Source organism: Mirounga angustirostris, unplaced genomic scaffold (assembly GCF_029215605.1).
Source record: "Mirounga angustirostris isolate CCGP_5_RB_7025 unplaced genomic scaffold, mMirAng1.0.hap1 SCAF_13, whole genome shotgun sequence".
Lineage (NCBI taxonomy): Eukaryota > Metazoa > Chordata > Mammalia > Carnivora > Phocidae > Mirounga > Mirounga angustirostris.
This window is the reverse complement of record NW_026991721.1, coordinates 4980679-5230948: the sequence shown is the minus strand read 5'-3', so window position 1 is coordinate 5230948 and position 250270 is coordinate 4980679. Positions and strand designations below refer to the sequence as shown.

At 53.3% G+C, this 250270-nt stretch overlaps 13 protein-coding genes and 1 long non-coding RNA gene across 33 annotated transcripts in view; 6 read left to right on the top strand and 8 right to left on the bottom strand.

Annotated features, from left to right (window-relative positions):
* CABP2 (calcium binding protein 2) overlaps nt 1-4755 on the bottom strand; it is a 5379-nt gene extending 624 nt beyond the window's left edge. Inside the window, exons 1-6 of the mRNA XM_064576551.1 lie at nt 4591-4755; nt 2925-3095; nt 2279-2309; nt 1390-1524; nt 794-903; nt 532-679 (exon numbers count right to left, since the gene is read on the bottom strand). Coding sequence (XP_064432621.1) covers nt 532-679; nt 794-903; nt 1390-1524; nt 2279-2309; nt 2925-3095; nt 4591-4755 — 760 coding nt within the window. The remainder of the gene's footprint in view (nt 1-531; nt 680-793; nt 904-1389; nt 1525-2278; nt 2310-2924; nt 3096-4590) is intronic.
* A 3937-nt stretch (nt 4756-8692) lies between these two features.
* Nucleotides 8693-13255, top strand: LOC123856887 (glutathione S-transferase P-like). Of its 2 annotated transcripts, XM_064576084.1 has the most exons (7): nt 8697-10477; nt 10597-10632; nt 11031-11137; nt 11251-11338; nt 12483-12586; nt 12668-12775; nt 12939-13247. In XM_064576084.1, the coding sequence occupies exons 1-7, from the start codon at nt 10246-10248 to the stop codon at nt 13125-13127; spliced, it is 864 nt and encodes a 287-aa protein (XP_064432154.1). In that variant the 5' UTR covers nt 8697-10245; the 3' UTR covers nt 13128-13247. The 2 variants fall into 2 exon arrangements, with proteins under 2 accessions (XP_064432153.1, XP_064432154.1); XM_064576083.1 differs by having other exon boundaries at nt 8693-10477; nt 12483-12775; nt 12939-13255.
* A 17877-nt stretch (nt 13256-31132) lies between these two features.
* Nucleotides 31133-54312, bottom strand: LOC129046338 (uncharacterized). Of its 3 annotated transcripts, none has more exons than XR_010406770.1 (5): nt 54169-54312; nt 37544-37719; nt 33256-33355; nt 31634-31735; nt 31133-31269 (listed from the first exon to the last, which is right to left on the bottom strand). It is a non-coding gene; the product is annotated as an uncharacterized LOC129046338 (long non-coding RNA). The 3 variants fall into 3 exon arrangements; XR_008507425.2 differs by having other exon boundaries at nt 37551-37719; XR_010406771.1 differs by lacking the exon at nt 54169-54312 and adding an exon at nt 40739-40874.
* Nucleotides 54313-54739: 427 nt separating this feature from the next.
* Nucleotides 54740-57931, top strand: LOC123856886 (glutathione S-transferase P). Of its 2 annotated transcripts, none has more exons than XM_045893151.3 (7): nt 54740-54884; nt 55209-55244; nt 55540-55646; nt 55761-55848; nt 56222-56325; nt 57392-57499; nt 57663-57931. In XM_045893151.3, coding segments are annotated over exons 1-7 (633 nt in total). In that variant the 5' UTR covers nt 54740-54883; the 3' UTR covers nt 57852-57931. The 2 variants fall into 2 exon arrangements, with proteins under 2 accessions (XP_045749107.1, XP_045749109.1); XM_045893153.3 differs by lacking the exon at nt 54740-54884 and adding an exon at nt 54937-54953.
* A 15205-nt stretch (nt 57932-73136) lies between these two features.
* On the top strand, nt 73137-78722 carry NDUFV1 (NADH:ubiquinone oxidoreductase core subunit V1). The gene is made up of 10 exons (XM_045893147.3): nt 73137-73331; nt 74408-74490; nt 74570-74740; nt 75459-75642; nt 76369-76558; nt 77174-77386; nt 77578-77744; nt 78010-78091; nt 78321-78466; nt 78568-78722. The coding sequence occupies exons 1-10, from the start codon at nt 73260-73262 to the stop codon at nt 78652-78654; spliced, it is 1395 nt and encodes a 464-aa protein (XP_045749103.1). The 5' UTR covers nt 73137-73259; the 3' UTR covers nt 78655-78722.
* Nucleotides 78723-78841: 119 nt separating this feature from the next.
* Nucleotides 78842-84877, bottom strand: LOC123856884 (double C2-like domain-containing protein gamma). Of its 2 annotated transcripts, XM_045893149.3 has the most exons (11): nt 84608-84877; nt 82627-82732; nt 82375-82454; nt 82229-82300; nt 81904-82013; nt 81676-81811; nt 81490-81543; nt 79975-80126; nt 79796-79877; nt 79514-79610; nt 78842-79438 (listed from the first exon to the last, which is right to left on the bottom strand). In XM_045893149.3, exons 1-11 carry the CDS (start codon nt 84614-84616, stop codon nt 79308-79310), a joined length of 1029 nt encoding a protein of 342 aa, XP_045749105.2. In that variant the 5' UTR covers nt 84617-84877; the 3' UTR covers nt 78842-79307. The 2 variants fall into 2 exon arrangements, with proteins under 2 accessions (XP_045749105.2, XP_045749104.2); XM_045893148.3 differs by lacking the exon at nt 84608-84877 and having other exon boundaries at nt 82627-82952.
* Nucleotides 84878-85020: 143 nt separating this feature from the next.
* NUDT8 (nudix hydrolase 8) lies at nt 85021-87104 on the bottom strand. Its single transcript, XM_045893150.3, has 4 exons — nt 86798-87104; nt 86031-86163; nt 85420-85497; nt 85021-85327 (listed from the first exon to the last, which is right to left on the bottom strand). The coding sequence occupies exons 1-4, from the start codon at nt 86989-86991 to the stop codon at nt 85100-85102; spliced, it is 633 nt and encodes a 210-aa protein (XP_045749106.2). The 5' UTR covers nt 86992-87104; the 3' UTR covers nt 85021-85099.
* Nucleotides 87105-87806: 702 nt separating this feature from the next.
* Nucleotides 87807-92208, bottom strand: TBX10 (T-box transcription factor 10). Its single transcript, XM_045895219.2, has 7 exons — nt 91784-92208; nt 91568-91669; nt 90967-91138; nt 89550-89705; nt 89178-89245; nt 88869-88963; nt 87807-88441 (listed from the first exon to the last, which is right to left on the bottom strand). Exons 1-7 carry the CDS (start codon nt 92206-92208, stop codon nt 88152-88154), a joined length of 1308 nt encoding a protein of 435 aa, XP_045751175.1. The 3' UTR covers nt 87807-88151.
* Nucleotides 92209-110049: 17841 nt separating this feature from the next.
* LOC123856339 (aldehyde dehydrogenase family 3 member B1-like) lies at nt 110050-113704 on the bottom strand. Its single transcript, XM_045892539.2, has 7 exons — nt 112669-113704; nt 112036-112146; nt 111712-111832; nt 111460-111545; nt 111257-111338; nt 110628-111014; nt 110050-110231 (listed from the first exon to the last, which is right to left on the bottom strand). Exons 1-7 carry the CDS (start codon nt 112828-112830, stop codon nt 110065-110067), a joined length of 1116 nt encoding a protein of 371 aa, XP_045748495.2. The 5' UTR covers nt 112831-113704; the 3' UTR covers nt 110050-110064.
* Nucleotides 113705-128169: 14465 nt separating this feature from the next.
* UNC93B1 (unc-93 homolog B1, TLR signaling regulator) lies at nt 128170-138634 on the bottom strand. Of its 5 annotated transcripts, none has more exons than XM_045893144.3 (11): nt 138453-138633; nt 138134-138275; nt 137461-137614; nt 134389-134550; nt 134043-134175; nt 133620-133737; nt 132892-133016; nt 132199-132381; nt 131466-131739; nt 129652-129770; nt 128170-128914 (listed from the first exon to the last, which is right to left on the bottom strand). In XM_045893144.3, the coding sequence occupies exons 1-11, from the start codon at nt 138546-138548 to the stop codon at nt 128573-128575; spliced, it is 1848 nt and encodes a 615-aa protein (XP_045749100.2). In that variant the 5' UTR covers nt 138549-138633; the 3' UTR covers nt 128170-128572. The 5 variants fall into 5 exon arrangements, with proteins under 5 accessions (XP_045749100.2, XP_045749101.2, XP_045749102.2 ...); XM_045893145.3 differs by having other exon boundaries at nt 133620-133713; nt 138453-138632; XM_045893146.3 differs by lacking the exon at nt 138134-138275 and having other exon boundaries at nt 138453-138591.
* Nucleotides 138635-145579: 6945 nt separating this feature from the next.
* On the top strand, nt 145580-162909 carry LOC123856881 (aldehyde dehydrogenase family 3 member B1). 4 transcript variants are annotated; one of them, XM_064576081.1, is made up of 10 exons: nt 146686-146806; nt 151788-151950; nt 153892-154002; nt 154120-154240; nt 154530-154615; nt 155084-155165; nt 157344-157730; nt 158109-158275; nt 160758-160857; nt 162222-162909. In XM_064576081.1, the coding sequence occupies exons 2-10, from the start codon at nt 151789-151791 to the stop codon at nt 162410-162412; spliced, it is 1407 nt and encodes a 468-aa protein (XP_064432151.1). In that variant the 5' UTR covers nt 146686-146806; nt 151788; the 3' UTR covers nt 162413-162909. The 4 variants fall into 4 exon arrangements, with proteins under 4 accessions (XP_064432149.1, XP_064432151.1, XP_064432150.1 ...); XM_064576080.1 differs by having other exon boundaries at nt 162112-162909; XM_064576079.1 differs by lacking the exon at nt 146686-146806 and adding an exon at nt 145580-145698 and having other exon boundaries at nt 160758-162255.
* Nucleotides 162910-164112: 1203 nt separating this feature from the next.
* NDUFS8 (NADH:ubiquinone oxidoreductase core subunit S8) lies at nt 164113-168561 on the top strand. Of its 3 annotated transcripts, none has more exons than XM_045893139.2 (7): nt 164113-164261; nt 165598-165655; nt 165749-165799; nt 166356-166445; nt 166542-166714; nt 168155-168283; nt 168368-168561. In XM_045893139.2, the coding sequence occupies exons 2-7, from the start codon at nt 165598-165600 to the stop codon at nt 168497-168499; spliced, it is 633 nt and encodes a 210-aa protein (XP_045749095.1). In that variant the 5' UTR covers nt 164113-164261; the 3' UTR covers nt 168500-168561. The 3 variants fall into 3 exon arrangements, with proteins under 3 accessions (XP_045749095.1, XP_045749096.1, XP_045749094.1); XM_045893140.2 differs by lacking the exon at nt 164113-164261 and adding an exon at nt 164264-164316; XM_045893138.3 differs by lacking the exon at nt 164113-164261 and adding an exon at nt 164426-164734.
* Nucleotides 168562-170908: 2347 nt separating this feature from the next.
* On the top strand, nt 170909-182706 carry TCIRG1 (T cell immune regulator 1, ATPase H+ transporting V0 subunit a3). Of its 4 annotated transcripts, none has more exons than XM_045893134.3 (21): nt 170909-171020; nt 172155-172218; nt 173442-173527; nt 173928-174006; nt 174823-175043; nt 175132-175217; nt 175439-175565; nt 175658-175740; nt 175831-175924; nt 176009-176221; nt 176800-176944; nt 178773-178912; nt 178986-179143; nt 179227-179317; nt 179883-180001; nt 180104-180317; nt 180579-180701; nt 180822-180926; nt 181009-181126; nt 181370-181547; nt 181630-182706. In XM_045893134.3, exons 3-21 carry the CDS (start codon nt 173453-173455, stop codon nt 181703-181705), a joined length of 2445 nt encoding a protein of 814 aa, XP_045749090.1. In that variant the 5' UTR covers nt 170909-171020; nt 172155-172218; nt 173442-173452; the 3' UTR covers nt 181706-182706. The 4 variants fall into 4 exon arrangements, with proteins under 4 accessions (XP_045749090.1, XP_045749088.1, XP_045749089.1 ...); XM_045893132.3 differs by having other exon boundaries at nt 173442-173569; XM_045893133.3 differs by lacking the exon at nt 172155-172218 and having other exon boundaries at nt 170940-171020; nt 173442-173569.
* A 413-nt stretch (nt 182707-183119) lies between these two features.
* On the bottom strand, nt 183120-244337 carry CHKA (choline kinase alpha). Of its 3 annotated transcripts, none has more exons than XM_045893135.3 (12): nt 243828-244337; nt 218458-218569; nt 207508-207561; nt 200088-200201; nt 197224-197357; nt 196852-196956; nt 196276-196334; nt 194522-194609; nt 193982-194090; nt 190844-190950; nt 189387-189468; nt 183120-184385 (listed from the first exon to the last, which is right to left on the bottom strand). In XM_045893135.3, exons 1-12 carry the CDS (start codon nt 244151-244153, stop codon nt 184326-184328), a joined length of 1350 nt encoding a protein of 449 aa, XP_045749091.1. In that variant the 5' UTR covers nt 244154-244337; the 3' UTR covers nt 183120-184325. The 3 variants fall into 3 exon arrangements, with proteins under 3 accessions (XP_045749091.1, XP_064432147.1, XP_045749092.1); XM_064576077.1 differs by lacking the exon at nt 243828-244337 and adding an exon at nt 243549-243767; XM_045893136.3 differs by lacking the exon at nt 207508-207561.
* Nucleotides 244338-250270: the final 5933 nt, after the last annotated feature.

Here is a 250270-nt window from a genome sequence, read left to right as displayed (position 1 = left end):
CTGAGCCGAAGGCAGTCGCTTAACCAACTGAGCCACCCAGGCGCCCAAGGGAGTCTTCTGAATCTGGTAGGGAATAGGCCTTTGGGCTAAGAAGAGGGGCTTTGTTTTATGGGGAAAACAAAAAACAAAAAAACAAAACCCTTGTAACTAAACCTATTTCCCTTTTTGCTTTGGCTGCTAGGAAGCTCAGGAACAACTTTGGGGCCTACTTTGGAGAATTTCTACATACTGATTTTCCTTGGCTTCCTATTATTATTTAACCCTTGTTTTCGCCCTGTGGGAATCCAGCATAGAGCAAGAACTGGGTTCTGGTCAGCTCGCCTGGCTTCACATCTTGGCTCCATCCACATCTTTTGCTAAGCATTCACACTTTCCCAAGAATTAACTTTCTTGTCCTACTTATGGGGAGAGGACATAGAGTGCTCAGCCCGGGGTCTGGCACGCAGTGACAATGCTCCTTTTATCCTTTCCTTGCCCGTTAAAAACCTCCCAGGGCGTGTGGCACTGAGCGCGGAGGGTGGCGGGTGGTACCTTCAAAGTCCACCAGGCCATCCCCGTTGAGGTCAATGTCATGGAGGATCTCGTCCACCTCCCGCTGGCTGAGGCGCTCCCCCAGCAGGGCCTTGAGGGCTGCTCGCAGCTCAGCCAAGCTGATGCAGCCGTCCCCGTTGGTGTCAAACTGTGGTGGCGTTGGTCGTGGTATTGAGTCCCCGATCGAATCATTCACTCACTCAGGCCTCACTCACAGCAGACCCGCGGCCCCCCGCCTGCCCTCCAGCCCCAGTGGCCGTACCTCCCGAAAGGCGTCCCGTAGCTCCCGGACGCCAATCATGTCTGCTGTCTCTGCCAGCAGCTTGGGGCCCATCAGCTCCACAAAGTCTTCAAAGTCCACCTTTCCACCACCTGGGGGCCATGCCCATCAGAGACCCCAGCAATCAGGGACCCCTGCCCAGCCCTGGCTGCCCCCGCCCGCCTCTCCTGGCCTCTGGCCCTCTCCCCTGCCCCACAAAGTGGGCCCTTCCCTCTTGAGGGGGCCCAAGCTGGATCATCGGTGTTTTCTGGTGGTTTTTCTTAATTTTCCTGAAGACTTTGGTTGGGTTTAAGTCCTGGCTCCAATGACCTGGCTCTGTGACCTTAGCCAAGTCACTTAAGCTTCCAGAGCCTCAGTTTCCTCATGTTAGAAATGGGGATAATGGTCCTTGCCTTCCCACCTTGTAGGGGATGGTGAGATTCTTCAGAGGCAGAGAAAGTGCCTTGAGAATGAGCAGGGTCCTGGGCTCTGGGGGCCGACTTGTGTGGGCACCTGCCTTCCCCGGGTGGCCCAGCTGCTTGAGCCATGGCCATGGTCTCTGGAGGACTGGGCGGGGGGGGCAGGTCTGAGGCACATACTGATTTGCTGTGAAATCTCAATGAGCTCCATCTCAGTGGGCATGTAGCCCAGCGTCCGCATGCAGGCGCCCAGTTCCCGGTAGCCGATGTAGCCGTCCCGGTCTCGGTCAAACTCCTGGAAGGCCACCTGCAGCTCTGCCGGGCAGGGCGGGGTCAGCTCCTCCCACACGTCCCCCGGGACCCCAGCCTGGACCAGCACACCCTTCTTCCTTTGGTCTATTCACTTCCTCCTTGTAAACATCAGTTTCTCTGCCACTTGAGCATCTTGGCACATGCTATTTCTTTAATTCATTCTTTCAACAAATATTTAAGGAGCACCTACTATGGGCCAAGCTCTGCCCTAGGTACTGGAGATACGGCAGGAAGGGAGGGAGGGAGGCAGGGGAGGGAAAGGAAAGGAAACAATCCCTAACCTCATGGAGCTCACGTTCTGGAACACTCTACCCTCTTCTGGTCCTTATGTCACCTACTCAAGAAAGTCTTCCCTCTACATTGGGTCCCCTCCAGCCCATTTGTTCATTTCCTTGAGAGCACTTCGCACCATTTGTACTAATAGTTCACTTATTGACATCTGTCCCCGGAGGACATGGGCCACATCTGTCCAGTTTGCCCCCTTCCCCAGGGCTCCCGGCACAGGGCTAGGCACACGGTAAGCACCCAGGAGGTGTTTGTCGAGTGAACAAATATGAAAGTGGCTCTTGACCCGCCTGGCAGATGAGATCTGGGAACTGGCAGCTGGGGGCTCTGTCAACCCCTCCCCGTTCAGTGGTCCCCATCTCCTTGATCTCCCGCAGCCTCCTCCTTGCCCCTACTTCCTCCTGGAGACTAGCTGAGGCCCCACCCAATGCCCACCCCTCTGGAGACTCTAGTCTTTTCAAAAACCCTTTACCTTCGATCTCCTCTGGCCGCAGCTCCCGGTCCTGGGGGGCACAGAGAGGTTAAGAATTCCCTGGGCCACCCAGGCACCTGCACCCCTTCCTCTGATTCTTGGGCCCCCCCACTCAGCACCCCCAACGGGGTGGGCAGGGCCTGTGTCTGTCTGACACTGCTCAGACCTGCTCCTACCCATTTCTGCTGACTGGCCTGGGTGTCTTGGGCCCCCCCTTCCCTGCCCCCTGCCCAGATCTTTCCCAGGGCCCACCTCCTGCCCCCACCCTCTTGTAGGGCTCAGAGCTCCATTTGCCAGAAGTGGATCTGGGGTCGGGCAGAACCTCAGACTTGGCCCCGGGGACCTCAGTGTCATTGTATGTCTCTTGTTCTCTCTCTGTCCCTCTCCTGGAGGCCCTGCAGCCTCCCTGCCCACCCCCTTGGTGGCTGTCTCTGAGGTTCTCCGGGTCTCTCTCTGTCCTCTCCTCTCTCATTCCTGGCGTGTCTCCCTGGGTCTTCCCCCTGTTTGATCTTGTTTCTGTGTCTCCACTTTTCTTTGCCCCACCCCCTGGATCAGTGTGCCTTTGCTCCGAAGACCCCACTCCATCCTCTCCCCCCTACTCAAGGAGAGGCAGAGAGGAGGCGAAGGCAGGGGCGGCCGTACATACGAGCTGGGTGGCGGCGATGCTGGGCCGCAGGAAGATGCAGGCGGGCCCCACCAGGCTGTTGAGCACCGAGTAGCCCTGGATGCCCGGCCCTGGGCCCCCCTGCTCCTCAGGGCCGGGCCCGGGGCTGTGGCGGGAGCCCCCTGGGGGGGAGCTGGGCCACTGCCAGTGGTCCTGCAGCAAAGCCAGCTATGAGCTGGGGTAGCGGCCCCTCCGCCCTCGTTTACCAGCCTCTCCCGTCTTTGGAACCCGGCCCAGGACAGTGAGGGCTCTCACCCATCAAAACCCGGCCCAGGACAGTGAGGGCTCTCACCCATCAACACTCTAGGCTTGAAGTGTCCATCCCCTTATTGTTCAGTTGGGCTAACCGAGGCCCCCCGAAAAGGAAGGGACTGGGCCAAGGTCACTCAGAAAGCTGGTGGCGGAATGGGACCTGGAGCTCAAGCTCTGCACGTCCCATCTCTGACTAGCAGAGGGCAGGGGCAGCCGGCACAGGCAGCTGGATGGGCAGCTGGGGGGCCTGATGAGCTTGGCAGGGAAGGCCCAGCGGTCCTTGGGAGGGGCTAGAGTCTGGGGCCTTCCCCGGGGAAATCTGGATTGGTCTAGGGCAGTGGGAACCAGCCCCTCTATCCCCCTGCCATGCTCTATCTCTAACCCCAGCCCAGCCCTCACATGGGGCTCTGCCCACCCCACCTGACCCTTCCAGGCTACAGCCTGGTCTCCTGGCCTTGGCTTCTCCCCCTTAGCCGTCCTACCTTAGGGCCCCGGTGTCGAGGCCACTTGGCACAGTTTCCCATGGGCTCCTGAACCATGCCAGGCCTGGAGTCCTGGGGGCAGCCCAGGCCTGGGCCTCAGTGGATGCTGTGGGCTCCTACCAGCCCCCAGCTGCTCCCAGTGAGAGTCTGGGAGCACTGCAGGGGATTTTCCTAGGGTTTTGTGGGGAAGATTGGGAGCGGGTGGGCAGGCGGGGAGCCCTGGGCACGGGGGCTTGGGTCCTAATCCAGGATTATCTCTGAGCATCTCTGCTGGTGAGGGGGGCCACTCAGGACCCAAGGCCCCCTGGAAGGCACAGCCTCCCTGTGCTCACTCCTGAGGGTCTTCCAGATACCACCTCTCCAGCGCTTTCTCCCCCAACCCCTACCCGTAATCTCCCCCAATCAGTAGAGATTTAATGTCTTCAGAAGCAGGGCCTGGACCTGGGGGGAGGACATCAGGTGCCTGGTGTGCCGGGGAGGGCTGGGACACCAGCCCTCCGTATGGACTCGGCACACCCTCCCTCTACTCCCTGTCCTGAGAGGAGGCAATCTTGGCCCAGTCCAGGAGGTTCCTGCCCCTCCCTGCCAGGACCCTTGCTCTCACCTTGGAGCACCTGCCCACCCTGGCTGCCCTTGGCACCCCTGCCTGGCCCTTGTACTCAGGTGAAGAGTGGAAGGGGGCCAACTCTGGGAGCTGTGGGCTGGATGCAGGGCTCAATGAGGGCAGAAGTGGGCAGAGACACCAGCCTCCTGGGCAGCTGACAGACCCACGGAGCCCTCCATCAAAATGCACGTTCCGGGTCCCCTCCCTGAGCTCTGCCCTGGATCTGTCCTACAGGGCCCTCGTTAGAGTGTGGGGTCCCCGCTGTTCCCTCATGGTGCCCTCAGATGCCCCACACCCCTGTCCCCTTTACCTGCCCGTAGGCCGCCTGCACCTGGGCCTCCAGCTCCCTGAGGAGTGCCCGCCTCCTGGTGGCTGCTGGGCTGGCAGGAGCCTGGCTGGGCCCGGGAGTGCCCTCAGAGGGGCTGGGGTCCCCCGCGGGGAGACTGCCATCTGCCTGGCCCTGGGGAAGGGCCATGGAGACGGGGGCTTGGGGCCTCCTGCTCCCACTCTGGTCGCCCAGTTCCTGTGGGAGGGTGGCTTAGTGGGCAGCTGTGGGTGGGGTCCCACAGGGTCCCTGCTACTCTTTTCTCTGTTCCTCTCTCCACAGGCCCAGGGCCCCCAAATCCTGTAGCTTTCCTAGCTCCCCAAGCTGCTTACACAGTCCCTCCCCCAATCCACCTGCCTCCAGCCCCATGCTGGCCACAGACTGAGCCCTGGGCACCCCCCACCCTGGGCCGCCCTTGCAGACCCCCAGCTGCCTGGTCTTTGCAACCCCCATGCTCGCTTCCCTGCTGTTCTGTCTTGCTCACTGCCCCCTCTGCCCCCTCAGCCCTCAGCTCTGTGTCTATCCCACCTGCAGCCCCATGCCACTCCCTGCGCCCTGCTGACATCTGTCCAGCTGTGTCTCTGTGGGTCTCTCTGACTGCACATGCCCATCTCTGTCCTTCCCTCCCTCGATGGCATGAGAATCTCTCTCACATTGGTCTGTCCGTCTTTCTGTCTGTCCACCCTTGCTCTTCCTATTCTCCCCACCATCCCCCCTCCCAGGATGACTCCTGGGTTCTGGAAAGACAGCCCCCCCCCAACTCGAGCCTGCCCCCAGACATGCCCCCTTCTCCCCACCCAGAGCCCCAGGGCAGCTCTGAATCCCCCCACCTTCTACCAGCACCTCCCACCTACCTTCTGCTGACCTCCAACCTCTTGCTCCTCAGGGTGAAATGTGGGGCTGGGCCAGACAGCCCCCACTGGCCTCTTGTGCCCCTTTGTTATGCCCTCAGCCCTCTTCCTGCCCAGCTGCCTGGTCTTTGCCTCCCACAATGAGGTCAGTTGTCCTGCCCCAGCTCTGCTCCAGGCCCCTCATGATTTATTCACCTGCTCCCTGCGCCAGCCTTTGTCTGAGGGAAACAGATCCCGCCAGACACCTGCCACCCGAGCTGGTGGCTCTGGCCTTGCTCAGCCACACGAGCTGGCCACCCATTCATGTATTCCTTTTGCAAACATCTGAGGCCAGCTGGGACTGAGCCTCAGGGGCTATACAGACTGGGTCTGTCCTGAGGGTCCTGCTCCCAGGCACATCGAACTCAGGAAAGGGCCACAGACAGTCTCCAGGTGCTTGGGAGCACTGGCCCAGACAACAGGGGGGCTTCATGGAGGAGAAGAGAGGATGGGGCAGCCTTTTAGGCATTGCCTACTAAGGTTTAACCCGTGCTCAGCCTTGAATGAGCGCTGGGACCCCAGCAGGGATCAACTGTGAATGTGGAATGTTCCAGGAACTGGCATCCAGCAGGGTATGTTAGGTAGAGGCCCTCAGGAGGGAGGCAGAAGTCAGTAGCCCCTGGAGAGGGTATGGGTGGCAAGAGGCCAGAGAAAATTTCAGAGGGGCTGTATCTTCAACAAGCGTCATGGAGTACCTACTATGTGCCTTCCCGGGTGTTGGGAACCAGTCCCTGCCTCCTGGAACCTTCCAGCCAGTGGGGGATGCACATTCAGCAAGCCCAGAATGACTATGGAGGAGAACAGGCTGTTGAGGGGGAAGAGAATGAGACCTTGTTGTGACAGGGGCTGAGGATGTGGCGTGGGAGCCAAGACCAGAGAGATGGTGGGAGTGACCACCTGAAGGGAAGGGAGGCCAGCAGGCAGAGGGAGCAGCCTCCAGCCCTGAGCATGGCTGAGGATCTGAGGAAGGGTCAGGATTCAGAAGTGAGCGGACGCCGGCCAAGTGGCCAAGGGTGGGAAGGGCTCCTTGTGACCACTCAAGTTGATCACTTGAAGGTTCAGCCTTCCCCAGCCTGCAACCTTCCTGTCTGCCCTCAGGGTTTCGCCTCCTCCTGGAGGCCAGAAGGGTACTACATCCCAGGCAGCATTGCAAGCATCCTTCAGACGCAGGAATTCTAGCATTTTCTGCAAGATCTTATAGAAGGCCTACAGGCTGGGATTTCCCTGTGTGCTGTGTGGCCCTCAGCAAGGTATTTCACCTCTCTGAGCCCCAGTTTCCTTATCTGGAAAATGGCGGTTGACCTAGGCCTCCTGGTACCTTTGTGAAAATTAAGTAAAAGACCTAGCAGGTTCCTGGCACATAGGAAGGGCTCAAAAAATGGTGGATGCCACGTGTGACGAATGAGCCTGTGTCCAAATGACCATCTAAGAAGGTGGGAAGTGGGAGAAATGTGTGCCCCAAAGTATAAACCCAAGTAGTGGGGGCATAAACTGGTCAGAGTATAGTGGATAAAAGTGTTTTGCATCAAGAAGCAAAGCCTTTGTATCTAGGTGGAAAAAGTCCGGCTTGGAAACCCTTCCTCACTTGTATTCAATTAACGACATACTAGGGTATTCATTTTGATGCCCTTGACTTGCCCAATCCAACTTAGCCAAGCTGGAGCTCCAGCTCCAGTGCCTAGCATGTCCACGTGGATCAGTGGTTGACAGACATGGATGGATGGATGGATGGACGGACAGATAGGCAGCTGACTGGATGGAAGGATGGGTAGATGATTTGATAGGCTAGTTGTTAAATAGTTGGTAGATGGATGGATAGACAGGTGGAGGATGGCTGGGTGGGTAAATGGGTAGCTGGATGGATGGAGAGAGAAGTAGGTAGATGTTCTGATGGACTGCTGGTCAAACGTTTGGTTGTTGGATAGGTGGACGATTGGATAGATGGGTATATAGATGGACAGACAGAGAGATGGATGGAGGTAGATAGATGGCTGGGTGGATGGACTGCTCATGAAGGCTTTATATTCTTCATTGAAAGAGTCAATTAGAATGGAGACCATATCTTACCTATTGTGGTGTTTGCCATGATGCCTAGCCCACTCATAGCCTGATACATACTAGTCAGTGTGTGAATGAAACCTTGTGTCTATCTCTTCCAGTCTGAGCTGTGATTCTTCTTTTTATAAAAAAAAAATTATTATTTAAGTAGGCTCCACACCCAGCTTGGGACTTGAACTCACAACCCCGAGATCAAGAGTCGCATGCTCCACCGACTGAGGCAGCCAGGCAGCCCTGAGCTATGATTCTCCTGATGGCAAAGAAGATGGCTCCTTCTCCACCCTGTTCCCCACAAGTCACCCCAGGCTTGGCACACAGAACCATGTAGAGATACTATTTCACACTCACCAGGATAACTAAAGTGAAAAAGACAGTAGCAGTGTTGGTAAAGACGTGGAGAAGTTGGGGCCTTCGCAGGCTGCTGTTGGGTTTACAAAATGGTACGGCCACTTCGGGAAACAGTTTGGCAGTTCCTCAAAATGAGCTACCATGTGATCTAGCAAGTCCACCCCTGGGTATGTACCCAAGGGAATTGAAAGCATAAATTCCTGCAAAAATTTGCACACAAATGTTCATAGCAGCCTGACTCATAAAAGCCCCAAAGTGAAACAACCCAAATGTCCATCATTGAAGGAATGGGTAGACAAAATGTGTATGCTCATGTCACGCAATATTACCCAGCTGTAGACAGGAATGATGCACTATTTTTTTAAAAGATTTTTATTTATTCATTTGAGACACAGAGACACACACACACACAGAGCATGAGCAGGGGGAGAGGCAGAGGGAGAGGGACAAGCAGGCTCCCCCCTGAGCCAGGAGCCTGATGTGGGGCTCGATCCCAGGACCCTGGGATCATGACCTGAGCCGAAGGCAGACGCTTAAGCAACTGAGCCACACAGGCACCCCAGGAATGAGGCACTGTTACACACTATGACATACATGAACCCCAAAACATTCTGCAAAGTGAAAGCAGCCAGATCCAAAAGGCTACAGAGTGTATGATTCCAGTTATATGAAATACCCAGCATAGGCAAATCCATAGCAACAAACTAGATTAGTGGGGTTGGGAGGAGGGGCATGAGGAGTGACTGCCAATGGGTACAGGGTGTTTTTGGGGGGGTGATGAAAATGTGCTGGGACTACTTAGTGGTGATGGTTGCACAACACTGTATATACTAAAACCACTGAATGTACACTTTATAAGGGTGAAATCTAAGTAGCAACAAAGCGGTTTGTTTATATTTTTAAAAACTGCCAAAGACAGGTGCTGATATACACGTGGACTGGAGGTGCGGGGATGGGCACAGGGAGGTTCCTGGCCCACTGGGCTGGGAAAACTGTGCTTTTGGACCCCAGCGGAGGAAGCCCCGGGGTGGCCACGGAGCTAGGCCACGGAGCTAGTCCACCGACTTGCCTGGGGAGCCAGAGGACTGTGGGTAAAAGCAGCCCCCTGGAACACCACCGAATAGTGCCGAGCTGAGCTGGGAGACAGCCTGAGTGTGATGGCTGGAGGGTGTGAGCTGGCAGGAGGCTGGCCCACTAGGCAGGGAGGGGTCTCCCAGGCCTTTGATGCTTGTGTGCAAAGGGAGGGCATGAATGTTCCAGGCCAGAGCAGGTGAATGAACCTCTGTGAACCTTGGTGTCCTCATCAGTATAATGCGAACAAGGCTCCCTCCCTCTCAGGATGTGGAGATGAAATGAGACCATTTTCATGAAAGCTCTTTGTAAGCTGCTAAGTGCCGGGCAGATGTTCCTCCAGCTGTGAGTCAGGGATAGAACCCAGTCCTGGCCCCACCTCCCCCACCCCTCCCAGCCCCAGGCAGCTGTGGGCTCAAATGAGGCTAAGGGATGCTGCTGATTAGGCACTTTTGGGTTTTCCCCCCAGGCTTTAGGTGGGTACTGCCCCAGGGAAAGATACCTTCCTCTCTCCTGGTGGCTCTGACAGGAAAAACTGGCTGAGAGACGTCTGGTTCAGTCAGGCTCCAGTTCCCGGGGATGACCACCACCCCCACTGAGACATCCCTCGACCCCTGCCCCCACCCAGGAAGGGGCAGCCGGAAGTGGGCTGGGGGTGCCATCAAGGGCCCCGCAGGGAGGCAGGCACTGGGCTCTGCCTGGAAGAACACAGCCCCCCTCAGGCCCAGGAGGTCCTGCCCATTTCAGTCTGTCTGTCTTTCCATCCACCCATATCCCCAGGTCCAGTTGGTATTTGAAGAGTGCGTTAGCACTTAGACTCAGACAAAACATGGTTTGGAGATAACAAGCCTTTGCAGAAGAAAGACTGAAGGTTAAAAGTGAGGCCCCTGAAGCTGGCCAACCCTGGCTCTAAGTCCTGTTGCCTAGCTGTGTGACCTTGAGCAAGTCACTTAACCTCTCTGGGCTTCAGTTCCTCCTCTGTAAAATGAGGATCAGAACAATACCAAGTCCTCGGGTGGTAATCTCTGTAAAGTCCTCGACACAGTCCTCAGTCCCTAAGGGTTTGCCGTAATTATTATTCCGGAGAGAGGAGGTGTAAATGGATATGCCTATCGAAATTGCACTCATTCATGCAAGAAGCATTTAATGAGCACCTACTGTGTGCTGGTGCTGGGGACCCAGCAGCTAGCTGGGGACTCAGACCCGGCCGTCTGGGGGCCCTGAGCAGTTCTGTGGGTTTGGGTGTGGCCTGGATGCTGGTAGTTGCTGTGTGATGCTGAAGTCAGTACCCTTCAGGCAGGGTACACGGCGCGGAGGTGCAGGTGAGCCTGTCCGGCCCTGCCCCCGCCACACCCAGCCTTGCCCAGGGCCAAGCTCCGCTCAGGGACTCGGTGCATTCCTGGGTGGGGCGAGAAGGGGGGTGTGTGTGGAACAGACCATAAATATAAGACCACTGGGCTCGCCGCCACTTCCTGCTGCTTGCTCTTCCACGTCACCGCGACCTAGTGAGTAGGGTCTGCACCACGCTGGGGGCGGGGGGCAGGACCCAGGCTGAGCCACCCCCTTCTCGGTGCAGCTCCGTGGGGGGATCCTCTTTCACGCCCTGTCTGTTTGTCTCTCCTAGTGCCGCCCTACACCATCCTCTACTTCCCCACCCGAGGTGCGGGCCCTGCTCCTTCAGGAGGGCGAAGGGCACAGGCGGAGCCAGGCCGCCCGCCCAGGCTGCTTCCTGGGGTCCCGCCGAGGCCGGAGGCTGGACAAGGCGTCTCGGGTCGTGGGGCGGGGCCGGGAGGGCGGGGGCGGGGCCAGGTCCGGCTTTCCCAGGGCCGCATCTTCTCGGTGTCCTGGCTGGCTTCACTCTGTCCGCATCCTGCGGCACCATGGGCTGGGGTCTCCGCCTGTCTCCCTCTCCATGGTCTCCACTGTTCCTCCGTGGCTTATCTCTTCAGCAGGCTCTGAAGCTTCTGTCCGGTCCCCACACTCCTGACCCCCTCCCCAGGGCACTGTGAGGCTGGGGTCTCTGCACACATCCCACCACCCCGTTCTCCCCTCCCCCAGGGCGCTGCGAGGCCATGCGCATGCTGCTGGCTGACCAGGGCCAGAGCTGGAAGGAGGAGGTGGTGACCAAGGAGAGCTGGCTGCAGGGCCCGCTCAAGGCCTCCTGTGTGAGTGACTGCGCCCTGGCAGGGGACAGGTGCTGGGCCTTCGTGGGGCAAAACCAGGGTGGGGGGCAGCTGAGCTCAGCGTCTCTTACTGACCCATGCCACGCCCTCCCCAGCTGTATGGGCAGCTCCCCAAGTTCCAGGACGGAGACCTCACCCTGTACCAGTCCAATGCCATCCTGCGACACCTGGGCCGCACCTTTGGTGAGTTCTGAGGTCATGGGCAGTCCAGTCCTGCAGAGTACCCGATGGGTCCCACGTGGATGTCCTGAGAACCAGAAGTCCTCCCGCATGGAGGACAGGCCAGATGACCCTAAAAGAAGGGGCAGGGCCTGGGTTAGGAGAGCTCTGCCAGCCAGATGGTGCCAGATGCATTCACGGTGCCCGTTTCCCAGAGGACAACTCCGAGGAGGCCGCCAGCCCCCGCATATGTGCTGGTGTAGGCTAGAGGCCACTTAAGGTGTGTCCAGTAGGCCTCCTGCCCATTTTTTCCTGTTTTGGCCTCTCTTGAATCCAGAAAACCCATGCTCGCAGTGAGCAAGCCTGTGGCCTTGTTATAATGGTGGCAGGCACATGGCTGAGAGAGGTAGCTGCCTCTTTTTTGGCTAACTTTGGGGGGTCTAGACCAGCTCTGGGTCCCAGCAGGATGTGGCAATCAGGGAAGGGGACAGAGGAGTCACAGCCAGGCCAAGCCTGCCCTGACCTCTGTGGGACCCAGGGCGGGAGGACGAAGGCCTCTGACCACGGCTTGCCACCTTGTCCTGCCCCTGTGCTCTCCTGTGCTGCACATGGACCCACCAGTCCCCACAGCCCAGTGCTGTCCGGGCACCACAAACAGCTGCCCCTCCGGCCCAGGGCACGTGCACCAGAGGCTTGGTTCGCCCTTGCAGGGGGACAGATCTGGGGAAGGGAGCTTGGGGCCATTTGGGCAGGGAATTCCTGAGTCTCAGAACGGGACTTAGGATGTGACCGCGAAGGGGCATGGTCCTCAGCTGGGCATGTCCCCTTGGGCTCTTTTTTTTTATTTAAGATTTTATTTATTTATTTGAGAGAGCACGAGAGCTATATAGAGCAAGTTGGTGCTTGCAAGCGGTGGGAGGGGCAGAGAGGGAGGAGGAGGGAGAAGTAGATGCCACACTGAGCTCAGAGCCCTATTCAGGGCCTGATCCCAGGACCCCCAGATCACGGCCCAAGCTGAAATCAAGAGTTGGTCACCCAACTGACTGAGCCCTCTGGGTTTTTGGAGATGGGAGCGGCAGGGCTGGGCAGAGCGGGCCTTCCCAATCGAGGGACCTGGGCACCCCATCCTGAGCCCTGAACCTGATCCACTGCCTGGCTGCTGACCCAGGGCTCTACGGCAAAGACCAGCGGGAGGCGGCGCTGGTGGACATGGTGAACGATGGCGTGGAGGACGTCCGTAGGCTCTGCAGCCGGCTCATCTACCGGAGCTACGTAAGCACTCAGGGCTGGGGCCCGGGAGCTCACCCAGGCCAAGCATGCTGGGGGCTGCCACTGGATCACTGCCCTTTGCAGGAGGAGGGCAAGGCCAAGTATTTTCAGGAGCTGCCGGGGCACCTGAAGCCTTTTGAGACCCTGCTGATCCAGAACCAGGAGGGCCAGGCCTTCCTTGTGGGCGACCAGGTGAGTGCTGGGTCCGGCCCGTGGTAGATCCATTTCTCAGAAGGGCACACTGAGGCCCAGAGGGGAGCCACGGCAGGTTCGCTGGAGCAGCCAGGGTCCTGGCTCCCTGCGGCCCCTCCTCTTCTGACCCTGCTCAAGCCCTCTTCTGACCTCTGTCCTGCAGATCTCCTTCGCCGACTACAACCTGCTGGACCTGTTGCTGAATCACCAGGTCCTGGCCCCTGGCTGCTTGGACTCCCACCCTCTGCTCTTGGCCTATGTGGCGCGCCTCAGAGCCCGGCCCAAGCTCAAGGCCTACCTGGCCTCCCCCGAGCACATGAACCGCCCTGTCCATGGAGCCCAAAAGATATGAGCCCCTTCAGCCTCCCCTGGGACAAAGCCTGGCCTTTGGAACCAATAAACACCAAAGAGGAAAGCTGTGCTGTGGTCCCTGAGGGGCTGGAGGGCACAGGGGACCCCCTGCCCCTTCCCAGGCTGTCTCGGGGAGGACGAGGGTCGGGCTGGGCGTCCGGGCCCTGGAACAGAATTAGGCGCCTGGAGAATTATCTGCCAGGAGACAGAGCAGTTCCAGATCCAGACAGAAAGATGAGACCCTAAGCCTTGAGGATCCACCCCAGAGGACTTCTGCAGGAGGGAGGTGCCCTCACCGGGGGCAGGTGTGATGGCCGCCACCTGGGGAACCCCATCAGTCTGAGAGAAGGGCAGCCATGAATGTGGCGAACAGTCGCTGACATCTCAGCCACAGTGTGGGCACACAGTCGGAGGCTATGTGCACATGGACCCTAGTAAGTGACGCATACCCTCGGGGGTTTCGCACGAGCATCAGTGTGGCTCATTCTCCGGTGGTGCCAGGGGTCACTCCCAGGTTGGTGCGGCAGGTGGCCAGCAGGGCCCAGCAGGTGTGTGGCTGAAGGCAAGCCTGGAGCTCCTGGTGGCCCGGCTGCTTGGGGACGGAAGGAGGATGCACGATCCCCCTCAGCTCCGGAGAGCCTCTGTCAGCCGCCGGTGGGAGTGTCCTGCCACCTGCCCATCCTAGCCCATCTGTCCATCCTGAAAAGCTGTGGCCGCCTCCTGCTTGGCTCCCCCAGCTGGCCTGCACCTCCTATGAGCTCATGGAGCAAGGTGGAGTCGGACAGTTCCAGACTGCCAGGCACTCCTTGCTGCCCTGCAGACAAAGTCCACAGCCTGACGAGCCTGCCAGGCCTCCGCTCGTAAGAACTCTCCACCCTCCAGAACATTCCCCCCGCCCCGCCCTGCCCACTTCACCTGCTGCCCCTCCCTGCCTTGGTCCCTGCGATCCCTGCCAGCACTCCCGACCCGCTCACTGCCCACCACCGCTGGCTCCACTCGGGGGGCATCCTGGCCTGCCCAGTTATCTCCCCTCAAACCACCCTCCTGTGAGGTCAGAGATCAGATCTGGTTCCTTTCTGTCCTCCTGTCCCCGGGTGAGGTGGCTGAATCCGCTTTACCTGTCAGAATCCATGTGCCAACACCAGCAAGGGCGGACTGCTTTGGCAGCGAGCTGGCGCCCATCAGCCCAGTCGGTCTGACTGGTGTCTTCCATCAGAGGCCTGCCTGAATTCACAGGCCTGGTGCCCCGACCCCCCGCCACCGTGCTGGCCCTGTGTGGGGACTTAGTTATCTCATCTAACCCCCTCAAGGGAGGAAACCCAAACTCAGAAGAGTGAGGCAGTAAGTCGACTTGTCCAAGGCCACACGGCTCAAACAGGAGAGGCAGAGTTCAAACCCAGTCCGAGGGACTCCCAGGCTTCTCAGGGGTGGTCCCCGGCGAGACGTGGGAGAGAGTTGGGGGCCAGAGGGGAGAGCAGGAGGCCAGTGCAGGGAGCAGGAGTGACCCAGGAGTCGGCAGGTGCCAGAGGCTAGCTGAGGCGCCTGGGGGAGTGGGCAGGGACACTGGCCTCCCCCGTAGAGGACTTGCTGGCCACAGGGAGGACTAGGAGTTGATCCCAGCGCACTGGGGAGCCACCGCAGGCTCCACCTTGAGCAGGAAGATGACGTGAAAGAGGACATGGAGGAAGAGTAGCCCCAGTGCTCAGGAGGCTGTGGGAATCGTGGAACTCAATACCCTCACCCTACAGATGGGGAAACTGAGGCCCGGAGAGGGGTTCACTGAGGAAGGCGGGTATGACATTCCCAGGCTGGAGGCCTGGCTGCCCCTCAGAGGAGCCCGTGCTCAATGGACTTCAAGCAGAGCCTCGTGCGGGGAGTCTTGTGTGCTTTGGGTTTGGGGGGCCGGTTGGCAGTTTGGGTTTCTAGAGGACAGCGGGCCTCTTTGGGTGGAATGTACCAGGAAGGGCCCATCGGTCCCCGAGAGGACAGGGGTGGGACCCTGAAGCTCCCGTTGGCTTGGGGGCAGAGTCTGTGGTCCTGCTTGCATCATGAGCCTGCCCAAGGCGCCTGTAGGGCAGGGCTGAGGCCTGTGCGCCTCCTCAGTGCCCCCGTGTCCTCTTAGCCTCCCCCAGAGCATGTTCAACTCGCAACCCTGCCTGGTGTGAGGGGGGCAGGCAGCCCCAGCCAGTGGCTTGTGGTGGGGAGCGCAGAACCCTTGGGCCGCGGTGGTTCACAGCGCAGGCAGACAGGACAGCGGCCATAAGGAGGCCACAGAACAGGCCTGGGGGACCGTCGGGCATCCTGTGGGTCCCAAGGCAGCAGGAGGAAAGTTGCTCTTTTGAAAGCTTCCTGTGACCAACAGCTTCCATCTTCTGTGGGGTAACTGGGCTGGGTATTTCGATTGTGCAGCTCCGTGGCCCCAAGGAGGTGGGTGGAAGAGGCTCCCTGCAGCCAGGAGGAGGGATCCTGGGGAGTGGCAGGGCCCCTGTCTGGGCAGCTGGGGAGAGGCTGGGAGCCCCTCCAGCTAGAGAGGTGACAAGGGATCCCCCCAAGGTTGAGCTTTCTCCAAGCAATGTCCCAAGCACTTCTCATATATTAACTCATTTAGTCTTCACAGGAGAACCTGCCTAGTAGATGCTACTAATATCCCCATTTTACAGAGAGGACACTGAGGCCTAGAGAGGTGAAGTAACCCGCTCAAGGCCAGACAGCTGGTTAAGAGACCATGGCAGGATTTGAACTCAGGCTCTCCGGCCCCACAGCCTATGCTTGGAATGACTCTGCTATAGGAGGCTTGAGCCACGATTTTTTTATATCCTGGCATAGGGTGACTGCAGTTACCTGCAGGGGCTTGGTAACTCTGATGACCCCTCTAATTATATGGGGGGACAGGAACCCTAAGAGAAAGGTTGGGCTTCCAGCCCGTCAGGGGCAGAAGTGGGGCTAGTTCCCATGTGAAGACTGGAACAGTCAGGGACTGCTGACTGGGCTTGCGCCCCGCTGGTTACAGAGTAAAAGCTCCAGTTCTCCCAGGGCTCCCGGTCCTCGAGGAGCTGCCATTGACTTGGATGGGGTGGCATTAAGGGGGCCGATGTTGGTTCACCTCAGGCAGCTCTGGGAGGGTGGGGATGGGGGTGCAGGGAGTGACCCCAGACCTCAGGGGTACATCTCGAGGCCGCTTCAGGGTCTTGGGTTCAGGTCTCAGCTTGTGGGTCTCACCCGCCCCCACAACAACACTGCCTTTGGTTCCATCCCACCCTGCATCCTGCCTCCACCACTTTCTCCCAGCTCTGTTAGGGTTCCCAGATGACTCTGACTTGGGCTTCCTTCCACCACAGCCCCCCCCCCCCCCCATGCCTCTTCCCTACCCGGCCCTGTGGGTGTCTGAGGACTCTCCCTGCCCTGGTCTGGGACCCTGGGACCCTTACCCCATGCCGCAGCCAGGGACAAGCGGCCAATCCTCTACAGGCCTATTTCTTCTCCTGTCATCCCGCTGGTCACAAAGTGCCCCATTGTTTTACCAAGCACCTCCTATAGCCAGACACTTGGCAGCTCTTAAAGCCTCCATTTTACAGATGAGAAAACAAACAGGTCAGAGCTAAGCTACAGAAACATTTACCCTCCCTCCCCGCGAAATGCTGAGTGTTTGGGAGGTGTTTTTGGCAACGAAACGACACTTGAGCTCGAATCTTCCCGTTGGAGGACTTCGGGCAGGGTGATGGGGAAGCCTTTTTATCTCTAGATGGGATCGCCCACAAGATCAGGAAGCTAGCCCAGGATCCTGGGGGCATGAGCTTTGCTTGCTGCCTCTTCGACTTACTTTCACGAGCCTTGTTCTTAAGAGCAGCGCCCAGGGGAGAAAATAAAATGAAGCTGTTTGGCTCACCCATCATCTGCCTTGTCAGCAAGACTGGATTCTGGCTTGAGGGTGTGTCAACAAGGAGAAGGTGGCTTCTTGAAGATTCAGGCTCAGTACGCTTGTCTTGGAATAGACCCACTGGTGAGGCCACATCTGTGGAAAGTCACCATTTTGAGAGTTTGGAGCAGTTGATTTTTTCCTGTTATTTCCAAAATAGGGCAACTCCGACTTCGGCGCGCACACTGGGATGGCCGCCCAGCTGCAGGCTGGCAATGTCCCCGTGCTTCTCTTCCTGCACACCCCCAGCCCCCACCACCCTCTGCTGCTAGCGGGTCTTGTCCTCCGGACCCCTGTGACCCAGGCCCAGGGCTTGGGGGAGCGCGAGAACGGAGCTGGGTCCATCAGGGTCCTTCCCTGACCCATCCCAGAGAGCAGCTGGCCAGGGGCCAGGGCTCCGTCAGAGGCCAGGATTTTCTTTTCTGTTCAAGAGGCTGCAAGGATGTGAATTCAGAGCAGACTGGGGTTGGTTATAGCTGAGAGTGGAGCCACGCACAGAGAAAAGTGACTCGTGTGTGTGTGTGTGTGTGTGTGTGTGTGTGTGAGAGAGAGAGAGAGAGAGAGAGAGAGAGAGAGGGAAGGGGGGAGGGAGGGAAGGAAGGAAATTTTTTAGGTCCCTGGTTCCAGCTCCCAAAAGGCCAACTCCACTCTGTCCTTCTGCTTGTCTGGGATCTGTGATTAACAAACTATCTTTTCAATGACAATTGCTTCCTTATCTGTTGGCCTTGCCATACCTAAATAAGAATTTAAGCTAAATTTAAAACAGAGACCTCATGCAACAACCACCCAGCCAAACTACTCCTGAATTTCTGACTCAGAGACAGAGCTAATAAATTTTGGTTTTTTTTTTTTTTTTTTAAGATTTTATTTATTTGACAGAGAGAGACACAGCGAGAGAGGGAACACAAGCAGGGGGAATGGGAGAGGGAGAAGCAGGCCTCCTGCTGAGCAGGGAGCCCGATGCGGGGCTCCATCCCAGGACCCTGGGATCATGACCTGAGCCGAAGGCAGACGCTTAACAACTGAGCCACCCAGGTGCCCCAAATTCTGGTTGTTTTAAGTGGCTAAATTTTAATGTGATTTGTTAGGCAGTGATAGATAATTAGTATCAAGTCAGGACCAAGCCAACACCACATGGCCGCGATGTAAGGCAGAAAGTGTTCGGGGGTCACATTGCAAGGCGGGTGCTCTGAGGTCTCCTGAGCTATTTTCCAGAGGCTTCCTGGTTCCTGTGGTGGAGGCGTGATGTCTTCTCTGAGGTCACTCAGCAAGGCTGTTGGTCAGTGCTTGGGACAAAGGCACATCCTTCTGATTCTGATGCTCCTGATTACCGAAGCCAGTGTGGCCGAGTGCTGACGATGGGCATTCCAATAATGCATCTTCCCCACGCAGCTTGTTCATGTTGAAGAGACAGGAGACCCGGAGGTTAAGAGAACAGGTGATGAGCTCAACTTCAGGTCCCAACTCTGTCCCTCATTGGCTGTATGATCCTCAGCGAGACACCCAAACAAGATAACCACCCAAAAACACTCAGCACAGTGCCCAGCGCATGACAAGTGCCCAGTAGACGGCTGACAACAAAAATTTAAGAACCCAGCTTTGCAGATATTATCATCACCATTAGCTTTGGTGTTACCTCAAAGTCTTGAGAAAGCCATACCCCTTCTTTCACCATGTATTTTGTACAAATATGCAATTGGGCAAGAGGGAAAAAATAGTTGGTGTCTTGACCTCTAGCAAAACTTGAAATTTGACATTTTCAGCCAAGTCATCCCTTGGGCTCTGGAGTACAGGATGAAACAAATAACTATTACTACATTATGATTTCCTCTCCAAGTAAAATTTTTTAAACCCAATTTTTTTATGATTCAATTTTGAAAATCAACATATTATTTAGAAATCAAAACCAGGGGTCCCTGGCGGGCTCAGTCAGTGGAGCATGTGACTCTTGGCCTCAAGGTCATGAGTTTGAGCCTCCCCTTAGGGAATAGGGATTAGTTAAAAATAAAATCTTGAGGTGCCTGGGTGGCTCAGTTGGATAAGCGTCCGACTCTTGATTTCAGCTCAGGTCATGATCTCAGGGTCATGAGATCGAGCCCCCACTGAGCACAGAGCCTGCTTGGGATTCTCTCTTTCTTCCTATGTGCCTCCCCTGCTTACACTCTCTTGCTCTCTTTCTCTCAAAAAATGAAATAAAATAACTAGGTATTTATCCAAAGGATACAAACAGTGATTCAAAGGGGCACATGCACCCCAATGTTTATAGCAGCAATGTCCACAATAGCCAAACTATGGAAAGAGCCCAGATGTCCATCGACAGATGACTGGATAAAGAAGATGTGGGATATATACACAATGGAATATTACACAGCCATCAAAAAATTGAAATCTTGTCATTTGCAATGACATGGATGTAACTAGAGGGTATTATGCTAAGCGAAATAAATCAGTCAGACAAAGGCAAACCATATGATTTCACTCATATATGTAGAGTTTAAGAAACAAAACAGATGAACATAAGGGAAGGGAAGGAAAAATAAAATAAGATGAAAACAGAGAGGGATGCAAACCGTAAGAGACTCCTAACTCTAGGAAACAAACTGAGGGCTGCTGGAGGGGACGTGGGTGGGGGGATGGGGTAACTGGGTGATGGGCATTAAGGAGGGCACTTGATGTAATGAGCACTGGGTGTTATATGCAAGTGATGAATCACTAAATTCTACCTCTGAAATTAATAACACACTATATTAAATTAAATTGAATTTAAACAAAATAAAATCTTAAAAAAAGAATCAAAATGAAAGTGATTATTCTAATCACATCAAACAGGTTGAAAAACTACCTTTTCAGACCCAGGCCTTGATATGTGATTTGCTTAAATAGCGTATTACGGTTCTCCAGAGAAACAAAACCAATATGAATATCTTTACCTATAGATTTACATATATATATATATTTATGTCTATGTCTGTATCTATCTATCTATAAAGAGGTTTATCATAAGGGATTGGTTCACAGGATTCTGGAGGCTGAGAAGTCCCCCAATCTGCCATCTGCAAGCTGGAGCCCCAGGAGAGCCAGTGGCGGGGTCTGAAGGCTTGACAGCCGGAGAGCTGAGGACGATTCTGGTCTAGGTCTGAAGGCCTGAGAACAGGGAAGGCTGAGGGCAGGAGAAGACCGATATGCCAGCTCAATAATCGGGCAGAGAGCGAATTCAACCTTCCTCGGCCTTTTCGTTTTATTTCGTCCCTCAACAGATTAGATGAGGCCCACCCACACTGGGGAGGGCCCTCTGCTTTACTCTGTCCACCCATTCAAGTGCTAATCTCTCTGCTAAACACTCTCATCGGCACAGCCAGAAATAATGTTTAGCCAGTAATCTGGACATCCCTTGGCCCAGTCAAGTTGACCCATAAAATTAACCATCACAAATTGCTTGGGTAGTTTTCCCTTTTCTGTATCAGGCACAGTCCATGTATTTATCTATTTTTTTTTTAAGGTTTGCATCTGAGCCCTCCATGATGATCCCTCTAGATCTGTATCTTCAGCACCTGCTCTTGCTTCCACTGTGCGGGACGGCTGTCTCCCTGCACGCTGCTCCCCTGCCTCTAGATCTTTTCTCACCCAGCGCCCTTCTTCCAGGACTAGTCCGATCCGGAAGCCTCCCTGCCTTGCGGTAAAGGCTGATGCCTGCAGCCTGGAGCTGGCCTGAGCTATTTTTGAAGCTGCAGCTGCTCAGCATTCACTCGGGTCAAGGTGTGGAAAGAGGAGCGTCGCTTTGCAAAGCAGTGCTTTGTACCATTTCTCTGGGGCGTGGCCCCATGTCTCCCCCTCTATGTGTCCAAAGCACTTCTGGGCCTCCAGGTTCCAAGGGCGCATTTGGTTTTGTGCAGGAATGCTCGCTGGCGTCTGTTTCCTTTACCATACGACTAGAAATGTTTAGAGAGAAGGGATCACCCTTTTATTTTCTTTTTCTGTTCCCACTTTTTTTTTTTAAAGATTTTATTTATTTATTTGAGAGAGAGAGAGAGCACATGAGATGGGGAAGCGTCAGAGGGAGAAGCAGGCTCCCCGCCAAGCAGGGAGCTCGATGCGGGACTCGATCCAGGGACTCCAGGATCATGACCTGAGCCGAAGGCAGTCGCTTAACCAACTGAGCCACCCAGGTGCCCTCTGTTCCCACTTTTTTTTTTTTTTAAAGATTTATTTATTTATTTATTTGAGAGAGAGAGAATGAGAGAGAGCACATGAGAGGGGGGAGGGTCAGAGGGAGAAGCAGACTCCCTGCCGAGCAGGGAGCCCGATGTGGGACTCGATCCAGGGACTCCAGGATCATGACCTGAGCCGAAGGCAGTCGCTTAACCAACTCAGCCACCCAGGCGCTCTCTGTTCCCACTTTTTAACTGAGCTGCAACTTACATACAGTAGGTGCACTTAAGTATACTGCTCCATTAATTTTTTACGTATGTGTTCAGTTCCAGCCCTGCCTCTCGAAAGACTTCCTCTCTGTTTGCTGGTGTCACCGGAAGTGACCATATCTGTTATTTGCTACATAACAAACCATCCCAATGTGCAGTGGCTTAAAATAATTCACATGTCTTATTTCTTGGGTTGGCCTGGTGGCTCCTCTGCTCTGGGCCGACTCGATGGGGGCTTGATGGTCTAGGTCACCCTCACTCCCACATGTCCCATGGATAGAGATGCAGGAATGGCCTTCTCCTGGATCCCTTGTTTCCCGGGAGGCCAGCCCAAGCTCGATTGTGCAGGGGCAGAAGGGTTTCCAGCAGCAGGCAAGGGCAAGCCTCAATGCTCAAGTGGCCTCTTCCACTTTTGTTGACATCCCATTGACCAAAGTGAGCCACATGGCCAGGTCCAGATTCAGGAGGTAGAGAAATTCTTTACCCCTTGATGGTAGGAGCACCAAATTCATATTGCAGGGGGGGGTGTGTAGGAAAAGGGGAAGAACTTGTAGTCAGTTTGCAATCAACCACTGATGCTCTTCAGGCAGAAGGTGAATGAGCACAGGTGGAAGGAACAGAGGTACAAGAAAGCAAGCAAGCAAGAAAGTGAATATGTTGGTAGTTTTTAGGGTAACCCTCAGTGAATAGAAACTGAGTATGCTATATACACTAGTAGTGAAGAAAAATGGAATGCTGTACCCAATCAATCCAAAAGAAAGGCAAGAAAGAAAAGAAACAGAACAGACAGGGAAAATAGCACAAAAATAAGACAGATTAGAACCCAAATATATAACAGCAATTCCATTAAATGTAAATGGACCACTCACACAGATATGCCCAATTGATTTTTTGTTTTTTATTTTTTAAATTATTTATTTATAAGACCTGATTTGAGATCAAGAGCCAGACTCTCAACCAACTGAGCCACCCAGGCGCCACACCAATCGATTTTTTTTCAAAGATGAAAAAACAGTTCGATGGAGGAAAGAACCTTTTCAACAAATGGTGCTGGAACAATTAGACTGCCGTTGGCCAACAGATGGAAGAAAATGTGCAGAATCTAGGCCAGGTGAAGATTTCTTAGGTTCTAAGATTTTCTTAGTGACTTTAAAAGCATGACCCATAAAAGGCAAAATTGACAAATCAGATCTCATAGAAATGAAAATGTTTGCTCTGCCAAAAGTCCTATTAAGAGCATGAAAAGACTAGCTATGGGTGGAAGGAAATCCTTGCAAACTACCTACCCAGAGAGAGACTAGTACCTGGAACATACAACAGATTCTTCAAACTGAACAGTTAAAAAACCCAAGCAATTCTATTTGAAAATGGGCAAAAGACATGAAGATACATGTTTGTGAAAATGATGTACAGATGGAAAATAAGCCCATGAAATGATGTTTGGCTTCATTAGCCACTAGGGAGATGCAAATTAAAAGTACAATGAGATACCACTACACACTTAAAAGAATGGCTAAAAAAAAAAAAAATAGTGACAACACCAAACTCTGGCAAGGATCTGAAGAAACTATCACTCGTATATTGCTGATAGGCGTATAAATTGGTACAATCACTGAAAAACAGTTGGGCAGTTTCTTATAAAACTAAACAGGCAAATTTCCATGTGACCCAGCAATGCACTCTTGGGCATTTATCCCAAAGAAATGGAAATGTATAGTCACACACAAAAAAACATGTACATGGATGTTTTTAGCAATTTTATTTAGAGTAGCCCCAAAGTGGAAATAACCCAGATAGCCATCCAGACCATGGACTACAACTTGGCAACAAGAAGGAATGAACCACTGATGTATAAAACAACCTGGATAAATCTAGAGCATTGCGCTGAGTTAGAAAAAAAAGAAAGAAAGAAAGAAAAGCTAATCCCAAACAGTTACATACTGTTTGATTCCATTTATATAACATTCTTGATATGATCAAATTATAGAAATGGAGAACAGATTAAAGGTTGCCAGAGATTAAGGACAGGAGAGGGGAGGTGGCGGAGGGAAGTGCACGTAGTTATAAAAGGGTGATGTAAGTGATCCGTGGGTGATGGAACTGCTGAGTGTCTTAACTGTGATGATGGATCCATGAACTTACATGGATGATAACATTGTACAGAACTAGACGCGCGCGCGCGCACACACACACACGAGCCCAACTATAACTGGGGTAATCTGAGCAAGATGAGTAGATTGGATCAATGTCAATATCCTGGGTGTGATACTGAGCTATAGTTTTGCAAGGTGTTATCTCAAAAGAAAAAATTTAGGTGAAAAAAGTAAATAGACAAATATTCTAGTTAAAAGACAAAGGACATCAGAATGACAGAAGAGCATTAAATTATATTCAATTTACAAGAAACACATTTAAAGCTAAGGATGTAGAAACTTTGAAAGTAGAAAGATGGAAAAGATATGCCACACAGGCACTAACTGAAAGAAAGCTAATGAATCTGTATTAATATAGGCCAACAGCACTTACAAGCAAAAAATAAATAAAAACACATAAAAAACTTAAAAGATTTTATTTATTTATTTGACAGAGACAGAGATAACAAGAGCAGGAACACAAGCAGGGGGAGTGGGAGCTGGAGAAGCAGGCTTCCCACCGAGCAGGGAGCCCGATGCGCGGCTCGATCCCAGGACCCTGGGATCATGACCCGAGCTGAAGGCAGACGCTTAATGACTGAGCCACCCAGGCGCCCAAAACTTTTAAAAATATATAGAGAATTTTGTTCATGTGAAAAGGTTCAATATTTATCAGGAAGTTATAAAAATTCTAAATCTGTATGCATCTAATAACATGGCCTTAAACTACATAAAGCAAAACATGATGGAATTACAATTGTTAAATAGACAAAAATGCAATTGTGTGTGTGTATATACTTGCCAATTTTGTTTCATTTATATTTTCTCCCAGTCTATACTGAGATATTTTAACATACTTCTCTTTGTAATTGATAGAATCAGCAGAGAAAACTATCAGAATAACATAAAAACATTGAACAACTGCAGAACATGCTTACTTTTCAAGCACATATGGAACACACACAAAATTGATCCTGTAGAGGACTAGAAATAACACATTTCAGCGGACTGAAATCATAGAGTGTGTTTTCTGTACACAATGCATGTGAGCTAGAAAACAATTCTAAAAAGAGAGTCTCTGTGATTAAGGAATGGTTTCAGGAGATTTTGCTGAGCTTTCTTGGCATGTTCCAGAATCATCAAACCACAAGCACTGTGGAGAATTTCTGCTTCATAGAAAGCATGGCAACACACAACACAGCAAACAAAGAAAAGTTTACCTCAACTTTTTTTTTTTGTAATTTTAGGGATTTGGTTTTAAAATTTTGTTGTTGAGATGTTATATAGATACTGTAAAGTGCACTGCTCCTAAGTGGACTGCTCAGCGAACTTTTACATACATGCACATCTGTGCAGCCATCGCCAGATCAAGATACCGAACATTTATAGTACCCCAGAAGCTTCCCTCATGCTCTCTTGTGGTTAATACCCTCCAAGGTACCCACTGTTCTGGCTTCTAACACCCTAGGTTCGATTTGCATGTGTTCGAATTGCATATAAATGAAGTTATATACCATGTGTTCTTTTGTGTGGCTTCTCTTGGTTAGCATAATGTCTGTGGGATTCATTCGTGGCAGTATTCCATGGTATGACCATACCACAGTTAATTTTTCCAGTCCCCCGTTGTTTGATACTTGGGATGTTTCCAGTTTTTGGCTATTTTAAGTAAGGAATTGGTTCACGTGATTGTGAAAGTTTGGTGAATCTCAACTCCTGGCTGGAGACCCAGGAGAGATTTGATGCTGCAGTTCAAGTCTGAAGGCAGTTTGTGGGCAAAATTCTCTCTTTCTCAGGAGAGGCAAGTCTTTTTTTTTTTTAATCTTAAGGGCCTTCAACTGATCAGATGAGGCCCACCTATATTATGGAGGGTGACCTCACTGCCTGCTGATGAAATGTTAATCTCACCTAAAAATACCTTCACAGGTACACCTAGAATAGCGTGTGACCAAATACCTATTCAAGGTGACACAGACAAGAATATATGTAGGAGTAGAGCTTTAGTGGATAACGCAGTTTTCCAGAGTGGTGGAACCATTTTGATACTCCCACCAGTGGTGCATGAAATCTTTCGTTGCTCTATATCCTTGTTAACCCTCGGAATTGTCAGCGCTTCAGATTTTTCTCATGGGTGCGTGGTGGTGACCTAACGGGTGTTGCGTGTGAATTTGCCTTTCCCTGATGACTAATGATGCCGAACACTTTTCATACACTTAAGTGTTCTATAATATTGCCACACCAAATATCTTAAAGACTGCAAACACTTTCTGACATCGAGGGTTGGACTCTGAAATATGGCCACAGGTAGGCTAGGAATATGTTCCTCTTTCCAACCAAAGTCTTTAAATATTTGCCCAACATGTAGTTCGGCTACTCAGATACTACTTAAAAAAAAAAAAAAAAAAAAAGATTGTTTACACAAACAGATTTGCTTTCAGGGGCTGGAAAAAAAAATCCTCCTAACCATTTCCTAGGTCTCTGCAGTTCCCCCCTTTTTTTTTTTTTTTTAAGATTTTATTTATTTATTTGACAGAGAGACACAGCGAGAGAGGGAACACAAGTAGGGGGAGTGGGAGAGGGAGAAGCAGGCTTCCTGCTGAGCAGGGAGCCCTACGCGGGGCTTGATTCCAGGACGCTGGGATGGTGACCTGAGCTGAAGGCAGACGACTGAGCCACCCAGACGCCCCTGCAGTTCCCATTCTTGCTTCAGTTGGGGTATTAATTAAATGGAAGTTCAACTGAGGTTACAAAGTCTCCAAGGAACAGCAGCCTCTATGAGTGAGGTTTTTTCACTCAGCAGAAAGTCCAGTGCCCTCTGGACAGGGCTGGTGTCCGCTCTCCATGGTGTCAGGGACCTTAGCTCCTTCCGGCTGTCTCTGTCACTCTGAGGGTGTTGTCCTCTCCCCTCCCAGTTCCAGCCAGGGAAAGGGGGTTCTCTGAGCCGTAGCTGCTTGGGAGGCTTGGGAGGTAAGTAAACCCCCTAGGCTTAGGGTTTACAATGTAGATGATAAAGTAAGTCACTTGTCAACACACAGCAAGACTCCATGCAGCATTCGGCTTGGAATTTCTGACTTTCAATTGACAAGGACTTCTAGTGAATCCGCCTTGCAAGAGCCCTTGGCAAAGAGAGGCCAGCGTTCTATCAACAGGTTCTTTTTTCTTCCTCTTGAGTACTCCAGGGGGTGGGGCCAATTGCATTTCACCAGTTACTTAAGGAACCGCGGGGCTGGGGAGGGAAACTGGCTACGCTGTAACTGGTTTATTCCAGTTGTTTTCTATACTGGCCCTTAGAGAAGCTCCGGGAGGTCCCTGCCTAAGCCCCACTCCCACCTGTGGTGTCACGCTCCAGGGTTAACGGTGCGGGTTGCCCCACACTCCAACGAGCACCCCGTGGCACCAGCAAAGATGTCACCAGCGCAGGAGTGGCAGGGCTAACTCCGTTCCATTTGTGTTAGGATGATTTTGGTTGTGAGCCACGGGAAATAATCATTTACTGACTCAGTCAGCTGCGAGCTGGTGGATGCTTCTGACTTCAGGCTCATGCTCAGGCCCGCCCCACTCTCCCCTGCGCCACGCTCCCCAGCCCTCTGCTACCGGGACCACACCCCAAAAAAGCTGCCCCATGCAAAGCCTGGTCTCAGGCTCTTCCTTGTGGGGAGACCCAGCCTAAGACAGCAGGAGTAGGGATAGTAATACTTTTTGTGAGTTTTTCTGACATGGAGAAGGGGAGTAAGTGATACACTTAACTATTCTTTTTTAAAAAATTTATTAAATTTATTTTTTATTTTTTAAAAGACTTTATTTATTTGAGAGAGAGAGTGTTCTTGCATGAATTGGGGGGAGGGGCAGCAGGAAAGGGAGAAGTAGACTCTCCACTGAGCAGGAAGCCTGATTTGAGGGGGAGGTTCGATCCCAGGACCCTGAGATCATGACCTGAGCCGAAGGGAGATGCTTAACTAGGCTGACGCTTCACCGGCTGAGCCACCCAGGTGCCCCCACACTTACTATTCTTATGGGCATTTATTGGTGCAATCTTCCAATGCACAGGGAGATAGATATAGGGCAAGGTCCATGAGCCAGGGACTTTGTCTTGCTCCCTGCTGAATCCACAGCCCCACGAACTCAGTGCCTGGTGCTTAGGTGCTCAAGAAACATCTGTTGAAAGAGGAGGTGCCCTGCTGCTCTTCGCACCATCCTCCGGCTGTTCTCAGCAGAGGTTCTTCCTGAGATGCGCCGTTCCGGCCGCCCTCCCTGCTTTTGCCTCAGGAAGGCATCAGAACCTTGCGATCTGGTTTGGGAGCAGCCAGGACTGGGTCCGGGGCCCCGAGCTAGAGAGGGGCGCTCTACTGCCTCAGGACCCCCACGAGACAAGTCCTTGGCTGAGTTGGAACTCATCAGGTCCCCTGGTAGTTGTAGGGACAGCTCAGGTGCGGTGTTCCCTCCCTTGAGCCAGACTCGGGAAGCAGAGATCCTGGGATTAGAAAGGCATCTGGGAATATCCCAGGGGAAATGGGGAGGGCCAAAGATGTGGGTCCTGGGCGCCTGGGTGGCTCAGATGGTTAAGCGTCTGCCTTCGGCTCAGGTCGTGATCCCAGGGTCCTGGGATCGAGTCCCGCATCGGGCTCCCTGCTCCTTGGGAGCCTGCTTCTCTCTCTCTCTCTCTGTCTCTCATGAATAAATAAATAAAATCTTAAAAAAAAAAAAAAAAAAGATGTGGGTCCTAAACTAGCCCAGTGGTCTCTGACCACCTTCCCTCCGATCTGGTCGGTGTCCTCCGCGGCCCCCAGGACTGCGCGGGCAGAGCATGAACGACCGTTGGCTCTCAGAGCGCTCGCTGCGTGCCAAGTAGCCTCTCTGTCGGCCTCACAGCTGCCAGTCCGCACTCTGCACGAAGGTTCTAAGTAGCAGGACCAAGGTCTCTGAGAGTGTGGAGGAGCGAGGGCCTGACACCGGGCTCTTGCCGCAAATGCCCCAGATGGGGACTATAATGTGAGTGCCAGGAAGTGCTTTCGTGACTGCTGAGTCACCGAAGGGCTAGTCCACTAAGGACCCCGATCTCGTTCTCCCAGGTGTTCAGCAGAGCAGGTAGGGCGCAGCCAGGACCCCGGATAGCCTTGCCGAGGTTCGGTGTATCTGAGCACAGGGTTATTTTGGCTGCAGTCTGAAGGAACGTGAGGATCTCTGGTGCCTGTGGCCCTCACCTTCCCTGGAGCACGGCCGACACCAGCCTTCTGGCACTGAGGGGACACAGACCTGGAAGAGTCCCAGTGTCCCCAGTTGGCCCTGCTCCAGCAAGGCTAGTGATGACAGCCCCTCTGGGGTTTCCAGTTACTCTGGGAGGTTTGGGAAGATTATTCGGAGTGCTAAACAGCTTAATGAACCCGTCCAGGTTATCAGCTTAGGCGGGGATGCCTCAAGGATGTGTGTGGTCAACGCACCCCCCAACCCCCCCCCCCCCCCAGCAGCCCTCTCAACCCTCTGGGGAACTGTTGGTTGGGTTAAGCCATCAGCCCTTCATGCCCTGGTGAGCTGGGGTGAAGCCCCTGGCTTAGCCTTTGCTGCCCTAACCGAGCCCAAATCCTTGGTCATGCTGCAGATGGCAGGTCACTGGTGGGCACAGGGTGATGCTGGATTTAGCTCGAGAGGAGGGCAGGGCCAAGGGTGATCACATCAGCCTGCCTGCTCTTAAGAGCTGTCACGTACCCACGAAGTGGAGCTCCTGGTCCTGCAACGAGCCGTTATTAACAACTTGCAGCGACCTGTGAGCCCATACCTGATGCCCACCAGCCTCCCGGGGAAGTCACAGAAATGGGGCTGGTTTTCAGTGCGGTGCCGAGGGCGCCTTTCCTTTTGCCCGGCTGCAGGCTGCTGGACCCGCCCCACAGAGGGGCACAGGACAATCTGGGGGCTCTCCAAGGCTTGAACATGCCCCTCAGCAAGTAGTGTTGATCTGGGGGCTGCCACCCCCCTTGAGCCTCCCCCTGAGACCCTGCCCATGGGAGGCATCGGTCCCAGGGTGCCGGGTCCTGCTGGGAGAGATCATGACCTTGAGATCAAAACCTGAGCTGAGATCAAGAGTCAGACGCTTAACCGACTGAGCCACCCAGGCGTCCGTGGGTAGATTTTTATTTTGGCAGTCATTTTGGCTTTTTGTTTTGTTTTGTTTTAAGAGGTGGTTTTTTTTTTTTTAAGTTTATTTATTTATTTTTAGTAACCTCTACACCCAGCGTGGGGCTCGAATCATGACCCTGAGATCAAGGGTTGCGTGTTCCATGGATTGCGCCAGCCAGGCGCTCCTTTTGGCAGTCATTTTATTTTATTATTTTATTTTATTTTTTATTATTATTATTTTTTAATATTTTATTTATTTGACAGAGAGAGAGAGATAGCGAGAGCAGGAACACAAGCAGGGAGAGTGGGAGAGGGAGAAGCAGGTTTCCCACCGAGCAGGGAGCCTGATGTGGGACTCGATCCCGGAACTCCGGGATCATGACCCGAGCTGAAGGCAGACGCTTAACGACTGAGCCACCCAGGCGCCCTTGGCAGTCATTTTAAATTTCCAAGAATTCCTTCTTGTTCTGTTCTTATGTCTCCTAGCTGGGAAGGTCCTGTGCTACATTCATTGCCAGAAGCCATTCCCTCCTGAGCCGAGTTACTCCCCGGCTCTTGCACAAGCTCGTGGCAAACACCCCCGGGCTGTCAGCCCTCTTTGGGATTGCTTTGGGAGACATTCACCCGCCCAAGGTCATGTCTCCTTCCCCCAGGCAGCCCACATGCAATGACTGGTTGACTCGGGAGCATAAAGGCACAACCTTGTCCCAACTCAAGACAATCCTCCAGAACCATCCAGCTTCTACCTTTCCTGTGGGGTTGGCTGAGCTTCTATTGACACCCCACTGTAGCCCAATATCTCCCTCCACCCAATCCTGTCTTTCCTCTCTCTTCCCTAGGCGTAAACCCCAAGAGTGCTTCCTAATGAACTTCCCACATGCCGAACTCTGGCATAGAGTCTGCTTCCTGGGGAGCCCACGCTCTGATGGCTGGTACCAACAGTGGTCCGGGCAGCAGATGCTCGGTGGCAATGAAGACCTGTCACAGAGAGCTCCTGCCACAAGGTAGCAGAAGGATCCTACACTCTGACTGGGGGAGGGGACGGGAGCAAATGGGCTGGCAGCAGAAAAAACAGGAAGGTACCAACCAGCTGGCGAGAGGCATCAGGCAAGTGGGGAAGATGAGGGAAGTTGTCCCTACAAGGACAGTGGGGTTAAGGGTCCAATTGGTAAGGTTGATTGACCCTCTGGAATCTTAACTTGCTATGTACAAAAATATAATTCAGGGTTAAAAGTCACAAGGGACAAACAGAGATGTAACAAACTCATAAAACTCATAAAATAAACCACAGACAAAGATAAGTGCACTTGACAATATAGCTTTACATGATGGTCAACGGCACTACCACCCCTCTCTCGTAGACGGAGAGAACAAATGTACAAAAGAATACACACCTGATGTCAGTGGTGTGAACAATTATCTACACCCAACAGAAAGTCAACTCTTTCTGGAGTTATTTATTTATAAAAGCAACGTTATAAAAGCCTGAGGTCCACAGTCTGCCAGCCTTTGGTCTTGCTGGTGAATGAGCACACTAACGTCTCCCTCTCGGATATGAACCCCAGGCAACTGCAGAGAGAAGCGAGGATTTGGGGGAAAAAATAAAATTAGACAAAAAAGGGAGACACGCCCCCTGCTGGAGACCGATGGCTGTTTTGATACGGTGTGTGTGTCTGGTAGTGTGTGCAGGCGTACGTGTGCATCCGTGGAGGTGTATGTGGGTGCAGGTGTGTGTTCATATGTGTGCATGTGTGTTACACGCGACACGTGTGTGTAGCATGTGTCTGCGTGTAGGGGTGTGTGTGTGTGTGTGTGTGTGTGTGTGTGTGTGTTGGTGGAGGTGTGTGTTCACACATGTGTGGGCAGGACCAAGTATGACCAGAGGTGGCAACAGCAAGATGCCAGAGGGAAGCACTTTGTGTGTGGTTCTTACCCCTCCTTGTGTTGCTGAGAGGCTGTTTTTGCTCCATGCTGACCGTAGTGCAGGTTTCGCCAGAGTTATATTGGGGCTGCAAGACATCCGTTGGCTGAGGCACTGGGGAAAAGAGCAGAGACCACTGGCCTTAGGCTTTCCCTTCCGCACCTCCCCACAAGCCCCCAGGAGGACACATTAGAACCTGGGAGTCACCCCCACCCTGACAGTGTGCTTCCCCAAGGATCTGATAAAGCTGCAAAAGCAAGCCAGTGAAGAAAGGATGATCGTCTTTTCAACTAATGGTGCTGGAACAGTTGGACATCCACATGCAAAAGGATGAACTCCAACTCCTGTTTCACATCAGACATAAAATTCAAAATGGATCTCAGACATAAATGTGAAATCCCGAATTATAAAATTTCTAGAAGAAAGCATAAAATAATTCTTGTGGTTTTTGCATTAAACAAAGATTTCTTAGACACAACACCAAAACCACGATCCATAAATTTTTTTTAAAGATTTTATTTTTAAGTAATCTCTACACCCAACATGGGGCTTGAATTCAGAATGCCGAGATCAAGTGTCGCATGCTCCACCGACTGAGCTGGCCAGGTGCCCCATGATCCACACAATTTAAAAGCTGATAAATTTTACCTCATTAAAAAAGTTTTTTTAAATGATTTTATTTATTTATTTGTCAGAGAGAGAGAGCACAAGCAGGGGGAGTGGCAGGCAGAAGGAGAAGTAGACTCCCCGCTGAGCAAGGAGCGGGATGCAGGACTCCATCCCAGGACCCTTGGATCATGACCTGAGCCAAAGGCAGATACTTAACCGACTGAGCCATCCAGGCGTCTCTTTACTTCATCAAAATTAAAAACTTCAAAACTTAATAAAAAACCAAACTCTGTTAAGAAAGTGAAAAGACAAACCACAGACTGGGAGAAAATATTTATAAGCCTTATCCAATATGGACTATATCCAAAGTTTATGAAAAACTTTCAAAACTCAGTAATAAAAGGAACAATCCAATTAAAAACGGCCAGAAGATTTGAATAGACAGTCAACAAAGAAGATACATTCATGGCAAATGAGACTGAAAGTTGAAAGAACGTTCAATGTCATTACCCATTAGGGAAATGCACATTAAAAATCACAGCGAGACAACACTGCAAATCTCTTGGAACGGCCGGTCCAAAGCTCACAATCCTAGTGCTGACGAGGACCGAGAGCAAATGCAATTCTCATGCACCCTTGTGGAGAATGTGGAATGGCAAACAGTCTGGCAGTACTTTACAAGGTTAAACACGCTTGGCAGATGATGCAGAAATCCTTCCCCTTGTTTTTTACCCAAGGCAGATGAAAATTTATGTTCATTTAAAAACCCACATGCAGGGGCGCCTGGCTGGCTCAGTCCGTGGAGCATGCGACTTTTGATCTCAGGGTTGTGAGATCGAGCCCCACCTTGGGAATAGAGATTACTTAAAAAAAAAAAACCTGCATGCAAATGATTAAGGTAGCTTTATTCATAATTGCCCAAACCCCAAATATCCTTTGGGTGGTAAACAGATAGACAAACTGTGGTACATCCATTCCATGCAATACTATTCAGCAATAAAAAGGAAAGAAGTATTGATACATACAAGACCACGGATGAATCTCAAATGCATCATGCTAAGTGAAAAAAGTCGGACTCAAATGCTATTAGTTCTTCTAAAATGCTTATAGTTCTTCTGTAGCACTCTGTAAAAGACAAAACCCTAGGGTAAGAAAGCAGATCAGGGGCTGCTGAGGGCAACAGGAAGGGGGAGGGGCTGACTATAAAGGGACACAGGAAGTTTTTGGATGATAGAAATGTTCTCGATCTTCATTGTAGTAATGGCTTTTGTCAAGTTCATAGAACTGTATACTAAAAAGGATAATTTTTACTAAATGTAAGCCATATCTCAATAAAAAATCTTTTTTTAAAAAAGATTTATTTATTTATTTGAGAGAGAGAGTATGAGGGCGCACATGGCGGCGGGGGGGGGAGCGGGGGGGGGGCAGAGAGGGAGGGAGAGGAAGAGGGAAAGAAGCCCAAGCAGACTCTGTGTGCTGAGCACAGAGCCCCACATGGGGCTTGATCTCACGACCAGGAGATTCCGATCAGAGTCGAAACCAAGAGTCAGACACTCAACTGAAAGAGCCACCCAGTCACCCCTCAATAAAAAATCTTTTGATGTTATGTTAAGTGAAAGAAACCAGAAACTTACTAATTGATTGTACTTATGGGATATTTGAGAAAAGCAAAACTAATCTATGGTGATAGAAATCAAAAGCAGTGGTTATTTACAGAGGGTGGGGATCAATGAGAAGGTGCCCAAGGGGACTTCCAAGGTAATGGGTGTGTTGTGACTTGATTGGCCAGTGGTTACATGAGTACATACATTTATCACAATGCATCATACTGTATACTTAAAATCGGTACATCTTCCTGAATATAAATCACTTCCATTTTCTTAAAGGTACAGAAGTATTTTTTTTCTAAAGGCTAAGGAAAGATATTCCAAGTGAACATGAATAAAAAGAAAGCCAAGGCAGGAATCTTACTATGTGACTAACTGACTATGTGAAAAAATACAATTTAAGGTTAAAAGTCACAAGGGACAAAGATGTTATAAACTCATAAAATATAGCACAAAGGTAAATGCACTTGACAATATAGCTTTACATGATGGTAAGTGCACACTGATGGAGCTGTAGGGAGACACAGATAGACAACAGTAATACCGCACCTCTCCCGTAGACGGAGAGAACAAACGTACAAAAGGAATACACACTAATGTCAATGGCGTGAACAATTATCTACACTCAATAGAAAGTCAACGCTTTTTTTTTTTGGAGTATCTCTAAACATTTACAAAAATAAGCTATGACCTAGACCATAAATAAAATCTCAGTAAATTACAATGGGTAGATATGAGACTGATTGTGTTCTTTGGCCATAATGTAATAAAACTAGAAATAAAAACAACAGGGATGGAAGTTTTTCCCAATTGAAATTGATCACAATTATCTAAGAATTACAACTCAAACTGGGGTAGCTTAAAATTCTTAAAATTTAGAAACCAAATCAGGACTCCTGGGTGGCTCATTTGGTTAAGCGTCTGCCTTGGGCTCAGGTCATGATCCGGAGTTCTAGGATTAGGATCGAGTCCCACATCCGATTCCCTGCTCAGCAGAGAGTCTGCTTCTCCCTCTGACCCTCACCCCGCTTGTGCTCTCTCTCTCTCTCAAGTAAATAAATAAAATCTTTAAAAAAAATTTAGAAACCAAGTCATACATCATGAAATAATCCTTGAGGTGATGAGGAAATCATAAAGAGAAATGAAACATATGTATATTTGCATGAATAGAAGCATTACGTGTTCAAAGCAGTGGGACATAGCTAAGAAGTACTTTGAGGAAAATGTACAGCTTTAACTGTATTTATCAGGAAATAGAAATGTCTGAAATAAATGAGTAGATCATTAAAATCATAAAGTTGGGGGAAAATATCAGCACATTTGTAAAAGTAATGGCAATCATAAAGATGAGAGGAAGATAGCAAATAAGAACCAAAGACAATTTATTTTTTTTTAAAGATTTTATTTATTTATTTGAGAGAGAGCAAGTGAGCAAGAGAGCAAAGCAGGGGGAGAGGCAGAGGCAGAGGGAGAAGCAGGCCTCCCGCTGAGCAGGGAGCCCGATGCGGGGCTCGATCCCAAGACCCTGGGATCATGATCTGAGCTGAAGGCAGACGCTTAACCGACTGAGCCACCCAGGTGCTCCAAGAACCAAAGGACAATTTAGAAAATTAATAAACCCAAAAGCTAGTTCTTCATAAAATAGCAGATTTTTTCTGACAAAAATAATGAAAGAAAAAGAGGAGATGTGAATAACTTCTATTTTTTATAAGCTATTCCAGATAATAGAAAAAAGGGGGAACATTTCCCAGAAAATTTTATGAGGATAGTGAAATTTTGATTCTGAAAACCAGATAAGGACAAAACAAAATGAAAAAGAAAATGACCTGCTCACTTCATTCGTGAACAGAGATGTTAAAGTCCTAAACAAAATAAACTATATTGTATTAAGATAACACACCATGATCAAGTAGGTCTTATTCCAGGAATTCATTAGGAAATTTATCAATATAACTCTGCACACTGATAAAAATAAGTAAGAAAGAGCATGCGGTAGCATCAGACAATGTAGACAAAGCACCTGATAGATTTGTTACTTATGGTACAAATTCTTACTAAGCTAGAAAGAGAAGGGAACTTGTTGAATTTGATGCAGTTTCCATGCCAAAAATCCACAACAATTATTATGCATAATGGCCCTCAGCCCCCAGCCCAGACACCATGATCCAGGGAACGGTCAGCCGAGCCATGAGAGAGATGGGGGTGCAGATACAGGTGTCCCATGTTTTCATTCATGCCCATGATGTCCCTGTCCCGTTAAGATCAGAAACAAGATACTATGATTTAGCATCATTCTGGAGACCCATGCCCATGTGATAAAGAAAGAAAAAGCAATAAAAGGTGTAAGGGTTAGAAGGGAGGAGATAAAATTCTCATTAATTGCCATGATCATTTTCTTAGAAGAGCCTTGGAAATCAACACATTAACTACTGGAGTCAGTAAGAGATTCCAGCAACATTGCTAGATATAAACCTACCAGACCCATTGTACTTTCGGTGTATCTCTACATCTCCGATACCCAACTGAAAAATGAGATATTCGCAGCAGCAAGATATGAAGTACGCTGAACATACAAGAATATGTAAGACCTCTTGGTAGAAGACTTTAATAAAGACAGAAAAGCAAATCTGAATAAATAGAGAAATAGACCATAATGTAGAGTAGGATGACAAAGTTATGAAGACATAAGTTCTCTCCAAATTTAATTTAGCTTCTCTTTAAATGTAAGGCAATCCTAATCAAAATTCCAGTTGTATTTTTGGAAGAAATTTTATAAGTGTGCAATAGAATTTTTATAGATGAATGGAGATCCACAAATAACTAAGAAAACTTAAAAAAAAAAAAAAGAAGCTGGAGGGTGTGTTTTTCCCTACCTGATTTGTAAAACCATAGTAATTATAATAATAAAAAAAATGCAGTACTGGGACGCCTGGGTGGCTCAGTCAGTTAAGCATCTGCCTTCAGCTCAGGTCCTGATCTCAGGGTTCTGGGATCGAGTCCAGAATCGGAATCCCTGCGCAGCAGGGAGTCTGCTTCTCCCTCTCCCTCTGCTTGTGCTCTCTCTGTCTCTCTCGAATAAATAAATAAAATCTTAAAAAAGAATACAGTACTGCCACAGCAAGAGGCAGACAATGGAAGAGAACAGAGACCAGAAAGACAGGCCCAATGCCTATGGGAGTTTAACATGTCAATCAGACTGTTCAGTAGATGCTATAGGGGACGGGGGGTCTTTTTGTGGAGAAAAAGAAAACCGGATTCCTTCCTAACACCACATACAGAATGGCCTCTAGATGGATTCACGGTGTCAGTGTGAAAGCTCATTGACAAAGCTTAAAGCAGAGAGCAGAGGAAAATACTGTGATCCAGGGCAGACCTTTAAACCAAGTTTCAAAAGCACATAACATAAGCCTCCCCCCATCCCTTACCCCCAAAATACCTCCTGATGAATCTGATTACTCCAAAATTAAGGGGTTCTGTCCATTGAAAGGCCCCTTGGAGTTAAAAGCGTTGGCACAGTAGGTAAGGTATCTGTAATGTCCCCAATCAACGAGACACTAATATTTAGAATAAAGGAAGAACTGCAAAGCAACAGATAGCAGGGCAGCGAAGCCAATGGAGAACAGGATAGGAAGGGGCGATTTCCGCAAGGGGAAAACCTTCCTAACAAGAGACAAGAGACGTGCAACTGAAAACAACGGCACATCACCTTATACCTGTCGGACTGGCGCATGTTCCAGAGCCTCTAGGGTCACATGGTGGGGGGGCTCGTGGGGCTGGACAGACTGAGTCTGAAGAGCAGCAGAATAGCAGGGAGCATGCAGTGGGCTGGTGGGCTGGCTCTCCCCACGCGGATCAAGTGTGCCCAGATCCCGGCGAACCCACCTGCAGGAAATGAAAGGGGAATGTGAGAACATAAACGCACATACACACATAGGTAAATGCACACAAATGGGGGCGGGGTGGGGGGGCCTGGCATGGATGGGTGATGATAGAGGACTAGAAATTGGGAACCCATGTGCACACACACAAACCCCTGAGGTCGAGCACACAGGAACAGCCCGGCACCACCATGTGACCAGGCTGTGGGAGGAGAAAGGGACTGGACACATTTAAAATGAACTCTGGAAATCTCTTACGGTTCACAGGGCTCAGGGATGGATCGTGGGGGTAGGCGATTGCTTTCGCACACCCCAGGGCAAGCGGGGAGGTTGAGTTGGGCTAGTGTCCACTCGGAGAGGTGGGAAGGGGACGCAGAACTGGGGTAGCAGCGGGGGGGGTGGGGAGGAGGAGAGACACCAGCCAGAGCCACCCCTCCCCATCTTGCCCCCTACTTTAGTAGCCCAGCCGCAGGCCCCTGTCTCCACAGGAAGACCCTGAGGTCTGGCTGTCCCTGTGAGGCCCTGGAGAGCTCAGAGAAAGCCACTGTGCTGTCTGGTGAGATCCCAGTCCCTAGGAGGTGTGTGTGTGTGTGTGTGTGTGAGGGTGTGAGACAGCGAGTGTGTGAAAGGCTGGGAGCATGGGTGTGAGTGTGTCTCTGGAGAGGGGGAGTCTTTGGTGGGGCTTGGCTCTGGAGCTTGCTGCAAGGAGGGAATATAGCAGGAAGGGACTGTTCCTACTGTTTTTGATATAAAATTGCAACTGTGTCTTTGCTTTATTTTATTTATTTATTTATTTTTTAAAGATTTATTTATTTGACAGAGAGAGACACAGCGAGAGAGGGAACACAGGCAGGGGGACGGGGAGAGGGAGAAGCAGGCTTCCTGCCAAGCAGGGAGCCCGATGCGGGGCTCGATCCCAGGACCCTGGGATCATGACCTGAGCTGAAGGCAGATGTTAACGACTGAGCCACCCAGGCGCCCTTTGCTTTATTTTTCTTTGCTTTTTGTAGCATGATTTATTTTGCTCTTTGCTTTTTTTTTTTGCTTTTTGACTACCTGGCACTGGAAGGCAAATTTCAGGTTGCTTGTAGCTCAGGTCAAATAAGCAAATCTAGCTCTTCTGGAAGAAATAGAAGAAAGGAGTTTTGTGTGTTAAGGGATAAAGAGGGCATTGGCGGGACCCCATGGAAGAAATCTGGTGGTGGGGGTGGGGGCAGAGACCTGAAGCCCAGGCCCATGGGCCAGAAAGGAAAGGTTCTAAAGCCCAGGCACCACGTGCTGACGGTGACCTGGCTCAGCTTCCCATGGGCCAGATCTTTTGCCCCAGAGCAGTGCTTGTCCTTTGTCCCACCTCTGGCAGGGACAGTCCTGGAGGGTGCCACCCCTCTGCTCTACCTGCCAAGGGGCAGTGAGGAAATGATTGTTTTATTGTCCACACGTAAAGTTATCTTATATATCGGCGGTGGTTTTTTTTTTTTTAATATTTTATTTATTTATTTGTCAGAGAGAGCGCATGAGAAAGAGAGCGAGAGAGCGAGGGAGCGAGCACAAGCAGGGGGAGCGGCAGGCAGAGGGAGAAGCAGGCTCCCCGCTGAGCAGGGAGCCTGATGGGGGACTTGATCCCAGGACCCGAAGGCAGACGCTTAACGGACAGAGCCACCCAGGTGTCCCTGGTGGTGTTTATCAAGCTTCTTATCACCCCTAAAGAATCACTGTTCTGGCTGGGGGAGGGGGACAGTCAGAGAGGAAGAAAAACAGGGACACTGGAGAAAAAAAGGAGAACCCAGTTCTCCTGATCCCATCATTCTGCTGAGCTCCTCTGTGGGTTTTCTTCCTGACTCCTTGGCACAACCTCCCACCCCCACCCTCGAGTCTCACGGACACCTGGACTCACTAGACCCAAGAGAGGACACGGTGTCCTCCCAAAGGCTGCCTCTCCGCCCTGGTCCCCATCTCAGGGAAGGAGTGACCCCTCAGGCTCCCTTGAGGCTTCCTTCCCTATAGACACCAAGTCCAGAATCTTCCACCTTGATGTGTTTGGAGAGCTTCCGGAGGACCCAGCCCAGGCCAGCCCCAGTCTGAGGTCCTGCTCCCTGAAGCCTCAGCTTACTCCGCTGGCCCTGCAGGAGGGGTCTTTAGGAAAAGCTGCCTGGAGACCCCACCCCCCAGCTGTGCCCTCCATCACTGCCGTCAGGGGTCCCAGAGTAGGGCCCGAGCCATGGGCAAGGGGTTTCTGAGGAGGACAGATGGGGTTAAATAGCACTGAAACTCAGGCTGAAATGCTTTGCAATTGTCCTCAATCTTGATGACACAGAAGGACCCAGCTCAGTTGGTGCCATTGCGCGAGAAATGCCTAGCACTTGCTAATGTTACTTGTGAAAAGGGAGGGTCCGGTGCCCCTTCATCCAGATAGACTAAAAAAAAATAGCATTCTCATTGTCATTATTTTTAGTGATCTTTTACTTGTTAACAAGTGGTGCCTGTTCCCACTTATGGAAGTGAAACAGGCTCTATTTAAAATAAGCATGTTTTGGGTGCCTGGGCGGCTCAGTCGGTTAAGTGTCTGCCTTTGGCTCAGGTCATGATCCCAGGGTCCTGGGACTGAGTCCTGCGTCGGGATCCTTGCTCAGCGGGGAGCCTGCTTCTCCCTCTCCTTCTGCCCCTTCCCCCACTTGTGCTTTCTCTGTCAAATAAATAAATAAAATCTTAAAAAAAAAAGATATAAAGTAGAAGTCAAAACTCCTTGCTCATGGAATACTTAAATCTATTCAAAGATAAAAATAATCCTAAAATAATTTAATGAGATAGAATCTAAGAGTTCACAAAGTTGTGGCCACAGAGGAACTGGAACAATATAGAAAGGTGTGACAAAAAAGGTAGAAAAAGAGCTGAGCCCTAGTAAGAGGGGAATCAAATACACAGAATAGTAATAAAACCCTACGATGGAGGGTGGACAAAATGGGTGAAGGGGGTCAAAAGGTACAGACTTCAAGTTATAAAATAAGTCATGAAATGTAACGTACAGGGGCACCTGGGTGGCTCAGTCAGTTAAGTGTCTGCCTTCGGCTCAGGTCATGATCCCAGGGTCCTGGGACTGAGTCCTGCATTGGGCTCCTTGCTCCGCGGGGAGTCTGCTTCTCCCTCTCCCCCTGTTTGTGCTCTCTCTCTGTCAAATAAATAAAATATTTTTAAAAAATTAAATAAGCATGTTTTCGTTGAAGAAGTAAGGAAATTTAGAGGAAGTTGGCTAGTAGACAGCATCAGGGACATGACTATGACAAGAGCCATGAAAGTGGTATGGGTGTGAGAAACCAAGTTTGGAGTGTGAGCGTGTGCGTGAGCGCTTGTCTGTGTCTGTCTGTGGGAGCAAGTGTCTACGTGCAAGGTGCGGAACTGCATAAAGGACACCTCATCTATTTTTTAAGACTTTATTTATTGGGGGGGAGGGGCAGAGGGAGAGAGAGACTCTCAAGCAGATTCCACACTGAGGCTGAGCCTGACACAGGGCTCCATCTGATGACCCCGGGATCATGACCTGAGCCGAAACCAAGAGTCAGATGCCCAACAGACTAAGCCACCCAGACACCCCAAGGACACCTCATTTAACATGGAGTTGGAGGGTACCTGGGGCTTGCTCATTCGTAAGAGCATGCAACTCTTGATCTCCTGGTCATGAGTTCGAACCCCATGCTGGGTGTACAGATTACTTAAATTAAAAAAGCTTTTAAAAAATTAAGGGGTGCTTGGGTGGCTCAGTCAGTTGAACATGTGACTTTTGATCTCAGCTCAGGTCTTGACCTCAGAGTTGTGAGTTCAAGCCCCACAATAGGCTCCACGCTGGCAAGGAGCCTACTTAGAAAAAATAAAATAAATAAAAACAAGCAAATAAAATAATTTTTAAAAATGGAGCTGGGAGGCCAGAAGGGGGAGCTCTCATGCCCAACCGTGGGTCATCAATGGCACCCGGGGTAGAAGAGAAGGACCTTACATTTCTGGTAGGAAAAAGCCTATACGCAACTGTCCCAGCAGGAGGAAGGGAGATTTTTCTCCTCAACCAGCAACAGCCCAGTCGATGAGAAACTGCCATCACTCTGAGCTCTCCTTTCTTCCAACAGACTTTCTTTCAGAGCAACCCTTCCCTACTCCCTCCTTTTTCTCTACAGTGTTCCTCTCTTTTGTTCCCTGGCCTTGTTGTGCTTCTACCATAGCTTGCTTGTCCCAAATTGCAATTCTTTGCTATTCTTTAATAAATCCATTTTGATGGTAAAATAACTGGCTGTCTTGTATTTATGTATTTATTTGTAGGCTCCACACCCAGCATGGAGCCCAACATGGGGTTCAAACTCACGACCCTGAGATCAAGACCCGAGCTGAGATCAAGAGTCAGGTGCTTACCCCACTGAGCCACCTGGGCGCCCCAGGGCTGTCTTATTTTTAAGGTTTATGTTACTTGGTGATCAGAGGTGGGATCCAGAGAAGACTCCCAACAGCTCTAAGGCTGGGTGAGCAAACAGATGCCCATGCCCACAGAGCCCATTGACCTCACTGCTCTGTTGTGGGCCCTGGAGATTGAGGGCAAGTCTCTCCCAGATCCAAGCACTATGCCCCATGCACTTTGAGTGCTCCAGCTTGATTCAGGATCTGTTTATTTATTTTTATTTTTATTTTTTTAAAGATGTTACTTATTTGAGAGAGAGAGAGAGAGAGCAAGGGGCAGAGGGAGAGGGAGAAGCAGACTCTCCACTGACCAGGGAGCCTGACGTGGGACTCCATCCCAGGACCCTGGGATCATGACCTAAGCCCAAGGCAGACGCTTCACCGACGGAGCCACCCAGGCACCCCTCGGGATCTGTTTAAAGGCTTTGTCCTTTCTGGTGAGTACTCATTTTTTTGAACCTCTAGTTTTGAGTAACAGGATCCCTGCCCTCTAAACTCTTTCAAGAGAGCCCTCCTGCTAGGACCCTGGCCAGCTTTAGGTTTCAAAACCATAGTCCCTCTTTCCGTGCACTTTCAACTAAATGGACTAACTTAGCTAAAGATAATTTAGAGCTTCAATGGCCAGTATGGAAGCTTTCAATCTCCCGAACTTGTTTTTCTCAAAGCTAAATTGGAAAGCTACAGCTCCAAATTAAACAAACTGAATGGGATGCCTTTTTTTAACTGGTACCTTGAGGCTTCCAAATGTTTGCAGGATTCTAAAATTGCCTCTTTGCAAAATACCATTTCTAAATTAACTGAGGTAAACAAACAATTGAAAGAAGTCAAATGGCCTCTTTTTTCTCTCCCCCATCTTCTTGGTCTCTGGAGGTGTAACAGCCCACCTTGTGCTCAGGCCCCACCTCTGGGGCCATTTTCCTCTATTTCCTCTTCACCCTGCCTCCCCTCCGCCCCCTCCCTGATTCTAATCCTTTCACTGAATTTCCCTTTTCCTCCAAAACTTTTCCCACTCCCTCTTCTTCTGAACCTATTGAAACCTGTCCCTCTGAAGTTAAGTCTTCCAACTAAACCCCAAATTTCTTATGTTCTCTGGACTAAAGCTGAATTGCAAGTCATAATTAAAGAGTTTCCCAAAGGGGCGCCTGGGTGGCTCAGCTGGTTAGGCGACTGCCTTTGGCTCAGGTCATGACCCTGGAGTCCCGGGATCAAGTCCCGCATCAGGCTCCCTGCTCGGCGGGGAGTCTGCTTCTCCCTCTGACCCTCCCCCCTCTCATGTGCTCTCTGTCTCTCATTCTCTCTCTCAAATAAATAAATAAATCTTAAAAAAAAAAAAAAGAGTTTCCCAAAGTAAAATGGAAGAGGAAGGAAAACTTGCAAATTCATTCTACAAGGCCAGCATTACCCTGATATCAAAACCATATAAACACATTAAAAAAAAAAAAAGAAAACTATAGGTCAGGATCTCTGATGAATATAGATGCAAAAATCTTCAACAAAATATTAGGAAACTAAATCCAGTGACATATTTTTTTAAAAAATCATTCACCATGATCAAGTGGGATTTATTCACAAATCAAGTGGGTTCAATATTCACAAATCAATCAACATGATACATCACATCAACAAGAGAAAGGATAAAAACCATATGATCATTTCAATAGATGAAGAAAAAGCATTTGACAAAGTAAAACATCCATTTATGGTAAAAACCCTCAACAAAGTAGGTTAGAGAGAACATATCTCAACATAATAAAGGCTATATCTGAGAAACCATCATAGCTCTCATAGTCAATGGTGAAAAACTGAGAGCTTTCCCCCTCATATCAGGAACAAGACAAAGGTGTCCACTCTTACCATTTTTATTCAACATAGTACTGGAAGTCCTAGCCACAGCAATCAGACAAGAAAAAGAAATAAAAGGCATCCAAATTGGTAAGGAAGAATAAAACTTTCACTATTTGCAGATGACATAATACTATACATAGAAAACCCTAAAGACGCCACCAGAAACTAGTAGAACTGATAAATGAATTCAGTAAATTGCAGGATTCAAAATCAACATACAGAAATCTGTTGCATTTCTACACATCAATAATGAAGTAACAGAAAGAGCAATTAAGAAAACAATCCTAGGGACGCCTGGGTGGCTCAGTCCATTAGGCATCTGCCTTTGGCTCAGGTCATGATCCCAGGGTCCTGGGATTAAGTCCCGCATCAGGCTCCCAGCTCAGCGGGGAGCCTGCTTCTCCCTCTCACTCTCCCTCTGTGTTCTCTCTGTCTCTCTCAAATAATAAACAAAATCCTTAAGGAAAAAAAAGAAAACAATCAAAAAAAAAAAGAAAGAAAGAAAGAAAGAAAAGAAAAAGAGGAAGAAAACAATCCCATTTACAACTGCACCAAAAATATCAAAATACATAGGAATAAACATAACCAAGGAAGTGAAGACCTGCACACAGAAAACTGTAAAATACTGATGAAAGAAACTGAAGATGACACAAACAAATGGAAAGACTTGCCATGTTCATGGGTTGGAAAAATGAAATATTGTTAAGGTGTCCATACTACCCAAAGCAACCTACAGATTTAATGCAATCCCTGTCAAAACACCAACAGCATGTTTCACAGAAGTAGGATAATATTAAAATTTGTATTCAGCCACAAAAGACCCTTAGCAGTCAAAGCAATCTGGAAAAAGAAGACCCAAACTGGAGGTAACAAAATTCCAGATTTCAAGATATACTACAAAGCTGTAGTAATCAAAACAGTATGGTACTGGCTAAAAAAAGACACAGAGATCAATGGAACAGAATAGAGAGCCCAGAAATAAACCTACAATTATATGGTCAATTAATCTTTTCAAAGGAGGCAAGAATATGCAATGGGAAAAAGGCAGTCTCTTCAAAAAATGGTGTTGGGAAAACTGGACAGCAACATGCCAAAGATTGAAACTGGACCACTTTCTTATACCATACACAAAAAAATAAACTCAAAATAGATTAAAGACCTAAATTGAGACCTAAAACCATAAAATCTCTAGAAGAAAACATTGGCAATAATCTTTTTAACATCAGCCATAAGAACATTTTTCTAGGTATGTTTCCTTTGGCAAGGGAAATAAAAGCAAAATTAAACTAATGGGACTACACCAAAATAAAAAAGTTTTTGCACAGCAAAGGAAACCATCAACAAAACAAAAAGCCCACTGAATGGCAGAAGATATTTGCAAATGATACACCTGATAAGGAGTTATCCAAAATACATAAAGAACTTATAAAACTTGGGGTGCCTGGGTGGCTCAGTCATTAAGTGTCTGCCTTTGGCTCAGGTCAGAATCCCAGGGTCCTGGGATGGAGCCCGGCATCTAGCTCCCTGCTCAGCGGGGAGTCTGCTTCTCCCTCTCCCTCTGCTACTCCCCCTGCTTGTGCTCTCTTGCTCCTTCTGTCAAAATTAAAAAAAAAAATCTTTAAAAAAAGAACTTACAAAATGTAATGCCACAAAAAAGACAAACAGTCCAATTAAAAATGGGCAGAAGCCATGAGTTGACATTTTTCCAAAGAAGACATACAGATGGGCAACAGACACATGAAAAGAAGATGTTCAACCTCACTCATCATCAGGGAAATGCAAATCAAAACACGATGATATATTACATCACAACTGATCAGAATGGCTAAACTCAAAAACACGTGAAAAAACAAATGTTGTGAGGATGTGGAGAAAAAGAAACCGTCAGTATACTATTGGTGGGAATGCAAGTTGGTGAGCCACTGTGGAAAACAGTATGAAGGTTTCTCAAAAAATTAAAAATAGAATTACCATATGATCCAGTAATTCTACTACTGTGTATTTACCCAAAGAAAATAGAAACACTACTTTGAAAAGATATATGCACCCCTGTGTTTACTGCAGCATTATTTACAGTAGCCAAGATATGGAAGCAACCCAAATGTCCACCCATAGATGAATGGATAAAGAAAATGTGGTATACACATACAATGGAATATTACTTGGCCATAAAAAAGAATGAAATCAGGGCACCTGGGTGGCTCAGTCGGTTAAGCATCTGCCTTCAGCTCAGATCATGATCCCGGGGTCCTGGGATCTAGTCCCGAGTTGGGCTCCTTGCTCAGTGGGGAGCCTGCTTTTCCCTCTCCCTCTGCCTGCCGCTCCCCCTGCTTGTGCTCTCCCTCTCTCACTGTGTCTCTCTGTCAAATAAATAAATAAAATCTTAAAAAAAAAGAAAGAAAAAAGAGACAAAAAACCAGACTCTTAAATATAGAGAACAAACTGGTGGTTGCCAGAGGGAGGTGGGTGGCGGGATGGGTGAAATAGGTGAAGGGGATTAAGAGTACATATCTCTTGATGAGCCCTGAGTAATGCATAGAATTATTGAATCATTATATTGTACACATGAAACTAATATAACAATGTATGTTAATTATACTTGAATTAATAAATAAATAAATACAATTTAAAAACTATTTCCTCTGGGGCACCTGGGTGGCTCAGTCAGTAGGACATAATCTTGGGGTCATGAGTTCAAGCCCTATTGGGCGTAGAGTTTACTAAAAAAAAAAAAGATTTCCCCAAAGTAACTAAGGACCCCCATAGGTTTGCTGAAGAATTTAACATGGTTATGCAAACTTACCCACCTAGCTTCTCAGATTTGTATCAATTAGCCCACCTGCTTGTTGGTGAGGGCCAGGGCCAACATTGGATGAAACTTGCCCAGTGGGAAATCCCAAAAGGGATTTAGAGAAACAGACGCCTTTTGGCAAGATGCTAGAACATTCGCTGGAAATTTCCACCAAGCAATGACAATAGCTTTACCTAAGCCTGTTGATTGGAACAAAAGTCAGACTTGCACACAAAAGCCTGATGAATCTATTCATAACTATTGCAACTGACTGCAGATTGTTTTTTTAGGAAAATTTTGGTCTTCCTCTGGCTGTCAAGTCCACTTGGGTAGCTTTTTTTTTTTTTTTTAAGATTTTATTTATTTGACAGAGAGACACAGCGAGAGAGGGAACACAAGCAGGGGGAGTGGGAGAGGGAGAAGCAGGCTTCCTGCTGAGCAGAGAGCCCCATGCGGGGCTCGATCCCAGGACCCTGAGATCATGACCTGAGCCGAAGGCAGACCCTTAACGACTGAGCCACCCAGGCGCAAAAGGGTAGCTTCTAATTCTGTTTATTAACGTGCTGAATTAGGATCATTCTCTTCTCTTTAAAAGGACCAGGATGGAAAGGGAAACCATGTCCACTCCAGATCTAGTTAATTTAGCAGATCAGCTTGACTGCACTATGGATGATTTGACCAAAACAAAGACCACAAAAATCCTTACTTTTCAGCTTCAACAAATGGAGAGGCCTCTACACAAAACCAAAACCCTCCTGATGTCTGGTACTATTGCAGAGAGTCAGGGCACTCGGAGAAAGGACTCCTACAAGCTTACGTACTCCAAGCCCCTCAACCCTGTAGCCAGCCTTCCCAGGGTCGCAATCCCCAATGATGGGCTCTGAGCAATTACAGGGGCTCTTCCCCACCCTCCCTCTTTTTTTTTTTTTAAAGATTTTATTTATTTATTCATGAGAGACAGAGAGAGAGAAGCAGAGGGAGAAGCAGGCTCCCAAGGAGCAGGGAGCCCGATGTGGGACTCGATCCCAGGACTCTGGGATCATGACCTGAGCCGAAGGCAGACGCCCAACCATCTGAGCCACCCAGGTGCCCTCTTCCCCCCCACCCTCCCTCTTAATCAGCTCAGAGAAATAACTCTTCAGATTGGGAATGTCTCTCTCTGTCCTTATGGACCCTCGAGCTATGCTCTTGGTGCTCAATCCCCCTGCTATAAAGCAGCCACTGGCTTGGAGTATGAAAACGACTCAAATAGTGGGGTCTCTGATAAACCTCAACAGGTTTCTGTCTCTGCCTATTCCCTTCTGTTTAGATCCTCTAAGAGATACCCACCCCTCTCTCCTTAGTTCCTCCACCCTGACTCACTTACTGGGCCCCAAGATCTCTTAGAAAAATATTAGGCTGGACTATTCTCCCAAAAAGGGAAACAATTCTAGAATTTGACAGTAGCAATCAAAGTAGCCAAACAGGTGAATCAAATGACCCCTCAACATCTTTTATTTGCTCCAACTCTGACGGCACTGGGGCTAACTCCAAGGACACTGGTCAGTCACTGTCCTCTTTACGGGCCAAGCCTTCAACTGATATTGGCAGAATTCACAGTGCACCATTAAGATTGAAACAGATCCCTCAAAACCTCTCCCCAGAATGAATCTATCCTATACGTAAAAAAAGTCCCTTCAAGACATCAGGCCCATAATAAAATAAAGCTCAGGGCCTCACTATCCCCTGTACTAGTCCCTGTAATACTCCTGTTTTATCTGAGAAAAAAAGCCCAGTGGTCAAGAATGGAGGTTTGTCCAAGGATGGAGGTCTGAGCCATAACCGGTAATGTTATCTCTCACCACCCTGTTGTTCCTAATTCCCATACTTTAGTGGCTTTCATCCCCAATGAAAGAAAATTTTTCACTATGATCAGTTTCTGTGGCACCTTCTTTAGTATCCCTGTGGATAAGGCCAGTCAATCTCTTTTTGCCTTCACTTGAGAAGGAAGACAATACACCTGGACAGTAGCGCCCCCGGGTTTCACAGAACGTCCTTACTTTTCACAGAACTTAAAAGGCTGATTTGGATGATAAGAAATTTTCTGTACACTCTACTTTTTACAATATGTACATGACTTGCTTCTCTGCTCTCCTTCTCAAACCTCTTCAAAGGAAGACAGCATCCACCTGTTAAGACTTCAAGCCAAAGGGACGTAAATTCTCCAAAGAAAAATTGCAGTTTGCTCAAACCCAGGTTCAATTTTTATGGCACCCGATCTTGGAGCAGGGGTTGCATTTAGATCCAGTTAGGCTTCATGGCATCTTGAACTCCCCCAAATCCAAGACTAAGCACCAACTGCAAGGTTTTCTCAGGCTAGCTGGCTATTGTTGAAATTGTATTCCAAACTTTTTACTGCCCAGCCCCCTACAAAACAAAAAAAACTGGTTCTATTATTTGGAAAGATCAGGATGACACCCCTTTTGAGACTTTAAAGAGAAGGGTGTTTTTTTTTTAAGTTTATTTTTTATTTTTTAGTAATCTCTACACCCAGTGTAGAGGGGTTCGAACTCACAATCCCAAGATCAAGAGTCACATGCTCTTCTGACTGAACCAGCCAAGAGCCCCTAAAGAAAAATTTAATAAAGCCCCCTGCCCTTGGCCATCCTGATTATCACCTTCCTGTTTTCCTTTTTGTATGCAAGAAAGAAGGGAATGCTCCCCCCAAAACATGGGACAACCGTCGACCCATTGGTTCATAGGGTATGGTAGCCAATAGCTGGACCCATGGCTTGAGAATACGCCCTTGCCTCCGAGCTATTCCTGCTGATGCCCTTTTAGTTAAGGTCACTGCCGAAATAGTCATGGGGTCCCCTCTAACCGTCCCGTGCCCCCTACAGCAGAAGCCCTCCAATTCTCCTCATGCTCAACACCTTCTGGCCAGTCGCCTCACCTGCTATGAAACCGTCCTGCTAACTGCTCCTCATGAAGCTCTTTCTCACTGCAATAACCTCAACTCTGCTACTCTCCCCCCTTTCACTGATGAGACCCCCTCACCCCTGCTTGATGCTGATGGATCACCCTTTTGACTCCCCATGACAACTGACAAGAAACTCCTTGAACCAGCGTAGAGTTGTTTGTGGTTTACGGATGGTTCTTATTTAAAGGATGAAAACAGTAAACACTGTGCTAATTGCAACTCTTTCTGAAGTCACGGGGCAGCACCTTGGTCTTTGGCCCCTTCGGCCCCACAGGCTGGGTTACATGCCCTTTCTCGGGCTTGCAAACCACAAGCATTTACACCAACAGCTGGTATATTTTAGGGTTGCTCATGACTTTGGAATATTACGGAAACAATGAGGCATCCTTACCTCCAGTGGGGATAAAATGTTAAATAGCTCCTGTGTCCAAAATGTATTAGATATTGCATGCTTGCAGCTGCTCTGGCTGTTAGTAAGGTTCCTGGGCAGCTAGACCCAACACCCTGGAGGCCAAAGGAAACCACCTTGCTGATGTTTCTATCAAAAGTGCTCAAGGAAGGGGCGCCTGGGTGGCTCAGTCGGTTAAGCGTCCGCCCTTTGGCTCAGGTCAGAATCTCAGGGTCCTGGGATCAAGCCCCTCGTCAGGCTCCCTGCTCAGTGAGGAGTCTGCTTCTCCCTCTCCCTTTGCCCCTCTGCCTGCTCTTGCTTTCTCTCTCTGTCTCTCTCTCAAATAAATAAATAAATAAGATCTTTAAAAAAAATGCTCAAGGAAACCAAGAGCTCAACCTCTGTCATGGTCCAAAGGGATGCTCTTCCAGATGACAATCTAGAAAAAATTGACAAGAGATGCCCAACAACTGGCCCCAGAGAGGGGAAAACAATATAGGAAATGTAATAATCGTTGGTTTGATAAAAAGAGATGACTTTGCCTTGAGCCAAATACAATCCAGTCCTGCCAGACACTCTAAAATTCCCATTGCTAACCATTGTACTGCATTAAATTGTTGGTCTATTGATAAAATGATAGCCTGTAGGAGCCGATACTGGCAGGGAAATATTAAAATGCCCACCTTGCTTGTCCCACCTGTCCAAAATACAGTGCTGGGAAGTCCATCCATACCACCCCTGGACATTTAAAATTGCCAAATGGACCATTCACAGTCTGGCGAATGGATTTTTATTCGGCTTGCCCCGTCCCATGGGTATAAATATGCTTTAGTCACGGGTGGCCTGTTTTCTCACTGGACTGAAGCTTCCCTTGTAGACAGGCCATGGCCTCTTTTGTGGCTAAAATCCTATTTTAAAAAGGTTATTACTACCCGGGGGGCTCCTCCGATGCTTCATAGTGGTCGGAGGCATTTACTTCACTGGGCAGGTGTCCTGACAGGTTTGTGCTTTCGCCAGCCCAATAGCTTTCACCGTGCTTGCCGTCTTTAGTCCTCGGGCCAGTCAACACACTAGGGCATCATTAAGACACAACTGGCAAAATTTGTAAAGACCCTTCCAATACCTTAGCCCAAAGCATTGCCCTTCGTCCTTCTAAATCTCAGATCTGTCCCTTTTGGAACTCACAGACTTTCACCCTTTGAGATAGTCACAGGATGTCCAATGCACTTGGCCCCTGCCTCCTTCGATCCACAGCTAGTAAAAGGAGATCTACTTCCCAATACTATAAAGGCCCAATGGCTTCTATTGAAAACAACCACGCTTTGGTTGATCAATCTCTTTCCAGCATGTTCCCGGGAGATGAAGACGTTAAGCCTCGCACCTTGCAACACAGAGATTATTTTCCTCTACTGGAAAAGACACCTCTATGATTCTCTTCAAGCTCACTGTGGGGGACCCTACCAGGTACCCTTAGCTAGCCCGGGTGTCCCAAACTTCAGGGAATCCACTCCAGGATTCACAGGTCACATCTAAAGAAAGCACCAAAGCCCATTTGCACCTGCACATGGATGGGTGACCTAAAAGTAAAGCTTTCCAGTATTTGAAGCAGATGACGCCTGGTAGACAGCTTCCCCAAGGTGAGTGGGCCGGGCCTGTGTGTACTTGACTCACTGTTGTTTCTTACTCTATTTTCTCCCTCTCTTCCTCGGACAGATAAGGCTCTCATCCGCATTTCCCAGCCATTGCAAAAAAGGCAAAATCGTCAGGTTTGTCCCCAGAAACCTCAATCCGTGTATGACAACAGTGATCCCTTAGTTCACTCTTCGAGTAATTTTGCTGGAATCCCAAATGCCACTGTACGCCTAGATTGTTCCTCGGGTGCCTTTGTAAGGTTAGCGCCCCAAACCCACCTAACCCTAGTCCTTGCTTCTATTTATTTATTTATTTGTTTATTTGTTTATTAAAGATTTTATTTATTTATTTGAGACAGAGAGAATGACAGAGACAGAGAGCACATGAGAGGGGGGAGGGTCAGAGGGAGAAGCAGGCTCCCCGCTGAGCAGGGAGCCCGATGCGGGACTCGATCCCGGGACTCCAGGATCATGACCTGAGCCGAAGGCAGTCGCCTAACCAACTGAGCCACCCAGGCACCCTCTCCTTGCTTCTATTTAATCCAGCCCTGGGTTGGGAAAAAAGATGTCTCAAATATATATTATATAATATATATAATACACACACACACATATATACACACGCACACACGTATACATAGGACACTGCAGGGTGACCAATATAAATAGGGCCATTTGTAAGTTTACTGACATACCCATAAATCTAGGTAGTCTTTCACTATGTAATTAAATAGAGTATCTAAGTCTTGGCTGAATGGTGCTAACCCTTCTATATGGGCCGATGGGTCCACAGTGCTACTACTTACGAGGGAGCCCTCTGCATGTCCCCTGGCTACTCCTCTAAATGTGGAGGTTTTGACAGTGATGTCTATGCTGGGGCAACTCATTGTCTTGACAGCTGGAGGATAGAAGGGCCCTGTGCTCTTGCTGTGTTGACCGGTCTAGTTTCTTTCCACGACAAATCAGAAGCCTCTCATTGGTCTACCCCATTGGTTTTCCACAGCTGCCTTAAACAGGAGCTCCCAGGAGATGGATGTGATTCTGGGTTTCTAATCATGTTTTCACTGGCCCTTGTTCTCTCCCTAATAGGACGCCTGCATGGCTCAGTCATTAAGCGTCTGCCTTCGGCTCAGGTCATGATCCCAGGGTCCTGGGATCGAGCCCCACATCAGGCTCCCTGCTCCGCGGGAAGCCTGCTTCTCCCTCTCCCACTCCCCCTGCTTGTGTTCCCTCTCTCAATGTGTCTCTGTCAAATAAATAAATAAAATCTTTAAAAGAAAAGAAAGGAAATCTCTCCCTAAAAAAAAAAAAAAGAAAAAGAAAGAAAGAAAGAAAAGAAAAAGAAAGAAGGAAAGAAAGAAAAAGAGAAAAAAAGAAATCTCTCCTGAACATCAAGAGGGCAGGCCAATCCCACAGCCAAAAGAGTGGCAGCCAGACAACTTGTTGCCTAAGGTGATTTGAGACAACCCCATAGCCCTTATTTACTTGCTGAACAAGGAAGCATCTGTGTGATTGCAAACACCACCTCTTGCCGCTCGTGGATAAACTCTTCAGGGCAAGTAGAAACCCAGTTGTACGAAATTAGGGAACAAGTACATTGGCTACAGTAAATTTCACCTGAATCTCCATCGTCCTTTCATGTATTCTTGGGCTACCTTCAGGCCTAGGGTCATGGCTCAGACCCATCTTACAATTTAGAGTTGTCATGTTGCCTTTAATTATACTTTGTATAGTTTAATTATGCATTGTGTGGTTTAATTATACTTTGTATAATTACTTTTAAGTTTTGTAGCTTTCGCCTGTCCAATCATCATAGAAACGATGTACCCAATAAGGTGGTGTTATTCAATGCTTTGAAATGATTTCCAACGTGCATGACCTTGAAAAGATACAGACATTAGATGGGAAATGCCTGAGTCCTCCCTCCTACCCCTCTTTGTTACCTGCATGTGGCCTCAGTGGTTTCGGATCTGTGTACTTTCCCTCTGGTGTGGGACAAGACACCCAGGAAAGGCCCTTCCTGTCACCGAGGGACAAAAGTCGCTGGATTTGGAAAACCTGACTCTTGACCAGGGATGCTTGGGGTGGGGGTGGGGGTGAAGATCTTGATCAAAAGGGGTAAATGTGAAATTCAATAAAGAAGACCTCATTTAAGGGCGCCTGGGTGGCTCAGTTGGTTAAGCGACTGCCTTCGGCTCAGGTCATGATCCTGGAGTCCCGGGATCGAGTCTCACGTCGGGCTCCCTGCTCAGCGGGGAGTCTGCTTCTCCCTCTGCTTCTCCCCCCTCTCATGTGCTCTCTCATTCTCTCTCTCTCAAATAAATAAATAAAATCTTAAAAAAAAAAAAAAAAAAAGAAGACCTCATTTAAAATGGGGTGGGCGCGGGAGGGGGGGCTCTCACCTAGGACCAGTCCTCTTCAGTTGCAGACGGCAATGGGAAGACAGACTCCCATTTTACTACCCCGGGAGGAGGAAAGTAGAGATTTTCTCCTCCCTTGCCAATAGCCCAGCCAATGAGGAACTGCCACACTCAGCCAAGGACAGACCATCGCCCCCTGCTTTCAGAGCAGCCCCTCCTGACTCCCCCCCCCCTCTAAATTAGCGTTCCTCTCTAATCCCCTGGCCTTGCCTGTGGCTTTACCACAGCTTGCTGATCTCAAATGATACCGCTTTGCTACTCCTGAATAAACCCACTTTGCTGGTAAAATCACTGCCTGTTTTATTTTGAAGGTGGACAAAGGGTTTGTGCCTCCGAGGCCCACAGCCAAGCAGGGAAAGAAGCAGGATTGGGCAAACACGCAAGTGTCCGGAAAACCGGGCAACTGGTACCCTGGCCCTTGCCAGTGAGCCGACCAGGGCGCGGCCGAAGTTCGCGCATCCCGCCTGCCGCAGGGGTGCCGGGGGCTGGGAGGGCCGCGGGCGGGGGTGAGGGCGGGCGGGGGCCGCCGGCGGGGCTCAGGCTCGGGAGGGGAGGGGGGAGCGCGGCTTCCGGAGCGCAGTGAATCAGCACTGGGGCGGAGCTGGGCGGAGCGGGACGGCCGAGGGCGGAACGACGGGCCTGAGCTGTGCCGCCGACCTCCGCCGCCGCCGCCGCCGCCTCCACCCGCGTTGCAACCAGTGAGTCCCCGCCGCCCGGGCTCCCGGGGGCGCTCCCGGTGGAGGCCGGACCGCCTGCTTCGGGCCAGAGTTCGTGGAAGGGCCTGCACTCCCCGGTTCCCCCATCCCTGCGACGGGATGGGGATCCAGGGGACCCACGAGGCCAGCAGCGCGCGGTTGGGGCCCTGGGTGGGGGGTGGGGTTCGGGCCCTTCCAGCGCACGGGCCTGCTCCTAGGGTCCCGGAGTGAGCAGAGCGGGACGTGGGACCCCAGGGAGAATAGATTGGTGCTGTCTCCCTTCCGTGATACCCTGGCCTCTAACAAACTTGTCTCGGTCTGTTGCAGTGCCGCCCTACATCATTGTCTACTTTCCTGTGCGAGGTAGGGGCCCTGGAACTGGGAGCTGGGGGAGGCAGAGGTTGGGCCTGCCGCCCAAGACCCCAAGACCCCAAGACCCCCACCCCATCCCTCCATTATGTGGGTACTAGCCCGGGCCTCCCTCCCTTGCCCCTGAGCTCCCAAGGCTGGAGTATCCAACCTGCTCCCTGAGGCCTGTCCCCTCCCCAGGGTCCAGCGAGGTCATCGGAGCAGTCCTTGCCCCCGTGGCCCCTCCCCAGCGCGCTGTGAGGCTGGGGTCTCTGCACACATCCCCCCACCCCGTTCTCCCCTCCCCCAGGGCGCTGCGAGGCCATGCGCATGCTGCTGGCTGACCAGGGCCAGAGCTGGAAGGAGGAGGTGGTGACCAAGGAGAGCTGGCTGCAGGGCCCGCTCAAGGCCTCCTGTGTGAGTGACTGCGCCCTGGCAGGGGGCAGGTGCTGGGCCTTCGTGGGGCAAAACCAGGGTGGGGGGCAGCTGAGCTCAGCGTCTCTTACTGACCCATGCCACGCCCCCCCCCAGCTGTATGGGCAGCTCCCCAAGTTCCAGGACGGAGACCTCACCCTGTACCAGTCCAATGCCATCCTGCGACACCTGGGCCGCTCCCTCGGTGAGTCTTGAGGCTGCGGGTGGCCCAGGGCGGGGGGTGGGCAAGCATCAGCCAGCATTCCCGCTTATCTGCTTGGTGCCTGCCCTCTGACCCTCTTGCGCTTAAGTCAAGCTGTCTGGTGACGCCGTGGAAGGGAGGCAGGAGGAGGCACGAGGAGGTTGTATAAACTGCCCACGGCCGAGCCCAGGTCTGCCCGCAGCTCTTGGACTCTGCCACGCTGCCTCTCGCCGAGTTCCGAGCACTTACTGTGCATCAGGACTGGCCCTTCTGTCCCCGTTCTCCTTCCGCCTCCCTGGCTGTGCCCACAGGCAGCCACATGCCTGTCAGTAGCGTGTCAGGTGTCAGTCCTGCATTTTGCTCTCCTGCTGCGCAGGGCTGTACGGGAAGGACCATCGGGAGGCAGCCCTGCTGGATGTGGTGAACGATGGTGTGGAGGACCTTCGCTGCAAATACGTCATGCTCATCTACACTAACTACGTGAGTCCGGGCACTGGGGGTGGGCACGGGGGAGAATGAAGGAAGGCTTCCTGTATTCTCGCCCTGCTCCTCAGCCCTCATGCAGCTCTGGCCCACCCCTCCCTCCAAGTCAGGGTGTCCCGGGCTAGGTCGGGCTCTGTGCTGAGGACCAGGAGCTGCTACGGACGAGACCTAGCTCTCACCCTAACTGCCAGCTGATGGACCCAGTCAAGTAGCGGTCAATGGCATGACCTGCAAGGGCAGGAAACCTCGAGCCAGACGTGTACCAGATTGCCTGGGCTGTGGAGGGCAGGGCTTCCTAGAGCAGGTGGAGGGGGAGGAGAAGGATCTGTAGCCAGCCTCCAGCAAGGGGTGCTGGCACCTCGGGGGGCATAAAGCATGAAGACACTGAGTACATTTGGGGGCCTGGGACCAATTTAGCAGAGGCAAGGCATGTGTGTGCCTGTCGAGAGGGAGAGGGAGAGAGTCAGGAGTTGGAGCTGGAGGGGAGCGGGCCCAGGTCCTGAGAACCTTGAACCGTCTGGCTGGATACTCCCCTGCTGGCAGTGGGGGGGCCACTGAGGAGTCTAAGCAGGGCCGTGTCCGAATGTGGGTCTAGGAGGATATATATATATTTTTAAAGATTTTATTTATTTATTTGAGAGAGAGCACAAGAGGGGGTAGGGTCAGAGAAGCACATTCCCCGCCAAGCAGGGAGCCCGATGCGGGGCTCGATCCCGGGACTCCGGGATCATGACCTGAGCTGAAGGCAGTCGCTTAACCAACTGAGCCACCCAGGCGCCCCTAGGAGGATCTTCCGAGGCCTTTGGAGTAGTCCAGGGAGATCATGGAAGAGGTGGAAAGGTGGGAGTGGGGTAGAGAAGACTCAGCGGCTGACCTGGATAGGATGTGGCAGTAGCCGGGGGGTGGGGGGGATGAGCAGAGGAGCATGGGGGGCCCCAGCCTGGGTGGGTGGCAATTCACTGAAATGGGGCAGAGAGAAGGGGCATCTCCGGGCTGAGGTAGGGGCTGGGGCAAGCAGCAGTGCGAGGGTCAGGAGGGTAACACGGCGGTGTCTTTCTGGCAGGAGGCAGGGAAGGAGGAGTACTTGAAGGCACTACGAGGGTACCTGAAGCCTTTTGAGACACTATTGTCCCAGAACGAGGGGGGCGAGGCCTTCATCGTGGGCAACCAGGTGAGCATCTGGCCCTGTCCTGCCCCTTCTGCACCATCCTCTTCTTAAAGGTGGAAAACAGGTACAGAGGGGACTCATAAACCCATTACTCAGCAAAACTAGGCAAGACTTAGGGAACACCTCCGGCTCCCTGTCCCTGAGTCCCCGACCCCCTGTCCTGCAGATCTCCTACGCCGACTACAACCTGCTGGACCTGCTGCTGATTCACCAGGTCCTGGACCCCAGCTGCCTGGACTCCTTGCCCCTGCTCTCAGCCTATGTGACGCGCCTCAGCGCCCGGCCCAAGCTCAAGGCCTTCCTGGCCTCCCCCGAGCATGTGAACCGCCCCATCAACGGCAACGGGAAACAGTGAGAGCTTGTGGAAGCCCCCCGTGGGAAGCGGGGGCTGCCTTCCTTCCTTTCCCCAGGACCAATAAAATTTCTAAGCAAGAAGCAGTGCTGTGAGCATCAAATTTCTTGGGGAGGGGCTCTCAGACCCTCAGCAGTCAGGTTCAGGGGAGGGACGGGGCAGCCAACCAGGATGCTGGAATCCTAAAACACATTGGAATTTGTCCTTAGAGCCCTCAACCCAGGCTGTGTTTAGTGAACTCCAGGAGTAGGAATAAAGAGACAGAAAAAATAAAAAGACAGTAAGAAAAGTATGATTTCTGCCCTGGAGGTGCCCACAGTCTAGAGGGAGGACAGGCTCCCGTATATAAACATGCTTTCTAGTTTCAGCAGGTCACCTGCCACGGGGCCTCTGCGCGGGACCGAGAGCCCAGGAGCTGAGGGGCCCAGGGGCCTGGGGGGAGGAGGGGTGTGAGCAGGAGCTCAGGAGCTCCAGGCAGCCCAGGCTGGGTTGGCGAGAGGGTCAGTCACTTCTGCTCAGGCGGGGCCCTCCTGGCTTTCTCCTGCATTTTGGGCACAGGGCGGTCCGGCTGGCTCTCCCACCGCCTTCTCTCACCATCCACGTTAGTCGGGCAAAGAGAAACAACGCAGCCTGGGAGGTTGGTGGCGGCCTGTCTGCAGTGGTAGGAGGCTTGTTCATGGGTGTCCATCACAGGAGACCGGCTGCATCGGAGGCCCACGCCCCATGGATTATGCTGCCATTCGAGAGCCTAGGGAGGCCTGGAGCAGGCTTCTCTGGCTCAGAGAGGCCTGGGGCAACCGAATGCAGCCCTCTTTGCGAGAGACCTTTTCCTACCATTCACCGGTGGGCCGGGAGAATGACCCTTCCCTGTTCCCCTTGCAGTTGGGAGGGGCCCTCTGGGCCAGACTCCCGTGCTGGCCGCTGCCAGGGCAAGAACCCGACACTGTCCCCCGCTGTCTCCACGCCCTGCACAGGGACAATGTGGAGCAGAGCCCCCACTCGTGTGTGGCGGACCATGGTGTGGTTGAGCAGTGACCTTGTGGTTTTACCCTAAGTGCCAGTGTTTAAAGCTGCTATCACTACAGCATGATCTGGCCCATCCTGTCTGGTCCGCCCTTGGTTCTCAGGCTAAGGGCATCTGGTCCCCTCCCAGCTTCGTCCCGCCTCCGAAGGTGATCTCGGAGGGGTTGAGAGAGAGGGCTGTGGGAGTACTCTCCCAGCACCGAGACCGGGCCCCCCGGCCCCCAGACCAGACCCTGAGAGTGGTCAGCGATGGGCAGCTCAGACGATTCCCTCATTTGGGAGTGGAGGAAGACCCCCGGCTGAGGGAGGTGACTGGACATGGGGCTCCAGGCCAGGAGAAGGTGCAACAGACGGATGAACCCTATCCCAGGGCTGTAGGCACAACGGGGGCTGCTTCTGGGGGCAGCGCCTGGCCTGAAGACCCTGGCCCCGTGATTTGGCCACTGGTCGGGGGGCGAGCACAGGAAGATTTCAGAGCTAGGCCGGGCCTGCTCCTTTCACCTTTCCTAGGGCAGTAAATTCCTCTCGGACATCTCATCCACCGAATCCCAAAGGCCCTGTCCCCACGGACTGATGGAGACTGGCCCCCTCCGTCTTCTTCCACACCAGCGCCTCCCTCCTCTCTCATCTGGGAGCCTCTCCCCTCATAGCCGGTTCTGCTGTCCTCCGTGAAAATAAAGACCCGCAGATGGGGTCAGCAGCGCTGTTTACTCAGACTTGCTAGCAAGGGAGTTGGCTGTTGCTGCTTGTGTTCCTCAGAGCCTGGGCAGGCAGAGGAGTGGGAGGGTTTCTGGAGGGACAGAGAAGACTTCAGGTGTGCCCTGACTGCAGGCCGCCAGCCTGGGGAAGTAGTGGGTGGGCTCAGGAAAGTGGGGTGTCCTATGTCACTGCTCTGGGGAGCAGATTTGGCTTTTTCTGGTTGGTCCTAAGTAGGAAAAGGAATAAAAACCAGGGAAGCTCTCACTTATTAGTCAAGTCCTGGACATTCTGGGCGGTCGTTCCAAGGCTTACTGTCTGGCTGCCTGCATTATTCCTATAAAGAGCAGTCTGACCTCCCACCAAGGTGACCCATGACTGCCGGCGTCCTGGCTGGCTAGTGCAGAGAAGAGGTTAGTTTTCTAGGCAGATTGCTGCAGGCTGTGAGCGAGAGTTCTGCCTTCATACATGGTCTGGCCGTGGTCTGTTGTGTACTCAGGGTCTCATCTTTCCGGAGACATGTGACCCCAGCCACACCCAAGGGAAGCCTCTTCCTCAGGCATTTGATTAAAACTCAAGTGGAGAAACATCCTGCAGGGAGAGAACAGGAGCCCACACATCCTCCTTTCTGGGAGCAGCTCCTGACACATTTTTGAGCCCTGGGGGAGACTGGACGCTTGATCATGGGGCACCAGAGGACGAGTCTGAGTCACGCATGGGAAAACAAGACAGAGATGGTGCGCCACACAGCACCACCCCAGAGCACGTGGTTACCGCAGGACCTGCTGAGTGGGTCCCAAGGCCCCAGGAGATTGCAGGAACTTGGAAGAGGCAAGACTGGGGGATTGGCATTGGTAAAAAGGTTTAAGAGTGGGCCTTGGGGGTGGCCTGTAATGCTTTGCCCAGAGGACTCAGCTGCAGAAAAATCCAGACAGTCCAGGCTGATGGCCTTCAGTAGGCTAGCATTGCTTTGCCCTTCCCCAGACGACCCAGTGCCAACTGGGCAGGTTTTCAGGCACCTGTTGTCGCATAATAAACTTGGTGGCTCTTCACTGGGCCATATTCAGTGGGTGGGACTGGGTAGCCTGCAGGCCAGGGGAGGGTCTCCACACTCAACCTTGAGACCCCATGCCCAGCCCTCCAGCCCAGCTTCTGGAGCATGTGCAGAGAGGTTCATACCCCAGGTGGGAGAGTGGAGGAGTCCTATGGGAGAAGTGGAAACTGACACTGGGGGGCCCCAATGACAGGGTCTATGTTTGATAAACCTGCTGTGAGCTTTACGAGCCCCTCTGTCACCCAGAACTTCCATCAACTTTCCTGCTCACTCCTGACACGACAAATATCAAAGGACAACAAATAACTTCCAGCTAGTTCAGAGAAATCTCTAACATAAAAGAGAGACAATAATAAATGGGGGGGGAAAGAAAAGGAACTCAGAAAAAATAGAGACCACACAAGTTGCATAAGAAGCCTTCAAATAAGCTTTAATCATTATCTTCAGGGAGATAATAAAAGATATGACATCCAGGAGATGAGAAAGGGAGGCTCTTACAAAGAGCATTCAGAGAAAAAGAAGGAGCTCTTGGAAATTAAAAATGTGATAGAAATGAAAAATCTCAAGATAAAGTTGAAAAATACATATGAAAATAGAACAAAAGGATAAAAGCATGGAAAGATAAGAAAAACTGTATTATTCCAGGAGGTCCAGAGAGAGGGAGAGAGTAGCGGGGAGGAAAAAAAAAATAGTAAGAAGAAGATTATCAAATGAATAATGTGATAAATTTTCCCAGGACTGAAGAAGAGGGGCTTTTGAGTTGAAAGGCACAGTGAGTGCCAGACACATCGAATGAAAAAGGAAGGAGATTATAAAATCCCAGAGCCCCCGGAGAGGCCGTGAAGACCCTGCAACCTTCTGGAGGGAGAAACAGACACACACACAAGGGATAAGGAATCTGGAGCTGCATCAGATATCTTGTGATTTTGAAACTTGTCCACAAATAATTTGACATTCAGCCATCTCTATGCCCTCTTTGTGGCGGCTGGGATGAAGAGAACATAGTGGAAGGGACACTGTGGGGCTTCCCAGGCTGGGTTAGAAAAGGTCACCCAGCTTTGCGGTTTCTCTTGAGACAACTCACTTCAGTCATTGCGTAAAAGGTCCAACTACCCTACAGCTGCCACAGGGAGAGCTCACATGGAGAGACAAGAGAGGGTAGAAGGGGGTTGGTGAGGGCGAGAGCCAGCCAGCAAGCCAGGCGGCCAGCCAGCCAGATCGTTCCAGACTCCAGCTCCTCTCCCAGCCTTGTCCCACCAAGTGAGGGAAGACGCCTTCAAAATGGTTCCAACCACAACTGTCATCTGACTGTGATCACATGAGACCCTGAGAAAGAACTGGGTGAGCCCATTCAATCTCCAGATTCATACTCTGACAAGATATCTTGTGGAAGGGGGAGGGAGAGAGAAGAGAAGGTCATGAAGATACACCTGCTCTCTGCTGTTCAGACCTGGAAGTGACACTCTTCACATCTGCCCCGTTTGGATGCAAGGGGGCTCTGTGCCCAGGAAGAGGAAAGGAGTTCGGTATGTAGTCAGCGTCTACCAAATACAATCACAGATGCACACACATATAGGAAGTTAGCATGTAATAGCAGTGGAATGGTGAATAAGTTTGAGAAGAAGAATGATTTAGTATTAGTAAAACTAATATATCATATTGAGAAAAAGTACTGGATCCTTATCTCACACCATGTAAAACAATAACATCCAAATAGATGAATGGTTCTCAGCTGGGGTGATTTTGTACCCCAGATTACATTTGGCAATGTCTGGAGATATTTTTGTCATCACAACTTGGGGGGTGCTTCTGGCACTTTAGAGAAGGTGCCAAACATCCTATGATGTGCAGACAGGACAGCTGTCCACAACAAAGAATTATCCAGCCCCACATGTCCAGTGTCAAGATCGAGAAACTCTGCAGTAGGGTTCACCTGCATGTGATGAGAAAAATAACACATTAACAGATAAAGGGGTCTGGTCAAGAAGAGCATGTGACTCTTGATCTTGGAGTTGTGAGTTTGAGCCCCACTTTGGATATAGAGATTACTTAAAATAAATAAACTTAAAAAATATTAACAGCAAAAAATAGTAAGAGATTTCTTCATGACCGTGGGCTGGGGATGAATTTTGGTCCCCAGATGAATGAACTTTACTACATCAAAACTGAGGGTTTCTCTTGTCCAATGATGGTTAGTGTTTATCAGATTATCAGATGATATACTCGAAGGAAATATTTGCAACATCTGATGGGGTGGGAGAGGACCTGTGGTTTATAATGTTGGACTTGGAGTTCCCACTAATCTTTCAGAATCCCCGCAAAACCACAAAGACCACAAAAAACCAACACACACACACCATCTGGCATGAAAGTTGGAGACATCTGAAGTGAATACCATAAAGAGCTTCTATGTACCAAATAATAGACCCCAACATTCATAAAGTGAAAGCTGATGGGAGGCAAGGACTTTGGGAGCTGGAAACAACAAATTTCAAATTCTACAACAGGAAGACAGAGAAGGTGCCACCCTTTCAATTGCTCTCGGGACATTTACTATAATAGCCATATATCATGGCTTAGAGAACATTTTAGAACATTCCAGAAGAAAAGAGAGAAATAGGACAGACACCAGTCTCTCATTATAAAGCAATACAATGAAAAATAACAAAGCCAGGAGACAGAAAGACCCTAATGCTTATAGTTAACGATACTAATTTATAATAGTTACGTATTATAAATCTCTCTTACAATGTCACATGTCAAAGAAGAAATCAAAACCAACATTGCAAAACTTCTAGCAAATTATGATAAAGAAGCACCATATTTCACTTTTTTTACCCATTATGATTTATTCTCTACAATACTTCATTAAAGAGTTCAATGATTTGCACTCAGAATTTATATAGCCAAGAGGCAACCACGTGTAATACAAAGAATTGGTCTGAAGTCTTTGCACTGAAGGCCATACAAAGTCTCTTGCTTCAGGGAAGTAAGAATGAAAACAAACAGGGCGCCTGGGTGGCTCAGATGGTTGAGCGTCTGCCTTCGGCTCGGGTCATGATCTCAGGGTCCTGGGATCGAGTCCTGCATCGGGCTCCCTGCTCCTTGGGAGCCTGCTTCTCCCTCTGCCTCTCTCTCTCTCTGTCTCTCATGAATAAATAAATAAAATCTTTAAAAAAAAAAAAGAATGAAAACAAACAAACAAATATATAACTCCCTAGGCTCCAGAATATTTTTTTATTTTTTAAGATTTTATTTATTTATTTGACAGAGAGAGAGAGAGCGAGAGCAGGAACACAAGCAGGGGGAGTGGGAGAGGGAGAAGCAGGCTTCCTGCCGAGCAGGGAGCCCACTGTGGGACTCGATCCCAGGACCCTGGGATCATGACCTGAGCCGAAGGCAGCCGCTTAACGACTGAGCCACCCAGGCGCCCGGCTCCAGAATCTTAATAGAAAATAGCATCAACAGTTAGGGAAAGTGTAGGTGTTAACATATCATGGAAAACAGGTCTTGTGCAAATATGAAAATTAACACCCAGGACTTCTGTATAGATGATTTTTATTATAAACAATAAAATATATAATGTCTCAACTACACAACTTTCATGTTGAAAGGGTCTCTAACATGAGTTGCTATTATGAAGGAAAAAAGTTTAAGAACCTCACAGTGGAAACAATCCAACAGCAACAAATCCTAGCAATCAAAGACATTCTCTCTTAGTTAACGTAAAACAAGGACAACTCATAATTACAGAGAGAATGTCCTAGCCGTGGGTATTATGAGACAAGCCAACTTTCCAGACCAAAAGGCACTCACAGCTGGGGATGAAATGAACTCCAAACTGAACCAGCCAACATGGGCTGGTTCCTTAACAGCAGTTACCTACTGTTCACTTGAGCAGCCCGAGGACAAAGTAAACACCAAGCAGAAAACATTCCCTTCTTTTTAGACCTGCCACTCACACCACATGTACTGGCCACCCTCATCGCTGCTTTGGTCAAGCTCAGAAGCACCTGCATGTCTTGATTACACTAGCCTGATAATTAGTCCTGCTATCAGGCATGGCAGGTCCCCCACAACTTGTTCTTCTTCAAAACTGGCTTGGCCATTCTTGGCCCTTTGTTCGTCTATATAGATGTTATTTTTATTTTTTTAAAGATTTTATTTATTTTTTCGACAGAGAGAGAGACACAGCGAGAGAGGGAACACAAGCAGGGGGAATGGGAGAGGGAGAAGCAGGCTTCCCGAGGAGCAGGGAGCCTGATGTGGGGCTCGATCCCAGGATCCTGGGATCATGACCTGAGCCGAAGGCAGACGCTTAACCACTGAGCCACCCAGGTGCCCCATCTATATAGGTTTTTTTTTTTTAAAGATTTTATTTATTTATTTGACAGAGAGAGACACAGAGACAACAGGAACACAAGCAGGGGGAGTGGGAGAGGGAGAAGCAGGCTTCCCGCGGAGCAGGGAGCTCGATGCGAGGCTCGATCCCAGGACCCCGGGATCATGACCTGAGCAGAAGGCAGACGCTTAACGACTGAACCACCCAGGCGCTCCCCCCATCTATATAGATTTTAGCATTAGTTTTCCCAGTTTCATGAAAAGTTTTGATGAGATTTTGATTGGGATTCAAGTGTACTTATAGATTAATTTGGTGAGACGTGACATCTTTACGATATTAAGTCACCCCACTTGGTAAAGCCCCCTGGGCAGCTGAGGTGCTGGATGGAGGTAAAGGGAGTATGGGATTCATGGAGAAGGAAGGAAACCATAAATAATGGCTATCGTGTCATGATCTGTTGCAGCAACAGAGCCCCCTCCATATGTCCTTTGTGGCTCTGAGTTTCATATTTTGGGAGGAAACTGTCTTTGTGAGGTGCAAAGTGGTCATGGGAGGAAGAATAGATAGCTCAGGGCTCCTGGGTGGCTCAGATGGTTAAGTGTCTGCCTTCGGCTCAGGTCGTGATCCCGGGGTCCTCGGATTGAGTCCCACGTAGGGCTCCCTGCTCAGCGGGGAGCCTGCTTCTCCCTCTGCTTCTGCCTCTCTCTCTCTCTCTGTCTCTCGTGACTAAATAAATAAAATCTTAAACAAAAAAAAAGAACAGATAGCTCAGTCTGTTTCCAATAATACACACTCAAGAGGTTTTTCTTTTCTGTTTGCTGATTAACAAGATAGGGCATGGCATTTCTAAAAACCGAACACTTGAGGGATGGGGAAGGGGAGTCTAATGTTTGTAACAGCTTGGGATTAGTTGAGGAGTGGGTAAACTCTTCCTGGTGCCTGTCATCCCAAATAACCATCAAGGGTTACACTGGGCGAAGCAGAGACAAGAGCTTTGGTGTGAAGGGACAAAGGGGTTGTAGGCAGCAGTCCAAGGAATGACGTGGAGATGGGCAAAGGACAAACATGGAGATGCTCCAGATCCTAGACCTGATCTGCTGGGTATCTGAATGTGGGTCTGCTGCCAGGGAGGTGCCAGGAGGGGTGGGCCGAAAGGACTGTACTGGTGCTTGGGACCTGTGCCCAACTGAGACCTCACAGGTCCTCCCTAGTGGACACTGCAAACAGTGTCCAGTGCTTCAGAACCAGTAACAGCCAAAGAGGGACCCTGACACATTAGCAGGCTGACAGGGAGTAGTTCTTATGTCAGGACTAGAGTCTGTAGAGCATGCAAGGCTCCCCATGCTAAGATGCATAGTTAATTGTGTTGCTTGCCTCAAATGCACTCACCTTGTCCTATGTGTAACCCACCAGCCATGACTGATTGACTTTATCTTCTAACGTTTAAATTAATGGGAAAACAATTAGGGAGATTTCTAGTTCAAGATAGCAGAGTACAACCTGAAATCTACCCCATCCTTCTCAAATACATTAACATCAGGAAGACAAAAATGTTAATATTAAATGCCACACAAATATGAAAAGAGAATTTTCCGTGTAGGCTTGAAATAAACCTCTCTCTGAAGGGGGGAAAAAACAACCAGGAAGAAACCCACAGCCTGGGATGGGAGCTGAAGGCTTATGTCTTAGCCAGAAAGCAGGAACACAGCCAGACTGAATGCACAGGGCTTGGGGCCAGGTCCTCGGTCTGTACTCAACTCTGGAGAGCAAAGCTGAGAGTTCCCCAGCAGTCTCCACCAGCAGGATGAAGCAGGGGCCCAGAAATGCCTTCCCTGCCAGGTCACAGATGGGGGCCAACCCAGAAAACAGGAGTACAGAGTTTGGGAGGGAAGGAAGTACAGAGGGGAGCAGTATACTCTGTGTTTTTGTTTCATATTCAGCAGGAGGATAGACATATTAATCAGCTTTTTGTTGGAAAAAGAAATTTATGTATGACTTAAAAATGTAAGGGTAACTACTAAGAATAGAAACAAAGTGTGTAACTTCCAAAACTATCATAGAGGAGAAAGGAATAGCACAAAGAAAACTCAGTTAATTCAATAGAAGACAGGAGGAGAGAGGGAACAAGAAATAAAGAGAAAGAGTGCTAACTAGAACACATACTATAATACGGCAAGGATAAGTCTCAGTGGCAATACCAATAAATGTAAAGGGGCCAAACTTTTTTTTTAAAAGACAGACACCAATTCGATTAAAATAAAACAAAATGAAATTTAATTAGATGTTGTTTTTAAGAGGCATTCCTAAAAGAAGAGAAAGATTGGAAATAAAAAGAGAAGAAAAAAATACCAAATGCAAATAGAAAGAAAGCCTGTGTAGCAAGAGCAGTATCAGAGAACCGAGGCCTCAAGGCAAAATTGTTACAATAGACTGGAGAAATATTTCATATTAGAGAAAGGAACAATCTGGGACGCCTGGGTGGCTCAGTCAGTTAAGCGTCTGCCTTTGGCTCAGGTCATGATCCCAGGGTCCTGGGATCGAGTCCCACAGCCCGCTCCTTGCTCAGCAGGGATCCTGCTTCTCCCTCTGCCTGCCGCTCCCCCTGCTTGTGCTCTCTGTCTGGCAAATAAATAAATAAAATCTTAAAAAAAAAGAAAAAAGGAACAATCCATCAAGAAAATATCCTTTAAAATACGGCTCAAAAAACATGGTTCAAAATTAGCTCAAGGAAAGAAACAACCATAAAAGAAATGGAAACCGTGATCAGATCACCCCTAAGCAGAGGTCCCAGGTCCAGCTGGTCTTACCATGAATTCTAGCCATGCTTCAGGAAGGGAGCATTTTAACCCTCAGCAAACTCCTGCAATGAATAGGAAAAGGTGGAAAGTGATCACGTCATTTTAATAGAACTGGACAAGATCCCCTGGAGAAAATGTAACTATAGGCCACCCTCCTTTATGAGCACTGAAGTAAGAACCAATCCAACATTACAATGAAAGAATAATACAGTGTGACCAAAAGGTTTGTCCCTGGAATAATAAAAAATGAGAGCAGCAAACACGTACATAGCATTTACTATGTGCCAGGCCCTGTTGTAAGGCTTTACAGAGATTAAAACATTTAATCATCGCAATGATACTATGCAGTACAGAGAAGTCAAGGAGCTTGCCAAATGCCACACAGCTGATAGGCAGTAGAGCCCAAGATTTAGTCCCAACTGGCTTCAATCTGTTCTCTTAGCTGCCTCACTCCGCCACCCCTTTAGGTCAACCATAGTTTAATAGATTCGAAAAAAGATTGATTTAATTAAGAAGAAAGAAGAAAAACAACATGACCATCTGAGATGTAGAAGAAGCATTCGATGAAACCGAGCACCCCATTCGTGATAACACTGTGCCTTGAAAAGGAGTTTCCTTAGTACGATCAAAGTCTCTACCAAAAGACTCAGCAAACCTCATACTTACAGCGTGCCAAGACAGACACTTACGCTCCATCTTGAGATAAGAAATGGATCAGAGTCCTCTGGAAGTTTTCTCTTCCTGTTGATGGGAGGGGAAGCCCATTTCCAAGGTGCCTCTGGGCAATCAACCAAGCCACACCCAGATCTGAGAGGGCAATTCAAATTTTATTGCCAGGACCCTCCATAAGCAGAGTTTGTTAGCGAGCTATTTGGAGGTTAATTCCTCAGGATGCAGCAGGTGTCACGAAAGATCCTCCGAATGATTGGGGCAGAAGATATTCTACTGCAGAGGAAGGCAACAGTGTTGGAGAGAAGCCTAGACAGATACTCTTGTGAAGGTTTCGAAGTGCCAGCTTCATCTGAGAAGGTTTCAAGGTATTATTGTTTACAATTCCATTTCTTTTGGCGTCTGCATCACCGATACTTTTCTGCAGCCCCTCTGCTTTTCTGTTCAGAAGCAGCTACCGCTTATTAGGGGAAAGCAGTTAGACACCTGCCACCGGAACGCCGTGTCTGAGTAGCCAGTGGAAAACGGCTGCCCTAAGGAAATCTAAAGCGTGGGAAACAAAAAGGAGAAACCATTCTAACAAATGGAATTGGGGACTTGAATATTAAGTTTTTACATACTTTCATTCAAGCCACGTCCCATATAAGGAAGCCCACTACTATTTAAACTTATCCCGAAGCTCTTAGTTGGTGCAATAAGAAAAAGAAACTAGAGTATGTCAATTAAAATTCAATAATAAAAAGAGAGAGAGAGAAACTAGACACCTAAGATTAGAAACTAGACACCTAATATTAGAGAGAAACTAGACATCTACTATCTACAAGATAGTAGACTCTCATTATTTTTCAACATGATGACCATCGGCATAGAAAACAGAAAAGCTTCGACAAACTTTTATATGATAGGGGAGTCCATTAAGGGATCCAGATCAAAACTAATAAAGGCAGGGGCGCCTGGGTGGCTCAGATGGTTGAGTGTCTGCCTTCGGCTCAGGTCATGATCCCGGGGTCCTGGGGTCGAGCCCTGCATCGGGCTCCCTGCTCCGCGGGAGGCCTACTTCTCCCCCTCCCTCTGCCACTCCCCTTGCTTGTGTTCCCTCTCTCACTGTGTCTCTCTCTGTCAAATAAATAAAATCTTTAAAAAAAAAACTAATAAAGGCAAATCCATAGTGCTCTATTCACAAACAACAACCAATTAGAAAATGTTATTAAAACAGGGATCACAAAACATAAAAACACAAGGCATCACATAAAATTCCTATATTTAAAAATGTGCACGGGGTGCCTGGGTGGCTCAGTTGGTTAAGCGACTGCCTTCGGCTCAGGTCATGATCCTGGAGTCCCGGGATCGAGTCCTGCATCGGGCTCCCTGCTCAGCGGGGAGTCTGCTTCTCCCTCTGACCTTCCTCCCTCTCATGCTCTCTGTCTCTCATTCTCTCTCTCAAATAAATAAATAAAATCTTTAAAAAAAAATAAAAATGTGCACAATTTTTAAAGAAAAAGTTCTAAATGTTTAGTGAAGAACCTAAGAGATCTGGAAAAATGAGGAGTGACATCACATTTCCTAGGTGGAGAGACTCCATATTGCAAAGATGTGGATCTTCTCCAAATTAATCTGTAATCCAGGGCATTTAGCTAAACAATCCTTGTGCATTTGCTGTGTGTCTGGCACTGCTCATATACAGTTCTCCATCCTAGCAGATGCTCCTTTAGGGCATATGTTATCCTAATTTCCCCCTAGAGGGAACTGAGGCACCAGTCACAGAATCACACAGGTCATGAGTTGTGAAAGCAGGATTTTGAATCCAGGTCCTTAACCTTGAAGCTCTGGTGTTACCTGTAGATAATCATGTTTCTAAATCTATTTGTAGCAACATGGACTCTTCTCAAAAATAGAGTGTTGAATGAAAAAAAGCAAGGTGAAAAATCATGGCTTAGCAAGAAATCATTACTACAAGTAAAAAGCACCAAACACTCATATTTTTTTCTGCTGGAAGTGCATGTACAAGTAAAGGCATTTTTTTTTCTTTAAAGGATTGGAAAACAATTTTGGATTCAATAGCATTTGGCTGTTGTTGTTAAGGTCTAAATTTTCAAGGATCGGTAGATGCATATGCTACTGTGAAGTGTTTATAAATCATCTAGAAAACAGAGTGGAAACAAATGATAATGGGGATTAAGTCAGAGTGGCGAAAACATGTTACTACTTTCTTTTTGCTTTTCTGTATATCTTAAATTCCCAAGAAAGGAAAAAATACTGATTTTTTTTTTCCATTTTTCCAGATACAAAATTGGATTACAATACTGAGTAACCACCTCCCTTGAGAAGCTCTGTGCTGGGGGTTGGAGAAGAGAGAAGATTCGATAGTACCATTGTCACACCGGACCTGTGGCAACAGTTGATCAAGTGGTAGAAGAAAACTCCCCGGGAAGGTGACATTCAAAGGGCTCCTCAGGAGGAGGAGGAGGAGCGGGAGGAAGATGGATCCTCTGGGGCAAATCCAGCTTGTGTGGGTAGAGCTGGAACTGGAGAGGTCAGCATCTGATCTTGGGCTTTGTCCTGAGGACACCGGGGAACCACCAAGGGTCTCAGGCAAAGGAGAGACAAAATGGATCTGACATTTAATCCCACTCATTCCATGGTGTAGAGAAGGAATCGGAAGGGCTGAGATGCGAGGTGAGGCCGGGAAACCTCAAGGATGCTTTGGAAAATTCCAGGTGAAAGCTGACCGGTCATGGCCATGGGACCAGCAGGAGGACACAGGAACAAGAAGCATTTGGAAGGCAGAATTGGCTGGACACAGTGGCTTCTGGTCTGGAGGCTGGTGGGTGAGGGGGTGCTCTGGATGGGTGGGGACTGGGTGAGGTCAGGAAGCCTCAGGCTGAGTTCGGGTGGCCAGCTGTTCTGTCTTGGGCAAGCCCTTCAGCGTTGCTAATACATTCTGTCCTCTTCTGAAAACGGGGGCTCATCATTCCTCCGCCCTGGGTTGTGGGAGGATTAAGGAGATTAAGACACATGGCAAGTGCTTGGCACAGAGCCTGGTACTAGATGAACAGGAGATCCTGCCCCTCAATCTCAGTTTCCCATCGCCCCATGCCCAGCCATCCCCAATGGCCTTGTGTTCCCTTGACCCACTTACAGGGATGAGGAAGGAATCCACCCTCTAGCTCCATCCTGCCCCCCTTCTCCTGCCCCAGAGGGAGGGATCCATGGACTCAGGTCGGAGCCCCGGATTAGCTGTGTAATCCCCAGCTCTGTCTGGGCAATCTCTTTCCCTGCCCAGGAGTGGGGGCCTGCTGGCTGGGGGCCAGAACTGCTGGGCCCTGGGTCTGGTACTCAGACCTCAGCCAAGGTGCCGATGATTTGGTGCCTTTATTGGGACTACCACTGACATCTGCAATGAGTGTCACACGTGTGTTAGTTGTTCTGTGCATTTGTGGTGAGGGGGTGGGGGTGGGGACAGGGCACCCCAGAAAGGAAGAAAGGCCTCGATTTGATTCCATCTCTACCACTAGGCAGCCGCGTGCGCATGGACAAGAGATGAAACCCCCATGGGTCTCAATTTTTTTTCTCATGTATAAAGTTAACTCTGTTCTAGGCTGCTGTGGGGAGTATTTGAGAAAGTAAGAACAGATGAGTTTGTAACTAGCAGGAGAGCAAAAAAAGGACGGCAACGGGACAAGAGAATAGAGGAGCCGGAAAGACAAGACTGAAAAGGTCATGCTTGTCACCGGACCAGGGTAACGTCTCACAGCCAAAGCGTGCCAGCGAACTGAAAAGAGAAGAGCTAATCAGTCTTCCGAGATTTCCAGAGAAAGCAAAGGACGTATGACCTCCTCAGGCCCGGGGAGCACAGAGTAAGGGGAGGACAGTAAAGTCCCAAGAAGAGGAGGTCCTGGGCAGGGGCTGCGTGGGTGACGTTGTCTGGGCCTGATGACTCTGCTGGGGGAGAGGCGGAGTCCTTAAATGCCAGGGGGGGCTGGCTGTGAAGGCTGTAGGGGCCACTCCAAGATTTCAAGCAAGAGTGTCAAGTGCCAGGCTCTACTGATGGGCTGAGGATGGAATTGGCTGGGAGAGCTTAGCACCGCGGGCAAGAGGATGTGCCACTCACTGACCATCTCCACCATCTCCACTCTCTCCACCTCATCGCAACCTAAGACCTCCACCAACTATCCCCTGCCTGCCTCTGGAGCTGTCCCTGCTCTCTGCCCCTACTGAGCAATACTTCCCTGAGCCCAGGGGTGCCCAAAGTGGGGCTGGGGAGAGATCAGTCAAGGCTTGGACTAGGACAGAATAATCACAACGCAATCATGACGGTCGTCGGGCCGTAACCAGTCTGATGTCTCCTTGGGCCGTACACTTGTGCATACAACAGGTGCACATTAAATGCAGAACCTGTAGAATGTGGAAGACACCAGAACCCAGCAGAAAGCGTCACGCCACGTTTGTTTACTTGGCGTTTAAAATAAAATGGAAAAGAAAGAAAAAAGAAAAGAAAAGAAAAGAGAAAGTCTGGGGTCCGGGAGCACACGTTAACCGGCCGGACAGAAGAGCGACAGGTTAAGCGCCAACTTCCAGAGGGTGGAGGGCGGGCCTCGAGGCCGATGGGACTACATTTCCCAGCAGCAGCCGCGCCAGACTGCCTCTTATGTGGAAGCGGGGCCGGGGCCGGGGGCGGGGCGAGAGAGGCGCAGGGCAGCTTGGGCGCGCAGCCGGCGCCAGGGCGCGTGACGTTTTTCCTGTGCGCCGCATAGCGTCCCCGGCGCGCCGGTTCCTCAGCTTCGGGGCCGTGAAGGTGACAGCGGGAGGTGACTGAACGGTCTCCCGCGATGCTGGCGACACGGCGGCTGCTCAGCGGGTCGCTTCCCGCTCGGGTGTCTGTGCGTTTCAGCGGCAACACGGTGAGGCCCGGCCTGACTCCGACCAGGGGTGTCCGAGGGCCCGGTCTCGCTGCAGTGCCTCTGCGCGCGCCGTCTCTTCGGTCTGTAGTGCCTTCTAGAGAACCCTCATTTCCCCAGCCCAGCAGGAAGGTTGCCGCTCCAGCCTAGGTGTAGAGGGGAATGGGTCCCAGTGGGAGGCTGACTTCCCCTACCCTCCGGCTCCTCGGCTTCCCTGTTTAGCAGCCAGGCGACATAGCGGAAAATTTTGCAGGTGGGAAGCGTCCTTGTCTCGTTCCTTCCTTGGCGTAACCTTATGCAGGGTAAAGGTGTCATTGCCCCATTTTACAGATGCAGAAAACAAGCTTTGGGGAGGATGTGCGTCTCCTGATGCCCCATCCAGCGTTCTGCTCCCTGTAATGACTTTAAGGGATGGGAGTCTGGAAGCCAGGTACCCTTAGCCCTCACCTGGGGTGCTTGCCACTGGGTGATGTGGAATTCCGGACCCCACTTCTCATCAGTTTTATCTGAAGTGGGTCTCCCTCCATCACCTTGTATCCCAGCCCAGTGAAGCGTTCCTTTTCCATCAATAAACACATTTTGTTTCCAGCAGAGTTAGTAATGTAAGGCCCTGGTCTGACCAAGTTTTGGTCCAGCAGGATAACCAGGCAAGTGAATGGACACGTGACACTGGGCGCAGGGAGATAGTATGGTGCTGTGGTTCAGGTGTGGGCTTTGACTACAACAGACCTGAGTTCCAGTTCCATCTACTGCTTTTGGTTGTGTGCCCCTCCATAAGTTCTATTTGTTCTTAACCTCAGTTTCCTCCTCTGTAACAGGGGAAATCGTTCATGTCTCAAGGTTATGAGGATGAAATGGGGTTTTGGATGTCAGATGCTTAGCCTAACGCCTGCTAATCAGGAAGTGCTTACTAAGTGGTGGTGGTAGTATGATGCCACGAAGGGTTCTGAGGCTTAGGCCCCTAACCTCTCCTCAGCCCAGCCCCATCTAATCAGGGGGACCCAAGAATCTGTAACTTATGGCCAGGCCCTACATGGCCCCAGAACTGTCCTGGGACTCCTGACCCTTTGTGTCTTCAGACAGCACCCAAGAAAACCTCATTTGGCTCGCTGAAGGATGAAGACCGGATCTTCACCAACCTGTATGGCCGTCATGACTGGAGGTGAGATGGTGGTGTCCTTAGCTCGGTGGGTGGTCCTGGAGCAGAGCCTCCCCTTCTATGCCTTTCCCACTCTGTCCAGGCTGAAAGGTGCCCAGAGTCGAGGTGACTGGTACAAGACAAAGGAGATCTTGCTGAAGGGGCCTGACTGGATCCTGGGTGAGGTCAAGACATCCGGCTTGCGGGGCCGTGGAGGTGCTGGCTTCCCCACTGGCCTCAAATGGAGCTTCATGAATAAACCCTCAGATGGCAGGTATGTGCAGGGAGGCAGAGCTGGGGTTGCAGGAGAAGCCTTGGAGGTGGCTGTGGCTCACCTGGGCCTTGGGGCTGTTTTCCTTGGAAACTTAAGACTGAATGAATGGGAAAATGTCACCAGAGCTTAAGTAGGTGGGACTTAGTTCTATCTGGTCTTCCTCAGGGGTAGCAGAATCAACACAAGATTTTGACTCAGGCATTGGTCAATTCTGCCTTCTAATTATATAGTTTTGTGCAGTCTCCTGGTCTTTTTGAACTCAGTTTTCTTTTTTGTAAGTAGATATTATATTGTGCAGGGATTAAATAGATAGTATTCATACAGCTTTTGGCCCTCACATTGATGGCACATAGAAAGCAAATGATATACGTCAGCTGCTTTACCTCCTTTTGACCCCAGAGACATGGCAGAGGTTCAGGAAGGTTCTGTGTGACCAAGAGCAGATTCTGGGCTCTTAGGAAAGCACAAGGGGACATTTGGACCGAGCAGAACAAACACCTTTCCTGTGGTCATAGCCATCCAAAGATGTAATAGGCAGTGAGCTCTCTGTCATCGATGGTGAGCAAGCAGAGCCCCTGGGAACATGTTGGGAGGACAGGGAGGGATTGGCTATCAGAGGAGACCTCTTTGAGGCCTCCTTGGGTGGAGTGGGGTGGCGTGTAGTTGAAGGCCCAGCCCTGGTGGCCCTATAGCCTCACTGGTACGCTGGTACCCACAGGCCCAAGTATCTAGTTGTGAATGCAGACGAGGGGGAGCCAGGCACCTGCAAGGACCGGGAGATCATGCGCCACGATCCCCACAAGCTGGTGGAAGGCTGCCTAGTCGGGGGCCGGGCCATGGGCGCCCGTGCTGCCTACATCTACATCCGAGGGGAATTCTACAATGAGGCTTCCAATCTGCAGGTGGGAAAGGGGAGGGGCCTCCGCAGAGGGGAGGGTGCTCAGTGTGTGTGGCCCCCAAAGCCACCTCCAGGCTCTTTCTGTATGTTTCAAAGCCTCAACTTGGGAGGCTTTCAGGACTCTTGTGACTCCTGGGGCAGGGGTGGGCTCGCAGGCATTTTTCCTGCAGAAGGGTCAAGGGGTCATTTCAGCCATTCTGAGCTTGGTGGCCCCTGCAATGATGGGTCTAGGGCCAGAGTCTCACACCATTCTATTAGGCTCTTGCCTTAACAGTGAGGAGGGATACGGGAACAGCACTGGGACAGTGCCTGGCACATAGTAGCAATTATGTATAAGTGTTATTGCTACATATTTAAAAACCAACCTCAAGAGTCTTTTCCACTGTTGCAGAAGTTGTACTCGCGCATTATAAAGATAGGAAACCGTACCCGTACACAAATCTTCCACAGATCCACTATCTGTAGGAAACTGCTTATTAAAATTTTCATGATTTTCTCCGCCTTTCTTTTAAAAATACATGTAGTTGGAGAATTTGTTCAGTGTTGTTATTACAAAAGTAGCGCACACTTTGTAAAAGTCCCCACCCCTCTCTCAGAGCATCCTCTGCTCATGTCCAGGGGGAGCTTTGCCTGGACTTTGGTGAACATGGGCTCCTGGGCCTGTGCCCCTCCCCACCACACAGTGTTCCTGGGCTGGCGGGAGTGGTGCCCTCACATTCCTGTCCCACAGGTGGCCATCCGAGAGGCCTACGAGGCTGGTCTGATTGGCAAGAATGCCTGCGGCTCTGGCTATGATTTTGATGTGTTTGTTGTGCGTGGAGCTGGGGCCTACATCTGTGGGGAGGAGACGGCACTCATCGAGTCCATCGAGGGCAAGCAGGGCAAGCCCCGCCTGAAGCCACCTTTCCCTGCTGACGTGGGTAAGAGCTGGCCCGATCCTGGGCCTTGTGCTGTGTCCTGTGGAATCCCATCTGGCTTCAGGTCCCCGCTGGTCATTCTTTTTTTTTTCTTTAAAGATTTTATTTATTTATTTGACAGAGAGAGACACAGCGAGAGAGGGAACACAAGCAGGGGGAGTGGGAGAGGGAGAAGCAGGCCTCCCGCCGAGCAGGGAGCCCGATGCAGGGCTCGATCCCAGGACCCCGGGATCGTGACCTGAGCCGAAGGCAGACGCTCAACGACTGAGCCACCCAGGCGCCCCCCCGCTGGTCATTCTTAGGGGATTTCTGAGTTCCTTCTGGACTGGGGGCCAGAATAGGGTGGTAACAACATAGAGGCTCTGCCTGCAGTCCCTCATGCCCCCATGTCAGACACCCAGCTCCTCTCCAGCCCTCCAGGGACTAGGGGGAGAGGGGTGAAAAGGCAGTGCAGTGCCTGCTAGAGTTCGGGGTCTAATCGGGGATGGGATGACAAAAGGGTGAAGGGGAGCTGGGTCACAGAGCAGGACCCTAGGACAGACCCCACTGCTGGGAAACCTCATCGAACCTGTCCCCACTCTCTGGTGGCCACCAGTCCGTCATCCCATTCCTCCACAGGAGTGTTCGGTTGCCCCACAACTGTGGCCAACGTGGAGACAGTGGCTGTGTCCCCTACCATCTGCCGCCGTGGGGGTACATGGTTTGCCAGTTTTGGTCGTGAGCGCAACTCGGGCACCAAGCTGTTCAATATCTCTGGCCACGTCAACCACCCTTGCACCGTGGAGGAGGAGATGTCTGTACCGCTGAAGGAACTGATTGAAAAGCATGCTGGTGAGGCCTGGGGCCACCCAGGGCCGGAGCAGGGCAGGAGCAGGGCAGGATGTCCGTGAAGAGAGCCAGGGTGGGATGGCCTCCTGAGGCAGCTCTGCGCAGGGGCTGACAGGTCCTGGGGTCAGGACTAGGCAGGTGTGCTGGTCCCAACCCTGACCATCCATCCTTTTGGGGACTGACTGTGGTCCCAGGGGGTGTCATAGGTGGCTGGGACAACCTCCTTGCTGTGATCCCCGGTGGCTCATCCACACCACTGATCCCCAAGTCAGTGTGTGAGACGGTGCTCATGGACTTCGACGCGCTGGTGCAGGCGCAGACGGGCCTGGGCACGGCCGCTGTGATTGTCATGGACCGCTCGGTAAGGGCCGCCTCTGCTCCCCACCCAGTCAGTACCCCTCCCTGGGGCATTGCCAGCTCTTGGATCCCAGTTCCTGTGACCTGAGATACAGTCAGGTGGGATAGGAGAGAAATCGTCCCTGAGAGAATGCCTGTTGGGGTCTGGGCAGTGCCGGATGTCCGGGGTCGGAGAGGAGGCGGCCAGAATGCTGCTGGAATGAGCGGGGTGCTGCTGGGGGGCTGAGGCTCCGGCCTAGGGGCCTGCTCATTGTCTCTGGTCACCCCAGACAGATGTTGTGAAAGCCATCGCCCGCCTTATTGAGTTCTACAAGCATGAGAGCTGTGGCCAGTGCACCCCATGCCGCGAGGGTGAGCACCCGGGGTGGGGTGGGGGCTTTCTCTGTGGCTCACCCTAGGCCTAGGTTGGGCACATGGGCAGAGGTTGGGTGGGCTCTGGACACTGAATGGACAGCGGCTGCTTCCCCGCCGGCCGTAGCTTCTCTCGGCCCCACCCTCCCCATGGCCCACACCCTTGGAGGGCTATTCCCCACGCCCTGGCTGGGGATCATCGGGCCCTCTCTTGCTGCCGTGGCTGCAGGTGTGGACTGGATGAACAAGGTGATGGCCCGCTTTGTGAAGGGGGACGCCCGGCCAGCCGAGATCGACTCCCTCTGGGAGATCAGCAAACAGATAGAGGGACACACCATTTGTGCCCTGGGTGATGGAGCCGCCTGGCCTGTGCAGGTACTCGCTGCCCTGCTTGTGGGCACTGGGGTGGGGCTGCTGAGGGCTTAGGGTACTGGGATTTTCAGCTCTGCTTCACCGTGTCTCCTACTCGCCTCCAGGGCCTGATCCGCCACTTTCGGCCGGAGCTTGAGGAGCGGATGCAGAGGTTTGCCCTGCAGCACCAGGCCAGGCAAGCTGCCTCCTGAGCCTGCTGCCTTGCACTGATGTCCATCTGTCCAGATGGCTGGACAATAAAGTCACTGCTGCCCACTCTCCTGATGCATCTTTTCTGTGGCCTTGCTCTTTACTCTGCCACTGTAGCCCATTACTCATGGAAGTCTATTTCCCAGACAGAGTTAGAGGCTTCCCATACCCCGCTTGGACCCCACTTGTGGGTGGGGATAGGTCAACTCAAGGTCATGTCATGAATCCACACCTTGGCTTCCTGTGGGTCAGTCTGGTCAGTCTGTCCTAGATCATCTTGAGCGCCCATCCCTCAGTGCAGATGGCAGCGGCAGCGGGAACGGGGCTTTCCCAGTGTGACGAGGGGAAAACAGTGGCCTGGGGTCCAGACCTGGGCCTGGCCCAGTGTGGGCTTCTGGAGGGTGGGAGCAAGGAGAACAGGGCCCAGTCTGCCCTGTGAGGTGATGGGCAGGGAAAAGAGCAGACTTGGTCTGGTCTGGTTTGCAGGTTTATTCTTGCTTCATGATTGGCAGTGGGGTGAATTTGAAAGGGGGGGTAAGGAAGCAAACAATTTGGCATGGGGTTGGGCACGGTGGGTGGGGCAGCTCCAGGTCCTCCCAGCTCTACGGGTCAGTTTTGGGGAGGGTGGTGAGCAGGGCCAGGCTAGGTACCCCTTCTAGTCGCTGAGCTCGAGGGGCGTGCCGTCCAGTGGGTGCCACAACTCCAGTCGGCGGTCACTGCGGCCCAGGCATTCACACCAGTGCCACTGGCGTTCCCCGCCTGCCTGGCTACTCAGCTGTACCCCGCCTGGGTCGGGGGACAGGGGTCAGGAGCCATGTGGGAGCCCATTGGGTCCCTCACCCCGCTCCCCCGCATTCTCACCGATGAAGTCATCAGCTGTGCCCAGGTCATAGTCCCATACAGACACCAGCAGCGTTTTCTGGGCCAGCTCCTCCCTCGGGCCTGCATAGAAGAACTCCTGCAAGGAAGGGGGCAGAAAGGCAGGAAGGAGGGGGCCTTGAGTCCTTTACAGGTTCAGAGACAGGCTCAGGGAGGTGAGTTGCTCTGGTTAGGGGACGGGACTTGTGCTTTCTGAGTGAAACAGAACACCGACCTCCCCAACCCCAGAGCAGCTAGGACTGCCTCCATCTGACCTTGGCCTACCTCATTGAACTCGGGGTTCAGGGTCTTCTTCCGAACACTGGTCTTGTATTTAGATCTCTTCCCCACATTTGGACACAGGAGACTGGTTGGGAAAGATGGGGTCAGGTTGGGTGTGGCCCTGGAGAGGGGCTCTGGGGAAGCCCCGCTGCCCACCTGCCTGTCCACCCGTGTACACTCACAGGCGGACAAAGGGGTCCGAGTAGCCGTTGGCATCCATGGGGGCGAGGTGGGCGCAGCGCAGCACACCCACCAGCAGGCCGCCCTGCCGAGAGCTGTAGCACAGGGACAGCAGGATGCGCCCGCGCTCCTCCCCTGCGGCTTCCACCTCCTCCTGCAGGGGTGGGCTGTGGTCAGCGGGTGCAGCCCAGAGCCCGCCCACCCGCCACTGTCAGCCGCCACGGGACAACTTGAGCTGGCTGCAGAAAAATCAGGGGCCAACAATTTAATGTCATGATTCTGCTTCCAAAAACAGTCACTGGCCTGGTGCCCTGGAAGGGAACTTCCAGATCCAGCGGCCCCTGCAGGGCCTGCGAAGGGGAGGGCTTGCTCAGACCACGGTACTGGTCAGCCCAGGGCATCTTTGTCACGGAGGGGAAGGGGGCTGGTGTCTGAGCGGCACAAACATGCTAGGAGCTTCCTAAATGGCCTCTCACTAAGCGCCCATCGCCACCCTCCCCCGTGTCACAGAAGCAGCCCCAAGAGGCTGTTCTCTACCCGACTGACATAGAGGTCACTAAAAAGCTACAAACCCCACCCTCTTCACCCCCCCACCGCCCAGGGGACTGAATGGCCTTTGCCACCCTCAGCCCCTGATGCTTGCAAAGGACTTGGGGAGGATGTCCAGGAAGAATGTACTTCTCCCGTACTTAACATAGGATTCAGTTTACAGAAAGCCTAACCGCCTTGCTCACATCAGTAAAGGCTATTCCATAAAAGCACCGGCCTGGCGCAGTGGTGCTTCTGTGTCGCGGGGCTGGGACAGGAAGTGTGCCTCTCAGGGGGCCTGCCCCACCTGGGTGGGACTTGCCAGCCTGGCCTTGGCTAATTGGCAGGTGCAGCAACTTGCGGCTCCACCAGGGGGCAGACAGCAGCCCCTGGCCCTTCTGTCCTAGAGGAGCTGGGGAGGGCCTGCCCTCAGCCTTGCAGGTGCCTCGCCCCAGCTGAGCTGGGGGTGGGGTTGGGGTTCTGGCCATGCCTTTGGTCTTTGGCATAGGGCCCCCTGCAGTCATCTCTGCCTCCCGACAAGGGCCTGTCTAGGGCTACTAGCCCCAGAAATGGTACCCACAATGCCCTAGGGATCGACCTAGAAGCCAGGGAGCCCCACCTGCTGTCCATTCTCTCCTGGACCTTGACCTGCCCTCCCAACTTGGGCCATGGACAGAGCCCACCAGTTTCAGCCTGTGCTTCCACCTGGCTTGTGTGTCTGCTGCTGAGGGCTTTGCTTGACCCAGTACCCAGTAGTTGCTCTGGGCTGCTCTGGCCGGGGTGTCACCCTCCCTGCCCAGGCACTGGGGTCTGGCTGTTCCCTGGGGCTACGAATGCTAGGGCCTGTGAGAGAGATGGCCTCAGTTTCCCCAAGCCCACCTGGGCCTGAACACACGCCCTCAGCCCACCTCAGGCCCTGCCTGATGCACTTCAGCCTGGGCCACCAGGCCTGCCCCCCCATCCCTGCTTGGTCCCACTGTCCTACCCACCTCCTCATACAGGGACATGCCACGGGCTGTGTCCAGGCTCTTGGGCCTCTTGGTCTGAAAGAGCAGAGAGCCTGGTCACCTTGGCCAGACATTGCCCAGGGTCCCCCTCCTTGCTCCTTCCCTTTCCAGCTTCCCCACCACAAGGATCTTGGTACCCACACCCCAACCTCTGCCAGCCCCACTCACCAGCTTCCGCTTCTCCAGACACACATTGAAGCTCCTGGCTCGATTGGGCACCAGCTTCCTCAGGGGCACCCGCAGCTCCCCCAGGGGAAGCGCCCGCCGCCGTCGCCGCAGCCGTGGGTCCTCACACACACACAACCTGGTGGCCCCCCGGGTCAGCCCTGGCCGGGCAAGCCTCCCCCCACCCCCCACCTCAGCCTTGTCGCCTTGTGGCCCAGGCCAGGTCCTCACCGCAGAGTCTTTCGCCCCGCATCCTGGCAGGTGAAGCCATGATAGGTGAGTGTCTCCTCCCAGACAGGCCCCCTTGTGCCCCGAACCGTGCGGGTCCGCAGCTGGCTGGCCTGGGGGCAAGGTAGGGTGGATCAGGGCCTCCTTGGGCCCCAGAGCCCCACTCTGGCCCACCGCCCTGGTAGGCGCCCCATTGCACATCCCAGCAATGGGGAGCTCCATGCCTGATGTCCAGGTTTTGGCGGGGAGGGGCAGGGCAGGGCCAGGTGGGTGTTCCGGGCTGGGTGTGGCCAAGGGGCATTAGTAGGGGCCTGGGTGTCACCCACACCTTGCTGGCCCCTGGCAGCAGATTGGCTTTGACATAGGTGTCCACAGAGCCTGAGGCAGGTGGCTTGAGACCCTGAAAAGAGAACGAATGTGAGGCAGGCCTGTGACCCAGGCCCTTTGCCCATAGACCCCCGCCCCCATCCTCACCTTGGCACGGTGAGCCGTGCAGTGCAGGGCGCTGTTGTCCGTGTCAAAAAGAAGTGTAAACTCGAGTGTTCCCAGGGCAGCTAATGGCAGGTGGCAGGCAGGGTCAGCTCCTACCTCGACCCCTGCCCCGTACCCCAAATGGCACCATGGCTCCTGCCCTGCCCCTCCCCGGTCGGATGCTTGGGATGCCCCAAACCCTTCCCTGGCCAAGCCAGGCCAGGAGTGCTCCCCTGGTCCCCTGCCCCCACTCACTGCTGTCGTCTGAATCTCCCTCTGGCTCTGGGTCAGTCTGCGGCTGGGGTGCAGAACGTATGGCCGGGGTCACTGCAGGGTGCGGCTCTGGGGTGCGCAGGGTGTGCTTAGCGAAGGGGTAGAAGTGTGGGAAATAGTCGGAAATGCGGTGGATGGGCCGGATGGGGCCAGGGTTCACATTGATGGCCATGTGCTCCTGCATGCTCACCCGCTGTGGCTGCCCCCCCCCCCCCCCCCGCTCCCTGCCGCAGTGCCTGCCATGGGGGCTTGGACATGGGGGCAGGGACTCCGAGAAGCCCCCACGGGCTGGAGACGGGGGGAGTGCAGCGGGCCAAGGAGCCAGGGTGAAGAGGCATCCCTGAGGGCGCTGAGGGGGGCCTTGGGTGGCAGCCAGGACCTGAGAACAGAGTGCAGCGTCAGAGCAGGTGGGGTGGGGGAGAATTGGGGGGCTCCAACCTGAAGGAGGCCCCCAGGGTGCTGGTAGTTAGGCCCCTGGCTACTCACCGCTCTGTGAGCTCCTCCACCTGGTTTGGTTCGCTGAGTATAAGCCAGACTGGGGTGACCCGCAAGAGCAAGAGCCTGAGCAGAGGGCCTCCCAGAACCCGTGAGGGAGGGGGAAGGGGCGGGGCTCGGGAGGCTGGCACCTCTCTGCCCTCAACCCCAAGGGTCCCTTCTTTAGTGCAGGCGCTCAGCCGCCCACCTCCCTCACCCCCACTTCACACACTGTCAGAGTTATTTTTACTACCATCATGCGCCCTGCTCCCAGGTGAGGAGTCTGGAGGGCCAGAGATGACACAAGGGGTGTGAAGTCAATGGGAGGGGCCCGTGAAGGAAGGGGTAGGTGAGGCAGGAGGGATGCCGGGGGAGGGTGCACGTGGGGAGGTATGTAGGAGTGGATGGTGGTGGGGGGGACACTTTGGGAGGTGTGGAGGGGGTGCACGGGAGGTGGAGGTGACAGGGCTCCTGTGGAGCGGGGATGCGCGCCCAGGGAGGAGACTCCAAGGAGGAGGGCGTCTGCAATCCGGGCCTCTTGCAGCCCAAGCTTTACAAAACACGAATCCTATCACTTCAACACCTGTCTGCCCCTCTCCCAGCCTGGAACAAAATCCTAACCCACCACTGAAGCATGTCCCCTTGACACCCCATGGTGGCCCCTGAGTGGTGGAGCCCCTCCCCACCCCCACATTGCTAATCTTGTTTCCTCGAACACCCCAAACTTTGTGCATATGCTGCTCCTTCTGCTCCAACTTCCCTCCTTTGCCCTTTGATCTGGCCTGCTCTTGCCCACCTTTGGTTTCAAGGTCACTCTGCAGGGGAACTTGGCTGGTTTTTTACCTACTCAACCTTCCCTTTTCTCTTCCCATTGGTCCTTTGGGGACTGCCCCTTCCCTAGTCTCAGTCTAGAAGGTTCATCCTGCTCCCCAGTTCTCTGCCCACAGACCCTGCCAAACAATTAATTCCAACTAGAGCAGGCCATGTGACAGGCTCAGGGAGGGCCAACGAAGTACAACTGGGTTAAACGGCCAGAGAGAGGAACTCTGTTTTCTGTTGATGGGATACTGGTGCTGTGCCACCCTACAGCTGTTGCCCTCCCCTTACCTCTCACCCCTGCAGAGGAGAGATTCTCCAAGAGTGAGGCCGACACAGTGGAAAGCACAGTAAGAGAGAGCCCCTGAGCCCCTGGATACAGCCATGCCTGAAGGTAGTGTATCTCGAGTTTATCCTCTTTTGGCAAAGTCGGCTAGTGGGTGGAGTTTCCTATCACCTGTCCTGGCTAATATTGCCCAGTCCACCATGACAAGGTCAGACTGCTTACCACCTCTCTCTGGTCTACATAACTGATGTATAATTCCACTATTATCTGTGATTAAATAATATACAATCACATGATTATGTGGGACCTGCTCTGAGGTCTTCCCCAGGAACTGAGTCACGCCCAGAGGCCAGGGCAGCATCTGAAGATAAGGCCCCAGCATAGTACCTGGTGCATGGTAGGAGCTGGGCGTCTTGGAACTTTGCAGTAACAAGTGGGGCTCCTCTTTGGATTCCTGCAGCCTGGCACGGGGTCAGCTACACACAGAGGTGGGAGCAGGAACTGGCTGAGTAGTGGCTGAGTGTGGCCTCTAGAGTCAGAGAGGGCTTGGCCCAAGTCCTAGCTTGGGGTGACCTTGGGCAAGGTGTCTCTTCTCTCTGAGCCCTCGTCTCACCGGCCAGGGCCAGCATTGGCCCCACCTCAGGGCTGTGGTGAAAGCCAAGTACCTGTACTTAATAAGTGCCCACTGGTCAGTGGGTAACAGTGTGATGGGACAGAGGCACCCCAGCCAGGAGGCCAGTTGTCCCATGGGGTCTGCCCAAAGTCAAGGCCCCAGTGCAGAAGATGCAGCTGCCACAGGATTGGTAAAAGCTCTTTATTCATTCCGTGAATGGAGCTGGCCCGGCAGGGTGAAGGAAGGGGCTGCCTGTGGCCAGGCCTTCAGCCCGTGGGCCGCTCTGAGCTGGCCAGGCGGGGCTGGTAGGCGCCAGGTGCCAGCAGCTGCAGGGTGAACCCAGTGATGACGGCCGTGAGCCCCCAGACACGGTGGGGCCCGTGCAGGAAGACAGGCAGCGTGTAGCTGAAGTGGCCATGCAGGCAGAAGTGGGTATACCCTTGGTTCTGCGCCTGCAGCAGGTGGGCCAGGGGGAGTGCAAATACCTCGTCCACCTGTGGAAGGAGGCAGTGAGAGGGCGGATGGAAGACTGCTGTAGACAGAGCCTCCCCCAGTTGGTTGGCCCCCCACCCTCCCCCCCACTCACCTCTTCAGGGTTGGGCCTGAGACTCTGGGGATCCAGTGGGCCCACACCAGCAAGCACTGGCACCACGCTGGCCTTTTGCTGGGGCAGGAGGGTGACAGGCAGTCAGGGGAGGCCTGGTCTTGGGGAGGGGAGCCTAGAGGGAGACCCCCACCTTTCCATCCAGAGCCCGTCAGCATTGGAGGCCCCTGCCCTTGAGCTCACTCCAGCCATGCTGACTAACTCAGGGCCCTCAAACTCGCTAGAGCCATCCAGCCCTCTTGGCCTTTGCAGACTGTTCCCTCCACTTAGAATAACCTTCCCTTACTTTTACTCCCCTAAAATCTCCCACTCATCATCCAATCCCTGCCTACCCTGTGAAGCCTTCCCCAACTCTCCTCCACCAAGCTGGGCAGAGCTGGCTTACCCCGAGGCCACCTCCAGCCCCAGAACTGAGCCTCAGGATCCCCGGTGAAAAGGAGCTAAGATACCCCTGGCCCCTCCCTGATGGGTTGTGTGGGGATGGAACAGGACCACCAGGCAGGTGTCTGGTGCTCCACCATGCCGTCTGCCTGCCAGAGGCCGTGACCACCCTCCTTGTCCCTGATGGTGGCCTCAGGGTCTGGCAGCCTTACCCTGTCGTGCACAGGCCGCAGGACACCCCACACATGCTCCTCAGGCACAGTAAGGCCCAGCTCCTCGTGGGTCTCCCTTAGGGCTGTGTGCACCACATCCTGGTCAGTGGGGTCACATTTGCCTCCTGGGAAACTGATAAGCACAGGAAGCCTGGTCCTTTGTCTGTTGGGGCCTTGGTGGGTGGGGGTGACAGCTGTGGCAGAGGGCTAGTCACCCACCTAAGCATCTTCTGTCTCTGCCTCTAGTTTGTAGTGAGGCCTCGGGCAAGCCACATGACCTCTCCAGGCTCAGTTTACCCCCCCTGAACGACAGGGGTAAGGGTGAAGCCCTGGAGTTCATACACGCAACTTTTGCCTATGGTGGCCCCAGTGGCGCTATGACCCTAGTGCGTCCCCAGTTTCCACCGGGGACGGGGGCGGGACCAGGGCGGGAAGCCAGGCAGCCCCGCCCCGCGAGCTGCTTCTGCTCCGGGATCCGAATCAACCCGGAGTCGCCGGCAGGGGGCGGGGTCTTGCCTTTTTAGAGAGGCGGGCACAGCTCCGAGAGGTGTCCCCAGCCCGAGGTGGTGCGGGACGCTACTCGAGGGGTCCGGCGTGGCGACCGGACTGGAGCACCCGCGGCGCCAGGCTCGGGGCGGAGGGACGCGGGGCGCGGCTCTCCCCAGACCCGTTCCCCAGAGGCGGAAACCCAGGATCGGAGAGGCGAAGCGCCTTGCTCAGGTCCCTCCGGTCCTCCCAGCAGGGACAGGAGTTCCCTGCCGGTGTACCTGACGTCACCCTGGTGGCTCCCGGCCAGGCGGCTGGACCGCAGCGTGTAGAGCAGCGCCGGGACCCCGCGCACCGAGCACAGCGGCACCAGCACCGCGGCCGCCGCGGGGCGCGCGCGGAGCCGGGCCGTGGCCCCAGCCAGCAGCCGCCGGCAGCGTCGCTCACCCTCCGCTGACAGGCAGTCGGGCTGCATGTCCGGCCCCGCGCAGCCGGGACACGGAGGGCGCCGGGCCTCGGGAGGGAAGGGGAAGGACAGCACTCGCACTCCGCGTCCCTTGGGAAGCTGGGCGGGGCCGCGGGAGCATTCGCCTCGCCCCGCCCCGCCCCATGGGGCTCCGAAGCCGCACTGGCTATGCCCCTTGGGGGCGGGGCCTAGGCAAGAGGCGGGGCCTCAGCGGAACGGGGCGGGGCATGAGGGAGAGGCCTGGCCTCCGGTTGGTGGGGCGGGGCCGGAAGGGGCGAGTCCCGATGACTTGGGTTCCGGCAGAGGGGCGGGCCTGGGCTGAGGGCGGAACTGGCGTTGAGGGTGTGGAGGGGCTGCCTCAGAGCCCGTGGAGCTTCTCGCGTGGCGCGCGTCCAGCTTCCGGACCCGGCCCTTGTGACGGCGGGGTTCGGGAGTCGGGGTGTCAGGCTTCGAGGCTTTGCCGGGCCCCGCGTCCCTCCACGCCCACGGGTGCCCGTCCCTTTCCTAAGGACCTAACGTGAAGTGCTCCAGGATGTTCGGAGTCAGCGTTTCGGGGATCCACGGGGCGCCCCTCCTGGAGGCCGGGGACGTCAGCGGCTGCGGGAGGAGTGCCCAGCCGGCTTCCCCTCGGGCTCCTCTCCTGGTTCCTCTGCGTGTGCGCGCCGCGCCGTCCGGCTCCAAGCGACCCGTTCCAGCCCCAGGCCTTTGCGCTGCTTTTCCCACCGCTGGGAACTTGTCTCCCCTCCTCCCCGCCCCTTTCCCTCGCAATTCCTGCTCCTTTAGGTGTTGGTTTAAATGTCACCTCTCTGTGAAGCTCGCCTGCCTCAAGTCTTGATTGGATTCTCAAGCCCCTCCCCCTCCACCCCCCAGCCCCGGGGACAGAAGTGCTCGGACTACTCGTGCCAAATGGTTTAATGTGGGGAGAAAGGGAGAGGGAAAGCAGGGTTTGGAGGAGTCACCCCTCAAGGCAGAAGGGGACAGGCTGGGGGGAGATGGCTGTTTCCAAGCCTGGCACCTTCTCAGCCTTGCTGTGATTCTGGGCAGGCAGCCTCCCTCTCTAGGCTTCCACCTGCCCTGCTCTCCTTGGAAGGGGACAGGGCCGCTGTAGAGGCAAGGCTGGAGGGGGTAGTGTTCAGGGCAAGAGGAGTCTGTCCACAGGGCCCTCATCATCACTGAGGGTCCTGGACAGGCCCCAAGCACATGGCAGTGGGGGACAGGAGCCCCAGCCTAGCTGGGAGGGGCAGGCCCTCCTGATCTCTGTCAGCCTGGATATTGGGGAGCGGATATGGTGTTGGTCGGGCCCTTGGGATTCTGAGGGGACTTGAGGCTCCAGGGTATAGGCCCTGGTAGTTGAGGGGCTGGTAGGTGGCTGGGGCCAGCAGAGCCTCAGTGGGGGACAGCAGCTGATGGTGCGTCCGGGCAGATGTCCTGGAGTTGGAGGCCAGAGCTTTGCTGGGGTCTGAGGGAGGATATGGTGAGTAGACCCCAGACCTCCCCTTACATCCTCAGCCTCCCTTGTTCCTTCCCTGCTCCCATCCCATTCCGCCCCTTCTCAGCCTTTGCTCTTGCTCTTCCCTCTCCCTTCCCTCTTCCCCACCCTCTCTCATTATCTAAACCCTTCCCAGTTCTTCAAGGCCCGGCTCAGGAGCCACCTCCTCCAGCGAGCCCACCTGAACCTCCCACCCCTGCTCTTGGCACCTTGTCCCTGTCCTGTTCTCTCTGCCCTTGATCGCAAATTGTCTCAGAAATCCCTGCCTCCTCCTCTTTGTCCACACAGATGCCCGGTGGACTTGCTGAACATTCTGAAGCCCCTTGCTGGAGGCCCTATGGCCCTGTCAGCTCACTTCCTGCCCACCGTGCATGCTCTGGTCCTCCGGGGGGCTAACCTTTTTCCTGCTCTGCGGGGCCTTTCAGCAGGCAGGAGCTGAGGCTGCTGTGACTCCGGGCCGGGATGCTGAGCAGGGCTCGTGGAGATACAGTCCTGAAGATGCGACAAGCAGGAATGGAGGCAGGAGGCCAGGGGGAGAGCCCAGGCCAAGGGTCGTGATCAGTCAGGCAGTGGGACCCCAGGACGAGTCAGTGGGCATGACCCTCAGAGAAGGGCAGGAGCCAAGGCCTTAGGAGAGGCCCCAGGGATGGGGGGTGAGGGGCTGGGTTAGGGCAGCCGGGCGGAGCTGTCAGGGCCCAGACAGTACCAGGAGTCCGAGTCAGTCTCCCTAAAGCCCTTGGCAAAAGGGTTGCTGGCGATTTTCAGCTGGGTGATCTGCAGAGAAGAAAGTACGGTTATGGGCCAGCCCTGAGCCAGGGAAAGGCTGTGGGGCCCCACATTCAGCCACCCCATCTTCCCTGGACACCCCAATCAGGAGGCTCTGGGACCTGGGCTCCTCAGCCCAGGAGCCATTGGGCATGATGGCAGGGGAATGATTGAGGGCAGCAGTCCGCTGAGTCCTAGAGAAGGAGAGAAGGGCAGGGCTCTGTGAGCATGTGGGAGCTCAGAGCCTTGGGCCTCAGTCTCCGTGCCTGTGAAATGGGCTGGCAGCTGCCTCGTGAGCTGTGGCCCAACCCACCCGGTGGTTCTGATAGGCTGTCACGGCCGTGAACTGGGTCTCCGTGAAGATGAAGGACTTGAAGTTCTCCTGGGCGTAGCGCTCACTGTCCTTGCGTGGGTCCACGAAGACCACGTGGAACCGGGGCTGGTAGCGGTGCATGGAGTTGAGAATGATCTGGAGGGGGTTGCAGAAGGCGGTGTGCAGGGGAGGAGCAGCAGACCCTCCCCAAGGCTAAGTCCTCTCCAGGGTGGGAAGACTGCCTTTCTTATAATAGGGGTGCCAAGTCTGGCCTTGAGAGCCTACGGTTCTGCGGCAGGGCCCCTTTATGCCTGAGCATTTTTGCCACTTTGACTTCTCTCACATCCACATCCCGATGTCAGCTTTACCTTCAGAAATATCCAGAATCTGACCACCTCTCCAACCCCACCACCTCCACTCTGCCTGATCACCATCATGTCCCCCTGGATTTCCTCAGCCACCTCCTGGCCAGTCTCCCTGCCTCCACCCAGCTTCTCTGTCCATTCTGCGCACAGCAACCCCAGTGAGGGGGAGCTGGGCTCCCCCTGCCATCAGGTTTCCACAGTGGCCCCAGGAGAGGCCTCCCTGATGCCTGTCACCCCCTGCTCAAAAGCCTCCTGTGACCACTGCACAGAGTAAAAGCCCTCTCCATAGCCTGCGGGCTCTGCAGATCAGCCCTGGCAGCCTCAGGGTCTCTCCAACCATCTCGCCTATTCACCCCACTTCAGCCACATGGGAGCCTCCTTGCACTTCCCCCACTGACTGGCCCAAAATTCTGCAGCCTCAGGGCCTTTGCACTTGCTGTTCTGTCCCCTGCAACAGCTCCCACTTCTGTGTGCACAGCCTGCCTTCCCCATTTCCTTTAGAACTCTCTTCAAATATTGCCTCAGCGTTTCTAAACCCCCCCCCCCCGAATGGACAATTCACCTCTGTTTCAGCACCCCCTCCCTGGTTCCTTTTTCTCCTGGTATTTATCACCATCTGAGACACTACACACAGGACCTTCTGGATTCTTTGCTTACCATCTGCCCCCTACCCCAGGAGGTGAGCCCCATGGAGGTAGGGATCTTTGTCTGTTTGACAAAGTGGAAATAATGCTGTGTTCCTGCACCCACCATGGGCCTGGCCTGTGGTGGGCATTCCATAAACACTGTCTACAAGGAGGATAGTGTTTGCTGGAACATTCCCACACCTCCAGCCCACTTACTCTCCTGCTTGGACAGTCCCCTCTGCTGTCCAACCCCTAGCCAGGTGAACTTGGCCACCAGCATTGGCCATCAGTAGCGGGTGAGGGTGCTGGGCACCAAGGCCCCTGGGTATTAACGACATGGCTAGCCCTGGTCCCAGGCTTCGTTATGATCAGGCCCCAGTGTCCCCAGCCCTGGCTTAACCCCTCCCCACCGTGGCTGGGCCTCACGTGGCCATTGTCGTCCAGCAGGTTGTTGGTCAGCTTGAGCTTGTCAAAGGACACAATCTGGCGCATCCACTGCGCGCCCTTGGCCGGCGAGTCCGGGTGGAAGTGCACACGACCAGGCGTGACTGGGTCTGCTTTGCCTGCCACCAGCCAGGCTGAGCTGTGAAAGGCGTACCTGGGGGGCAGAGCAGGTGGCAGGGGGGCCCCATCTGTACCCCACGGCACTCATCTGCTGCCCCCACCTGGAGCCAGGGCCGGCGGGGCAGAGGGGCCATCCCTCAACATTACTGCCCATGCACTATCCCCATCTTGCACATGAGGAACGGGAGACCCCAAGAATGCTGTCCGGCCTTGAGTTCCCTGTGGCTGCACTGGGCTAGCCCACTCTGCCTGCCCAGGCTAGCCCGCTACCCACCTGCTGCTGAGACTGTTGGCTGCCCTGAGCTGGGCTCCTGCCCTGCCTTCAGGCTTCCACTGTTGCCCCAGGATAGGCCTCCCTGATGCTACTCCGACTGGCCCCTGGCTCCCCCCAGAGTGCAGGTAGGGGTCTCCTTCCTGGCTCAGCCCCTGCTCTCTGAGCTGCTTCCCTGGCCAGCCCCCAGACCTGTATCTTTTGTCGTCCAGAGGCACGAAGTCCATGAGCAGGGCATAGTCAGCCAGTGTGTCCATGCCCAGGATCTTCACCTGGAAGGTGGGAAACATCCTCCTGCAGGAGAGAGGTGCTCAGCAGCCCAAATGCAGCTCCAGCACGGCCCCCTGTCCCTGCCGCGCGTGCGCGCGCGCACACACACACACACACACACGCATCCGCTGCTCACACCTGCCGGCCTTGGTGACAATCATCTCTGTGCCCAGCTGGTTGAATTCCTCCCACAGAGTCTTCATCTCCAGCTGAACTGTCACACTGGACACACGTGGGTTCTTGGGGCCCTTGCTGGGCTCAGCCACGACTTGGGCCCCTGTGGAGCTGGTGGAAGGGCCTGACGGGAATGGGGAGTCCAGCCGGGGCTCCCAGCTGGAGCTGGTCATGGGCAGGGTGTAGGGCTCTGAGGACGCAAGTGCCCCAAGGCCAGCAGAGAGGAAGGCTGGGGAGGAAGGATGAAAGGCTTCTTGTCCCCCTGTTTGCCTCACCCCTTTGCCACCAAGCCAGCTCTCATCCTTCAGGTGGCACTTAAGTGCCTCTTCCGCCAGGAAGCCCTCCCCGACTGCCAGGCCTGTGTTCCCAGAGTCCCCCTGACTGAACATCACTTCATGAGCAAATGCTGACTTAAAGCTCAGGAGGCCAGAGACAGGGCCTGTCTGGTTCCCCAGGGAATCTTTGAGCCATCAAGCGGCCTCATGGCTTTGAGCAAATTGTTTCACCCCTTGGATCCTCCGTTTCCATATCTGTCACACGGGGTTCTTAATACCTGCCTCATAGGGTCCATGGATTACAGTGCCTGGAGCACAGCAGACCCTTCAAAAAGGACACCTGTTATGCATGATAGGCTATGCGAGGTTGTGGGGTTGGGGAGGAGCGTCTTAGCTCCGCGGACACCCAGCTGTCTGGTGCTGCCGGGAGATCTGAGCCGAGAGGAGACCCTGGAATCACCACCAGTGACTCTCACCCGTGTCTGACCTCAAAAACCTGCCCAAACCCTGCCTCCAGCAGCCCATCCTAACGTCTTTCTGCTCTGGCCTCCTCCCTTTTCCCTAAAAATTCCAGTTTTTGATAAGCAGTCCTGGTACAAGCCTTGGCCAAAAGTTTTGCCGCCACCTACTTAAAAAAAAAAAAAAATCCTAACTACAAGGAGATACTATTTTACACCCACGAGGAGGGCTATTACCAAAAACAAAACAAAAACCAGTAACAAAGCAAAAGTGCAGGGGTCGGCGAGGATGTGCAGAAGTTGGAGCGCTGTGTGCATTGCTGGCGGGATGGGAAATGGTGCGGCTGCTGGAGAACAGAATGACCATACATACGATCCAGCAATTCCACTTCTAGGCATTTACCTAGAAATGGAGAATTGCACAAAAGGAACTGGGGGCAGCGACCTGGACAGATATGTGCACATCAGTGTTCACAGCAGCACTGTTCCCAATAGCCAAAAGGTGAAAGCACCGCAAATGTCCATTGATGGATGAATGGATGAGCAAACTACGGCCTATCCAGACAACGGAATATTGTTCCCCCTTAAAAAGGAAGGACATTCTGCGGCGTGCCATGACACAGATGGACCTTGAGGATGTTACGCTAAGTGAAACAAGCCAGACACAAAAGGACAAATCCTGAGCGATTCCACGAATCGTCCGATTCATAGACAGGGAGGAGAATGGTGGTTGCGGGGGCAGAGGGAGTGGGAGCGGAGTGCGCATTTCATGGGGACAGAGTTTCAGTTTTGCAAGAGGCAAGAGTTCTAACGGATGGTGGTGCTGGGTGCACAACAGCGTGGATGTCCTTCATGCCCCTGAGCTCTACACTTAAAAATGGCTAAAATGGAAATTTTGATGTTATGTACATTTGACCACAATTTAAAAATTAACACTAGGGAAAAAAAAGTCCCGAAACACGGACTGTTAGTTTCTACCACACCCTAGCCAGAGCCAGTACTCAGCAGGTGCCTCATCTGAGCGTGGGGCTCGGCCTGGGGCCCCTCACAAAAGCCCCTGGGGGGGCTGCGGTCTGGGAGTGGGTGCGTCTCTCCTCCTTCTGAAGGAGGGGCCACATCAGCTCTCCATTCCCCAGAGGGGCAGGAAGGCTACAGGGGCTGAGGTCCCTCAGCACCTGGACCAGGCCGTCAGATGGGGGCAACTGTCCACTGTTCAAAGGCCCTGCAGGGGCAGGCCCATCACCCAGGCAACCAATGCTCCAGGATCCATGGTGCTGGGTCCCCAAGGGAGAGGCTCAGGGCTTCCCTGGGCCTGGGACCTTTGCAGGCTGGTCGCTGGCTCCCGAGTCTTCGATGAGCCCATCTCCTGCCCACCTTGGTCAACAGGCCACCCTTGAGTGCTCTCAGGAACTCAGGAGGGGCCTGTTCTCTGCCTGGTTCCTCTCAAAGTAGGCACCCCTTGGGGTCAGGATTTGACGATTTCCCACAAGCGTGGAGTCAGGTCTGGAGAGGAAGTTAGAGGCTTCTTGTCCAGCTCCTCCCCCACCCCCACAACCTTGATACTCAATGGGTGAAGCCCAGAGAGGGGAGGGGACAGGCCCAAGGTCGCCCATGCCTGAAAAGGCTTTCCCTTCCCAGGAATGCCTCATTACCCCTGCCCGGCAGCACCCCTATATTTGTACCTGGGTGGCTGTGAGCCCATCAGCCCTGCCCTGGAGGGATCTGAGGCCTCAGCGTGGGGTGCCCCTGCCCCACCCTCTGGCCCAGGACCTGGGTCCAGCGGGATTTCCTTGGTCCCCACACCCAATCCCTGCCCTGCCCCATCACCCCGGAGCCTGAGCCCAGCCGTGGGGCCACCTCGGCTGCCTACACGGTACCTGCCATGGGGACAGCCTGGACGTTGGCTGCTGGAGGAGCCCTGCTCAGCGGGGCGCCGGCTGCAGCTGCCACCTGAGGGGCCCCTGCCTGCTGGGAGGGTGGTCAGTCACTCGGGGTCTCCTGGCCCAATCAGCGGCGCGGCTCCGTTTTGCAGGACTGTCCTTCCCTCGGAGCGATCGCTCACGTCTTGATTCTCCACTGGAGCCAGGCACCTGGTCTCGGCAGGTGGGACCCTGGTTCTGGGGGGAGGCAGGGCCCCTTCTCCAAGCCACGCTCACACTGGACTGAGGCTGGCGGGGCTTGTCCAGCTCCAGGCGTGGTGCTGTGTGGGAGGAGGGCAGGTGGGAAGGCTCTGACGTGGCAAAGCCTCCTCTCCCCCTCCCGGTCCCCTTTCCCAGCTCCCTCCCTTCCCCAGCCAGGAGACCCCCAGCCGTTCCTGATCAATGGACCAAGGCGCAGGGTGGGGGCGCATCTTGAGGACCTGTTGGGTGGTCCGCAGGGGCCCTGGCCTGGGACTGGAGGGGCTCAGAGCCTACAGGGCCTGGAGGAGGCTGGGGAGGCTGGGAAGGCTGGGGAGGCTGCAGGAGCATGAGGGCTGGATGGCAGCGGTGCTGCCCTCTCACGGGGACCCTGACCCCTGACCCCTGACCCCTGACCCCTGACCTGGGGCTGCTGCTGCGGCCTGGCCTGGGCAACTGGGGCAGGAAACACAAGGGGGCAGCGTCGACAAGCCCTGGCAGAGGCAGAGCCCCTGATGGCTCTGACCCATAAGCTGTGCAAAGCTGATGACTTCCTGTCGGTCCCCGTGTCTCAGTTTCCCCAACTGTAATAAGTGCATAATCTCTTCTATCTGGGGTAGACAGCAGTAAGCTGTTCCTATCCTGATTGACAGGGCCTACGTAGTCCCCAGAGGGTGGGAGCCTGGCCCAGGTCAGAGGTCACTGGTCTGTCTGTTCTCCCCAGCCTGACCCGGCACCTTCTCCAGGCTGCCCCTCCTGTCCAGGCCGGCCATTCAGGGACACATAGATCGCCAGTCAGGAAGGCACAGGGGGGTGGGGCACCCCCAAACTAGTTGCTATCCCTTGATAGTGCTCTTTGGCCATTTCATCCCTGCCATACAGCCCAGGGAGGGTTATCGGGCTGGACTCCAAGCTAGCCCCTTCTGGAAGGGGGTATTTGAGCCCCCAGGCCAGCTCTAGGTGAGAGCACCTCAGGGTGTGCTGGGGTCCCCAAGGCAGGTGTGACCCCCTCCCCCAACACACCTCCTCTACTGGGGACGTGGGGTAGGCAGAGGCCCATACCTGAGAGTGGCCATGGAGGGACCAAGGGTTGGAGGGGCTGCTTCTCTCCAACTGGGACATCCCGGCTCCTCCCAGAGCCCCATACCGGGGGGCCGACCTCTCTTCCCTTCAGCTTAGGGATGCTGCCTGCTTCGGTCTCCTATACCCCAGGGTCCTGCCAGGCGAGCTGGGAGAGGCGGGCGGGCCCCTGGCATAGACCCATGCCCAGCTTTGCTGTTTGCCCTAGGGCAAGATACGGGGCTTCTCTGTGCTTGTGAAGGTCGCAACGGCTCTCAGGGGCCACCCAGTGGGGTGTGGCCAACCAGGCCACACTGTCCCGGGATCCACAGTGGGACCGTTGGGAGAGGGGAGAGAGGATGGAGGGGCTTGGGAGATTCCCACCAATCCTGGTGGCTCCCCATCAGCCTAGACTCCCAGGAGTGGGCCAGCCCGGGGTTCTGTTGGCTACTGGTGTGTGTGTGTGTGTGTGTGTACTTGCACTCAGTTTGGGTCTGTGTGATGGGAAACACCCCCTCCACACGCGTGTGAGCACACTGACACGCACACAGATGAACTCAAGGCCTAGTGCCCTGTGCAGGCTCCTGCGTGCACACACACACAGCTCTCTTGCACACGCACCGTGCACACAGGCGCACCTCTCTGCACAAGCTCCTCCGCAGCCGGCCTGCCCTTCCTGCCCGAGGCGCCTGCTGGCCCCCCTGCCCCCTCATCCATCTTGCCTGCCAGCCCGTCCCTGGTGCCCCCATATCCTTCACACCTTCTCATCTTGCTGCTCAATAGCAGGAGGCCGCGTGGCAGCTGTGGCCGCGGGGAGATGGATGGGCCAGGCAAGGGTGCAGAGGGGCCGGCGAGTGACGCCGCCCGTGGCCGCAGCGCCGGGCCCCCCAGGCACCTTGTCAGGCTTAGGTGGGTGTGGAAGCTGTCACGCTGTGTCCAGTCTGGCCTGCAAGGACCCCCTGCAGAGTGCCTGGGTCAGGACTGAGGGGACCCCAGCCGCGGACCCTGTGCCTGCTCCTTCCTGGGGGGCTGAGGAGTTCCATGCAGCCTCCCTGGTCGGACTTCCCCTCCCCCAAGCCAGGGCACCTCTTCCCCTGTCCCTGCACCTGGCCGGTCTGTCCTGGGTGCAGAAAGCCTTGTTGAGCTCCCCCCTGCCCCAGCCCGACTCCCCCTGAGCCCCCGTGGTCACTGGGCACATTACACATCGGAAACTCACATCAGGCCTGTGCCCAGCCACATACAGATCCCCCCAGAAGGACGCCCAAGGCACTGTGGTCTTGGAAACACATATGCATGCAGTCACGCCCACACCGCACCTGGGCAGGCGCACCCGTGGTCCCCCACACACGTGTGCACGCACACGGACACAAGCCTCTGCTCGCTCAGATGGACTCCCTGGCCCTGGGAGTGCAGGCAGGTTGGGGGCACCCCTCTGTTTTCTCCAGGACAGCTTTTCTCCAAGTGGGATCTTCCCCCTGGGCACTGATAGGCAAGCGTGGGGACAGAGACAGCCGCTGCTGGCCCCGGGACACGCAGCATGTCCAAGACCATGCTGAGCCGGACCTGCCCCAGATTCTGAGGTCACAGAGAGATCATGCAGGACAGAGGACACAAGCCATTAACCCCTGGACATCTTCCATTTTATAGATGGGAAACTGAGGCACAGAAGTATGGGGCATGGCAAGAAACAGGGTACACAGCAGGTGGCAAAGAGGGGCCCTGGGCTCCGGATTGTGGCTCAGGACCCACTGTTCGGATGGGAGTGCTGAGCCTGGGCAGACCTGGCGTGGGTTAGGGACCTAGGGTGGGGGCAAGGGCAGGCACAGAGAATGTGAGCTTCTCAGTCTGGAGGAGGACAATGCCCCTCTCATAGTAGGCGGCCTCATGATGAACACGGGGTACACAGTGGACTCCCCCTCATAGAGCACATCCTCATCACTGAACATCTGGAAGACGGCCATACTGGGCTGCAGTGGCTGGAAGTCTCAGTCGTGGGAGGAGAGCCAAGGGCCAAGGTTGCTGGGGCCGACCTCTACCCTGGACCCTGTGTTTAGAAATGGAGACAAGTCGCCTTAGAAAGACAGTTGTCACTGTGGAAGTGTAGCCTTGTGGTTAAGGCACAGAGAGTAAGCCTGCGTTCGAATCCTTGCAAGCTGTGTGACCTTGAGCAAGTCACTTAACCTCTCTGGTCCTCAGCTTCCTCGACTGTAAAATAGGAACTATAGTATCTTCTCCTATCATCCTGAGGTTTAAATTAAACCGTTAATAGTGCTTAAAACAGTGTCTGACACACAGTAAATATAATATAAAAGTTTACCAAATTTTTAAATTATGGGAGAAGTCGCGGCGCCTGGGTGGGGCCATCGGTTGAGCGACTAACTCTTGGTCACCATCTCAGGGTCGTGAGATCGAGCCCCACGTCTGACTCTGCACTCAGCATGGAGTCTGCTTGAGTTTCTCTCTCTCTCCCTCTCCCTCTGCCCCTCCTACTCATGCTCTCTCTCTCTCAAATAAATAAATAAAAAATAAAAATAAAGAAATAATTGTGGAAATCACTGAAAATAACTGTTATGGCTTAGCATCTGTAAGGAAGTGGGCCCCAGCCCTAAACCCTAGAAAGATGGTGTCCCCTCCCCCACAATGTTGTTACAAGTCAGAGAACACCTCAAGATAAAACACAAGCTGTAAGAAGAGCAAAAAAATCCAACCAAGTTCTGATTTTTCCTACAACTGTTACTTTGGTTCTTTAAACAATTTTTGAAATGTCAAAGTCTTTCCAATATTTCTTTTTCTTTTGTGCCCGTGCTCTGTGGCGCCCTCAGCATGTGGCAGGTCTGCCTGCTGGGTCACTCCCAGGTTTGGCCATTCCCATGGCGGGGTATGTGTGTGTGTGTGTGTGTGTGTGTTCTGCTTGGGGGGGGAGCTGGACCCCACCCTGTTGTCCCCCCACAGGGATGGACAGGGCTGATGGAGGAAGGAGGTAGAGGGCCCTGGGACAGAAAACCATCTTTGCAGAAGCTCAGTATTACAGGTCATCTCTCATACTGGGGGGTCCCCACCTGAGTTCCACCGGCAGGAGAGGACCCCATGGCCCACAAGGACTCATCTTAGAAGGAGGGGCTATGGCGGCTCGCTGGGCTCAGGGGCAGATCTCTGCGGTTGACGGGGGAGGGCTGGAGCCAACAGAGCATGTGGTCCCCTCTGAGGCCTCTCCCGCCCCCGAAGGCCAGCTGGGAGTCTTGGGGAACAGTTACTAAGGAGGCTAGGGCTGGGCACCTGGCGTGGGCAGCCCTGCCGCGTGGACACTGCAGGACACAAAGGCCACGGAAGGCGTGCACCTTGTTCGACAGCGACCCCACGTGGCAGCAGGCAGAGCGGTAGCTGGTGGGCTGCCCGTTCTCCGTCTCCTCCCCGCCAGATGTAGAAGCAGGATTCCTGGAACATTCAGGAAGGGGAGGCCTGCAGAAAGAAGGACTTGCTGGGTTCCCTAACGTGCAGAGGGATGCTCGAGGAATTAACTGGAAAACAAAGAGAGGGTTCCATATTTGCGCCTCCAGGCAGGTGAATTGGGCGCTGGCTGCCCCAGATCCCTGCCCTCGGCCTTCTGCGGCCAGGGGAGACTTGTCCAGGCTGCTGAGGGGCCCCCTCCTGCCCTTTGCAGGTGCTGTGCAGATCTCCGTGGCCCTCAGTGCCAGGCCTGCCTGTGGGGTTCCAGGGAGGCAGTAGGGGCAGGGTGTGGCGGGGGCAGCCTCCTGTCTGATCCTGATTCTCAGGTCCTGATGACTGTGGGAGGCACCTGCAGTCCCTCCCTCTGGGCCTCAGTCTCCCCTGATACCAGAGCTGTGACCCAGGAGTCTCCCCAGCATAACACACACACTGGCAGCTGAGGATGCGCGGTGCCTGCCCGGTCCCCAGCCTCAGTGTACGCGGGAAGTCCACTCTGCCCGCGGTTCTATGGGCTTCCAGCTCCAAAGCAGGAAAGGCCACGCCTGCACCAAAGGCTGGGTGTGTGAGCCTGTCCCTGGCTCCAGGCCCAGGGCCGAGTGGGCCGTGGGGGCCACGCAGGGCTGGTTTCCAGCCCACCCGTGAACCTGGCTCCTTGGCCCCTGGGCCAGGCCCTCGCCTCTCTGGGCCTCAGTTTCCCCAAAGTCCCCACAACTCTCAGCCTGGTTGAGGAGTTCGATAAAGTCCAGGACTTCGGTCACAGGGTCCTCATCTTGGTGAAATGGTCTGCCCGCAGCACGCCCTGAGGCTGGGGTCCCAGCTCCAGGACTGGGGACTGGGAGGGGAGGGGTCAGGCTGGCGCCCCAAGAGGGCCCCGGGCCCTGGCCCCGCCCATCATCTGGCCCCGCCCTTCTAGGCCCGTCCCCTCGTCTGTTTCAGGACCCACGCATTCTGTCCTTGGCCAGGGAGGCCAGGGTGTAACCCTTCTCCTGCTGGGGGCGGAAGGGGTGGCATGGGGAGAGCATGGAGGGAGCAGGGGGCACCACCCACCCCAGCGCAGCCTTCTCCACCCTCTGACAGAAAGCAGGGAAGGAAGGGACCAGAGGGCCTGGAGGACTTGCAGGTGGCAGGGCTCCAGGGACTGAAGCCCAGAAAAGGGGATCCAAGCCAAAGAGGCAGTGGCAAACATCCCAGGTGCCCCCTTCCCCACCGTCCCTCCCTCTGCCCTCCAGGGGGCAGGGCCACCTGTAGGTGGTAGCCCAGGGGCATGACAGAGACGTTGTGGGCAGCTTCTGTGATGAGACAGGTGCCCATGGTGCTGTGCAGGTCAAAGGCAAGGTTGAAGGCTGGCCTGAAGCCTTGGGCCCCAGCAGCTGGTTCAGCTCTCAGGCCCCTGTCACCTGGTCTGGATCTTCCAGCTTGGCCCTGGCACTGCAGGAACAGGAAGAGGGTATCAGCCCCCTCACAGTCTCAGTTAGGGATCAGGGGTTTAATGGGAGGGCAGTCTCATGCTGCCCGCAGGAGTGACGTCCCCAGGACCCTGCAGGAGACACAGAGCAGCTCAAGGGCTCTTCCCCCATGGCCGTTCCTGCTCTGCTTAGGGCCCTCGCTGGCTCCCCGCTGGTCCCATCAAGTCCAAACCCTCAGCCCAGCCCTACCTGCCTGCCCACCTGCCCCATCAGCTTTCACTCCAGCCACACTTCAAGGCCTTTGCACATGCTGGGCCCTTTCCTGGAATCTCCTCTCCTCTCTTCACCTAGTTAACTTCGACTCACCCTTTGGGGCTTGGCTGAGATACCACCTCCTCCAGGAAGCCTTCCCTGGCTACCCGTGGCCACGTTAGATGCTTCATGTTGCCCCACCCCTACATTTAGCCTCCTGCGTTGTGGTTGCTGGGTTCTTCCTCTATCTCCCCCAGCAGGCTGGGGACAACACCTCGGTCTTATTCCCCCGTTTTTCACCTGAGCTGGACAAAGCCTGGCTCAGAGGTGGGGCTCAGCGAATACCTACTAGAGGAAAGTGTGAACGGCGGTGGGGATACAAGACAGGCAACCACAGCCTGTGGGGCTGATCGGAGGCGAAACTTGGGTCTGGGGAACTCAGGAGGCCCTGACCAGCCTGAGGTCAGAACGGGCTTCCTGGAAAAGGAAGCCTGGATTTTTCTGAACCGGAAAGGGAAGGATGGGCATCTCGGGCAGAGGATGTGGCCTGCTGGTGGCTGAAGGGGCCAGTCTGAGGCGGGGACTTCAGTCCTGGGCAGGGCCGCCTAGCAGCGAGGACACTGCAGGTGAGGAAGGTGCTGGTGAAGGTTGAGGTCACAGCCCATGTAGTGGTGGCAGGCCGCTTGGGGAGAGCATGGAGGGAGCTTGGCCAGCACGGGCATGGCGCAGACGCTGAGTCTGCAGCTCCCCCGGGGCCTGCAGCCAGCGCTGGGTCACACCTCTGAGCCCCAGGAGCCAGAGGGGGGCCCCGGCCCTGGTTGGCTCTGACACCCATCCCTGACGAGCTGTGTGACTTGGGGAGATCCAGTGCCTTCTCTGGGCCTTGGCTCCTGCCTGTGGAACGGGAGTGACTCTCTCCCGGCCTAGGCAGCTGCGAGGAGTGAAGGAATGAAGAGGCAGTCGCGAGCTGGGCAAACACACGGGCACCGCAGACCTCGGCCTGGCCAAGGCCAGAGGCACTGGGAGGGTTAACGGGTCCCACTTCTTCACAACAGCTGGGGAAACTGAGGTCCAGAGAGGGGTCAGAACCTGTCGGGGGAGAACGACACGATGTGGCTTCTCTTAATGACCTACTCTGGACTGACCAGTTACCACCGCGGATCCAGCCCCGAGGCCTGACGTTGACCTCTGAGCCTGAAGGGACCCTGGTGCTGGAGGTCGGGGAGGGGCAGTAAAGTATCCCCCAAACTGAGAAGGCACTTTGAGGCCAGAAAACGAAGCCGGCCACCCCACACAGTTTACTCAGGGTGACTCCCTGACGGGGCATCGAGCGGACGATGGTCCTGCTGTGCGGTTACTTCCCGCGAAGTCTGGACCTTAGTCCGCGGATTTCACACAGCGAGGACGGGCCCAGGAGGACCCCGCAAAGGGCTCGCGTGCACCTGACAGCTGACCTTTAACGAGACCAGGTGGTGCCACCTGTGCATCGGGAGGGGAAACACCGCGTCATCTCTAACAGATTCATGGGCGGCCAAAGCCAGCCTGCCCCGATCCGAGCCTGGCGGGTATTTCTAAGGTAGGGGTACTGATCTCCAAGGCGCCCAGAACACGTGGCCCCAAGAGAGGTCATGGAGCCGACGTGAACGAGACGGAGGCCAAGGATGGCTCAGTGCTGTTGGTTCTCCTACTCCTGGGCCCACAGCTCAGCCTCGGGGCAACAGGACTTTGGTGCAACTCCCAGAGGAGTCTGGGTTCCACTGTGCCCCAGAGTGGGGGTCCCATTTAACCCTCACGCCCATTCTAAGAGGGAAGTGGGAACCCCGTTGTAGAAGAGAAAGGAACGGAGACCCCGAGAAGGCGAGGGACAGGCCCCAGGGCACCCGCCTGGAGCGATGTGGATCCAGCCCTCTAGGTGGGGGAGCAGCTGCAAGAGGGCGGGAGATGCAGACCCCAAGTGGAGGTGGCGGTGGGGCTGAGGTAGAGGGAGGGCGCCCTGGGCAGAGGGAACAGCTGAGCCGAGGCCTGGACAAGCCCCAGGCTCTCTGAACAGCTCTGCGTTACTGGGTCACAAGCAGCAGGACAACATTTTTTCCATGTCTGGATGACACTGTCTCTAGCCTGGGCCTGCGCAGCCACGCCTGAGAGAGCAACAGTGGGGACCTGGGAAGGGTGGAGCGAATAGGGGACGCCTGTGGCCTCTCTCGGACCCGCCTCCCCAGGGTAGAAGTGGGAGGTGGGAGGCAGGCTCTTGCAGACAGGAGGCAGTCATGCGACCCTGCTCCACCAGTTAGAGGCGATCGAGAGTCTCATTCTGGGGCTGCTTGTCCCCAGAGCGGCCCCCCAGAGCCACATTTCCCTTGGAGGCTTTGTGCCCGATCTGAACCCCAGCAACCGATGGCCAAGAGGGCAAAGAAGGGGATGAGACTGGTGTGGTGAGGGCAGCAAAACCCCTTGAGACTCTTCAATGAGCAGGGTCTTCTGTTCTCTGCTCAGCGGCCCCAGACTGTGGCCCGGAGACCCTCTGATGGCTTCTCGATCCCTCCGGCTCCCTTCTCAGTCCAGGGTTTATTTTGAGGAAATGACTTCCTGGGGCAAGGGTGGGGAGGGACCCATCTCTTAGACCCAGGCCCTTCTACCTGGGCCACCTACCCACTCATCACTTTACCCATCTGTCACCCAACTGCCCATCGCCTCATCCATCCATTATTGGGGAAGGTCATGGAAAAACAGGATTGCAGGCTGAGCCACGCACTGGACCCGGGCACTCGGAGGCTCCTCACCCCCTCCCCTGTCCTTGGAATGTGGGTTTGGCCTGCCTTTCCTGCTCCCAGAGGCTGCCCTGAGGACATAGCTGTGAGACGGACGATGGGGTGATGTTGAAAACCAGCACTGTCTTCTTGACTGTGCCCAGTTAAGGCCTCTTTCTCTATCAACTTTGATGAGGGGCGCCTGGGTGGCTCAGTCGTTAAGCGTCTGCCTTCGGCTCGGGTCGTGATCCCAGGGTCCTGGGATCGAGCCCCGCGTCGGGCTCCCTGCTCCGCGGGAAGCCTGCTTCTCCCTCTCCCACTCCCGCTGCTTGTGTTCCCGCTCTCTCTGTCTCTGTCAAATAAATAAATAAATAAACTCTTTAAAAAAAAAAAAGATTTTAAAACTTTGACGATTTGGCGGGCAGAGAGGGGACCCACCCGTCTTGCTGCTACCTGAGACAAGTCTCCTTTGTAAGGTTTGTAAGTCCGGGGCCGGGGCCAGAGCCTGCGCCCAGTGGGGCAGTGGGACTTGCCGAGGTTGGAGAAGGATGCGCGGCGTCCCCTGCTCAGCTGGTTTGCTGGCGGGGGCGGGGGGAGCTCAGCGTGCGGCTTGCAGAGCTGGGAGGGTGCAGGCTGCCCCAGGTGAAGACCCGGGCCCGTGACAGAGCCTGCCCGGGACCCTACGAGGTGGAATCTCTGAGAAAGGGAGGACGATGAGGAGAAGAATGTTGTGCCACTTGTCTGAGCCCTCACATCAAGAAAATTTTTAAATGACCCCCGTGGCCCCAAAAATCCTAGGAGAAAACTTGGCATTCTTTCTCTGTCCCCTGTGTGCTGGGAAAATAGTTCTAAGTCTTGTCCAGGCTTGAAATGTAAACACCCCAGGAGAGAACCAAAACATCGGCCACGGAGACTGAAGGCAAGAAGGAGGAAAGTGGTTTTTAAAATACAGATTACTGGAGGGCGCCTGGATGGCTCAGTCGTTAAGCGTCTGCCTTCGGCTCAGGTCATGATCTCAGGGTCCTGGGATCGAGCCCCGCGTTGGGCTCCCTCTCTCTCTCTCTCTTCCCCTCTCTCAAATAAACAAATAAAATCAAACAAAATACAGACTGCTGGAGAGGCTCCCTTGGCAGGTGCATTATACTGAACTCTCATTTGTATTCTTGCAAAAGTGCTTCATCTTCCAGAAGATTCTTGGAAAAGACTGACAAGTAGAGGTTTCTGATAACTAAGATCATGTGGGAGGGAGAGTGATGAAACTTTCACGTGCTCCCCCAAGGCTACCTGCCTAGCCCCACGATCTGTCGTGGGATGGCAGCCGGGGACCTGTCCCTGTTCTCCTTCCCCACATCAGTGAGATGGGCCCTTTCTGTTGAGGACATAATGTTAGCAAGGGAAGATTTGCCCCTGCTGCAGGACACCCTGCAAGCTTCGCTGGAACATCTGCAAAGGAGAGGATGGGGCTAAACCTACAGAAAACCCAAAACCCAGGCACCGCTGTAAGGTTTGGGGTTTTGACTGATAAGACTCAGGTTGTCCCCAAAGCTGTAATTGAGAAGGGGCAAGCCTATCCAGCCCCTAAGCTTGTGAAGGGGGTGCAAGGTTTTGTAGGGATTTGGGGGTTTGGGATGGCTTTTAATACCCACCTGGCATAGTGCCCCTGTCCCTTATGTCACCTGGTAAAGAAAAGGCACCTGTGGGACTGGGGATCAGTGCAGCAAGCCGACCTTGAGAAAGCAAAACTACTAGTAAAGCAGATTAAAGCTCTGGGCATCTCCCAGGCAGGGCTGCGGTCTGAGTTAGATGTGTCTCTGCCTCTGGAAGGTATGAGCCAGGCACTGTGGCAGGGTGAACAGAAAGGGACAATGCCCCGAGGGTTTAGGTCCCAGCTTTGGAAGAGGGAGGAAAGCCAGCGCCCCCGGAGAGCACCTGGTTCCTACCTGTGTACACGGTGCTCCTCCAGGTAGAGCCTCCCGCAGCCGCCGGGCGCAGTGGCCAGCAGGCTGAGCTCAAAGTAGTCTGGCCAGGGATACACATGAGCCACGGTCTTTAACCCTTTGCATGGACAGCAGGTTGTTCGAAAGGGATTAACCTTACGGCTCCGAAAATGCGAAGCTGAGGGGAAGATCGAGAATGAGGCTTTGTGGGGGCAGGACATGTGGAGAGACATTTGGGTTCACCTGCAAGAGCCTGAGGCAGTCTCTCCGGTTTTCCTATCTCGGTGCATAAGGCACAAGCCCTCGCAATCCGGAAGCTGATGCTCCAGCTCGCAGCCGAGCCCTAGCGACTGACCCTGGAGTGGATGGGGCCGATCGGGTACAGGGAGAGTGGCCAGCACCGTGCCCCAGCAGGATGGCACTCTGCCAAGGATGCCTGATTGCCCTTCGGTACAGTGACGTGGTTACTGCAGTAATAGTAGGTCCTGTGTGCTCTAAACAACGCCCAAGACAATTGCCAGAAATCTGGGGCCATCCACCAGAGTTCCCAGCCACTGAGCGGCTGGCTGATCGATCCTGTCAGCCCCCTCCCTCTATATATGCCTTGGTTTGTGTGGACACTGCGTGTGGCTTAACCCAAGCTGCCCCTCGTTGCCGTGCAGACCAGGGAACTAGAGAAACTGACTACCATGTAGAGACGGCTTCGTTGACTAGACGGTCAGTGGGGGCCACATGTCAAAGGTCATGGTTTGCCAGACCAGCCAATAAAGCATGACACCGAATGGAGGTCCCATCCCCCCTCCAACCTGCAAGCAGCAGGGTTGGTAGAAAGGGGAAAGTTGAGTATTAAAGCAGCAAATTCCATTTTCTTTTAATTTTTTAAAAATTTAAAGAAACGGTAGTTTCTTAAGATTTATTTATTTATTTGACACAGAGAGAGAGAGAGAGCACAAGCAGGGGGAGCAACAGACAGAGGGAAAGGGAGAAGCAGGCTCCCCGCTGAGCAGAGAGCCAGACACGGGTCTCGATCCCAGGACCCCGGGATCATGACCTGAGCCGAAGGCAAAGATTCAACAGACTGAGCCACCCAGGCGCCGCTCAATTTTTTAAAGATTTATGCACTTTACTGAGTGTTACACCTCAATAAAAGTTAACAATGATGCCTGATAATAAGGATGATGATGGGTGCTCGGGTTCTGGGCGGCATCTCCTTAGACCCTAACCCCACTGCCTTGTAATTACTCATTCACAGGACCGCTAAGGCACAGGGGAGCTTTTGTGCAAAGGACTGGAAATGGGAGCACATGGCTTGCAGAGAAGGGGCTCCGGCTGGCACTCGGCACCGGCCTTAATCGGCCCACGCACTAACCCTGTGTCGGCAGCGTGTCTGGGGGTGGATGGCACTGCCCAGCGCCGCCCAGACAAAGGTGTGGACGTGCTTCCGGCCCAAAGTGGGGGGCAGTGGCTCCCCTGAAAGCAGCAAATTAAATTATTAACAGGTGAAACCACCTCGGCTGGGTGAACTAAAGTACTGTCCCAGGTCTTGGTGCACTGAAATAACCTACCAGTAGGCCTATTGCCCCATATACCAGATTGGGGGCCCCCAGTGAGGCCCCCAACACGGCAGAGGTATAGAAGCAGTGGGAGACAGCCATCGCCCCGACTCTCACCGAAGATCGATGTGCTCTGCTACTGAGAGCACCCAGCTCCATCGCGCCTGGGAGAGGAATTATCTACTGGGATTTACAGTGGGACGCCCCCGTCAGAATGGGTGAGTTAGTTCACACCCTGGGTCAAGGGGACCCACTCAGTCTCCCCCAGGATCCCCTTGTCCTGCTGCAAGCCGGACCCTCGGAAACACACTATACCTGGATTGGAACGCACACCGCCAAGAGAAGGGAGAAGGTGGGGGTCCCCGTCTGGCATAGCCGCACCCGGTCCATCTTCCACGCCCGACTGTCCTGCCTTCCCCAGCCAGCATGTACGGAATGCACAACCAGGTCAAGTTTCTAAAGCTGCCACCCTCCCTCTCCTCCGGGCCCATGCACATTCTCTTTTCCCCTAGTCCTATCAGCTGGCCTCTGTCTCTGTCCCCTTCACTGATTTAGAGGAATTGTAGCACACGTAGAAACCTCTACCAAATTCAATCAGCAAGCCTTGTGATAACCAACAGAGCCTGTCCTTCCTGAACACTGACAGGTCTCCGCTGAGAAGAGCTGTCCTCTGAAATAAAATGGCCTTATTGCCTTATAAGGAGGCCCCTGGGCCATTACCCAAATAGAACATCCTGTGTTCGCACCTCTCAGCAAGTCCCTATTATGTACGTCCTTCGAGTCCACCCTGTGCCCTTTTGGAGACAACCATCCCCCACAGTTCCCAGGGAAGCAGGACCATCATACTGTCCCTCTTCCCTCTTCCCTCAATCTCAGGCCACAAACCCCATCTTTCCAAGGCTCTCAGTGAAGTAAGAGTAGGGAAGGTTGGAAGTGGGCTCTCAGGATGAGGACGAGGGAAGGAGTAGTGGACTAGATCTGCTCTGCTAACTGATCCCCCCTCCTCCCTATTTCTCAGAAAACCCCCCATCATTCAGCTCTGCTCTGTTTTCCTGTATAAACTCAGTTCAGCCCTGTGCTGTCTCTAGACCTCAGTTTCCCCATATGTCAGATGAAGTGGCTAGATTTAGACTCTGCCCACCACGACCTCCTTCTGGGAGTCCACGGCAGGATGATAGACGTGTCCGCAGTGTGCACGACCCGTCCTGTGCCCATAGCAGACGTGACTAATCAAACTTTGCACTCTCTCCTATTGATTCCACCCACCCACGGCATCAGAGTCCTTGCCAGTGACACACGTTATGGTGACATCAGCCATTAGCCAGATCCAGGCTCAAGATCAGATCACTTCAGGTGAGACAAACCCAGCTCCCCAAACCAGGTGTGAATGGAGCTGCTAGAAATCGCTCTGTATTTTGGGGGTCCTCCTGACAGCAGCCCAGGTCAGGGAGTTGGAGGTGGTGGTGGCCACAGGCAGCACTACAGTTTTGGCCCAAGCCCGACCTTAGGTCCCTCCCCAGCAGCCACCCACCCACGGGCTGCCTCCCCACCCCACTTTTCTATTAAAAAAAGAAAAGACATGGCGCTGTATTCTGGGAACCTAATTATAGATCTGCTACAAGGGGTCCTTTCTAACCACAAGAGCTCCGTCATCAGACATATCTAAAGAGAGAGTCGGGTCAGTGAGTCTGTCAGGGGGCTGCAGAGGGGACTTTGGCCCTGAAAGTGGCGGGACCAGCGGCCCAGACGTCCTGCCCAACCAGGGCCTGTTGAGACAAAGCCCCAAGAGCAGGATCTTTGCACTCCCGGACAGGACCCCCACCTTTCAGGGACCACTGAACACCTGGGCAGTAGCAGGACAGAGGGGTGGTGGAGTTAGGGCGCTGGAGGGGCACGGGGAGCTCACAGAAGGGTGCAGCTGTGGGAGCCCAAGGCCCAGCCTATCAGCTGCTGCCTGCTGTCAGTGTAGGGCGGGTAGTGGAATTCACTGAGCTTCTCCAGGCCCGAGGGGGAGAGCAGACTGGCACGGTGGTGGGAGAAGGTGTCCAAGGAGAACTTGCCGCGGTATCTTCCCATGCCACTGTTACCTGCATGGGCACGGAGGTGAGGGCCTGAGGCAGGCAGCCCAGCCAGCCTTCACAGCAGCCCACTGCCCAGGCGGGAGCCCCCAGCTGGCACGGCGCTCAGGGAAAGCCAAGCCACTCTAAGAGCCATTTTGCAGATAGGGAAACAGGGCTTTAGAGACCCAGCGCCTGGATCAAGTTAGGACAGAGGGTGAAGGCAAAACTGGGCCCTCCCAGGATGGGAATACCAACCCTGGGGGTGGGGGCTGGAGAGTGGAGGAGGGCAGGGCTCACCAACTCCCCCCAGCGGCAGGGACGGCAGAATCAGGTGAATGAAGCCCTGGTTGCCTCAAAAATGCCGCTGCTGGTCCAATCCAGCATCTGGGTCACTACCTGGGGAGAGGTGGGAGAGGCCCGGTGGTGGGCTCATCATCAGTAAAGAGGACTTGAGTCCCCAACCATTCCATGGGGAGCAGAGGAGCCTCCCCTGTTCCCATCCTCTACTGAGATGTCTCCCCTGTGAGCACTTTCCACACAGAGGGGAGCCCGTGGCGGGAAGGGGAGCCAGCGCCAGCAGGGCACAAGCCCCACCGTGGCCAGCCTGGCTCTGACTGTCGGGTCCTGGCTTGGCTCTGCCCCCTCCCCCCTCCGGGGCGTCTCCTTGCCCATACAGGGCCTTTGCTTGGTTTAGGAAGACCGGGCTCTCTGGGTAGAAAAAAGCACCTCTTCTCTTGGTGGAAGCTGCCCCAGCCACACATCTGACAGTCTTTTGGCCTTGCCCAAGCCCCCTCTGGCAGGAGTCCTTGTGCAGGGAACCGCTGTCCGGGTGATGCTGCCCTAACCCTCCCAACGTGGGCTGTCAAGGGGAAGGTCACGGGTCTGCACCTTTTTCAGCCCCTCTCTTGTCCCAGCCCTGCCGGAGCACCCTCACCTAATTGCTGTTGGAGAAGGCATGCAGGGCCAGGGTCTTCTCCCGACGGTGGATGAAGTCGATGGCCTCGTCCAGGCTCCTCACGTTCACGATGGGCAGGATGGGGCCGAAGATCTCCTCCTGCATCACCGGCTCGGTCTCCTGCACGTCCACCAGCACCGTGGGGGCTGCGGGCACAGGGGCCGGCTCAGCCCTGGGGCCGGGCGGGGGAGGGGGGGCACGGGCAGGGCTCAGGGGCCTTCTGGGGAAGAGAGCGTCCCCGCAGCCCCCGGGAAGGCCGGTGAGGGGTTGTCCAGCCCCGGCGGGGGCCGGCCCAGGTGGAGCGGAGGTCAGGGAGGCGGGGGCCCAGGCTGGCCTCGGCGGTCCAGCTCCGGGAGCCTCGGGGCGGGGCGGGGCGACGAGGGGGGCGGGGCGACGAGGGGCGGGGGCGGGGCGACGAGGTGTCGGGGGCGGGGCGACGAGGTGTCGGGGGCGGGGCCCAGGCTCGCGGCCCAGGCGGGACCCGCGTCCTGGAAGGGCCTTGGCAGGGTGGCCACGGCGGCGGCAGGGCGGACTGGACTCACCGATGTAGCGGTCGCGCTCGTCGCTCTGGCCGCCGATGACCACGCGGCCACAGCCCAGCAGGCCCCGGAGCCGCCGGAAGTGCTTCTCGCTGATGATGCGGCCCAGGCTCGGGGAGCTCTGGGGGTCCTCGCCGTAGAAGCGGGTGATGGCCCTCTGCAGGGCGGGCAGCAGCCGCTCCTGCGTGTCCGGGCTGCACAGGACGTAGTCGGGGGCCACGCAGGTCTGGCCGCTGTTGAAGTAGCGGAACCAGGCCACGCGGTTGGCCACGGTCTGGGGGTCGCAGTCGTCGTCCACGTAGCAGGGGCTCTTGCCCCCCAGCTCCAGCGTGACGGGTGTCAGGTGCTTGGCGGCGGCAGCCATGACGATCCTGCCCACTTGGGGGTTCCCTGGGGATATGGGAGTTGATCCCCCATGTTCAACCAGCCTTGGGTTAGATGGTCGAGGCACCACCTATTCTGGCCCATTGTACCTTGTCTGCTGGGATCTGTCCCAGGCCCTGCTGCCCCAGCATTCCACCCTCTAAGGCCCAGGGGCTGACTGCCATAAGGGATGCTCACCACTGCTGGCCACCAGCTCCTCTCTCCCCAGCCTTCCCCCCCACCCCCACCCTGGTTGAAGCTACTCTCACCAGTGAAGAAGATGTAGTCGAACTTGTGCTCCAGCAGCTGCCGAGTTTCCGGGGGCCCTCCCAGCACCACGGCAAAGCAGTTCTGCAAGGTGGGGCAGGTGGTTCAAGGGACACTGCAGGCCCTGGGGACAGCTGGCCCTCCCCAGCTGACAGGGTGGGGCGATGTGGGACGCTGGGGGCTCATGGGGCGGGTCCAACCTCACCTGGTCCAAGTATTGAGGCAGGACCTTAGCCAGGACCTTCTCTGTGCCCTTACTTAATTCTGATGGCTTCAGCACCATGCAGTTCCCTGCAGGGACAGATGGGGATGTCATGGGGGAGATGCCAGTGCCCCCCACACACCCAGGGCAGAGATGCAAGGAACGTGCCAGAGGCTGGGGGTACCACATAAATGGAATTCTGGGGGCCCCCTTTGGGAAGGGCTATTGGGCATGGGCTCAGAACTCTCTCCTCACCTGGGGCGAGGGCACCCACTAGCGGCACCAGGGTCAAGTGCACAGGGTAGTTCCAGGGGGCGATGATGAGCACCAGGCCCAAGGGCTCCTTCCAGACGAAGGCCGAGTCCAGGCGCGCGAACTGTAGTGCAGGACACGTGGTAGGGCGTGGCGGGGGCATCACCCCAAAGCTGCCCCCCAGGGTCCTCGAGGGGCCTGTGGACTGGAGTCCTCATGAGGAAACGGGCCCCAAGGAAGTCAGAGACTCGCCGTGGGTCGGAGGCGGTGAAGAGGCCTGGGCTGGAGCTGCCGCTGGGCGCTTCCCCGCCCCCGGCAGCCGCTCACCAGGCTCTTGGCTACGGGCTCATCCTTCATCCAAGTGCGTAGGTTCTTGAGCGCCAGGTCAACCTCGTTCTGGCATATGACGAGCTCGGATAGCTCTGCCTCAAAGACTGACTGCAGCGGAGAGAGATTCAGGCGTCAGGCCTGGGCCCGGGCAGGGAGGGGATCTAGTGCTCAGGATCCCCAAAAGTCCCAGCTCCGGGATTATGGAGACAGCCTCCAGAGGAAGCACAGCCAGGCCCCTGGGAACAGCACGGTGAGCAGGGAGGAGCCCGGGCCCCAGGACAGGTGACCCGGGCTCCGGCTCCCGCTCTGCCACTTCCTAGCTGCGGGACCTCGGGCAAGTGTCTTAACCCCCATACACCTCAGTTTCCCCCTCAGTAACTTGGGGGCCGTGCCTCACAGGTTCGGACGGGTGAATGCTGACACACACTGCATGCCAGGGAAGGGTCTATGAAATAAACGGGAATGAATTAGGGGCACCCCCAGGGGGTGGGCTTTGCCGGTTGCTTAGTCCCCCCCTCAGGGAGGAAGCTGTGGGCCCCATTCCTCATGTCCCCCCCAGCCCCGCCTCCCCAGCCCCCCAACCCGCCCTCCACCCGCCCCCCGCCCCCCCGCCTCCCCAGCCCCGCCCACCTTGCGCAGGTCCTGCACCAGCGCCTCCTGCAGAAACTGCTTGTTGTCCCGCAGGAAGCGGCCCAGGCCCTTGAGCTGCGCCGCCCGGAACTCAGCGGGCCTCGTCCGCCCTGAGCCGCAGGCCTCCCGCAGCCGCCGCAGGGTGTCCGCGAAGGGGTCCATCCTGCAGGGAGGGGGCAGCGTGGGCCGGGGCTCTCCACTTTCATGGGCATTCTCCCCGCGCCCCTGGCTGTACCTCTATGGGCTCACGGACACTTCTACAAGGACTCGCGTGTAACCCCAGAGGGCCGGGGCTGCCCCTGCACCCCTCCAACACATGGGTCCCTCCCATTTCCTTCTTTTTATTTATTTATTTATTTATTCATGAGAGTCAGAGAGAGATAGAGAGAGGCAGCGGCAGAGAGAGAAGCAGGCTCCCCGCCTAGCAGGGAACCCGATGCGGGACTCGATCCCAGGACCCTGGGATCGTGACCTGAGCCGAAGGCAGACGCTTAACCATCTGAGCCACCCAGGCGCCCTGAAAAGGATCTTTACAGATGTAATTAAGGATCTCGAGATAAGATCATTCCGGATTAGCCAGCGGAGCCCTAAATCCTACGATGAGTGTCCTCGTCAGAGAAAGAGATTTGAGATAGAAGAGGAGGAGGCCACGCGAAGATGAGGCAGAGATTGCCACGAGCCAAGGAGCCCCCGGAGACCCCAGAAGTTGGAAGAGGTAAGGCAGGACCCTCCCCTAGAGGCGCTGGAGAGAGCGTGGTCCTGTCATACCTGATTTCAGACTTCTGACCTCCAGAACTGTGAGAGAATGAATATCTGGTTTCTAAGCCACCAAGTTTGTGTAATTTGTTACCGCAGTCCTAGGAAACTGACACAATGGGTATGTAACAGTATCTTACAATTGTTGTAATTTTTATTTTACCAGTTACTGCTGAGGTTGAGCATAGTCTTATTTGCTTATGGGCTCTTCGGGCTTCTTATCAGTTCTTTCTTTCTTTCTTTTTTTTTTTTTTTTGCATGGTTTTCTACTGTGTTATTTTTCTTTTGTCTTATTGGTTTGTAGGAATTCTGTATATTCAAAACAGTAACCCTTTGCTGTGTATCTATTTTTTTTGGTAACTAATAAACTTTATTTTCTAGAACTGTCTAGGTACACAGCAAAATTGAGTGAAAAATACACATAGTTCCTGTATACCCCTTTGTCCCCCCACACACATACTCAACATCCCTCATCAGAGGCGTTAACATCAGTGAATCCACACTGACACATCATCATCCCCCAGAGTCCACAGTTACATTAGGGTTCCCACTCGGTGTTAGACATTCTATGTGTTTTGACAAATGCATAAGAACATGTACCCGCCATTGTAATATCATAAAGAATAACTTCACTGCCCTAAAATCCTCTGTGCTACACCTGTTTGTCACTCTTTCACTCCAAACCCCTGACGACCACTTTTTTTTTTTTTTTTTTTTTTTTTACTGTTTCCATAGTTATTCTTTTTCTGGAATTCCACATGGCTGGAATCACACAGTACGCAGCCTCTCAGATTGACATCTTTCGCTTAATCATATGCATTTAAGTTTCCTCCATGTCTTTTCATGGCTTGATAGCTCATTTCTTCTTAGCCCTGAATAATAATATTCCATTGTCTGGGTGGACCATAGTTTATTTATCCTATGGATAGGACCTATAAAAGGACATCTTGGCTGCTTTCAAGTTTTGGAAATTATGAATAAAGCTGCTATACACATCCATGTGAAGGTTTTTGTGTGGACATAAGTTTTCAACTCCTTTGGGTAAATACCAAATATTTCACTTGACTTTTTTCTTGCTTACATGGTTTCTGAGAGTTCAGATATAATTTTTATTTTTGTTCCTCTATAGATCAGGTATGGCTAAGGTATCCCCCCTCTGATTTCTTCCAAGATTTTTTCTTTATCTTTGATTTTCTAAAGTTTGAATGTAATATGCCCAGATGTAGCTTTTTTTGCATTTAGCCTGCTTGGTGTGCTCTGAGATTCCTGGATCTGTGGTTTGGTGTCTGATGTTAATTTGGGGAAATTCTCAGTCATCACTCCTTAAAATACCACTTCTGTCCCTTTTCTCTTTTCCTTCCGGTTTTTCTATTACATATATGTTACACCTTTTGTTATTGTCCTACAGTTCTTGGATGTTCTGTTCTATTTTTTTTTTTCTTTTACCCAATCTTTTTTTCTCTTTACTTTCCTATTTTGGAAGTTTCTCATGTCATATCTTCACGCTCAGAGATTCTTTCCTCAGCCATGTCCAGGCTGCTAATTAGCCCCTCAAAGGCATCCTTCGTTTCTGTTACAATATTTTTGATCTCTAGCATTTCGATTCTTTCTCAAAATTTCCACCTCTCTGCTTACATTATCCATCTGTTATTGAATGTTGTCTGCCTTTTCCATTAAAGCTCTCAGCATGTTAGTCATAGCTCTTTTAAAACTCCTGGTCTGATAATTCCGACATCCATGTCATATCTGACTCAGTTCTGATGCTTGTTCAGTCTCCTTGGGCTGTTTTTTGCCTTTTAGTATGCTTTGCAATCTTTTTTTGAAAGGGGGACATGATGCACTGGGTAGAAGGAACTGTGGTAAATAGGCCTTTAGAAATGTGGGGAAGAAAAGGGCGCCTAGGTGGCTCAGATGGTTAAGCGTCTGCCTTCGGCTCAGGTCATGGTCTCAGGGTCCTGGGATCGAGTCCCACATTGGGCTTCCTGCTCCTTGGGAGCCTGCTTCTCCCTCTGCCTCTCTCTCTCTCTCTCTCATGAATAAAAAAAAAAAAATCTAAAAAAAAAAAAAAGAAATGTGGGGAAGTGTCATGGAAGGGAGGCCGTGGTGCAGTCCTGTGGTTTTGTCTCAGTCTTTTGGTGAGCCTGGGCCCCCGACTGAACTCGAGAGCTTCTCCACTTTTTCTCTCCTTAGATGGGACAGGATGGTTAGAGGGGCCTGGAGCTGTGTATTTCCCTTCCTCCAGGTGGGGTAAGCTCTGATAAAACCCGAGAGGTTAGGCTCTGGTAAAATCGTTTCCGCTGAGGGCAGGCCTTGTTAAGAACAGAAAACTCCGGCATATTTCAGAATTGTTCTCTTCCCCTCCCCCTGCTGGAAGCACGAAGGGATTTTTCTCCAATATTCACTATAAAGATCAAGTAGAACTCCTGGAGGTAAAACCTATGGAAGTTGCGTGGAGGGGCCCCCCATAACTGGGGCCCCCTGGATTTTTTAACTCTCAGAGTTATTCACACTGAGCCTCCAGAAATTCCCTGATCACAGTTCAGGTTTTTCTGCTCTGTCACCGGTTCCTGCAGAAGTTTCTTTTCATAGGTATGTTTCTGCTCTCCTAAGTTGTATTTCTCTGTATCCACTTGTCTGTCTCTCCAATTCTGGGGGCAGCAGTTTGCCCTGTGACTTCACTTCTCTGACCAATCCAAGAAGAGCTGTTGATGCCTCAGTTTGTTCAGTTTTGTACTTGCGGTTAAGAGGGAGTGAGGACTTCTCAGCTCCTCGTGTGCTGGGCTGGCAGCCAAGGAGATATCTTGAGAATATCTTCTCTGAGCTGGCAGCTTGTATTCCCACTCTGTTTATGGTACCCTTTGTGGATTAGATTTGAATTTAGTGTTGAAGAAGAGAAGACCGAGCCCTGACATCTGGGAGCTGGGATGGCACGACCAGCCAGGACTTGCTCTCTCCTGTTGAACAGGAACAAGTCCACAGAATAACAGAATCAAAGACATTCTGCAGCTTTGATGGATGGAGACAAAAACAAGATCATTCCATAAACAAGACTGAACGCTAACAGGCATCAACACTGTCTGAACCACAATAACCACCTCACCGTTTTTCCATCCTGATAATATGTGTGACTGTGGCTGTGGGCCAATTGCAGCTTTACCTTCGTGCTCATCTGCACTCCGTATAGATAAAATGTGTTCAGATACCCAATCATAGAAAGATCCCTGCTCTAAAAGCACCTGGTCCAGAGCAAAGCCCAGCATCCTCAAACCTCCCTCTAGTTACTCGACGCAAACACAAATCCTCTAAGTCTTTTCCAACACCCTCTTATTGAGATACTTACAGTTCTCCATCTCAAAAGCAATAAATCCAACTTGTTCAAAGAGTAATGTGTTCTCATTGATCTTTGGCTTGAGGACATTGACAATATAGTCCAATTTGTTTCTACTTTAAGATTTGTGCTTTTTATATCTTGTTTAAGAAATTTTTCTCTACCCTAAGTTCATTTAAAAAGTTGGGTTTGTGTGTGTGTTTTCTTCCCAAAGTCAGCTTTTCACTTTAAGTTCTTCTAGAATTTATTTACTTTTGTGAATTGTGTGAGGTAGAGATCTAATTTAACTTTTTTCCCCCATAAATATAACTCATTGTTCTAGCAACTGGCTGGATGATAAATCATTTGTACTAAGTCTGTTTCTGGGTTCCATACTCTATTTCATTGATTTATTTATTTCTCGATCCCAATACCAATACTATACTGTCTTAAACACCATTGTTTAATAAAAAGTCTTGAAATCTAGTAGGGTAAATTTCCCTACCTTGTTTTTCTTCTAAATTATCTTGGCTTATTCTTGGCTTATTTGTTCTCCATAAACATTAGAATCAGCACACCAAATTCCTTGAAAACTTCTGTTGGGGTCTTCATTGGAAGTGTTTAAATTTATAGATCATTTTTGGTGAATGTGACATCTTTATGAATCTTCCCATCCATTAACATGGTATATCCTTCCACTGACTTAGCTCTTTATTACTGTCTTTTAATACAATATTGTATATTTTTCCACTAGCACATCTTTACCTAGATGAATACCTAGGTAGCTTGTTTTTATTGCTGCTCTAAAAATCATACTCTCCAAAAGGGTGTAGGAGTATGGGAATGCAATTTATGTCTCTGTATTAATCTTATTTTCATTACTGGTTCTAACAATAATGAGGTTTTCATGTAAATGAAGATAAAATCTGTAGAAATTGACAGATTTGTTTCTTTCTTTTCAATTCTTACACTGCATTGGTTTTTCTCATTCTGTGTGCAGTAGGACCTCCAGTACAATGTTGAATAGAAGCAAATTACAGTGGGAATTTTTGTCAAGTTCTTGTCCTTGATGGACTGTGAATAATTCACCTTTAAAAATAATGTTTGCTGCACATTTTTGGAAGATTTCTTTACCTTTCTTTGGAAGATTTTCTATACCTAGCTTGATGAGAAATCTTGTTTATTTTGTTTATTTTATTTTATTTTATTTTATTAAGATTTTATTTATTTATTTGAGAGAGAGAGAATGAGAGACAGAGAGCATGAGAGGGAGGAGGGTCAGAGGGAGAAGCAGACTCCCTGCTGAGCAGGGAGCCCGATGCGGGACTCGATCCCGGGCTCCAGGATCATGACCTGAGCCGAAGGCAGTCGCTTAACCAACTGAGCCACCCAGGCGCCCTATTTTGTTTATTTTACATCATGAATGGATATTGAATTTCATCAAATGTTTGGACCTAGTAACTTACTCCTAAAGAATGAAATAGAGCAAAGGTGATGAGATCTCATTTTTAAGACTGGATTATAAGGATTATGAGTCACAGAACATTAAAAGGATTGTGCACCATGACTTAATGGGATTTGTCCCAGGAAGGCAAGGGTGATTCAACATGAGGAATCAATCAATATAATATGCCACGTTAATAAAATAAACAGGAAAAAGCATGATCATATCCTTGGATATAAAAAAATTTGACAAATTCAACACATTTTCATAATCAAAACCACTGGGCAAACTAAGAATTGAAAGGAACTTTCTGAACATGATAAGAAGCATTTATGAAAAACCCACAGCTAACTTCACACTTGGTGGTGAAAGACGGAGAACTTTCCCCTTACAATCAGGAAAAAGACAAGGATGACTGCTTTCACCACGGCTGTTCAATATTTTCCTGAAAGTTTAGCTGGAGTATTTAGGAAATAAATAAATAAATAAATAAATAAATAAATAAATAAATAAATAAAAGACATTCAAATAAGAAAATAAGAAGTAGAGGCGCCTGGATGGCTCAGTCGGTTAAGCATCTGCTTTCTGCTCGGGTCATGATCTGGGGGTCCTGGGATCAAGCCCTGTGTCGGGCTCTCTGCTCAGCAAGGAGTCTGCTTCTCCCTCTCCCTTTGTGCTCTCTCTCTCTCTCTTGCTCTCTCTCAAATAAATAAAATCTCAAAAAAAAAAAGTAAGAAGTTATACAGGTGATATTACTCTGTATATAAGAATCCCGAGTAACACATACACCCACTACTAGAGCTAATAAACCATTTCAGCAAAGTTGCAGAGTACAAAGTCAACACTTAAAAATCAGTTGTGTTTCTATGTACCAGCAATGAACAATCCGAAAAGGAAATTAAGAAAACAATTCCATTTACAATAGAATCCAAAGCAATAAAATACTTAGGAATAAATTTAACCAACCCATAACACGTTTCTTACTTCCTTTTCCAGCCTTCACCGACCCTGCTCTCAAGGTCCAGATTTCAACTAACAGCCTATTCAAGGCAATTTAGACTTTCTCTGACATGATCCAAAAACCTTTCCAACCTCCACCCACTGGCCCATTCCAAATCCACCTTCTTGCTTTTAGTTCTTTGCTATGGCAGCACTCCACTTCTGGGTATCAAAATCTGTCTACTGCTGCATAACAAATCCCCCCACCTCCCAAACTCAGTGTCTTAAAATAACCATCATTTATGATCGAAGTTTCTCTGGGTCGGGAATCTGACTGCAGCTTAGCTGGGCCCTCTGGTTCAGTGTCTCTGGTGTGCTGGATTTTGTCAGCTTGGATTTTGGAATTGCTATGAATCAGTGGCCCCTCGGCACCTCCTGTTCCCTTCCTGCAACAGAATGTCTACAGGATCTATCCTGTGTCTAACAGGGACAAAGACTCCATGCTTGTCATTTTGACAAGGTTTTCAAGCCTCCATCCTCCCCGTGCCCCCCACCCCCCAATCTGGGCAGCCTGATAAGAAGGCCCATGTGCAGCCCCTATTCCTTGGCACTGGGAGAAGTTTCAAACCAAATTTCAAATTCCAACCATGGAAACCCAAGCCTGCATACTGGTCCCACCCCGGGTGTACCCCGAAGTACAATGAAAGCCTAAAGCCACTCTTATTTTGCTCTAGATTCAACCGAGCCTTCTCCTTGGGGAATCCTTTTGGTGTTTATTATGTGAGTAATAGATACTATTTCATGTCCATTGGTACATATGTGTCATTTATCCCAAGATCCGTAAGTTCCTGGGCAGGAGGCTGCCCGGCATGCAGCAAGGGGTGCCGGGCACCCAAGTAGAACACTTGATGCTGTGAACAGGGTGGCTGGACCATGACCACGGGCAGTAGATCTGCACTCAGCTTACTGACTGGGTTCACGCCACAGGTGGGGGGCTTGGGCAGGCTCCGTAGATTGCCGGAAAGGGGGTTGATCCCCGGGGTGGTCACTCTGTGAGCACCACGTGGCGGTGTTCGTACCCTGGCGTCCCAGCCGCAGGTGGCCCATCAGCGTTCCACAAGGTCAAGATGCTTCTTTGGGGTTGCTATTCTCACTTCACTGCTCTATGCTGATCCACTTTGGAATGTCCTGCAGTAAAAAAAAAAAAAAAAAAAGGAAATGTAAATAGGATGTCCCCTAAAATATCCTGAATTACAAACAGTTAAGATAACATTACTACAGGTCAAGAAAAAAATATTAGTCTGAGGCCTTCGGACTGCCCTCCTCAGGAGAGAGCTGCAGGATAGCAAAGTACTCGGCTGCAGTCTGGAGCGGGCTCCTCGGCTGCAGGGCACCTTACAACTTGCCTTGCAGTCCCCTGTCCCCTTTGGTTTCAAGGTCGTCCTTTGTGGTACATAGGACAAGGATCTCAGGGAGGTGGCATCTTTGGCTTATCCCCCTTTTCACTGTCTATGTAACTAATAAACCTTAAATCAAAAAGCAGCTCATTGCATCCTTACCAGTCAAGTCAGTCAGGCCTTGACCTTGGCCTGGTGCTGTCTTGTGTGTCACTTGACCTGCTGTACCACTAACACATCACAAGCCCTCCCTTGATGCCCCCAGAGCGCTCCTTTCTAGACAAGACCTTGCTCATGCCTCAGACAGCCTCTGAGCCACTCAGGATGGCTGCCCATGGGTTTCTCGGGTGAAAAACTGTCTGCTTCAGCTCCCACACACACTTCATGAGAACAATTGCTGGCTGTATGTTGGGCCCTATTGGAGACGAGCTCGCTGGTTCCAACCTCATTACCCTACAGACAGATATCCATTACGTCTGGGTCGTGGAGGCAGCACTCGGCGGGCTCAACTTACCCACAAGCCTCCTTGCTACAGTGGAGATGACATCTTTAGGATAAAGCCTTACCTGTGCCATCTGGTGTAGTCCCTTGCCCGAGACTGATGCTGGGGGAGGCCACCCCTCTCCCAGAGTTGCTAACCACTTCGGGAGCCCCCGGGAATAAGCAAGCCAACAAGAAAGGGGCTTCATGCACTTTGAAGCTCTGATGAGGGAGCTCACTGGAGAGCAGAGGTCCCATCCCGTCATCGGGCCCTCCCTGATCAAACGTGGGGCCCAAGCGGCAGCTGAGTTGGCAGAAGTGTGGGCAGTTGTCAGCTGCAGTGAGCCTTGACCCACCAGCGACTTCACCGCACTTTCCCTGACTCCCAGCTGGTGCTAATGGATGGGCCGTCTATAAAAACAAAACTAGGGGCACCTGGGTGATTCAGTCAGGTGTCTGCCTTCGGCTCAGGTCATGATCTTGGGGTCCTGGGATCGAGCCCCGTGTCAGGCTCCCTGCTCAGTGGGGAGTCTGCTTCTTCCTCTCCCTCTGCTCCTCCCCGCTGCTCACATGCATGCTCATGTTTTTTCTCTCTCTCTCAAATAAATAAAGAAAATCTTCTTTTTTTAAGATTTATTTATTTTATTTTATTTTTTAAAGATTTTATTTATTTATTTGACAGAGAGAGACACAGCGAGAGAGGGAACACAAGCAGGAGGAGTGGGAGAGGGAGAAGCAGGCTTCCCGCCGAGCAGGGAGCCCGACGCGGGGCTCGATCCCAGGACCCTGGGATCACGACCTGAGCCGAAGGCAGACGCTTAACGACTGAGCCCCCCAGGTGCCCCAAGAAAATCTTTTAAAAAAACAAAACTACACCTGTTGCCTCCGAACATCCAATATACAACACAAAATGTTTCAACCTATCCCAAGTTTTCCAACTTCAACAAGTATCATAAGATCTTACCTTCTTACAAAACACAAAAGGTTTAGCTCTCTCTCTCTTTTAAAAGTTTATTTATCTAGGTAATCTCTACACCCAACACGGAGCTCGAGCTGACGACCCCAAGACCAAGAGTCTCAGGCTCTTCCAACTGAGCCAGCCAGGCGCCCCCAAAAGGCTCATCTCTTGAACAAGACACCTCTGCAGTCTTACTCCCAGCCTGTAGGGGATGGAGATCAGATTGAGGCCAAGGGGAATCCATTGAACATGACCCTCTAATTATAAATCTCAAGAGGACCCGATATTTACCTCTGGTATCCTGCTCATGTAGACCCACCTAACCTGCAAGTTTCACCAAAAATATAAAATGCACAAATGCAATCCCAATGAAAATCTCTTACAGGAGAGTTAAGAGTTACAACTGGCATATCATGAAGTGTGTTCCAGTAGGAGGTGGTCCCAAGCCCTCCTGAATGTGCAGATATTAAATGATCCCCCAAACAGTGCCCCTTCCAAGTCGGGGTTTCCAGGGTCTCAGGCCATCGCGTAAAAACGCAGCCACTCTGCTTTCTGGCTATTCTTTGAGCTAGGCTTGGGTCGACACGGCCATCCTTTGGGGGATCCCACTCAGGTCTGAGATACTCATGGGCCGTCTTTTGGCCCCATTACCATCCAGTATCGTTAGATTTCTTCAAGATTCTGTAGGGACCGCAGCCTCCTACAATCTAAGATAAAATCCATTCCAACAATATATAATCTGTTGGAATTCTTCAATTGACCATCTTTTAAAATTAGAAGGGAGTCACACTTGATAGCAAAAGGCCCTCAAAATGACAGATTGTACCCACAGAAGGCGCCTCTGATCTTTATGCCTCTCTCTGTTCATGTTATTAGCAAATGGACTTGTTCTAAAATACTGGAAGTGGCACCAGAACAAAACCTGGGCACCCTTGGGCTCCTTATATCCACAATGTGGACATACGTGCTGCACATAGGGTGACTGACACATTATCCCGTGGCATTAGTCCACCTTTGTGCCTCCCTGACCAATGTGGCTCTGGGCCTCACGGTAGTCAGTTTGGCTCCAAAGCATTACCTTCCAAATGCCAACGAAATGACTCTTGCGTCTGATGACCCCGGCCTTGACGTTGGATTCATTCTCAGTGGTGACAGCCCTCTGACCACCAGGTCCCTGCCAATGGACTTAATTCCAGGGGTGACTTGCTTGTCACCTTCCCCCATGTGCTCTCTCCTCCCCCTGACAACAAATCACACCACTCCTCAAATCTCTCCCCAGCGGACCTTAAGCCCCAAACTCCCGCTTTTACTCTTGGACCCAGAATCCCTCCAAATAATATTACAGTTGGACCCTTGGACAATGTGAGGGTTAGGGGCACTGATCCCCTATGCAGTTGAAAATTTGAGTATGGCTTTTGAGTCTTCCCCAAACTTAGCTACTAACAGCCTACTGACGACAGGGAAGCCTTATGGATAATGGAAACAATCAATTAACACATATTTTGTATGTTATATGTATTGCATACCATGTTCTTACAATAAAGTAAGCTAGCAAAAAGAAAATGTTAGGAAAATCAAAAGGGGAGAAAATATATTTACAGTCCCATCCTGTAAAAAATCCAAGTATAAGTGGATTTATGCAGCTCAAACCCATGTGGTTCAAGGGTCAACTGCATGTCTACTCTCTCTTTTTTTTTTAAGTTTATTTATTTTTTTTCTAGTAATCTCCACACCCAATGTGGGGCTTAAACTCACAACCCTGAGATCAAGAGTCACATGCTCTGCTGACTGAGCCAGCCAGGTGCCCCTGTATATCCCGAATTAAAAGTCCAGCCCAGGGGGGCGCCTGGGTGGCTCAGTCGTTAAGCGTCTGCCTTCGGCTCAGGTCATGGTCCCAGGGTTCTGGGATCGAGCCCCGCATTGGGCTCCCCGCTCCGCAGGGGGCCTGCTTCTCCCTCTCCCACTCCCCCTGCTTGTGTTCCCTCTCTCGCTGTATCTCTCTGTCAAATAAATAAAATCTTAAAAAAAAAAAAAAAAGTCCAGCCCAGGGGCACCTGGGTGGCTCAGTCGTTGAGCGTCTGCCTTCAGCTCAGGTCATGATCCCAGGGTACTGGGATCGAGTCCCACATTGGGCTCCCTGCTCAGCGGGAAGCCTGCTTCTCCCTCTCCTACTCCCCCTGCTTGTGTTCCTGCTCTCGCTAACTCTCTCTCTGTCAAATAGATAAATAAAATCTTTTTTTTTTAAGATTTTATTTATTTATTTGAGAGAGAGAGAATGAGAGAGAGCACATGAGAAGGGGGAGGGTCAGAGGGAGAAGCAGGCTCCCCGCCAAGCAGGGAGCCCGGTGCGGGACTCGATCCCGGGACTCCAGGATCATGACCTGAGCCGAAGGCAGTCGCTTAACCAACTGAGCCATCCAGGCGCCCCGATAAATAAAATCTTTAAAAAAAAAAAAAAAGGAAAAAAGAAAAGTCCAGCCCAGGGCACCTGGGTGGCTCAGTCGGTTAAGCCTCTACCTTTGGCTCGGGTCCTGATCCCAGGGTCCTGGGATTGAGTCCCGCATCAGGCTCCCTGCTCAGCAGAGAGCCTGCTTCTCCTTCTCCCTCTGCCTGCCACTCCCCCTGCTTGTGCTATCTCTCTGTCAAATAAATAAATAAAATCTTAAAAAAAATAAATAAAATTCTAGCCCACAGCCTTAATCAGTGTTGGGCTTACCAGAGGCCAAATAGGCCCTGCCTTCTCTAATTAATGCCTACTCTGCTAACGTCGTAGAGACTTTAATTGAAGATATTTTCCCTCACTCCGCAGACCTACAATTACCCCGAAATTTTCAATTCAGTTACATTGTATGTCAGATTCCTTTCCTTTCAATACCAGCTTTACTAAAATACAATTCGCATGCACTAAAATTAATTAAAATTAATTCTTGTAATGGATAATCCTTGTACATATAATCCAGTGGCTTTCAGTATATTCATAGAATTGTGTCACCATCACCACCATCTACTTTTAGAACATTGCCATCACGCCAGAGAGAAACCCCAGACCCATCAGCAGTCACTCATTCTCCCCACCCGCCGGCCCCTGGCCCCCATAAATCTGCTTTCTGTCTCCAGGGACTTGCCTCCTCTGGACTTTTTCACACAGATGGGATACTATACTATGTGGCCCTTTGTGTCCAGCTTCTTTCGCTGAGCTGAATATTTTCCACCTTCACTCACGCCGTAGCTTTGCAGGTCCCTCTCACGCCACCAAAGCTCCAGGCTGCCCACGGGACCCCCAGCTCCGGTTCCCCCTTAACCAAAGCAAAGCTCCCAAGGCGCCCTCGCTTCTCATTCTTGCTTCATTCCAGACACACTGAGCCTTCTCTTTAGGGAATCCTTTTACTGTTTACTATGTGATGAATATATTTTATGCCGTGTCCGTGGGTGCCTATGTGTGCGCACATGTGAGTTGGGAGAGGGACAGAGGGAGAGAGAGAATCTCAAGCAGATTCCCCCCTGAGCACGGAGCCTGATGCAGGGCTCGATCTCACAACCCTGAGATCATGACCTGAGCCGAAATCAAGAGGTGGACACTTAACCGACTGAGCCACACAGGCGCCCCAAGCCATAACTACTTTTTAATGTTAATTTCTCAATTTTAGGGTTCCTAGACCATACAGATGGGGAGCCTCCTTTGTAGGCACTCTAAACTTTTCTAAAACATGCCTACAAATACAAAACTCTCAAGGGAAACTTTTTTCCCCACCCAGATCCCGAAGTTCCTTACATCTTTATGTGTCTGTGGGTGGAATTTCTTCTATCCCTTTCCCTGAAAGTGTTGCTTCTCCATGGTCCCAGCTTTCTGCGTGGCCTTAATACCAATCCCCTGCCTGGTAAGTGTGGCGGCCCTCAGCATGTGGCCCATGGATCAGAGCCCAGTCCCTCCCACCCCGGTAGCCGCAGCTCCAGCGTCTCTTCTCCCTGATCTGGGTTCCAATTCCTCTTCAAAGAGTTTATTTATTTATTTGAGAGAGAGAATGGGAGAGAGAGAGAGAGCATGAGAGGGGGAGGGTCAGAGGGAGAAGTAGACTCCCCGCCGAGCAGGGAGCCCGATGTGGGACTCGATCCCGGGACTCCGGATCATGACCTGAGCCGAAGGCAGTCGCCTAACCAACTGAGCCACCCAGGCGCCCCATGGGTTCCAATTCCTCTTCAGTTTGGGCCCTGGAGAATTCTGCTTACTTTCTCAAGAGCTCAGCTACATATCTAAAAAAAAGCTTATTTCTTATCCAGCCTCCCTTGGTGTTTCTAAGGAGAATGGCTATCTAACCTACTGCTGAGAAGTTAAAGATCATTCAGATCTTAGACGGTAGATTCTTGAGTCATTTAATTTAAAAGTCTTCCTGGGGTTCCTGGGTGGCTCAGGTCTGGGTCCAGGCTCTGCACTCAGCAGGGAGTCTGAGGATTCTCTCTCCCTCTCCCCCTCCCCTGACTCGTGCACACGCACACTCTCTCTCAAGTAAATAAATATTTTTTAAAAATAAAAAATAAAAATCTTCCTGGTGCAGAGGGACAAAAATTGCAGGGCCGCTTTTGGAGCAATGATGGCGGTCAGGGTCAGAGCAACGATAGCCCCGACACAGAGTCGGATCTTCCTTCCACTTGGGGTCCAGAAACTGCGCCCGGTCATTTTATCCAGAGGTGACAGAGACGAGGGGACATGGTACCAATGTCATAGCTTACAGCCAGACCTGGAGCTGCCAAGGGGCTGGGCGTCGACGTGTCACGGCTCAATTAGCCCAGCCTCGGAAGGGCCAGCCTGCCGGGGTTTGCTGCTGTGAGCAGTTTCACCGCCCGTCGTGGCTGCGTGTGTGTAGCTGGTCACGGGGGTGGCCTGTTACGTGTGTGAGCACATGGCAGTGCCTGTAATGTGTATCTGCGTGTTGCCTTCATGTGTCGCCTGACACGTGTGCGTGTGCGTTGCCTGTCATGGGTCCGTGTGTGGGTCTCGTCCACGTGCCAGGAGCAGCGAGGGGGTGTGTGAAGTCTTCTAATGGGGAACTCACCTGCCACGAGGGGTGTGATCAGAAACCATGCTCCCCTCCCAAGTGGCAGCTCCCCGTTCCTGGGCCACCTTCCCATCTGTTCAACATCAGAGTCTTTGTCTAGCATCCAGATGGATGTTAGAAATGACTCTGGAGTGTGACCAATTGTAGGCCTATTCCTGCCCCCTCTCCACCTTGCCCAGCACACCCAGGGGTCCACACTCCTCTGAATAGCACCCAGTCCTGCATTCAGAAGCTTATTATCCAAGTGTCTGATTGCCCAGGTCTGACCAGAGTTTAGCTGGAATACTGCCAGGTGGATGTTGTCACATCTGCTGCCAGAGAACTTTCCACCCAGATGCTGATGGGGAAATGGAAGGACAGTGCGGGCACTCACTGGGGCTACAGGTCACATGATGCAACCCTTTCTGGGTCTGCTAGTCAGTGAAAGTCTGAGGGATCAGGGAGGAAGCTTTTGGTTCTTCACTCGCCTAAGCATGCAAGCCACCTGGTAGGGAGGCTGGGGGAGGCGACCTGTGGCCCTGGCTATAGCTGTCGCCTTCCCTGTCCTCCATGACTGCAGGACCCCAGAATTTGCCAGACAACCTGGTAACTGGCTTATGTTGGTTTGCAGAGACCCGGGACTGGGGGGGGCCGGGGGCACTTCTCAGGAGTCACAGACCACAGATCTCACCTTCGCTAGTACTGGGCCCAGAAAGAATGCAGCCGGTCCTCTGGGCAAGGGGTACCCCAGGGTCCAGTGAGGGACTCACTATAGGTACACGATGGCTGACAGTCGTTGAGCGCTTTCTCTGTGCCAGCTCTCCACTAACCCAGGGTGTGCCCACCAATCTCAGTTCCTGGCACCCCTGGTGCTCAGTAATTTTCCACAGTGCTCCTCGGCTAAAAGAAATAAAGAAATATCGAACAGGCAGCCCCCTCACACTCTCCGCTGCGGCCCCTGCAGGCCAACCCAGGGGCTTGTGTCCCGGGGGGATGGGGGTGGCACTGGCAAAACCAAGCAGGGGTGGGGTGGGGGCGGGGCTTCCAGGGGGCGGCCCGATGGGCGGGGCTTAGGGGATCCTCCCCCTCCGCGGGGGGTCCAGGGGGTCCGAAATCAGTGGCCCAGCAGGTCAGCGGGCGCACATCCGGGGCGCTCCTTACCCCCACAGACTGACACGTCCCAGTCGGATAATACAAAACCTCTTTATTTCTCATTTTCTATAAAAAGTCGTGCCCCTTGACGGACCGCGGGGATAGGATGTGCAAAGCGCGCGACACGCCCTGCCGAGGCCCGTCGCGGAGAGCTGCGCTGGGTTGGGACTGGGGGGGGGGGAGCTGCGGCAGGAGGACCCCGTTCCCTCTCCGACCTGGGCAGGGGTCGTGGAGAGTGGCCCCGGAGCGGGGGAGAGTCAGCTGTGCTGCGTCTCCAACCCTAGGCCGGGCCCAGGGGTCTTAAAGCTCCACACCGCGTAGGAGGGGCCGCTCCCGCGGGACATTCTGGAACCTGCGGTCCGGGGGGAAGGTCCTTCCTGAAGATGGCGGAGTCACAGCGCCCCCCGCCCCCCCCCCCGAGACGCGGTAAACCGAGGCTCACTGCTCCTCGGGCCCGTCGCCTCCCAGGGCCTGTTCGTAGGGGCAGGGCCGGCGGCAGAGGCCGGCTGCCTCGGGGCCGGGCCGGGGCCCCGCGGGCGGCGCCTCCTCCTCCACGCCGTCCGCCGGGCCGCCGCCGCCGCCGCCGCCGCCGCCGTGCTCGCCCTCCGCGTCGCTCTCGTCGGAGTTGTCCTCCTCCAGGTAGCGGTAGCCGCGCACCTTGTGCTGCGGCCGCGGGATGCGGGGCTGGCGCGGGACCACGCCCCGCTGCAGCTTCTGCTCCATCCACAGGTACGAGGCCGCGGCCGCCACCAGCGTCAGCAGCAGCACCACCAGCTTGGCCTGCGGGCACGGACCGGATGCAGGCGACCCGCCGGCCACCGAGCCCGCGCCTTTCCGGGCCGGCCCCTGGCGGGCAGGCCCACTCGCGTCCCGCACCTCCCCGTGCAGCTCCTCTTCTGTCCCGACAGCTCCGCACCCTCCGCACCGGTAAGGCTCAAAGCCCAGCTCCACCCTTCACTGGGGCTAAGACCACTGTGTCCCTGACACGCAGGGACCATAAGAAATGCTTTTCCGAGGATTTTGACCGTAACCCACAGCCAAATAGAATTCCCCATCATAACAATACATACACACATCTAAGCACCATATTCCCTGCTCTCCTCTATTTCGTTTTTTCAAATGCTGGTGGGGACCTGCTAAACTGACCCACCAGTAGGTGGGAGCAGAGAACGAGGAAGCCTGCTCCCTGCCGGCCAGGAAGGGACAGCTCAGAGCTGACATCTGGTGAACAGGTCATCAAACGACCTGCAAGGTGGCTGGGAGGCACCCACCAGGAAAGAGAAAACTTGAACCCCTTCAGGGCTGGGTAAACTGAGGACCGTGGCAGTGAGGCGGAAAGCAGGTCCTGGGTTTGGGGCCACTCAGTGGGCCTGACCTAGGACCCAGCCCTCAGGGAGCGGTACCCTTCCGGGGCTGTGAGGCTACAGTGGGCTCTCAGAAAGTATCTGTGGCCTAGGGGCTGGCAGGTGGGGTGCCTAACGCCTCCGAGACCCTCCTCCCACCACGCTCAGGCTCACCTTCATGGGCAGGCTTGAGCCCAGGTACACAGTGAAGATGGCCACGGCCTGCCACCAGTGGTAGATGGTGAAAATGAAGTCTTGCCTTTCTTTGTCCTCGTATAAGATTCCCAAGAGTGCTGCAGGCGGGCAGGACAGGGCAGGAAGGGGAGAGGCGTCATCGGGGGCCCAGAGGGGCTGATCTCCCACCTGGCACCCGCCCTAGGCCCAGCATTGGGCTAGTCTCAGCCCTTGGCCTTGGCATGCCTAGGAAGCCCTTGTGAACAGGTCCCAGCCTGCCCCCTGGTAGTCATGCGGCCTGGGGAGCCGAGCAGAGGCAGGAACAGGAACCTAGCTGTGGGGGTACAGTTCTAGAAAACATGTGCAGCCTCAGGAGTGGAAAGCTCTATGTGCACTCATCTCCTGTCCTCTCTCGGACCGCAGGGGCATAATGCCAGGCCTTCGGAGGCTGTTTCTCCTCACCCAGGGCTCAGGGAGGGCAAACTGCTTGCAGCAACAAGCTTTCTGCAAATCAGACCTGAAGTTGGGAGGTTTGAACTATTTCTCAAGGAATCCTCCCTGGGGTGGGAAGAAAGAGTGGACAGGGAGTCCAGAGACACAGTTTAGTCTTAGGACTGTAAAGTGCAGAGGATTAGTACAGAGATGAGGATTCAAATGTTGGCTCTAGGGTTGACTCAGGGTAAGTTAACTCCAAGGCGGGCGCCTGGGTGGCTCAGTTGGTTAAGTGACTGCCTTCGGCTCGGGTCATGATCCTGGAGTCCCGGGATCGAGTCCCACATCGGGCTCCCTGCTCGGCAGGGAGTCTGCTTCTCCCTCTGACCCTCCCCCCTCTCATGCTCTATCTCATCTCTTTCTCAAATAAATAAATAATCTTTAAAAAAAAAAAAAGTTAACTCCATGGCCAGTTTTCCTGCCTGTAAAATGAGATGACACGTATTATATGTTGTGCTCTGAGGTTTTAATGCAAAGCCCAGACAGCACCTGGCAAATTGCCCCCTCACTCGGGACATTAACATCCTTGCCCTAAGGCCTTGCAGTGTGACTATACCCCTTGGGGCTGCTGGGAAGGGACAGGGAGCCCCCAGGGTTCACAAGGGGGAGGCAGGAAGCAGAACTGGGCAGGCAGAAGGGGATGCCAGGTCCAGGCCCAAGTCCAGACTTGTCGTGGACCCGAGCTACCCAGGCTGGATGCTACCCAGAGCTGGCTGCCTCTGAAGAGCAGCAAAGAGAGTGTAGCCTGGCGTGTGGGGCTCCATGCCTGATGACAAGTACAGACGGCTGACTCTCCGACGGGGGGTCTGATGGGGTCTCCTGAGCCAGCCCCTGCCCTCCACCACATCACACCTCCAGGGGTGACGTTCAAAACTGTTAACAGCACTGGCCCATCAGAACAGACGCTGATGTGGAAGACCCAAAGAGCTGCACCTGCGTGTACCAGCTGTGTGTCCCTGGCATGTGCCCACCTGTGGGCAGAGCGCATCACACCGCTGAACTGTGACCCACCCCCTCCTTTCTGCAAACAGGGCTCTACTTCCCAATGCCCCTGCGCCAGCAGCTCAGACTCAGGACGTGCACCCTGCCACTCTGCAGACTACTGTTGGGGCTTCATGCCTGCTCCCAGCTCTTTCCCATAGAAAGGCCCTATCTGGGGGCACCTGGGTAGCTTAGTCAGTGAGTGTCTACCTCCACCGTAACAGACCCCCAGGGTAGCCATGGGATCCCATGTCTGTCCCTGGGATGTCTGTGCTCCTCCCCCACCACCCCAGGGTAGCCACAGGGTCCCCTGCCATCCCAGCGCCCACGGCTATACTCACTGCTGAGGCCAGTCTTATTGAGGGCACTGCCCACACCCCAGAGGACAGCTGCTACGTAGAGGATCCAAATGTGTTGCAGGACCCGAGGTGCGGGGGCCCAGAAAAAGAGGCCGAGAGTGAGGAGCAGGTGCAGTCCGGCCCCAGCCACCAGGGGCACCGTGCGGGGCAGCCACAGCCCCAGGAGGCCCAGGACCGAGGAGGCCGAGGCGCCCAGGCTGTAAGCCACGAGGATATAGGCCAGGCGTTCGAGCCCCACCGAGCACACACCATAGCCCTGCGGGGGGGACGAGGGTGAGTGTTAGAGGTCAGCGGGCCCAGGCTGTCCTCTCTGGGCCACCTCAGGGCTAACTCCCTCTAAGGGTCATGGGAAGGTTCTGAGGGCACAGACGGGAGAAGAGGCTTGGACAGTGCCCCCAGATACCAAGGCTGCACCCCACCTGGAACCTCACGCTTTATGCGTGTTACCCCATCCCGGTGGTGTAACACCTCCGAGAGTAAGCATCGTTGTTGGCATTGCTTCACAGGGAAGGAAACTGAGGCGCAGAGAGCTTAAACTAAGTTGCCTAAGGCAGAGGAGGAGTGGGGGAAGCCAGGAAAGAGAAGAAGGGGGGAGGCGACTATCTGGGACACACTTGTACATACTTACACATGTATTCAAAACCTATTCATCTTTTATCCCAGATACAAACGTAACCGCAAGTCCTGTATTGTACGCTGTGCAGGCTGTCCTTACCAGGGCGAGACCAGTGCAGGCAAAGAGCACCTCGAAGCCGCTGTAGATAAAGAAGGGCACGAGGTGCCGCAGGCGGAAGTCGCGCACGTGCTTGAAGGGCAGCTGGAAGATGTTGCCCCAGCCCACGCTGCGCAGGTCGATCTCCTCAGTGGGCCGGTAGGCGGCGCCGCACAGGCCCAGCACCTGCGGACCCACGAGCTGAGCGGGTGGACGGGGAGGCAGGGTGGGCGGGCCCCCTCGCCCCAGGCCCCGCCCTGGACACACCCACAGCCCTGGGTCCCGCCTCCCAACCCCGGCCCCGCCCCCAGACGCACTCACAGATCTCGGCCTAGCTTCCCAGCTCCGCCTCCAAGAGGAGGCCACGCCCAGACCCCCAACACCTTAATTCTGCTTCTCGGGTTCCGCCCCCAGCCCAGTCCTCTCAGACCCTGTCTCCAGCTCCACCCCGGACCAGGCTTGGCTCCCTTCCCCTTGGCCTCTGGGATTCCAACTCCAGGTTCGGGCCCGAGCCTCTAGCCTGACCACTAGGTTCAGGACCCCTCCCCAGGACTCAGCCCTGGCTCCCAGCTCAGACCAGGACTTCAAGCCATAACCTTGCCCAGGCTGCCAGCAATGCGCCCAGATCGCACCCCTTGCTCCACGTCTCGGTCCCCAGACTTCATTGACTCTGCCCCACCCCATCCTGGGCCGCACCAGCAGCATGGCCAGGAAGGCCACCGCCATGAGCACGCTCTCCACCACAATGAGGTTTCTGCTCCGTGGTAACGTCCGCAGAACGGTCTTGTTGAAGCCAATGAGGATGCCCTGGCTGTTAGTACCTGGAGAGAGGCGGGTGGGGGATGGGGAATAGAGCACACTGTAAACTCAACCACAAAGAAATGGAGCAAGGTGGGCCGGTGGAGGGGAGGGTTAGAGGTGGTGGGCGAGGGCAGTGCTTGCAAAGGCAGGGTTCATTTGGGAAGCAGTTTGGAGGTGAGGGCCACTGGGCCTGGACGAGCAGCAAAGGGAGGAGCACCTCGCCCCCCCGCCCCTTGCTGCTCTAGTGCCTGCAGGCTGGACGGGGCAGTGGGGGTGCCAGTCCACCCCCCAACCCCAAACATTCACCCTGCAGTGATTGAGCTCTGAGGGGATGTGTGGCCCTGAGAGATAGCCCCCAGAAGCCTCAGCCCAGATGGCATCTCTTCCAGGCAGCCTTCCCTGATGCACCCTGTCCCCATGAGGCTGGGTCCGATGTCCTAACTGCATACTCCTACAGGGCCCTATGCCTTGCCCACTAGGTTCTCAGCCCTGAACCTGTGGGCAAGGGCATCCTCTCTGGGCACTCTCAAGAGCCCAGTGTCTGCTGGATGACTCAATGGGGGAGGTGAGCAGGCATGGGGGAGGTGAGCAGGTCTTGGGGGCCCCACCCCATGAGGACTCACCGCAGCTCTGCACGTTGTAGAGTGTGTGGTTCAGGTCATACAGGTAGTGGTTCAGGAAGTAGATCATGGGCAGCTGGGCACAGGCGAAGCTCAGCTGTGGGCAGGAGGGCAGCTTGGGCTGGGCTCAGAACCAGACAGGGGGCACAGGCATGATCTGGAAGGGGTCTGGGCACAGCCTTGGCAGAACAGGAGCCCTCCCACCTCTGGGGGCAGCCTCGTGGCAGGAGGGAATGCCCAGTGCAGGAGGACTTTCTCCTGCACAGGGAGGGGATGAGGTCTCAGTCACTAGAGGTAAATAAGCAGAGGTTGGGCTCAAGAAAGGGCAGTGGGATTAGAGGGATGAAAAGACTGTGGGATGGGCTCCAATGTGTGGGTTCTGGGCCTGGAATACCCTCCCCCAATGGCCCCATAGGTGGTACTCACATGGAAGAAGCTATAGAAGATCGCTTGGAAGACCAGGAGATATGGCGCGTGGGAGCCCCGTGGTGGGCGTTGCTGGGGGCTCTGCTCATCCCGCTCCTTATAGTGGGAGTACTCATAGTACTTTTGAGCCATCCTGGACCACAAAGGAGAGAAAGCTTCCCCCAGTCTGACCTCTACCAGATGTCTCTGCTTCCTGCACCCAGGGCTACGGGCTATGTCTCAAGGATGGGGAAACTGAGGCCCGAAAGGCAGAAAGTGCTGCCCAAGGTCCCCCAACTAAGGTTGGCAATGCAGCAGAGACTCAGCCAGGTCTCCAGCCTCCCGCCCTGATGCCCACCAGGCTCACCTGGTGATGTAGTTGCCCATGGAGGCCCACAGAGGCACAATGGCCATGCCCAGGGCCACGGCTGAGGGCACGAGTGTATAGTAGCGCTCCCAGTAGTTGGTGGAGACAAAGAGGGCATAGATGCCCACAGCCAGGAACATCATCCACTTGGTGCCAAAAAACCTGTGGGCAGTGGGAAGGACGCTGGCACCACGAGCCTACCCAGACTGCTGTGGCCTGAAGCCAGGGTGGCCCCAGCTCCAGGTCCCAGCTCATGAGCTGGTGTGAGGTGGGGAGCAATCCCTGGCCTTGGGGTCAGGGGCTCTAAGATGGAGTAGCAGAGATATGGCCTTGCTGGTGGTCTCAGGGGAGCCCTGTGTCTACACGCTTCAGTTTCACAGCTTAATGTGGGCACAGAGCCCAAACCACAGCCTCTCAGCGCTGTTTCAAGGAAGGGGGGGATATGGGGGAGGGTGATGAGTCAGTGGTCTATGGGCACATCCAGCCCTCATTTGTGTTCTGGGCTGACTGGCCAATCCCCCTCTTCCATCCAATCTCATGTGTTGTAACTTCAGGGCACCCGGGGAACACAGCCCGAACTGGAGGGTCGGAGACAGGGCCAGTATCTCTTCCTCCCTGCCCATTGCTCTCGCAGTCCCACTGTGCTCACGTGGGAAGTTTCTTCCCCACTAGCTCCTAGGACAACAGCCTTGCTGACTCCGAGGAAAGGTCACACTGTGTTTAAAGGTGGCTGATCAGTGACTGGCTAAGGGCCCATTCAGGGCATGGAGGTTCGTCAGACTAAAAACTACCACCAGGAACTTTGGGGTGTTTTGAGTATTGGTGCTTATTAGTTCCTTACTTTGCCTTGGTTTCCAGGAAGCTCAAAGCCAAATGACCCTAATTTTCCGATAAAATTACTTTCTCTTCTATTACAGGGGGCCCTGGTTCTTTTATTATCCATATTTTGCCATGTAATAAATAGGCAGCCTACTCTGGTCTATTTGGGGGAGGGCAAGCCACAAAAAATGTACTATACATTTTGATGGAGTAAATAAGCAAAAAGTAAAAATACTAACACTCACTGCTGGTGAGGCTGTGGTTTAAAAAATGATGCACATGGCCCATGGTCATGCAGACTGGCATAGCCCTTTAGAAAATTAGCCCGGTAGTTTGGGCAAGGGGCAAACTTGGGGCGGGGGACTCAAACTTTCAGACTGCCAGGAGCTGCCTGTGGGACCTGGGCAAGCTGCTGAATGTCTCAGCTTCTCCGTGTCTATTAGAGCACCTACCTTGGATTGTAGGAAATGAGGTAGCATTTACAAAGTGCCCAGCACATGGGAAGCAAAATAAGAGGTAGCTGTTATTATCAATAGTGATATGTCTTGGGCGCCTGGGTGGCTCAGTTGGTTAAGCGACTGCCTTCGGCTCAGGTCATGATCCTGGAGTCCCGGGATCGAGTCCCGCATCGGGCTCCCTGCTCGGCAGGGGGTCTGCTTCTCCCTCTCCCACTCCCCGTGTGTTCCCTCTCTCGCTGTGTCTTTCTCTGTCAAATAAATAAAATCTTTAAAAAAAAAATAGTGATATGTCTTAAGAGCCAAAAAACCTTTCATATACCTCTACTCTGCTAAGGCCACTGCTAGAAATTCGTCATTGCAATTTTTTTTTTTTTTTTTTAAGAAGGAAAGAGCTAGGGGCACCTGGGTGGCTCAGTCAGTTAAGCATCTGACTTCGGCTCGGTTCATGATCTCAGGGTCCTGGGCTCGAGCCCCGCGTCCCACTGGGCACTTAGTGGGGAGTCTGCTTCTCCCTTTCCCCCTCCCTCTATCTCTCCCCATGCTCATGCTCTCTCTCTCTCTCAAATAAATAAATAAAATATTTTTTTAAAAAAAGAAGAAAGAGCTACAAATACAAAGTGAATGTGCAAAAAGGAGAGGGAGCTGAATGTCCAACTCTGAGGCACGGTTGGGTGCCCCCATCTCGGCAGAGGGTGCTACCCTCATAAAGTCCTCAGCGTGAAGATGGAGGAGCAGGCCAAGATGTGTGTCATGAAAGGAAAGAAAGTAAAAGTGAATGTTGCACACGCTCTGGTGACAAGGACATAAACGTTACCCATCTGTGCGGGGGGGACAACAAAACAGCTGATTTACTGGCGGGCTTGGGAAGGATTTTCTTTTTTCTGATTCTAGTTGTGATTCTTTTTTTTTTTTTTTTAAAGATTTTATTTATTTATTTGACAGAGAGAGAAATAGCGAGAGCAGGAACACAAGCAGGGGGAGTGGGAGAGGGAGAAGCAGGCTTCCTGCCGAGCAGGGAGCCCGATGTGGGACTCCATCCCAGGACCCTGGGATCATGACCTGAGCAGAAGGCAGACGCTTAATGACTGAGCCACCCAGGCGCCCTCTAGTTGTGATTCTAATGCTGTTTATACAATTATGTTAAAGGAGTTTTGAGTTTTTTGGGTTTGGAGGGTTTGTTTGTTTCTTGTTTGTTTGGTTTTTGGTTTAAGATAGAGAAACTAAAACCCATCTAACTTGTCTGCTAGTCTCTGGGTCTCGTCTGAGCAGAGACCTACCTCCTGGTGGGGAGGGTGTTTGTGGGGGGGAGTTTTGCACCGGTCAGGAGGCTGGACCAGATGCCTCCAAGGCTCCAGTCCAGGGTAAACCCTCTGGGGCACCCAGCCCTGCCTCTTCAGTGAGAAATGTCCCTCAACGCTGACCACAGCTGGTGAGGCCAGGCTTGGTGCCTGGGCCTTGTTGGCTGATCATATTTTCTCCAGAGATTCCCCAGCCCTGAGCCCAAAGGTCACTCACTGTAGCTCCAGGCCACGGAGGAGGGCGCAAAGCAGTTAATGCCACGTGAGGCAAGCTGAGGGAAGGAGCCGGAGTGAACTTCTGTGGTGTCAAAGGTGCCCTCCGGTGAAGCTCCTGCTTCCTTCCCCAAACCCAGGTTCTCTCCTTCTCTCTCACCCCTCCAGGTAGGCAAGGCCTCTCCCCAGCTCCCTGCCCCCAAGAACACCATGGGCCAACAGCCCTTGCACCCCTTCAACATCTGGGTGACGGCCCAGCCCTGCTGGGGACAGCAGCAGCGCACCTGATGAGCACAGGTGTGTAGAGCAAAGCAGCGATGGGCGTCACGTTGATGCCCATCAGCATCTTGCTGTCAATGTCGGGCAGCCCCATGTTGCCATACTTCACCTCGCGGTAGGTCTCATCGTAGTGCAGGATCAGCTGCATCTGCAGGAGGCCTGGGAATAGGGAGGGCATGACGGGGGCAGCCTAACTCAGGCGGCGACAGAACGACAGAACGGGGGCTAGCCACGAGCTTGAAGGGAGCTCCGGTCGCCAAAGGAGTCCCCGATTCCAACGCCCATGAGGACAGAGAGGGCTGCCCGGACTGGGCCAAGCGTCCTGACAGCCAGTGAATCCAGAACCCCCCCCCCCCAATCTCTCTCTCTCTCTCTCTCTCTCTCTCATTCTCCCTCACGGGCAGCGCTCCAGATCTGGAAGGCCGCACACCTGCCCCGGGCGCCCAGTCCTGCCCACACGCTCACGAGGGCTCTGGCTGCGAACCAGGGACGCGGCACGGGGACCCCACCTCCGTGTGGCGGGGCCACAGCTGCAGCTGCGAGGCGGCCTTTGGGGAAGTGAAAGAGGAAGGGAGGCCAACTGGCCCCGAAGGTTTCTCCTTCCCTGACCGGGGCCCGGGAGCGCGGCCGCGGCGCGGAGCCGTGGCCCCCGGCGCGGGAGCCCGCGGGGCCGCCTACCCAGGTAGACGCCGTAGGTGAGCGTGCCGCCCGCGCTGGCCGCCAGCACGTTCTTGAGCACGCCGAGGCGCTTGCGGCGGTAGTAGCGGCGCTCCTCCTCCTCCTCGTTGTAGTTGGGGTACGCGCCCACCAGCTCGTCCAGCTGCGGGGCACGCACGGCGCTCGCACCCGGGCAGCGGCCGTCGCACTCCCGCCCGGGAGGCCCCGGGCCCTGCCCCCGCCGCCGCCCCGGCCCAGCCCCGGGGCTGCCTCGCACCCCCGCCGGGGAGGCCCCCCCCTCCGCGTCCTCGCACCCCTTCGCAGACCCGTCCCCGCTCACCGGAGCCCCGGGCCCGTCGGGGACCCCGAGCCGATCCTCATCTCCCTGCGGCCCCGCGGTCCCCGCCACCCGGTAGAGCGGCGGCACCGCCTCCATGGCCCGACCGCCGCGGGAGCACTGGCGGCGGCCGCCGCGCGTGTGAGCAGCCCGCGGGGCACTTCCTCCCGGCGGCCGGGACCGGGCCCCGCCCCGCCCCGCGCCGCCCCGCCCCGCGGGCCGCCCCCTCGCGAGGGGCGTGTCCAGGGCGTCCGGGCGCGCGCGGGGGGGGCGTGGCCGCGTGGCCCGGTGCCGCCCCGACCCGGCCTCAGGGACCGGAGACGTGAGTTCGAATCTTCACGCAGCCGCTTCCTGGCTTTGCGACTTGGGGAATTCGCTCCACCTCTCTGTGCCTCCGTTTTCTCACTCAGCGCCGCTTCCCAGGGCTGGTGCCGGATTACTAAATGAATGCAGAGCCTTAGACGAGGGCCAGGCCCATAATAGGGTCCCCGCAGTGCTACCACTGTCATCCCTGGCCCCACCTCCAGCCCCATGCGGCGTGTTTGCAGGTCAGCAAAGAGCCCCCATAGTAGCCCCACCGCGGGCTCCCACGGCACGGGACTTGACAGCCCGTGCCCACGGCCCGCGCGCCCTCCAGTTTCAGTTTGGCATCTACAGGTGGGAGTTCTGGCAGGGGCGGTGGGAGGCTGAGGACTCCAGTGGGTCGACCTCCGGCCTCCGGGTCCAGAGCCTCCCCGCTGGGTCTGGGCTGCAGCGAGTCCACGAAGTTCTTGCCTTGCAGGAGCTGAGGCTCCCCAGCATTGGCTATCACCCTGGTTGGAAACACTGCGGATGACTGCTTTTAAAAATACACAGTTCCCAGGTCAGACTCTTCAACAAATGGTGTTGGGAAACCTGAATAACCACACGCAGAAAAATGAAATTGGACCCCCCATTTATACCCTCACAAAATTTAATTTGAAATGGATCAAAGGCTTAAACATAAGACCTGAATCCATAAAACTCCTAGAAGAAAACAGGGGAGAAGCTCCTTGGCATTGGTCTTGGAAAGAGTCTTCGGATATAACACCAAAAGCATGAACACAAGAAAAAAAAATCAACAGGTGGAACTACATCAAACTTAAAAGCTTCTGCACTGCAAAAGAAACCGTTAAAATAAAAGGCAATCTACAGGGGCGCCTGGGTGGCTCAGTCGTTAAGCGTCTGCCTTCAGCTCAGGTCATGGTCCCAGGGTCCAGGGATCAAGCCCCACACTGGGCTCCCTGCTCAGCGGGGAGCCTGCTTCTCCCTCTCCTACTCCCCCTACTTGTGCTCGCTCTCTCGCTGTGTCTCTCTCTGTCAAATAAATAAATAAATAAATTTTTAAAAAGGCAATCTACAGAATGGGAGAGAATATTTGTAAACTACATATCAGGTAAGGGGTTCCAAAATTTATAAAGAATTCATACAACTCAACAGCAAAAAAACCCAAACACTCTGATTTTAAAATGGGCAGAAGAATTAGACATTTTTTTTCCAAAGAAGACATCCCAATGGCCAACAGATCCATGGAAGGGTGCCACTAATCAGAGAAAAACAAATCAAAACCACACCTGTAAAAATGGCTATCAATCAAGAAGACGAGGAATAACAAGTGTTGGTGAGGATGTAGAGAAAAAGGGACTCTTGTGCACTGTTGGTAGAATGCTAAACTGGTCCAGCCATTTTGGAGAATGGTCTGGAGTTCCTCCGAAAGCTCACAATAGAACTACCGTATGATCTAGCAATCCCTTATATCCAAAGGAAATGAAAACGGGTTATCAAAAATATATCTGCACTCCCATGTCACTGCAGTATTATTTTTTAAAGGTTTTATATATTTATTTATTTTAGGGAGGGTGGGGCAGAGGGGGAGAGGGAGAGAATCCCAAGCCAACTTCCCGCTGAGCGCGGAGCCCACATGAAGCTCAATCCCACAACCCTGGGATCACAACCTGAGCCAAAATCAAGAGTCAGACACTCAACCAACTGAGGCACCCAGGCGTCCCCACTGCAGTATTATTTATAATTGCCAAGATACGCAAACAACCTAAGTGTCCATCCATGGGTGGATGGATAAAGGAAATGTGGTGCACATATATACAATGACCTACCTTTCAGCTATAAGGAAAAAGAGGAAATTCTGCCATTTGCAACAACACGGATGGACCTCCAAAGATATTATGCTAAGGGAAACGTGTCAGGTGGAGAAACACAAGCATGGTATGATGCATCTTCTAGGTGGAATCTAAAAATGGCATCAAAACTGACTCCAAAAGCCAGAGTGGAATGCTGGCCACCAGGCCCAGGGGTGGGGGCATGGGAGAGGCGTTGTTCAAGGGTACATACCAGCAACGGGAAGGTAAATGAGTCCTAGAGATGGAAGACACGGTGCAGGGATTACAGACAACCAAACTGTATGATAAACAGCAAGTCTGCTAAGAGCCTAGGTCTCCGTTATTCCCCCGGCTAGAGGAGACGATAACCCTGCCATGGGATAGAGGTGTTAGCGAGCACTACTTGGCAATCACGTTGCAACAGAAATGTGTCAAATCAGTATGTTGTACACCTGAAACTTATACAATATTATATGTCAATTATATCTCAATTTAAAAAAATGTCCAGTTTCCCTCCCTCGCCCCACTTTGCCCATGCTGCTCCTGCCAGGGACTGTCCTTCCCACCCTCAGCTCTCAGGATAAGAAGCCACCCGATGAGGGGTACAGGCCCCACCTCTGACTCTTTCCCTCCTGGTTTTCTGTGATTTAATGGTCTCTTCCCCCACCCTATCCCACCCCACCCCTGGCAAATGCTCACCACGTTCCCTTCATGCAGCAGAACGTGCCAGCACTTAGTAGGTGCTCAATAAATGTGAGTGGATGGGTGAGTGAATGGGTGACAAATATCCATCTCAGAAGGGTTGCTGGGAAGGCAGGGAGCTGGGGGTGTGGAGGGCATGAGTCTGCCCAGGCTTCAGGCTGCAGTTTTCTCCAGACCACCCAGGTGCAGATGTGGGGTGAGCAGACAGGCGGAGTCGGGCCCGAGGTGCCCAGAAGCAGAAGCTACAAAAGCTGCGGGAGGGAGGGTGGGCCCGAGCTCTAGGGGCAGGAAGAGACAGGACAGCGGGGATGCAGTGGGCGCTGGAAGGCTAGCAGGCCAGGAGGCTGTGGTCAAAAAACTGAGATTCATTACCTTGGGGGATGACCAAGACCCGGGTGTGGCGGTGGCGCAGGGGGCGGGAAGGGATGAGGAGGTGCAGGAGGTCATGGGGCAGGTTGGGGTGGGGGCCTGTGATGCCCCCAGGAGGATGCAGTCCTGTAGAATTTAGTAGCTGAGCAGGAGACGTGGCTGCCTGAGGTGGGTGGTGTGGCCTCAGGGAGTGAGCTCAGTGGAGCAGGGATTAGGAGGCAGAGGGTCCGGAGCCTCTGCAGGAGAGTGAGGAGGATGCCAAGAATGAGCCCTTGCCCCTTCTAAAACCATCTTGGGCCTGGGTGGACACCAGCATCTGTGGTCTATAAAACCCTTTTTTTCTTGAGAGCGCTAAGGAAAGAAATGACCAAGTGCCCTGGGCCGGCAGCCATGTCTCCTCCAACCCCAGTGACCAAGAACCCAGAACAAGCCAGGGAGGAAGAGGTTGGTGAAGGGCCCTCTCTCCCTGGAGCAGCATCCCCAGGGCATCCCCCCAGCTGGGTATCCGGTCTTCTCTGGCATCAGTGTGGGAAACCCCAGCACCTCACCTTGCACAGAGTCCCCCCGCACCTACCAAACAGGAGTAAGCGGAAAAGGACTTCCACTGGCTAAAAACAGGGTGGCGGGGGGCCAGAGGAACAGAAGCATCCCGGACACCAGAGCACACCTTAAGAGTCGAGAGAGGAGGTGTCCCAGGCCAGATGGCTCTTATGGAGAGAGACAGGACGGGAGGGGTTTAGTTGTCCCTACATCAGGAAGAGGCAGGCCCACAAAAGTCTTATGAATGGAGAGAGGGGAAGGTGGGTGACTTCTGAAAGGACCAGGAAGCTCTGAGATGTAGCGTCTTTACGCTGTGGTCCAAGAGCCAACCGTCCGTTATGGGCCCGCGAGGCAGGGAGAGAAGCTCACAGACTGTGTGGGGCATTTCCACGCCCTGAGTGGGTGTGTGTGGTCCGAGGGGAAAGGTCCCTAAAGTGGATTTCTCTGCTCCGGGGAAGAGGGGGCAAGGCTTGCTGAACAGCCAATGTCTCAGGCCGACTCAGAAGTCACTGACTTTTTCCGTCTCCCACCAGAAGGTCCCCAAGAGGAAATCAAGCAGTGTGTTTGAAGAAACAACCCGAAAGCAAAGAGAAGGTGGCAGGAGAGCAGACACGTTGTTCCAGGGAGACCGTGGACTGCCCTCCATAAGGAAAATACCAGTACCCATGTGTCCCAGAACCTCCCCCAGTGTGACACGTGTTCTTGCCCAGACACTCTGTAGGTAGGTGCTGACTTCCATGAGGGTGCAGGCTTCCTCTGGGTCCCAGTTCGGGCCTATGAAAGAGGTTCCTGCACAGTTAAGGTCCCAGAATTGTTTAAGTAAAGTCCTTGTCAGGGGGCGCCTGGGTGGTTCAATTGGTTGGGCATCTGCCTTCAGCTCAGGTCGGGATCCCACAGTCCTGGGGTGGAGCCCCGCATCGGCTCCCTGCTCGGAGAGGAGTCTGCTTTTCCCTCTGCCCTCTGACCCTCCCCCTGCTTGTGCTCTCTCTCTCTCGTTCTCTGTCAAATAAATAAAAACCTTTAAAATAAATAAATAACTAAATAAAGTCCTTGTCAGGGTGCCTGGGTGGCTGAGTCAGTTAAGAGTCTGACTCTTGGGCCCCTGGGTGGCTCAGTTGGTTGGGCGACTGCCTTCAGCTCAGGTCATGATCCTGGAGTCCCGGGATCGAGTCCCGCATCGGGCTCCCTGCTCAGTGGGGAGCATGCTTCTCCCTCGGACCCTCCCTGCCTCATGCTCTCTCTCTATCTCATTCTCTCTCAAATAAATAAATAAAATCTTAAAAAAAAAAAAAAAGGCTGACTGTTGATTTCGGCTCAGGTCATGATCTCAGAGTCATGAAATTGAACCCCACATGGGGCTCCGAGCCGGGTGTGGAGTCAGCTTGAGATTCTCTCTCCCTCTGCCCCTCCCCCCCTTCCCACTCCCTACTCCCTCTACTTTTGCTCACACACGCACTCTCTCTCTAGAAAAAAAAAAGTCCTTGTTACACATGGACTCCTTCTGTGGTCTGTTGGTGACTTTTAATTTAATTTTATTACTTTTTAAAGATTTATTTATATGAGAGAGAGAAAGAGCACAAGCAGGAAGGACAGAGGGAGAGAGAATCCCAAGCAGACTCCGCACTGCAATGACTCCGCCACTCCTCATTCACCTGACGCCAACCTCCTGGCATGGAGTTGACTCTTCGCCATTTTTTTTTTAAACTAAAAGCCTTGGGGATGACAATCACCACAGGCTGTTGGGAGATCCCCAAGCAGAGATGTGCCAAGAACCAGACCAGTGCCTGGCACAGCAAATGCCCAAGAAACAGAGCCTGCTGCTTTCAGCTGAGAGATGAGGCTCCCGGGAGTGAGGGTGACCCTGTGCACTCCTAAGCAAGGGCTCAGGGCACCCTGGAAATGCTGTGGGCCTTGCTGGGCTAGAGTCCCCCTCTGTCACTCTTCCTGTGTGTTCCTGCCCCGGTCACTGCACGTTTCCGAGCTTGCTGTCTCTCCCGCAAGCTAGGACCACAGTGTCCGAGACTCCATGAGGATTTGCGTCGAGCGCCTGGCACGGTGCTTACTTAGCACACCGTGGGATGGGTCCTGCTGGTTTCTGAGGGGGGGCTGGGGGGTGGGGGGGAGGAGCCAGGGTGGGCTCACCCTAAGGCAAAAGACAAGGAAGGAAGGTGGGGGCAGGGTCTCAGGGACAAGGCCAGGGTGGCCAGTCCCTCAGGAGGGCAGGAAAGGGGCAGAAAGGCATCCATGCCTACTGAGCACCTACTGTATACCCAATGTTTCCAGATGCACTCCTATTTCTCCTTTGTGGCAGCCTGTGAGGCAGGCAGAGTCAGCCCCGCTCCACAAGGTGGGAAGCGAAGAAGACCGTGAGAGGGGCCACGACCTGCTCAAGGCCGCTTAGCAGTTGGGCAGGGGAGCCTGCTTTGAGTCTCTGTCAGCAGGCAAGGTGGTGAGATGTGCCTGGGCAGGTCTGAGGCCCCGTGAGCCAGGCTCACTAGGTGTCTGAGGGAGCTGAGGGAGGGAGGAAGTGAACGAATGAGTGAATTAATGAGTCTGCCTGATGCCATAACCCAAGACCAGCCCATCCTCCCCCACCTCTCTACCCTGGAGAAGGAGGGAAAAGGTGACCATAATGAAGGTCATTTCATCCCAGCCTCCAAACTGAAACCCAGAGGACTTGCCAGCATGCAGGGCTGAGGCAAATGTGGGGGAGCGAGGCCTCTGTGTTCCTTCTTCCAACCTCTGTGCTCCCCCAATGTGCAACCCCACCTGGCCGACCTGGGTCCTTGGCAGAGCCTGTCACCCATCAGAACTGGTTCTAAGGGTGTGTCCTGGTGGGACCCCACACAGACCTCTCCCCATTTATCTTGAGCTCTCACAACAGGGACATAACGTCCAGAACGCACGGAGCCCCTGGACCTTCGAGGATCAATAGAAGCCTCCAAACCAGAGAGAGGGGAGGGTACGTCTTCCTCCCCAAGAGGCAATGCCCCCTCAAACCGGGGGAGCTTCACTGCCAGGCCAGGTTAGGACCCCTGTGCCAGCAGGCCAGGCCTCTTTGGAGATGGCCCGGGCTGTTCCCGAACTCATGACAAGTTCACTGGTGGTCCCTGCAAGGCGATCCTTGGCCAGGAGGGGTCCCTTCAGGATCCTGCAACACCCATCTCACCCACCAGTGCCTCCCCAGCTGGGCCCCCGATTTGCTGTGTAGCCTTAGACCAGTGGCTGCCCCTCTCTGGGCCTGGTTCCTGAGTAAGGGCTGTCAGGCTCAGCCCCAGCCCAGCCCCGCCTGGTGCCGGCTCTGCCACTGCCTTCGCCTGGCTCAGCTCCAGACAGCAGGGCAGGGCTGTCACATGCTGAGCCACGTGACGGGCAGCGGCTGGGGGCTCTATCCCACGCAGAGGACGGGGGGCCTCTGCAGCCCTTTCCCCCTGTCCCAGCTGGCTGAAGCCTCCAGGGCAACCAGAGCAGCTGTGGGCCAGGAGACCTCTCCTGCCCCCCAGGTAGGCAGGGGGAGCGGGGAGGGCCGGGGCGGTGAGAAGCATCTCCCAGGTGCCGGGTTGGCCCAGAGGCCCCGGGCCAGGATACCAGGCAGACACCCAGGGCACCAAGACAGAGGGGCAGTGGCGGGCCCAGGGTGGCAGGCACGGGGCGATGGCACAAAGGATGCTCCTGGCCCCACACCTGTAATCTAATCACCTGCCTGTCTGACACCAGCAGCTGCTCGGGAACCGTCCCCCTTTGTGCTGGCTCCGACAGGTGTGCCTGGGGTGGGGGCCGCGGTGAGACAGAGGACGGGCCCCCTTGGCACAGCTCAGGCACCAGAGGAGGAAGACCACAGGAACCGCCATAGTGACACTTATGTGACAGCAACCTAGAGGGCAGAGGGTGGAGTGCTACCCCAGGTGGTGGGAGGGGGCCTCTGGGGATGGACACGGCCCCTCTGCTCCAGAGTGACAAGCTTCCAGTGTGGTCCCAGCCCTGCCGTTCATGCCCTGTGTGCTCAAGTCCGGTCCCCTCTCCGGGGCTCTGTTTTCGCATTGTGAAATGTCAGGTTGCAGGATGACCTGTCCTGAGAAGGGGTGCTGGATGAGGTGACATGGATGGACACAGATGCGGGGAGAGCTAGGGAACAGAGGGGTCAGTGGATGTCGGAAAACCGAGGCTCATGGGGGCCGGGGGCGGGGGCTGGGGGCTGGGGGCAGGGCTTTCCCTGCTATTCCAGGCTACCAGACCCCACCCCACACCAGAATTCCCAGGGCCACAGCCCCAGGCTCTCCTCCTCCTCCAGCTGGGCCTGGGTCTGGTGAGACCTTGGTCTGGACCCCTCAGCTCAGAGCTCCCTGAAGTCCTGCTGTGTGACTTTGGACTTGTGCTGGCCTTCTCTGGGCCCTGGCTCCTTCTCTGTGGTGTGGGAGAGGCCCTTAAGAGAGGTAATAAGTCTCTGTCTGCAGCTTCCAGCCGGCCCAGAGCCCAGGTCAGGCAGGAGGCCAGGGCAGCCCCGCCCCAGGGGCCCGCCCAGCTTCAGACATTTCATAACGACTGCTGACGACAGGGCAGCGGGGCAGAGCAGGGACGGCCAGGAGGAAGGGCAGCTTGGCGGGGCCTCAGGTACGCTGTCCCAGGGAGGCAGGGGTAGAGCAGCTGGCCATCAGGGCCCGGGACCAGGCTGGTGGGCTTGCTCGGGGACACCAGGCTTGCAGGCCTGGCCCCTGGCGGCCACACACACAGGCTGGCTTTGTCTTCCCCTAGCTCCTCTGCCTGCCGGGGGAGAAAGGGGAAGGAGGAAGGAACTTCCCTCTGCCCGGACCTAAGAGCCGGAGAGGGAGGGGCTGAGGAGAGGCTCAGGGGGCTCCTGAGTCTGGTGGCCGACAGCCACCCTCATTTTGTCTGAGCTGGGCCAACACTTGCCTCTCACTGAGGCTACAGCACATCTTTTCCGGAGCTGGGGACCCCAGCTCTGGGCCTGGATGCCCCAGGAGAAATGCACCCCCGTCCCTGGGGGGTGGCGCGGGGCAAGCATCCATCTGGCAACACACAGTTTCTGGGCACTGCTAGGCGAGCCGGGTGCTGGGGCCGGGGTACCCAGTGACTCTGGGACATCCCATTCTTGAGCAGGCTCTGCCGGGGCCCGGGAAGGAGGGACTAGCAAGACTCTGCCCTGCCTGGAGGAGGGACTGATCATCAGAGGGACTGGGCCGGCTTCAGGGGAGCTCTCTGTGGGGTGGGGCTGGCGTTGGCTCAGCCCACAGGCTAAGCGTTGATCCCCAGTTCCCTCAGCCCCCATTGTAGGGAGGGGACTCTGCCAGAGCTTCTGGAGAGCCCATGAAAAGCCAGGTTCAGGCTCCAGGGAGAGATCAGATTGGAGACTCTGGGGTATTAGGACCTGTGGGGTCATCAAGGTGGCCCTGTGACCTCCACCTCTGGCAGCCTGATTGAGGTCTCCCAGACCCTCAGAGCCCCATGTTTATCTCTGTCACCCTGGCCAGCTCCATATCCCTGCCCCCACATGGGGCTCCGGTTGATGTCCTTGCCTCCCTGGTGCCCACACTGGGCCAAGGTCTCCTCGGGCTCTACCCCAGGGTCTCCTCCCTGGAGCCCCCTTTGCACAGCTGTCCTTCACAGTCTGTCTGAATAATGCTCGTCAGAGCCATTGTCACTGAGCACTCAGAGGGCTCGGCCCTGCACAGAGCACTGCACGCCTGAATTCTCCCAGCAGCGCCATGGGACAGCTTCAGGTACCATCCCCATTTCACGGATGGGGAAGGCGAGCCAGAGAAGAGCTGAGCAACCCGCCCAAGGACTCCCAGCCCACAAACAGGGCTGCTGGGATTCGACCCCAGATCACTGGGCCCTGACACCATACCAAAGGGGTGCTCTTAGGGAGGCACCTGGGTGGTTCAGTCGGTTGAGCATCCAACTCTTTTTTTTTTTTTTTTTAAGATTTTATTTATTTGACAGAGAGAGAGACAGCGAGAGCAGGAACACAAGCAGGGGGAGTGGGAGAGGGAGAAGCAGGCCTCCCGCCAAGCGGGGAGCCCGATGCGGGACTCTATCCCAGGACCCTGGGATCATGACCTGAGCCGAAGGCAGACGCTTAACGACTGAGCCACCCAGGCGCCCGAGCATCCAACTCTTGATCTCAGCTCAAGTTCTTATCTCAGGGTTGTGAGTTCAAAACCCCACATTGGGCTCCACACTGGGTATGGAGCCTACTTTAAAAAAAAGGGGGGGTTCCCTTAGGAGGCATCCAGGACAGCTCAGGAAGCTGAGACGGAGAGAATGACAAGAGTATGCGGAGGCTGGGTGGGGAGAAGGGGGGGATCCTGTGCCATGGAGAGCTCATCAGCAGGCCTGGCCACCGTGCAGGGCTGGGGTGGGGGCAGTAGATTCCCAGCAGACCTGCGTGCCCAGCTTACTCACCCCTCCCTGACGCCATGCGACCTGTGTGGGCCTCAGCTTCCCCTAGGGGTGCCGTGCAACACCTGCTCATTATGATGATTAGAGGAGTCCCCAGGCCCAGGGCCTTGAGGGGATGTGGCATGTCCTCCCCTGGCCTCCAAACCAAGGGAAACAGGCCTGTCCCTTGTCATCATCAACTGACTTAGCAAGTCCCACCCCACCCACCTCACCCAAGAGCTGAAGGTCAGGAATAGATGCAGTGCAGCAGGCGGTTGAAGCTGGGGCACCCTTAGCGGGCAGGGGACCCCTGGGCCCGCCAGTCCCTGGGACCTCTCAGCACTCAGCCCGAGGAGGCCACAAGGGGAAGCAGGGTGGGAACTGATGGGAATAGTGAAGAGACAGAGGCAGAGAGCAGGGTACAACCAGTGTGTCTTCTCACCCTTGAGGGCACCGCCCAAGTCCAGCCCCACGCCCCTGCCCACGGGCCCTGCATCTGCAGTTCAAGCCAGCCCCCAAGGGGTCCCCTCTCCCAAGGGGTCAGGCTGCCACGTAGGGGCATGAAGAGTGGAGGTGGGCAGCCCTCTGTTCCTCCGGATTCCTCTGCATCCAGGTTTCCAGTGTAGAGAAGCTGGGTGGTCTTGGGCCACCTCCTTGCCCTCTCTGTGCCGAGGTGTCCCTCTCCTTGCAGGGGACAAGACGGTGCCCTAGGCAGGCTGTTGTGGTGGTCAAATGAGTCATGCAGGCACAGGAAATGTCACTCAACATCCTTACGAGCTTCCTAGTATCACATGTACCCCGGGGGTGCGGGGTTGGGGGGTGGAGGTGGGCTCAAAGACCCCGGCGCAGGCCCATCCAGGAAGCCCCTCATCTGTGTATCCTTTGTGAGGTCACAGGCCCAGCCGCCCCCCCTCCAGACCCCAGGCAGGAGGTGGCCTGGGCTCCTGGACACACCTGGGCAGTGCCCAGCTTCCGATCCCGTAACAGGCACCTCTTGGTCCCTCAGTCCAGTGACCAACCTGGGGGGGGGGGCAATATGGGGTGAGTTGGCCTCAGTGTTGCTAGGCGAGGCTGCTGGAATGTTCTGTCCGGGCCTGCACCCCCACAAAGTTCCCCACCCCTCCCTCGCCCAGAGGTGTGCCATTCCAGTTACGTGTCTTACATTTTTGTGGGTTCTGCAAACATTTCTTTTTTTTTTTTTTTAAGATTTTTTATTTATTTGACAGAGAGAGACACAGAGAGAGAGAGAACACAAGCAGGGGGAGTGGGAGAGGGAGAAGCAGGCTCCCCACTGAGCAGGGAGCCCGATGCGGGACTCGATCCCAGGACCCTGGGATCATGACCTGAGCTGAAGGCAGACGCTTAACGACTGAGCCACCCAGGCATCCCTCTGCAGACATTTCTTTTTTTTTTTTTTTTTCCTCTGCAGACATTTCTTATGAAAAGGCAAAGAACCCTGCGGGGGCAGGTGAGGTGGGTGTGCTTTGCCCTCCACATCCATCAGCAGGGGTCCGGAGGTGCCCGCGAGACAGAACAAGGAGTGGTGGCGGGTGGGGAGGAAGAAACACTTGTTAGGTACTTAGTGATCACAACCGCAGCTGACCTTTCTCGAGCCCCGTATCATGTGCGCAGTGGCCAACACTTTAGGGGGCCTTATGTCATTTACTCGTCTGGACGATGGCAAGTGCTATTATCCTCACTCTACAGACAAGGAAATTGAGGCAGAGAGATGAGTGACCTGCCCGAGGTCATAAGGCCAGTAGGAGGCCGAGCCGGGGGACAAGCCCAGATGGCAGCTCTGGAGGCCGGTAGGGCTCTTGGCTCCTGGGCCTCTGCACTGACCAGCTCCCCTTCCACCAAGAAGGAGGGTGGGGTCTGGGGCAAGGCTGGGGCCCATGGGGCCTGCCTTGTGCCCCCAGGCAACTGCTCTGTTTCTCCTGACCAGAGCAGGAGGCCTGTGGGGTCAGCCTGGCCCCCCATCATGCCCAGAGCTCCAGCCAGCAGAGTGCCCTTCGGGCCGGGCCATCTGATTGGCTGGAGCAGGCTCAGCTCTCAGGGCCATGGATCACTCCAGAATTCTGAGGGCTGTGGGGTAGCCACTTAACAACTGGCAGCCTTGGCCGTGCTGATGCCCAGCCCTGTGCTCAGAACTGGACAGCATGGTCTCATCTTTGAAAAACAGCTTGTCAGCTGGTGGGCACTATTGTTACCCCCCTGCCAGATAAGGAGATCAAGGCACTAGGACCTAACTCAGGTAGTTAGGCAAAGAGGGGCCAGTGGGAGAGAGGATGAAACCCACTCCCCGTGAGAGGGAATAATCAGGGCGGGCTGCCTAGAGGAGGCGTTCACCAAGCCGAGACCTGAAGGAAAGGCAGTCTGAGAGGGCAGGAGGAAAGGGTCCCCACGGGTCCTTGGCACCAGGCCAAGAAGCGAGTACGTCACCCTGCTCCTCTGATGAGCTTCAAGTAAACAGGTGGGGGCCCGGGGGAATGTGGGGGCCGCACCCAGATCTCCTGCCCTGGCTGCTGACAGCATGGAAGCATCACTGCCCCCTCAGCCCCTGCCCCCCACTGTTCCCCGCTCTTCCAACGCTGGGGCCGCTGACGGGGCATAGGCCGCGGAGGCCACTGCCCAGGTCACCCGGCCCCCTGAGCCGCCACGGGCCAGCCGGGCCTCCCCAGGCAGTGCCCTCGGGAGACGGGCAGGAGACACTGTATTCTGTGCCTGGATTGTCCCACAGTGGTGGCCATGGTGGCTGTTAGTGGACTGTCCTCTACTTATCATCTCTTCCTGGTTATTCCGCGCAGGCCTGGCAAGGATGAGGACTGCCCCATCTCCAGGAGGGGCGCCAGAGTGGGATGGGGGCATGGCTCGGGGCTAATTTCTGTGTGGCAGGGAGAAGAGAGGTCCCGTGGCTGCTTGCGGAGGGGCTGCTTGCGGAGGAGCTCCTCCCAAGCCCCCCGCACTGTCCCGCACCCACCTCAGACTCCAGGGCTCTCCTGCCCACTGGCCAAGGGGAAGGGACTGTGTGTGTGAGTGTGTACGCGTGTGCACGGGGTGCAGCCCAGGCCCTCTGGGGTTACACGCGAGTCCTTGTAGAAGTGTCCGTGAGCCCATAGAGGTACAGCCAGGGGCGCGGGGAGAATGCCCATGAAAGTGGAGAGCCCCGGCCCACGCTGCCCCCTCCCTGCAGGATGGACCCCTTCGCGGACACCCTGCGGCGGCTGCGGGAGGCCTTCTGCTCAGGGCGGACGAGGCCCGCTGAGTTCCGGGCGGCGCAGCTCAAGAGCCTGGGCCGCTTCCTGCGGGACAACAAGCAGCTTCTGCAGGAGGCGCTGGTGCAGGACCTGCGCAAGGTGGGCGGAAGGAGGGCAGGGCTGGGGAGGCAGGGGTGGGGGGCATGCGGGATGGGGGCTGCAGCTTCCTCCTTGAGGGGGGACTAAGCGCCCGGCAAACCCTACCCCCTTCCCTGTGCCCTGACCGCCTCTTCACCTCCTCTGCACACGTCCATCCCCGCATTTCTCATCCACTCAGCAACGTTTTACTGAGCACCTACCATGTGCCGGGTCTCCCGTTCTAGGCTCTGGGGATACAACAGAAAGTAAAACAAAGCCCCTGTGCCCAGGAGCTGGCCTTCTGGAGGGAGGCACAAAACAATAAAGAACTAATTGTATAGCATGTTGGATGGTTTCAGGTGCCATGGAGAGACATTCCCAGGGTGAAAGGGGCGAGAGGGAGGACGCGGAGCAGGGCGCTGTTGTAGAGGTGGGAGTCAGGGGCAGTTTCTCTGAGGAGATGGCATTTGAGCAGAGACCTGCAGGAGGGAGAACACTGGAGGAAATGGCGGTGGGCACAGCATGTGCAAAGGCCCTGAGGCAGGAGGCCCTTGTGCTTGAGGAGCAGCAAAGAGGCCAGCATACCTGGAGGGGAGTGAGAGACGCCGAGATGTACAAAAGATGAGGTCCAGGGAGGCAGATCACACCATGTATCGCCTTGTAGGCCACGGGTGAGTTCAGTTTCACTCAGAAAGGTGGGCGTCATTGGCCTCTCTCCAAACCCGCAAGCCTGAGGCCTCGGCTCCTCCCAATTCCCACAGCAGCCACAGCAATGCATTTGCTTGCGGGCAGCCTCCCGCCCCCTCAGCCGACAGGGCCTCATGCTTGACTACTCCTGCCCCAGAACAGCTGTCCGGGGGGTTCTTCTCAGGACAAAATGTCCTCTGCACTTCCCACTAAGGCCACAGTGTCCAGACCCACCCCCTGTGTTCCACCAGCCCCCTCAGGGCCAGGCCCGTGGCTCCTTCCCAACCGGTGAGGTCCCACCCTTCCAGTGGGCTGAGGGAGACCCCGGGGCCAGCAGAGTCAGGGGCCCTCAGTAGCTTCCTTGGGACCCTCCAGACTCACAGGCACCCCACCAAGTGTCCGCCCTGTCCCCAGAACAGTCATAGACTTTGAGACTCGTGCCTCATGGCATCCAGGGTCATCCCTTGGGGACAGCAAAGTAGGGCTACGAGGACTTATCTTGAGGGCTTGGCTTCCTGGGGATGCCTGCTCCCTTTCTCGGTGTCTCCAAACCTGCTCTTAACCCTGATGCCCCGGGACTGTAGCCAGGTGAGGCCCGGGCTTCCTTGTCAGCCGTTTCTGGAATCATCTGTTTTCCCATTTATGAAACCAGGGTGCTCTCCTCGACAGTCCTCACCCCTGCCGCCTGGTGCCATCACCTTACCGCTCTGCTCCTTGCTAACCAGGAACATAGCAAGCCTTTGCCCACCTCAGAGCCTTTGCTCACACTATGCCCTTTGTCTGGAATATTCTGCCTCCAGGTATCCATCGGCTCCCTCCCTCCCGATCCTCACTGCTCAGATGTCACCTCATCCCAGAGGCCAGCACTGATAATCTTGTAGAAAGCAAAGCAAACACACACACATGCACACAGAGGCGCACACTCACGCACTGATGCATGCCCCTGCACTCACATGCGCATGAGCGTGAGCAGCCCCCCGACACACATGCACGCGCACATGCACACACTCCAGCAATCTCTGTCCCCCTCCCCGTTTCACTTCCATTGCTCTGGTCACGTCCGTGTTCTCAGCATCATGGCGGCTGTCCCCCTACAACGTCAGCTCTGCAGGGCAGGCTCTCCGCGCTCTCAGTCACTGCTGCGTTCCTGGCACAGGAAGGGCTCCTGAGCGCTGGAAGCACTCACTGAACCCGGAGTGAATGAATGAAGGAGCAAGTGAGAGGCCACGACCGCGGTCCCCCAGCCCGAACCCTGCCCCTGTCTCTCCCCTGCAGTCAGCCTTCGAGGCGGAGATGTCTGAGATCGGAATCAGCCAGAACGAGATTGACTTGGCCCTCAGGAATCTGAGGGCCTGGATGAAGGATGAGAAAGTGCCCAAGAATCTGGTGAGCTGGCCTGGGGGGTGAGGGCGCGCGGGCAGCCTCGCCAGCTGGAGGGTGGCGCGGAGGGGCTGGGAGTCTCAAGGCCCCACCACTCACCACCACGGTGGCCCCGGGGCCCAGGCCACGCAGCTGGACTCAGCCTTCATCCGGAAGGAGCCCTTCGGCCTGGTGCTCATCATTGCCCCCTGGAACTACCCCGTGAACTTGACCTTGGTGCCCCTGGTGGGCGCCCTCGCTGCAGGTGAGAGCAGTTTCCACCTTCCCTCTGCCCGCTGTCCCCATCCTCAGGCCTCATGGTGGCCCATAGAGCCAGGGAGTGGGGAGCTGGTGATGAGTGACTAAGAAAAGCTGGTTCTCGCCTGGCCCACCATCCCTGGGCAGTGGGGCCTTGGTCCTGTCAGTCTCTGAGCCAGATTCTTCACCTGAGAGCAGAGTGGGCCAGGCACCCGCCCTGCAGGTGTAAGGACTGAATGGAGATGGGAGGGGCCACCCCTCTCCCAGCGCTCCCCCTGCCCTGCCCTGCCCTGCAGGGAACTGCGTGGTGCTGAAGCCATCGGAGTTCAGCAGGAGCACCGAGAAGATCCTGGCTGAGGTGCTGCCCCGATACCTGGACCAGGTGAGCAGGGCACGGAGTGGGCTGAGCAGCTACACTTGGGCTCAGCAGGACCAGGCAGGCCCCCTTGGGCAGGACCCAAGTTCCAACCTCCATCCTGCCTCGTCTGGATTGTGCGGCCATGGCGGGGTCGCTGCCCCCTCAGACTCTTCCCCTCTGAGTGAAACAGAGGGGCAGTGATCACAGCTGTGCTCTGAGGAGTGTGTCCCCGGGGACTCCCATCTGTCTTCTGGTCAGCCCTGACCACCCCGCCCTGGCCTCCTCTCCCCGCCAGCCCCAGCCAGGCTCTAACCTCACGCCTTTTGGGACACGGGGCAGCTCCCTGCTCCCACCTTGCTCCCATCTGGTTCATCTAGAGCCCCGGAAACTGTGGGTCAGGCCAGGCAACTGGGGGAGCGGACGCATGCGGCAGCCCCCTGCGTTCCCCAGGCTGGGGTCCCAGAGGGAACCGTCTGCCACCCCGTCTTGCAGAGCTGCTTTGCCGTGGTGCTAGGAGGGCCCCAGGAGACCGGGCAGCTGCTGGAGCACAAGTTTGACTACATCTTCTTCACGGGTGAGGCCAGGTGCCCACTGCGGGCGGGGCTTGGGGGGCTCAGCATGGGGGCTGGTGGAGCCCAGCCACCCCCTCAGGGGTCTTGTCACCAACCCTGAGAGAGGCCACAGGGACCCAGGCACACAGACAGCCAGGAAGGAAGCAGACCGGCTCCAGGACAAGCTTGCTCGATGCTCCTAGAGCAGGCTGGGGAGCAACCCTGACCCCTAGGACCCTCCGGAGGCCCCGCCACTGGTCACAGTCTCACGGATCCCAGCATCTGCCCGTGCCGAGTTCCCCTTGTGCCAGGTGCCCCCGGGACCTTATACGCCACCCACTGGCCTCAGGACCTTAGACATGACCCGACTGACCCAGGGCCCTTGTGGAGGGCTGGACAGATGAGGGCTTGGAGGCCAAGGTAACAAAGAGCCACGGCACCCAGCTGGGGTCACCCCAGGGACCAGGATGGGGGAAGGCTGGATTTTCGTCCCAGGCCTTTAAGTTAGAAGTTTTCTCCGAGGTCATCTGCCACCAACCTGGCTCGTGCCCATGAGGCCCAGACACCACCTGGCTTCAGGAGGGAGTTTCTATAAGGGTGAAAGAGCTGGGGAGGCAGGGAGCCATGTTACCTGGCTGAGGTTCTGGAGGAGAGAGAAAGCAGACAGGGCAGACAGCAGCTTCTGAGCCTTCCTGCTCCCTGGCCTCGTGCCTTGCGCACCTTGTCCACATCAGAGCAAGGGGAGTGCTGTCCCTGCCTTTCTCCCCCCGAGACCCTGCCACAAGCTCAGGACAGGGCCCATGGGCCCTCAGCTTGGCTGACAGGGAGCCTGCTATAGAAGCAGGGGGCAGAGTCCTCAGCTGGTCCCAGATTCCTAGTGGCTGGTGGAGCAGGAGGAGACATGGGGAGGGGTGGCCCACCTTCTACCATCCTACCCGGCAGCTCCTTGGGCTTTGGGTCTTGACCCCCCATGACTGGGGCCGGGAACCTGGGCAGCCTGCGCAGATGCTGCGACAAGCTCCTGACTCTCCAGACCTGTCCTTATCTGATGACAGTCACAGGTCTGTCTTGAGGACATGTGAACTCGTGGAAGCCTTTGTCACAGCCTGTGGCCTGGGGAAGCATCCACTCGCTCGCTCACTGTTTTCTGAGAGAACGTGCCCTGTCCAGACACTGTCCAAGCCTTGGATAAAGCGAGGGTTAAGGAGACAAAGCCTCCCACCCCAGAAGAGCTCACATTATAACGGGGGGACAGGAGACAGAGAGTGAAAAATAGCACAGGAATAATGGGGCCCTCGGAAGGGACTCGGGTAGGGAAGCACAGCAGGATTCAACAGACAAGGGGGGCCTCACAGACAAGATGTTTCTGAAAGACAGGAGGACCTGAGGGAGGAGTGGACAGGTGATGGAACGTGGGTGGGCCTGGAGCTGGGTGGGCCGGGGGGAAGGCAGGGAAGCTGGAGGAGGTGAAAGCAGGGACATCAGGCTCCCAGGCAGTGGTGGCCAGAGAGGGCCATCCCAGTAGAAATGGCAACAAGGGACCCTGGGCCAGGCATGGGCAGGAACATCTTGAGGTCAGTGTACTTTAGGTCGGGGAGGGGAATGGGGGGGGGTACTGTGAGACCCTGGAGATCAACCCAGAGGAGAGATGGAGACCAGTAGGTGGCCACTTGAGCCAAGGGTCAGGAGCAGAGGGAAGGGTGGGTGGGGAGGGTGGCGGGGCTGCCAGGTTAGGTTAGAGAGACCTAAATGGCAGTCCCTGGAGCTGGACTCTGGCCTTGGACCAGAGCAGTCTCTTCCAATTCTAGAGAAGACTGGAGAGATGGGGAGGGGTGCAGAGTGACATGCCAGCAAGAGTCACTGGTAGGAGGAGCCTGGGATCAGAAGCAGGGCGAGGGGTTCCTGGATTTCTAACATGGCAGGTCAGGAGAGGGAGCCAAGGGCCTGGCTTGCTGCAGGGTACAGACCCCTACATGGACCCTGCATTGTTGGGGCTGGTCTGGCTGAGGCCGTGAGCAAGGTCCTGGTGCAGAGACTGGCAGGGGAGGGCCAAGGGGGCTGGCACCCTCCAATTCCACCACCTCTCCAGGGAGGACAGGCCAGGGAGTGAACCCCCCCTAGAGGGGTACCAGCCCCCAGGCTGAGGCCATCCCACCTGGCTGAGGGGACTGAGGGTCACCCTGGTTTCTTTCCACGACCAGGGAGCCCCCGAGTGGGCAGGATCGTCATGGCTGCCGCCGCCAAGCACCTGACACCCGTCACGCTGGAGCTGGGGGGCAAGAACCCCTGCTACGTGGACGACGACTGCGACCCCCAGACCGTGGCCAACCGCGTGGCCTGGTTCCGCTACTTCAACAGCGGCCAGACCTGCGTGGCCCCCGACTACGTCCTGTGCAGCCCGGACACGCAGGAGCGGCTGCTGCCCGCCCTGCAGAGGGCCATCACCCGCTTCTACGGCGAGGACCCCCAGAGCTCCCCGAGCCTGGGCCGCATCATCAGCGAGAAGCACTTCCGGCGGCTCCGGGGCCTGCTGGGCTGTGGCCGCGTGGTCATCGGCGGCCAGAGCGACGAGCGCGACCGCTACATCGGTGAGTCCAGTCCGCCCTGCCGCCGCCGTGGCCACCCTGCCAAGGCCCTTCCAGGACGCGGGTCCCGCCTGGGCCGCGAGCCTGGGCCCCGCCCCCGACACCTCGTCGCCCCGCCCCCGACACCTCGTCGCCCCGCCCCCGCCCCTCGTCGCCCCGCCCCGCCCCGAGGCTCCCGGAGCTGGACCGCCGAGGCCAGCCTGGGCCCCCGCCTCCCTGACCTCCGCTCCACCTGGGCCGGCCCCCGCCGGGGCTGGACAACCCCTCACCGGCCTTCCCGGGGGCTGCGGGGACGCTCTCTTCCCCAGAAGGCCCCTGAGCCCTGCCCGTGCCCCCCTCCCCCGCCCGGCCCCAGGGCTGAGCCGGCCCCTGTGCCCGCAGCCCCCACGGTGCTGGTGGACGTGCAGGAGACCGAGCCGGTGATGCAGGAGGAGATCTTCGGCCCCATCCTGCCCATCGTGAACGTGAGGAGCCTGGACGAGGCCATCGACTTCATCAACCGTCGGGAGAAGCCCCTGGCCCTGTATGCCTTCTCCAACAGCAATCAGGTGGGGTGGGGGGGGACTCAGGTAGAGCTGAGTGGGGGCTGGACAGAGGTGAGGGCAGGGGCACCTGGATGGTTAGGTGGTGACAGCAGAAGGGGAGGTGGGTCCAGGACTGGAATGGACCAAGAGCCCTGGAGGGAGGGTTTGGGGTCCTGCTTTTCTGGAACAGTCACAGGAATTCTGGATGGTGGCACTCTTGGGTCTGTCACTGTGATTTCTCCCTGGGGCAGCCGGGCCTCCTCTCCTCCAACCTAAGCCACAGTCTCTTAGGCCATTAGTGGGCAGTTCCCCCCAGGGTCTTCTCCAGGGTTCAGTGTCCCTGCTCCATAAGCGCCCCCCTCTGTCTTCTTCATCATTGGCTGGTGGTCACGTGTCCCCTTCTGGTGCCTGGCTCATAGAAGGCACACACAGAATGGAGTGGAATGACTAGGGGAGAGCGAAGGACTAGAACATGCAGGGACACTGAACCCCAGCCCCCTGGCCTGCTCAGCCCCTGGGGGCATCCTGGGAGCCTCAAGGGCACAGGGCAGGCGTCCACAGCTCAGGACACCCAGCTGTTATGAGATCCCTCGCAGATTGGACAGTGTGGTTTTCTTAAAAGATTTTATTTATTTATTTGAAGAGAGAGAGAGCATGAGCAAGGGGTAGGGGCAGAGGGAGAGGGAGAAGCAGACTCCCCGCTGAGCAGGGAGCGCCATGCAGGACTCGATGTAGGACTTGATCCCAGGACCCTGAGATCATGACCTGAGCCAAAGGCAAATGCTTAACTGACTGAGCCACCCAGGCGCCTGGGCAGTATGTTTTTAATAAACTTTTTATTTTGGAATAATTTTAGCTTTACAGAAGACAAAGATAGTCCAGGGAGTCCCAATATAACCCGCTACCAGTTTCCCCCATTTAAGGGCCCTTATGTTCATCAAAACTAAGAGACGGCGGTTGGTCCATTACCGTTAACGACACTCCAAATTTGACTTGGATTTCACGCTTTTCTTTCTGCCCCAAGAGCCCAGATAGGGCCCCACATTGCATTTAGTTGTCATGGCTCTCCGGTCCGCGACTACCTCTCAGCTTGGGAGGTGCTGACCAGGTCCCTTGCAGCATGTCCCCAACCTCAGTGCTCTGCTATTTGTCTCATGAAAGAACACCAGGGATGCGAGGGCTGGCCTCTGCCCTCCTATCAGGGGTTGAGAGCCACACATCACTGGTGAGGCCAAGGTCCTGTCTGCCAGGTGTCTCCACCACGAGACCTTCCTCTTCTTTGGGAGCAAGTGGCTCTGTGGAAGGAGTGTGATTGAGCACCACCTGCTGAAGGGGGACACCTACTTACGTCCCCCAGAATCTGTAAGAAAGATTTGGCTCCTAAATCACTTCTATCAGCATGGACTGGTACGCATCTGCTTTATTCTCCGGCTTTCAATGCAACACCACCTTGTGTTCTTCTCAGCTTGTCCCTCTTTGTGCATTGGGAGCTGCTGTGTCCCTCAGCAACCCCCCCCCCTTTTGTTTTCCAACCACTTCCTTTCAGGGTCCACGAGATGCTTCGGCTCATCCCGTGTTGCCCTTGCTCAGCCCTAGAGTCAGCCATTCCTCCAAGGAGCCTTGCTCTATCTGGATAATACTAACTGTAGAAACTTTGCAACCCGGGTTTTTCGGAAGGGAGCCATCTGGCATTGTGACTTCCAAGCTTTCCTGAATGCCCAGCACTGACTGGCCCGGGGGGACACAAAGTCACACCTACGACCCATGGCTGCCCCCGAGAAACACTGCAACCCTCCTGCTCCCTCTTCTGTCGCTGTTATTGCTGGCCTCCCCGTGATTTCTGAGCCCACTCACGGGGCGGTTCCCTCTTCCCACCATGCAGACAAGCCGTTAGTTCAGGATCACATGTCATAGCTAAATATAGCTGAGTTTTCTGGCAATGATATAGAGTGTTTACTAATCTTTTCCCCCTCTCATTCTTCCAATAAACCTAGAGGTTAAAGAGAAAAGGTCTTCTTTAAGTCAAGCAAGGGCCACATTCATGTTTCTAAAATGCAAATCTGGCTGCATCACCCCATCTAAAGGTCCTCCCTGTGCTGCACACCTGGGTCTCTGCACCTGCCCTTCACTCTGCCTGGGGGGCCCCCTTTCCCCTGAGAGGCAGCAGGCGCATGACATCCCTCCCCTGGGATGCTTCCCTGACTACCTGGCATTTCACCCTGAACTCTCCAGGCCCCCAGGCGACCGCTGGGCTTCCTGCCTCCCTCTTGGCCCCGTGTCTGTGTCCCCAGCACCCTGCACGGGCCACACTCGGGCAGCTGCTCAGGAAACACGTCCCGACTTGGGGGCTCGGTGCCAGGCTGCTACGCGACCACACCCCCCACCTGCGACACCAGCCCTGCAGCTCCCAGGGTGGCCAGACTTCCCGGGGCCCTGCGGGGGTGGCTGGCTGGCCTCCTGCTGCCTGGCCACAAGGCCTCATAGCTGCTCCCCTCCCCGCCCCCAGGTGGTCAAGCGAGTACTGGCCCAGACCAGCAGCGGGGGCTTCTGCGGGAACGACGGTTTCATGCACATGACCCTCGCCAGCCTGCCTTTCGGAGGAGTGGGTAGGTGCCCACAGAGCCCCGCCTTCTCTGCTGTTCCTGGACTGAGGGCACCCCAACACCTCCATCCTGCAGAAACCTTCCAGACCTGTCACGTGCTCCCTTTACTCCACGGGGAGGCTACGAACTGCCCCTTAAACCCTTCCTGTGTCCCCGCAGTCCAGCACTTGGTGTGTCACACACACCCCCCCCGGGAGACAGGGGCTGTTCCCAGCCCGGGGGAAGCCGGGGGAGTGGAGACCCCCGGCCCCAGCAGCCCCCGTGACTGCTGCCAAGTCCTGGCCTCTGAGGCAGGAAACCTCGGGGCTGGTCCCAGTGCGCCCAATGGCTGTGTGATCTGGGGTAGCCAGGTCCCTCTCTGATCCTGTCGCCTCCTTAGCGGCATGGGAGAGCCAGACTGGCGCCTGTCCACACTAGGCACCTGAGCCAGGGTCCGGCAGGGCCTGGCAAATTGTCCGGGTGGGTCTGGATGCTCCCTGGGAGCAGCCGATGCCACACGGGTACATGGCAAGCTGAGAGCAGACGTGGAGGCTGTGTGGGCCCCCGGGACTGGGTCCCACTGCTGGCCCCTGTCCTGGAGCCCCAACCTAGCCCACCTGACTGCCCGTCTCCATCCCGGCCCCTCTACTCCAGGGAAGTGCGGCTGTCTGTCTGGGGGCAGATCCCATCCTGCTACTCCCCACAGGATTGAGCAAGGCCCTGACTCACAGCTTCCTGGGGCCTGGCCCTTCCTGGTCTGGCCATGGTGTCCTGCTCCCACCTCCTCTCCCTGCTTCCCTCCCTGCTGCCCCAGCCACACTGGGCCCGGCCAGGTCCCTGTGTGCCACAGGTCACCCACCTCCAAGGCTGAGTTGTCCCAAGCCTGGGTCCCTCTTGCCCCCACCCCCCCTCTTCCTCTGGTCAGCTCTAGATCCCTCAGGCCTCACTCCCTCCAGGAAGCCCTCCTTCATTACCCCCAACTCCAGCCATTGTGGGTCCCCTGGAGAGGGGGGAGGGTCGGGAGGGTCAGAGGGAGAAGCAGACTCCCCGCCGAGCAGGGAGCCCGATGTGGGACTCGATCCCGGGACTCCAGGATCATGACCTGAGCCGAAGGCAGTTGCCCAACCAACGGAGCCACCCAGGCGCCCCGAGAATCCACACTCTTGACCTATCTTGCCCCAGCACCTGGTGTCTCCGACATTTACCAAGTTGTTGCTGGTGCCAGACTCAGAGCTAAGCCCTTTACCTACACTGCCTCATGACTGGCCCATTTTACAGATGAGGAAACTGAGGTCCTACTGTGTGTGGCTGGCAGAGCCCAGGCGTGTCCAACACGCTCCCAGCTGGCCGCCACGAGGCTGACTGCGGTGTCCCATGCCACCGTACAGGTGCCAGTGGGATGGGCAGCTACCACGGCAAATTCTCCTTCGACACCTTCTCCCACCACCGTGCCTGCCTGCTGCGCTGGCCCGGGCTAGAGAAGATCTACTCTCTCCGCTACCCGCCCTACTCGCCTCGTAACCTGAGGATGCTGCTGGCGGCGATGGAGACCCGCAGCTGCAGCTGCACCCTGCTCTGAGCCTGGCTCACGCCTGTGAGTCTGCTGCCCCTGCCACCTGCGGCCAGTGCAGACGTGCCTCCAAGGAGGAAAAGACCACAGCCCAGACCAGTGCCTGCCCTCCTCCCCACTGGGCCTTCTCTCTGCGAGCCCTCAGCCTCCTCCTCCCTCAGCTGCCCCCCAACTAGGACAGGCCAAGGCAAGGGAGCATGGGAAACAACGAGGTAACCCACTCCCCCACCCCCACACTAGCCACCCGAGTCCTGGGATAGGCCAGGAGATGTGGACACCTCTAAGCCACCCGCCCCTTCCCGTGGAGGATGCAGAAGGGGCCCTGGCATCTGGTCCAGGTCACACCGTGGACCTGCAGCGGCCTCGGCCCTGGGCAGAAATCCCTGCCCTCCCGGAGCTTGTTTCCCTATCTGTACAGGGGAGGTGGTAGCAATCAGCAGCACCTCCAGAGATCACTGGGAGGATTCAGTTTTGGAGTTCAATAATAAATGAGCTGTCGATCCCAAGCTCCAGGCATCCTGTCTCCTCCTTTGGGTGGGGTTAGCCTGTCCCCTCAGGCCTCTCAGGAGTTCTGGGCACATTCCTGTCCCCCCAGTGGCTGGCCCTGGGTGCCTTCCCTTCACCGTGTCCCACACCAGACTCACCCTCTTCCCCGTCCTGCTCATCCTCCTGGGCCCTGATGCCATGGAATGGTCCCTCATCCACTCAGCCACCAAACTAAACCCCTGGGGCCCCCGGCTCAACACCCCGTTCTCACCTCCCAAGTCCCATCTTTGAGCAAGTCCTGATGGTCCTATAATGCTGCAGAACTTGCCAATCCACACACTGGTCACCATGCCCAGGGCCATTTGTCACCTCCCCTTTCCCCACAGGCCTGACCTCAGTACACCACTGACCTTCCCAAAGCTACTGGACCATGCCACCCCTCAGCCTGAACCCTTCAGTGGCTCCCTGTGGCCGCAAGTCAGGACCCACGAGTCCTTGGAGGGCTCCTCCACAGCCCTGTGTCCCCACACCTGGCCTGTCGTCCTTCTCAAGAGGACCTCTGCACACACGCTGGGCATGCCTGCCCTTGGCCTGCCCTATTCCTCCTCGAAGTCAGCTTGGCCATCACATCATCCAAGAAGCCTTGCAAGACCACCTCCCACTACCCCGCCCACCACCAACACACAGGCGGCCCCAAGGGCCTTCTCCGTGCCTGCAGCCTCCGGGGTCCCTCTGCCACACAATCGATCCACTGGGAGGAAACAGTTTGGTGGCTGTTGAGGGACAGGGATCACGAGTCACACACATCGCGGTGAGACTCAGGCGGCCGCACTCTGCAGCTCTAACGCTTGCGCAAAGTTCCTAAACTAGTCCGTGCCTCAGTTTCCCCATCAGGAAAGCGAGAATAATCCTCCACACAGGGCTTCTGGGTAAAGGTTTAGCACCGAGCAGGCACGGCTCCCGCGGAATCACCGCCGGCCACAGTTCTCTGCACCGTTATCACAAATACCCCGCAGCGACCCAGCCTCTCTCCTCCGACCCAGGGCGTCAGGTCTGACCCGGAGCTGCTTCCTAAACCACGCCCCGGACGTCCCGCCTCCAGTGGCGCCGGAGTCCTCGCTTATTGGCCTCTCCAATCCAACATGGCGGCGCCCTGCGCAACTCCAAGAGTCGGCTCTCCCCTAGCCAATCAAAGGAAAGATGCTCTGGATCCCGCCTCTTCCAGCTGAGCCACTGGCCAATCAAGCCACACCGTAAAAGATGGGCGAGGAAAAGGTGAAACCAGCCGGCCCAATGGCAGCGTCTCAGAGTGTAGGCTCCGCCTCTCGGTGGGCAGGCCGCTCAGCAAAGGAAGGAGCGAGAGCGTTTCAAGGTAGGTGTTGGGGCTCAGCTGTTAAAAGCCGGGCCTGGGCGGTGCGGCGTCGGGGGTGAGTGTGGTGCTCTCCTCGGCCCCGCCGGCTCTGCGGCCGGGCTTCATCTCGGCCTGCTCAGGGCTGGCGGTCCAGGTGTCCTTCGGCGTGCCGCGGGCGGACCCGGGAGCGGCACCGCCAAGGCGCATGCCCCGCCCGCGTCCGTGGGGTCGGAGGTCATGGGGAAGGTCCGGGCAGGTGTCAGGCTAGAGGGCGCCTGGCGCTGGAGTCAGCGGTCCGAGGAGGGGGGCCCGCGGGAAGTCATCTGTCACGGGAGGGTCACTTTTTGAGCTTCGGCTAGATGCCAGGCTCTGGACATGTACAACCCCCTTCGCTCTCATGACCCCCATTTAACAGATGAGAAAACGTGCAAGATGACCTCATCCGCCCAAGGTCACTTGGCAGGCGGGGAGACCGTTCCAGAAGAACCTTGATGGTGGGGAAAGGAATGTGGTCCCGAGGGTTATTAAGCCTTTAAAGGGTTTCGCGCGCATGGGGTGGAGGGGCGGGGGGGGAGGAGTGTGGGTGTAAAGGGAGGAGTCTGGCCTGAGTTCAGGTACTGGTCCCCCACCCCCCAGTGTGTGTGACTTTGGGCAAGTCACTTAACACGGCTGAGCTTCAGCTTCTCATCTGGGCCTCTCGTGGGGTCCTTGTAAGGACCGGATGACAGTGTGTGTGACCCCCTAACACAGTGCCTGACACCGTGAGCTTTCAATCCTGGTGACTGCTGGCAGTGTTATTTGGGTCAGATCCGGGGAGGATGAACAGGGGAGGGGAGAGATAGAAGGAATGGATTTTAAAGATTTCTTAGATAGTGAGATAAGATGGGACACGGGGGGGGGGGGGGCGCGCCTGGGTGGCTCAGTCGTTAAGCATCTGCCTTTGGCTCAGGTCATGATCCCAGGGTCCTGGGATCGAGCCCCACATCGGGCTCCCTGCTCCACAGGGAGTCCGCTTTCCCCTCTGCCTGCCGTCCCCCGCTTGTGTTCCCTCTCTCACTGTGTCTCTCTCTGTGTCAAATAAATATATAAAATCTTTAAAAAAAAAAAAAAAAAAGTTAGGACACGGGGTCCACAGATACTCCCTAACTGTTATCCCCAGCCGAGCTGGGTCAGGTTTGCAGGGCTGGGAGGTGCCGCTCTTGGGAGCAGGGAGGCCTTCTGTGCCTCTGTTGGGAATGGGGGTACATCGGAGACCAGGTGACACAGCAGCACTGAGGTCCGGGTCCTGCTGTGCCAGAGTTCCTATGGGGACAGGCCTGGGACCCACCCGTGCCTCCCTCCCTTTTCATGCCTGCAGATGCGCTGCCTGACTACCCCAACACTGCTTCGGGCCCTGGCCCAGGCTGCACATGCAGGTAGGACCGAGGGAGCCTTTCCCGGGGTGCAGGGGGGAGCCCAGTCTCCCGACACGGGGCTGCAGCTGCACAGTGTAATCCCTCCCCTTCCAGGGCGTCCCACTGGCCGGAGCCTCCACAGCAGCAGAGTGGCAGCGACCTACAGTGAGTCCTGGGGCACCTTGACCCTCAGGCTTTCCTGATCATGAACCTGCCAGAGGCAGGGGTGGAGGCCTAGGTTCTAGTCCTGGCTTTGCCAGAGGCTCCCCCTCTCTGAGCCTCTGTTTCTACTCTGTGCGATGATCAGGACTGAATATGATTCGTGGGGGCAGGGTCTGTCAGTGAGGGGGTGGGGAGCCTTCCCTGTGGCCACACGTTGAGCTCAGAGCTCCCTTACGTGGGACAGGGAGGGAGCTGCCCAGTGTGAGGCTCGGGTGTCCGTCCTCTGCCAGGACCTCACCGCCCAAGCCCCTTCCCACCCTCCTCAATTCCTGGGCTCGGACGGCTGCCCACACACAGGGAGAAGTGGGCAAGGACTGCCTGGAGCCAGAGACAGGCCCTGAAGGGCGTTTGCTGAGGCCGGAAGGTTTGATGAATGAATAAGCCCTTGGGGCCCAGCTGGAAGGAAGACGAGGCCCTGTCTCCCTGAGTTGGATTCCTCGGGGACATGGGCACATGAGAGGCCCTGCCACGACCCCTTCTAAGCCCACCTCCCCTGCAGAGTTCGTGAACATGCGGGATCCCTCGATGGACATGAAGGCGGTGACCGACAGGGCGGCTCAGACCCTGCTGTGGACTGAGCTCATCCGAGGTGGGCCCTAGGGGAAGGGGGCTTGGCAGGACGGGGGTTGGGCACAGATTGTTAGGGAGGAGGGGCTCCCACCCACCGTGCACCTGCTGCCCACAGGCCTGGGCATGACCCTGAGCTACCTGTTCCGGGAGCCTGCCACCATCAACTACCCATTCGAGAAGGGCCCATTGAGCCCTCGCTTTCGGGGAGAGCATGCGCTGCGTCGGTATCCATCGGGAGAGGAGCGCTGCATCGCCTGTAAGCTTTGTGAGGCTGTCTGCCCCGCCCAGGTGAGCCCCTGACGCCTGCTGACCGCCACCCTGGCCCCTGCCACTCACAGGGGAGGCTGCAGCCCTGAGCAGGCCACAGGACACCTGTGGGTCCTGTCATCGGGGATCTGGTCAGCGGTGTGAAACCTGGGCTTGGGAGCCACACGGTGGTACCTGAAAGTCTCCAGTCTTGCCCTGAATGCAGCAGCAGTTTTAGGATCTCTGTGTGTGTGCCTGTCACCAGCCCCAAGGACACACGTGCCACAGCTGAGGCCTTCCCTGCCCCCGGGTGCTGCTGCTTTGAGCCCCCAGCATTAGTTCTGTTGGAGGGCCCTACACGGACCCCCCCCCCCGGAGTCAGGACCCATTAGTGTAGGAACACATCCAGTTGGGGCGCCCGGGTGGCTTAGTCAGTTAAGCGGCCAACTCTTGGTTTCGGCTCAGGTCATGATCTCAGGATCGTGAGATCAATTCCCACATCGGGCTCTGTGCTGAGTGCGGAGTCTGCTTGGATTCTCTCTGTCCCTCTGCCCCTCCCCCCTGCCCCTTGCACGCACTCCGTCTCTCTCTCAAATAAATAAATTTTTAAAACGAAAGAAAAGAAAGGAAAGATCCAGTTGAGGCTCTCAGGCAGACCCATGGGCGTGCCCAGCAGGAGCGCCAGGCACTGTGGTCACTTACCGTCCACACAGTGAGTGTTTCCTCCCAGCGGCTGCTGCAGACCATGGGCCGTGGCCTTGATGTCTCTGATCCTGGAGCACAGGAAGGCCATGAGCACCGGGCATGGACCAGGCACTGTTCCAGCTCATGACTTACTTTTACAGCAACTCCAGGACATAGAGGTTGTTTCCCCCATTTTTATAGAGGAAACTGAGGCACGAAAAAACAAGGCTACCAGCCTAAGGTCCCACTGAATAGTGGGCATTACACTCCTGGGGACACGTGAGGGCCTTTGGCAAACCCCCTTTAAACATTCTTCGGCCGTGGGAGGCCCCAGGCCTTCTCGCTGCTGACACAGGCCGTACCCAGAAACTGAGGGTTAAGGACCTACCTCGAGTCTGGGCTTTGCCCCTCACTTGCTGTGTGGCTTTGGGAAGCCCTTCAACTTCTCTGAGTCTCATCCAAGAAAGGGGGATAACGATGTAAATGGGAAGGTTGTTCAGTATACAATGACCAGCAGTCGAGCAAGTCCTGGGGACCCCCAGCCCCGGGGCCACAGGTGCTGCAGTGAACACAGCATGTTACAGCCCTCCCCTCGTGAGACCTGGTCTCTCCGGCAGCAGGTGCTGGCGGTTGACAAAAATGGCAGCTAGGGCAGTGTGACGGGGGCCTCTCGGGAGAGGCAGTGGGAAGGGCACTTCAGGCTGAGAGCGGGTGGCAGGTCTGCTCTGGGGCCCTGGGGTGAGCCCCCAGGAGGGGGCAGACACGGGCAGTCAGGGACGCCTGGTACCCCTCTCCCAGGCCATCACCATCGAGGCTGAGCCGCGGGCCGATGGCAGCCGCCGGACCACCCGCTACGACATCGACATGACCAAGTGCATCTACTGCGGCTTCTGCCAGGAGGCCTGCCCGGTGGACGCCATCGTCGAGGTGAGCAGGCCTGGGGTGGGGCGGGGCCGGGGGCAGAGGCTCTTTGGAGGGGCCTAACGGGGCCGCACCTGCACCCACCCACAGGGCCCCAACTTCGAGTTCTCCACCGAGACACACGAGGAGCTCCTGTACAACAAGGAGAAGCTGCTCAGCAACGGGGACAAGTGGGAGGCCGAGATCGCCGCCAACATCCAGGCTGACTACCTCTACCGCTGACGGCCCCTGCCCGGCTGGCCCGCGGCCCCTGCCGCCCAATAAAAAAGCTCTGCTCTCCCGCACTGCCTCTGTCATGACTCAGCTGGCCAGGCCGGGACGGTGCAGCCCGGCTGCAGCCCATGGGTCCCTCCCCTCGCAGGCCCTTCAGGGGAGCTAGCAGAGGTGACCTGGCCTTCCCGTGGGACTCTGGGGGCCGTGGCTGGGCCGCCAGCCCCCCCTGCTGTGCACACTTCTTCCTGGGCATACTCCCCAAGGCTTAGTCTCGGGTCTGCTGTCCCCACGATCCTGAATGTCCAAAGGGTAGGGCCACGCACAGCTATGGCCCTATGGCTGTCGAGTCTCCTGAGGCTTCGGGCAGAAGGCCAGTGAGTGGCGGAACCTCAGAAAGGCCAGGGTGTCCTTGTTGGGGGCAGGGAGAGGCCTGCTCCAGGGCAGCAGTCACAAGGAGGTGACACAGGCCCTGCTGCCCCTGAGCTGGCCTTGCCTCATCTCCAGCCACATCCCCTTTCTGCCCCAAGTTCCCCCAGAGCTGGCTGCAGGGCTTGGCTGCCGCCCTCGGAACTTCTGCTTTGCGATCCAGCAGAGGTATGGTTCTCTGCGGGGCCGTGTGCTCGTCCCGTGCGGATGGAGCGGCGAAAAGCCGCCCCCCCGGGACTCGGTGCCAGGCACCGTGAAAGGGCTTCAGCCTGTCCCCAGCTGTGAGCACACCAGCTCAGAGAAGGGAAGCGACTTGCTCGGGATCACACAGCATGTGTCCCATGAAAACACTAGCTCAGGTCAGGGATCTGGGCCCCTCCTTCCTTTTCCACCGTTTCCAAAAGCACTCTATAAAATACTAATCTCCCTTGATGCTTTGTCTAAAGAAAAGGGAGGAGAGTTGTTCCATGGACCAGTCAGCATGGGAAATGCCCCAAGTGCCCTCTTTCCTCGGATAGGCACTTCATGTGAGCACATTCAAGGCTCTGAGAAGGCCTGTAGCAAAGAACCCTAGCCTTCCTCCAGCTCATGCCCTTTGTTCATGACTGCTGACACCTGGGCCATCGTCCTGGTGCTGAAGGGGTCAGGCCCTGCCTGGGCCCCCACAGCCTAAGGAACAAGGCGCAGAGGTGAGAAAGTGCAGGACCCGAAGGGAAGAGCAGAACCTAGGAAGTGTCCGTGTGCCCGGCGCCCTGCAACCCTAGTGGCTGTGGGAGGCAGGAGCCCTGCAGTAATGAGACGGGCTTGCAAATCCTAAATCACCTCTAACTGCACTTTTCCCAGATAGAAGCAGCATTAGGTCGTTGTCATGGAGCCTATATTTGTACACAGAACACATCTGTTAGAAATGGGTCAGACTGTCCAGCTCCTGATTTGGTTCTTTCCTTTTCTGACTTGTCACAAACTTTGTGCGTGATTCAGGAGGGTCCTTCTAACGCCGTTTTGTAACAGCGGGGTTCCGGTTTCCCCTGCGCCAGGAAGTATTGGCCTGAGGCCCCCACTGGTGCTCAGTTTGGTTGTGTTGAGGGCCCCCCCTGGAAACGGGCCTGTGATGCCCCAGAACTGGGTCCCCCCATTTTTCTGAGGATGTTGACCTTGGCTGTAACTGTTTCCACCCCCAGCTCTGGGGCTCTGTTTGCCGACAGCTCCCCTATCCCTCAGAGGACCTTGCCATGTGAGGTTCAAGGATCACCAGAGCTGAGAGGCCCCCTGTCCCTCCTGTCCCCAGTGGGTATGGTCCTGGCCTGTCCAAAGTGCAGGCAGCTGGACATTAGTGACCTCCGTTCAGGGGTGCTGGGACATGACCAAGCGGGGAGCTCATTAGCAAAGTCACTGGGACACCCCCAGCCGCAGGACGAGCAGCAACTACCATTGGGTGCCCTGCCCTGAGTGGAACAACACAGCCATGGCCCAGCCCTCAGTATCCCGGTGCCATTGAGGAAAAATGCCCAGAGAGGGGCAGCATCCACCCAAGAGCACAGAGCCCTGGGCCTGGAGCCTAGGTGGGCCCTAGGCCTGGGTGGTCAGAGGCAGGAAGATGTAAGGACAGGGTGCAAATGCAGCCTCAGGAAAAGGGCCCCAGAGGTGGGGAAGCAGGTTGGGGACACGCGGCTCTTGGACCCCAAGCCTCAGTGTTTTGGGGTCCCATCAGCGAGCCCTCTAGGTGGGGGGGGGGTTCCCATCCTCGAGCCCCGCAGGCCTCCCCGCACCCGCATCCCGGCCACGTAGGCGGGCGCGGTCGGCGCTGCTCGGTGTCTCCGCTCGGGTCTCCCGGCCTCCCCGCCCCACGCCCCCAGTGGTCCCCCAGCCTCCCGCGAGGAGGCGAGGGCGGGCAGGATCGCCGCCCGAGCCCTGCCTCCTCGCCGGCGGCTCGCGGGACTCCGGTGCCCCTCCCTCCCAGGCCCGGACGGGACGGGGCGGGGCTTCCGTGGTCCCGCCCCTTGCGGCCCCGCCCGCCGGGGAAAGTGAGTTGCGTGGGCGCCGCGACCGGGAGCGCAGAGCCGGAGCTCAGAGCCGAGCAGCGGCGCGTGCGGCCGACCCTGGGGTGAGTGTGCCCCAGCCGGGGTCTGCAGAGCCCCCCAGCTCCGACTGCCACCCTCGCTTCGCCCTGCCCCGGGAAGGGGTTCCTGGAACCCCCGCCCGGCTGGGTCAGTGCATGCGACTCAGTCTGCCGGCCCGCCGGGTGTCGGGCCTTGGTGGGGGCCACAGTGGCGACGAGGAGGAGGAGGAGGTGGGGGAAGGGAAGAGGAAGAGGAGGTTGGGGAGTTAACAGCCGCTAACTACTGGGCCCAACTCTGCCCATCCTGGTAGTGCTCTGGTGGCGCTCAGGGCTTTCTCTGTGGCATCTTCCTCGGAGGGAGGGACCCATTCTACAGATGAGGAAATTGAGGCCCACCCAACTAGGAAGAGGCAGAGCTAGAGGCAAGTGGGGTCACTCTAACTCTAGAGCCTACCAGTCTGGAATAGGGGAAGCAGCAGGCCGTCTCCTCCAGCTCAGCTCTCATCATCACGGATTAGGGGCTCAGAGGAGAGATCTGGTGGGTTCCTGAAGGAGGTGGGGGGGGGGATAGAGTGAGGAGGGGGCTGCAGTCTTGGACTCTGAAGGCCACAGGACTGAGGAAACTTCATTTGCTCCATTAAAAGGAGTGGGGTGGCCCCTGGCTTGGGTAGGGGCCAGGGAGGAGGGGGGGAAAGGGGTGAGCCAGTGGAGTCCTCAAATGTGGGGGAGGGGTCTGACCAGGTCCCTACACACCCCACCCACCCCACCCAAGGGTATTCCCACCCAAGGGACTTGCCCTAGGCTAAGGCCCTGTGAGTGAGGGGTACCAGGCTGGATTTGCCACAGCCTGTGGCTGCTGCACCCCCTGGGTCCCCAGACCTCGTTCTCTACAACCCCCTCATCTGTGCAGCCCAGCCTTTCAGGGTGCCCTGGGCAGAGAACAGCCCTCCCCTGAGCCCATACTGTGCACTGGGACTTCCAGACCTGCCTCCGGCCTGACTTGGCCACTGGCTGACCACCTGATCCCAGACCTCACCTCTCCAGATGCACTGACCCGTCCGTTGAAACTCTGTAAAACAAGGGTACAGGGTCCTCTTTCCCCAGGATTGCTGTTAGGTTTCAATGAGGTAGCATGGGTGAAGGGTTACGTGGAGGCTCTATTTTTGTCATCTCACTCAGGTCCTGTCTCTCCTGGGGGTGGCAAGTCCCATTTACCCGAAGAGGAAGTAGAGGCCCAGAGAAGGTGAGAGACTCCCCCAAGGACACAGCCAGTCACAGCTTGAGCCACACTCTGGAGCCTGGTCCCCGGCCCTCTGGGGATGGAACCTAGCTCCTCCTGCCCACCCTTCCCTGTCCGGGGCCCAGTACTGCTGCCATCTCCGGCTCCCTCTCTGCCTTCTCTCCTCTTCCAGGCTGGGGCCGGGGCTGCAGTCCCTATTTAGACTGAAGGAAACAGGCCCAGGGGAGGAAGTGACCAGCTGGGCAGGGCCCCGCTGACCCAGACAGCAGGCGGGGCACTTTGGCGCCAAATGATCACCCTCAGTTGGGGACCTCACCTGTGCCCGTCCCCTTCCCTGACACTTTGAGCGCTAAGGAAACTGAGTCCCCCAGAGGGGAAGTGGCTGGCCCCAGGCCCCAAGAGCAGCGGCTGTGGAGTCCTGGCTCATGGCCGGGGCATCTGCAGGGCTTCCCCCCGCGGCGTCTGGGCAGGGCCCTGCCAGGCCGTCCTGCCCATGTCAGCTTCCACAGTTTCACTTTCGTGGGTTTCGACACCTGGAAGGCTGTTTCCGCCCCTATTTGGCCATCGGTCGCCAAGCGGTCCAGGCCTCGGTGGAAGGTTCCCCCGCCCTCAGGCCTCTCTGCCCTCAATGAGGCTCCCACCCCCTCAGCACACACAGACACCCCAGGGAAGGAGGGGGCTCCAGCTGCCGGGGGGCGGGGCAGGGACAGCCCCAACCTCAGCCCCGGCTGTCTGTTGTCATGGATGGACGCTCCTTGGTGTAGAAGGACAAGGGTTCATGGCCAGCCGAGGGCTGTGGCAGTTAAGAGGCCGCTGCTGGAGGCGACCCTTGGCCTGGGGCCCCAAGGATGAGTAGGATCTAGGGTGAGGGCAGGTCACAGAGGAGAGACAGTGGGAGCAGAGGGCACGTGTGAGAAGAGCCAGCGGCCACCAGGGCTCGGGGTGGGTGCCTGGGACGGGGCAGAGCCAGCCGGGAAAGAGCTTGGCGGGGGGGGGGGGGGGCCAGGCCGTGAGGTCAGCCAGGGCGGGCTCCACTCCCAGCTGCACCGCTTACTTCGTGTGTGACCTCAGCACCCCTTCGAGCCTTCCCGGGCCTCAGTTTCCCCATCTGTCAGACGGGGTTGGTAGCAGGACCTTCCATGGATCACGTGAGCCGAGGTGGACAGAATTCCTAGTCGATGGGGAGCTGTCTGGCCCGCCCTGATGAGCCTTCCGCCCCGGCCCAGCCCGCAGGACCATGGGCTCCATGTTCCGGGGTGAGGAGGTGGCGCTGGTCCAGTTCTTCCTGCCCACACCTGCTGCCTATACCTGTGTGAGTCAGCTTGGCGAGCTGGGTCTCACGGAGTTCAGAGACGTGAGTGGGGCCGGCCAGGCGCGGGAGGGGGCTCGTCCTGACGCACCCTGGATGGTATACCACCTCCTCCCCAGAATGGCCCTTGCTCGAATGCCGGCAGCCCCTGCCCTGGGTACGCAGCTCTCTGAGAGGCCAGCCTTGCGGCCGAGGCCACCTCGCCTCCGGGGCCCTGTCGCACCCTCCCCAGAGCACGTAAAGCCTGGTCTGTCTCCAGCTGGGCGTCTGGAGGTTCAGGGCGTGTTCGGCACCTTTCTGGGGGGAGGCAGCTATGGCCCGCAGAGAGCCAAGCCTGGGCCCCTGGGTGGGACCTCCCTGGCCCCCTCCCCAGAAATCTGACCCCTCTGTGCGGCAACCACAGCTCAATGCCTCGGTGAGCGCCTTCCAGAGACGCTTCGTGGGGGATGTTCGGCGCTGTGAAGAGCTGGAGAAAACCTTCAGTGAGTTGGCCTCAGGCCCACATCCCAGGCAGGCTTCCTGGAGGAGGTGCCAGTCGAGCTTGGCCTGAAAGGAAGAGTCCTGGCCCCCCAGGTGGAAGACAGAAGGGAGGTCCAGGCCAGGCCCTGCAGAGCCAAGACAGGGCAGCTGGGGTCCGTGGGGTGCTCTTGAGAATGGGGCTCACTTGGAAGAGGCCTCAAATATTGCATGAGGACCTAGGAATTCATCCAGTGGACGCTGGGAAGCACTGTGGTTTCTAAGCAGGGGAGAGGCATGGACAGAGCTTTCTCTGCTACAGATGGACTGGGGCGGGCAGAGGCCGGTATCCAGGGTCAGGTGCCCCAAGGAGCCGCTTCTTCAACCCAGGCAAGAGGGGCCCTTGCCCTGCACTCTGGCAACCCCTCCCAGGAGGAGCCTATGAGAGGGGAGAATAGAGCATATTCGTTTAATGGTTGGTTAGCTTGACGGATAGCTTTTAAGTCATCAGGCAGGTGGTATGTGCGCCCCCGTGCACGCTCTTGTCCCAGGCCCCCCAGTGCTCTGGCCAGCCTGCCTGGAACACCACTGTGGGACCCAGGCCCTGAGCGGGGCAGTGGCCAAGGGAGAGCAGGGAGGGAGAGCTCACGAGGAGGAGAGCGGACCTTTGGGGCTAGAGGTTTGGCCTGGGGTTTTTCTGGGGGTCTTGGACTCAGCAGCCAGGTGAGTTTGGGGCAGTGTTTGGGACCCCCTAGACATTAGGTGGCCCTTGGCCAACAGCGGCCATGAGCTGGTGCGGGCCCCCGAATGGCCTCCCCTGACGCCCATTGCTCTGCACCCAGCGTTCCTGCAAGAGGAGGTGCGGCGGGCTGGGCTGGTGCTGCCCCCACCCGAGGGGAGCCTGCTGGCACCCCCACCCCGTGACCTGCTGCGCATCCAGGAGGAGACGGATCGCCTGGCCCAGGAGCTCCGGGACGTGCGGGGCAACCAGCAGTCCCTGCGGGCCCAGCTGCACCAGCTGCAGCTGCATTCCGCCGTGCTGGGCCAGGGCCACCACCTCCCGGTCAGCGCCAGCCCCGGGATGGGGGGGGCAGGGGGGTGCCAGGCCCCCACGTGGGCGCGCGGGGCTCACGGTGCCTCTTGGCCCGCAGTTGGCAGCCGCCCCCGCGGATGGGCTCTTGGAAAGAAGCCCCCTGCTCCAGCCCCCGGGGGGGCCCCACCAGGACCTGAGAATCAAGTAAGTAAGGGGCACTTCAAGCTCTTTCCTGTCCGACTCCTCGTCCAGTGCTCTCCTCCTCCACCCTCAGACTGCCCCAGCCTCCTCCTTCAGGCCCAGAATCTCCCTCGCTCGTGGGAGTTTCCCCTCTTCTGGCCCGGCCTCGGGCTCCGGCCCCCTCCCGGGGAGCAGGGCGGGTGTGCCTGCTTGGCCGTCCTGAGCAGGGTGGCCGGGCCCGGCAGCTTCGTGGCAGGGGCTGTGAAGCCCACCAAGGCCGCCGCCCTGGAGCGCCTGCTCTGGAGGGCCTGCCGGGGCTTCCTCATCGCCAGCTTCAGGGAGACGGAGCAGCAGCTGGAGGACCCGGTGACGGTGAGGGCTGGGGAGGCCCGGGCGGGGGGCGGCGGCGGGGGCGGGGGGCGGGGGGCGGCGGGACTCCCGGTAAAGCGGGCCCCCTCCCGCAGGGTGAGCCTGCCACGTGGACGACCTTCCTCATCTCCTACTGGGGCGAGAAGATTGGGCAGAAGATCCGCAAGATCACGGACTGGTGATGACCCTGGTGCCCCGGCCCGTCCCCCGCCCTGCACGACCGGAGCCCCCTGCCCGCCCCCACTCACGCCGCCCCCTCCCCTGCCAGCTTCCACTGCCACGTGTTCCCGTTCGTGGAGCAGGAGGAGGGCCGCCTCGGAACCCTGCAGCAGCTGCAGCAACAGAGCCTCGAGCTGCAGGAGGTGGGCGCCCGCTCGCGGCCCGGCTGGACGCCCCGCCGGCCCCTGGCCGCAGCCGCCCTCGCTCACCCCCCGCTCTGGCCTCAGGTCCTGGGGGAGACGGAGCGCTTCCTGAGCCAGGTGCTGGGCCGGGTGCAGCAGCTGCTGCCGCCCTGGCAGGTGCAGATCCGCAAGATGAAGGCGGTGTACCTGGTGCTCAACCAGTGTAGCGTGAGTGCCACCCACAAGTGCCTCATCGCCGAGGGCTGGTGCGCCTGCAGCGACCTGCCCACCCTGCAGCAGGTGCTGCAGGGCAGCTCGGTGAGTGCGGGGGGCGGGGGGCGGCACGCTTCCCGTCCCCGGGTTCCCCCTCCTTCAGGGAGTCTGCCCTGAGGACCTGGCCCAGGCCCTCCCCGTCCTGCTGTCGGAAGCCCGGGGCGGGGCCAGAGCACCCGGGAGGCCGGCTCAACAGGCACTGGCCCCGAGACCTTGAGCCGCTGGAGGGAACCTCAGGCTACGCATCTGTGAAATGGGTGTGATGGCCCTCCCGGGTCGCGCAGCGTGCCTACTGGCAGGCTGCGAACACCTAGTAGGGGCTCACACGTGGCAAGGGGGCTCCCTCTCCTGGGCCACCTGGATAAGCAGCATGCTCCTGTTTCCCAAGCGAATTCTGGTCCAGCTGATCTCGGGCTCTCCCTAAATCACCCTGAATTGGGGCAGGTGGCGCTGCTGGTCCTATTTCACAGAGAGGGGAGAGGGGAGGGGCTGTCCCAGATCTCCCGGGGGCCTGCCCGGTGAGCCCCACATCTCCAGCTGGGTCTGGCTGGGGGGTGTCAGAGGGTCCCTGAAGGCCTCCCGCCGTCAGTCTCATGTGTCTGTGTGCCCCTCGGGTGCCCCAGAGTGAGGCGGGTGTGAGCGCCGTGGTTCACCGCATCCCCTGCCGGGACATGCCCCCCACACTCATCCGTACCAACCGCTTCACGGCCAGCTTCCAAGGCATCGTGGACGCCTACGGCGTGGGCCGCTACCAGGAGGTCAACCCAGGTGAGAGCCGGGGAGCCCCCAGCCCGGGAGGGCGGCATCTCCACACTGGGCCTGTCCTGCCTCCTTAAGATGAGAAGCACACTCCCATCACGTTGGGGAGCAGGGGGAGGCATCGTGCAAGCTTTAGGTTTACCCCCAGCAACCGCCCCCCTGCCCAGTCAAGCTTGCAAGGGATCCAGCACAAGGTTGTGCAAAGAACAGGCTTTGCAGCAGGAAGGGCTCAAGTTTGAGGTCTGACTCGCTTACCCTGGCCCATTTCTTAAGTTTCTCTGAGCCTCCGTTTCCACATCTATAAAATGGGAATAAGAGTTCGGCCCTCAGAGCAGGCTGAGAAGGTTGACAGATTGCAGATCAGCAGTCCATGAGGCCACAGTCAGCCTGCTGAGCTGCTTCGTCCGGCCCCACTGTGCGTTTAAGAAGTTTGACTTGGGTGCTGTCGGGTTCTCCCAGAAGCGGGCCCTGAGTTGGGGAGTCTGGCGCAAGTGGCCTATGAAGAGAGGTGCTGCTAGGAGAAACCAGTAGGGAAGCAGCTGAGGGGTGGGGAGTTGCGGGGCAGGTTGGGGGGCAGGGGGGCAAGCAGGCAGGGGGGGCAGGCAGTGAGCGCCGTGGCATCTGCCTGTCACCTGCCCAGTTCTGCTGCCTCCAGGCTGGCTGTGGTGTGGTCAGTGGCCTAGCACGCCCCCCGTGTCACTGGGTGGGGACCGCAGTGGGTCTCAGCCCAGAGAATGGGGGTGGGAGGTGAGCCGTGGTTGGGGCCCATTTTCGGAGTCATAGGCCAGGGAAGGGTCTGGCGTCAGCCGGTGGGCTAGAGGCAGGGCGCATGGCCCCCCAGCGCAGTACAGGCAGGACACGAGGATGGACCGTGAGGCCGAGTGAACGATGACCAGGGTCATGTGCAGTCCTTTGGGGCCTGCCATCCCTGCAGGATCTGCGTCGCAGAGCTTGAGCTGGGGCCCGCATCCCGTGTCACATGCTCGTGGTTCCTGTGTGTTAGCAGAGGCCCGTCCAGTTAGAACAGGCCTGATCACCAGATAGCCACGGTTTGTGAGGCTGATGATCAGCCACCAGGCCTCGGGGCGTTCACTCGGGGAGGTAGGAGGCGGCTCGGGCTGCTGTAACAAAGCACCACAGATGGGGGCCCTTACAGGTGTCTCTTGTCTCCTGGTCCGGAGGCTGGAAGTCGAGATCCCGGCGTCAGGTGCTTCCTTCAGGGGAGGTGGCTCCGGGGGGGCCTCTGCTCTGGGCCGGGAGACGGCCAGCTTCCTGCTGAAATGGCGGTGGCCTCCCACTGAATGGGTCTGGGGACCTTCACATCTGTGAAGATCCCGCCTCCACATTCGGGTCGCCTTCTGAGGGGCTAGGACTCCAGCTCCTCTTTTCGGGAGGGACACGACTCAGCTCGGAACAGGGACGCGCACTCCAGTCCTGTAACTCCCATTAGGGATTTGGCCCATTTTACGGAAGGGAAAGCGAGACCTCAGAGGTGACGTGACCAGCTCGGCTTTCTGGGGCTTGCCACGTGCCCGTCAGGATGGCCACGGGCTCTCTGTCCTCTCTGAGCTTCTGCTTACGGCTCTGGCAGTAACCCCAGCGGGAGCTGGTTTGCACCGAGGGCTGCGGCCCGCCAATCCCGCCCCTGCGAAGTCCGAGTGCGGCTGCCTCCGGTGTACAGATGGGGAAACCGAGGTTCAGAGAGGCTGAGTCACTGGCCCGTGGTCACACAGCCAGGACACGCGGTCTGGCGTCCCTGCCTCGCCAGCACCCCCTCCACGTTTCCCCGGGCCCCAGCTGCGCACGTCCCCTGACCGCCTGGCCCCTCTGCCCGCAGCGCCCTACACCATCATCACCTTCCCCTTCCTCTTCGCCGTGATGTTCGGGGACGTGGGCCACGGGCTGCTCATGTTCCTCTTCGCCCTGGCCATGGTGCTCACTGAGAACCGGCCGGCCGTGAAGGCGGCGCAGAACGAGGTGAGGGGGGGCGGGGCGCGGGGGGGGGCGGGGGAGGGCCGGGGCCACCCCTCATGGCGCCCCCCGCCCCCAGATCTGGCGGACCTTCTTCAGCGGCCGCTACCTGCTGCTGCTCATGGGGCTGTTCTCCGTCTACACCGGCTTCATCTACAACGAGTGCTTCAGCCGCGCCACCACCATCTTCCCCTCGGGCTGGAGCGTGGCGGCCATGGCCACCCAGTCTGGCTGGAGGTGAGGCCCGGCCGCGGCCCCCGCAGCCCCCACGGTCCCCGCGGCCCCCGGCAGCCCCTGACCGCCCGCCCTTGTTGCCACAGCGACGCGTTCCTGGCCGAGCACCCGCTGCTCACCCTGGACCCCGCAGTCAGCGGTGTCTTCCTGGGACCCTACCCCTTCGGCATTGACCCCGTGAGTCCCGGCCACTTGCTGCGGGGGGGCGCGGGCAGGTGGGAGGGCCGGGCCGGGGCTCCTGCGCTAACCCTGACCCAACCTCGACCCTGATGCTAACCCTTACCCTCGTCCTCCTTCCGCCACATTGGCGAGCCCCTCCCGAGGGCCTGGCCCGGTGGGGGGTGCGGGAGGTGCGGGGCTCTGCAAGGACGAGGGGCTCTCCAAAGCAGAGAGGAGCGTGTGGCAGCGAGGGCAGCGCGGCTTGCTCGGAGCCCGCCGGACTGGGCACTGTTGTGTGCTGTCCGTGCGCCAGGACGTGGTACCGTCCTGGTGACGGTGCCGCGAGCTCCACGTTAGCGCTGCTCCCGTTTCACCGACGAGGACGCAGAGGCACAGGAGGTCACATGGGCAGGGGCACCTGGTGGGGAGGAGCTGGGGTTTGGGCCCCGGTTGCCTGGCCTGTGTGGGCGCTCCACCGTTCCCTTCTGCCGCCCCGCAGTGGACCCCCCGGGGGCAGAGGGGCTGCCGAGAGGGACGCGGGCAGGGAGGCCCCTGCATGACACCCGTCCCTCCTGCCACCCAGGTCTGGAGCCTGGCTGTTAACCACCTGAGCTTCCTCAACTCCTTCAAGATGAAGATGTCCGTCATCCTCGGGGTCACCCACATGACCTTCGGGGTGGTCCTGGGAGTCTTCAACCACGTGTGAGGGCCTGGGCTCCCGGGGGGGGGGCACCGGGCCGGGCACCGGGCCAGGCGGGGCCAGGGCGGCCCGGTGGCTGACCTGGTGACCGCCCCCCCCCCCAGGCACTTTGGCCAGTGGCACCGGCTGTTCCTGGAGACGCTGCCTGAGCTGATCTTCCTGCTGGGGCTCTTCGGCTACCTCGTCTTCCTGGTCATCTACAAGTGGTTGAGCGTCTCAGCGGCCGGCTCTGCGGCAGCCCCCAGCATCCTCATCCACTTCATCAACATGTTCCTCTTCTCCCGCAGCCCCACCAACCAGCCCCTCTTCCCCGGGCAGGTAGGCCGGGGCGGGCACCTCATCTGAGCGGCAGGATCCTCATCTGAGAAGCGGGGATGCAGGCCCGAGGCTGCGAGCCGGGGAGGTGGAGGGGCGGCGGGAAGCCCCCTTGGGAGTGGCGCCCTGGGAGCCGGCAGCTCCTCCCCCGGGACCCTGGCTTAGCGAGGGGCCCTGGGGGAGGCGGAATGGCTGCAGGCTCCGGGGGCCCGGAGCCGGGCGCGTGGCTCGCAGAGGGCACCCTCACTGGAGGCCCCCCCACAGGAGGTGGTGCAGTCTACACTGGTGGTCCTGGCCCTGGCCACCGTGCCCGTCCTGCTGCTCGGCACACCCCTGTTCCTGCGCTGGCAGCACCGTCGCCCACTGAGGCCCACTGGCCGCCAACCGGTAGAGGCTCGGGGTGGGGAGGGGGGCATGTGGGGTGATGGGAGGTTTGGCCCCACCCTCGCCACCCCTCGGCCTCCCGAGTGCTGGGGGCCTGCTGATGCTGCTGCCCCCCACCCCCAGGAAGACGACAAGTCCAGGATTCTGGACGCCTCCGACGCCTCTGTGGCTGGCTGGGGCTCTGATGAGGAGAAAGCGGGGTGCCCAGGGAACGGAGAGGAGGCCGAGGTGGGTGTGCTCTTCCCGAGTGTGTGTGTGGGGGGGGGTGGCTGCCAGCCCGGCTTGCCCCTCACCGCCGCCCACCCCCCAGTTTGTCCTGTCCGAGGTGCTCATGCACCAGGCCATCCACACCATCGAGTTCTGCCTGGGCTGCATCTCCAACACGGCCTCCTACCTGCGTCTCTGGGCCCTGAGCTTGGCCCACGCCCGTGAGTGAGCTGGGCCGCCGGTGGGCGGGATGGCCGTGGGTCAGGCCCTGGCTGCCTCGGACACTCGAGCTGCTGGCTGGGCGGGTCACTGCTCTGGGCCTCAGCATCCCCTCTGTAAAGTGAGGATGTTGGAGGAGGTCCCCCAGCGGCCCCGCGGGCGCGGTGGGGGGGCTTCAGGCTGCCACGGGGCCAGGTGGGCACCCCCTGGGCCCTGGCCTCCACTGCTGCCCCCTCGATCCCCAGAGCTGTCGGAGGTCCTGTGGGCCATGGTGATGCGTGTGGGCCTGCGCATGGGCCATGAGTTGGGCGTGGCGGCCGTGGTGCTGGTCCCCATCTTCGCCGCCTTCGCCGGGTTGACCGTGGCCATCCTGCTGGTGATGGAGGGGCTCTCGGCCTTCCTGCACGCACTGCGGCTGCACTGGTGAGCGGCCCGCCTGGCTGGCCCCGGGCCACACGAGGGTCGGGGGAGCCTGCCCCTCACCAGCTCTCCCTGTCACCCCCAGGGTAGAGTTCCAGAACAAGTTCTACTTAGGCAGTGGCTACAAGCTGAGCCCCTTCACCTTCGCGGAGGAGGACTAGCGCCCACCTGTGGCCACGCCCGGGTCTGTGCCCTTACCTGCGGAGACAAGAAATAAAGAGGGACTAGGAACTCTGTCTCGGTCCTGTCTGCGGTGCCAGGGGCTGGCGAGACTGGGGTGGCAGGGCCTGGGCCCTGGGCATGGACTGGTCTCACCCCATGAGACTCCTGGGGTCATGGACTCCGTGCCCGGCTCTACTATACTCACCTTCCTTATGCTGTCACGGGCAGCGGAGCTTGTTGTAGGGTGCAGTGGGGTGGGAGGCCCTGGTCAGGACCTGGGGCCTTGAGGAGTTGGGGAGAGGCCATGTGAGCGCATCTGCAGTAATCCCAGAGCCTGGGGGTGAAGTGGGGGGCAGACCTAGGACCAGGGAGGGATCTTTCCAGCACATTCTAGTTTTGAGCTTCCCATCCTTGGAGATGTGCAAACTGGCTGTAAGAGAATGTTTGGGATACTCTGGGCATGAAGGGTGGTGCCTGGCACGAGGGGCCAGTTGTTCCATGCCCTGGTGCTGGCCCCGCCCCAGGCACTCAAGATGGTCCGAGGCAGGGAGCAGCCTGGGACTCCAGAGCCTGACCCAGAAGTGGGGACACACACACAACACACACACCCCCTCTTACAGAAAGGGCAGAGGCTGTCCGGGCGGCCCAGGAGTTGTCTGGGGCCCGCAGGGCCAGGAAAAGGACTGAGCTGGACTCCAGGTCCTGCTGGCCCTTCAGGGGAGGCTGCCGTCTCTGCCATCCCTCCCTGGGTGACCAGTCCTGCTCCCCAAGGCCATCCTTCGACTGGTGGGCTGGAGAGGAGCACTGTGCAGGTCTCTCTGGCCTGGGTCCCACCGCCGGCTGGGAGGTGGTGCCAGTGCATCTCAGAGGCCTCCCTTTCTCGGGCTGAGGAGCTGCAAAGTGGCTCTTCCGGCAGGAGGCCCCGGGAACAAAGGCCACTTTTGAGGCCAGAGATGCCCTGGGCATGGCAAGCCGGGTGGCCTGGCTCTATCGCTGTAGCTCTCTCATCTGGCCAGCTGCTGGGGGGGCCCGGCCCCCAGGGCCTCCAGATGCCACAGGGAGGGCGGGGCCGGCGGGGCGAGCGGGGCAGGGGTGGGGGGGGGGCATCGCTCTGGGGGAGACCTTACACAGGAGTGCAGTATCCTCTATCGCTCAGTTTTATTGCTTGGATCCCAGAACACATTCACCTGGCTAAACTTTTAAACATCTGGAAGGGTGAATAGTGGAAAATCTCCCTCCTGCCTTGACCGTTCCGTTTCCTCCAGCACATCCCATTGCTCCTAGTTTCTTCTGTGTCCTTCCAGAGGTCTCTGTGGGGGTGGAGAGCTGGGAGGACCCCCCGGGAGCCCTCCATAGGCACAACCAGGTAACAGGAGCCCTGCCCGAGATTTAGGACACGACCAAGGATGACAGTGAGGGTTTTGTATGTTTTTATTGTTTGTATAATACAGTCTCCGGTAGCAGAAATGTATGCACAAAAAGCAATTCAAATAAAAGTTCAGAGTAAAAAAAAAACTTTATCCCAAAGGACATTTACTATATATAAGGGTTTCACAGCTCTAGCGTATCCATGCCCCCACATTCCACATACAGGCTGCTCTTTCCCACCAGGACCACCCCGTCAGGGACACTGGGGGCAGGGAGGGCAGGGGGAGCCGGCCCAGAGCCCAGGCCAGGCCACCCTCTCCCCACCGGGCGCACCGGGGCCCCGGCGGCAGGCGCGGCAGCGGGATGACGCCTAGGGCCGCCAGCCCTGTCACAGAATCCACAACCCGGGGCTGAGCAGAGGTGGAGGAGAACAGGCTGCGGAGAGCAGGGCAAAGCCTGCTTTCTGGGCGGAGGGCAGGCGGGAGGCGAGTGTGTCCGCAGGTGCCTGCCCGCCGAGGCTGGGGTTAGTAGGGCACATTCAGTGGAGGAGGAGGGCAGGGCAGAGGCCGCAGACAGACGGGGGAGATGCGTCCGCGGGACAAAATACATAAAACAGGTCCGGAGGAGCTACATTCATCGAACGGAGACAACAGCCCACCCCCCGCACGGGCATCTGCTGCCTCGAGCATCCGCCGTGTGGACCAGAAGGGTGAGGGAGCAGCTTCCGGGCACTCGCGGTCGGTCAGGCCGCAGAGCAATGTCACAGTCTGTCCCTCCTCACTCGCTGCCCTCAGGAGCCGGCGGCATCGACACACATTGTCACCACTGAAGGCCTGGTCACGGTGTTCCCCAGCACATGAATTCAAGTCCTTGAAAAATCAACATTAACTGAAAAAAAGTACCCGCAGAAACACTGTTTACTTGTGCTGTCTGCCGTATCTGACTGCAAACTTCAGGCCCCACATAGAAAATGCCTTCTCTAGACTCAAAGGATTCTGAGAGATTGCACTATTGCGCTATTGTGCTATGTTTCTGCTTCCCGATCTCATTGCAGAGTCCTAGTGAAATCGTAAACAAGATAGGATATAAATGTTACTCAATTTTAATACAGTCTTTCGTATCATACACATCCGTGTTCGGCAGCGAGCCATCCAAGCCTTGCCGCGGGGACAGCTGTCGGAGCGCGGAGGGCCCTGCTGGCCCGGCCGCCCCCACGCAGTCCAGGGATGAAGCGGACGGCGCCTCACACACTCACACCCCGAGCTTCCTCTTCTGGTCGAAATAGGCATCGAACCTTGCTTGGGCATAGTCCTAGGAGACACAAGAAAGCAGCCTCACCAAGGACTCCCGCCCAAGGCCGCCCATGTCCCACCCAGGCCCGCGGGCTGGCCACCACTGCGGACACAGGACAGAGTGACTCCGGCTGCCGCAGGCCGTCCAGGAGCCCAGACACCTTGCTAAGGCACCTCGGCCACCCCCGAACGCAGCAATCCCGGCGGGCCTTCCGTCTGCGTATCTGGCGCTGCCTCGGTTCACCCTCTTGTTTACCCTGAAGGCTGCAGGCTCCTCTCAAAGCAGAAGGTTCGTGGGGCTGAGTCAGCAAGTAGAGAGCAGAGGTGCAAGAAAGGTGCCCCAATTTTCTGGGATCACCCGCAGTAGGATGACTGCACGGGGCACGAGAGGGACGGCAGAGACCCTGGTCCTGAGTCCTGACCACCAGCACAACCTCGGAAGCACCCACTCTGAACGGAAAAGTCTGCGACGCCAACCGCCAGGAAGGGTACAGCGTGGCTGCTGCAAACCCAGCCTCGGGGCGTAACTCGTATACCACAGAGATGAGCCCCTTCACACGCACAGTTGGGCGGTTTTCACAAATGCGTCCCTCAAGTGCAGCGCCGGCACCACAGTCCTGCTGGAGAACATTCCGGCGCGCTCAAGCTCCCACGGGCCCCGCCCTGACGCCTGGCCACAGGCAGCCTCTGAACCGATTTCCACCACCACGGATTGCCATAGAAAGCTCTTCCGTAATTGGAGTCACCCGGTGTGTCCCCTTCCGCGTCTGGCTTGTTTCAGCACACGTTCCTGGGATTCCTGCACGCTGCAGTGTGCATCTGGGGTTCGTTCCTGTTTCCTGTGGACTAAGTACTTGTCTATTAGACGGATCTAACGCACTACAAATATCCATTCACCTGACTGGCAGGCAGGCAGTTTCCAGTTCGGGGCTATTAAACATAAAGCTGCGATGAGCATCTGAGTGCCGGTCGCGGTGTGGAAATAGGCTTTCATTTCTTCGGCTCGATACCAAAGTAGGAGGTCGCCGGGCCGCCCGCTTCATGTGCTGTCAGACCGTTTTCCAGGCGGGTTAGACCATCTACCTTCCCCCCAGCAACGTATGCGAGGGCCAGCAGCTCCGTGTGCTTGCTCCCACTTGGTCCTGTCGCTGTCTTACTGCTAGCAGCATTAGGGGTGTGCGGGCTATCTCACTGGGGGTTTCATTTGCATTTCGTGTATTCCATTAAGCAGACAAAGAGACGTTTACTGGCCATTTCTTTATCTTCTGTGACGTGTCCAAATCTTCTGTTTATAAAGTAGCTCATCTGGGTTCTTGCTACATTGCGATCTCTTTGTGTATCCTAAATACAAGTCCTTGTCAGATAGAGATCAGTGACATTCTCTCCAAGTCTGTGCTTGCCTTTTTATTTTCTTAACAGTGTCATTCAAAGAGCACAAGTTTTTCACTTTGATTAAGCCCAACTTACCATATCTTTTCTCTTTTATGGTCAGTGCTTCACGTAACCCAAGAAATCTCTGCTGTGGTCACAAAGGTTTTCTCCCTTTGTTTTCCAGATGCTTTTATACTTGCGTCTGTTACCCGTTTTAGTTAATGTGTGTGTGTGGCAGGAGGTCAAGGTTCATTATTTTTCCCACATGGCTCTTCAGTTGTTCCTGCACCGGTTTTGAAAATCTGAGCCCTTCCCCAGTGCATTAGCGTGGCCCTTCTGTTGAGTATCAGTTGACTGTATGTGTGTGTTTCTGGGCACCGGGCTCCACTCCATTTGATGGATGTCTATCTTTACACCAATACCACACTGTCTTGATACGTCTTGAAATCAGGCAGAATTAATCTGCCAACTTTGTTAGTTTTAGTTTCACATTTTAGAAATATCTGTTTCTGCCAAAAAGCCTGTGAGGGTTTTGACTGGGATCACAGACTCTGGAAATCAGTTTGGGGAGAATAGACTCTTAATACGGAGTCTTCTGAAGCCATAAATGTGGTCTTCTGTCCATTTACTTAGGTTATTGTAGCCATGTTTTACAGCTTTCGGTGTGAAGATCATGCACATATTTTAAAAATCTCATCCCTAAGTATTTCATGTTTTTATACCATTGTAAATACAACGAAATTTCATTTGGAACGGTTTCTACCACGTGGAACACAGATGGTTATTGTGCATTGCCCTTGTATCCTGTGACCTCCATAAACTCACTCCACAACTCAAATAGCGTTTCTGTTGGTTCTTTCATATTTTCTCATGTACTTGATCACGTCACCTATAATAAAAAAGGCAGTCTTTCTTCTTCCTTTCCAGTATTTTTGCATTTCCTCTCTTTTCCCAGCCTTACTATGCTGGCTGGGTGCTCCGGTGGGCAGGAGCGCTCCAGCTCTCGCCAGTAATTATGACGCCAGCTATAGGTTTTCATACGTGCCTTGTGCCTGGTTAAGGAAGGACCCTTCTATTCCTACTTTGCTGAGGCTTTTTTTGTTTGTTTGTTTTAAATCATGATCATGAATGGGTACTGGATTTTGTCAAATGCTTTTCCTTCATTCCCTAAGAAGATAATACGGTTTTTCTCCCTCATTCTGTTAATATGCTGAATTACACACTAACTGGTTGGTTTGCTTTTTTAAAGATTTTATTTATTTGACAGAGAGAGCACAAGCAGAGGGAGAGAGAGGGAGAAGCAAGCTCCCTGCTGAGCAAGGAGCCCGATGTGGGACTCAATCCCAGCACCCTGGGATCGTGACCCGGGCTGAAGGCAGCCGCTTAATCGACTGAGCCACCCAGGCGTCCCTACACTAACTGGTTTTTAAAGTGTTAAATTAACCTTGCATTCCAGAGATAAATGCCACTTGATCATATTATCTTCTTGTAGATGTCAGATTTAATTTCTGCTAATATTTTGATAATGCTTTTTCTGTCCTGTTCACAAAGGGCACTGCTCTGCAGTTTTCTTGAAATGTCTTTGTCTCCTCTCAGCATCAGGACAATGCTTCATCAAATGAGTCAAGAAATGTCCCCTCCTCCCTTTATTCTCTAAAACCGTGTGCAGAATCGGTATCATTTCTTCCTTAAATGTTTGATGATATTCACCAGGACCTGCAGTTTATTCTACAGGGAGGTTTTCTGAGTATGAATTCAACTTATTCAATAACATATGACCACTTGTTAGGTTAGTTTTTGTCATTTGTATCTTTTCCAAGACATTTCATGCACGCTGTCAAATCTGTTGGTGTAAAATTATTCATAATATTCTCTTACAACATCCACAGGAGCTGGAGTGATGTCTTCTCCTTGTACTGATACTGGTCATGTGTGTCTTCTCTTTCTTTCTTGCTTAATATAGCCAAAAGTTTGTAAATTGTATTGAGCTTTTCAAAGAACCAACTTTTGGTTTCATCGATTTTCTCTTTTTTTCCCCATCCATTTTCTATCTCAAGGATTTCTGCTCTTAGCTTTCTTTTTTTTTTTTTTTTCTTTAAAGTAGGCTCCACGCCCAACGTGGGGCTTGAACTCACGACCCTGAGATCAAGAGTCGTGTGTTCCACTGACTGAGCCAGCCAGGTGCCCCTCCTTTTATCTAGTTCTATTGATTTTGGGCTTAGGTTGGTTTTTCTCTCTCTAGCTTCTTAAGGTAGAAGCTTCAGTCACTGATTTAAGAACTTTCTTATCTAATACAAATGTATAACCTTCAAAGCCACAAGTTTTTAAACCCTGCTTTAACTGTATCCCACAAATTCTGATATATTGTGTTTTCATTATAATTTGTTCAAAATAGTTTCTAATTGTCTAGTTCTTCTTTGATCCAGGGTTGATTTATGTGTACTATTTCATTCCTAAATAATTGAAGAATTTTCAAGATTTTGTTGCTGTTGATTTTCTATTAAATTCCACCATGGTCAGAGAACATACTCTGTACTTCAATTCTTTTCAACTTGAGACCTGTTTCCTAATGCCCAGTATGTGGTCTATCTTGATGAATGTGCCATATTCACTGGGCAAGGATGTACATTCGGCAGCGGGCATTCAGTGACGTCAGGCTGGGTGAGAGTGCCATCCCCTCCTCCGTCCCTCCCGCTGCTGTTTCTGGCCCTGCCTCTCCGCTCAGTTTTCTCAGGTTCTGCTTTTATGTCTTTTGAAGCAAGACAGGAGGTAGGATGCCGCCTCGCCCTCACCCCTGCCCTACACATTTAGGATTTTTTTTAATGTCTTCTGGATTAACTGATCCCTTTATTATTATGAAATTGTTCCTTACTTTGGTAATATTTTTTGATGTGTACTTTGTCTTAACAATTTCATTTGACCATGGCTCTAAATCTGCTTTAAAATTCCTTATTCCCCCTTCTTTTGCCTAACAGCATCTATGCGTTACCAAACCTTCCACCTGGAAGCAGAAATCACCCTAACACAGGACTGGGAGGATGAAATGAACTCGTTATTCCCTCCACCTTCCTAAAGCAAGGCACTCACTACAGACTTTGTGAGCCCGCGCCCTGGGACACACCACCAACACTCATTACGGGGCAGCAGAGGGCTGGACTCACAGTTAAAACTATCTATGTCAAGGACAGTTCCTAAGGTTGGAATAAAACGACAGCCTGGTTTGTCGAACTCGCCTGCAACAAACAGGACGGCTCATTCAGTCAGCACCAGCTGCGCACTCGACGTGGGGCGCTGCAGGCTGGAGAATGGAGCCATAACAGCAGGAGGAAACGCTTCAGGGCGCTCCTTCACCTGCGGTCCCTTGTGTCAGAGGGGACTGAGGTCAAGGGCTGGACCATGAGGGTCTGATTTCTACATCCCCCGCCAGAGCCCCAGGGCCACACAGCACCTCTCTGAAGCAGGGAAGGTGGGCCTGCTGCCCTGCAAGCGAGGCCACCTCCAGAGGCAGACGCGGAGCCAGGCCAAGGGGGCTCACTGTGCGACATAGATAGCCTTCTGCGAAGAACGCAGATCCCCCACGAAGCAGTAACAAACATGGTGAACAATTTTCTTTCTGGGAATAGAAGAGAACACCACCCCCAGAACATACCATGTATCCAAATTCAATGGATGAAATCTTGGCCTGCACAATGGACCAAAGTCCCCAGAAGAAATGGGACGCAAGGGCAAACCTGTAATTACAAAAGCAGGAGATGCACGTGAGATGTGTGGCGCCGGCCACAGGCCAGGGGTGGGATTTCCTGCTGGTGGGCCCTGTAACTCCTTGGGGTCCAAACCCGGTCAGCCCTGGCCCACTCAACAGGATTCTATTCCACAGGGACCGGGAACAGGGTGGGGGCACCGCAGCTGGCCTCTCCCACCTCTGGCTGGGGGCAGGTGGACGTGCAGTGTGGACGCGCCCAGCTACAGTCCCGGGACTCACACGGAGGCCTCAGGGGCCCCATGGGCGGTGCACAGGCTACACTGGGAAAGCAACACTCTATGCTACACGTGTGAGGTGTGGCATCAGCAACCCTTAGCAAGTGCTATGCAGGGAGAGGAGGAACGTGCAGGCCTCTGGATGACTTGCTGGCTTTCCCAGGAGGCAGGATGCTGCCTCGCCCTCACCCCTGCCCTCCCAAAGCAGTGAAACAGAGCAGAGGAGAGCGTGGTGGTGCCCCTCTCTAAGCCGCAGCATGGCCCCCGTCGCCGCGAACCCAAGCTCCCCTCACAACAGTTGCCTGTGGGCTTCACTGAATGCTTCAGTGTCCTCAAACCCGACTGTTTTCCTTGTGGTCCCTGACCCACTACACGTCCCTTGGGGCTACCCTTTCTGTCGGGCTCTCCTCCATTTTTCTATCTCCAACCATTCTAGAACCAGAGGAGGAAGATCTATGTATCAGGGGGAGCCCCGGGACAGCGAGGGTAGCTGCACGCCCAGCAACAAGGGTGTGGACACTTCAGGAAGAGGTGATCTGTGGTAAGTGGGCTGGACAGGACAAGAGGGCCAAAGTCACTTAAACATTTTTACCAAAGAATCTTCTAAGAGAGCCCAAAGAACGGGAGTAACTCAGGTCTCTTGACTACAGAGATGAGTGTGTGTGATAAACAGGGGTCTAGACTTTCATGAAATGTGGAAGTTTCTCATCCCTGCTCTGAGAGCTACTGAAGAAACAGTTTAAAAGCAAGACTCAGAACCAACACTCACAATTTGTAATCAGTTTTTAGAAGAAACACATTACTGGATGGTGCCCACCACTCCACGAGCATCAGGTGGCAAAAGCGTACAGGACCTAGGCAGCACAGCCTCGTACAGCTGAGTGCGGTGTGCGCTCACAGCGAGGAGCGCCATCCACGCGCCCTGACCCTTTACACCGACCCTGCTCTCCACACCTGCTGGGTGCTGAAATCTGGAGAGGTACCACATGCTCAGTTTTTGACAAAGTCCAAGTCCCAGAAATGTATGTGTATAAAGAAGCCCCTAAAATCATGATTGCAAGTCGGCACCCCAATTATATTCTATAAATGGACGGCTATTTTATAAATTAACAACAACAAAAAAATTACCTATTGACTTCAAGCAACATTTCTTCTTCTATAATGGACTTTTCTTCATTACTGAGGTTTTCAAATTCATTATGGAATGCAGCCAAGTAATTGGAAATAAAGTGGAGCTTTAAAGAAAAGTAATCACATTAGAGTCAGTGACGGTGAGAGTGACGGTGAGACACGGTGTCAACAGCTGTGCAGAAGCACGGCACACCCGGAGGACACCCGCACGGCCGGCCGAGCCTGGAGGAAGCTCACCAGTGCGGCAGTGATCTCCGGCTTCCTGGCAGAACTCTACCGCACTCGATGCCACACTGTCGGCAAGACAAGCACAGGAAACCACTACTACTTCTGGACAAAATCACCGAGGAGGAATCTACTCCACGCCCATGTTTCCCACGGCCTGGTCGCAAAGCAGGGTAAGCCTATGTCACACGTCTCTGCACACGGGCTGGCATTCCACACGGGCGCCAGGGAGCCCGAGGTCACTGGCAGAGGCTCCAGCAGAGCGGGAGCTGACTGGACCAGGCGAAGGGGCCTTCCACCTGCGAGCTGCCGTGGTGATGCTTTTATGTCCATAAATCGGCAAGACCTAATTCTGGTTTGGAGAAGAGGTTCTACCAGGTCCCACGTGTAGTCTGCCCATGCATCAGGATTTAGGAGACCCCGTTCTTCAGTACCTCACACTATACCTAACGGCACCAGAACACAGCAAACCACCACTCGCTTTCTTTTATAAATAAGGAAACAGCAGGCAGTTGCTCTACCCAAAAGAACGCCATTGACTGATCACCTAGTTGGAATGCCAACACCTCGCCCAACTGCCTTCTCCCAGGTGGCTTTCACACTCGACCCCCTCCCACCAGCAAGCAGCGTTCCAGTTTGAGCGCCATCCTAGCAGGACGTTCTGGAAGGAATAACCCTGGCAAGGCAAGGGGATGGCTCATGCCCAGTAAATTCTATGTAGCGGGCACCATCCTGAGCCTTTGTTTCTGCACACGAGGAAACTGAAGCACAGAGTCAGCAGGTGACAGTGAACAGTGGCAGATCTGGGTTCAAATCCAGACACGGTTTTTAAAACCCATGCTTGAACTGCCACACGAGATGGGTTAATTTCTGGGAAATACTAAATGCTCAAATAGGCAATGAAGACAGAAAATTTGAATAGATCGATACCTAAGAGATGGTAACTAATGACCGTCCCTCCCCAAAAGTTCTAGGCCCACACTCTCTCACAAAGTCTACCAAAATTTTCAAAGAACATCTCATATAAATTTGTTCCAGAAAATTACAAAGGGACACCAAACTCATTAGACTAGCATAATTTTTATTCCAAAACCAGATATGAATAATAATTTTTTAAATGACCGTTAAAAGCCCGTTTCACGTATGTGCAGAGACATCAAACTCCTAAATAAGAGACTAACTGGACCCAGCAGAGCGTTCCAAAATAACACACCTCATTCAAATGGTTTATTTTAGGAATTCCAAGACGGTTTAACATTTTAAAACATCCCATTAGTGGACTAAAGAGAGAAAAGCATGAGATTACCTACTAGGTGCAGAAAAGGTAGCTAATGAAGACCAACACCTCTATGTGACTTTTAAAACTGCTCAGAAAATCGAAAAGGCACTTCCTTCATTTCCGTGGCTGCGCGGTGCAGCCAGTCACACAGCTCTGCCGTCCGTCGCCACCCACCACGCCGGAACCTGCCTTCTCGCTGGCAGAAAGCCCCCTCTTCCTGGCTGGAGAGTTGGCACCTCTGGCGCTGCCCAGTTTTTACGAAGTCTTTTACAAAGACCCCACACCCTTCCTCCTCACACAGCATGACCTCGAGGCCCAGAACCAGCCTGGCCGCTCTGCTTGGGACGTACTCAAGCTCATCACAGTCGACCTTCCTGCGCGGCAGGAAGAGGGCAATGGGGTTTTGGTCCCACAGCAAGTCAACATTTGAATGGCGGCCCTGACCGCTCTGATATGCGGCTGAGCCAGCAGGGCTGTCCCGTAGCAGGGGTTGTGGAGGGGGGTGGGCTGCTGCCCCGCACAGGCTCGGGGGACCCTCTCCCCAGCCCTGCTTGCTTCCACATCGCTACCCACTCACCCTCAACCCACGGCTCCAACGGTGGGCTGAGGAATGGAGTAGGGGCTCCCAAGGAGGAACTCCCCACAGGGTGATTCTTTTTTTTTTTTTTTAAAGATTTTATTTATTTATTTGAGAGAGAGAATGAGAGAGAGCATGAGAGGGAAGAGGGTCAGAGGGAGAAGCAGACTCCCCACTGAGCAGGGAGCCCGATGCGGGACTCGATCCCGGGACTCCAGGATCATGACCTGAGCCGAAGGCAGTCGCTTAACCAACTGAGCCACCCAGGCGCCCGATTCTTTTTTTTTTTAAGATTTTATTTATTTGAGAGAGAACAAGCAGGGTGAGGAGAAGCAGCAGGAGAGGGAGAAGCAGGCTGCCCGCTGAGCAGGGAGCCCGACACGGGGCTCGATCCCAGGACACCCAGGGGGTGATTCTTCACACAGCCCTCCCCCCCCATACTCAGGACAGGAAAGGGAACTCTAACAGCACAGCAGCTACCAAGTCATGGTGCCCAAAGGCTACTTCTGTCTGCACAGAGTGAAACACACAGGAAAACACCGCGATCCCCACAAAGAAAGCCAGGACGCAGGTCAGAGGCTGGACTTCTTGGAAAAAACTAGAAGGAACTACAAAAGAGACTGTGCTCTCTAGCTCAATGAATACAGGTTATCTCTGGCACAGGGATTAAAATGTCAGGTTTGTGTCCTGACACAAAATAACATTTTAGAGCAAAAGGGTTTGCTTAACCATTCTGCGATTTGAAAAGGGTGTCGTTAGGGGCGCCTGGGTGGCTGAGTTGGTTAAGCATCTGCCTTCGGGTCAGGTCATGATCTCAGGGGTCCTGGGATCGAGTCCCGCATTGGGCTCCCTGCTCAGCGGGGAGTCTGCTTCTCCTTCTCCCCACTGCTTGTGCTCTCTCTCGCAATCTCTCTCTCTCTCTCAAATAAACAAAATCTTTAAAAAATAAAAGGGGGGGTGTGTCATTAAAAATGAAGATGCAATCAATACTAACTGCATAAAATGGACTCCTGCAGTTTGGCTACTACCAAGCCTACACACAGCCGTCCCCTACCTGTTGTTTCTTGGTGGGGTACTTCAGGATGTTCGCTCTGAAGAAAGGGTACTTTGCATAGTTATAGTCGTACATCCATTCACAGAAATGATTCCCAATGTCGAATCCCCTGAAAAAGAGGTAAGAGCTGCAGAGAAGGGGGCAAACTGCCACACCATGAGGCTCCCTGGTCAGAGAAGGGAAAAGGCCGAGTTGTGAGCATCCCTCCCAGCAACAACTGTCCTTCCTGAGGTCCCCCAAGGACGACTGCCTCAGGGACAGGAAGAGCCAACAGGGCGGTTACCAGAACCAGAGCTGATGCTACAAAAGTGCCACCCAACCGACCCACCACGCAGGGGCAGTTGTTCAAGAACATTCTCTTGCACTCAGTACTCTGATCTCTGAAGCCAACAAAGCACCAAATTCTGAGTTCTGATCGCTCACTGCTGCCCCCCCAACTACCAGCGAAGAACAGGCCCGGGCTGCAGGCCTCTGGGGCAGTGCACTATCTCCCAGGGTCCTGTGGCAAGGCTCCCCTCTCCTCCTGTAGCTGTTTCATACCTGTAATTATAACTGCTGTATTCGAAGTCGATGAGCATCAGTCTCTGCTTTTCGGAATTCTCTCTGCCCTCCAGCATTAAGATATTACCTGCAAAAAGGTTCGGATGACATGCCATTTACTATGCTGTGTTGCCCAGTCGAAGGCACGAGTTCTTGAACAGAAGGGCCAAGAGTGGTTCTGATCCTGTCAGGGAACCCCAACCATGCAGAGAATGAGCACAGGCCGTGGAGTGCCGGGAGCAGCACCGCACCCCCAGCCCCAGCCCTCGGCAGAAGGCCCTGGGTCACACTGACAGCCCGAGAGTAACACGGCCCCACGCTCACCCAGGAACAAGAATGGCTCTCCCTCAGCATGCTGGGGCAGCACTCCCCAGACTTTTCACACGTGGGCACAAAGGAAAATGCTTGACTGGCACGCTGGAGTTCTAGCCGACCCAACCTCCCCAGCAGCTAGGAAGCTGTGTCCTGCTGTCCTCCCTGAGGAGGACGCCGCAGGTGTGCTCAGCCGCACCGGGCTCTGTGGACCCTACTTGGCCCCGATGCTTTGCCTCGCCTGGTTCTCCAAGGAGACCACAGGCAGCGTTCCCTCCACCATATTTCCTGTACGGCTGAATTCTGGGCCCGAAGTGAAGTGGCGGCAGACTGGCTCTTCAGGCATCCGTTCCAAGACCTCCCACAGGTGACACAATGTCCAGCATTGGTCACTACCAGGCTGGCGGGTGAGCACTGGTGAGCCAGGCTTTGCTAGTTCTTTGGCCACGCCCTCTCCCGGGTTCCTGCAGGAGGTGCTCTTTCTAGGCTTTTCAGCACACAAAATCCACTTCCAGGGGACATTAAAAGGAGATGCTCAGAGCAGCAGAACAAAGTAAATGTACAAGCCCCACCTCCTCCAGCCTTTCACTGGCCAGCAGACCTCCCACAGACCCTGCTGATGACAGCTTGCAGCTGACTATGGCCCACTAACAGTCTACACCCTGCTCGACTTTCCCGACCGTGATCAGCTAATTAATAAACTATCAAACTCATGTCTGATTGATGACTGGTCTTCAACAGGGACTGTTGTCAAAATTAAAAACAAACGGCTGAGCCTGGCAAAGGGCCCGAGGGTGGATGTGAGCCAGCTGTGATGGAAAGGACAGGGACAGCAAGGCAAAGCCTCACCAAAGCCCGGCCCCACCGCGGCACCAGCGGGAGCTGCCCAGCTAGATGCGGCCTCCGTCTGAAGTCACACGGAGGGGTACCCGGCATCGTACTTTATGAAAGGCAGAGAAACCCAAGGAGAGCAGATGGCCTCGATTAGCTGCAAGGTGTGGCCAGGGCAAGGCCCCCAGGACAGAGCAGGGCGGTCACCTCTTACTGCATTCTCAGATTATCAAAGTTGCGTGTTCACCAGAGTTAAACACTGAACAAACATGTGACTTAGAAGGTTTCAGTCCTTTATCCGAGCTCCCAGTTTAGTGAATGTTCTCATTTTTTCTTCTATGAATATATTTTTTACAAAAATGGGAGAACACCCCATGTGTTTTTCTAAAACTTGCTTTTTTTCTCTTAATATATCCTGGAGATTTTTCTGATGGTCTGCATAAAAACGACCTCATTCCTTTTCATAGTCATACAATACTCCACTGTGTGGCCGTCCCATTATTTCATGCATGTACTCCCCTCGGCGCGGACACCTGGCATTCGTCACACACACTGGAGGCCGCTAAGGAGACACGCACACCCAGCCTCACATAACAGGCAGCGATTCTTACCTTCCTGACAGTCATTATGACAAAACACAACCGGAGAGGGGGTGGATTCAAGCAGCGACCTGCAAAGGGAATCATACCGCAGGTCAGATGTCTCGGTGCGCCCGGGACAAGACTGGTGCTCGGCACCGCCACGCAGCCTCCCTGCAGCGCTGGCCCCGCGAGCCCCGGGAGCGCAACCCGGAGTTCCAGGCCAGCCCCGCTTGCAGCCCCTCTTTCCCGGGCGGGCCCTCCCGGCCCAGAGCACGACCCTCCTCCTCAGTCTGCTCCCGCCCTGGTTTCCGTCACACCTGCCATCACCACCTGGCGTTAGGGGACGCGTCTGCTTGTCTCCGTCTCTCCTAATGAGACACAAGCGCCCCGAAGGCCGTCCTGGTCTCCACGTCCTCGGCGCCGCTCACACCGTGAGTGACGAGAGCTGTGCCTTCTCGCGCTCGGGGTGAGTGCGCCCCGGAGACCGTGCAGCGCCGCTACTCGCAGGCCAGAGCTTGGGCTGAACAATTCCCCCACCTGCCCCCGTGGCTTCTGCTTCGGGTTTTGTTTCAGAAAACCCCAACTGCGCTCGCGACGGCTCCTCACCTCAGGTACTCCAGCTCCAGGGGCAGGTTGTAGTGGAGGAGACGGTGAAGCTGCTTGACCCGCGGCTCCCCGGCAAACTTAATCCTCAGCACTTGGTTCAGGTATCTGGCAGAAAAAGGGGGAACAAAACTCACTGCTCGGCTCACCGGCGGGGCTCCTGTCAAGTATAATCACGAGAGGGCAGTGGGAAGCCCCTGGCCCGGGACACAGCCCGGGGCTCCAGGCCCTGGAGAAAGCTTGTCCCCTGCCCGCCCACCCGCTCGGCGGAGCAGAGGAAGACCTCCGGCCACCACGGCAAACGAGTACTCACTCTGCGCCTCTGGTAGCCGCTAATAGAAAACGGAGTTAGAGCCAAGCGGTTTGACCACTTACTTTTCCATTGTTCCAAAAAGCCATTTTGGTTCCTTATTGAATGGCATTTTCATACCATGAAATGTGGCCATTTTCTCAGCTATTTCTGCAGAAATATCTGGCAAACTTAATTCTTCAGTGTCTAAGCGCCGGCTCTGAAATGAACAAGGGGGTCAGAAAATAGCATTTCTCCGGGGAACCTGGAGGGTTAGGGGTGCGATCACACCAGGCTAAGACCTAGCAGCCAGTCTGTCTCAGCTGGCGCACGAAACTCCCTGCGGAACGCGCCCCGCGGACAGTGACCCAGCGACCGCCGGGGCATTTCTCAGCAAGCAGGGGGCCACCTCCACAAGCCAATTTTATTTTGAACCCTTTGAACCATGAGAAGGTCCTTCTCACACACAAGCATCTAGGCAGACTCCCCCTCTCTTCTCTGTACCCTCACTAGAGGATGCCCTCCTCCCCGCTAAAAGCTCCGGGTCTCAGGGTTGTTGCATGAGCCCGTGTCCAACTCCTTCAGCGGCTCGGAAACCCTGGCCTGACCCATCGCAGCCAAGAGATGGTGCTCAGCACAGGTCCTCCTGAGAAGCACGGCCAGGAGTTCAGGATGAGCCATGCACCCCCTCGTCCATGGTGGCGCATGCAGCAGCCCACCCGGCACGGAGCAGGCTCTCAGAGCGCACAGCTGAACGAAGAAACAGAGGGGCCAAGCCCCCACCACGCGCTTGCCCAGCTCCTCCTCCCGAGGAAATCACAATCAACTAAGACCAGTCTGTCTTTTCCACATGCACTGCTCCCCTATAGAAGCCCAAAGAGGCATGCCTCTGAAAATCCTGAGTGCCACAGCCATGGTATTCCTCCAAGTTAGAGAAAACCAGCTCAAATTCTGGCTTTAACCCTCATTTCAAAGTCACATGGCCAAAGGCACGCTACTCAGACCTCTGTGTCTGACTTTCTGATTTCTATAAAATGAGAAACATGACATGAAGTCCCTGCAGGGCTGCTCTGACCTAGAGCAGACAAGGCAGGCAAGGGCCCTGGGCCGGCACCCAGCCAGGAGGTCTCGACAAATGGCGGGAGCCTGATGACGAGAGCTCAGAGCTTTCTGGAAGCAGCAGGCTCAACTGCGTCCTCCTCCACCCGGGAATCCTCCAAGTTGTCAAGTGATCGGGCCAAGGTTAAGGACATGGGACTCAGCTCCTAGTGGGAGCTCACTCAGCTTTCACATGGCTCTGTTAAAAAAATGCCATTACTTTGTTTGACATTGTGGAAAGTCAGGCTAACCATGCTCAAAGATGAACATATTTCAGAGTTCTAAGCTCCTTTCCCAGCACAGGGAAAGAGCAATAGGAGACTGACCAGGTCCTTAGAGTCACTACTCTCCTGTGCCCTCTGAAAAACGGCTGTAGGAACCAGACGAGGTGGAATGCATCCCACTCCATGCATCCATTCCAGGAGTGAACCTGGAAATAACACGCACTAGCAGGCTGAGCCAAATGAAATCACCATTTCTGGGGTCAAAAACAGTTGATAACTGGTAGTTTCATGTGGTTCAACCTACTCTTTAACAGAACTTTAAAAAGTCTTCACTATATAAAACATATACAAAAGAAGACAGAATTTCAGAAGTAAAACAGTATCAATCCCACAGATGCTAAAACCCACGGATTCTGGTCCAGGGCAGGACAGTCCCATTATTCTGGGTTGTGCTCACTTACCTTCCCTAAAAAGAGAAGTTTTACCACACATGTATATTTTAAACAGTTTTTAGTTTGCTTTCAGTGGGCTTTATTAAAATGGTATACTCTTTGCAGTCTTCCACAATCTGGTTTTATCACTCAATATTATGTTCTTAAGACGTCGCCACTTCTAACCACAGGAAGTGTTTCAGACTTTCCATGCTTTCAGATACTTTATTATCTCATTTGATTCTCATACCAGTCGGATGTTATGGGACAGTTGCAAATGAAAACCCTGCCAAGTGGCCAGCCAGGTGCCGGGGCCAAGACGGAAGGTCTGCTGGTTTCGGCACAGCCCCAGGCTGGCAGCCGCACACATGAGACCACTGCACCAACCAGCAGAGGGCACCCCTCCTGGGACACAGGTCCCAAGAAGGCTCCTATCCCTGGGCGGTGGAGATTAGACAATTAGGACCCCTTCCTCCAGCCTCCGCTGGAAACAGGTTGAGTCCTGGCAAGCAGAGCATCCCTTCAGCCAGGGTCCCTGTGCTTAACCACTGCACAACTATACAGGGCAAGCCCGCACACAGAGGTGGCCACGTGAGGCAGGGCAGGAGACCCTGGTCCTCGAGGAGCTCACACAGGTGGAGACGTTACAGCAGCATCAGAAATGCCTCAGGACAGCAAGAAAAGGCAAACAGTCCTGACTCTTGGAAACAGGATTTGAGCTGGGCCTTGCAACATCAGCTGACAGCTGACGGCACCTGGGAGCTGGGGAGACTCCAATGGAGGGAGTGAGCTGGGAGACAAGGCAAAGAACAGTGGCGGCCCCACAGGGCAAAGACCCAGGTATGGCTCGGTGTGGCCAGGACCACGGGGCTCTGCACTGAGTTCTAAAGGTGGCCCCCAAATTGAGAGGAACAAGGGGAAAGGGGAAAGGTTCAGGGCAAGCAGCTTCAGGGGACAATGGAATGTTGGGTTTCATATATAGCTTTCATTTGGATGAACATCTTTGCAGGAAAGACAGAGGTTCTAATGTAAATTCAAGAGAAATCTGTTTTTTCTTTATTTCTGATACAGTTTCATAATGTTAAGTCCCATTTAGTGTGTCCGCCCACGACCCCTCAGGCTCCCGCAGCACCGAGACAAAGAACCTGTCTTCTGTCTGTGGCGTCTGTCAACTGACCAGTCGAGAACACATCTTACCGGGATGAACTGCTCCAGGCGGCCTTGGGGAAAGATGCCGTAGAGCTTTGGCCCAAGCGCCCTCTCTGCAAGAATGGCAAACATAACGCTCTCCAGAACCATGGCCTCGGCCCCCTAAAACAGACAGCAACACACCGGATGTTTACTGAGGGCTGACTACGTGCAGGCCCCACAAGCACTTCCACCCCCGGCATCCCTACCATCGGGCGCTACCAGCACCTCCCCCACTTCATTTTTTTTTTTTTTAAAGATTTTATTTATTTATTCATGAGAGACAGAGAGAGAGAGGCAGAGGGAGAAGCAGGCTTCCCGCTGAGCAGGGAGCCCGATGTGGGACTCGATCCCAGGACCCCGGGATCATGACCTGAGCCGAAGGCAGATGCTCAACCATCTGAGCCACCCAGGCGCCCCACTTTAAATACGAAGAAACAGGTCAACATCTTGTAATCTGCAGGACCCGCGCTTGCAACCATCACACTATACTGATGAGATTGAAAAGTCAAGCTTAACCGAGTCACTGATTCCAAAAATAGAACAGTGTCTACTGGTATTTTCTTGCTTGCATTTATTTTACAACTTCTCTGAGTTCCACCCATGACATCTTCCCAAAGGCCACCAATATGCTGTCCATTCTGGTCAGCACAGAGCAGGAGTGCACCGGCCACAGGGGCCTCCTGCCCCCAAACCGATCCTTAAGGGCGACTGTCAGACCTGGGCCTGTTTTTTGGGCCCAAAGAGCACCCTGGCATGGAGCATTCACAGGATCTATGCTCTGCTCTTCCCAATCTTCTCCCTGCTGCCATTTTAATGTTTGTCTCTTGCCAAAACCCAATGATGCTCATATGCTATCTTCAGTCCTAATAACCCATGTGGGATCTAGAATCATCCTGCCTTCAAAAACTATCTTTAGTGGCGCCTGGGTGACTCAGTCGGTTAAGCGTCAGGTCATGATCTCAGCGTCCTGGGATCGAGCCCCGCATCGGGCTCCCTGCTTAGTGGGGAGTCTGCTTCTCCCTCTCCCTCTGCCTCTCCCCCTGCCTGTGTTCTCTCTCTCTCTGAAATAAAAATCTTAAAAAAAAACAAATACTATCTTTTGGTCTCAGTTCAAATTCACTCCTTAGTACTTTGCCATTAAACAGCAAATTAGCCTCTAGGCCACTGTGTCTGAGGAGGGGCCGGCAAGTGTAGCTAGAAAATGCTTTCAGGTGATCCTTATTCACCCCTTAAGAAATGCACCCTGGGGACTATGATCCTGCAGAAACACTGCCCAAAGTGAAATAGCTCTTTAAACTCAGGTTATAAAAACACACGCAGGGTGCCTGGATGGCTCAGTCGTTAGGCGTCTGCCTTTAGCTCAGGTCGTGATCTCAGGGTCCTGGGATCAAGCCCTGAATGGGGCTCCCTGCTCAGCGGGGAGTCTGCTTCTCCCGCTCCCCCTGCTTGTGCTCCCCCCTCCTTTCTCTCAAATAAATAAAATCTAAAAAACAAAACCAAAAAAACCACACACACAACAGGACCTACTCAGGCAATGACAGGATGCTAAAGTTACAGAGAAGAAAACAGAGAAGTTACTTTTCCAAAGGACATGGAACCACATTAAAGGAAAAAGTAATTTGGTCACTCTCACATTTGGGGGAGCAAACAGATTTGTCAGCCGGTGACCTCCCACAATTATAGTTTAGCCACTGTCTTGTGTCACCTACAACTGTGGTCTGACCACCTTGTGAGGCCTAATTTTATTTACTCATTTGCAGTTTTGGGGTTTTTTTTAGATTTTATTTATTTATTTGACAGAGAGACACAGTAAGAGAGGGAACACAAGTAGGGGGAGAGGGAGAGGGAGAAGCAGGCTTCCCGCAGAGCAGGGAGCCTGATGCGGGGCTCGATCCCAGGACCCTGAGATCGTAACCTGAGCCGAAGGCAGATGCTTAACGACTGAGCCCCCCAGGCACCCCTCATTTGCAGTTTTGTATCTAGGACTGCTATGAGCTAAACTATGTCCTCCCCAAATTCACGCATTGAAGCCTTAACCCCCAGTGGGATGGTGTCTGGAGATGGGCCTTTAGGAGGTGGTTACGTATAGATGAGGTCATGAGTGCAGGGTGTCCATGTGATCAGCGTCCTTATATGAAGGGTCCCAGAGAGCCTGCTATCCCTCCCTCCATCGCTCCACCACGTGAGGACACAGGGAGAAGGCAGCACCTGCAGGCCAGGAACCCAGCACCCAGACCTCAGACCTCCAGCCTCCAGAAATAAATGTCTGGGCAGCCCCGGGGAGTCCGTTACAGCAGCCTGAGCAGACTAAGACACAGACAGTACAAACGTAGCACTGATCTGTCAGGTCCACAGAGCTGAGAGCAGGGTTTGAGAGGAGAACCCCTTGGAGGAGGTACAGTCACTGCTGGCCCCACGTCCAGCACCAGAGACGCCTGCAGAAGAGCGTGCACAGGTCTGCAAGGCATCTCTCAAACTCTCCACCTGGAACCTGCACGAAGCGAAATGCCATGGTGAAGGCAGGCTGGGCACAGCGGGACCCCAGGGCTCCAGGGGTGACAGCAGGCGGGTTGCGCAGCCGTTAGCCAGCTGTACGCCCCCCTACCCACCCACAATTTCAGAGTTCAGTCAGGATTTCTTCCGTCGAGGTATCCAGGTTTCATCACAATTAAAATTTGTTTTTCGGTTTCCCTCCATGTAAAGTGACAAAGCCCAAGGGCATCAGGGTGGGCTCCATATAAAACACATATCTGTGCCCGGTCCTAAAGGGCCTTCGAGTTTGAAGTTGCAAACTTTATACAGAGGTGAAGCCCCACCGCGTTCCTTCAGGAGGCTTAGCACGCTGGGCATCGCATGCACTCAGTACAAAGCCGTGACGTTGCTGGGCTGAACACGCTGCCCGGAGTCCTCCAGAGCCAAGTCAACCCGTCACCGGGATGGTGGAGAGAAGGTGGACGGAGACTTGAGAGCTTTGCAATTCTCTCTGGCATTTCTCTGAACACCGTAAACAAGAAATCTCTTTGTTCACATGGAATACCGCAGTTCAGCATTTATTCCCAGTACGGAGAAAGGGGAGCTGCGTGTGGAGGAAAGAATTTGGAGGAAGAAAAGAAGGAAAACACTTAAGAAAGATGGGCAGGTTAAGAAGCAAGAAAAATGGAGAGGTTAAGAGGGATAGTAGGTAATCTTAGAATGAGTGCATCAACTACTGGAAGCCTTTTTGTAACTACCAGGTCTCCAAACACCTTCCTGCTTGCTATTTAAGGAAGCCAGCATAGTAAAGAACAGGGTGGGACCCGCACGACCCAGTCCTCTGCCCCAGCTCGCCTGGGCGCAGCCACCGGCCACCCAACCACAGCTGGTCGCACTTCCTGGGGACAGAAGGTCCTACCTCCACTTGAAACTATTTGCTTTGGATTCAGAAACATTCATCTATCTTTAGCCCAAAAATATTTACTGGAGGTCCCCTATGTGCCTGGCACTGTGTTAAGCCCCGGGGAAACAAGAACAAGGCACGACCCAGGGACCCCTTCCCGAGCGAGAAGCAGACACGAATGCACAAGGCCAGCGTAGGCTGCGATAACCGCGGGGACAGGGCGGGGCGGACTGGGGTGGCTGCTTCTAGGGAAACGGTGACACAGACACCTGAGGGGTGAGAAGCAAAAGCACATTCAGGGACCTGGGAGACCACCCCCCCAGCGGAGCGGGCAATCAGGGAAGAGGAGGACAAAGTGAGCTCGGAGAAGCCGGGAGGTCTGGGCCAGCCATGACGTTCTCGGCACACCCGCAGCATCTAAGGCTGACGCATGGCCACCGAAGAGGAACCCGCACAGAGCCTGAGCACTCCCAGTGACTGTCCCCATGGGAAGGAGCCCATGTTACACAGCAAGCTATCCAGCACACCCAACCCCTAAAACAAACTTACATGCTCACCACTGTGCAAGACTTTCTAGTATTTTCTAGCCTATTTCATTTTAAAAAGCAGCAAAAATGCTGACATTTCACATGCCCTTCGAAGTTTTACAACCCACCACGTGAAGCCCTGATTCAGATGGGGGCAGGAGGGCGGCCTCGAGGGTGAAGGCGAGAGCTGTGCCGGCTGCTCAGGGGAAACAGGGGAGAAGGGTAAGGTGGCCGCTGGGTCCGGCAACGCGGAAGTCCTTGGTGTGAGACCAGATGGGGCAGGGGACAGGAGGGCAGGGGAGGATCAGCGAATGGAAGAGGAAGGGGGACTGCTGGGGAGGCAGAGGTGTGCAGACTGACAATTCACTTTACCTACACAGTTGTATTTCTTTATAAAAATTAAAATCCTGTAATAAGAATATCGAGATTATGAACTTTGGAGAAGACAGAATAACATTTCTGTGATATTCTTGCCAAAAATATATAACCTCATTCCAGTCACGAGAAAAGGTGAGACGAACCTACACTAAGGGAACATTCTATGAAATAACTGATCCATGTGCTTAACAAGCCTCGGGACTGGAAGTAACATGGAGGCAGATGGAACAGACGAGGGAGGACAAGCAGCCTACACCGCGTGGGGCCTTGGCTACACCCTGGAACAGGACAAGAGAATGTCAGTGGAAAAACCTGGGAAAGTCAAATAAGGCCTGCAGCTTAGCTGCTATTATTGTGCTGGCGTTGATCAGGGCTGTGCAAGGTGTTAGTGACAGAGGGACTGGGGAGGGGGTGCAGGGGAGCTCTTTGTACTAGCTCTGCCGACTTCCTGTATGTCTACAGTTCTTCTGAAATAAAAAGTTAAAAATAAATAAATGTATACAAGAAAGACTGAAATCAAGCAATATAACAAAATCAGTAACTAATTCTGTGCAGTGGGGTAAGGGTGTTTATTATGTTATTCTGTGCTGTCCCAAACATTCAACACTTTTTTCCAAGAAAAAAAGAAATCCTGCTACAGAGAGGGAGCAGATGCGGGCAAGGCCGGCAAGCTCTGTCCCCTGTGAGGGACAGCAGCAACACGCCCGTGGACAGGGGGAGAGGAGAGAGGAGACCTGGAGTCAGGAGCATAGGGAAGGACCAGCCTGTGGAAAGGCTCCAGGGCTGGAAGTGGGAAGATGAGGGCCGGGATCACAGCAGCCGGGCAGGGAGGGGCCCGGTCAGGAAGGCAAGCCTCCCAGACAGGCTGGTAGTCCTCCCGACCATGGGGTTTCCCTCTAATGATGCCCAGTTGCTCGGGTGCGGGCCCAGAGAGGGCAAGGTGACCGGGTTCAAGACCAAGCCAGATCTTCACCGAACCAGGGTAGCTCTCAGGAGGGTTTTCAACAGAGGAGAAATGGTTTGGAAGCAGGAATGAGGAAAACCAAGAAGACATCCGTTCCCCCCACCCCCCGCCCGCCAAGTACCAGGATGTGATGGGAAAACATCCTCCCTCAGGGAGCTGCAGGGGAGGGGTCTCTGGGACAGTGAGGCTGTAGAGAGGCCAGTTAGCACAGGACACATTCAGAAGAGAGGGGACAAAGACTGCAGACAAAGGCCAGCCATCCAAAGGGGCTCAAAGAACATCGTGGACTGAGGAGAGGAAGGGACAAGGAGTATGTGCACCAGCAGGCAAGGGGCAGACTGTTCCAGAGTTGTGCACGAGTTCCGGCTGCAGCCAACATTCGATAATTCTATCAGCGCCCCACCGGATAGCGGGCTTGATAGCCACAGCGAGACAGCAAGAGGCGGCGAGGTCCTGCCCTGAGCATGGACCCTCTCAAGAACAGGAGGCAGACACGAATCGCATCATGCTGAAAACTTATAGCCAGAGGAAGCACAGAGGAGAGACAGATGGTGCTTGGGGTGAGGGCATGAAACAGAGACACACACCTAGTCGAGAGGGCAGGGGGACTCCGTGGGGAAGCAACCCTTGAGTGAGGTCCTAATTACAAGCAGAAGTGCGGGTGGGAAAGTTGGGAGCATTCCAACTGGAAGGAACAGCAACTGCGAAGAAAACCACACAGCTTTGGACAACGTGGCTGGAGAGCAAGAATGGGGAAGGACACCAGAGAGAATGGAAAGCCCAGCAGGGTCAGACCAGGGGAAGCTGGCCTGGGGCACAGGGAGCGCTGACGGATGTCAGGCCACAGGCTGACCTGATCAGAGGAGCAGTTGGAACAGGAGTGGAAGTAGAGCCCCCAGAGGAGACGGGGGCAGCCTGGCCTAGGGAGGTGGGTGGTACTGAAGGGACGAGCATACAGACCCAGGGTAGAGCCCACAGGGAAACAATGGGCTCATGGTTCGGATACAGGGTGACGGAGAGGAGGGTGTCGGAGGGCCTCCTGGCTTTCCATCTGCAGAGAAAGGAGACACAGGTTCCTCCGAGGGGGTGGGGTGGAGACCATGTGTTCAGCCTTGGACCTGGCGACACGGCCCAGGGAAGGTGGGGGGCGGACGGCGCAGAGGGGCAGCACGGGAAGAGGGCCTCGGGCAAGTTGTGGAGCACTTCAGACAACAGGAGGTCAGGCCCAGAAAGGAGCCGAGGAGGGGAAGAGAACGTTTCAGAAAGGGCAGGGGGAAGCCAAGTTAACCAGAACTGAGAACGCGCTGTGGGTCTGGCATCGCGGAGGCCCCCGTGGCCCAGCCTTGTCGACCACCAGGACACACACAGGCCTATACACCGAGGACTCAGGATGGCGGAAAACATGTCCATCGCTTCCCACCCGGTGGCGTCTGTCAGTGCCACCCAGAGCACACGTTTTAGATCCACCCTCCACAGAGGGTGCACCGTGAACAATCCACCGACACGTGAGGGGGAAACATTAGTACTTTTATTCCTTTATGATCTCACCTCTTTTTAATTCCCATTTCCCAACAATTTCAATAGTCTACAGCGAGTAAAACCCAGTGTACCTATGTGTGTGGGGGGGTGCATACACTGGGCCAGTGTGCTCGAAGGTGGTTTAGCCCTGGCATGTGGACATCACTGCGCTAGATTCCCCACTTCTGAGCCTCAAAGAGGGACCAGGTGGACACATCAGTGCTCTTGACCTCAAGCTCTTCTGAACATAAGCATTTCAGAGAGGGGCCCTTCTGACCAGGGGCCGGCGGGTGGGAAAAGGCACTCCTGCTCACCCGGGCCATGCCGGCTTCGGTGTCATGCGGACAGAAGGAGGGGGTCAGAGGCACAGCACCCGAGCCAGGTTGCCTCCACGTCCTGTCACGCACAAGCGCTCCCTAAACCGCCTTCTCTCGGCACCCCAAATGCTGTTCAGATTGCCATAAGGACACCACACGTCTGCTGCCTACATTCAGCAGGAACTAAAAATAGCCGGGCACGCTCGTTCTTACGGAGGAGGCTCCCCACGTGGCAAGAGCCCATCCTCTGAGAATCGGCTCGGCCCCTCTGGGGGCAGCGAGCAAACTGGCACTACGAACACCGCTTACAACCTCAGACAGATGCAGAACGGACTTAATTACTTACTTGAAATTCATTTTCTTTCTGAGCTTGTTCGGATCCCTCTTTATTACAGGACCTCTACGAATGAGAAAAAGCAAACACTTCTGGTAAGATGGGGAACACCAAACACACACTAACTTTGCAACCATCACAACAGTCAAGGTTTACGAAACATCACAGATCTTTAACGAGTGCTCCTCAACCCACGGAAGTCACCAGCGGCAGAGTAAAATGCGCCACCAGCGTCCGGCACTAGGACCAACACCCGAGGAATCGCTTCATTTCTTTACGAGAAAAGGAATGTGCTGTTGACCCCAAACAGCCAGGTACCTTTTCACAATGGCATTGTTGGAGGAAAGTCAATAGGGGGCGCTCTTCCAATCAGGCCTTCCCAAGACAAAGGGTCAAGTGGTCTCCCCAATTTAGCTGGGTGGCTCCTTCAAGTCAACACTATCCTGAGGAAGCTTCCTTCCTGCAAGAACCGGGAGTGTACACACACCCGTGGCAAGTCGCCATGGTCAGCAGAGAACGGGGACAGACAAGAAAGCCCTGTGCAGGCAGGAGCCCTGGCACAGAACCCGAGCGACGAGCCTGCCAACTTGCCACTTTCACAGACTAGCCCTGCTCGCTCAGCCTGTCACTGGCTCAATCTGAATTCTTCCTCCACCAGAAAGAGGGTTATGCGAATTTAATGAAGTCCTTACACTTACTTCATATGTTAATATATTAAGGATATTTTTATAGCACTTTCGTCAATGAAACTGCAAACTGTTGGAAACCAGGGATCTAGCAATAACAACTAGATCCTTAACTACCATAAGCAACTCTCTGGCTACATTCTTTCTTCATGTCACAGATCGTATCTTTTAAAAGCAATCCCCCACCCCAAGTGCTTTAAAAATCTTCATACTATCTTTAATAAGGGGATGGAGAAGAGCAAGTCAGAAACTTTTAAGCATCATGTAAAAATTTTACACTTAAATATTGCCTCTAGAAATGTCGTTATAATTAAACTAGGCTGGCTTAAGCCAGACACAGAAGGAAGCCCATAAAGGGAATTTTTTAAAAATGTGAAGGTAAAAGATTCTTGAACATCCCATGAAAAACATACCTTTCCATTCCACTGCTTTATCAAAAATACCTGTACCAAGAGTGGAAAGTGTGGACAGGGGAAAAAATGCCACGTTAAGCAACACCAGCTACACTAGCGCCATTCAAAGACCCCAGTGCGTTAGGGCAGCGCGCCCATCCCTCCTGCACGGACACACTCCACAGATGCTCTCATGCGCGCTCCGTACAACAGTGCCTGCGCTAGCTTCCTCAGCAGAGAGGCAAACAAACATCCACGTTCATGAAGCTATCTGCAAAAGACTTGCACTTATACATATTCAATAACATCTTTAATATCCCGTGAAGTTCATTTGGTACAAGGTACAGAAAGCACAAATGGGGGGATATATACTTTCACTTGGGTAATCTGCGTTTCTCTGATGGAAAGATGTTACAGGTTAAATCCCGTTACAATGAAAGCTACAAAAATGAAAACACCCCAGAAATACTTGTAGACTTTTGCTGATGGCTTGGGTGTGTGATGTGCTAACCTCTCGGGAGGAGCAACTGGGTACCACAAAAGCTTCGCTCCTTCCTTAACTCCGAACCACCCCCACGGCTGTGCTGCGACCTCAGACTCAGACTTTCATTGTCCCCTCTCTCCCCAGTGGCCTACCAGCTCCTCACGAATCGGGCCTCCATCTTTCATTTATGGTTAGTCTTGGCCCAAAGCACCAAGCAATCCTGCTGCCCACTACGCTTTTTGTCAGCACGACTAAAGGACCGGCCACGCTGTGAAGCTCAAGGCACAGCCTCCACCACGGAGCCAGCCAGCTTCGGGCAAACTCGCATCCATGGTCTCAGTCGTGGGCAAACTGGCTATGGTATTCATTTGGATGCTGAATGGGGCCAAAATGCCCCCAAAACGTTAAATCCTGTGCTTGTTCTCCCTTAGGAAAGTTAAGAACAAAATGTTCTATAATATGACATATGACATCTAGATATCCTACTGAAGTTTGTTGTAACGGGATTTGACCTGTACAAAATTCTAAATGACTATGGTTATTCCTATGCTGTTATTATTCGAACTGTATCTTCTTAGGGAGATACAGTAAATGGGTTATTCAGCCAACAGAAGTCCCTTTCCTTTGTCCAATGGTGCTCTCGGAAAGCAAGTCACTTCATCCAAAGTTACAAATTGCCTTAGTTCCCAAGGCCGTTCCTTTGTAATACTCACACCAGTGGAAATAAATTCTGTTAAGAATTTCCCCACCCCTGCCCACTCCATTCCACCCCCAAATGAATGCATTACTTATACCATAAAAGCACCATCATGGGGGCAAGATGGACTTCTGCCATATTCAACCCTCTGTTCTGTTTCCTCAGTACAGAATGTTCAGGTTCCCTCAATCCTGTAAACAAGAAGAGTAAGACCAGGAAATCTCAAACCAATTAGACACTCACGAAAAGTGAGAGAAGAGGCCTCATCCTGATAAGCCAACGAGAGACAGACTCACATTGCCAAAGAGAGGTCAGAGAATTTTTTGTGCAGAAAGATGGGGAGTAAAATGTATCTTGGAATCTGTGAGATTTTACGTCAGAGGCACAAGTTTATCTGAAGCAGATATTAAAATATATTGTATAAACATTTAACAGGACTCCAAATTTTTTGCAACTTTTCATGTTAATAAAGACAAGCGGTCATATATAAAATAAAACTAAAATTTTTTACATTAGGAATTTGAATACTGGTTAGTATCACATAATTACTAAAACATTTTGAAGTTGTAAACATTATCATGGTCTTTTTTTTTTTTTAATCATCTTATATAGATACAGATGGAAACGCTTATGTGATGTCTGGAATATGCTTCAGAATAACTCCAGAGAATGAACAAGGGCGAGGTTGAAGGACTGGTCAGAGGGAAAGATGGATATTGGGGTACCTGGGGCTCATTACACTCTTCTGCTCCACTTTTGTATGTAAATTCCCCATAATAAAGTCTTTTTTAAAAATAAACACAGACAGGGCAGGGCGCCTTGGTGGCTCAGTCAGTTGAGCGTCTGATTTCAAGCTCAGGTCATGATCCTGGGGTTCTGGGATCGAGCCCTGCATCAGGCTCCCTGCTCAGGGGGAAGCTTGCTTCTCCCTCTGTTTCTGCCACTTCCCCTGCTTGTGTTCTCTCACTTACCCTCTCTCAAATAAATAAATAAAATCTTAAAAAATAAAAATAAAAAATAAAGACTATGGGAAAAAAGTACCCTTCATATTCTAGGTTATTAGTTTTTAAAATGTTTTATTTCATGCTCTGAAAAAAAAAAGAAAATCATTGAATAATAAGACAACTTTAGGGGCTAAAATGAGAAAATATCACTTGACTGAATTTTGTCTTATATAATTTTAGGATTCAAAAATGTTCTATTTAAAGTTACCCAATATTCGGGGCACCTGGGTGGCTCAGTAGTTAAGCAACTGCCTTCGGCTCAGGTCATGATCTCAGGGTCCTGGGATCGAGCCCCACATCGGGCTCCCTGCTCTGCGGGAAGCCTGCTTCTCCCTCTCCCACTCCCCCTGCTTGTGTTCCCTCTCTCGCTGTGTCTCTCTCTGTCAAATAAATAAAATCTTGAAAAAAAAATAAAGTTACCCAATATTCCAAAATATAACAGATTTCTTTCTTCTAATTTGTCTAAGCTATTGGGCAGAATAAACTCTTATCATCTGGCCAGTTCTTAATGACAGATTTCTCTAATGACGAGGGAGCTAGTGTTACAACTGAACTACTTTAATAAAGCCACATTTGTGCGCCGAAACAAAGCACACCTCGCTTTCCCTGCGGTCTGTGTATGTGTGGCTGTGCATATAAATAAATCAGTGAAAGTGGCATGAAGTGGCATCCAGCTATTTAATGTCATTTGTAACACTGAAACATTTGTCTAAAAGTATCTTTAAAAGCCCACCACTGCATGAGCTAGCTGCTGGTGGGACAGGCTGGGAAAAGTGTCAAATCAGCTACAAACAATGACATGTCATCAACAGTGTAATACATTGGAAATGCTGTTTAAGAAATCAAACCATCGTCAATTACAGATACTGTTATATAAAGGAAGAAGTAGTCACTATGCTAAATGTAATGGTGGCCACAGAAATAAAAAGATACAAAAAAGAGTGATAGAAACATGGAGGACAGCTCTTCCCATTAGCCCTTCCTTCTCCACCAAAAACAGAAGCACAAAAAACTACACAGAGCACTCAGCTGGCTTATTTATCTCTTTTAAGTAGACTGCACGCCCAATGCGGGGCTTTAACTCAACAGCTCTGAGATCAAAAGTTGCGAGCTCTACCGATTGAAAGAGCCAGGTGGCCCTCACCTGGCTCTTTCAAAGTTTCTGTACAAAAGAGCAAGTTGGTTGTGGCCTTTTAAAAACACTCTGGGACCCATAAATGAGATATTAAGAAAGAACAATCCAAATGTTAGCTAGACTCAACTTCTAGGACATCTAACAATCTGGTCTAGGAAAATCTGGGATTATCCTCCTGAGTTGAGTCTCAGACTGTCGGTATTTACCCCAAAACAGGAGGTGTTGTACTATTTGGAACGTTCAGTCACTGTGATGGTCGTCTGGTCCTGGAGTGGCATGGACTCTTCACTGTGCGGGCTGTGGCTCTGAGGATCCACCCTAAGATCTGACCACACTTGACTCTCTAGGGGTCGACACGGGGGGCAGCACCTACCACCCTCCCTGTTCCTGGTAGGGCTCTGTGCCATGCCTCAGGTAAGCTGGGGCAGGGACAGGAGGAACAGTGTGAGAACTCTGGCTCCGGAGAATACACAGTAGTCATGTGGCTCCTTCCATAATCTTCTGCAGTACGTTTTCTTCTCAATGTTACCATGGACCCTAACCTTCCTTCTCCCTGATTTGTATGAAAACATTCTGTATTTATTGCTTTTTTCGGTCTCTTACAGCATTTTCTGAAAAAAATATTTTACAGAACATGTTAAAATGTAAGATCACAATGTAATGATTTAAAGTATAGCTGGGGGCGCTGAGCTGGTTCCGTTGGTGAAGCGTGCAACTGATCTCGGGGTCTCGAGTTCGAGCTCCACGTTGGACGTAATTACTTAAAAATAAAATCTTTAAAAAAAAAGTAAAGTATAGCTTATGTGATTCTCTAAAGAGCAGATACGACTTACAAGAACTTAAACGATTTTTAACATTTAATGGTCTTCTCTAGAGCATCTTCGATTACCTTGAAGAACATTCTAAAACAATTTGATTCTCTGAACTCTGCAAAGTTCAATGACTTGCTTCATTAACAGAAGACTAGAAGTTTTAAGAGGCTCTAGGAAGACATAAACCAGAAGAAAGGCTCCTTCCAGGACCTTCTCAAAATTTATGTCTAATCTCTGCCCCGAGGCCCCCAAGGCTTCAAGTGCATTAGTCATGAGCACCCCGAGGGCTGACCTGCAAGCAACATGTTTCCAGGAAGAGTGGCCTGGCTTCTCTAGCCTGTGTGTGCCTCCACGCTGGACCAGCACTGCTGAGCCTCGGGGTACGGGGAGGATACCAACTGATAAGCACTAAGAAGAGAGTCTGTTTCTAACTCGGACCAAAATATCAATACACTATGGTGTTCCCTTAATGCTGAAAGTAGTATGAAGGAAGAAGCAGCTAAATACCTCAAGCGAATTTTGAGGCTCATAAATTTCTAAAATTACCAAATCATTTTCTACTGAGGAAACAGAAGAAAGGGACTGGATTTGCCTTGGATCAAAAAGAAAAACAAAACAAAACAAAACAAAAACCAAAGGAAAACCCAAAACCAAAAAGTGATATATTCATTACATGTCATTCTGAAATCTTAACTGCTGTTCTCGTGCGAGCACAGCACAAACTGTAGCTGGTGCTACTTAACAAAAGCATTACAATTCTCTTTTTAAAAAGCATTTCTTGAAACCAAGGGCTAAAAGAAAGAAATCAAAGCTGTAGAGAATGCTCCAACTTCAGAGGACTCATACTATACCGTGAATCGTGTCTGTCACCTGGAAACCAGAGTGCTCCAGGCACGATCGCATGGACAGCCTGCGGCAGAGAACACATGCACAGACAGCTAAAGTAGTACATTCCCCCCAAGTGCCCTTCACGCCACCCAACACAAAGACATTCCTTCCCCGGACGGGTGGGCTGCAGTCACACCATCGTTCCAGGGACCAGAAATCTGTATTGGCTTCATGCTATAAATCCCAAACATTTAAGACCAGCAAGACAAAGACACTTTGCATTTGTCAAAATTAGACACAGTAGTCTGCCATTTATTTAGTTATGAAAAGAAGGCACCAAAGCAGGTATGGAAGGGCCGCAGATAGTGATTTGGCGACTATCGAGTATTAACTGAAGAAATACTAGGTTAGACCAAATGGGAACACATAATACGAGAACGATGTGTTACTTCTGGGAGGGAAGTTGACTACCTTTGGAATAGATAAAATTACACCACATTTAAAGTCCAAGGGGATTTTTTTTAAAATGCAGAGTAAACAAAACAACTTAAACTCATGACGATCCTAACACGATGAGGAAAAAATGCACAGAGTTCACAGTACTCAGTTACCAGGGACATGTGCTCTCCCCAGGCTCTTGGGACAAAGCAGGGCTCTTCGTGAGGGAGCATGAATTAGACGGTCTCTGCAATGTTTGTAAGCAATTTCTCAGTCGCTGATAGTTCAGTATGAGCTACCTATGGGCTGTTCCCATATTGTCTGGTTCCCTTATGTTAGGGTGCTTTAATTTATATTTAAACTGGGATTAAGAGCAAACAGGGAAGATGACATTTTGCTTTCTGGATTTAAAACAGACCATGTCCCAGACTGCACTCTTTTGAGTCATGAATACATATCTGCGTTGTGCTTTGATGCCTTTAATTTTATTATGGTTAGTACTCAAACAAGCACTAATATTAGCCTTCTATTGCTCAAAGAACACACAAAAACATTTTCCCAGACAACACTTGAGAGATCTTTGATGTGTTTTATAGACATTCATGCCTGTGAGACCGTTCAAAACGGTGAGGCCAAATCTCTCCATTCATGCACAGAAGGAACTGGCTCAACACAGAGTCACTGTTCTGACAGAGGAAGGGACAAAGCAATCCTCTGAGACTTGCGCCAACGGGCACAGGTTACATTGAATGAACAATACGTACTGACATTTGTGTCTTCCACAATTCATGATAAATAAGCAAACGGGTTATTTGTAATCAGCCAAACTTGCTGCTTTGATAAGTCTGCTACTGGACGTTGCGGAGCTCATGTTCCTTCCCATATCAGAAAGGAAAAAAACCAAGTTACATTTATAGCTTGCATTATCATTTCAAGCTCTCTTCTAGCAATCACATCTCTTTCCACGTGGCAAAGTCTGAACTAGTACTTCTCACCTTCTCGAAACTGTCCTACTGTGCCTAGGGGTGATTCTGCAGGGGAATTCTGCATCCGTCATCTGTGCAACTAAAGAAACTAACCCTCCCCGTTAAAATGAAGGCTGGGCCATGTGAAACAGACCCTGATCGGCAGGTACTTCTTTAAGATCAGACGGGTATTTTGATGTTTATAGTGTTGTACGTTGTAACGGGCTGGGAGAGAACGAAGTTCAGGGACAGAAACTGCCGGCAGTATCTCACTGCCACGGCCTCAGCCAAAAGCTGAGCAACATCTAATTATCTTCAACCAAGTCACTTGTAAAGGATTGTAAATGTAAATCAAAGAAATATTTCTCGTTAACATTTGATCCTCAGAGGTAAGGGAAAGAAAGGACAGAACTCGACTACTCTAGCGTGTCATTAAGCAAAACAGCAAGACCGTCTGAGAAGATACACAGGTCTATCATTACCCGTAGTTGTCCGTTAACATTTTTTAAAGAAGGAGCTTATCCTGACCCACCCTAAAGCATGCTATAGCGGCATTTATACGGCCGCTTTCGGGGATCCCAGTTTATCTGGACAGTGCACATACATGCATAGGGACATGTGTGCTTTCCCCACAGGGAGAGTACAGACGGAGAAAGCATAACATCTGAGTGGTATTATGTTTCTGTTTTTAATCCATTCATTTATGAAAGTAACGGGATTTATTATTTGGGCGGGCTCTAGATGTGCTCAGCCACATCTCTCAATGCATGCAAATCCTAACAAATCACTATCACTCTGGCAACTTTTTTTTGTTGTGGTGGTGCGAACAGAAGTCTTATGGCAGACTCTGTCTGTCCCTCTGCTGTAGGCCAGATTCATTCCAAAGAGCTGGTCAGCAATACGAGTGAACTCACACCCAGCAACAAAAATCACAGATCCTTTAAATCGGACTTGGGAATATCTGAAAAGGCACTGAAGTCTGTGGTGAGATCCCCGGCCCAGCGCTGGGAAAGCTCAGCTTTGCCGGCACCTGCTGGCAGGGGCCACCTGGCTCGTGCCTTATGGACTCCATGTCTGCAGTGACGGCCTTCTCTCTCCTGCGGCCACTTCTCAGAGCGCCCCAGTCTGGTTCCCCTCCGCCTGCTGTCAAGGTATTCAAATGACCCACAGTTTACAATGGCCATTCATGCCTAAAATTCCACCCGGCAACCAGTGCCCCTGCCGAGACCTGAAGAACAAAAACCTCAACCAAAAACCTCTCCAAAACATTTCCATTTGAGGCTGTAGGTCTCATATTTTTACTAAGTTGGAACTGCACAAAAAAAGTGTTCTTGAACTAAGGACTCAACCCACCAAGTATTTATACTAAAACAGATTCCCTCCTCTAAAGTGAAGGAACAGCTTTTTTCCAGCAAAAATGAGACCGCTGTCCAGTAAGTCAATCGTGAGCCTGGAGAACCCGCGGACTGTCCAGTTAGTAAGCTGCTCGTCTCCCGGCAGAGTTTCCGCCCTGCTCGGCGGAGGCAGATTCGGGAATGGCAACTGACATTTGCCTAATAAAAATATAATTAAGAAGCTAAATGTAGAGTGCCCCCATATGAATTAGACCTAGATGTAAAAACATATTCCATTCTATTAGTTTGGCAAGAATTAATTCCACTTTAAGTGCCTTTAATTATTCTGTTTATTTTTGAGTTACCTAAAAATAAACAGGGACATAGAAATGCTAAAACAAATCCTATTTCCAGGCATTTTTATTACTTGTAAGTACTATAAGGCAGTAATTCTGGACCACTAAAATGCTGAAAAGGACAAAATACTAACTACTGATAGTGAACCTTTATTAGGGGGAGAGTTAACTGCTCAGGGCCAGGCCGTGCCATCAACGGCTTCGCTAAGTTACCCTCCAGTAACACAGCACGTTCTAGAGCTGTGCTGTTCAGTGCGGCAGCCACCAGGACATGCGACCATTTCAATGTAAGTTAATTAAAAGTAATTAAAATTTAAAATCCCTACCCTCGGTCACACTCGCCACACTTCAAATGTCTGATAGCCCCCTATGGCTGGTGACCAGCACCCCAAACAGCACAGATCCAGAGCAGACAGAATCTGGCGCCTAGTTTAGCCTGGCCCCTGGAGGGGCACATAGTGCACGTTTAAAATGCCCCTAGTTAAAGTTATGAATACAAACGAAAGCCTCATAAATCAGATTTAAACAATAGTCTGTATCACGTGCAATTCCAGCCGCTGGTTATTAAAGTATTTTAAAAGTGTTGCCCACATGAAAGCACACAAATGAGCAGAAATGGGACTAATGGTTAGAGGATGTAAAAGTCCTCAAAGATAAAATGGCTCAAGCCTGAGCTCACTGAAAGTACCAAAAGGACATTAACTGGGTTTTTCAAAAACTGTGCTTTGAAAGCGCAACTTGATTAAATGAAAAACCCAACTGCGTGGCCAACACAAGAACCCTGTCGCTTGAGTACCATTGCTAAGGGGTCAGAGTCAGGGTCAGCTGTGTGTTCCTCATCACAAAGTGGCCTCAGGTTTCCTGGGCAAAGGGCACATGGCTTCCAACACTCAGATCCTGAGCACTTCACAGCCTGGCAAGGCCAAGGAAAACTATCCAACAAAAAGGCTCAGTCACATTATGACACAGAGTGCCAGCTTTAACTTTGATATTTCTGAACATTAAAATCGAATTATCGTAGACATGGGCATAATCTGCCCTCAGACTGAGCTGAGACTAGTCTCTTAAAACATTAAGTCAGAAAACTATTCTCCATTTCATGAACATCAAAATGGGCCCTTCCGAAGAAGATTTAAATGGATATTAAAATTCTACCATAGAAAGATATCAAACAAACATTTGTATGTGTGGTCAGTAAAATGGTAAATTCATGGTATAAATAGAAAAAAAAAATCCAGATATTTGGGATCTCCTACAATTGATGAAGACAATTCAATAAATAAGGCACTTTAATTGAAAATTAGATTCAACTAATATATAAAAATTTAGAAAGATTATGAGTCTAACAAATTCAACATTTTAAAGAAATCTTAAAGGGAGGTAGTTAATAAATGCAGCTCCACTGAGATTATATTTTGTCCACGGGGCTCCCCTGTGCCCTGTAAAACCTTTATGGTCATGTTATTAAAAACAATACCTTTTCCACATTAAAATTTTACAACCTAGGTCTGAGCTAAAAATTTCAACGTGTGAAAATCCAAGCATCATAACCACTACTAAAGATTTAACCAACATCATACTTTTCTCTGGATATAAAGCTGAGAATATTTGTACTGTCTTACTAATAAATTATAAGCAAAAACAGGAATTCAGAACATAACAGGATATAAGCAAAAAACCCAGTTGTGCAGCCCAATTAAAATAAAAGCAATATGTAAAAATAGCTTTAATAACCACCACTACAGTATTTAAAATCTTCCCAGGTAATTTAGCAGAGAGGATGAAAACTGTTCACAGGGCCCTCCCGTCCCCACGCAGCCTACAGACTCACCATCTTTAAAATCGCCCCGTAGAGCCGCAGGAGCACTTTCCGAGGCTCGTCACCAATGGTGGCCACGGTGTCAGGAAAGGAGCACTGGAACAGCATGTTACTGAGGCCACCTCTGTTGGAAGTCAAAGGACAGTAAGCGTCAGTATGTTGAAGGTCAGCTAAACCGCCCTTCTTGGACAACTACGGATGAGACGTCAGGGTCCCACAGGAACTACTCCCATCGAAGTCTCGATCGACTCTCAGGATACCTGGGGTATACACGATGAGCTCCATGGTGTTTGGATCAATTCCAGAGTCACATTAAAAACAGGCAAATTCCCGGGGCGCCTGGGTGGCTCAGTCGTTAAGCATCTGCCTTCGGCTCAGGTCATGATCCCAGGACCCTGGGATCGAGCCCCACATCGGGCTCCCTGCTCTGCGGGAAGCCTGCTTCTCCCTCTCCCACTCCCCCTGCTTGTGTTCCTGCTCTCACTATCTCTCTCTCTTTGTGAAATAAATAAATAAAATCTTAAAAAAAAAAACAAACAAACAGGCAAATTCCCTATCTGTTCTTAGCTTAACACTGGAGGTGAGCTCTAAATTGCATGTGTGCATGTGCACAAGGTGCGCCTCCAGAGAACGAGGAGGACAGAAGAGGACCCTGCGCAACCCTGGGGGTGGGGGCATCCCAGATGCATTCTTTCAGGCTCATGTTCTTCTAGCATCCAAAACCTCCACGATGTTCCCATAGTAACCAGGTTAAAATCTTGGGGCAGTACTTAACCCACCTCCCCGAGGACCTTCCACTTGAAGTATATATAGCTCCATGTTATTAAAAACATCTCAATCAATTTTGACTAACAGCCTTTTCAAAAAACTTGCAACACTGACTGGTTCTTGGAGTACTCAGAGGAAATGACAGGAGATCTCAGTACCCTGAACCTTCCACTCTGATGAGGAGAGACAAGAAACAAGTTACAGGGGTCATTTGAACAGGAGAATAACTGCCTTTGGGACAAATCACCTGCCTGGGTTGGACACGATTAGGCAGAGAGAAAGGGTAGTTAATGGAGGAATCAGAGCTAAATGAAGGAATATGAGATACTGTACAGTCAGGAGCTCCAGACACGACGCACCTCATCTGCAGCAGACTTCAGAGTCCCTAAATCCTAATCTAGCCAGTGAATCTTCAGGAACTATAAGCCAAGCACTATGCTGGAAGCTAGGATAATACAAAATTGAACTATGCTCTGCCCTTGCTCTCAAGAAACAGCCTCTCTAATGAAGACAAAGAAGACAAATCACAGGACAGTCAGTGTCGGAGGCTACACACTCCACCAAACCAAGTCCACCCCTGACTGTCAGAGGCTTCAGCATCATAGGGCAGTAGGCACGCAACTCTGGGAGAGAAAGTGACCAGGAGGTCGAAACACAGCTTTCTAGAAGGACACCCCCCGGTCATAGGAGCCACCAGCTTTTCCCTGCCTCCTCCATAACCAGTCCAGTCTACTCAAGTCTCTGGATATAAAGTCCAGTCTCTGGATACAGAGCTGAGAAGGACACCCCCCGGTCACAGGAGCCACCTGTGAGACTAAAATACACACCAAATTCACACTATCAGGTACAGGGATGGTGTGACTGCACAGTGATTATGAGCACACACTGACAAGCACTGCCAAGAGCTACAAAATACAGACCGAGAGATTGTGTGGGGAGCAAAGAGAACAGGGAGAAATTTTTATCTGGAAGTTTGTTAATGTTGGTGTATTAACAGGAGATAACAATTCTGAAAATTCTGCTTCTGTGGCAGACATTCTCCTCCCTTTCCAGGTTTTATCCAGGCAGCAACGTGCCTAGCATGAAGACTATTTACCAGCTGCCTTTACGGGTAGGTGTGCCTGTGTGACCAGGCGCTGACAAATAGAATGTAAAAGGAAGTGTTTATGTGACTTTTGGAAGTCAACTTAAGACATCCTCATGGGCTTTGTCCCTTTCTTCCTGTCCTCTATCCTGTTGTCTGAAACAAGGAGAGGACAGTGTGTCAATCGCGAAGCTCTGGTCTCTGAGCAACAAGTCCACACTTCAGTTCTCGGTTGTGATGTTGGGCCGGGGGTTCCACCCGTTACAAATCTCCTTTGCCGGCTGCTCCCAGGTAGGGTCTGCCAGTGGGGGCCCTGGAGGGAGGCTGGAAGGCAGGAGGAAGGAGACAGTCTTGTTGTGTTGTGTCTGAGTGCTGGAGTAGCAACAAGGGAACCCCCACTTCTTTCACCAACCCAGAACCAGCCTCACAGCACCTTCTCCAAGATACCAGCTCAGAGGGCTGGGCCCCAGCTGCAGGGGGTGCTCCTCAAGATCTCAGATGCCAGCAACAGCCAAGCAGTGCCCTCTCCACAGGCGGCAGGGCCCAGATCCAGGGTCTGATAATCCCCACCTCTTCCCTTGGTCCCCCAGCCCAGGGAAGGGGCTGCTTCCTGCAGTTCTGTGAGCCACTGGGTCCCATTTCTCTCTAATGCCTATTCACCCAATTCCCTATATTAAATTCTCTATGTTGAAATGTCTAGTGTTGTTTCCACTTTCTTGCCAGTGTCTTGACCGGCACATATGGCCAGAACTTTAGCACCTTCTTAGATCATGAGAATGAGAGCCACAGCCTAGGAACGGCAGAGCAGTTGGTTGAAAGGAGCCCGCATCTCCATCGAGCCCATGCAGCTGCCATACCTGCCCAGCCTGTCTACTTCCAGGAGGGACATAAATTTCTGTGTTGTTTAAGCCACTGTTACTCTAGAGCTTCTGTTATAAGCAGCTAGATCTAGTACTAACAGATACAGCTTATCACAATCCACGTACTCATGCTCTCCCAATCTGCAAACTCCTCCTTACCCTTCTCTGCTACCTAAAAACTACCTACAGTTTAAGAACAAGTTCAGGGCGCCTGGGTGGCTCAGTTGGTTAAGCGACTGCCTTCGGCTCAGGTCATGATCCCGGAGTCCCTGGATCGAGTCCCACACCGGGCTCCCTGCTCGGCAGGGAGTCTGCTTCTCCCTCTGACCCTCCCCCTTCTCATGTGCTCTCTCTCATTCTCTCTCACACAAATAAATAAATAAAATCTTAAAAAAAAAAAAAAAAGAACAAGTTCAAAGTCCAACCTTCTCAAGAAGCTTTTGCCATCTTCCCTACTAGCTCCTTGAAGGCAAGGGGAATGCCTCACTACAATTCTCAAGGCCTAGTGACCCCAAATGGTGGGTGCTCAGTATAGCTTTTCTGAAGATGACAATAACCAGCAGCACTGCTGCCCCACTGAGTCTCTCTTCTCCAAACTCCCTCCTGTTATATTTGTCTTATTAGGTCTGCTGGGTTAGGTTTGGCTCCCTGATTAATTAGACCGTAAGCTCCCTAAGAGATAGTCCTGAGGGAAGGTATCACGATACAAGAAAGACCACTGGCTTCAGAGCCAGGGATTCAAATCCCAGTACTGCCACTTACTAGCTGTGTGATCTTAGGCATATCACTAAACCTTTCTGAGCCTCAAATTCACCCCTCTGTAAAAGAGTTGCACTTTCTTTAGTCATTTTATTTTTCTTGAGTGGGGGGAGGGGCAGAGGGAGAGGGAATCTTTTTTTTTTTTTTTTTTTGAGAAAAGGAGAGGGAGAGAGAATTCCATGCAGGCTCCATGCCCTGTGTGGGCAACGGGCTCCATCCCACGATCCTGACATCGTGACCTCAGCCGAAATCAAGGATCAGACTGATTCAACTGGGCCGAAGTCAAGATCAGACTTAACTGACTGAGCCACCCAGGTGCCCCTCTTTAGTCATTTTAAGAGCTCCCTGGGCTGCAGTGTTCAAAAGGTTAGCTCAGCCCCCCCGCCCCACTCCTGCAGGGCGGATGCTGATGCTGCCTCTCGTTTACAGATGAGGAGACAAGACTGAGCAGGAGAGCGCTGGGCCGTAGCACGTAGTAGGTGCTATGGGAGCCCCACAATCACTAGAGCCTTACATCAGGACTAGTCTGTACAAACGTGCGTAAAACTGATGCCTTGGGTCTCCTAGGGCTGCTGTGACATATGACCATAAATTTCATGGCTTAAAAAAACACAAATTTATCTTACAGTTCTGGAATTCAGACACCAGGAAGTAGGTCTTCTGTGGCTAAAATCAAGATGTCGGCAGGGCTGTGCATCCAAAGGATATACCACATTCCAGTAAACACATACAAAATGACTGAAGACAGGGTGCCTGGGTGGCTCAGTTGGTTAAGCGACTGCCTTCGGCTCAGGTCATGATCCTGGAGTCCCGGGATCGAGTCCCGCATCAGGCTCCCTGCTCAGCAGGGAGTCTGCTTCTCCCTCTCCCGCTCCCCCCTCTTGCGCTCTCTCTCTCAAATAAATAAAATCTTAAAAAAATAAAAAAATAAAACAAAAAATAAAACAAAATGACTGAAGACAGATTCTGATTGAGCTAATGAATGTCAAAGGACAGTGCTTACTGGGGGGAAAGAGGCAATGGTGTTTCATGGGGACGGATTTTCAGACCAGGAAGAGGGAAGTGTTCCTGAGACGGATGGTGGTGATGGTTGCAAAACAGTGTGAACATCCTTAATCCACTGGACTGTACACTTAAAAATGGTTAAAAGTAGTAAATTTCATGCTGTACATTTTACCACAATGATTTAAAAAAAGGAATGAAATACTGATATGTGCTACAACCATCATGCTCAGTGAAAGAAACTGGTCACATATTCTATGACTCCATTCATGTGAAATGTCCAAAACAAGGAAATCTGCAGACAGAAAGCAGATCAGTGAGTGCCTAAGGCTGGGCGGAACAGGGCTGGGGGCCAGGGTTTCCGTCTGAGATGAGAAAAATGTTCTAAAACTGACTGTGGGATGACAGCTGCCTATACCTGTGAAATCAGATACACACACTTTAAATGGGTGAACTGTATGGTATGTGAACCATATCCCAATAAAACACTTTTAAAAAAGAAAAATGACTTTTTTCCATAGGTAATGATTTTTTCTCAACCAATTAAAAACTTGAATGTGCGTCTACAGAAACTATGTTTCCCAGATGTAAATAGAAGTCATACTTTAGAATTTTTTCAACAGCTTACTTAAAAGCAATCATGAGTACCTGGGAATCTTCACAAGAGTAAAGACCTCTTTTCCCAAAAGGCAAATCGGCTGTCTACCCCAGCGAAGGAGGAACAGAAAGAACAAGCAACCCAAGGCTCTGGTTTCCCCCAAGCCTCGAAGCACAGGGACGGTGTGGAGGGAAGAGGATGAGAGCAGCCTTGACCTTTCTTCTCAACTCAGTGCAACGCCTCTGGCGCATGGCTTATCAGAAGCGCCCTGCCACACACGCTCCTGGCTACCAGGCGACAGGACAGGCATCCCATCAGTTAAAAGCCCTCGTTTTCCTTCCTGTCACACACTCTTGAGAGTCCGGTCAACAGCGGGAGCAAACAGATGAGCTACTGTTCTAAGTTGTGTAACTCCATTCAAAGTTTAATCCCGTGCTCCAAGAGAAGGCAGGCGGGCCAGCTCGGCCAGAAACCAGCTCACAACCTGGAAACCCTTCATCTCTTGAATTATCCGTAGCCCCTGTTGCTCAATAGGCTGTAGTGGGAGGAAGTAAACCGCCGGTTATTTTTTAGTGACAAGCAAGATAAATGAAACAAGGTCATTATCCTGGATGACCCAAGCTGTGAGAAACCACCTAGAAAAACGCCAGTTACCAATGAGCCAAACAACATGACTGAGAATAAGAAGATACGTTGGGAAGATACACCCCAGACATGGAAGCACAACTACAAGGGCCCAGTTTACCACACAGTTTGTCAAGATACCCTCCCAAGTAAAACCCCAGGAACTCCCAAGGATTTCAAACAAGCAGCAGAACAGCTTTTTAAGAAACATACATGTCCTAGTGGAGCTGAGGAGACACGAGATACTCCAGGAAGCACAATATCAAATAAAATGAAACAAACACATGTATTTCACATCGAACACAGGTCAGCAGCCCGTGGCGGGCACTCACCAGCCCGCTCAGACCTCCAGTACAGAGCCAGTGGGCTCACCAGCACAAAAAAGAGCTTCGCGCACACAAATCGTTAATTAGATATCAAGATAATCCTTTCCATTTCTCTGGATACCCAGAGGAAAAACCATGCAATAACAAAGCAAAGAACAACCCCCAAGCTGAAGAACTAGGGCTAACGGGTTTCCATGCCGAAGAAAGTCGTTTTAGTGAAAACAAAGCCACACAACACAGCAGCCCCGAGGAGCACTTTGCTGCTTTTGTCATATTCGTGTTCATATTCACAAGCAATAAAGAACTCAGGTGACCTGGGTGTGCTTTTAAGGACTCAGCTAAGTTATATCAGTTTTACTGGAGCAACTAAAGTAAGCTGCTTTTAATGTGTAGTAAATTGTTTGCCTTTCAGATTTTAGAATCCATGTTCCAAAAAATCATGTTAATATGGATCTTAAAGACCCCCCAAAATAAAAAAATATAACAAGTTACTCAAATTCTATCATCCAAACATAACCACTTTTGAACATTCTGGGCGGTTTTGTTTCTTTTTTTAAATAGGCTCCACGCCCAAGGTGGGGCTTGAACTCATAACCCTGAGATCAAGAGGTACATGCTCTACAAACTGAGCCAGCCAGGCGCCCCTAACATTCTGGGTTTTTTAGTTGTTATTTTCCCAAGCTCCTCTTTTCCTACTTCTTTCTTGTTATTAAAATTGGGATCATACTGAATGTACTACTCACGTTCCTTTTCCATTTATATTACACGCATTTTCCATCAATTCAGCATTAAAAACACAATTTTTAATCATACACACAATTTCATCTTAAAGGCTAAGCATGGTTTAGCCAATGGCCCACTGCTGGAGACAGTGGGCTTTTCCATAACTTTCTACTTCTATCCGTAACTCTACAGTATGGACACCCGGTACATCAATCTTTATGCACAATCTGATGAGACGCTTTAGTTACGTTGGTTTTTCTGGGTCAAAGGGCACTAACATTTTTAAACTCTTGCTACCCATTGCCAAAGTGTCCTACAAACAAAGCCACACCACTCACTCCTTGCCTGTCAGCACATCAGAACTCCCCTCTCATATTCTTTTATTTTATTTTTTTAAGATTTATGTATTTGAGAGAGAGACAGAGAGAATGCAGGTGGGGGGGCAGAGGAAGAGGGAATCTCAGACTCCCCGCTGAGTGAGGAGCCGGACGCGGGGCTTGATTTCACAACCCTGAGATCATGACCTGAGCTAAAACCAAGAAGCAGACATTTAACCAACTGAGCCATCCAAGTGCCCCTGTCTCATATTCTTGACTGACTTATTTAACAACAAAAACCTGAGAGATCAAAATATAATTTTTAAAAACATCAACTGCAGGGCACCCGGGTGGGTCAGTCAGTTGGGCATTTGACTCTTGGTTTCAGCTTGGGTTGTGGTCTTGGGGACGTGGGATGGAGCCCTGTGTCAGGCTCCCTGCTCAGCAGGGAGTCTGCCTTCCCTCTCTCTCTCTCTCCCCCTCTGCCCCTCCCCCAGCTCGTGCACACACATTCTCCCTCTAAAATGAATAAATCTTTAAAAATTAATAAATAAAAAACATCAAATTGCTAGTGAAGATAACTAAAATTTTTTTAAGTCTACAATATACATGAAGTTATTAACAAAGGCCATGAAATATTTTTAAGTTAAAAAACTGTTGCATTGGAGGGCGCCTGGGTGGCTCAGTTGGTTAAGCGACTGCCTTCGGCTCAGGTCATGATCCTGGAGTCCCTGGATCGAGTGTCTGGATCGAGTCCCGCATCGGGCTCCCTGCTCGGCAGGGAGCCTGCTTCTGCCTCTGACCCTCCCCCCTCTCATGTGCTCTCTCTCTCTCATTCTCTCTGTCTCAAATAAATAAATAAAATCTTTAAAAAAAAAAATTTGTTGCATTGGAAATATTTATAGGTACATCAATACAGAAAAAATAAATTTATTAAAATACATAATAAAACATGCTAAGAGTTAGCTTTATTTAACTGACTTCTTGGGGGTTGGACCTCGGGTGGCTCAGTTGGTTAAGCGTCTGCCTTTGGCTCAGGTCATGACCCCAGGGTGGTGGGATGAGCTCCGCACTGCATCAGCTCCCTGCTCAGCAGGGACTCTGCTTCTCCCTTTGCCCCTCCCCCTGCTCATGCGCGCTCTCTCCCTCCCTCTCAAATAAGTAATTCTTAAAAAAAAGACTTCTTGGTGACATGCATCAGTGACTCCATGCTAGGTTACTTCAAAATTGATAAATGTCAATCCATTAACCTCCTCATAAAGTCATACAATTAATTGCACTAAACAACAAGAAGAGAAGATCAAACTGGAAAACGTAAAATAGAAGATAATCTAAAATTTTAGTTGACCCAGAAATACGTCAAAGATACGGTGTCACAGTAGGCAACATACTGATCAACATTATTAAAAAGAACCTTGGGAAATTCCACAAAATCATTTCAAAACAAAAACCTCTCCATACAACACTGAGAACTGGTATTTGACGCTACTTCCTCTTCAAAGTTCCTTATGGCAAGACACAGCAATCGTGCCTTCTTTTTGGTGTTGTCGTTAAAGATTTATTTATTTATTTGACACAGAGAGAGAGACAGCTAGAGAGGGAACACAGGAGGGGGAGTGGGAGAGGGAGAAGCAGGCTTCCCACCAAGCAGGGAGCCCGATGTGAGGCTCGATCCCAGGACCCCGAGATCACGACCTGAGCCGAAGGCAGACGCTTAACGACTGAGCCACCCAGGCGTCCCAGCAATCGTGCCTTCTTAAGGTGCAAGGACTTCCTCAAATAGAAGCCTAACGGACAACAGGTTCCATATGGTCAAGTACGAACCACAATGTCCCCAAACATACAAGATTATAATTCTTATATGTCAGCTATTCCATTCGACGTACACCTATCACAAAAAAATGTTTCAGCACTTAAACCACTTAAACCAAATACACAGATCATAAAAGATTTTATTTCAGAATGAAACAAATAGAATTTTAATACCAATTCAGAATGGTGATTATCTCTGGGCAAAGGAAGGGAATCTGAGGCCAATTTAGCAGAATGTTCCAATTTGATAAAGCTATTTTACTTTTTTTATTCTTTACTACTTTATAAATGTAATTTTTAAAAAAAATTTTAGGGATGCCTGGATGGCTCAGTCAATTAAACATCTGCCTTTAGCTCAGGTCATGATCCCAGGGTCCTGGGATTGAGCCCCACATTGGGCTCCCTGCTCAGCGGGGAGCCTGCTTCTCCCTTTCCCTCTGCCTCCCACCCCCCTGCTTGTGATCTCTCTCTCACTCTGCACTCTCTCTCAAATAAATAAATCTTAAAAATTTTTATTTATTTGAGGAGCGCCTGGGTGGCTCCGTTGGTTAAGCGACTGCCTTCGGCTCAGGTCATGATCCTGGAGTCCCGGGATCGAGTCCCGCATCGGGCTCCCTGCTCAGCGGGGAGTCTGCTTCTCCCTCTGACCCTCCCCCTCTCATGCTCTCTCTCTCTAATAAATAAAATCTTTAAAAAAAATTTATTTATTTGAGAGAGAGAGACAGAACGAGTGCTCACATGTGCTCATGAGTGGGGGGCGGGGCACAGAGGGAGAGGGAGAGAGAGAATCCCAAGCAGACTCCCGCCAAGTGGCTCAATCTCAAGACCCATGAGATCACAACCTGAGCCGAAATCATAAGTCAGACACTCAACCGATTGAGCACCCCTCAATATTTCTAATTTTTAATAAAGAGCTTATTTCACATAAAAACTTTATGGCATCTAATACACAATCAACAGCATATAATGAACTCTTCTCAAAAAATCAGTTGGCAAGGGGCGCCTGGATGGCTCAGTCAGTTGAGCAGCTGACTCTGGATTTCAGCTTCAGGTCATGATCTCAGGGTCCTGGGATCAAGCCCCACATAGGGCTCCAGGCTCAGCAGGGAGTCTGCTTGAGGATTCTCTCTCCCTCTCCCTCTGCCTCTGCCCCTCCCTCCAAAATAAATAAATAAATCTTAAAAAAATATCAGCGGGCAATGTAGAGTCTGTATAAAACCAAGATCACTGGTAGCAAGGAAAACATGGTGCTGATAAAGATCACAGTGGGTCAAAGCAATGACAACCTTGTCCAGTATCTTCTCAATCATAATGGGGGATATTTGCTGGGGTCCACGGAGATTATCTTTGACAGAGGCTTCAAAAGATCTGTGACATCTTCAGAAGGTTAAACATCAAGTTACCACATGACCCAGCAATTCCACTCCTACACATATACCCAAGAGAACTGAAAACATGTCCTCACAAAAAACTGTACACAAATGTCCATAATAGCCAAAAAATGGAAAAGCTCAAATGTTCATCAACTGTTGAACAAATCGTGGTATATCCTGCAATGGAATATTTTTTTTTTTTAAAGATTTTATTTATTTATTTGACAGAGAGAGACAGCGAGAGCAGGAATACAAGCAGGAGGAGTGGGAGAGGGAGAAGCAGGCCTCCCGCTGAGCAGGGAGCCCGATGTGGGACTCGATCCCAGGACGCTGGGATCATGACCTGAGCCGAAGGCAGACGCTTAACCACTGAGCCACCCAGGCGCCCTCCTGCGATGGAATATTATCCAACCATAAAAAGGAACAAAGTACCATATGTGCTATGACATGAATAAACCTTGGAAACATACTAAGTGAAAGAAAATGGTCATAAAAGTCCACACATATTGTATGATTCTTTCTACATGAAATGTTCAGAAGATATCAGGTGGATTAGTGGTTGTCAGGAGCTAAGGAGGGGAGCATGGGGAGAGACTGCTAATGGTAAAGGATTGATTTCCAAGGTGATGAAAATGTTCTAGAAAGACAGTGGTGATTATTGTAGAACCCTATAAAAATACTAAAAATCACTGAACTGAATTTAAAAGGGTGAACTTTATGGTATCTCAATAAAGCTGTTCTTTTTTCTTTTTTGAACCAGTGATAACCACTTTGCCTTAGTTAACTGTAGATTGAACATTCATTGATTTATATAAACCATCCTCTTAATAATAAACTTCTGTGTCTTATCCATGGCGATCATCATTTGATTAAAATCTGCTCCCAACCACCAAACACTTCCAGGGGAGCTGCTAGATCCGAAGAGCCATCAAGCCCACAAAAAAGACTCCTCTGATTTTAGGATCTGGAAAAAGAAACATTACTAAGAGCTTTGGAATGAGAAAAGTTACCCAGTTTCAGGAAACCTCTCCACAGCTGCACTGAGTTCCCAGCTTCGCAAACCTTTTCTTACTCCATTTAGACGCGGCTTCTCCCCCACCTCTGCTACCACGGGTCCTTTCCTCAGGTTCTGACCAGGTACTTCTTTTTTTTCCTTCCCACATATCTTTTTGTCACTTTTCCTTCCTCCCTTCAAGTTTGAGGCCAGTAAGAGAAGGTTCTCACACACAAAACCCACCCCCTCTTCTCCTCCCACCCTCTCATTGCCAGGGTTCCACAGTCTTGGCACCCAAGGCATTGTAAAAACCATCAAGAGAAACATTCCAGAATAAAGTCCGGAGAGGGGAGGTTTGCTAACACCCATCTCTCTTGCCCTTTGCCCTCCTCCTATAGACTCATTTCCATGCTGTTCACACTCTCTTGGCTTTTCAAAGTCTTTAACTTCTGCTTTATTAGCTACAACCATCTCTGCACAGAGGGGCTTCCACGATGCTCTTTTTTATTTCCTTAAGATTTTATTTATTTATTTGAGAGCGAGCGCGTGAGCAAGAGAGAGAGCATTAGCAGGGGCAGAGGGAGAGGGAGAAGCAGACGCCCCACTGAGCAGGGAGTCCGACACAGGGCTCAATCCCAGGACCCGGGGATCATGACCTGAGCCAAAGGTTCAGACGCTTAACGACTGAGCCACCCAGGCGCCCCTGCCCAGTGCTCCTTAATGCAGCATCCTAAATTCCACCACTGAGCCGACAGGCCAAATGCAAAGGCAGGAAAATGAAGAGAATCAGGAAAACTCAGAAGAGATGGCATTTTCAATAGCACATGGGCAGGAGAAAGTAGTCAAAGTACGACCATAACTTCAGGCATGAATTGTCTGCCCACTGATAATACACACACCTTACTGAATCCTAAGCTTCTTTATTCACAATCCACAAATGGACAAAGGGCAACTCATACACCATATCTGTCTGCAGTTCTCATTAGTCACATGGGTTCCCTGTAAAGGTCAGAGACACCTGGAGGATCCTTAGCTCCCTCCACGTGACCCTGCCCTCAATGCACACAAGTGTCACCTGGGCCTGGACGATGACAGGATGTATGTCTGCCTGGCTTGCTTGCTTTCTCTTCCTTTCTTCCTTTCAAGATTTATTTTAGAGAGAAAGAAAGAGAGAGCACAAGCAAGGAGGGGCAGAGGTAGAGGAGAATCTCAAGCAGACTCCACGCTGAGCATGGAGCCTGACGCAGGGTTCAATCTCACGACCCTGAGGTCGCCCCTCAAAAAAATTTTAAACAAGGGCGCCTGGGTGGCTCAGTCGGTTAAGCGACTGCCTTCAGCTCAGGTCATGATCCTGGAGTCCCGGGATCGAGTCCAGCATCAGGCTGGGCTCCCTGCTCAGCGGGGAGTCTGCTTCTCCCTCTGACCCTCCTCCCTCTCGTGCTCTCTGTCTCTCATTCTCTCTCACAAATAAATAAATAAATGACCTTTAAAAAAAATTTTTTTTAACAAAATGAACAAAAATAACCTTTGTTTTTTCCAACTGTCTTCTGTAATCACTTCACAAATAAAAGGAATGCTCAGGGAGGGAGTTAGCCCACTTGATTGAATTTCCTGGTTAATCATCAAGTAGCTATGAAGTATCATCCTAACTACAAGATAATTAAAGATTACCAAATAAAATATTCTTGTCGAAAATCTAAACTCAAAATTTCATATATCTATCCAGGCAGTGTTTTCTCTTCTACTCCATAATATACCAGTTTTCTGTTTTAATAAACACAAACTACTCTCTGAATCTGTTAATACAATTAACTTTCTGGGCAGATTTATAAGATTGTACTGTGGCTTGGGTATGGGTATTCTAGTTTGGTAAGCACAAATCTAAACCTTTACTTGATTTTATGGAAAAGGGAGTGGTTAAAAAAAAAAAGAAGAAGAAGGAAAATTTTCAGTAAGTTGGGCCCCAGTTAATTGAGCTTTTACTGCAAATTTCCTCCCTCAAGTCACATAACAGATAATATTCCGGATACTTTTCAGGACTATTATGCCCAGACCTCCTTTTCAGCCTTGCATTTCCTGATCTAGCCTTTAAAACAGCCAAAATGTTTCTTACCCATTATGTGGAGCAATGTGGAGATTTTCAAGGAGGGAGAAGGAAAAAGGGCATTTCCCCACTGCGGGGCAAATGAGACAATGCCCTAACTTCAGAGGCGGGTCAGTCACCATTTAAGGCACAGCTGTACTTCACCTGGAAGGCCAGAGGTGGCAGAAGCGCTCCCCGTTGCAACACCCATAACAAGTCATTTGAAGTGACCCAACCAGAAAGAGAGGAAGCGAAGTTGGAAAAGCTACCCGGCTACACACCTTGGCTTCCTACCGCCCAGCCTGTCAGGTGGGACAGCACAGCACTGCCCGTATACTCCTCACTCCTTCTCCAGCCATAAAGCTGCAGGAGCGAGCTGTCCTCTTGGTTCCAGAGCACATACAGAGGAAACAACGGCCACTTCACAGACCTTCCAGACTTTCCACCCACCTTACCGAAAACATTGAATACTACCATCAGCTGTTGGCCATGAAAACTGTCATTCAATTCTGGTTGCTCTGAGAAGTTCACATAGCTTGTAAATACACTCCATGTGTAAAATGAAGCCAAATTGGAGTCGACGAGATCATCAAAACCTTCTAGCCCCAGGAAGAAAGCTGAATAGTCCAGTAGATGTGACCTGCCTCAACATGTCAGCATCAGGAGGCTGGAGTACACAATATAGATCTTGGGCACTAGTGAATGTCACCTCCTGACATTCGAGTACTCGGTTTCTGGTTAAGAAGTAGTTGGTGATTTGGCTGAAGAACAAGTTTTAACTACACGTTATAAGCAAACACACAGGAGAGAGCTTCTGAGCTAGTCTCTGCATTTGCACCTCGAGGGGCTTCAATGTTTTCAAGTATTTATCCTACAGAAAACGTATTTTTTAAAAGTCTGGAGTACAGTTACTTTGCTAGATAGGGTTTACTGTATAATACAGCTTTTATTTTATAACACATTTTTAAATTGTTTTAAAAATGGCTTCCATCCTTTTTTGTGACTTAACAGGTCTCAAAGAGGTTATTTAATATCTATTTTATTCCACAGCATTCTAAGCAGGAAAAATCCATGCTATAGTGATACAATTTAGTGGAATGCCCAAAGTCTTGCAATAGGACATTCCTAATGTCAAACATCTACGTGTATATATATATTTTTTCCAATTTTTCAACAGCCATTTTTTTAAGTTTTTTTTTTCCCAGTAATCTGTACACCCAATGTGGGGCTCAAACTCAGAACCCCAAGATCAAGATTCCCATGTTCCACTGACTAAGCCAGCCAGGCATTCCTATTTTTTTCCAGTTTTTAAATTGTGGTGAAATACACACAACATACAATTTACCATCGTAACCATTTCTTTTTAAAGATTTTACCTACTTATTCGACAGAGAGAGAGCACAAGCATAAGCGGCAGAGGGAGAAGCAGACTCCCCTCTGAGGAAGGAGAGTAATGCTGGACCCTAGGATCATGACCTGAGCTGAAGGCAGACAGTAATCCACTGAGCCACCCAGGCACCCCTACCATCTTAACCATTTTTAAGAGTACAGTTCAATGGCATCAAGTACATTCACACTGTTTTTGCAACCATCACCACCATCCATCTCCAGAACTCTTTTTATCTTGCAAAACTGAAACCGTGCCCATTAAGCACTAACTCTCCACTCTCCCCTCCCCCAGCCCCTGGCCACTCTACTTTGTCTCTATGAATCTGACCGCACTAGAGATCTCACAGAGGTCAAATCATACAGATACGTCCTTTTGTGACTTGCAATTATTTCACTTAGCATTAGTCCTCAAGGTTCATCCATGCTGTGGCTGGTGTCAGAATCTCCTCTTTTAAGGTTAAATAATAGTCCATGTAAATGTGACATATTGGGGAGTGGGGTGGTGGGATGGGTTCACCCGGTGATTGGTATTAAGGAGGGCATGTACTGCATGGAGCACTGGGTGTTATACGCAAACAATGAATCATGGAACACTACATCTAAAACTAATGATGTACTGTATGGTGATTAACATAATAAAATAAAATTTTTTTTGAAAAGTGACATTCTGCAGGCGCCTGGGTGGCTCAGATGGTTGAGCGTCTGCCTTCGGCTCAGGTCGTGATCCCAGGGTCCTGGGATCGAGTCCCGCATCGGGATCCCTGCTCCTTGGGAGCCTGCTTCTCCCTCTGCCTCTCTCCATCTCTGTCTCTTACGAATAAATAAATAAAATCTTAAAAAAAAAAAAAGTGACATTTTGCTTATCCATTCATCCAATAAAACATCTATATATTTTTAATCATTTGGAAAAGGATCCATATCTAGGTGCATCAGCTCAATGCTCAGAGAAGGATAAACCCGAGAGCCTGCCTGTTCCGGAGAAATCTTTTAACAAAAATTTTCGTCTGCTAAATTAAGATGGGAGGTTATCTGGTCTGCAACTAGCCAACTGTGTTTTGCTGAAAAACAGAGAACCACTGACGCCTCTGCAAACGGTCCACGTGTTACATGCATCAAGTCCAGCACGCACAGGACTCAGTCTCCCCGGGCTTGCAGCCTGCACTCCCCCCTCCAACTTTCACTTTTTCTCAAAGCCAAATTACGAGGGGAAAAAACTTCGGACGTAACCCCTGTCTCAGCAGGAAAACGACCCACAGTCCAGGACTGGACGCGTGGACGCAGAGCAGTGACACAGCGGAGCAGCCAATGAGATTGGAGCACACGCGGAATGGGGGGCGGACTGTTGCGGAGTGCCTTTCAGCCATCTAAAGCTCAGCCTGAAACCACCGTGGCCCGGGTGGGGGAAAGAGCAACGCCAGTGAAAGGACAGCCATCAGCGCGTGGTGCTCAGGGACAGGTGCCTTAACCCCAAGCCTGGAGGCGGCGTCAAGGGAAGAGCTTTTGACCTTGGCGAACGCCGGCTCCCACAGGCAGCTTGTGTGGCCTCGGGCAACTTAGTCGATGCCTTTTAAGCCTGTTTTCTCACCATCAAATAATGCAGTAGCACCTAATAATGGGGTTTGTGACAACCACATGAGGTCATGTCAGCTGCTCCTCAGCAGCAGGTGTAAAGCAAAAGTTCATCGGTAAGAACGTGCCAGACGGATGGAAGACGAAAGCTGTCTTTAGTCCTCTATTCCAAGGGCTGCTCCAGCTCAGCACTGCTGACCCGTGGCGCCCGAGAATTCATTGTTGGAGGAAGAGGACGGGCTGTCCTTTGTACTGTAGGATGGTTAGCAGTAGCCCTTCCCTCCCCACTGGATGCCAAGACCACCGCCACCACCCAGTCGTGACGACCAAAATGGTGTCCAGGCATTACCAAGCATCCATCAGAAAGGGTTCCTAAAATACCGATCTCAAGTCACTATTCGGAGCATCCTTGGAAGGTAGCATTCCTCTGCCTGCTCTCTCACCCATCTTTCAGAGTCAGGGCTGCTGCACTTTCCCCACACAGCGCTCCACATGCCCTAGCTCATACAGGCCTCCCAGGCCATCGTAAGTCCCTGGGCTACTCAACAGAAAACACTCCTGGCCACAGTGAGATGTGTAAATAAGTAATGAAAGACATGGAGGGGCACCTGGCAGGCTCACTTGGTAGAGAATGCAACTCTTTTTTTTTTTTTTTAAGATTTTATTTATTCATTTTTACTTTAGAGAGCGAGCACACACATGCATGAGGGAAGGGCCAGAGGGAGAGAATCCCAAGCAGACCCCACACTGAGCGCGGAACCCAATGCGGGGCTTGATACCATGACCCCAAGATCATGACCTGAGCTAAAATCAAGAGTCAGACATTTAACGAACTGAGCCACCCAGACACCCCAATCATGCAACTCTTGATCTCAGGGCTGTGAGTTCAAGCCCCACATTGGGTGTAGAGCCTGCTTACATACATACATTCAGTATAAAAGACATGGAGAGTACAATCTCATTGTAGATGCAAATAGACTAATGAAAAGCTAAAGACAAGGGCTGTCCAAGGGCAGGACAAGATTCTCCGCCAGCTGATAGAGGATGGTGAGATAGTGGAGGGATCTGCTGCAGGGAAAAATCCGGAAGGAGAACATGAGCATCAGTAGCTGGACAAGCCAAGAGACTAGACTGAGAATAAAATCCTGGAACCAATAAGAATTACAGCAAGGTTACAGGATACAAAAGTCATATAAAAGTTAACATATAGGGACACCTGGGTGGCTCAGTCATTAAGCGTCTGCCTTCGGCTCAGGTCATGATCCCAGGGTCCTGGGATCGAGCCCTGCATCGGGCTCCCTGCTCAGCGGGAAGCTGCTTCTCCCTCTCCCACTACCCTTGCTTGCGTTCCCTCTCTTGCTGTGTCTCTCTCTGTCAAATAAATAAAATCTTTGAAAAAATAAAAATAAAAATAATAAAAAATAAAGTTAACATATAGGGGCACCTGGGTGGCTCAGTTGGTTAAGCGACTGCCTTTGGCTCAGGTCATGATTCTGGAGTCCTGGGATCAAGTCCCGCATCAGGCTCCCTCTTCAGCAGGGAGTCTGCTTCTCCCTCTGAAGCTCTCCCCTCTCATGCTCTCCCCTCTTACGCTCTCTCTCTCTCTCTCATTCTTTCTCTCTCAAATAAATAAATAAAATCTTAAAAAAAAAGTGTTAACATATAAAAGTCAATCACTGGGGCACCGTGGCTCAGTCAATTGAGTCTGACTCTTGATTTTGACTCAGGTCATGATCTCTGGGTTGTGAGATTAAGTCCTGCACTGGGCTCCACGCTGGGCATGGAGTCTGCTTAACATTTCTCTCTCCCTCTCCGTCTGACCCTCCCCACCCTCTCTTAAAAAAAAAAAAAAAAAAAAGTCAATCACTTTCACTTTCCCATATACCAGCAATGAACAAGTAGAAATTAAAATTAAAAACACATTACCATGTACATCAGCAACCAAAAAATGAAACATTTAGGTATAAATGTAACAAAATATGTACAAGATCTATAGGAGGAAAAATACAAAACTCTTATGAAAGATATCAAAGAATAACTAAATAAAATGGAGAGATATTCCATGTCCACGGATAGGAAGACTCAGTATATTGCCAAGATGCTAGTTCCTCCCTATTTGATGTATAGATCCAATATAATCCCAATCAAAATCCCAGCAAGTTGTTTTATCAATACTGACAAACTGACTCTGGAGTTTACATGGAGAGGCAAAACACCCAGAATAGCCAACTCAGTATTAAAGAAGAACAAAGTCAGAGGACTGACACTACGTGACTTCAAGACTTACTACAAAGCTACAGTAATCAGGACAGTGTGGCATTGCAAAAAGAATGGGCAAACAAGGACACCTGGATGTCTCAGTTGGTTAAGCGACTGCCTTTGGCTCAGGTCATGATCCCGAGGTCCTGGAATCAAGTCCCACTTCGGGCTCCCCCTGGCTCAGCATGGAGCCTGCTTCTCCCTCTCCCTGCCACACCCCCTGCTTGTGCTCTCTCTGTCAAATAAATAAATGAAATCTTAAAAAAAGGGGGGGGGCACTTGGGTGGCTCAGTCGTTAAGTGTCTACCTTTGGCTCAGGTCATGATCCTAGGGTCCTGGGATCGAGCCCCGTGTCGGGCTCCCTGCTCCACGGGAAGCCTGCTTCTCCCTCTCCCACTCCTCTCTCTGTCACTGTGTCTCTGTCAAATAAATAAATAAAGTCTTAAAAAAAAAAAAAAATGGGCAAACAGATCGATGGAACAGAGTGCAGAGCCCAGAAATAGATCCACATAAATACAGTCCACTGATCTTGACCAAGAGCAAGGGCAATTCAATAGAGAAGGGACAGTCAACAAATGGAGTTGGACTGACTAGACATTCACAGTTAAAAACTGAAATCTAGGGGTGTCAGGGTGGCCCTGTCGGTTAAGTGTCTGACTTTGGATTGCAGCTCAGGTCTTGATCTCAGGGTTGTGAGTTTAAGCCCTGTGTTGGGCTTCACGCTGGGCATGGAGCCTACTTTTAAAAAAGAAAGAAATCTAGAAACAGACCTTACATCCTTCACAAAAATTAACATAAAATGGATCCTAGACCTAAATGTAAAATGCAAAATTACAAACCAGACTATAACAGGAAATCATCTAAACGACCTTGCTTATGGCCATTACATTTCAGATACAACACCAAAGGCACAATCCATGAAAGAAATGATTGATAAGCTGGAATTCATTAAAATTTAAAACTTCTCCGCAAAGACACTATTCAAGAAAATAAGGTGACAGCCACAAACTGGAAGAAAATATCTGCAAAAGACACACTGGGTAAAGGACTATTAGCCAAAAGATACAAAGAACTCTTAAAACATACAAAGAACTCTTAAAACTCAACAATAAGAAAACAGAACTTGATTTAAAAAATGGACAAAAGATCTAAACACACGCCTTACCAAAGAAGATATACAGAAGGCATGTAAGCATATAAAACGATTCTCCACATATGTCATCAGGGAATCACAAATTAAAATGAGATACCAGTGCACACCTACCAGAGTGGCCAAAATCTAGAATGCTGGCACCAAATGCTGGCAAGGATGTAGAGCACCGTGAACTCTCTCACTGTGGGCAGAAACGCAAGATGGCGCAACCACTCTGGAAGACAGACTGTTTCTTACAGAACAAAACATGCTCTTACCCGGCGCCTGGGTGGCTCAGTCGTTGGGCATCTGCCTTCGGCTCAGGTCATGATCCCAGGGTCCTGGGATCGAGCCCCGCATCGGGCTCCTGCTCAGCGGGAAGCCTGCTTCTCCCTCTCCCACTTCCCCTGCTTGTGTTCCTGCTCTCACTGTCTCTCTTTGTCAAATAAATAAATAAAATCTTAAAAAAAAAAACCATGCTCTTACCATACAATCCAGCAACTGCACACTTTCATATTTACTCAGAGTTGAAAACTTACATCCACACAAAAAGCTGCACATGGATATTGACAGGAGCTTTATTCATAATTGCTTGGAAGCAACCAAGATGTCCTTCAGTAGGTAAATGGATAAACTGTGGTCCATCTGAACAATGAAATATTACTCAGTACTAAAATGAAATATATGATCATGATATGGTAAGCCATGAAAAGATATGAAGGAGACTTAAATGCATACTGTTAAGGAAAGACACCAATCTGAAAAGACTACATACTTTATGCTTCCAATCATAGGACATTTGAGAAAAGGGGTTGGGAAGAGAGACAGAGGACAGAGGACCTTTAGGGCAGTGAAGCTACTCTGCAGGATGCTACAATAGTAGATACGTGACATACATTTGTCCAAACCCACTGAATGTACAACACTGAGAGTGAACCTTAGTGTAAATTAGGGACTTTGAGTGATAATGATGTTAGTGTAGGTTCACCAATGTACCACTCTGGTGTGTGTGTTGGGGGGGATGGGGTATATGGGAACTCTCTGTACTTTCTGCTCAATTTGGCTGTGAACCTAAAACTGCTCTTAAAAAATTAAGTTTATTAATTTTTTTTAAGTAAGCTCTATGACTAACATGGAGTTCGAACTCAAGACCCTGAGATCAAGAGTCACATACTCCACCGACTGAGCCAGCCAGGTGCCCCAAGTTCATTAATTTTTTTTAAGATTTTTATTTATTTATTTGACAGAGAGAGAGAACAAGCAGGGGGAGTGGCAGGCAGAGGGAGAGGGAGAAGCGGGCTCCCCGCTGAGCAGGGAGCCCAATGTGGGGCTTGATCCCAGGACCCTGGGATCATGACCTGAGCCGAAGGCAGATGCTTAACCGACTGAGCCACCCAGGCGCCCTATTAATTTTTTTAAAAAAGTAAGGCCACTTGGGGCACCTGGGTGGCTCAGTCGGTTAAGCATCTGCCTTCGGCTCAGGTCATGATCCCAGGATCCTGGGACCAAGCCCTGTCTGCTCAGCGGGGAGTCTGCTTCTCCCTCTCCCTCTGCCCCTCCCCACCGTTAATGCTCTCACTCCCTCTCTCAAATAAATAAATAAAATCTTAAAAAAAGGGGGAGGCACCTGGGTGGCTCAGTCAGTTAAGCATCTGCCTTCAGCTCAGGTTATGATCCCAGGGTTCTGGGATTGAGCCCCACATCGGGCTCCTGGCTCAGCGGGGAGCCTGCTTCTCCCTCTACCCCATGCTTGTGTTCTCTCTCACTATCTCTCTTTCTCTCTCTCAAATAAATAAACAAAATAAAAAAGTAAAGTCATTTAAGGGACCAAATTTTCACAGTAAATAGTAAAAACAAAATGTAAATGAAACTCTATCTTGAAAAATGAAACTAGACGTTACATATAATTTAGGTTATAAATGCAACTGTATACATAGAAAGGAAATTAAGTAGGGAATTTTGGCATAATTCTAACAAAAAACTTAATGATGACATCATAAACCACAACTCACTCCCTATTTGACTTTTACTGCGTCATTGTGCAAATATATTTAAGGACTTCGCCAGTCTTTTCAATGACTTCTCTTGGTTTTTTGATATCTAAATGATTCTACTTGGGAGAGCTCAAGGTATCACCTTCCTCATCAATTTCCAACTGTTAGTGGGTCTGTGGGTTGTAATGTGTCAACAGATATGTGTGAAACTTTAACAGCTCTCAAACATTTCTTCCACCAGACTTCATGAAATCTTGCAAAGATTTGCAATTTCACTTCACAACTGATTGTGACTTTTACCAATCAGCAACAAGAATGATAATAACAAACCCTTGATTTGATGGGCCTGGACAGAAGCTAGTGATCAGCTGTGACGGCTGGGCATGGACAGTAATTTTTTTTTTTTTTTTTTTTGAGAGAGACAGTGAGTGTGGCAGGGAGGGGGGATCTTAAGCAGAGTCCACACCCAGCGCAGAGCCCCATGTGGGGCTCATTCTCACGACCCTGAGATCATGACCTGAGCCAAAATCAAGAGCTGGGTGCTTAACCGAGGAGTCACCCAGGCGCCTCAATGTCACCATAATTTTTATCTTTCCCTATACCACTCCTAGCTAGCGGGACTCAGGCAAACAACAGTCTGATTAGAAAGACCACTGTCATCACAGTAGGAGGATAGTGAAGAGATCAATTTAAGCTAAAATCTAGTGCCTACCACAAGTCAGGCACTATTCCATTGCTGGAGATCTGAGATGAACAGGAAATGCCCTCTAGGAATTCAATCTAACAGAAGAGGCAAAGAATAAACACACAAATGCGGCAGCTGTTGTTGCTGTGAAGGTGTCTATGTATATGAAGTGCTATGGAAAAGACATAAATAAAGAAGGAATTAATTGTTTCTAAGTTAGGTCTTGAAGGAGGAAGTTTAAAAGCAGACACCAGGCTGCCAAGCAGAGTTTAAGAGCAAAGAAAGGCCTAGAGACTAAAAGCACAAAGCTCATTCAGGAAATACAGGGTCCAGTGTAAGGAGCCCACTGCTCCTCACTGCTGGTGGGGGGGAGGGGGGAGCGATTTTTAAACAATAGCAACAAAAAGGAACCACTCTAGGGAGGCTGGGGCCCAAGTTTAAAGCAGGCAAATAAGTCCGGATTTTATTCTCCAGCTACAAGAAGCCACGTAAACTTTAAAACAAAGAGTAAAACTATTTGAGAATACTTGGCAACAGGACAAAGAATGATTTAGAGGAGGGAACCCAAAGTGCAAGGACATCCATGGGCACCTCCTGTTACGGTGTCTAAGCAAGGACGCGGACCTGGACTCCTGGCCTCAGAAACAGCACAGAGAACAGACAGTAGGTGTGGATGCAAAAGCAGGTCACCAGGTCTCAGCTGCCGCTGCAGGCAGAGGAGGGGCTTCTGGGGGAGGGCAAAGGTGGCAGTGGTCCCGGGACTCTGGCCAGCTGCTGTTACCAACTCAAAGACAGAAAGCAGCAAGAGCATATCCCAGGGTGGGAAGGAGCAAAAGGGTGAAATGTGGACAGACTAGATGGACTGAGTTGAGGTGGTGAGGTCTGACAAACCGCTGGGGATGGACCAGCACTCAGCCAAAAGCTGAAAGATGGTGAAGTGTCAGTAACATCTAATAGTCGGAGTCACAGGAAAGGCAACTCACTAGATTTCAACCAAGGGAAACCCCATTCCCTACTCTGAACTGCCTCTTTTGCTATTTATTTATTTATTTATTTATTTATTTATTTATTTATTTAATTCATGAAAGACAGAGAAAGAGACAGAGGCAGAGGGAGAAGCAGGCTCCCCACGGAGCAGGGAGCCTGATGCGGGACTCGATCCCAGGACCCTGGGATCATGACCTGAGCCGAAGGCAGACGCTTAACCGACTGAGCAACCCAGGCGTCCCCCTCTTTTGCCTTTTTAAAAGCTAGGCATCACCCCCTTCCCATGTCCTAAATCACCTCTTTTCTCCCTATTAAATGGATTCCATAACCACATTCTATTCCAGAAAACAGAACTAAGAGGCAGTGTATACCATACATTGTTTTAAAAGGTCCTCCAAACCAAAGGAAAGCTTTCAAGACCATTTCTAAGACTCTGAATTCTTGGAGAAAAGAAACAAAACACATCCTCAACGCTCTTAAAATGAGTTTTGAGCAAAACACAGGTTTAACTGACCATTGACACTTCCCCAAAAGGTGCCACAAAAAAATGTCTTAAGGCTGAATCCCGGGGTGTCCAAACGTCTTCACAGGCAACAGGCAAGAGCACTGGAGCAGGAGGGGGGTACAGAGACCTCCTAGTTCAGCAAACAGCCACTGACCTCCAGCCCCTCTAGGTTTTTCATTTTACAGACTGATGACACGGCCTAGGATGAGCTCTATCACCCTTTTCACTGAGGATCTTCGGGGCTAACTAAGTGTGATAGTTTTGGAGAGATTCATGAAAAAAAAAAAAACCTCAGGCAATTGCGAGATTATCTAAAACCTCTGTTTTTGATTCTTATCTTTTGCCTCTCACTGCTCATAAGCAAATCCGTAAGAGAGGCCAGAGGACAACAAGGAAGTGAAGCTCGGTTATTCTGCTGCATTTGCAGGTCTGCTTGAAAAGACTGGGCACGGAAAAGCGATCAAATGACTACAATTGGATTTGGGGATTATCAGTGGCAGCCAGCCAGTTTCTAGATATGACACTCAACCTGGTCAACCAGTTAAAAGAAAAGCTGCGAGAAAGAAACGCATTTTTAAAGGTCTGTATAAAAGAACACTAACTGTTAAATAGTTATCTCGTGGGAGCAGAACGGCAACAGAAATCAAGGGAGTCTTGGGCACCTGGGTGGCTCAGTCGGTTGGGCGACTGCCTTCGGCTCAGGTCATGATCCTGGAGTCCCTGGATCGAGTCCCGCATCGGGCTCCCTGCTCGGCAGGGAGTCTGCTGCTCCCTCCGACCCTCCCCCCTTTCATGCTCTCTCTCTCTCACTGTGTCTCTCTCTCTCAAATAAATAAATAAAATCTTTAAAAAAAAAAAAAAAGAAAGAAATCAAGGGAGTCTTTCCCTGTTCAGTCTGAATACACATACACATACATTTTTTGTCATTTAAATTTACGACTAAATATTTTTAGCTTAAAAAAGGGGGGGAATCTTTCTCCCTTGGTCGTAATTTTTGGAACGACACCTCCTAAACTCTGGCCACTAATACACCCCTATGACTGAACAGTGCTGGCCAGGATGAGCAAACGTCACCCCTTGGACACTAACAAATGACTCTTTCAGCGCGGGGAGAAAAGCAAACCATGGACTCGAGGAACTAGAAGCAAACTTATCAGGTGACTTTTTTCAAGGCCAATCAGGCCAGCCCTCCGCATTCAAGGCCCTAAAACCGCAAAGGGGTTTCCCAGACAAATCTTTAAGCTTCTGGACAAAACGCACTTTGTGATTCAACGGCATTGTTCTGCCTACAGGAGACCTGTTGTCCCATGAAACCGGTGTACGTGTATTTTTTTCAACAGCCTGTCTTCTGGAAGGTCCTGTGAGGCCGCGGGGCCAGGGCCGCGCAATCCCGCCGGGATTTCACGCGGCTCGGGGAAAGGGGGCTTCAGCCCCCCGCAGGGTCCGCAGGCCCCGCCCCGCCCGGCCAGCGTCACCCGACCGGGTAGCGGCTCCCCGCTTCTGCCCCGCGCGCCCACCCCCGCGGGGGCCGCCACCGACCTGATGACACTGATGTGGAACTGGTCCTCGCGAAGGCCCCGCCAGGCACCGGGCAGGAACTCCTTGCACCACAGATAGGCCCTGCGCCGCGTCCGGGGCTCGGGCTGCTCGCCTGCCGGCGGCGGGGGCAGCGGCAGCGGCGGCGGCGGCGGCGGCAGCGCGAGCGGCGGCTGCGGGCCGCCCGGCGGCTTGGGCTCGCGGTCGCTGGCGGCGTCGCGCTGCTGCCCCACGCCGGGCGCCGGGGCCGCGCTGCCGCCGCCGCAGCTCAGCAGCAGCCCGAGCGGCGAGGGCTCCGCCTCGCCTCCGTTGCAGAACTTGGTCTTCATGCCGGGCGGGCGGCCGCAGCGCGCGCCAGGGAGGCTCAGAGTCCGGCCGGGCGCCCCCCTCACGGAGGCCGGGCGCGGAGGCGGCTCGCCGGCTCGCTGACGGGCCGGCCGGGAGCGGGCGCGGCGGCTGGCGGCGCGCCGGGCGGACGCGGGGCGGCGGCGCGGAGGGAGCGGGCGGCGGGCGGCGGCGGCGGCGGCGCTCGCCTGTCCCTGCTCGCCGCGGCGCTCGCTCCTATACCGCCGCCGCACGAGGAGCGCCGCTCGCGTCACAGCCCGCCCTCGAGCTCGCCGCCGATTGGCCGCCGCCCGCCGGCCCGGCGCGTCACAACCGCCGCCGCCCTCGCCACGCCACCTCCTTATTGGCTGCGGCGCCGCCCCCCGCCCCGGGCGCTGCCGGCGCGGGGGGCGGGGCCGGCGCGGGGGGCGGGGCGTCGAGCCGGCGCCGGGGGTCGCGGGGTCGGAGTGCGGCGAGCGAGGCCCGGGGGCGCCCCTAGAGCGTTGCGGGGGCCGGGCGAGGCCGGCCTCCGAGCCTCGAGGATCTAGGGCTTGGCTCTGCGAGCCGAAAGCTCGCCAGGACCCCCGGGGGCCCCAGGACATCAGAGGCCGGGGCCTGGCAGGGGGCAGGCAGGAAGCTGATGCCTGGAAGCTGGCTTCTCTTTCCGCATGACCTTGGGCCAGGGCACCTCCCCTGCAGCTCCGTGGCTGTATTTTTATAACCTTTCCCCGCGGCGGCTCAGCTCCTCGCGAGGCGCGACCACGCTCCGTCCAACCCAGAGCCGGAGGAGTTACTATCCCCGAGTCAGAAACCAAGGTCCGAAAGAGGGCAGAGGCGATTGGTTCGAGGCAGCACAGGTGACCCCGCCCCCCAAGGCCCCCGGCAGCCTCAGTTTCCCTGTCCTTGGTGCTGAGGACGCCGGGGCCTAGAGGCTCCGGGCGGGCGGGGCTGCATCCCGTGGCGGGGCTGCGACAGCCGCGCGGAATTCTGTCCAAAGGTGAATGACACGGGGCTGCTGGCTTTGTGGGCGCGCCCCACCCGCCCCCGCGCAGGAGGCAGCCCCGTGACCGTGACTAACCCACCTTTGCCCGCGGAGGGGGACGAGGGCGCTGCTCCCGTTGGCCACACAGTCTGGTGTCCCTCACTCCTCTTTGACCCCGCCGTCCCGATCCTTTCTGGAAGTGGGTTACAGATAAGTATAAAAATTACAGATCCTGTTTTATGGGACATGAGCTGGAACAAGAGGTTTCCCAGGCTGCTTAGAAAATTAAGCGCCTGGATTACAGAAAATGGCTTCTGTGTGGGATTTCAGTCTGCCCACAGCAAAAAAATCTCTTTTTAGACAGTGTGTACTTGGCCGAACTTGCTCCGAGGGAAAAAATGGTCTTATTGAACAAAAGCGTTATAATGAAAGGGGCCTTTTGACCAGACAGCTGTAGGTGGGGCCTGTACTGGACCAGCCCAGGCGTTTAGGAGGAAGGCGAGGTGGGCGTCCCGTTGGATGTTTGAAAAGCTGAGACGTCAAGGTCTCCAGTCAGGCCATTTAGATAAGGTAGCCAAGGACTTTGTCTAAAAATAACACTGGTAAGGAGGTGAGGCCATGTCCACGGCCTGCCCAGGTGACAGACTTTTTGTCCCACTGTCCCCTGGCAGCCGCCTAGTAATCTCAGGAATGCCAGAAACCTGTCGGGGAGAAAAAGTCACTAGGAGTAAGAGTTGGGTCTCTGTATTTTGAAATAACTGGCATCTGCTGGTTTGGGCTGTTGGAACCCACAGGCACCTTTATGGGATGGCAGTTCCCTGTGGGAGGAAAAGGATGCCTTATTAAAGGTGTTGGGAAAGTTTTATGTATTACTGCTTCCATTTATAGATGTGAAGACTGAGTCCTGCAGAGGCTGCAAACCTCAGCTGAGGTCCCTTGGCTAAGATGAGAGGCAAGGGCAGGTGTCCTGGCTCCTTTGTGTGAAGAGTATGACTTCCAAGAGGATAGAAAACTTCCCTCCCCTACAGTCAAACTAAGTCCTGAATGTAGCTCTCATTAGCTCATCCTTGGCTTGGCCGCTCAGGGCTCACCATTAGTGGGGGGGACAAAGCCCCCAGGGCAGAGACTGAGGAAGCTTGGCATGTCGTGATGCTAAAATAATAGGTTAGGTTTTACATGAAAAAAGACTAATTCTGGGGTACCTGGGTGGCTCAGTCATTAAGCGTCTGCCTTTGGCTCAGGTCACGATCCCAGGGTTCTGGGATCGAGCCCCACATCGGGCTCCCTGCTCCACGGGAGGCCTGCTTCTCCCTCTCCCACTCCCCCTGCTTGTGTTCCTGCTCTCGCTATTTCTCTCTCTGTCAAATAAATAAATATAATCTTAAAAAAAAAAAAAAGACTAATTCTGTCATAGAAGTAGGGGAAGACTCACCAGGGGGTGTTTGAGCAAGGCTTTGAAAGGTTGAGAAGGCATTTCTCAGGCAGTCCACTTTCCAGAGTAATCTGTGAGGATGTATAATGAAGATGGGCCCTAGCATGCAGTAGGTGCTCAGGAAAAGTGCCAGACCTCACTATCCACAAGGAGAAACCCAGAGTGGTAAATATGCCTATGACCCTTGAGCTGGCAACTTCATTCCCAAAACTTTCTCCCAAGAAGTCATCCAAAGCAAAAAGCCCCATGCATCATACTGAACACTGCCTCACCATCTGTAATTGGAGAAAGCTGGAAATAATATTCGTCCAGCACCTAGGCCAAGCTATAGAAGATGTTGGGCCCATGGGGTGTCTGGCTGGCTCAGTCCGTAGGGCTTGTGCCTCTTGATCTTGGGGTCTGAGTTCAGGCCCCACACTGGGCGTAGAGTTTACTCAAAAAAAAAGAAAAGATGTTGGACCCACATATTGGTGTATCAGACAGGAGTTAAACATGACCAGGTTAGGGGCACCTGGGTGGCTCAGTCGGTTAAGCGTCTGCCTTCGGCTCAGGTCATGATCTCAGGGTCCTGGGATCAAGCCCCGCATCGGGCTCCCTGCTCCGCGGGAAGCCTGCTTCTCCCTCTCCCACTCCCCCTGCTTGTGTTCCCTCTCTCACTCTGTGTCTCTCTCTGTCAAATAAATAAAAAAAATAAAATAAAATAAAAAAATACGACCAGGTTGAAGGTGGTAGGAAGGGTCATTTTCCACATATTTATCAGCACTGGATATTGAGGAAACAGCTCTGCCTGGCTCTGATTCCAATCTAGAAAAGCAACACTGTCCACCCCACTGCCACCCAGTCCCTCTCCCCTCATCCCTGTTTGTTTATTGTGCATTGTCCATCTGCTCAACACATGGAACTTCCAGGAGAGCTGGGACCTTGAATATCACTCTGTACCCATGTGACTGGCAGGCCCTGATGTTTGTGGACACTCAAATATTTGCTGACTGCATGAAGTTCTGGCTCAGCGCTTACTAACCGTATGTCTTTGAACTGAGCCTCAGTTTCCTCAGCTGTAAAATGGGGATGACAGGCATACCTCAGAGATATTACAGGATCAGTTCCAGACCACCACAATAAAGCAAATATCACAATAAAGTCAGGCAAATTAATGTTTTGGTTTCCCAGTGCAGATAAAAGTTATGTTTCCACTACACCATAGTTCATTAAGTGTATAATAGCATGTCTTTTTTTTTTTTTTTTAACATTTTATTCATTTATTTGCGAGAGAGAGAATGAGAGACAGAGAGCACGAGAGGGAAGAGGGTCAGAGGGAGAAGCAGACTCCCTGCTGAGCAGGGAGCCCGATGTGGGACTCGATCCCGGGACTCCAGGATCATGACCTGAGCTGAAGGCAGTCGCTTAACCAACTGAGCCACCCAGGCGCCCTATAATAGCATGTCTTAAAACACACACACACAAAACACCATGTATATACCTTAATTTAAAAATACTTTATTGCAGGGCACCTGGCTGGTAGAGCATGTGACTCTTGATCTCAGGGCTATGAGTTTGAGCCCCACGTGGGGTATAGAGATTACTTAAAAATAAAAAAAAAAATCTTTATTAAAAAGTACTTTATTGGGGCGCCCGGGTGGCTTGGTAAGTTAAGCCTCTGCCTTCGGCTCAGGTCATGATCCCAGGCTCCTGGGATCGAGCCCCAAGTCAGGCTCCCTGCTCAGCAGGGAGTCTGCTTCTCCCTCTCCCTCTGCTGCTCCCTCTGCTTATGCTCTCTCTCTTTGTGTCAAATAAATAAATCTTTAAAAAAGATTAGCATTTGCTAATAAATGCTAACCCTCATCTGAGCTTTCAATGAGTTGTCATCACAGATCACCATAACAAATACAATAATGATTGTTAAAAATTTGAACTATGGCAAGAATTATTAAAATGTGACACAGAGAGATGAAGGGGGCAAATGCTGTTGGGAAAAATGGCCCCGATGGGCTTGCTCGACAGAGGGTTGCCACAAATCTTCCATCTGCTACAAAATGCAGTGTCTGCAAAGCTCGATGAGGTGAAGCACGGGGGAAAAGGAAGCATGCTGGATAAGCCCCGAGGCACAGAGGTGCTGTGAGGGCTGAATGAGAGGACACATGTGGAGCGCACAGCGAGCAGGAGGGGCCGTGTGGTTACTCCGTGGCCCAGCATCTCCGCCGGTGGCCGGCGTTGCGTAGTGAATAATGTACACACTTGGAGCCAATCAGCCCAGAAAGACAATGTCATGTCAGGAAATAATTCATTTTGGGGGCGCCTGGGTGGCTCAGTTGGTTAAGTGACTGCCTTCAGCTCGGGTCATGATCCTGGAGTCCCGGGATCGAGTCCCGCGTCGGGCTCCCTGCTCGGCGGGGAGTCTGCTTCTCCCTCTGACCCTCCTCCCTCTCATGCTCTCTGTCTCTCATTCTCTCTGTCTCAAATAAATAAATAAAATCTTTAAAAAAAAAAAAAAAAGAAAAGAATTCATTTGGGGATGGAAGGTACATTCTCTGATCAAAATGTCCACATTTGGGCACAAGTGGCCAAGGCTTAAAGAGGAATGTGCTCTGGCAGGTACTGGGGCTGGGGAGAGGGGGTTCCAACTACAAAAACTTTCTTCTGGGACATAAGGAAATATTTTCCAAAAGCTCTGGTTGATGCTGAATTCTGAGAGCAGACACAGAGGGTGTGGGTGATGGGCCGTAGGAGCAATTGGGGAGGGGGTGTCTCTGTCCAGTCCGTGGCATTCCTGCAGACTGATTCCTCTGGTCTGGCCTGAGGGACTAGGTGGGGGAACCCTCAGGGCCACTGGGCAGACCAGGTCCCATGGGCCACAGCCCTGCCACCAACTCCAAGTACAAAGCTTATTCAAAGGAAGGGCTTTCTGAGTCTGCCTCCTCTGAAATGGAGGGGACCCACCCAGGACTTCCTGTGAATGCAAGGGAGCCTTGCATCAAAAGCACCTTCGGGGAGCACCTGGGTGGCTCAGTCGTTAAGTGTCTGCCTTCTGCTCAGGTCATGATCCCAGGGTCCTGGGATCGAACCCCGTGTTGTGCTCCCTGCTCAGCAGGAAGCCTGCTTCTCCCTCTCCCACTCCCCCTGCTTGTGTTCCCTCTCTCACTGTGTCTCTCTCTGTCAAATAAATAAATAAATCTTTAAAAACACACACACACACACCTTCGGCCCAGGAAGCGCTAGAGGCTTAGCGTAGTGGGGGTTCCCTAGAGGGCTAGAGAAGCAGAGTCCTGGCTGGGCTCACCACCCCCTCCCAGGCTGCACCCAGGACCAGGCTCCCCTACTTCATTTCTGAGCCTTAAAATATTGATGTGAGTACTCAGAGGCCAACAGGCTGAAATCCTACATGCTCACGATTGGGTTTCAGCCCCTGCCAGCAGTGTAATAAGGAGCTGCATGCCTGGATTTGGTCCTACCTCAGGATGCTCTGTCCGCTAGCTAGAGACTAGGCAGGCCTAGCAGCTTCCTGGGGGTCTCTGAGCCCAAGCGTGGTCTTACTTGGTAGCCTTCTACCATATACCCAGCCTTAGTGAGCTAAGGCCACAGGCAGGGTGTAGGGCCCAGCGGGTTTAAAGAAAGCAGGTGACTTGAATGCCCACGTGTCTGGTGGATGGGACAGGCCCTCCCACCATCCCTTATTTTGCAGGGATCCTGACGATAGCATTAAGGGTAGAA

Excerpts from the sequence above, each read along its gene's own strand:
- CHKA (XM_045893135.3), bottom strand. The coding sequence starts at position 244,153 with ATGAAGACCAAGTTCTGCAACGGAGGCGAGGCGGAGCCCTCGCCGCTC. Across the intron at positions 196,957-197,223 it reads CTTTTTGGAACAATGGAAAA|ATACCTGAACCAAGTGCTGA; the intron begins GTAAGTGGTCAA and ends TTTTTCTGCCAG. Across the intron at positions 184,386-189,386 it reads CCATTGAATTTGGATACATG|GACTATGCCCAAGCAAGGTT; the intron begins GTATGTTCTGGG and ends TGTGTCTCCTAG.
- NUDT8 (XM_045893150.3), bottom strand. The coding sequence starts at position 86,991 with ATGCAGCCCGACTGCCTGTCAGCGGAGGGTGAGCGACGCTGCCGGCGG. Across the intron at positions 86,164-86,797 it reads AGCCACCAGGGTGACGTCAG|TTTCCCAGGAGGCAAATGTG; the intron begins GTACACCGGCAG and ends TGTGCTTATCAG. Across the intron at positions 85,498-86,030 it reads TGCGGCCTGTGCACGACAGG|CAAAAGGCCAGCGTGGTGCC; the intron begins GTAAGGCTGCCA and ends CTCCTGCCCCAG.
- NDUFS8 (XM_045893138.3), top strand. Across the intron at positions 165,800-166,355 it reads CAGAGTGGCAGCGACCTACA|AGTTCGTGAACATGCGGGAT; the intron begins GTGAGTCCTGGG and ends CCTCCCCTGCAG. Across the intron at positions 166,446-166,541 it reads GTGGACTGAGCTCATCCGAG|GCCTGGGCATGACCCTGAGC; the intron begins GTGGGCCCTAGG and ends TGCTGCCCACAG.
- LOC123856339 (XM_045892539.2), bottom strand. The coding sequence starts at position 112,830 with ATGGACCCCTTCGCGGACACCCTGCGGCGGCTGCGGGAGGCCTGCGGC. Across the intron at positions 111,833-112,035 it reads AGCCCGTAGCCAAGAGCCTG|TTCGCGCGCCTGGACTCGGC; the intron begins GTGAGCGGCTGC and ends CCTGCACTACAG. Across the intron at positions 111,015-111,256 it reads CGACTACATCTTCTTCACTG|GGAACCCCCAAGTGGGCAGG; the intron begins GTGAGAGTAGCT and ends CCATATCCCCAG.
- TBX10 (XM_045895219.2), bottom strand. The coding sequence starts at position 92,208 with ATGTTCAGTCAGGGGGACTCTGGGAACACAGGCCTGGCAGTCGGGGAG. Across the intron at positions 88,964-89,177 it reads GAGACTGACTCGGACTCCTG|GACTGTATCTCCACGAGCCC; the intron begins GTACTGTCTGGG and ends TCGCATCTTCAG. Across the intron at positions 88,442-88,868 it reads CCCCGCAGAGCAGGAAAAAG|ACCCCAGCAAAGCTCTGGCC; the intron begins GTTAGCCCCCCG and ends ATCCTCCCTCAG.
- LOC123856881 (XM_064576079.1), top strand. The coding sequence starts at position 151,789 with ATGGACCCCTTCGCGGACACCCTGCGGCGGCTGCGGGAGGCCTTCTGC. Across the intron at positions 154,003-154,119 it reads AGAAAGTGCCCAAGAATCTG|GCCACGCAGCTGGACTCAGC; the intron begins GTGAGCTGGCCT and ends CCCGGGGCCCAG. Across the intron at positions 154,616-155,083 it reads TGCCCCGATACCTGGACCAG|AGCTGCTTTGCCGTGGTGCT; the intron begins GTGAGCAGGGCA and ends CCCGTCTTGCAG.
- TCIRG1 (XM_045893132.3), top strand. The coding sequence starts at position 173,453 with ATGGGCTCCATGTTCCGGGGTGAGGAGGTGGCGCTGGTCCAGTTCTTC. Across the intron at positions 173,570-173,927 it reads GTCTCACGGAGTTCAGAGAC|CTCAATGCCTCGGTGAGCGC; the intron begins GTGAGTGGGGCC and ends CGGCAACCACAG. Across the intron at positions 175,741-175,830 it reads ATCCGCAAGATCACGGACTG|CTTCCACTGCCACGTGTTCC; the intron begins GTGATGACCCTG and ends CTCCCCTGCCAG.
- NDUFV1 (XM_045893147.3), top strand. The coding sequence starts at position 73,260 with ATGCTGGCGACACGGCGGCTGCTCAGCGGGTCGCTTCCCGCTCGGGTG. Across the intron at positions 73,332-74,407 it reads TGCGTTTCAGCGGCAACACG|ACAGCACCCAAGAAAACCTC; the intron begins GTGAGGCCCGGC and ends TTGTGTCTTCAG. Across the intron at positions 78,092-78,320 it reads GTGCACCCCATGCCGCGAGG|GTGTGGACTGGATGAACAAG; the intron begins GTGAGCACCCGG and ends CCGTGGCTGCAG.
- UNC93B1 (XM_045893144.3), bottom strand. The coding sequence starts at position 138,548 with ATGGAGGCGGTGCCGCCGCTCTACCGGGTGGCGGGGACCGCGGGGCCG. Across the intron at positions 137,615-138,133 it reads CACCTACGGCGTCTACCTGG|GCCTCCTGCAGATGCAGCTG; the intron begins GTAGGCGGCCCC and ends CCCTATTCCCAG. Across the intron at positions 133,017-133,619 it reads CTACAACGTGCAGAGCTGCG|GTACTAACAGCCAGGGCATC; the intron begins GTGAGTCCTCAT and ends GCCTCTCTCCAG.
- LOC123856887 (XM_064576083.1), top strand. The coding sequence starts at position 10,246 with ATGCTGAAGTCAGTACCCTTCAGGCAGGGTACACGGCGCGGAGGTGCA. Across the intron at positions 10,633-11,030 it reads CCTCTACTTCCCCACCCGAG|GGCGCTGCGAGGCCATGCGC; the intron begins GTGCGGGCCCTG and ends CCCCTCCCCCAG. Across the intron at positions 11,138-11,250 it reads GCCCGCTCAAGGCCTCCTGT|CTGTATGGGCAGCTCCCCAA; the intron begins GTGAGTGACTGC and ends CGCCCTCCCCAG.
- LOC123856886 (XM_045893151.3), top strand. Across the intron at positions 55,647-55,760 it reads GCCCGCTCAAGGCCTCCTGT|CTGTATGGGCAGCTCCCCAA; the intron begins GTGAGTGACTGC and ends GCCCCCCCCCAG. Across the intron at positions 57,500-57,662 it reads CCTTCATCGTGGGCAACCAG|ATCTCCTACGCCGACTACAA; the intron begins GTGAGCATCTGG and ends CCTGTCCTGCAG.
- LOC123856884 (XM_045893148.3), bottom strand. The coding sequence starts at position 82,828 with ATGCAGGAGCACATGGCCATCAATGTGAACCCTGGCCCCATCCGGCCC. Across the intron at positions 82,455-82,626 it reads GGGAGATTCAGACGACAGCA|CTGCCCTGGGAACACTCGAG; the intron begins GTGAGTGGGGGC and ends ACCTGCCATTAG. Across the intron at positions 80,127-81,489 it reads GCATGTCCCTGTATGAGGAG|GAGGAGGTGGAAGCCGCAGG; the intron begins GTGGGTAGGACA and ends CCACCCCTGCAG.